Genomic DNA, 288,358 nt, shown 5'->3' with positions numbered 1-288,358 from the left:
TTACTCTTACTTCGGAAGACTTCTCTCCATTGAGAATAACATGCTGCGTCCTGTTATCTAGGAACTCCTCAATCCAATCACACAATTGGTCTGATAGTCCAGGTGCAGGCGAACGTTATCCTGTTAGAAAACACCCCCTTGGAATGCTGTTCATGAACGACAGCACAACATGTCGAGTCACCAGACTGACATTCAATTCTGCAGTCAGTGCGCATGGGATAAACATGAGAGTGGTACTGCTGTCATACAAAATCGCTCCCCTGACCATAACTTCAGATGTAGATTCAGTGTGTGTAGCAGAGAGGTAGGTTGGTCGCAGGCCCTCAGCTGACCTCTTCTAACCAACACACGGACGTCACTGGCGCCGAAGCAGAACAGGTTTCATCAGAAACCACAACAGACCTCCACCCTGCTCTCCAAGGCACTCTCGCTGGACACCCCTGAAGTCGCAAACGGCGGTGGCTTAGGGTCAGTGGAATGCACGCTACGGGGCACCTGGCTCGGAATCTTTCTCGAAGTAACCAATCTGTAACAGTTCCTTGTGTCACTGTCGTGCCAACTGCCGCTCAGATTGCTGCTGCAGATGCACTACGATGCGCCAGAACCATGCGCCGAACACGATAGTCTTCCCTCTCGGTAGTTCCATGTGACCGTCCGGAGCCCGGTCTTCTTGCAAGCGTACATTCGCTGCCAGCAACCATGTACAGTGGCTACATTCTTCTGTAGTTTCACAGAAGGAACATCCAGATTCTTGTAGCCATATTACACGACCTCGTTCAAACTCAGTGAGGTGTTCTCACTCTTGACTAACATCAACGCACCACGACCAGTCTCAATGGTAACTACCGCTCACGATCATTACTGGGTGCATCTGAAGCAAAACATGATTTGCATCCTCATAGTGGCACTACTAGTGCCACTCTTATGCGACTAGCGAGAAATTTTCTAGACATCATTTTTCAAATGTAGAAACACGGCTACCAGCTTCCATTTATGTCGCACAACTTTTTCTTGGTGTTGTTATTTTTTCCTTCAGTGTACAAACATTGAAAAAGGCAGCAAATCAAATGCAGTCTTATAAACATCGGTTAACGAAATTTTCATGGACGTTAATAAATTATTCCTAGCCAGTTCTTTGTTACTAAGCTCCGAAAGGACACATTATATGCAGTTGAAAACTTGGAATAGGTTTCCCACCAGTACATGCCTAAAATATGATTGACATACAGAAGAAGTGGACTGTGTTAAATTCTTGGGATTACAGCTTGACAGTAAATGAGCTGGGAGGAGCACAGCAAAGAACTGCCGAAGCTTCTAAAATCTTTATTTCCAATGCGAATGTTGTCAGACATACGGAATATAAAAGCCAAAATACAGGGATACCGTGCTTACTTTCACCCCATAAAGTCCTATGGGACTATTTTCTGGGCTAATTCATCCAGCCAAGCTAAAGTTTTCCGGGTCCAGAAACGTGAAATAAGAATTATTTGTGGTATGAACTCAAGAACTTCCTGCAGAGGCCTGTTTAGGGAACTACGTATATTAACCACTGGGCGACCAACATTTGATCATGGTTTTAATGGAGAGTATCAACATTTGACCATGACCTTAAGGGAGGTTTAAGGGAGATTTAGTCGCAATAATTCTCAACTGCACAACGACATCGCATTTTCTTGGAACGAGTGAATAGCATTCAAGTATCTACCTCTAATGCATCACACACATGTTTCGTTGCGTCATGCAATGTGTGATTTGAGCATTCGGTTTCACCAACTGCTAGTTTCTTCCTGAAGCAGTTTTAACACAGAATTATGCTTTACATTATCTGCACCGTATGCAGTGAGGTCCTCTACATCTACATCATGAAAATTCAGTGAAGACTTGATCGAAGAGTGTACATCAATAGCTGTATCATCAGCCTGTTCAGCGAAGTCCATAAGCCTATTTCCTACAGGCTTTTCAGGATAAAAATACCTTAGAGCTAGAGGGATAAATTTTCTGTTTTTGTGGTTGGACTCATAGGTTGCGACAGTGAAAAAGTTGCATGGTTTAATTGGATCTTGAAAGATCCAATTGTCTAGAAAGACAGCAGTGAAGTTCTAAACACTTTTTGGAGCCGAAACCTTCTTCACAATTTCTTCTGCCTTTTTTCGACCATATGCCATCGTCTTAACCAATTAGAATCATGAAAAACATCCTTTGATAATTTGTTTTCACAATCCATATTTCTGTAGCTGATATTATACACTCCTGGAAATTGAAATAAGAACACCGTGAATTCATTGTCCCAAGAAGGGGAAACTTTATTGACACATTCCTGGGGTCAGATACATCACATGATCACACTGACAGAACCACAGGCACATAGACACAGGCAACAGAGCATGCACAATGTCGGCACTAGTACAGTGTATATCCACCTTTCGCAGCAATGCAGGCTGCTATTCTCCCATGGAGACGATCGTAGAGATGCTGGATGTAGTCCTGTGGAACGGCTTGCCATGCCATTTCCACCTGGCGCCTCAGTTGGACCAGCGTTCGTGCTGGACGTGCAGACCGCGTGAGACGACGCTTCATCCAGTCCCAAACATGCTCAATGGGGGACAGATCCGGAGATCTTGCTGGCCAGGGTAGTTGACTTACACCTTCTAGAGCACGTTGGGTGGCACGGGATACATGCGGACGTGCATTGTCCTGTTGGAACAGCAAGTTCCCTTGCCAGTCTAAAAATGGTAGAACGATGGGTTCGATGACGGTTTGGATGTACCGTGCACTATTCAGTGTCCCCTCGACGATCACCAGTGGTGTACGGCCAGTGTAGGAGATCGCTCCCCACACCATGATGCCGGGTGTTGGCCCTGTGTGCCTCGGTCGTATGCAGTGCTGATTGTGGCGCTCACCTGCACGGCGCCAAACACGCATACGACCATCATTGGCACCAAGGCAGAAGCGACTCTCATCGCTGAAGACGACACGTCTCCATTCGTCCCTCCATTCACGCCTGTCGCGACACCACTGGAGGCGGGCTGCACGATGTTGGGGCGTGAGCGGAAGACGGCCTAACGGTGTGCGGGACCGTAGCCCAGCTTCATGGAGACGGTTGCGAATGGTCCTCGCCGATACCCCAGGAGCAACAGTGTCCCTAATTTGCTGGGAAGTGGCGGTGCGGTCCCCTACGGCACTGCGTAGTCTTGGCGTGCATCCGTGCGTCGCTGCGGTCCGGTCCCAGGTCGACGGGTACGTGCACGTTCCGCCGACTACTGGCGACAACATCGATGTACTGTGGAGACCTCACGCCCCACGTGTTGAGCAATTCGGCGGTACGTCCACCGGGCCTCCCGCATGCCCACTATACGCCCTCGCTCAAAGTCCGTCAACTGCACATACGGTTCACGTCCACGCTGTCGCGGCATGCTACCAGTGTTAAAGACTGCGATGGAGCTCCGTATGCCACGGCAAACTGGCTGACACTGACGGCGGCGGTGCACAAATGCTGCGCAGCTAGCGCCATTCGACGGCCAACACCGCGGTTCCTGGTGTGTTCGCTGTGCCGTGCGTGTGATCATTGCTTGTACAGCCCTCTCGCAGTGTCCGGAGCAAGTATGGTGGGTCTGACACACCGGTGTCAATGTGTTCTTTTTTCCATTTCTAGTAGTGTATTATGAGGCAGTATGAGAAACTATTGCTAGCTAACCTGCAACGTTTTTTACACCATTATTCCACTACCAAAATATTTGAGTAAATCTGCGGGCGCCTTTACTTCTGTTTTGTTCCGATTACGAATTTCTGTACAATAATATTGGCTGCAGTCTTCATTACCACATGAGCAACGCTGAAGTCATGCTTACATAGTGCACAGTAAGGTTGTGGGAGTCAGCTGAGAAGTAAATACTGTAGGGAGTGTGTCTGAATGCGAATGTCTCTATAATCCCCTTTCGCGAGTCCTTGTTACTTCCATGGCTTATTTATACCATAGCTGCTGATCGGTACAAGGCGAGCGCATCCGTTCGTTGCCAGTACTGACCGAGAAACATGTAAACATTTCCCCTAGCACACCCTTCGACACGCGTAAGGTGTCATTCTTTCTCTGCTCCTAGAATTGCCTTGAGTCAAACGATTTTCTTTCCGTAGAAGTATGAACAGGAAAAAAGACTGTATGTCGACAACAGCAGCGATTATTAAAGCAAAATATTTCGAGATTTGTCGGTCGGGATTACGAACTATCGATAGGATTTCGTGGGATTAATAGTGATAACACTGGTCACTGACGAAATACGCGGAGAAAGAGAAGGTTACTAAGGGAGCCAGAAGGATTAAAGAAAAATTGATGTAATACTGGAGATCCCGGGAAATACGGGACAGTTGGCCACCCTATTCCTAACATATTCGTTCCTTAATGGAATTTTTGATTAAAAATTTATCTCTTTTTCAAACCAACAGATCAGTTCGTGGAATCAGTACTAGAAATAACAGTAATCTCACAAAAATTTAAAGTCACTAGTTTGTCCAAAAAGGTGTCCGTTATTCAGGAACACACATTTTCAATAACTTGCCAGCAGTCATAAAAAGTTTAACTGTCAATAAAGGTCAGTTCAAGAGGAAACTAAAGGATTTATTGGTGGCCAACTCCTTCTATTCCACTACTGAACTTCTTAGTAGAACGAACTGAAGTGTGTGTGTTACTAATAATATGAAGTGCGAGAATCAATACTATCTGACTTCCGTACAAATCCAATGTAGTAGAGTCATTGTAGTAAATAAGTGTTGTAATATGAATTAAATTTTGTATTTATTACCTTTTAAATGGAAATATGTTTACAAACTTTCTTGACTCATTTATGATCCATGAAGATCATTTCATTCGGAATCTGTGAAAGGTACATTATCATTTTGTTTTTTTATTGTAATTATTTATGATATTGTAGTATCTATGTTGTTAAGAAGTACGATGCAATGTTCCCTCGGACATGCCGATACGGCAGCCACTTTCGGTTAAAATGTTCTCCCCGTACGAGAGTAACGTAATGCGTGTACAAGTATAGGTTGTGACGCAGGAACGACGACATATGAAAGTTTGGGTCAGGCTATGAGTCGCGCACGGATAGCAACAGAACTTACGGCGACCGTTCGCGTAAAGCGGGAAATGCCGTTTCGGGTCCCGCGTTGGCCAAAATTTTCATTTATTTCACCTATGACATCGTCATCATTCCACTATGCTGTTGACGGTTGCACGTATTCGCAACTGCGAATACATTCCATGTAATTATTTTTAGTTTATTCTTGTATTTTCTGATTTGTTCTACATCCTGGAGGATCTCCTCACTATGGATCAGTTGGAACGAAAAGTGTATCTAATCTAATCTGTGTTGCCTTCGGGCTGCGGCCAGTTTAATCTTGGACATACAAAGTCGGAAGCGGCGCAATATATCAAAGCGGCTAGCCAAGTCCCTTTTCTTAATTACCTGTAAATATGATGACGAAGTGTTTTTATTACCTCATCTGATCTTTGTAGTCGCAAGCGATGCCTGAGAAGCGACGCGGATGAAAGAACCGGGAGAGGCGTGCAGTATTTGGGCTATCAGCTGCGGGCACGGGGAGGGCGCGGCGCTGCTCGGCGCCTGCGGGCGGAGAAAGGCGCGCATGCGCAGACCAGGCCAGACGAGACGGGCCGGGCCGCCAAGGTTTCCGGGTCACGGCCTCCTTCCGCGCCACTTCTGGGTTACCGACCCACCTTGCTCTCTCCCACACACTTTCCATTTTACAGTGGCTCTTCCGCTTGCGTCTGCGCTGGCCAATGAACTCACAAGCACTCGTGGTCTCCACTCGTCAAACATCTTGATTCTGAAACTTCCTGGCAGATTAAAACTGTGTGCCGGACCGAGACTCGAACTCGGGACCTTTGCCTTTCGCGGGAAAGTGCTCTACCAACTGAGCTACCCAAGCACGCCTCACGCCCCGTCCTCACAGCTTTACTTCTGCCAGCACCTCGTCTCCCACCTTCCAAACTTAACGGAAGCTCTCCTGCGAACCTTGCAGAACTAGCACTCCTGAAAGAAAATATATTGCGGAGACATGGCTTAGCCACAGCCTGGGGGATGTTTCCAGAATGAGATTTTCACTCTGCAGCGGAGTGTGCGATGATATGAAACTTCCTGGCAGATTAAAACTTTGTGCCGTTGTAGAACACTTTCCCGCGAAAGGCAAAGGTCTCGAGTTCGAGTCTTCGTCCGGCACACAATTTTATCCTGTCAGGAAGTTTCATATCAGCGCACACTCCGCTGCAGAGTGAAAATCTCATTCTGGTTCAAAAATGGTTCAAATGGCTCTGAGCACTATGGGACTTAACTGCTGTGGTCATCAGTCCCCTAGAACCTAACTAACCTAAGGACTTCACACACATCCATGCCCGAGGCAGGATTCGAACCTGGGACCGTAGCGGTCGTGCAGTTCCGGACTGAAGCGCCTAGAACCGCTCGGCCACTCCAGCCGGCAAATCTCATTCTGGAAACATCCCCCAGCCTGTGGCTAAGCCATGTCTCCGCAATATCCTTTCTTTCAGGAGTGCTAGTTCTGCAAGGTTCAGTTGTTAGAGCACTTTCCCGCAAAAGGCAAAGGTCCAGAGTTCGAGTCTCGGTCCGGCACACAGTTTTAATCTGTCAGGAAGTTTCATATCAGCGCATACTCCGCTGCAGAGTGAAAATCTCATTCTGGAAACATCCCTCAGCCTGTGGCTAAGCCATGTCTCCGCAATATCCTTTCTTTCAGGAGTGCTAGTTCTGCAAGGTTCAGTTGTTAGAGCACTTTCCCGCGAAAGGCAAAGGTCCCGAGTTCGAGTCTCGGTCTGGCACACAGTTTTAATCCGCCAGGAAGTTTCATATCAGCGCACACTCCGCTGCAGAGTGAAAATCTCATTCTGGATCTTGATTCTACTCCATCTACAGGGTGGCGCGTACTGCCGTTGACAACCCTGAATATTGAATACTACACATGCGTACATCGTTGAATCAGAGTAGCACCGAAGTGATGATGATGTTTGGTTTGTGGGGCGCTCAACTGCGCTGGCCGGCCGGGGTGGCCGAGCGGTTCTAGGCGCTACAGCCTGGAACCATGCGACCGCCAAGTCGCAGGTTCGAATCCTGCCTCGGGCATGGATGTGTGTGATGTCCTTAGGTTAGTTAGGTTTAAGTAGTTCTAAGTTGTAGGGGACTGATGACCTCAGAAGTTAAGTCCCATAGTGCTCAGAGCCACTTGAACCAACTGCGCAGTCATCAGCACCCGTACAAAGTCGCAATTTTTACTCAGTCCAATCTAGCTACTGTCACGAATGATGATGATGATGATGCTGCTGGTGATGAAATGATGACAACAGGGACACAGTCACTGGGCAGAACAAAATCGCCAACCTGGTCGGAAACCGAACCCGGGACCCCCGTACCGAAGTGATGTTGTGCTAATGGCAGAACTACCGAAGCTGCGTCTATGTAACACTACCCTTCAGGAACTTTTTTCTAGATTTAGAAAAGAAGTTTTAATTTTGTAAGTAAGTTTAGTAAAAATGAAGCGTTGTTGAAAATAAAACTATCGAGTGAGTTTTGAAGCAAGAACTACATTGGTTAAACATTTATCACAGTGATTCATTAAGTAGCTTAAACTTTTGAACCTGTACCATGTACCAGAGTTTCTTTAGCGTTAGCATAGCAATAAAATACCTAAAACATACGTAAGGCCTACTTCCAGTTGTGACGACACCAGATGCTTGAGCTAAGAATAGGCAGAACAGGGTCGCTAACTGCACTGAATTCTTGCAACGATTAACTGAGATCCACTTTTTCTTCAACAACCTATTGATGTCCGTCAAGGCGAGTCCAAAAGTTGTGGTATGGTGTGCGGTTGACATCTGTGGAATAATTACTTCCCAAACCCTCTTTTCTTTTGTTTTTTGCCACCTAACTTACCTATAGTAACAGCAACTGCCGACCGTTGCCGCAATATGTTGCTGAAGTTCCTCATACTGGAATTGCACGCAAGAGAGTTGCTGAATAACAATTGAAGGAGCCCCCAGAGGGTTTGGTAGTTAGAATAGGCCCAAGGTATTCCTTTTTGTCGTAAAAGGCGACTAAAAGGATCTTCTATATGTTACGGTCCTCTTTTAGGGTTTGACCTCCACACTGTCCAAGTTTTTCCAAAGTGTGGGCCATTTGGGGAAGGACGCCTTATGTGGATTACGACCTTTTGCAGCTTTTATTGTCATGGCAATGCAACCCATATTCCAACTATTTGGGCGAGGGCTTCTTAAGGGGTGCATAATCTCCAACGATTGACTGCTGTCCTCTTTTACCACCCATGGCAATGCTGGATTTCGAAGCACCCAGTACCCAGCACGGTAGCCAGTCCGTTGTGGAGGGGTCGTCATGTCCCCTTTGGCTGTAGTCCCTGACTACACGAGGACTGCACTGCTGACACCTGAGTTGCAACCTCTCCACGTTTGCTGAAGAGTAAATGCCCGTCGTCTCGGGAAATCGGGAGTCCCGGCAACAGCCATCGCACCAGGCAGCCTTTGCTGTGGCTGTGTGGCGGCCCTGGGAAGAGCCCCTGATCGCAGTGGTTGGTATCAGGGCGGATGACCCATAATGAAATGGACCAAGTCATATTTTGCTGGATACGAAATGCTCCCAACAGTCTCTAAGAAAGGGGAAGTTGAACTTAATGCTTAGAAATGTGACCAAAATCGTTCCCTTCCCCTAGCTTTACCATGGGAGGAACATAGGGCTACAGAAAGAAAAGTCGTCTCGTTATTTAGTGTGCAGCAGAGCCAATGAGGACTCCTTTCTGGCTACAAAGCCTATATTTTTTGTTGAACACCTGGAGGATAAGACTGGAAAAGTGACAGCACTGTCCAAAATGCGCAGTAGGTTAGTCCTGACTGAAACAGCAACCTCAGCCCAATCACGAACATTACTCGCCTGTGGCAAGCTGTGTGATATTTCCATCTCGGTCACTCCCAATAAAAGCCTCGATATGGTCCAGGGAGTTATTTTTGATTGCAACCTCCTGTTGCAGTCAGCCGACGAGCTACGCGCCAATTTAGAATGACGGGGCGTTCAATTCTTCTGGTTCATCTATAGGAGGCCTAAGGATAATAGGGTTGGTACTGGTGCCTTCATCTTGGCCTTTCAGCGTGATTTGTTACCTGAAAAGGTTAAGGTGATGGTATACACGTGTGATGTAAGACCATACGTCCCTCCCCCTATGCAGTACTTTAAGTGCTGGAAATTCGGGCACATGTCCTTCCAGTGCAATTCCAGTGCCACACGTCAACTGTGGAGAGCACCACTCCACCTGCTGCGCAGTACTCCAAAATTAGAGGAAAATTATGGAGTACAAGATCCTGGACAGGTTGACTTACCAAGAGGTTGATTGAAACATGAAAGGTTGAACCCCATCGCTCCTCATCTAAGCCTTCTCCAGTGGGCCTTCAGGGCTGCCCATCTACATCACCCCTCCTGGTGGCTGGGAGCACATCTTCTTCTGATATTCCCAAAGCTTCCACACACTTTGGCAGCACTGCCCCCCTTCACAAACGCTGGGGCATTGCCCCCCCCCCCCCCCTCTGAGCCAGAGAAGCAACAGCCTCTTCTAGCTCCCCTCACATGGAAGTGGTCCCTTGGGATTCTGTCTTCCATGATCTCCCACCATGCTATTGTGGACACCAGCCTATGGCTGAAGGAGCCACTAGCTGCTGGTCGAAGGGCTTCATGTCCTTCCTCTGTCACTGATGCTACTTCAGAGAAGGCCTCCCAGCAAGCTCCTAAAGAGCATTGACAGGGCAAACAGACAAAAAAATGTCTGTTAAGAAATGGGAGACTCCAGTAGCCCCCACACCATCACCCCCAAACAGTTCCATGTCTGAGGGCGAGGTGGAGACTCTAGCATCCCCAGAGGACCTAAATCTCAGTGACGCCTCAGACGCTATGGTACCAGACACCAGCTCTCAAATGGTGGCAGCAGGTGACCCTGAGGTGTAAACTGTCTTTCTGGTTCCGTCATGCCTTCCCAGAAGACAGAGAGCGTCATCCACCAGTGGAATTGTGGCAGTTTTTTCTCCCACCTGGCTGAGTTATGACAACTGTTAAGCTTTACTCCTGCCTTTTGCATTGCCCTTCAGGAAATTTGGTTTCCAGCAATGCAGACCCCTGCCCTTTTTGGCTATCGGGGGTATTACAAAAACCATACTGACTGTAACAGGATGTTAGGTGAAGATTGCATCAATGTCTTTTCCTCTGTATATAGCGTAGCTGTGCTCCTTCAAACGCCTTTAAAAGCTGTGGCTCACAGGGTGAGGACAAAGCAGGAAGTTACCATCTGCAAGATCTGCCTTCCTCGAGATTGTGAAGTACCACTACATGTATTGGCTGCACTAATTTTCCAACTCCCTCCACCTTTTCTATGTCTGGATGACTTCAACACCCAAAACCCTTTGTGAGGTGGAACCTAGATTACTGACAGTGGTAAAGATGTTGAGCATCTACTAACTCAACTCGACCTTTACCTCTTAAATATTGGTGCCCCCACTCATTTCAGCGTGACATATGGAACATACTCGGCCACTGAACTCTCCATTTCCAGTTCTGGCGTTCTACCATCTATCCACTGAAGAGGTCACAACAACTTGTGTGGTACTGACTACTTTCCACTCTTCCTGACCCTTGCCCAGCGTCACTCACCTGAATGCTTGCCCAAATCGCTCTTAACAAGGATAACTGGGATGCTTTTACCTCCACTACCACCACTGGATCTCTCTTGTCTAGCGACACTGAAGCGATGATCCAGAACATTACTACTGCCATTGTTGTTCCAGCTGAATCGGCGATCCCTCTTTCCTCAGGTTGCTCCAAGCAGAAGACAGTGCCTTGGTGACTGCTGGAAACTGCAGATGACATTACAGACCGTAGGTGGACCCTCCATAAGTGGCACCTGTCCCTGGAACACCTCATTGCCTTCAAACAGCTCTGCACCCAGACCTGTCAACTCATCAAACGATGGAAACAGGAGTGTTGGGAACAATATGTCTCCACCACTGGAACACAAACCTCACCTTACCAGGTTTGGACTAAGCTCAGATGCTTTTACAGATATCAGACACCTGCAAGTATACCTGGGTTTTCCACAAATGGAGCTGTATACATAGACCCAGACACAATCGCAGAGCACCTTGCTGATCTTCATGCTCACAACTCTGCATCTGAGAATTAACACCCCACCTTTCATCTCCTAAAACAGCAGGTGGAACGACGACACTTATCATTTGCTTCAAGTCGCCCTGAGCCATATAATGCTCCCTTCAGTTTATTCACTGCCCTAGCCAATTGTCCTGACCCATCCCCTGGACCAGACAGCATCTATCTCCAAATGATTAACCATCTGTCAGCGGATTACCAGCGCCACATCCATGCTAACTTCAGCCTCACCTGGAGTAATGGCGAACTCCAGTCGCTCCACCACTGAAAACTTGGTATACCTGTAGTCTGCCATCCAAACGGCCTTTTCCCGCCGTCAACACCTTATTAACGTCTTTTTTGACCTAACTAAAGCATATGACACCGCTTGGCGCCACCATATCCTCGCTGCATTGCACGAGTGGGGTTTCTGGGGCCAGGTCCTTGTACAGAACTTTTTGTCGCTGCCCACCTTCAGTGTTTGAGTCAGTGCTTCATACAGTTCCCCCCACATCCAAGAGAATGGGGTCCTGCAGGGCTCTGTACTGAGTCTCCCACTGTTTTAGTGGCCATTAATGGTCTTGCAGCGGCGGTTGGGTACTCTGCATCATCCTTTTTATGTACTGACGACTTTTGTATTTGCTTTTGCTCTTCTACTGTTGGTGTGGCTGCACGTAGATTACATGGAGCCATACGAAAGGCGCAGTCTTGAGCCCTCACTCACAGCTTTCAGTTTTCAGCTGCCAAGACTTGTGTCATGAGCTTCTGTCATCACCGTACTGTCCACCCACATCTGGAACTGTACCTTGACAACAAACTACTTAATGTAGTGGAGACTTATCGCTTTTTAGGGCTGGTTTTCGACGCCCATTTATCGTGGCTTCCCCAACTTCGCCAGCTTAAGGTAAAGCGCGGTGGTATCTAAACATTCACGGATGCCCAAGCCACACTAACTGGAGCGCACATTGCCCTACACTTCTGCAGCTTACAAAGCCCCTGTGAAATCACGTCTTGACTATGTGAGCCTGTTATATGGTTCGACCATATACACCACTGTGGAGTTCGACTTGCGACAGGAACATACCGAATGAGCCCAGTGAACAGCCCCCTCCTGGAAGCTGGAGTTCCTCCATTGTGAATCAGGCTTGCGCGTTATACTGCCCACATTTGTAGTTCGCCTCAATATCCAAATTACTTTCTCCTTTTCCCTAACATGGCGACCCATCTCGCGCAATAGCGGCCCAGGTTGGGGATTACAATTACAGTCCATGTCTAGTTCCTTCTCACTGAACTTGAGACTTCCCTCTATCACTTTTCCTGTGGTCCACTCACGTACACCTTCATGGTGCATGCCTTGGCGACAGCTTCGTCTGGACCTACTGCAAGGCCCAAAGGGCTCAGTTCCACCTGTGGCCCTCCACCGGCAATTTTTCTGTATTCTCATCGAGTTCTAGGGTTCAGAACTAATCTACACTGATGGCTCAAGGCTCGATGGCCATGTTGGCTTTTCTTACGCTTAAGTTGGGCGCTCCTTGCCTGATGGATGCAGCGTTTTCAGTGCAGAGTTGGTAGCCAACTCTCGCGCTCTTGAGCATATCCGTTCCTGCGCAGTTGAGTCCTTCGTTATCTGTAGCAACTCCTTAAGCAGCCTACAAGTTCTCGACCACTGCTTCATTTAACATCCTTTGGTAATGATTACCCAGGAGTCTCTTCAGGCCCTTGGAAACAGTGGATGTTCAGTGGCCTTCATTTGGACCTCAAGACATGTTGAGATCCTGGGCAATGAATTTGCTGACAGACTGGTCAGCCAGGCTACAGGTAAACAGGTACACTGGAAACTGATCTCCGATTGATCTTACGCTGTAAAGATTTTGGGATCTGGGATACCGAATGGTGCACCCTCAGATACCAAATAAATTACATGTTATCAACAGTCAACGAATGTGTGGAGGTCATCCATGTGAACCACCTGCAGGGATTCTGTTATCCTTGCTGGCTCCACATCAGACATACTTCGTTGACTCACTGTCATCTCCTACATTGGAGGACCCACCTCAGTGTTGCTGTGGTTCCCACTTAACTGTGGCCCATATCTTGTTGGACTGCCCAGTTTTAGCCACCCTGGGATGGACAGCCACACTACCTATGGTGTTAGGTGACAACGCCTCAATGGCTGATCTAGTTCTATGTTTTCTACGAGAGGGAGGTCTTTATCGCTAAATCTAAGGATGGGCGTCTAGTCTTCTCTCTTAAGCCTTCACCCTCCCAATTTTTTAAATCTTCCTCGATCTTTCTTTGCTGTTTGTTCGCTTTGATGTTCGGCTTTTCCCAATTTGTATTTTTCTAGCCTTGTGGTTTTCGGCTGGAGCATTTGGCGTGTTGCAGAGTGGCTGGCTCATCATTTTTTATTCTTGTGATCAGCCAGCCCAGGCCATCTGCTATATTATTTTAATGCTTCCACCGCTTTTTTCCCTTTTAGTGCACGTTTTCTCCTTTTGGTTTGCTTCTTTCGTTTTGTCTTTCAGTGTGGTTCCCAGTTAGTTTTACGTCTTTTTACTTTCCCTGTCTCCTTTTGGAAATGATTTTAACCCGAGACCTGTTTACATGGGGAAAAAGGGACTGATGACCCTGTAGTCTGGTCCCTTTACTCTCCAAACCAATCAACCAAGAACTGAAGGATCCAGGGAAAAAACCAGGTCAGTCACTTTTTCAAATGAACTCCTAAAGCGAATTTTTAATTTCAAAACGTAGCAAATACTTTTCATACAAAGTAATGTTCTCAAACAAAGCGAAATACTGTAATACTGTGCTTCGTGAACAAAATTAGATGGTTTTTATAGTGAGTACCATAAGTAGGAAGAAACTAAATCAAAAATTTCACACACAGACTACCAACTTTCCGAGGAAGAAACCAGGTAAGTCTCCTGAAACAGAAAGAGAAAGAAACATGTGAGTCAGCTATGCTTGGTTATCATTTCAAATATTTTTATAACCGTCAATAAAATTCTTCTGCGTTTGAGGCAACTACAAAACTGCGACGTTTCGGCGACTGTTGCAAGGCGCCTTCCTCAGGGTGTATTGCTGAATGAGCACTAGTTTAGTTACTTATATGCTATGGAGGAGTGGATATGAGGGTGAGAAGGAAGGGTATTAGGAGTTCATTTTATTGGTCTTTGCATTGCGTGTTGTCAATTGCGGAAATAGGCATTTTCTATTGGAGTTTCCTTTATTGCTTGCCATTGGTGGAAATCGGCGAATAGGAAACTGAGCGGCGACTGCAGCGTAGCGTTGTTTACTAACTGCCTAGTATCGACTAGGGCGCGTCAGCACTCTGTGTACCTCCGCCGCTGTGGCCTACAGCGCGCCTGGTGCTTTGCTAGAGCTGTCCTTCTGCAAAGCTGTCACTGCTGGAGCCAAGACCCTGCAAGTCGGTACCCGCCTTCTCTATTCATCTTGTCGGGTCACTTGGCTATTTCTATAGCCTCTCTAACCTTCCTCCTCAAACTAAACGGCCGTTTCGCCAGTACGCGGGCCTCTTGAAATTCGATCTTCATCCTGCACTGTTCCTGATGTTCTGCCACTGCTGATTTGTTGCATTGTGTGAGACGGATATATCTCTCGTGTTCAACTAACCTCGTGCTTTTTGGACGCCCTGTCTCACCTGTATACACCATATGAGCAGACGGACGGTGTAGCTACGGGTTCCCCTCTTTCGCATGCCGCAGCAGACATTTTTATGCTAGCGTTCGAAGAAACAGCACCCCAGTCCTCACAATTACGCCCAGAATGCTGGCTGGCTACGATACGTTGATGACACATTTGTTCTCTAGCCACACGGAGAAGAAGAGCTTCAGAACTTCCACTAACATTTCAATCAGCAGCACACCAAAATTCATTTCACCAAGGAGATAGAAAAGAACGGGGTATTGCCTTTTCTGGACATGGAAGTTCACCGTAAGCCTGACGGGAAGCTTGGACACAGAGTTTATAGGAAGCCCACCAACACGGGACAGATACCTGCATGCATCCTCCCACCACCATCCTACGCAAAAGAAATCGGCCCTGCAGACTTTAACTAAGAGAGCCTACAGGATCAGCGATGAACACAATCTGAAAGCTGAACTACAGAACCTCAGGTCCATTTTTGGAGCTAATGGCTATGACATGAGGATGATACACAAAACCATGGCGCCGATGAAGAAGGACTCTCTCTCTCTCTCTCTCTCTCTCTCTCTCTCTCTCTCTCTCTCTCTCTCCTTATTATTTTTATAACATCCAATGCAGTAAAATAACGAACTATAAAAACTTCGCTGACGTCACCCGGTAGAGAAATCGATAAGATATTACCAGGTATCTCTTGTGTCATATATCAAAAACAAGTACTGTCTTGCATGTTGACATTGAGCATATTAAATATACATGTATTGGTCCACTGAAACAGGTGGTCAGTGATCGAAGTCGCTTGCACAGACCTATGTAAAGTTTTGTCGCCCTTACTGTAGGAGGACCATATCCCACAGACTGTCAGTTGTAAGAGATGGTTCCTGTGTTGTTCTTTCATAAGGAGTTTGATACAATGTTTTTATGCTCTGACACATCCAAGCAGTGCATGACTATAGCTTTGAGCACCACTATACAGTCTGATTTTCCAGCATCACTTTGAGTTCTGCGCCAAGTGCTAAACCTGCGTTAAAATGTTCCAATCCATTGGCTCTCACAGAAAGCTGAACATCGCTTGATGTAAGTCAAGCTGCTACCACACACAGGATGATTGAAAAAATAAAAGACAGAGGTAGTGTTTCTGAGAAAAATGAGGAAGACATCTCAATATATAAACTGTAAGAGTTTGCTGCCTTGTGGAGGGCTCCCATACAGCTCTCCAAAGGTGGTGACCTCAACATTTAAACTCATGTTCCACAGTGACGGGTTAACAGATGTCTAGGTGTTTCATTTTCAAAGAGACCAAGAGCACTGATTTCTCATACTGGCAGGGCATATTGTACCCAGTTATATGATCCCTGTTTTGGTGTCCTAGGTATTAGTCGTGCTGACCCCCAAATTTTCGGACACTTACAATGGCTTACAATGCATAACCACAAGTGGAACAAGGCGGTATTCTGCATGGCTTAAGCCCATAGGGCACGGATAGTATGTACCATCAGTTGTCAATCCCATTGGTGGAGGAATGGAATGATTTTCATACACCCAGGCGTCATATTTCCATCAAAGTTACGTATTTTCCATCTATTTCCGTAATTTTAGTAGGCTTTCCGCAATTTCAACTCATATTACTCAATTACTCGAGGTCCAAACCGCCGCTCTTGACGATTTGGTCAACAAAACGTCTCATCACGTCGATCTCGTGATGCTATCAGCCAATGACATCGCAGCACGGTTCTCAGTTTCTGTATCCTTGTAAACCAACCCTTCCATTACTTTGCGAGGGCCATATAAACGTGGACACATTGTGAGCCCTGTTACACTGCCTACACCACGTGACGCAAACACTGTTTCTTAGTGTAGGAAATAGCCATCAGCAGAGCGGAGGTGCAAAAACTACATTCCATAGCTGAAAGACTTTATAAATCAGGTAAAATTTTATTACAATTGGCTGTCTCTCGCTGTGTTGATGGGAGTAACAAAGGATTCTCGCATCTGTGGATCCTGAGAAAAACTCTAGATGGCCTCCCTATGCATCTTGAAACTGTTTCTCTGTCTTTTACCAACCCATTCTGCAACATTGTCTCTCATTTAATTTGTAATTGACCAAAAGTAGAACCACACTACACACAGTACATTCGACATCTCAGTAACGAACAGAATGAGCTGATTTCCAAGTAATCAATATAACTCTATATTTTCCTTTTAGAAAGAGCGTAACATGTATTCCAAACTTGCGCAACTGACCAATGCACGTGATGTAGACCAGTATTCTCACTTCAGTACTGTGACTACCATCCTGTGAAGACCGCTCTACACCAACCTTACTGGCGTCACTCATCCAATTACACATGATCTCACTAGATGCATGCATGCTGAGGAGGTTAGCACCCTTTATTGGTGTATAGCAGATATGATCCTGATACATTTGAGAGTGTTGTGGTGACATAACAGACGATTAAGAAGAGGGAGAAGAACCATAAGGTATAATGGAGCTCCAGACGAAAGGCGTTTGAAACATTTTATGTAAGCCATTTCTGCTATAAATGCTCTAGTACTATTGCAGTATTTGGATTCCATATCAGGAAGATGTTGAAAAGATAGAAATGATTGGAGAACATAAACACATACTCCTAAGCGGCTACACAGTTCCTCACTTAAACATGCTATAATGTTAAAGCAATGTGGCTTCCAATATATTAGTTGCGTGGAATGCAACGCTGTTAATACCACAATGCAGGAAATGTATTTCCAACACCTGATATACATTCACCCTGAAAGTTTTCTGTCCCACTCTCTATGGCGAGAAACTTTAAAATATTAAAACTATTACCTTCTACACCAAAAGAAAAAAAACGTAGTTTCTTTGTGGTACATGGTACTATATAGTTTCCTGGAGGTGTATAGTGCTCACTGTTCACATCCAGTTACGGTTCAGAAATTTTGCTATGCTGACATCAGTCGTATAAAATGATTGTCATCGATGAAAATGCACGAAACTATGACACCTTATGAGGAAATAGACCAATGCATGGTAGCGCTGTTTGACATGTCAAATTACATGCCATGTTGCACTAACCCCATGAACAGAACACAGTTACGAAGCTGAAGACTCAATTTATGTACAAGATGTGGCAATGGAATGGAGTACTTTGCATACATCTTTGTTCATCTAGAGGAAGGTCCAAAATAGGTTTTCCATCGGTTTGATGGACATGGATTCATCACACATGCGCTGGAAGTCCTCTGATAACAGCAACCCACTGTTATCGATCGGAGGTAGATGGCACTCGAAGTCATACACAGAACATGCAGTTGTATATGAATCGAACGCTGGTTATACCAAACAATTGATACATCCCAAGACAACCACAGAAAAAAGGTTAAATGCGTAATTAGTGACCTGCCACAACATCTCCCTCTCTCTAGAATGCATTATCTGTCTACCATCAAATCATACCTCACTACAACCCATCTCAACCGATTACTCCATCTACTTTCTATTATCCTTTAACACGTATCCATTTCAGTTTAGAGGTGGGTGGTTCTCTTTTCTAGGAAAACAGTAAAGGCAGCAGTCAACTTGCGCATATCACTATTACCCCAATAGACATACAGTATAATGTTGTTGAATAAACTATATAGTAACTGTTTTGTAAAGTATTTGTTAGCTGACACTGCATGGTCGTGGTTGTCGGTGAGTACACAGAAGCACATTGTAAATGCTCATTGTTAGGGTTTAAAAGATGTAAACAGTTTTGCACAGGCTCAAACATATAGTTCATTCTGTAATTGTATACAGCAGTCCCCAAGCTGGTAATACAATGCTCTTTAGCTAAGGACGCTTTATAAAAATTTATAAATCAGTTGCCAGTAAATTTGGGGTCACACTTGAGTTTTTGATCTGACATATATAAATTTATTACTCTACATTTGATAGTTATCCACACTAAACAATCTGTTCCAGCTGTCTTATCGCTGTCCACGAAAAATGACTGTGTCTCTGGTTCCCGGTGCTTCCATGTCAACTTTCTCTCATATTCCTCTTGCTGTCACAAACTCGTTCCCATGTAAAAGAATTTTCCTGCATCAAGTAGACATGTAAGTATTCCCCCATTCTCCCTCAGTTTCCTCACATTTTTGCGTATTTTTGCTCAATTTATACGTATTTCTGTTAATTTTCGTAATTTTACCGATTTTATGTCACTTCTGCTCATGTGATCATGACATCACTTCTTGCCATGTATTCTAAAATTGCTTGTAAATGCAGTACAGTTGTGAAACATAGCGCAATTGTTTAGTGGAAAAGTTATGGTAGAGGAGTTCTCAAACGTTGGTGTATACAGGACCTCAGATCTATTTAGCACTTCGATCTATTTGTAGAGTAAATTTGATTACTTGGTTTATGTATTGTTTCTGTGTGGTACTCAATGTTGAAAATATGTTTTTATTAAGAAGAAGGATCTTCACAAGATAAGTTGTAAGTGCTTTATTTGATACCTGTAAATTGTTAAACAATTAATTTCATGGGGTAGTGCAAATCCCTCTATTTTGATATCAAAATTGCGTCATCTGTCCCTTTGCGCCCATCATTAGCCAATAGAAACACAGTATTCTGAGGATAGATGGAAACCTCCATCTGTGTGTTTGAAGACGTTGGTTCACACACACAAACAGGAAGTAACCACTTGAGAAAGACAGTGGCAGGAAGCAAGAGTGGAATTTCCCAGTCAACAGAATGCCATCACTTGATGATTTGTTCGGGGCCATGAGACCAAAGGAAGCCGATATCTGGTCCGTGGTCAGTGATATTTAATACTGTGATATGTAATTAGGACACTGGGTGGTTTTGGTCCTCTGTGGTGGCGCCTGAACGACAGATACATGAACGGCAGATCCCAGTCAGCTGCTACTATACCACACTTCATTCCATTCCTCAGGGCTTGCAGTTATTACATAATGGGAAGGAGGGTGAGAGGTGCAGACATGAGGTCTACCCAAGTGGGGGAGTCTTGTCTGCTGCTAACTGATTAAGCAAAGAATTTGCATTAATATATTATTGACATTGATTTGAATTTCGTAGCATGAGATCCTTCCTCTCCAGCACAGACTGAGTCTTTTTCCCATCAATTATTTCTTTGAGTGGTGGGGAGGGAGGGGACGAGGGGTGGGGAGATGGGACATCCTCTGATGTTGACACTGTGCACTAGCTCAGTCGATCCCTGTATGTCAAGATGGGCACACACAGAAAAATTTTCTCCAGCAAGACAACACCTCCAGTCTGTAGCAGCATAATTATGTAATTAGGAAATGTATTTGCTGGATGTGAGCTTTTCCCATCAAATAAAGAGATTCAACCCCTTAAAATAGAATTTTGTAAATAAACAGTGTATCCTCTGCAACTGACATTTACTTCAGTTTTGTATCATGAAATCTTTCACAGACTGAGTCCTTTTCCCACCAATTTCCAGATGGTGGTGGGGTGGGGGCATGAGGATTTGGAGGGAGGTCTGGGGGATATCACAGAGGGGGAGGGGAAAAATTAATTTATCGATTTAATTAATTAGTCAATTAATTTTATATCAAAGGTGTGCTTGTATTGGTGAGGGGGTTTACCAAAGGGGTGTGGGGGGTGGGTAGTGAGTGGGAGGGGAGGGGGGGGTTTCTCAAAAGAACTGATTATCCCCAGGGGGTCAAAAACCAATTAACAGAACAATAGGTTAAAGGGAAGGGGAGGGATCTTAAATCAGTCAAGTTTGACTCTGAATGTATGATTGCCCCTGAATGTATGCAACCTGCACTATCGAAATGTGCCAGAATGAAGGTCACTCTTCTACTGCTAGTTATATCCACTTTCACTGATTGTATGTTTTGAAATGCTTCTTTTTTCTGAAGAATGAACACTGCAGACAATTTTGTTTCACAAATTATCTCAAAAATGTTAGCTGTGGGGATAACACAAATAGTTTCCGCCGACAGTGCAAATGTAGGTTCGTTACTGAAAATATGCAAAGTATGAAAAAGGTTTATGTACACCCTTGAATGTAATAAACATATTATTTGCTGCTTTTTTGTTGGTTTTTGTAATTAGATGTTTCATACTGACATCAATGAATATTTCTTTTAGATCTATAAGAATGGCTTCATGGAGTTGGCATAGTTCCATGGCAGATGAAGTTCTGGCTGTTCGTGTAATCAGCTGCTGGGAAGAGGTTACAGAAGAGTATGCAGAATGTGTCAGAGGAGACTCTGTTGCAGGTAATGTGTCTATAACTACTATTTCTAGAATTTGAAACACTATTATACTCCTGTTGGTAGTCTGGATAATGTGATGTGAAGCGGTTGAGTAGATGAAACATCTAGTACAGACACAGTAGGTAGAACAGACTGTTTGCCTGTGCTTGAAGAAGCATTTCACGAAAGTCATGAATTTTACTATGATACTGAAGTGGCTGCAAATGTGGATTTATATGCAAAATCAAAAGCTGGCTGTGAATCCCTTTCCTTTAGGAACTGTCTTCCTCCTGAGAGCATCTGCTGAAACTTTTTTTCACACTTTTTCAGCACAGATTTTGTGATCCTGATTCACTGGTATGAATCCTTGACACCCCATAACTCATAGTAGACTTAGAAATACATAACAGATGTAGCAGATTTAATTGTTACTATTGCCAAAGAGTACATACTGATATGTAATTCATTAAAACTGTGTGCTGGACTGAGATGCGAACTCCAGAGGTTTACCGACGTTTTTCACACATTTCGTTCGTTATCGCTCTCGTTTTCTTTTACTGCAGAGGACAGCCAGCCCCCTGGCTGAACATGTTGAGCTACTGTGCCGGCATCGACTGACCTGAGACACCCAAGCACAGCTCATCATTTGACCTCACAGCCATACTTCCACTAGCACCTCCTCTTCTGTGAAATTTGTAAGGTGAGAGATGAGTCGAGTTGTTGCAGAAAAACGAGCACTGGGCAGGGCAAACGGGAGCAGAGTCGTAGTGGTGGCGGGTCGTGCGCAGGCAGGGGAAATGTCAGGCCCTGAAGGGGAAGCGCCGCTCTAAATTCAAGCCTATGCTCACATTTTATGTAAGTATGAAGTGGAAGCTCTCCACACTCATACTTGCATGGTGACCATCCAAAAATATCTACTGTCATGTCACTTCTGCTTTGGTTAGTATCTAAAAAGAATTTCGTTAAAAATTCGACAAAAGCAGCGATTTATTTTCGCCTGACTTGTTAACCGTTTGTAACTTTCATAAGCGTCCAGTTAAGCGTCGTAAGTGACCGATTTTGAGAAAAATCTACGTGTATCTTGTTGCCATGCTAAAATTTGCTTCTCTTGCCAAAACACAGTGTTTACACAATGTCACCTTCACTAGTATGTGCAAAACACAGTTGCGTGAGAATTCTGAAACAGTAGTTTACTAAATTTACTAAGTGACGAACTGAGGACAAGTAAGGTCAACAGTTACAGAAAAGCACATCTTTGGTACAAACATAAATGTGTAATGTCTTCACTTATGTTGTTCCTAAAACCACAACACTGATGGCCCTTAAAAATTTCATTCCTTCATCAAAAGCGTCTCTAGTTAGTGGAATAGCCGTTTGGTAAGATACTCTCCACTTTGCATGCTATTATTTGCCAGAATCTTATTTCGATATCTCAGGTCGTCTTTGAGATATGGGGAATGTTATGGATATTTCATTCTAGCTTCATCGCTAGCGCCCATGATCACAAATGTGTGCGCTAGATAGTTTCAGATAGACTTAAACTCAAGACTAAAAGAAATTTAATATGTTAGCTTAATTTCATACACAGCAGCATATTATGTAATATGCATCAAATGTAAAATCATAGCAACCCCAATTTTTCATTGCAGACTTTCTCAAACTTTCTTTAATTTGGTGCAGAGTCCTTAACACGATGACTATGACAGTTAACGACGAGTTGGCCACGTCATGATGAAGTTGTCATAGAAAGCTATAAGTAACGCAAAAATGACTTTTTTTACCGAATGGTTTCTGTAAAATTATTTGAGAACGATTGCAGGGCATGCGGCTCAATTCCGTCAGCGTAGCACGTCCCTAACCGATCGAAAGTGGGCCAACAATGTTGGCCTCCCTTCCGAGCAAACGAATGAAAGCGCCCACTCAGACAATTTGGACAATTTCTCACTGCGCACCGGACACCGCATCTGTGCGAACTCTGCTGGCGAAAGTAAAGCTATGAGGACAGGCCGTGAGTCGTGTTTCGATAGCTGAGTCGGAAGAACACTTGCCTTCGAAAGATCCCGAGTTCGAGTCACGGTCCGGCACACAGTCTTTATCTGCCAGGAAGTTTCATATCACCGAACACTCCGCTGCAAGGTGAAAATTATTATGTATTTTATTGTTATGTAGGATCAATCATTTTCCCACTTAAAGAGTTGAGTGGGGGAAACGAAGAAAGAAGAAGAAGAAGAAGAATTCCTTCACATTACTTCTTGGTGCTGTACATCGCTATAGCATAGGGGAGACTGAGGCATGTTTACGCAGAGCACTCTTCTCGGTAACCATTCCTGCTGGAGTGCTACCGACAATGGGAGATTAGCACTCCCATCTACGGAGGTCTCTCACAAACTCTCAGGCACCAACTGAGTTTTTGTGCGAGGTAAGTTTCGTTACTCCAATATCGAAACTCCTAGGGAGCTTACGTTTTAGAACTGAGAGTAGGTAAATATATGTCCGTTTACAGGAGATTATTCTGCTTTACAAGATACATTAGTATAATTTGAAAGTCTGGCAAAAAACTACTGTAGTTTCGAATTGAAAGTCTGACAAAAAACTACTGTAGTTTCGAAACTAATTCAAACATGCCAATGGGACACGTTTACGCAGTTCTGCTGGGGCACATTTACGCACTATTTTGAATTGCCATCTTAACTGATATCCCAGTCAAGGGAACTTCAAACGCAATCCAAAAAAATGAAGACACAGGAGGATAAAAGGTATACATTCAGTGGGGCTCGCGAGTATACTTTCTGTGTGTCCACAAATTTTTAGATTTAGAAAAATTTGAGAGTGTAAAATTAATAGCATCTGCTGTATAACAGTTATGCTTACAACGCGTTTATACAACTACAGCCATTTTCAATAATAATAACAACAGTAATAATAATAATAATAAGATGCATAACTTATCTGACAAAAGAAAGAATTGTTTTTGTGGATTTTTTTTTGTTTTATACATAATAAAGTACATTTTTCGGCAATAACGAAATAATGTATAAGCTTTCGCAACTCTCCATTTCGCATTTTTGTGGAAGTGGGGGTTTTCGTGCTTTTCCATTTCCTTTGGTAGAGCGCTTGCCCGCGAAAGGCAAGGGTCCCGAGTTCGAGTCTCGGTCCGGCACACAGTTTTAATCTGCCAGGAAGTTTCGATACAGTATAGTTCGTGTTTACACTGCTCACGATAGCCGATTCCCGCACAGTAAAAACCAACACCAACACAAAGTGTCACTTGTGGAAATGATTGAATTCAAGTAGTAATGTCTACCAACATAGTCACTTGACTAAAATACAAATGAGGTGCTGAGATCCATAAGGGCCTTAAAGCACACCACTTTCGATCCCACATTTAAGTGAATATCAGAGGAACCAATGATACAGCTTTCGGTGAATTTTCATATATACAGTGTGGGCCTATAACACTCATACACCTGGCTCACCATAAGATCAACAGATTTATGAAGCATGAATAAATGCTACAGTCTCACAATCAACGGTGATGAGCCTTAGGCCCTTATGATTCTCACAATGGAAATTTCCCATCGCACTCTCCTCAGATTTAGTGGCAAGAAGGTTCTGTGGGCAGCCCGTCAAAAAGTGAATACCGATCAAGCATGAAAACTGGAAGAAAGCGTACTAAACTGTGAAAAAAAAGCAAAATGGGAACACTGAACGCTCGAAGCTCAAGAAGTACATCGAGCCCAGACATTAGCTATGGTATCGTGGTTCTGTTGGACTGCAAAAGAAAGGAGCCCTTATTCAATGTTCCATTGCTCCACTTTTTTTTGCGTGTCTCTTCGTTATATTCAAATTTATGTCTGTGTCGTTGTGTACTGTTCGTCTGCAACAGTGAGGTGTAAGGAAGAGACTTATAATGAAAGTTGATGCTGCAAAACTACTCAGTTAGCAGCCAACAGGAAGTGGCTTTCGACTGGGAACCGCAAACGTTTACTGACAAAGGGGACAAGTCAGCCGAATCCTGCAAAAAAGAGAGTATTTTGCCATATGGCTATTATGCAAAACTTAATTATCTACCATGTTACTCCACCAACTGCTGACTTTTTCGATGGAAGAATGTAATTTTTAAGAGCTATCGATATCTGGTGAAACGATAAGTACTATTTGTCCCGATGACGTGATTTTTATAAGCTACTGGCCTTACTTTTCTTCAGTTCCTCACTTAACATCATTTAAGACTGACTATGCCTTTCAGCGTTCAGTCTGGGGCATAGTCCCCCTTATAAAATTCCTCCATGATCCCCTTTTCAGTGCTAACATTGGTGCCTCTACTGATGTTAAGCCTATTACTTCAAAATCATTCTCAACCGAATCCAGGTACCTTCTCCTTGGACTACCCCGACGCCTCCTACCCTCTACTGCTGAACACATGAGTCTCTTGGGTAACCTTGCTTCTCCCATGCGTGTAACATGACCCCACCATCTAAGCCTGTTCGCTCTGACTGCTACATCTATAGAGTTCATTTCCAGTTTTTCTTTGATTTCCTCATTGTGGACACCCTCCTGCCATTGTTCCCATCTACTAGTACCTGCAATCATCCTAGCTACTTTCATATCCGTAACCTCAACCTTGTTGATAAGGTAACCTGAATCCACCCAGCTTTCGCTCCCATACAACAAAGTTGGTTGAAAGACTGAACGTTGCACAGGTAACTTAGTCTTGGTACTGACTTCCTTCTTGCAGAAGAGAGTAGATCGTAGCTGAGCGCTCACTGCATTAGTTTTGCTACACCTAGCTTCCAGTTCTTTCACTATGTTGCCATCCTGTGAGAATATGCATCCTAAGTACTTGAAACCGTCCACCTGTTCTAACTTTTTTCCTCCTATTTGGCACTCAATCCGTTTATATCTCTTTCCCACTGACATTACTTTCGTTTTGGAGATGCTAATCTTCATACCATAGTCCTTACATTTCTGATCTAGCTCTGAAATATTACTTTGCAAACTTTCAATCGAATCTGCCATCACAACTAAGTCATCCGCATATGCGAGACTGCTTATTTTGTGTTCACATATCTTAATCTCACCCAGCCAGTCTATTGTTTTCAACATGTGATTCATAAATAATATGAACAACATTGGAGACAGGTTGCAGCCTTGTCTTACCCCTGATACTACTCTGAACCATGAACTCAATTTACCGTCAACTTTAACTACTGCCTGACTATCTATGTAAAGACCTTTAATTGCTTGCAAAAGTTTGCCTCCTATTCCATAATCTCGTAGAACAGACAATAACTTCCTCCTAGGAACCCGATCATATACCTTTTCTAGATCTATAAAGCATAGATACAATTCCCTGTTCCACTCGTAACACTTCTCCATTATTTGCCGTAAGCTAAAGATCTGGTCCTGACAACCTCTAAGAGGCCTAAACCCACACTGATTTTCATCCAATTTGTCCTCAACTAATACTCGCACTTTCCTTTCAACAATACGTGAGAAGATTTTACCCACAACGCTGACTAAAGAGATACCTCTGTAGTTGTTACAATCTTTTCTGTTTCCATGTTTAAAGACTGGTGTGATTACTGTTTTCGTCCAGTCTGATGGAACCTGTCCCGACTCCCACGCCATTTCAGTTATCCTGTGTAGCCATTTAAGACCTGACATTCCACTGTATTTGATGAGTTCCGACTTAATTTCATCCACCCCAGCCGCTTTATTGCACTGCAATCTATTGACCATTATCTCCACTTCCTCAAATGTGATCCTGTTTCCATCATCATTCCTATCCCATTGTACATCAAAATCTGAAACGTTACTGATCGTATTTTCACCTACATTGAGCAACTCTTGAAAATATTCCCTCCATCTGCCCAAGGCATCAACAGGATTCACCAGCAGTTTTCCTGACCTGTCCAAAATGCTTGTCATTTCCTTCTTACCTCCCTTTCGAAGACTTCTAATTACACTCCACAATAGTTTTCCAGCAGCTTGACCCAAAGTCTCCAACCTGTTTCCAAAGTCTTCCCAAGATTTCTTCTTGGATGCTGCAATTATGTGTTTGGCTTTGTTTCTTTCTTCAACATAACTTTCTCTGTCTACCTGAGTTCTAGTATGTTGCCATTTTTGATACGCCTTCATTTTCCTTTTACAGGCTGCCTTGACTGTGTCATTCCACCAAGCTGTTTGCTTCATCCTACCTTTACACACTACTGTTCCAAGACATTCTTTAGCCACTTCTAGTACTGTGTCCCTGTACCTTCTCCATTCCTTTTCCCAATGACTGTAATTGACTACATTCAACTACCTGGTACCTTTCTGAGATCACTGTTATGTACTTGTGCCTGATGTCCTTATCCTGAAGTTTCTTCACTCTTATCCTCCTACATATGGACCTGGCCTCCTGCACTTTTGGCCTCACAATACCAATATCAGTGCAGATTAAATAGTGATCAGTGTCATCAAAGAATCCCCTGAATACACATGTGTCCCTCACAGCCTTCCTGAATTCCTGATCTGTTATTATATAGTCAATGACAGATCTGGTTCCCCTGCCTTCCCAAGTATACCGGTGAATGTTCTTATGTTTAAAAAAGGAGTTTGTGATTACTAAGCCCATACTGGCACAGAAATCCAAGAGTTGTTTCCCGTTCCTGTTAGCCTCATTATCCTTTCCAAATTTACCCATAACCTTTTCATACCCTTCTGTTCGATTTCCAATCCTGGCATTAAAATCACCCATGAGCAGAACACTGTCCTTGTCCTTTACTCTAACAACTACATCACTGAGTGCGTCATAAAAAAATATCCATCTTATCTTGATCTGTCTCTTCACAATGCGAATATACTGACAGAATCCTAATTTTCTTGCTAGCCACTGTCAAATCTATCCACATCAGTCGTTCGTTTACATACCTTATTACCACTACGCTGGGTTCCATTTCTTTCCTGACGTAAAGCCCTACACCCCATTGTGCTGTTCCTGCTTTGACTCCTGACAGGTAGACCTTGTATTCTCCCACTTCCTCTTCTTTCTCATCCCTTAGCCGAATGTCACTAACAGCTAAAACGTCCAACCCCATCTTACTTGCAGCCATTGCCAGCTCTACCTTCCTCCCGGAGTAGCCCCCATTGATATTAATAGCTCCCCATCTCGTTACCATTCGTTTCCCGAGTCGTATCTTAGGAGTCCCTGGTTTGTCAATTAGAGGTGGGACTCCGTCACCTCCAAAGGTCCGAGGCATTTTGCTCTGATTGTTGCCAGCATCATTCTAACATTCTGCGTGGTGTCTGTTTGTTCTAAGTCGTGTCTCCCTACCACTTTCGCGCAACGACGCTCTGAGCGTGTTTTTTAGGGAATTGACATGTAGAGTTCAGAAGAGTTCAGTGAGACTAGCGATCATATAATCAAATACTTAATTATTTTAACGTCAGCTCCACTGCACTCCCTGTAAAAGAATCTTAATACTGACTAAATTTAGTGGAAGGGGTTCAAGGCTTTCCTATTTGTAGTTAGCTGGTAAAATAACGTCGAAAAAGCAGTTAAGTTTACCATTGGAAATTTTATTCTACTCACAAAACATTGTTTATAAATTGCACTGTTGATAAAAGGAAATATTTTAATACAGGATGATAACAACCAACTGCGTTCAACAAAAATGTGAACGAGTATTACCTGAATTGGTTTCCAAGTTCTACAATGGATCGAAGGATGACCTATGCCATATCACATCTATAATCTAGATTTAAGTTAAGTTTCATAAAAGAGAAAACTATCAAAATGGTCTACAGTGACCCTCAATTATCTTTAATTACTTATTTAACTTGTCGTAAATTACAGTGGCTGATGTGGCTTCTCAATAATTATATAACAGAAAAATCATCGCGTTTCAGATTTTAACTTCTAGTAGCAAATGTGAATACCACGAAGTTTAATTGACAATCGACACTAGTATTACGTAAAAAGGGGATGTAACAGATGAGACTTCTGCAGTTCTGAGTGAAGCCTTATGGCGGCACCGCGTGCGTTCATTACCTTGTCGGTGTTTAGGCAGCGTCAGGCGAGCGGCGCAGCTCCACGCACCTCGCCGTCTCGGAAGCAACTCTCTACTAACTTCTCCTTACTACAATTTACCGAAGTTGGTTTTTAAAAAAGGTATCTGGCTGTGTTTTCAACTGACCAATCAGGGTCTCAATGTTAACCTTAAGCTCCGCCTACAAAAATTCTGTCTATCCAATGAGAAACGTTATACTTTTCGTGGTGGGGCAATGTTTTTAACGTTTGCAACGTAACAGAGACGCGTATAGTCTCACGCTAAAACTTTCAGCTGGTGTGGTCCTTTTAGTGTTATCGTAAGATCTATACTGTTCTTCTGGAGGGCTCTATCTTTTAACATGGGCTGGGGGGGTGGTCCTGACGGTCGGCTGAAGCGTGGCTGTCCGTCCCTTATCGTAGGGCCTCCTAGCCTACACGACTCTGCTCTCGGCTTCTGTTCTCGTTTCTTCCCTTGGAACTGCGTCTGTTTCACGGTGGGAGGGTAAGACATGCATTTAGGCGTTCTTGTGTTAGTCTGTGGTATTCCATTTGCTCACTCGTTGATCGTATTACTTTGGTTAATTTAATGACAGGATTTATTCGGAGCTATGTGACATACTGCCGGATTTGCTATCATGTCAGGGTTTTCATGGAAGGTGTTGGATTTGCCTGACATCGTACATCATATTTAAAGTACCAGGGAAGCAGGTTGCTAGCCTTACTTGCCCTAGGTCCCACTGAGTTTTATCCCTAACGGTTGAGGGACTAACTGGTGGATTTGGTAGTCTTTGCCATCTGAGCACAAAGGTGACCACGACTCAGAATATGTCCGAGATGCCCAGCCTTATTCCAAAGTAACTGGTATCCCGACTGTCAGGACCACTTACTTGGCCACTCATACGTTGCCCGTGGTTCATGAACTAGGACATGACAACAGGAACCCACACCATGAACCACCCTCACTTAACAAAGTTGAAAAAAAGACACTGTTGCTGAATTCTCTCGCAATTGTGTCTGCACAACGTGTTAGTGAGGTGACACACTGTAAAATCCGCTTGTTATGACAAGGGAAGTAAATTTTAATGTGGCAACAAGAAAAATGTATAGGTTTTTCTCGAAATTCGCCACTCATAACGCTTCTCTGTAAGTTAGAAGGAGACATCGTCCAAATAGGCTTTGGAGGCCTAACGGTACCGACGGACCGTCCTGGCGAAAATAAATCGCTACATTTTCAGCGGAATTCTTTTTAGATACTAGCCAAAGCAGAGGTGACAGATCTTTTTGTACGGTCACCTTGCAACTGTGGGCGTGGATGGGCTCCAGTTAAAATGTAGAAAAAAATGAGAGCTCAGGTTTCAGTTTAAAACGGCATTTCCCCTACAGCGCCTGTGGGTAAACCCCACCAATTTTCAGCTCTTCCTACGCGTGCGCAGCCGACTGCACATCTACCGGCCGCGATATTCTGCGTGGACTCTACCATCGTTTTCCTCAACTGTTTCCATAGTTGCGGATTTCATTGATTCTTTTGCAGTTATTTTTGCTGTTTCCTCTAAAGCAACTGTGTACCTTGAAATCATTAGTAGGGAGGCATGACAGTTTCATAAGAGTACACAAAGTTTTTCCTGCCCTAGAGCCTTTACTGATGCATCTCAGCCCATAGAAATATCTGACTTTCCTCTCAAAAAGGCTACTGTTTTTACATCTTCCAAGTGCCTAAAATTCTTGCTCACTCAAACAACTTGAACATGTGTCTTCCGAAATAAGAACTGAACTGTTTCTTTTTGAAGACATTTTCAGAAATTATTATCTCTCCACCACGCAAATTACAGGACGGATTAAATATTGTTTTTAGTACACTTAAACCTAATATTAAACTGATATCACTGGCATTGATTTCACTGTACATTTTATTGCTGTTCGCAAGCTTCTTCTTGGGATCACTTAGTGGTGGTGTACTATGTTCAGTGTTGCTTGCTCTAATTCAGGAGATGTGAACTTCGAACAGGACATATTCTCTACAATATATTTCCTTCACTTCTTCTCTTCGTAAATGTTCCCTTTGGTAGAGTCATATTAAAAAGAGAAACACAACTAGATGAGCAAGAAGTCCAAATACACACAACGAAAGGTGAAATGCGCTTTACAAAACATGGATGATACCACCCATTATATCACAGGCAGTAACTGGTATCACAGCAACCAATATTGCCAACCTGTGCAGCAGGCTCTCAACTATGTCAACATAGATAACCACGTTCTAGAGCAAATAGTTACCGAAAGATATCTTCTCGTAACTTAACAAGTGCTCATTGAACCTGTAAAAATTACTTGTGCAGTACATTATTTCAAAATAAGTTCAAAATACTTAGTCATCTAGAATCAACGAACTATACATCAAATTAAAGAGAGAACGCTAAACAACCATTTTCAATAAAAATAAATAAAATAGACATTTTATACCCACACCACCTTTTGAACTCCCCTTAAATCCTATTTCACATCCTCTGCAAAGACATGCAAGGGATTTGTAATGTTCTGGAATGGTGACAGAGATCGCTATGGGCTTCGCTGCAGAGATACTAACTCTTCGTATATTTTCCGGCGTTCTAACTGTCATTTCCAAGTCCCTTATGCTTCACGTTCGTTACGGTACCCATCGCACGTCGTTGTTTTATTCACCTGGATATTGTCCTTCTGTATGGAACCTGGAGATATCGATCCCTTCAAGGGCGCTCCAACACCTTGCATACGACAGAAGTCCTCCACTGCTCCAATATTCATTGGCACTGTACTACGTGGCATACTATGTGGATCCGATTAGATGTGATAGATGGCTTGAACACATCTACGTGTTAGCAGGGTGGCCAATTGAAAAGGCACTATTCCCCGTGTATTGTGAAAATTAATGGTTTTATAACACTCACTTGGTATTAGCCTAGAGTTACTTTTATGTTGAAAGGTCTCTGTTGGATTCCTTTCATGTTTAATTTCTTAAATCTGTTGCCATTTATGGAATAAATTCCTCTTCTAAATGTACTGTGGCGTTTCTGACTATCTGGGAGGAGACTGAGCAGTGGAACGTGTTACTTTTACACATAAACAAGAACGATCTGTCACACTACTACACTTTAAAGCACAGTTTATATGTAATTCTTATATGTAATTCATGTCACACAGTCTCATACGGAACCTACATCCGCTTTCCTTTATATACTGTATATGATAAGATACTGTCATCCCCCTTCCCTTTTGTGTGAGAGGATGAATGAGCATATGTATTTCTAGTTGCATGCTTGAGGGTAGCAGACAAGGCTGTCTGCTAGAGAACAGTAGGACCAACGTCGGAACAGGTAGCTACGCTTCCTAAAAGCAAAGAGGTTTCTATCCTTAGTATGGTCCTGTCCGTCCGTTGTCATGTTGGTATAGGAAGCTGCCCCTCTGGCCACTTCCGTTGGTCTTTGTGAGCCACCGTCAGGAAGCACGCTGGGCAGTAGGGCAGTTGCAGTGTGGCTGTGGCGAGCGTCTGAAGTGGTAAGATCTCCGGCTAAGCGCGTGTCTGTTAAGTCCGTAGGACAATGGATTTCTTAAGTTCAGCCTAACTGAAAATTTAATCACTTTTATTTCGGGTTTAGGTCTAAAATATCCGATGTTATCTTAAATTGCAGCGCAGTGTAATTATCGTGTGAAGTTCAGATTATTTTCCGGTAGTTGCTTTGTTACTACTTTGTGAGTAAAGTGGAACCACGTGTTGATCAGTAACTCTAACTAAGTTCATCAATCTTAAATCCGAATGTGCGTGAGATTATAACGTCTCGTCTTGAGAATATTTTTTTAATATAGCAACTTTTCTTTATGCTTTTCTTTATGTTCAACCCACGTGGGGTGTACTTTGCGAGACCAGTACCACGTGCTTATATAACTGTTTGACCCATCAGGTTAATAGTAAGACGTTAGTAACCAGTTCAAGGTTTTTCTTTTGTCAATTGCTTTTCCATCGAATTTATTTTAATTACCAAAATTATTGTGGAGTTATACGCTTTGTGTAAACCAAGTTGACCACGTGAAGCATGTGGTGTAATCATCAAAGTAGCCCTCAGCTATTCTTTTTGCGAAGACTTCACAAAGAGTTAATATGAATTTAGTATACCAGTGTGTGGTAATTACATGACGGACAGGATTGTGGTATGAACGTAATTTCTTTGGGTAAAAACTGAATCTGTTGGTTGTGGTTAATTTCTTCTTGCTTATGTTTCAATGTTCTTCGTGTGTTATTTTATGAATGGAGTGTTGTATGCAGTTTTCCAAATCTTGGCTCCATATTTTATGTGTTCCGTAAGATTACAATCTCACATTCTTTTCAATCGTAAATAAGGCACCAGCTCAGTTATAACTCACGTATAATATGCTGAAATTTCAATGAACAATCTTAAAATAAATTTCCAAATATAAACTGATTTCTTTCTTTTTATTTAAATTCTCCTTTCTATATATATATTTTACCGGTTTTGTATGACTATTAAAAGATTATCATTAATGTGAGTCTGCTTGGTAAACCTAGACTAAATATCTGATGAAACAGTTGCCCAGTAATCCACGGTTAACGTCCCCAGACAGATCACGGCTTTTAACCCACTTTCATTGTCAATTAGCACCGATTTCAGTATACCAAAATTAAAGTAAGAATATTACGATCTCAGCATACCAAATTAAAGTTACAAACATTACAATGTGTGATTATTGCTGCCTTCAGAGACAGGAATCATCTAGACACCCGACTTCCTGTAAGACTGTTTTGTGCTTCAGGTATGCACCCTAACCTACAGGGCCTTGCATAAGGAACATTACAAATGTTTTCTTTAGTCTTGTTTCTTTGGTCTTCTCACACTGTGAATAATACCACAACGTTCCAGCTAAGTACCGGGTAGTTATAATTTAATTTTCCCTATTTAACACTTTATAACACGGAGACTAATTTCTGTACGAGTAGCAAACTTGATAGCATTAATGTCCAGAGTATGTGGTGCATGAATTCCATGCGTCACAGCGCCACTGTCCAGTCCCAACTATGGCCACCAGGTGCTGCGGTCAGTCATCGGGTTTATAGTATCACGCACCTGACCAGCCCGCAGTGCACTTGTTGATGTGTCAACATGAGCGTGGACAAAAGGAGCAGGGCATTCTTGGTAAAGCTCTACTATCAAAACAACAATAAAGTTGCAGCGGCGCTTCGAGAATATCGCTATCTGAAAGGATTACGGAAGGGTCCTCTTTTTCCACCTGCTGTGTGGGGCACGATGAATAAGTTTGAATCAACTGGAGAACTGGGCGTTGCACCACAGCTGGTTGATGAAATCGCTGTTGCTATGGCAGACAGTGCTGCGCCAGGTAGTGAGCGTGCTGTGTCACGACAGTTGAACATCCCGTGGTCCACTGTACAGATGGTGCTTCAGACCATTCTCAAACGGTATCTGTACAAGATCCATATCGTACAGCAGCTTGCACCTCAGGATACACGACGACATGTTGACTTCGCTCTCCACTTTCTCTCAAGGATTGAGACCATCCTATGAACAGACCAAGCTCAGTTTTCTCTGATAGGTGAGGTGAACACACAGAATTGCCGAGTTTGAGGATCTTCACCTCCAGTCACTGTGCATGAAGTTCCTCTGTATGGTGAAAGTCTCATCGTATGGTGTGACTTCATGGCTACGTCCTCACTGGCCCATTCTTTTTTTTGAACAGATTGGCGCTCAAGGACCAAAGACGTGCAGTGTGATTGCCCAGCGTTACTGCAGTATGCTTCGCCAGTATGTCATCCCGCCCTACAGGAGACAGACGCATTAAACTCATTTTCATGCAAGATGGGACCCCACCGCACATCGTTCGTGAAGTTCACCTGCTTCTCCGAAACATCTTTAAAAACGATCGTATTATCAGCCGATCGTTTCCAAATGCTTGCCAGCGCGGTCATCTGATCTCACTCTCTGTGATTTGTGGTTGTGGGGCTACCTGAAGGACAAGGTTTACCAGGGGAATATTCATGCATGTGCTGATCAGAAGGACAGCTTATCAAGAGAGGTAGCCAACATACCAACGGATATGCTTCGTTCTGCTGTGCAGAATGCAATCCTGAGCTTTCAGACTCTTCTGGACATTGATGGGCGCCATATTAAGCCCCTTTTGTAGCAGTAGTGGTACAGTTATGTAATGGTACTATGTACCGTAGCAGCACATTAACAGTGTTTCAGTTGAACTGATTCTGCATTATTTCTCTTCCTCACGTCCTTGACGTTAACGCTACCAAGTTTGCTTCTCGTATGGCAATTAATTTCCGTGTTATAGCGTGTTAGGTAGGGAAAGTTTAATTATAACCACCTGGTATACGTGACGCCGGCAGCACCTGTAGTAACACATTTGAATACGCTAACGCCGAGCTCTCACATGTAATGTACCCCATACCATTATTGTCAAAACTGATAAATTTGATATCTCTTATTGAGCCATCAGTCTTTCGATGAGCCTGATGTCGCTCTCAAATATTTTTTATCTTGCACCAACTTTTCCTGTGTTACTGTTCTATCCTACATCCATTACAAGCTATTTTGCATACTGTAGCCTTTGTCGCTCCTACTGTTTTTCCGCTCTACTTCTCCTTCCCGTTTCAAGTTAATCATTCCTTGCAACCGTAGCAAATGTCTCACAAACCTATCACTTCTTCAGGTAAGGATCTAACACAGTTTTTCTTTCTTTCTTCATCTATTCTTTATAATATTTTTTCATTTCATTTTTTATCTGCCAAGGTGATTTTTAAGTCTCCAAAACAACATATTTCATTTTCTTCTTCTCTTGATTTCCAATGATCACATTTTCACTTCTGTATAGTGCTCTGCTCCTGATGTACATTATAACCAACTTGTTCTTCAATTCCATATCACTATCTGATACAGAAGAGTCCTTCCTATTTCAGAAATCTTTCTTCGCCTGTGTCGGTCTACCTCTTATGTCTTCTCTAATTTTGCTAATCTTTCTTCCTAGAAAGGAGACTTTTTCCATCATTGTAAACAACTTTGATGTTCAGTAAGTCGTTGTCCTTTCTATTGTTGTTGATGATGATCTACGTCTTTGCTTTATTCATCATCATCGTCATCACTTGCACGTGTTAGACTTTGTCTGTTACGCTTCCTTATAGACTTTAGTTCCAAGTCCTTACATCTGGTTTCAGCTCTACCTGTGTTTCTTCGTACTTTTATAGAAGTGTTCTTTCCATTTCCATGCGTATTTTCCCATTTTTTCATTTAGATCCATTAATTCCAATGCTCATCTTATTCCTGTAGTTTGATTTCAGTCTTGTCTTGTGTATCCTGCTATATGTCTCAGGAATCTCATTTACACACTCCAGAATCTTAACATATCTTTTCTTGATGATATCCGAGTTTCGCTTCCTTACATTACAACGTGAACTGACAAGTGAAGTTTCGGATTTGTCTCTTTCTCTACTTTCCTTTGTAAGGTTCACTATGTTAAACCACTTTCGTCTCTGTGTGATATATTGCATCTAAGTATTTAAAATTTGTTACCTGCTCTATAATTTTTCCATTTTCTCATATGAACTTGGATCTAATTTTGTTTTTCCCATAAAATACAATCACTTTTGGTTTGATAAGAGATTCTGCAATTTGTGTGAGGAACAATTCTTTGTAGTTAAACTGTTGCTCTTTGTAGGTTATTCACACTGTGAGAAATAATTGTCTGGACATCTCTAGATATCATTGTCAGTACTAGAAGGTTGTATACATGGAAGAACCCTGGAGATACTAAAAGGTATCAGATAGATTATATAATGGTAAGACAGAGATTTAAATTGTAAGACATTTCCAGGGGCAGATGTGGACTCTGACCACAATCAATTGGTTAAGACCTGTAAATTAAAACTGAAGAAACCGCAAAAAGGTGGGAATTTAAGGAGATGGGACCTGGATAAACTGAAAGAACCAGAGGTTGTACAGAGTTTCAGGGAGAGCATAAGGGAACAATTGTCACAAATGGGGGAAAGAAATATAGCAGAAGAAGAATGGGTAGCTTTGAGGGATGAAGTAGTGGAGGCAGCAGAGGATCAAGTAGGTAAAAAGACGAGGGCTAGTAGAAATCCTTGGGTAACAGAAGAAATATTGAATTTAATTGATGAAAGGAGAAAATATAAAAATGCAGTAAATGAAGCAGGCAAAAAGGAATACAAACGTCTCAAAAATGAGATCGACAGGAAGTGCAAAATGGCTAAGCAGGGATGGCTAGAGGACAAATGTAAGGATGTAAAGGCTTATCTCATGAGGGGTAAGATAGATACTGCCTACAGGAAAATTGAAGAGACCTTTGGAGATAAGAAAACCACTTGTATGAACATCAAGAGCTCAGATGGAAACCCAGTTCTAAGCAAAGAAGGGAAATCAGAAAGGTGGAAGGAGTATATAGAGGGTCTATACAAGGGCGATGCACTTGAGGACAATATTATGGAAATGGAAGAGGATGCAGATGAAGATGAAATGGGAGATACGATACTGCGTGAAGAGTTTGACAGAGCACTGAAAGACCTGAGTCGAAACAAGGCCCCCGGAGTATACAACATTCCATTGGAACTACTGACGGCCTTGGGAGAGCCAGTCCTGACAAAACTCTACCATCTGGCGAGCAAGATGTATGAAACAGGCGAAATACACTCAGACTTCAAGAAGAATATAATAATTCCAATCCCAAAGAAAGCAGGTGTTGACAGAAGTGAAAATTACCGAACAATCAGTTTAATAAGCCACATCTGCAAAATACTAACACGAATTATTTACAGACGAATGGAAAAACTAGTAGATGCCGACCTCGGGGAAGATCAGTTTGGATTCTGTAGAAATACTGGAACACGTGAGGCAATACTGACCTTACGACTTATCTTAGAAGAAAGATTAAGGAAAGGCAAACCTACGTTTCTAGCATTTGTAGACTTAGAGAAAGCTTTTGACAATGTTCACTGGAATACTCTCTTTCAAATTCTAAAGGTGGCAGGGGTAAAATACAGGGAGCGAAAGGCTATTTACAATTTGTACAGAAACCAGATGGCAGTTATAAGAGTCGAGGGACATGAAAGGGAAGCAGTGGTTGGGAAGGGAGTGAGACAGGGTTATTCAATCTGTATATTGATCAAGCAGTAAAGGAAACAAAAGAAAAATTCGGAGTAGGTATTAAAATCCATGGAGAAGAAATAAAAACTTTGAGGTTCGCCGATGAGATTGTAATTCTGTCAGAGACAGCAAAGGACTTGGAAGATCAGTTGAACGGAATGGATGGTGTCTTGAAGGGAGGATATAAGATGAACATCAACAAAAGCAAAACGAGGATAATGGAATGTAGTCGAATTCAAATGGTTCAAATGGCTCTGAGCACTATGGGACTCAACTGCTGTGGTCATAAGTCCCCTAGAACTTAGAACTACTTAAACCTAACTAACCTAAGGACAGCACACAACACCCAGCCATCACGAGGCAGAGAAAATCCCTGACCCCGCCGGGAATCGAACCCGGGAACCCGGGCGTGGGAAGCGAGAACGCTACCGCACGACCACGAGATGCGGGCCATAGTCGAATTAAGTCGGGTGATGTTGAGGGTATTAGATTAGGAAATGAGTTTTGCTATTTGGGGAGCAAAATAACTGATGATGGTCGAAGTAGAGAGGATATAAAATGTAGACTGGCAATGGCAAGGAAAGCGTTTCTGAAGAAGAGAAATTTGTTAACATCGAGTATAGATTTAAGTGTCAGGAAGTCATTTCTGAAAGTATTTGTATGGAGTGTAGCCATGTATGGAAGTGAAACATGGATGGTAAATAGTTTGGAGAAGAAGAGAATAGAAGCTTTCGAAATGTGGTGCTACAGAAGAATGCTGAAGATTAGATGGGTAGACCACATAACTAATGAGGAAGTATTGAATAGGATTGGGGAGAAGAGAAGTTTGTGGCACAACTTGACCAGAAGAAGGGATCGGTTGGTAGGACATGTTCTGAGGCATCAAGGGATCACCAATTTAGTATTGTAGGGCAGCGTGGAGGGTAAAAATCGTAGGGGGAGACCAAGAGATGAATACACTAAGCAGATTCAGAAGGATGCAGGTTGCAGTAGGTACTGGGAGATGAAGAAGCTTGCACAGGATAGAGTAGCATGGAGAGCTGCATCAAACCAGTCTCAGGACTGAAGACCACAACAACAACTACATAGTCTGGATTTTTAGGGCTAAAAGGGTAAACTGATAGTTCATTTATCCATTCCAAAACGATTCAGGCTATGTAGATATTTGAAAGCATAGATGATAAACTGCAGTCTTATCTCGAACCTGGGTTGGGGCCAACTCTGTTTTGATAACTTTTGCCTGCAGTAGACACAGGATATGGAAAAAAACGGGATAGCGAAACAGGGCGAGGATTGTATTATAATACATTTTCAATCACAATAACGCCACCCTTGCGTATTGAAATCGCACGTACTGTTCATGTTCTGAAACTGATGTCTTGTAGGCGGCCACCACTGTGACGTTGACACTCAGCGAATCTGCAGTGTAGGTCTTTCACAGCACGTTCAAGCATCTGTATAGGAATGCTTGTGATTTCTCCATGAATGGTTGTTTCAGGTCAGAAATTTCGTGCACACATCTAGCATACACCCTGTGTTTCAGGAACCATCGAAGGCAGTAATCACAGATCGGTAAGCCGGGAGATCTGCGAGGCCAAAAATGTTCCCCTTCCAGTTCAAATGACGTGGGTACCAAACACTCTGTTCACTGCTGCCATTGAAATTTGTGCACAGTGAGATGTAGAACCATCTTCGTGAAATCAATATTAAATTTGCAGAAACTGGTGCAGTTCAGGTGTGAGGGATGTGTCAACCATGGCCACATGCCGCTGAAATGTGATATGATGCTCGTCCATATTCATCCTCGAAAGATAAAGACCCCTACAACAGACAGCGCACCACACTGTGGCTTTCTGGCTGTGTAAGTGGCGTTGATGGAATTCGTGAGGATTTTTCTGGCACTGGTAACAGCAGTTTTGTTTGTTGACATAATCACTGAGATGAAAATGTGTCCGATCACTCATCCGTATCAAATTTAAGAACACTTCATTGTCCATAATTTTAGTCAACACTTCAACAGTCATTCGCTTTCCACAATCACTTTCATTTAACTGTTGCACAACCTGCCTGTTGTACAGTCGCAACTTAAATCATTCGGTAAAATTCTGTGCACACCACGACTAGAAATTCCCACTACTGCCGCAGTTTGTCTCACAGAACGCTGTAGATTATTGGTTACATTTGCGCCTCCCCTATTTGTTCCTCTGAGCGACAATTTCTGTGCCTTCCTGGCGATTTCTGCTTACGTGCACATCCTGTTAGTGCAATTTTTTTTTTCGGCCGTAGCCTGATTGCATGTGCCGAAGGGACAGGATCATTCCGTCTAAAGGTGAGATTCAAGACACGACAAAAGGCCGCGAACTGCCCTGACCGGCCGCAAGCGACGTCGCTGGTTGCTGTTGTTCCCAGTGCGAGTCACGCGGAACGCGTCGCCTGCTTCGAAGACAAAAAATGGTTCAAATGGCTCTGAGCACTATGGGACTTCACATCTGTGGTCATCAGTCCCCTAGAACTTAGAACTACTTAAACCTAACTAACCTAAGGACATCACACACATCCATGCCCGAGGCAGAATTCGAACCTGCGACCGTAGCAGTCGCGCGGTTCCGGACTGCGCGCCTAGAACCGCGAGACCACCGCGGCCGGCTCAAATATTTTTATTACCGTCGCGTAAACTGCTTTGACTGACCAAACAAATTGAATTCGTCAGTAAAAACTAGTTTTTCAGATTCTGAGGATGAAAAGTTAATAAACAGTGAGACAGAGTATTCTGTAATTTGTGACGCAGAACATGAAGAATACAGAAATGTTTCAGTGAAAGATAACATCTGGAAAGCTATAGCACACGAGTTAAATAAGACAAGAAAGTATATTAAAGCTGTTATTTATTGACGAATAGATTCATCTGCACATTGTTTATGATAATTATAATACGAATATGTTACAAAGGCAACAGTACGTATAGTAAATGTCTCTAATTTAACATCCATTGCTGTTTATAAATTATCCAAAACGAGAAAAGCTAAGCATATTATTTTGGCTGGTTGCTTCATTAACACTATAACTATAAAATGGAGTATCTTCCCCTTCAAAATACCAGCCACGTAGCAAATTGTGTAAACAGCACACCGACAGGCATACAGGCGCCACAGCAACAGGACTATAAAAGTCCCTAAACACCCATCTTAACAGCCCAGAGGAGTTTTCTGTCACTCAACGAGCACGGCATAAGCTATACTGTACTTATTCTCGAATAATCTACCATCACAGAATCTTCAACAACAAACACCTCGTCTCTAGTCTGGAAACGAGTAACAAACAATTCCTGTTGTCAGACTCTTTTCCGTAAGCGCCAACATCAACCCCAATGAATTTACAATTTTCATCCACAATGGTCAATAAATCAATTGAAAAGAAACGTTTGTAATTGAAAACAGCGATCCACTCTACTGTGGCGCTCTTATGTCCATTGTACCGTCAACGCAAATAGGTATGTTTCATTTATGCCAAAATTCTTGTTCAGTACTTCTGAAATCCGACAGCTCTGACGCAGTATTCGTTATTAGAAAGTAACACCGACTTTCCAAATCATTTAAGTGTAGCACAACGTAATACTCAATTAAATTTTTTACACTTACCACTGCGCCAAAACTTATACAGGGTGTGTCAAAAAGAACCATCCAATTTGGCACGTCGATATTTCTGAAACTAATAAACATACACAATGATTTTTTTATGAATGGGAAACCAAAAAGACGTTTCATACCTTTCCATTCGTGTTCAATATGCCCTCTTTGAGATGCACGGCACATGTCAATGTGGTATTCAGGCTGTTCCCAAACTTGTTTCTGTTCTTGTTTTATGTTGTTTATTTTTGTGTGACTGTGGTAAGGTTTTGCGATTAACTGTCAAATTTTGTATTTATGTCCATACGCAAATTGGTGTTTGTATTTTTTTTATGTCTGCACGCAAATTGGTGTAATTGGTATTCATACTATCGAGTTTTTGAGGTGTCACGGCAAGTGCGTCATTTTGGTTGCTGTCTAATGTACTCTGATTGTTAACAACTGTACTTTGTAAACTGACATTTGGATTTCGTATGATGGGTGACGCTAAGGTGTCGTCAAAATTCGTGTTATCTTCGCTTTCCATGTTTTCCTGTGCGAGCTGAATGTTGCTCGCGGAGACACGTGATGTAGTTTCATCTATTGTCATCAGCGTAACATCTGTGAAAGCTCACTAGGACTTGTTACTTCGGTTATGTTCATCTCTGAACTACTTAATACTTCTGAGTGTGGAAGACATGGCGCTGGTACTTCAGATGATCTGTCTAGCAATTGTAAGCCATCTTGGCTCATTGCGTTTTCGCCATTGTCAACAATAATGGAAACTGGATTTTGTGCCATTTTGATTGAATATTAAAATTTTGAAAAATAGAAAATTGAAATATATTATTTTTGGAAATTTAAACATAAGATTTATGTGTCGTCAAGTGTTAATTGGCTACTTTTATGACGCACGAGATGTTGTGACACAAAAACAACTTCAAATTTTTCTCTCGCTAATCATTACGTAAAATTTCTGAAAAATTCATTACAATACATTTAGGAAGCGAAATTGAGGAAAGGGATGTCTAACTACTACGCAGGAGACGCTACCAAGCATAGCTAAGCAAGCGGTTGTTTAGTGGTCATACCTTTGCTGAGGTGAAACAAACGGCGTATTTCCAAAATTTTCCGTAAATTCTGGTTTCACTTTTGATTCCCTTTTGAATTGGTCACTTTATCCACAAGAATTTTTGGTTCTGGTTAATTTGCTCCCAGTCGTGATGCTGCACATGAGAATTTAAAAACAATTAGTATATGCAAAAATCTTCATACAATGTCATAAATAATTTTGAACAATTTACTTTATACACAACTGGTTTCATGGCTTTCCAAACGTCATGTCACCAGGCCGACAAGTTGTACAAATATATATAAACAAATTAATTACAATAGTATCAAATTTGATTTTTATAAATTTTGAAGTGATTGAATTGTCTTTCAGTCTTAATTTACAAATCTTGTAAATTTTAAATCAGTATTAGCGTGAACTTACGTCAATTTTTCCGTCCTCTACGCCGTTGAGATTTACGTAATATATACTTCTCATTTTTGACCGTGAAAACAATACTGATTTTTATCGGACTTCCTCTTCAGATGCAGACAGCTACAGTGACATGACGTTAGCATAATGCGCGGAAGAAAATAAAAACTTTCATGGTTTTGCACTAATAAGAATCCTCACACTTCATATTTTTTTAGAACCTATTATTCCGATATCACAAATTCTACTACACACTTCTCACAAAAAATACGTCTTCTCCCTACGAGGACTAAAGACAGAGTCTATTAAATAATTGACAAAAAAAATTGAATGAAGTTTCCATCATTTGTGATTCGCTTTCCAGCATAGCAAAATACATCTTTTCCAACAGTTACAGCGGTCGTGTTAGTGTTTATTATCATTGGTTTTTAACTTTTGTTGTAGCGTGTTGGGGCTTTTCCTTATGTAACTATATATCACCCAATGTGGTGTCACCTGAAATAAGACTTGCAATCCGGTGGGTGAGCTACCCAGGATGGGGTCTCCCGGCCAACACTGCCACACAATCATTTTATTTTTTTTTTTTTTTTTACTTTTGTTACCGCCATTGCCTTTAACATCAGCGAAGACTGTTTTGGCTTTTCTGTATGGTGAGTCAGTCTTCCTGACAATCATTTCTTTTTCAACTTCACATTTTCCATGTAGTCACTTCGCCTTAGATTCCCTGCGCTTCCTGTTTTTCATTCCTAAGTGACCTTTATTTCTTTCTGAACTTCCGTGAACGTTACTGTACTTCCTTCATTCGTCGATCAAATAAAGTATTTCGTTTGTTACCTATGGTATCTTCGCAGTTATTTCCTTGGTACCTATACATTTTACTCTCCAACTTCTGCGATTGCTCTTTTTGGAGATGCTCATTCCTCTTCAACTGAGCTGCCTATTGCACTACTCATTATCGCAATATCTATAGCCTCTGAGAACTTCAAGCGTAACTCTTCATTCCTTAGTACTTCCGTTTCCCACATCTTTGTGTATTGATTCTTCCTCACTAATCTCTTCAACTTCAGCCTACTCTTCATCACTACTACATTGTGAACTGAGTCTATATCTGCTCCTGGGTACACTTTACTATTTAGTATCCAATCTCAGAATCTCTATCTCACCACGATGCAACCCAACTGGAATCTTTCCACATCACCAGGCCTTTCTCAAGCATCTCACCTCCTCTTGTGATTTTTTAACATTGTATTTGCTGTTACTAAATGAAATTTATTGAAGAACTCAATCACTCTTTCTCCTCTCTCATTCCTACTACCGAGCCTATATTCTCCTGTAAACCTTTCTTCTCCTACTTTCCCTACAACCGCATTTCAGCCCCCCAAGACTATTAGATTTTCATCTCCCTTTACATGCTGAATTACCCAGTCAATATCCTCGCATACTTCCTCTATCTCTTCTTCTTCTGACTACGATTTTGGCATCTCTACCTGAACTACTGTTGTTGCTATCACTGAACTGTTCACAGTAACTCATTCTCTGCCCTACCTACCAATTCATTACAAATTCCACCCCTGTGATACCATTTTGTGCTGCTGTTGATATTATCCTACACTTGTCTAACCAGAAATCCTCATCTCCTTTCCATTTCACTTCACTGGCACCCACTATATCTAGATTGGGCCTTTTCATTAACCTTTGCAGATTTTTTTAGCTTTCCTATCACGTTCAGACATCTGATATTCCACACTTCGGCTCGCAGAACGTTACCCTTTCGTCGGTTATTCTCATGCTCACCTCTCCCATTCCTGTGCCCTCCCGGAGTTCCTAATGGAGGACTAACCTGGAATATTTTTCCAATAGAGAGATCATTACGACACCTTTTCAAGTACAGGCACCATGCTGTGTGGATACTGTGTAGGTACATTATGAAAGACACCCAGGATCCTGCAAAGTTAAAATTTATTAAAAACAAAAAATGAAACACCGATTGACCATAAGCATCGGCAAAGATTTTAATTATGAATGCGCGGTAAGGCGCAAACAAATGAAAAAGTATTAATTCAATTTTTTGTACATCATTTTGTTTCTCACTCTCTTGGTAAGTACAAGTTCTGTTAAGAAGTTCGGAATATGGCGGACTAAGAGTGTTTTTTATCATACATGTTTCGAAATAAGAAAAAATTTGATACCAGTATTAAGTATTTTTTATTCAAGTGAAGTGAAACCAAGTAAGGCGGATTTTCTTATTTATGACACGCACTGATGTACTGGGAAGTCCATTACCTGCAGCTACAATTGAAATGTAAGAGAAGAAGTCCGACAGCCTAAAATTCCTACAAGCACAGAACATTTCTAATAATGCAGTTGTATTGTCCCCTTTAATTGTTTTTCATATGCATATTTTTTTTATTTATATTACAACACAACTATCGACCTGTGTGCCAGGACTTCAGGGCACCGATTGTAAGTAGGGTTTGTTAACTATTGTTATAGTAAGAAATTTCTATGACATTGTTATGAATCATAAAAACTAATTCTCTACATCGTCTGTTTGCATGAACGACAATGGGGAACAAGTAAAGCAAAATGGCAAAAACTGAGGAGAAAATTTTGGAAAGGAATAAAAACTGAACGCAGATTACTAAAAATGTTCCATAGTAAGCTGTTTTGTACGACGCAGAAAAGGTAGGACAGCTACGCAAGTTGCTTGCATTGTTACGCTTCTGATGTAGATAGAAACCTTTTCCTCATTATTCCCTTTCTTGACTTCTATGGTGGAAAATTTACAGGAGTTTTTCAGTGTGATACGCGTTGTCAGTAAAACTTAGAGAATTCTGACACAATTGTTTGCGCATAAAAATAGGCGTAAAACAGGCTTTGACATCACGCAAATTACAATTATCAAGTGTAATAATTATCATATGAAATTTTAACGTCTTTTGTGAAATTTTTATTTATTTATTTATTTTGCATATTCATACAACATTGCGAAAAATATGTGTCCATTGTTGATAGCAATAGCGAAAACGCAATCAGCCAATATGGCGTAGAATTGCGCGATCGAACAATTGAAGTTCGGGCGCCATGCATGCCTCCTGCAGAAGGTTTAAGTAGGTGAGAGATGAGTGTCACAGGTGTGACAAATGATAGCGACGCTCCACAGCAGAATAACCTTGACGATACAATGTTTACTACTGACGAGAGAATGTCACGCATCTTCCAGAGTGATATGCCGCTCATGAATGAAATATCGGAGAGTGATTCAAATATCATTCTTGACAACACGTTACCAACACCACGTAATCACAACACAAACAATAACTTGAAAAGCACAGCTGACAGCAACCACAGTTATCTAATACAAACACGAAATTTGATGATATGAGCATCAATCTCAGTGATATGAAACACAATATGAACACCAATTTCAGTGATGTGAAACAAGATACGAATGCCAAAATTGATAATTTAACACAAGATATGAACACGGTAAAACAGCAACAAAACACTGTTACACAAGATCTAAATACAATGAAACAAAAAAAGTATTCAAGGATTTGCAAGACACGGTCTCACAGAAATTCAATGACTTAGCAAAGAATCGACGCAAAATTGAATGATATGAAAAAACAAGTAAAGCATTAAGTACTTTCTGATGTTAACAGTAACACTGCGGAGTTAAAACAGAAGGTAGATTCTTTTAACGACCATTGTGATCTAGTAGAGTAACAGATAAAGAAAATCACAAATGCAAACACAAACACTGAACCCACACAAAACCAGTTGTGTTCGACAGTAAAAAAGGTAACGACTGTCGTTAACGAACTAAAACAAGATTATGAAGAACTTACTGTAGAAGAACTTACTTTAAGAGCAGCAACATTAGAAGTTGACTCAGCATGTGCTAAGACGGAAAAAGAGAAGATCAATGAAAATCTGAGTAATATCATTAGTCAAGCTGAAGCAGGTACGTTAGATAAGGGAAATACCATTGTAGAGAAGTTAGTAACCGATTGTAAGTTATACACAGATGTAGTATAAAAGGCTATTCAGAAAACAGAACATGAAATAGTGAACAAGGTAAACATCAATCTACAAGCCGCCGAAGATAGGATCCGCAATCTTTTAGAAGAAAATATTATTGGATTACGATATATGCATGTAAATAATACACAGGCTACAGTGAGCAAACCATAACCTGTCGGTATTTATCCACAAATTGTCACGAGTCCCACATCAGGTACCAGTAACAGTTGTGGAGTGCAAACTGTAAACATAACCGCAACTCCAAACCTGAACAATCATACTACCAACTGGAATTACATATAACTACAATAACAACATAAATACGACCGAAAATGCCACGAATCTATCAACTATTTTTGCAGACGAAGGTTTGTTGAGACATTGACAATTTACTACATTCACTACAGAAGGTAAAAGAATTAATCCAGTAGTATTTATCAGTGCTTTTCGGCATGTATTTCCACGAAACTGGACGGAAGCACAGAAAATCAGATTTGTCGTGGGATACACGCAGGGTGATATTCTTTTAGGGCAACTGAAGTGGCCGAACGTTGCAGCACTTATATCCAATTTGTACGAGCTTTCCTCGACAAATACTTGTCTGAGACAATGCAAGAAAGACTCAGACGCGAGTATGGAAAATACGGTAGTCTACGTGGAAACTTAGAAAAATACCTGAACGAGACACACTACTTGACGAACCCAATATCACAGATAGACGTGTTAAAAATTTTGAAAAGTCGTTTACCATCGCACATTAGAGAAAAATTAGTCACAACGCCAGAGCACGACACTGAATATTTTCTGCCAGTCCTTGATTCTATCAACTTAATCTATGAGGAAAGACCTGTACCCAACCGAGCAACAGAAAATCAGGCACAACAACAACATAGTTATGTAAATCAGTCAGTAAAACGTGATCTAAACACACAGCAAGGGCAATATACATAACAGCAAGGTTACAAACCCAGAGGTAACAAGTATGGTAACGAGAACGGAAAAAGCAAACGATTTAAAAGAAATTTTCAAAACAACAGAAGTAATTTCAATGCATGAGCGAATTACAATCCACCATCACAAGGCCCTATGCTGAACATAAACAGAAACAGTCAGCCGCAGCAGGGGCCGATGCGCAGCAACAACATCAGATTACACTGTACCGCAGCCAACCTTTGGGCAGCAAAATAACGGCACAACAGCTAACGACACAAATTATATCTGCATTGGACAAGGTTTAGGACAAGAATTGCTTAACAAAGTCACTGTAGACGACCTGCTAATAGCCACACCCACTTGGTTGGAACATATCAGGCTCACTGAACAGGTGCTTCAACGATTTGCAGATTACAGACTAACAGCCAATTTTAAAAAAAAAGTCTAGTTTTGGTAGGGAGCAAGTCAAATTTTTAGGACATATTGTGTCAAAAGAAGGTATATTACCCGATCCGAAAAAACGTGACGCCATATGCAATTGACCAGCTCCAAGGAATAAAAAACAACTAAAAGCTTGCAGAGTGAAATTTTCACTCCGCAGCGGAGTGTGCGCTGATATTAGAACTAGCATTTTTTTTTTTTCGTAAATTCGTACCACAGCATCTGATGAACAGTGATGCATTACTCAACTTGTTACGAAAAAATAGGCCTTGGTTTTGGGATGATAAGTGTCAAGAGGACTTTAATAACATTAACCAGGCATTAGTCAACGCAAACATTCTTAGCCATCTTGATATATCCAAGGATTTTTGTCTATGAACAGATGCCTCGTCTCAGAGGCTTGGGACATGCTTGTTCCAGATGCGAGAAGAAGAAGGTAAAGAAGTGCCAAAGGTCATCAGTTTTGCTAGTCGCACATTATCAGAAGCAGAAAGACCTTACTCTACGTCAGAGTTGGAAAGTTTAGCTGTAATATGGGCATTTAAAAGGTTTGAATATTTTTTGTGAGTTAAGAATACCAAAGTTTACTGTGACCATCAGTCACTGTCATTTATTTTAACATATAAACTATTGTACCATTGATTAGCTAGGTGGTGTCTATATTTAAAAGAATTCAATTTCGAGTTTATATTAAAGAACGTCAGAATGTTATTGCAGATGCCTTGTATTGGTTACCACAATGCTTAGAGGAATTTGATGAATTAACAGAGAAAAATGCAGAAATCAGAATGTTATTAATTCAAGGTACAACAGTCTGATTACCGTATGTTTTGTAAGCAAATGAAAATTATACAACACCAAGATCCAAGATGGAGTAAAGTCATGCAAAACCTTAAGCAACATGAAGGTAAATGGTATCAGGAGTACAAGGGTGTTTTGTTTTATAGGAAACATGAAAAATCTGATCAATGGTGTTTGTGTATTCCTGAAGATTATATCGACGAATTTATAAGACACACACATGAAGTATGGGGATATTATGGAGTAGGCAAATGTACTGAAAAAGTTGCAACACTTCCTTATTTTCCGAATTTGAGAAGGTGAGTCCTACAAGTATTAATAAAATGTGCAATACGTCAAAAATCAAAATAGTCCAGTGTGTCAAGATGTACTGAGCTACAACCAATACTCACAAAAAAACCTCTACATGTAGTATCCCTGGACATAGCTGGTCCATTTCCAAGAAGTAAAGGAGTAACTTACGTAGTAGCACTAAACGATATTTTCTCGAAACTTATCAAAATGTAAGCCATTAAAAATGCAACAGCCAAAAATATCAGACTATTACTTATTAACTATTTGAGAAGACTATTTCACACTAAGCTATACGTGAATTGGGGTAAATAGCACTAGCACATGAAGAAACAACTTGATACTAGTCAGTACACATCATTACCATGAAACAAAAGTTCCCTAGCAACTAGTACATGACTGTACGAGTAACATTTCCTCACAAATCCTTGAACCAGTAGATGAGCGTTTCCTTTCTTCCCTCCCAAACAAAGGAGGCTGCGCCACGCGTAGTTAGGCCAGCAATGCGTAATGATTAGTCCTATTTCCAATGTTTTTCTTCCTCTTCCACCCCCAGGAGGAAATGTGCTCCCATAAGTAATAAATGCCTATCTATAAAATGAAGCACAAATGTATCATATGCTTGTATTGTATCATGATAATGTGTATGTAATTAATCTGTATGTGTGATGTGAACGAAGATAAATTGAAGCTAGCAAAAGAACTGTAGTAACAGCACCCAGTTAACGAAAATTTTGTGGCGATTGAAAACTTAAGAAATTTATGTTCGTAGTATAAGCGATGGATGGAATGTCAGCCATAGGTGTAAGCTACCAGGTTATGTATATTGTTGTAACTCAATACTTACATGAATTTTCATTGGAAACCAAAATCCACATGAAGAAATGAACTTTAAAGACAAGCAATTTATACTATGTTTTGGACAGCTATGTGTGTCTTTCAACAGGTGGATCGTCAAGTGGGGTGACATGAACATGCGTGTGCAACGAAATTCTTTCTGAGTATCGTAGCTCATAACGTTGATTCATTAACAAGTGAACTATAGTTGCTCGAGCCGGTACTTACCTCGACGGATGCTGTTGGTCGGGGTTCTCTATGCTGAAAATGCGAGTACGATGGGTAATAATGACGCCCAGGCCGTAAAAGTGGAGATCTTCTGCCACAGCGTCGGATTTTGAAAATTAAGCACACACCCACTGCACCCAGAATGAACAAAAACGCCACGACAATTCTTCAATATGTGACACTCAAGTGAAAGTGTGACACACAGTGTGAAATCAACACTAAGAAAACTACTGCACGCACGTGCGACGGTAGCATCTAACATGTTGACCGTTAGCGTCTAGCTCTTAGCCACCAAATCGGCCAGTGCACAAGCACGGAAACCGGCAGCGATACTGAAGCAAACTGAACATTATTGTCAGCGTGCTAAATGCAAATATGTAATGGACTATTATATAATGTTTTAATTTTTTTAGAACTCTAACATACATATGATAAGCTGGCATATCCATTCCATTAAATAAAAGAGAAGCCGACAAATAAAGGGCATCCACCACTATCGGCAAATGTAAACATGTACAAGCAACAAACACTGTACGTCTCCATACCATGTCAACGTACAGTGTGAGGGAAAATGTGTAGGTACATGATGAAAGACCCCCAGGATATCGTAAAGTTAAAATTTATTAGAAACAAAGAATGAAACACCGATCGACCATAAGCGTTGGCAAAGCCGTTAATTATGAATGCAAGGTAAGGCGCAGACAGTTGAAAAAACGTTCATTCATTTTTTTGTACATTATTGTTTCTCACTCTCTTGCACGTAGAAGTTCTGTTAAGAAGTGCCATCCGGAATATGTTTTGTATCATACATGTTTAGAAATAAGAAAAAATTTGATACCAGTATTAAGTATTTTTTTATTCAAGTGAAGTGAAACCAAGTAAGGAGGATTTTCTTACTTGTGACAGGCACTGGTGTACTTGAAATCTGCTGCCTGCAACTACAATTGACGTGTAAGAGAAGAAGTTCGATAGCCTGAAATTCGTACAAGCACAGAACATTTCCAATAACGCAATTGTATTATCTCCTTTAATTGTTTTTCATACGTTTATTTTTTTTGTTTATATTACAACACAATACGCAGTTAGTGTCTTTAACACTGTGGTTTCCATTCCCTTCTGCATCCTCATGTCGCTGATCATTGCTGATTCTTCCACCTTTTAGGGGCAATTTTCCACCCCAAGGGCAAGAGAGTACCCTAATCGTTTGTCCGCTCCTCCAGCCTCTTTGACAAGGCAGTGGGCAGAAACAGGGTGATGTCTTATGCCGGAAATCTTCTGCCACCATTGCTGAAGATTTTTTTCAAAGCAGGAGCAAGGTTTGAACTCAAGATACAGCAGGGTGCGATTTGTGCTTTTACCAGTGGGGGGGGGGGGATGTCTTAGGGGGTTAGTAGAATTATATATGTTACTAGCTTGGACCGTGGCGTTACACACGGTTAAACAGCTATTTATAAATATATGTTAATGCCGAAACTCACTATTACGCGTATGCACTATCAGAAAAGCCATCCCTTGTTATATCTTTAAAAGTACATTATAGGTAAAGCTTATTTACGAAATCATCTACATACAGGAATACGAGGGGAATTCAAAAAGTAGAGGCACATTTGTGAAAAGCTGTACTTATTATGATGATAGAAAACTGAAACATATTAATAGTAAGACTTATTAAAAACTTTCAGTGTTCAGTTCCACAAATTTATATTATATGTAAAGTTTTACTCCAGTGCGTGGGAAATAAACATCCCAGGTTGGGATGCATAAACTAAAACCAGAGGAGGGGATGGTCTGATGCAGAGGTGGGGGGGGGGGGGGAATCCCCCCTATGCCCCCCTGCAAATCGCACACTGAGATACAGGACGTTTGATTACTACTCAAAAAAGCAACACCTAGATCACTGGCGATGCATTTTAGTTGCGATCTGGAAAGAAATACTGTAAGGGTAAGAACCACCAGCATGATAGTAATGTGAGCATGAAAACATGCAGAAGGGGGCAGGATGACATGGACAGACAGCGAGGAGGAAGGATAGGCGGAGGAGGAAATGGGCAGAGAGAGGGGAGATGAAGAAACAGACAGAGAATGGGAAGATGAGGAGATGGACAGAGAGAGAGAGAGGATGAGGAAATGGACAGAGAGAGGGGGAAGGAGGAGAAGCAATTAAGAGGGGGAAGGAGGAGGTGGACAGAGGGCGAAAGAGCAAGTGGATAGAGAGGGGAGGAGCAGATGGAAAGAGAGGTTGGTGGGTTGGTTGTTTGGGGAAGGAGACCAGACAGCGTGGTCATCGGTCTCATCAGATTATGGACGGATGGGGAAGGAAGTCGGCCGTGCCCTTTCAGAGGAACCATCCCGGCATTTGCCTGGAGTGATTTAGGGAAATCACGGAAAACCTAAATCAGGATGGCCGGACGCGGGATTGAACCGTCGTCCTCCCGAATGCGAGTCCAGTGTCTAACCACTGCGCCACCTCGCTCGGTAGGAAAGAGAGGGGAGTGGAGGAAGTGAACGGAGAGAAGGGAAGGGGAAAGATGGACAGAGTGAGGGGAAGGAGGAGATGGACTAATACAAGATTGGAATAAATAGCTACCAGGACAATACAGGATACTCAGCTAGTTTTTATAATATATACGGATTAAGCCATCATTATCTTCTTCTTCCAAGAACAGTGCAATAACCACGTTGGAGTTACCCGACATCCCGCATCACACAGTTCTCACAAGCAACTGCATTGCTTGTCTGTCGCTGCGTTTCACAACGCACCGACTTCAGGCGGCAGCGGTGTTCGTCTGCCGTCTGCAGTTGTGGTCAGTCGCTGTTGCTGTATCCAGAATCTCATCTTAAGGTTCAAATGACGACGGTAATCAGCAGCAACACAGTCACCGTTTTTGTAAAAGACCTTCACAGCTATAGCACATTCAAGCCCACTCTAACGCTCCATCTCAGCAAATGGCGTAGCTACCTGAAGCATTCTACAGACATTCAGTGTTGCCAATAACACCATTCCACCTTGATACATCAATTAAAACAGCCAGTTTTTCTGCACACACTGTATATGTGACTCTTCAAATATACTTTTTATGACTTCTATTATACGTTTAGAGAAACAGCAGTTCTTAGAAACATGTAAGGGCTGGTCTTAGTAATTTGCTTACATCATTTAAAATCGCTGTGAGGCACAATTACAGTTAAATAGACATTGTCTCACATCATGTTTTAGTAGTCAGGCACAACCATCTGAAGGAAATTTTATCATATGTGAGAACAAAAAGTGAAAACTAAATGTAAAGTAACAAAAATGTATCTTAACTGGAACAAGCAGTCTGTTGATGAACCTGACCGTTCGAAATCGGTAACACTGATATTTGTATAAATATCAGTGTTGTTGTTGTGGTCTTCAGTACAGAGACTGGTTTGATGCTACTCTACCCTGTACAAGCTTCTTCATCTCCCAGTACCTACTGCAACCTACATCCTTCTGAATCTGTTTAGTGTATTCATCTCTTGGTCTCCCTCTACGATTTTTACTCTCCATGCTGCCCTCCAATACTAAATTGGTGATCCCTTGATGCCTCAGAATATGTCCTACCAAGCGATCCCTTCTTCTAGAGCCACAAATTTCTCTTCTCTCCAATTCTATTCAATACCTCCTCATTAGTTATGTGATCTACCCATCTAATCTTCAGCATTCTTCGAAAGCTTCTATTCTCTTCTTGTCTAAACTATTTATCATCCAAGTCTCACTTCCATACATGTCTACACTACATACAAATACTTTCAGAAACGACTTCCTGACACTTAGATCTATACTCGATGTTAACAAATTTTTCTTCAGAAACGCTTTCCTTGCCATTGCCAGCCTACATTTTATATCCTCTATACTTCGACCATCATCAGTATTTTGCTCTCCAAATAGCAAAACTCATTTACTTCTTTAAGTGTCTCATTTCCTAATCTAATTCCTTCGGCATCAACCGACTTAATGCGACAACATTTCATTATCCTCGTTTTGCTTTTGTTGATGTTCATCTTATATCCTCCTTTCAAGACACTGTCCATTCCATTCAACTGCTCTTCCAAGTCCTTTGCTGTCTCTGACAGAATTACAATGTCATCGGCGAACCTCAAAGTTTTTATTTCTTCTCTATGGATTTTAATACCTACTCCAAATTTTTCTTTTGTTTCCTTTAATGCTTGCTGAATATACAGATTGAATAACATTGGGGAGAGGCTACAACCCTGCCATCTGGTTTCTGTACAAATTGTAAATAGCCTTTCGCTCCCTGTATTTTACCCCTGCCACCTTTAAAATTTGAAAGAGACTATTCCAGTCAATATGACTACGAAGGCTTTCCCGGCGTAATAATTGATATTATTCTTCTCGGGTGTGCAGCCGGATCATAACGTCTTCATGACACAATATTTCCGCGGTGCAACTGGCCGCCTTCTTCAGATGAGAGTGCTGGCGCACGATCTCGCCGGAACTGACTTCCCAGCAAAACAAAAAATAGAGATGGGGCCCCTCCACGCCCGCACCAACGTGGTGACCAAACCAAAAGTTCTACTGTCACCTCCGTAAACATGTTAGTTATCTAGTAGGTGGATCACAGGATGCTGGGCTGTGATGTTGTCCGTGCGTCTGGGTAAGGCTACGCATTAACACGGTCCATCAGGTGATAGGTAGTGGACGAAACGCGAGTGAGGGTAGCGATTTGAAGAGCAGAGGGAAAAAAGTGCCATGGCTCGTGCCGTGGGAAAAAAACCTCTGCGACAGTGGGATGGGTAGTAAGAGCAGTAGTGGCTTACTAGCTGCGATAGCTCATGCAAGGTTGGATTTGTTAGTATAGGTATCATGCATCATTACCGTGACAGGCGATGGCGAGGTGTCCCAGTTGCTGCGGCTGCTACTTTCCTGGAACAATCAAGATCGTTATACAGTAGTGGGAGATCGGCCATAGATCATCTCACTGTGTGGGGGATGTGTGGAGCTTGTTTGCATGCAGTGTACGGTACGGCTTCCCTGTGTGGTGCCAGTTATTCGGCAGTGTATTTCAGCTGGATATCCAGTAAATGCGTCTGATTAATAGGGGCTCGCCTGTGCCGTTATGTTTGCGTAAGCTTGGCCATAGATGTTATGTCCTTGCAAGTATGTCTTTTGGTCTTTTATGTTTCCATCTATGGTTGTGGTCGTAGTTCCCCAGATTCAGAATAAACGGGTTCTGCGAATGTCTGGAGTTTCTGTATAGTCTTGTGGTGAGTTTGTGGATTACCTCCGTGAGAGTCTCAAGTCGGTATTCCCGGTGTAGGTCCGCGATGCGTGTGTATCGTGGAGAATTGCTTATGATTTTGAGTACCTTGTTTTGTATGAGCTGCAGACGGCGCAGGCGTGTAGGCGCAGCGTATCCCCAGACGGGAGCTGCGTACGTCATCAGGGGTCGGATAACTGTCATGTACATGACATGGACCTCGACACCCTTCTGTTCAGTGTGCTACGCCTGTTGAGCATAGGGTAGAGCTGTTTGAGCCTCGCGCTAGCTCGGTTGGTCATGTGTTGTATGTGGTCCCCCCAGAGTAATTTCCGGTCCAGCCAGACACCGAGGTATTTGACTTTCTCGCGGAAACGTATTGGACGTGCATGTAGAGTTATTGGTCTGCAGTAGCGGTGTTTGGGCAGTTGCTTCGGTCTTCTCGTGAACAGAACGGCTTCGCACTTGTCGACGTTTACTCTAACACGCCATTTCTCCAACCAAGGCTCGGCCACTCTGAGTGCAGTCTGTAGGCGTGACGTAATGTTTGATGGTTTCCAATCTTGCGCAAGGATGGCTGTGTCATCCGCTAGATTGCCATCATTGTGTTGTGTGTGGTTGGGAGATCGTTTATGTAGAGGTTAAACAGTAGGGGCCCTAGGATGCTTCCCTGGGGTACTCCCGCGTGTATACCGTGTCGTGTTGACTGTTTTCTCTGCACGTCAGTGTTGAAACTCCTGTCTGTGAGGTATGAGTGTATTAGACGCAGCAGCCCGTCGGGGAATCCCGCGTCGCTGAGTTTGCGGATGAGGCCGTTGTGCCATAGACGGTCGAAAGCCTTTTCGATGTCCAGGAACACTGCCCCTGTAGCTTTGTTTATGTTGAAGCCATGTGTTATGTGTTCAGTGACCCGTAGGAGTTGTTGTGTTGTGGAGTGGTGATTTCTGAAGCCGAATTGCTCCGGTCTCAGGATGTCATTTGTTATGCAGTGCCTAGTGATGCGTTTGAGAATCACCTTCTCAACAATCTTACTGAGCGAGCTCAGAAGGCTGATGGGTCGGTAATTTTGTGGGAGGCTGTGGTCTTTCCCCGGCTTCCTGAACATCAGGACCTTGGCCGTCTTCCAAAAGGCGGGGAAGTGTTGGTGTTTTAGTATGGCATTCGTTATGTGTGTTAGGTACTCAGTTGCTTTATCCGTGAACTCCTGGAGGACACGGTTTTGAATGCCATCATGACCAGGGGCTTTCCTAGCAGCGGAATGCATTATAGCCCAGGAGACTTCGGCTGTGCTAGCATGTCGAATGTCGTCGCGCGATGGTTGGGCTAGAATGCGTGTAACCTCTTGGTCAGTAGCAAGTGTGAACGCTGGATCTGATGGTACCAGGTTCGGTGTGAATGACGCTGCGAGTGTTCGGGCCATTAGTTCTGCTTTCTCTTCCGCTGAGTATGCAGGTCCGTCGGGCCCTTGAAGCGTTGGGGTGTATATTTTCTCCCTGGTGAAGTGTCGGGCTAGTAGCCACACGCCAGGTCGTGTGGTGTCCAGCCCTTCGAGTTTGTGGTTCCACTGTTGTGTTCTGTGTGTTTGTATTTTATCGTGTATGATGCCCTGTAGTCTGTTAATGTGCCGTTTGAAGTACGGACGCCTGGTGCGCTACCATTGTCTCCTGAGGCGATTCCTCATTGAGATTAGGCCCAGGATTTCCTGGGGCAGGGCCGCACTGCGTTGTTGTGAGGTGCGATCAGGTATGGTGCCTGCCATTGCGTCCTGGACGGCGTTAGTGAGGGTTTCTACTGCCTCGTCAATTTGTGCTGTTTCATTAATTTCGTGTATAGGTGGGATGTGGCTATCGAGCGTTTGCTTGAACCTTGTCCAATCCGCACGCCCATAGTCCAACATCTTACGTTGTTCCATGTGCTGCAGTGTTTCCTCAATGTATAGTATTACAGGTTGGTGGTTTGAGGGCAGATCGTTTTCAACGGAAACGTTGAGTGTCGATGTAGCACTCTCACCTGACGATGGCGGCCAGTTTGACCGCGGAAATATTGTGTCATGGAGACGTTATGATCCGGCTGCACACCCGAAAATAATATTATCTATTCCAGTCAACATTGTCAAAAGCTTTCTCTAAGTCTACAAATGCTAGAAACGTATGTTTGCCTTTCCTTAATCTTTCTTCTAAGATAAGTCATAAGGTCCGTATTGTCTCACGTGTTCCAATATTTCTACGGAATCCAAACTGATCTTCCCCGAGTTTGGCTTCTACCAGTTTTTCCATTCATCTGTAAAGAATTCGTGTTAGTACTTTTTAGCTGTGACTTATTAAACTGATAGTTCAGTAATTTTCACATCTGTCAACACCTGCTTTCTTTGCGATTGAAATTATTATATTCTTCTTGAAGTCTGAGGGTATTTTGCCTGTCTCATACATCTTGCTCACCATATGGTAGAGTTTTGTCTGGGCTGGCTCTCCCAAGGCTATCAGTAGTTCTAATGGAATGTTGTCTACTCCCGGGGCCTTGTTTCAAGTTAGGTCTTTCAGTGCTCTGTCAAACTCTTCACGCAGTATCATATCTCCCGTTTCATCTTCATCTACCTCCTCTTCCATTTCCATAATATTGTTCTCAAGAATATCACCCTTGTATAGACCTACTCCTTCCACCTTTCTGCTTTCTTGCTTAGAATTGGGTTTCCATCTGAGCTCTTGATATCCATGCAAGTGATTCTCTTTTCTCCAAAGGTCTCTTTAATTTTCCTGTAGGCAGTATCTATCTTACCCCTAGTGATATACGCCTGTACATCCTTACATTTGTCCTCTAGCCATCCCTGCTTAGCCATTTTGCACTTCCTGTCGATCTCATTTTTGAGACGTTTGTATTCCTTTTTGCCTGATTCATTTACCGCATTTTTGTATTTTCTCCTCTCATCAATTAAATTCAATATCTCTTCTGTTACCCAAGGATTTCTATTAGCCCTCGTCTTTTTACCTACTTCATCCTGTGCTGCTTTCACTATTTCACCTCTCAAAGCTACTCATTCTTCTTCTACTGTATTTCTTTCCCCATTCCTGTCAATCGTTCCATAATGCTCTCCCTGAAACTCTGTACTACCTCTGCTTCTTTCAGTTTATCCAGGTCCCATCTCCTTAAATCCCACCTTTTTGCAGTTTCTTCAGTTTTAATCTACAGTTCATAACCAACAGATTGTGGTCAGAGTCCACATCTGCCTATGGAAATGTCTTACAATTCAAAACCTGGTTCCTAAATCTCTGTCTTACCATTATATAATCTATCTGCACCCTCCAGTATCTCCAGATTTCTTCCACGTATACAACCTTCTTTCATGATTCTTGAACCACGTGTTAGCTATGATTAAGTTATGCTCTGTGCAAAATTCTACCAGGTGGCTCCCTCTTTCATTCCTTACCCCCATTCCACATTCACCTACTACGTTTCCTTCTCTTCATTTTCCTACTATCGAATTCCAGTCACCAATGACCATTAAATTTTCGTCTCCCTTCACTATCTGAATAATTTCTTTTATCTCATCATACATTTCATCAATATCTTCATCATCTGCGGAGCTAGTTGGCATATAAACTTTTACTACTGTGGTAGGCGTGAGCTTCGTATCTATCTTGGCCACAATAATGCGTTCACTATGCTGTTTGTAGTAGCTTACCCGCATTCCTATCATTTTATTCATTATTAAACCTACTCCTGCATTACCCCTATTTGATTTTGTATTTATAACCCTGTATTCACTTGACCAGAAGTCTTGTTCCTCCTGCCACCGAACTTCACTAATTCACATTATATTTAACTTTAACCTATCCATTTCCCTTTTTAAATTTTCTAACCTACCTGCCCGATTAAGGGATCTGACATTCCACGTTCCGATCCGTAGAACACCACTTTTCTTTCTCCTGGTAACAACGTCCTCCTGAGTAGTTCCCGCCTGGAGATCCGAATGGTGGACTATTTTACCTCCGGAATATTGTACCCAAGGGGATGCCTTTATCATTTAACCATACAATAAAGCTACATGTCCTCGGGAAAAATTATGGCCGCAGTTTCCCCTTGCTTTCAGCCGTTCGCAGTACCAGCACAGCAAGACCGTTTTGGTTAGTCAATTATCCAGATTGTTGCCCCTGCAACTGCTGAAAAGGCTGCTGCCCCTCTTCAGGAACCACACGTACGTCTGGCCTCTCAACAGATACCCCTCCATTGTGGTTGCACCTACATTACGGCTATCTGTATCGCTGAGTCACGCAAACCTCCCCACCAACGGCAAGGTCCATGGTTCATGGGGGGAGGATTAAATAATTAAGCAATAAAATTTCAAGTGGCCCTGATGAAGTACGTGACCCAGGCACGCAAGCCTCTCCACCAACTGCAAGGTCCTTCGTTCATGGGGGAGTGGGGGGGGGGGGGGGGGGGATACATAGCGTTATAAAAAGTGACTGCCCGCTGTTATCTGCTCCGCAAGAATTAACATCAGAATGTCAGTTTTCGACAAAATAGCACAGAGCTGGCTCTTTTAACACTATCAAAAGCTTCAACAAAATCAATAAAGATTATATGTGTTTCCTGCTTTAGACTTTGGAGGTCTCTATCTACCTCAAATATTGAGAAAATGGGTTGTATATAGTGCATTCACTTCCACTAGCGTACACACAAGAATGAAATATTAGTAACATTCCTTGTATCTCAAATGGTTCGAGATATCGAAATGAGGTTTTGCCAAATTACAGCATACAAAGAGGAGAGTATTTTCCCCACAGTTAATTTGCGGGACTTCCTTATTTACTGTGATGAAGCAGAAGCTATAGTTTTTATTTTATTTTTCAAGGCAGTGCTGTAATTTTGAAGAGTCATCGACAACTAGAAGTGACGCAGTAAGGTTTTCTGTAAGCTACTGACTTTTCTGGTCGCCAGTTGCTTGTTTAATAGACTGTCCCAGAATTCCATCGCAATAGCTACTGCGTTGTGCAAATTATAATTTGTTTTGGCAAAAGAAGAAAAATTAAACCTGTCAACAAGAGAAATGTAGACGTTGCTCATAACTGAGGACACTTCTTCAAATAAGAAAATCTCAACAATTCAGACAAAAATAAATCACCAATATGACATAAGAGAAGAGAATTCATGATTATTCTCATACTAGCAAATTCTGTTTTCACAAGTTGTCGATGACTGCTTCGAAAAAACAAAATAAAAACTATAGCTTCTGCTTATATAGCTGTGGAAAAAGAAAGTTTCACATGTTAATTGTGTGGCAAAATACTCTCCTCGTCGCAAAAATCTTGGGTAATTTCCAAGAACGTTTGCCTATATAAACCGCGGGCCCCAAACGAATAGATGTAGCACGTGTGATTCTAAATCGACCACTGTGGTGGTGATGGGAGTTATGAGCAGTATTTACAGTGGTCACTAAAACAACAACTAAAATACTTGTAACTACAAAGGTACCTACCTCACTCGTCATCACCGTTGTTGTTATCAAAAAAGTCCATTTGACGTGTATACCACGGGAAGCAATCTGTTTTTGCCGTAACCTGGGTAGACTCTGCTTATGTCATGTACAAATGTGGGAAGTGTGTCACATGCGTCAACTACTACTGGCAACCGCAAGTTATGGAAATACAAACTTTGAAACAAGTAGAGTTGGTCCCTTTCTCCTGGACGCCCTTCTCTTTTAGTGGAAAATTTCACCGATTTCCACAGACGCTCGACGTTCTGCGTGTGCCCACTGCGATCATCGAAAGACACGAAATGTACGCAATCGTTCACGAACTTGTCGTTGAAACTTTCTCCTTTAATGTCTTGTAGGATTGAGAGCCGGGTAATTTCCAAGAATGATTGCCTTTCGAAGTTGGAGCGCTCCAAACGATACATATCGAAGTTGCGATAGTAAATCGATAATGGAAGTCTCGTAGCGCGTGTTACGAGTATGTTTCAAGGTGTCACTACAGAACGACAAAAGAAAAGCGTTAGAGAAGCACTCCCAAATGGAAAGGAGACGACTTACCTTAGTCGTCATCGGTGTTATTGTGTTGTGGCAGTCCGCGTGATGTATAAGCTGCAGGGACAAGTCCTTCTTTCCCATACCCAGGCTAAACTCTGCCAATATCGCATAGCAATATCAGCAGTGTGTCGTATGCGTCGACTTTCCCCTGCAAACGCAAGTTGTTAAATTACACTGGGCAACAACCAAAACGTCATGGGTTTCTCAGCTGATTTAGACTAATTTTGGTGTTCTGAGTCCGAATATCACATTGATTTTGCTCTATCAGGTCAACTTTTTGAGATACAGCCATAGGCCTACATGACCATTTTTCCCTGAAATGTAAGCCTTTTTATAGGCTTCAATATGCTAATATTAGGGGTTTTAAGGGGATTATTCAGGACATATGAAAACAAAAGAAGCCTTTAAGATTGTAACAGTTAATCATTCCAATAGATGCCTTTTTTTCTTACTATAGTATAAAATTTATTCTAATTTTTATTGTCTGACAGTCAACTGCATATTTCTATTACTATTTCAGATTGATATGGCTTCTGCGCGACGTTCATGCATGAATAATCCAGACGTTTTCTGCTACATCTGCGGAGAATACACGCTTTCAGTGGCCAGGAAGAACATCACTGGATTTGTGAAGAAGGCCTACCAGGCTTACTTTCAAGTCAAGCTGGGTGACCAAGATAAGCCCTGGGCACCGCACACGGTCTGCAAGAAGTGCGTGGAATACTTCCGGCGGTGGACGAAGGGCACGAAAACTTCACTGAAGTTTGGGATTCCAATGGTTTGGAGGGAGCCCTTTGACCATGCATCGGATTGTTACTTCTGCGCCATCAATACTACTAGCATCAACCGGAAGAATCGGCACAGCCTCCAGTACCCCGACCTTCCATCTGCCCGCCGTCCAGTTGCTCACTGCGAAGAAATTCCTGTACCAGCGTTCACAGAGCTTCCTAACATCGACGACGAGGCCACCACTGCAGACGAGGGAGGATATATAGCAGACGAGGAGTATGAAGCACAAGATGGTCGGCAGCTCTTTTCACAATGTGAGCTTAATGATCTTGTTCGGGATCTCAGCTTGTCGAAGACTTCATCCGAGCTGTTGGCCTCCAGACTCAAAGAGAAAAATCTACTTGGCGAGGACGCGCGTATCACTTTCTTTCGTAGAAGGCATGAGGACTACATGGGCTACTTCTTCCAGGAGGAAGACCTAGTGTACTGCCGAGATGTCGCCGGTCTTCTTGTTAAACTCGGGGCTCCTACATACGATCCGAGAGATTGGCGACTCTTTATTGACAGCTGCAAGCGCTCTTTGAAGTGTGTGCTCCTCCACAACGGGAACGAGTTCGCCTCAATCCCTCTTGCTCACTCCACAACTCTCGTAGAGAAATATGAAGCAGTGAAGTACGTGCTCGACAAAATCCAATATGAGCAGCACCAATGGATCATCTGCGTCGACTTCAAGATGGTGAACTTTCTACTTGGTCAGCAGTCCGGGTTCACGAAATACCCATGCTTTATATGTATGTGGGACAGTCGAGACAGAGCCCAGCACTATGTAAAGAAAGTGTGGCCGCCACGAGAGCAGTTAGTACCTGGTGCGAGAAACATCATAAACGAACCTCTTGTTGACCGGGAGAAGATATTGATCCCACCGCTACACATGAAGCTTGGGTTAATGAAACAGTTCACGCGTGCTCTGGACAAGGATGGGAGGTGCTTCCACTACCTGTGCCGAGCCTTTCCGCGACTGACTATTGAGAAGCTGAAGGCCGGCATTTTCGATGGGCCACAGATACGGCAGCTCATAAAGGACACAGAGTTCGAAAACTCCATGAACACGTTAGAGTGCGCCGCGTGGAAATCGTTTGTGCAGGTGGTGAACAACTTCCTGGGGAACACGAAGGCAGCAAACCACGCCAGACTCATCAGCAGCATGATAGAGGCCTTTCAAAAGCCCGGGTGTTTGATGAGTATAAAGATGCACTTCCTGTACTCACACATGGAGAAGTTTCCTGAAAACCTTGGGGCGATGAGCGACGAGCAGGGAGAAAGGTTCCATCAGGACATGCGCCAAATGGAGGATAGGTACCAGGGGAGGTGGGACGCAGTCATGATGGCGGACTACTGCTGGATGCTGAAGAGGGACAACCCAGCAGCTGCTCACAAACGGGAATCGAAGAAACGCCGATTCATGCCGTGAACTCTGAACTTTTGTGTCACGTAACGCTCATTGTTATACTAATATTATGATAAATATGCTTATTTAATTTGATGGAGTAAATAAAAACTTAATGAATTTGCATACGTTGACTTTTATTTCTTGAGGAAAACGGAAAAATTCTTCCGGGGTTTCTCAGCAGATGATACAAAGAAATTTGTTTTTTTACGAAAAATCGATTTTTAAAAATTTATGTAGCAAAAAATCCTGACCTGATAGAACAAAACCAAGGTCATTTTCGGACTCAGGGCATCAAAATTAGTCTAATTCAGCGGGAAAACCCTAGACTTTTTTTAAAAAATCTTTTTTTGTTGCCCAGTGTTATAGGTATTGGAACAATACAGTTCGTCCCTCTGTCCTGGACGTCCTTCTCTTTTAATGGTTGACTTGACAGACTTCCAGAGGCGTTCTATGTTCTGGGTATGGACACTGGCGTCATCTGAAGAGACAAACTCGACAAGAGTGGTTCACAAATTCGTGCTCGAAGCCTTCAGCTTTGAGACTCTGGTATGACTGAAACCCGTCGGTGATGACTTTTGTTCTTGGCAGTATGAAATGCTTTATAAGACCCACTAGAGTGACCTTGTCTCGCGACAATACCCAGACAACGAAACACTTGCGTGACTCCCTTTCTATCCCACCAAAAACCCAAATATGATGAACTTCAGTTTTAGAAGGTCGTCCTCTGTGATTATTTCGTCTAGCAATGTGAGACTCGTCTACTTCCACTATTTTATTCGGTCCACCAATTGGCACACTGTCATTTGTCACTATGACGTGCACACTTCTCGGCAAAACCCGAAGTAATCAAAGACGGTATTCGGCGATAGCTCAGTTTCTGATGCTGTGGCTTGCAGATTATAATCACGAATCCAGCACGACCCAAGAATTACACTCGTCTGAATCGATAATTTAGAGGACTCGAACCACGTATTTTTCCTGATGCTGGTTCGCTTTGCACAAAGTCCGCAATGAAATTGCAACGTATTGGAATTTGCGCAGCTGAATAAGTATTAAGGAGGAAAAAAGGACATCTTACTAATAACTATATTTGCACATTCAAGAACAAACAAAATTACAGCGACCACAACAGAATAATTAGCGCACACAAGAGTGTTAGACAATGCCAAAGAGGTCTATTTTACACAGTGCACTTTGCGCCATCACACACGAAATATATTGTTCACACAATTCCAACACCCCTCCTTGAACTTATATTTTGTGTGTTGCTTCCACAAGATAAACCAAATAGTCCCACAATCTTCTCAAACTTCTCCCTTTCCAACGGTTTGGTCAGAAGGTCAGCTAACATGTCTTCTGTACGCAGATAGTCCACGGCAATGTTCTGTCGCTCTACGTGGTCCCGAATGAAATGGTGCCGTATATCAATATGCTTTGTCCTAGCACTAGTAACATCATTTTTAGCTAGGTTTATGGCTCCCTTATTGTCACAGAAGATGGTTGTAGGTTCCTCAATTAAATTGGGTTCTATGTCACTTATTAATGTTCGTAGCCATAATGCTTCCTGTGTGGTGTAAGATAGTGCCATATACTCGGCCTCTACGGTGCTCAATGCAACAGTTTTTTGCTTTTGACAGGACCATGATGTGAGGCCCCCCATTAATATAAAACAGCAGCCAGTGGTGGAGTATCTGTCTCCCAATTCACTCCCCCAGTCCGCATCGCTATATCCCTCTAGTTTTGCGTTACCATCTCTATGGTATTTTAACTCATAGTTTGAGGTTCCTCTTAGGTATCGGAATATCCTCTTTACAGCTTTACAGTGCTTTTCCTTTGGGTCTCTGCAATATCTGCTCACTGCATTGGTGGCAAAAGCAATGTCGGGTCGTCACGTTTGAGACAAATATAACTCCCTACTGCTTCTAAATAAGGAACATTCTTGTCACATTCCACATCAGTCTCATTTACACTTAACTTCACGCCTACTTCCATTGGAGTACTTATGGGTTTGCAATCACTCATGCCAAATTTCTTTAATATTTTTTCCGTGTATGATGATTGACTTATGCTCAATTCTTGTCTTTCTTCATCCTTAGTAATCTGCATACCTAAATAACGTTTGACTTCTCCCAAATCATGCACCTTAAACTTAGTTTGCAGCTGTTTCTTGTAAATTCTCATTTGGCCTTCACTTTCAGTCAGGATAAAGAAATCGTCCACCCATATTGCCATTATTATTATTTCTTCTTTTTTCCCTGTGTAGTAAATGCTGGGATCTGCCTTCATATTTATTAGAGTTTCATGTAGACATCGATTCCAGCAACGTCCTCTTTGTTTAAGTCCATAAATACTTTTTCTCAAACGCCAAATCTTTTTACTTTCTGACCTGGTTTTTATGGCTATAGAACTATAGTAGTGTGGTGAACCCATGTCCTGTGTCAACTAAAATGTAAATAGTGTAACCAGTATGTTTGAACATGAAAAACTATACGGTATTATTTCGCAGAACCTTGTTATTTCCGTGCGTAATTTACACCATAGCAGCTGATTATCAGTGTACTGGATGCATAGAGTGGCATCACTATGTAGCAGACAGATTCCCCCTCTTACACCCCTTCTCAATGGGGTGACAAAGTTCTCCTTCCTGCTTGCTCTCCATCTCTCATTCCACCACTGTTGAAGCTTAACTTAGCACCGAGAACTTACATTGATTTCTGTTGATATCTAAGGAGCGGAAGTATGGTGTCTGAGACCACTAAAACCTGAAGCAAAAGAACCATGGCGTAAGCAGTGTCGTCATTGCTTGAAAGCTTTTAAAACTTATGGGTTTAGTGTGTTTCAGAGTTTCATTGGTAGCGATGTGATAACAGTATTCCTAATAGATAAGTTGGACTTATTTCCAAGGGTGTCCAGGGTCACTTGTTAGTTTGCATGAGGGTTAAGCGATGAATAGAGAATGTAGAAGTTTCAAAAAGTTTCATCACACTGACAACAAGAAGGGAATTACAGTAATTAGCAAGACTGAGATTGTATTGATTGTGCAATTCAACTAGAATGATATTTAAAGGTAAGTTTCATTATTTATATTTTGGAAGAGTGAAGCATTAGTACCAAGCAGAAAAATTAAAAATGTCCCTCTTTAAAAAAAACCCTGGCTGAAAAGTGGGAAACTACCCGCCTCAACAAAAATTTTGACATGCGAACATATTTACACTCTTTTAACACATAATATTCAAAACCCCTTTATCCAGTCTCTCTTTGTAGTTACACCTTCACACTCAGCATCTCCCCTTCATTGCCACAATCTGTAAATGTCTCCCACCAACTGCCTACTTTTTCTCCCACTGATTTACAACATAGCCAACTGGCGCTGTTTCCTGTCTCATATACACAGTCTCACTTGGTCTTTCTTTCCCACTGCCACTGTTTCCACAATACCTTGACAGCTCAAAATTCCTGGGTGGTCCAGTTTAATTTTCCCATACACCAATGTGTTTCAAATTGCACTCCAAACTGCATCCTTCCTTATACCTACATTAAAGTTCACCAGTGTGGGAGGGTCCAGACCCCACAAGCCTATGTATGGTCTGCTTCCATCTGTATTTTTCATTTAGACTGCCTCCTCTCTCTTTTGCTCCCAGAGGTTCTATCTCCATACAACACTCTTCCTCTCTTACTACCACTGACCATACTCTCATTGACTATCGATTTCTCCTCTCTCTTTGGCTTCCATGGCTATTGCTTCACCCATCTTTCTTTCTCTTTCATTGCCACATTCTCTCTTCCACCATCACTGTCTTCCCTCTCTTCTACCATCAATATCCCTTTGCTAACCTCTTTCAGCACAAAAAAGAGCTAAGATGTTCACATGCCAAAATGTTTTGTTACAAAAGCAGAATGAGGATTGATGTAGCGTGTTCCCCAATTTTCTGTCAGAGTGTTGCCTTTTTTGTGCCCCGACAGGAACATTTTTCTACTGGTTCCCATCTTTTCACTGCTACACTAAGGTGTGCTACTTATACAGAATGAATTCTATAGACCAGTAAAGTTTGACAGTTTATTTATATACATCAACACACTTATATACTTTGACTCATGTAAATAACAAGTAAGCATAACATAGCGTTAACACAAAATCCTTTGCTTTAGTTTTTTTCTGCACACTTTGCACATTGATTGCCAGACTTATGATTTGTGTCTTAAAAGAGCAAAAATGTTATTAGAAATATTTTACTGAATGTGCAGTCTGTACAGTTTTACATAATTTTTGGCAGTCCCTACAACTGGTAATTTTCGTATGCAAAAAATCTTAGTTTTCTCAGGAAACGACCATGAACAAATAATTGTTTCATATGACACCTAAGGTCCTTCATAGTCCACACCTAACGTTCAATTTGCCTGTGCTGGAGGAAGTGTGTAATATTTAAATTTTAACCCTATACTGTAGGGTAATTACAGTATGTCCATTCTTCTGATAGGTATACAAATGGTTGCTAGGCCGAGGGCTATCCAAAACATTTGACCTTTTGTGACTGTGATAAATTGAACTCGAGATATGACACCATGAAAAATTGCATTTTACTGTGCAGCTTTTTGGAGCATATTGGTGCTGTGTACTGTCATGTGTTATTTGAATCATGCTCACATTACATGGCAGTAAATTTAGCTGTTGTAACATCCATTCAATGTTAAGCTTATGTGGTCTCATTTAAATAAACCATACTTGTAAGTAGCCTGTTTCTAATGGTCTTTTAAATTAATTAGAAAATGAGGGTAATGCTCCAGAAGACAGACCTGTTAGTATAAAAACACTTTAAGAATGGAAATGCAACTTTATATCTACTGTGGATAATGTTCGCAAACAAACAGAGAATGTTTCTTTACTCACTTAATTATAATGGATGATCAAAAAGTTTTCATTCGAAAGTTGTACAGTCCAGAGTTGGTATACCGATCAGGCAAAATCATCATGAGCATTGAGGCAGTCATCCCACCGACACACCAGGTTGAACCTTCAAGGTCTTTTCTAAGGGACTGTAGCCATATAACATCACTTGGGGAGAGATCAGGAAGACAAGACGAGCGATTGATTGTCTATGCCTACGATAGACGAGGGTGGTCTTCCAGATCGACCAGCATCTTCTGTCGAATTGCAACCAGCATGGAACTAGCCAATGCACATTTTTCATTCTCCAATGGATGCCTACAGATGAAAATTCCTGGCAGATTAAAACTATATGTCAGATCGAGACTCAAACTAGGAACCGTTGCCTATCATAGCCAAGTGCTCTACCAACTTTAATCTGCCTAGATGTCTACAGGTGTTACCCTCTGGCAGCCAAGAAAAGAATAACACCATTTTGGCCCTTTTGGATGCTTTTGATAATAATGTCACCATAGACCACATTTCTACATTTACTGCCCACATGTCGGAAAGACACTGACATCGGAGTTGTACTGCATTGCATATGCACCAAGTCTCACTCTCAAATGGAAACTTTTTGATTGACCCTTAAACATGGATGTAATTACCGTACACAAAGGGCCTGCTGAGAGGGGGAAGAGGGCAGCTATAAAGCCATCCAATAGTTTGGTAACCTAAATATGTAATTTTGCATTCAATTCTATTCATTTTGGTAATAGTTTCAAAGGAATGCCAATCCTTTCCCTGGTATGTGACACCTACAAATTATGTCTTAAGCACGCTTTTTTTTTTTTTTTAAGCAGCAAAAATTGACAACATGATGATGGAAACTGGAAACTGTTGAATACAGCAAAATTGCATAAATCCAGTATGGTGGATATTATTTTTCTGCCATAACCCAAAAGCAGTATAGCTTGTGCTACGTTTTTTGTGACATCTCAGCAGAGAGTGCAGGAATCAAAGTAGTAAGCACTAAGTCCCATCTTGATGAGAGAAATGTTGCAGGTCAAAATTGCCCACAATGATGATAACATGTGCAGCTCGTACTACGATCTGGTGGCTTGCTGTGAGGACAATGATGGTAGGAAGTTACAAGGTATCATGAAAGTGTATTGCAGCAATATTCCTGTTCACTTGAAGTTATGAATGTTAAATGCAATTAAATAAAGCAGTAATTAAAGATCAATAAATAAATAATTTAATAAATGTCACAGCACTGTAGTGACTAGTGCAGTGCCACTTGGTGTTAGCTTGTGTAGATCAACAAGCAACATGGCATCACAAAAACTTCCAAATTCTACCAATGAATACCGAGCAGTAAAAGGGGGCATTGCTTCAAGAGAAGTTGGACAAGGTATACATTTGCTCCTCCCTCATCCTCCTTTCCCAGCTACCCACTATTACCCAACACTTCCTACTTGCTCCCTATGTCTCCTCCTCCTTCCCCCTTTCTCTGTCCATTTCCTCCTCCCCCTTCTCTCCATACATCTCCTACTCCCTGTCTCTCTCTGTCTCATCTTCACACCCTCTCTCTCTGTCCAACTCCTCCATCTCCTTCACACTATTCATTTCATCCTCCTCCTCACTCTTTCTGCCAACTTCCTCCCCTCCCCCCATCTCTCTATGTCAATCCAGTTCTTCCCCCTTTCTGTTCGTCACCAACTCAATCTCACTCTCTCACTCCACTTTATCCTCCTCATTCTCTCACTATCCATCCTTTGCCCCACTCCCCCGTTTCTCTGCTCAGATGTGCCATCCACACACACAGCCCCTGCAAGGCATGACGATACTACCTATACAATATGCCTGTTCAGGAGGCCAGCCTGCTCCTATGGGAACTGGGAGATTTTAAGCCTTACCGTGCAGATTCTCATAGAGCAAGTAATTTATGTATCAAATTTGGTTGAAATTCATCCAGTGGTTTAAGATCACATACTAGCCTTTTCACAGTGGCTTCACCCGCATATGTGATTGACACATATTTTACTCACCTCTCTGTGTCCAACACTTGGTCTGTCTCTCTTTCTCTCTCTCTCTCCACCTCATCCTCCCAAATCCATTTGTATATCTCATCCTCCTAACTCACTCTATCTCTTCATATCCTCTTGATCTCTCTATTTGTCTTCCTCCTCTGCCCCCTCTCTTAGACTGTATCTTCCTCTCCCCTCTTCCTTTTCCACCCGCCCACTACTCCACTACACCTTTCGCCACCTCCTACATCTTCCCCTGCTCTTTCCTCTCTCTGACCACCTCCTCCTCCCCCCTCTCTCTCTATCTATCCCCTCCTTCCCTACTACCTCTGTCTATTCCCCCTGACCCCTCACAAGTGAGTATTGTGTTGTATCTGTTCATGGGCTAGAGGTAAACATCAAGCAGAGTAAGTGCAAAGTCGAAGGTCTGATCTCACCCTTCACTTATTTTTTTACACTGCATTTCATCTGTTGGTTATAAACATCAGTCTGACAGATGCTCACAGCAATAGCAAAATTTTATAAAAATATTTCTGTGAAGGAGCATTTGGCTGTCTGTCACGATGAGAACAATTTCTTCTCAAGGCACAAGCCACCGACCAGAGGCCACCTAACGCAATCAGCATTCTTCAAAGCGATCATGATGCATCACACCTTGTGCCTATGTTCTAGAGTGGATGTTTCTGCACTCACATTGACAGGCATTAAATCATTTATTATTTTATTTTGGTTCTTTGTGCAAAATATCTTTGGTTACCCAAGTGAACACCATGCAATAACAACAGCATTGTGACCACTTCTCATGTAGCATATTAAAAGAGGAATATTGAAGTACATGATCCATCATGACATTTTTGTTTGGTGTGTTGGCTCACAGGTTGCTAAAGGTGTACTTATCAAATGCTGCTTCTATTTGAAGTTCAAGAATTATTTTTGCAGTGACATATTGAATGTTGCATATTTGCATGTTATGTGAACTGTTGCTCAAATGTTTGACAATGAACAATTCAATGGAAAGAAATTTGTGACATTTTGTTCATCGTGTATTTAATAGATGGGTGATGGTAATGGAAGCAGTTTGAATCATTAGTGCTGCACATTCGGTGACTGCTATTGAAGAAATCATGCCAGAAAATTGTTTTGTCATTTCAAGTAGTTACCCAATAACTGGTAAATGTGGTGAACTGTGAGTGTTTTACCTTCTTAAAATGTATTCACTGAGCAAGTTTCAAAAGAAAGGTTTAGTGGTACTGCATGTTTGCATTTTTGCTTGAATCCCACCAGTTTCAGCACTCTTATAGAATGTCATTACTAGTATGAAATATTGTGCCTTTATGTTAACTTCACAAAACAACGACTGAGCCCTATCAAGAAACAGTTCCTCAAGCAAAGGGCAGTGTGTGTCTAAAAAACAATGATTTGTGGCACCTGTTGGCACAAAGAGGATGCTGTGTACTACGAGCAGATCCCCAGAATTGTTTTTATCACAGCTGGTGTTTGTTTCAAACTGAGACACTTTTCAGCACGAGAAAGGCTGTTAGCAATTTGCTGATATTACAAAGGAATTATCCAGCAGCTTGTTTCGGAAGTCATCCTTTGCTGCCCTTTTTCTTCTGATCTCGCATCCTCAATTAACTTTTCCCACTCCTATCCTCACAACCATCGTTGAGAAGTCAGTCTGTTTTACATAATTTGAGAGCATATTCATGAATAATTTCTCTCTGTGTTTATCTGTTATGTCCAATGAATCCACATAATTCAAGAATAGCAGTGGTCTTAAAACTTAGCCCTGAGGCATGACATATATTATCAATAAGATAATTTAGTGGAAAGGAAAGAGTTGTTTCTTGTTTTATTCAGTGTGCTGAGCTCATAGTGATGTGATACTTTTGGCCTGTGGTTTCTCAGGTATGAAAAACCAGTCGTGCACTACACCACTTACACCTTGTCTTCTTAATTTTTCGAATACCTACTAATAATGTATACCGATCCATGGCTTTTAAAGTACAGTCCAAGAACTCAAAACTTTCTGTTTGTGTAGATTTAGACTTTCTACACCCATGGTGTTGGATAGTAAGAGATTAATATTTATTTATGAAACTTATGAGCTAATCATAAAAATTTTCTTGAATTTTTGACTAGGGAACTTATCTGCGACAAAGGCCAGTCATTTGACGTTTTATCAGGACTTCTTTTTAGCAATGGTGAAACTAATGCTATTCTCAGAAGATCTGGAAAGACACCAGTTTCTAAAGAGAGACTGAACATTTTTGTCAGTGGTACTTCTGTGTGGTAGCACATGCTTTTAATGAGAAGTCACGTACTTCATCAGGGCCACTTGAAATTTTATAGCTTAATTATTTAATCCTCCCCCCATGAACAATGGACCTTGCCGTTGGTGGGGAGATTTGCGTGCCTCAGCGATACAAATAGCTGTACTGTAGGTGCAACCACAATGGAGGGGTATCTGTTGAGAGGCCAGACAATGTGGTTCCTGAAGAGGGGCAGCAGCCTTTTCAGTAGTTGCAGGGGCAACAATCTGGATAATTGACTGATCTGGCCTTGTAACACTAACCAAAATGGCCTTGCTGTTCTGGTACTGCGAACGGCTGAAAGCAAGGGGAAAACTACAACCGTAATTTTTCCTGAGGGCATGCAGCTTTACTGTATGATTAAATAATGATGGTATCCTCTTGGGTAAAATATTCCGGAGGTAAAATAGTCCCCCATTCGGATCTCCGGGTGGGGACTACCCAAGAGGACGTCGTTATCAGGAGAAAGAAAAGTGGTGTTCTACGGGTCGGAGCGTGGAATGTCACATCCCTTAATAGGGCAGGTAGGTTAGAAAATTTAAAAAGGGAAATGCATAGGTTAAAGTTAGGTATAGTGGGAATTAGAAGTTCGGTGGCAGGAGGAACAAGACTTTTGGTCAGGTGAATACAGGGTTATAAATACAAAATCAAAGCTACCTGGTAGAATTGAGCACAGAGCATAACATCATAGCTAACACATGGTTCAAGAATCATGAAAGAAGGTTGTATACTTGGAAGAAACCTGGAAATACTGGAAGGTGTCAGATAGATTATATAATGGTAAGACAGAAATTTAGGAACCATGTTTTAAATTGTAAGACATTTCCAGGGGCAGATGTGGACTCTGACCACAATCTATTGGTTATGAACTGTAGATTAAAACTGAATAAACTGCAAGAAGGTGGGAATTTAAGATGGAATCTGGATAAACTGAAAGAACCAGAGGTTGTAGAGAGCTTCAGGGAGAGCATTAGGGAACGATTGACAGGAATGGGGGAAAGAAATACGGTAGAAGAAGAACGGGTAGCTCTGAGGGATGAAGTAGTGAAGACAGCAGAGGATCAAGTAGGTAAAAAGACAAGGGCTAGTAGAAATCCTTGGGTAACAGAGGAAATATTGAATTTAATTGATGAAAGGAGGGAATATAAAAACACAGTAATGGAGCAGGCAAAAAGGTATACAAACGTCTCAAAAATGAGATCGACAGGAAGTGCAAAGTGGCTAAGCAGGGATGGCTAGAGGACAAATGTAAGGATGTAAAGGCTTATCTCACTAGGAGTAAGATAGATACTGCCTACAGTAAAATTAAAGAGACCTTTGGAGAAAAGCGAATCACTGGTATGAATATCAAGAGCTCAGATGGAGACCCAGTTCTAAGCAAAGAAGGGAAATCAGAAAGGTGGAAGGAGTATATAGAGGGTCTATACAAGGGCAATGTACTTGAGGTCAATATTATGGAAATGGAAGAGGATGCAGATGAAGATGAAATGAGAGATACGATACTGCGTGAAGAGTTTGACAGAGCACTGAGAGACCTAACTTGAAACAAGGCCTCCGGAGTACGCAACATTCCATTAGAACTACTGATGGCCTTGGGAGAGCCAGTCATGACAAAACTCTACCATATGGTGAGCGAGATGTATGAGACAGGCGAAATACCCTCAGACTTCAAGAATATAATAATTTCAATCCCAAAGAAAGCAGGTGTTGACAGATGTGAAAAATACTGAACTATCAGTTTAATAAGTTACAGCTGCAAAATACTAATGCGAATTATTTTCCGACGAATGGGAAAACTGTTTGAAGCCGACCTCTGGGAAGATCAGTTTGGATTCCAGAGAAATGTTGGAACACGTGAGGCAATACTGACCTTACGACTTATCTTAGAAGAAAGATTAAGGAAAGGCAAACCTATGTCATTTCTAGCATTTTTAGACTTGGAGAAACGTTTTGACAATGTTTACTGGAATAGGCTCTTTCAAATTCTAAAGGTGGCAGGGGTAAAATACAGGGAGCGAAAGGCTATTTACAATTTGTACAGAAACCAGATGGCAGTTATGAGAGTCAAGGGGCATGAAAGGAAAGCAGTGGTTGGTAAGGGAGTGAGACAGAGTTGTAGCCCCTCCCCAATGTCATTCAATATGTATATTGAGCAAGCATTAAAGGAAACAAAAGAAAAATTCAGAGTAGGTATTAAAATCCATAGAGAAGAAATAAAAACTTTGAGGTTCACCAATGACATTGTAATTCTGTCAGAGTCAGCAAAGGACTTGGAAGAGCAGTTGAACGGAATGGACAGTGTCTTGAAACGAGGATATAAGATGAACATCAACAAAAGCAAAACGAGGATAATGGAATGTAGTCGCATTAAGTCAGGTGATGCTGAGGGCATTAGATTAGGAAATGAGACATTTAAAGAAGTAGTAAAGGAGTTTTGTTATTTGTGGAGCAAAATAACTGATGATGGTCAAAGTAGAGAGGATATAAAATGTAGACTGGCAATGGCAAGGAAAGCGTTTCTGAAGAAGAGAAATTTGTTAACATCGAGTATAGATTTAAGTGTCAGGAAGTCGTTCCTGAAAGTATTTGTATGGAGTGTAGCCATGTATGGAAGTGAGACGTGGACAATAAATAGTTTAGGCAAGAAGAGAATAGAAGCTTTTGAAATGTGGTGCTACAGAAGAATGCTGAAGATTAGATGGGTAGATCACATAATTAATGAGGAGGTATTGAATAGAATTGGAGAGAACTTTGTGGAACAACTTGACTAGAAGAAGGGATCGGTTGGTAGGGCATATTCTGAGGCATCAAGGGATCACCAATTTAGTACTGGAGGGCAGCGTGGAGGGTAAAAATCGTAGAGGGAGACCAAGAGACGAATACACTAAACAGATTCAGAAGGATGTAGGTTGCAGTAGGTACTGGGAGATGAAGAAGCTTGCACAGAATAGAGTTGCATGGAGAGCTGCATCAAACCAGTTTCTGGACTGAAGACCACAACAACAACAACAACAACAACAACAACAATTATTTAATTTAAAATTTCATTAGGTTTTGTTTCATAAAGGCATTCAAAATCATCGACTTATTGGAGACAGGATCTTTGGCTAGTGAAGTGAAGTGTTCATTGTATTTTTTCGTAATAGATTTATGGTCTGTGACTTTTGAGACCTCTAGTATTAATGATACATTCTTTGTTTTTGGTAATGAGGTGCAAGGTGTGTGTGTGTGTGTGTGTGTGTGTGTGTGTGTGTGTGTGTCTATATTATATAAACTCTCCACACAGATTTCATTTTGTTTGAAGAGTTTCTTATTAAATTGTCATTTCCAAAATTTTTGCCTGTCTAATTACTCAATTATAGATTCTTTTGTAGGCTTTAGAATGCTCTAAATAGTCTTGGGTGACTATGTTTTACAACAATCGTTACCACCACTGCCTCTGCCACCGCCATCTTCATAATCTCCTACCAAGGATTAGGTGTTACAGTCACCTGTTCCAGTCTCTATCTCGTATGAAACCTGCTTCTCAATGGAAATTTTTATGCCTTCAATTACCCACTGCTTACTGGTCTTAGGTTTTGATGTTTTTACTTCAACAGGAAATGCTAAATTACAATAGTAAAGGAAGATGTTCTGAAAACTCATGCACATACTATCATTATTCTGAATGGAAATCTTCCCCAATTTTCCACAGCCAGTAAGAAATTAAAAATTCTGATGTTGACTTTGGAGACAGCTCTTCTCGCAACTACTTAATCATGTGGGTATGGATAAAAATTACTACAAAGAAATTTATTATGTCACAGTCCTCCATGGGGCAGAACCTGACTTGGATCATTACATCCCAAGGATAAAAATCAACTTGACACCAAAAAGGAAACACAAACTATTCCAATCCAATAATCGAAGGTATTACAAGCCCAGTCATTTAATATATAGTACAGTATATTTGTAAAAATCTAAAATATGTCTAAGTGATGAATTGGAGACAATAAATATTACACTGACAACCACAGATGAAGAAACTGCCCCCAATAAAAGGAGAAAGAATGAGGATTGTGATAAAGCAATCCAAAAAGACACAAGACATGATTAAATACCAACAAAAGAAAACTGTAAGATCCCAATAACAACTAACCAATACTAGAATACAAATGGCCAAAAAAAATTGGAAGAATCAAGAGAGATCAGCAAAAGGAAACACTGAGAACTACAGACGAAGTATACAGTCAACATAAAATAAAGTACGATGATAAAGCACTGAGACAGTATCTGAGTACATTCCACTCACAGGTGTGATGAACAGCATAAACAGGAAAATGGACAATATTAAATATTAAGGCCAACTACTTCAAAAAATTACTCAACTGTGAATGATCAAAAGAATATATAGCATTTTATCTTCATCTAAAAAACTAAAATACTAAGGAAGGTTATAGCATCAGATTACAACAAAGCAATCAAAGCAGTTGGTTCACTCAAGAACTACAAAGGAGTAGTAGAGAATCAACTTGTTACAGAACTGTGGAAGAAGGCAAATGAACAAAACTTCCATATTTGCATAAAATCATCGTAGACACCTGGGAAACTGAGGAAAAGCCTAAGGAGTGGAACACAGCAATAAACCATTCATTATACAAATAACATGAGAGATCGGGCTGAAATAATTATTTTGTGGGCATCTAACAATGGAAAATTCAGAATGGAATGTAACAATGTAATGAAAAGGATAGTCTCTACTCAATGAAAAGTGGAGATGCTGAGTTGCTGAAAGGCACAACAAAAAGACTGTCGGAAAAATTCGCTTTTGGCCAACAAAGCCTTTGTCAAAAATAGACTACACACACACACACACACGTAACTCATTCACACATCACCACAATCTCTGGCAGCTGAAGCCAGAGCCAGACTGGCCCCAGCAGCCAGAGACTGTGGTGGTGGTGGTGGTGGTGGTGGCGGTGTGTGTGTGTGTGTGTGTGTGTGTGTGTGTGTGTGTGTGTGTGTGTGTTGCATCTGAGTGAGTGTGTGCATGTGTGTATGTTTATTTTTGACAAAGGCTGTGTTGGCCGAAAGCTTACTTTCCAACAGTCTTTTTCTTGTGCCTTCCAGCAACTTAGCATCTCCACTGTATGGCGAGTAGCAACTATCCTTTTTAATTATATTATTTTGTGGATATCTCCGTTTGAGATCATATTGAAAATTTTATCTAGGATTAAGCACCAAGAATTCAGGAACAACTGGGCCAAGAACTTGAAGAATATCAAAGAGGATTTCAAACAGAAAGCAGCGGTCCTGATCAAACTATCAGTACTAAGTGGATCATAAAAAATCAAGAGATTGCAAAACAAGAGTTCACTCATCACTTTTGTTATTGCTGATAATACTTAAGGACTTCAGTCAACACAAGAAACATACAACTCATTTGAATCACTGTTAAGATCAGCGGATCAAAAATAAAATTTAGAAGTAACTTGTCTAAATGGTTCGAAATCCAAACTGGCCTTCAACACGGGGAGGGACTCACCATCTCTGTTTAACAGCATATTGGAGAAAATCTTGCAAGAATGAAAAAACAAATGCCAAGCAAACAACTACCACACTTAAAAATTCTCTAACATTTGCTAATAATCTTGCAGTACGAGCAAGCAATATGGAAGAGACTAAACTTCAAATTAATACTTGAAAGACCAGCAGCAAAAATTGGATTGCAAATTTAATTCATAAAATCAAGAAACTATGCAACACCCAAAGTTTAAACATGAGCTGTTCTACTGAAAAATAACAAACAAATTAGGATTGTAAAAGCAGTTCAAATATTTTGTGGAAACCATAACCTGGAACTCAAATGAGAAAGTCTCAACACAATGCAGAACAAATAAATTGAAACAACCACAATGTAACATATAGCCAATGTAATTGAAGAACTCTCTCAATGAATGCAAAATTCAGCCATTACTACTATGTTATTAAACCTGTCGACACACTCAAGCTGAACATCAAATCAATAAGTGACAAAATACAACAGAAGGCAGACAGAAGAATTATCAAAACAATCATCAGCTAAAAAATACCAAATACACAGACAATGGAGACTGTTGTCTAAAGAAGTAGTGTATTCAGAAAGAGAGTCAGCAATATACACATTGTGAAAAGTAGGCTTGCTTTTTCTCCCATACATCAATATTACCACAAACTAGGCTAGAAAAACAAATATTCAACTAATTTTCGAAAAATAAAAGCAATAATGACAGGTTCAAAGGGGCCCAGGATGATTTAGAAAAGTTAAATATAGGAATGCATCAAACTGAAAACAAAAAACAGAAGATAATTTTGAGGAATAGATACATGAGATTTAACCTAAAAATGTGTAAACAAAAACAATACAGCATAACTGATGAAGCAATGAAAAAGTTCTGGGAGAAAAGATGACAGCGAAAATCCAACTTATTACTTGGAAGACTGAAACAAGTGAATCAGTCCATATACCTTCAATGAGTACATTTAAAGAAAGTAAAAAATAAAAAACCATGGGCCTTGCACTCCAATGGGTCCATACAAGCTTAATTTTGCACATAAACAGTTCACTAAACTCGGCAATTAAGAATTTCTACAGGTTTTGCCTATTATCGACATTGAGACTAGCAAGATATCGGACCTTGCAATTACAAAACTTTTGTGAATGTTTTAATTTTAAGTTTGAAGTCAGATATCAAATGACAAAAGAAATATTCTTCTTAGTGATATCATTGCAAATTAACAATTTTCGGATTTTTTTCCTTAATGCGAAGTATGAAACCTTGATCCTTGCCAAATTTCATGATTCTAGATCCTCAGGAGGCACCCTACAGGTTTTGATGGGTGCATTTGCAAGTATCAAAATATATTATGTAAATGACCTAACTTTTAATTTCATTGACTTAGAAGCGCACATTTACTACACTGACAAGAGACCTTAGACCTTAGTATGTGACGTTAATTTGAATTTGACACACCAAACTTTTCGAGAGGAAAAGGGTCTTAACTGACGAATGGACAGACGGACAGCCAGATAACACGGGGGAAATAAAAAGAAAACCTTTGTGTCATATAATTTCGAATTTTCGGATTGTTTTCTTTAGTTGTACCAGGAAACTATGCTTTTTGCATAATTTCATGTTTCCTGGTCAACAGGAAGTAACCTATAGATTTTGATGAGTGAGTTTGCAAGTATTAAAATACGTGACATAAATGGCTATATCTTTTGATTTCATTCACTTAGAATCTTAAACTTTTTACACCACCAAAGGGACCATACACCTTAGAATGTGACAGAAATTTCAGCCTGATACATCTATTCAGCTTGATACATCTATTCAGCTTGATACATCTATTCAGCTTGATACATCTATTCAGCTTGATACATCTATTCAGCTTGATACATCTATTCAGCTTGATACATCTACCCGTCCCTTAGAAAAAGGGTTCTTAACAGTTGGACAGACACAACAAAGTGATCCTACCAGGGTTTCGTTTTTACCGACTGAGATACAGAACCACAACAATATGAAAAGCTTAAGAATCACATACACTAAAGAATACTCCAGTACTTAAGGGTAATTAACCATGTATTTTAATTACAGTGGTCAAGCTGTTTCAGGGGTAGGCTTTTTTAAGCCCAATGAAACTCTGGCAATGGCCATAAATGGGAGGCTACACTTTGGCTTGGTCACACAAACAAAAGCTCCAAAAGAAGGCAAGGATATACAACAAACATTTTCCCCATCGAATATTACAAGAGGATGATCAATGAAAGAGCAGCTGTGGTTGGCTGCCTACAGTAAAATCACCAACTAAGTAAGATCAACATCATGTTGTTCATAATATTTTTACATTTTGATTATTTTCCACTTCAGTTCCTGTTATCTTCAGTACCCAACTGCCCCTGTACAAATTATTACAATTTCACAAGTAACACTAAAATGAAGCATTCCAATTTGTCTATTCAATAAATATTTTATTCTGTTCATATAAAATCATTTTTACACATTATCAGGAAATGTAAGCACTCAGGTACATAAAATGGTGACCAGTTTTGCACACTGGTTGCAATGTACACACACTTATTTCATGTGAAATGTAAAGAGTCACAATGCTAGTCTTTTGCTTCACTTTCACATGCAACTGTACTTGATTCAACATAGTCCAATGCCATCTGCCGAACTCGTTCAGCTCCTTCTGGTGTACCATGCTGTTCTTCAAACTGAAGAAACTTCTTGAAGAGGGCTTTCATTTTTCGAGCAGGGAGGTGTTGGGCAACAGCTCTTTCTAATACTTTCCTGTAAGAATGAAAAATTTGAGGCAGGTGTTATGAATATCAATATGATTAATGGAGTAAACATGCAGGGATTAAAATCTGCATATATATCACTTGAGGGGATCAGGATCATTCACATATTACTACAATGAAAAGAATTTAATGTGAACTAATACTATGGTCGCAACAAAATGTTATGTAATTTTATGTGTTTCTTTTTTCCTTTAAACATGGAAAAAAATCCTCTAACATTAAAATATTTTGCTTATTGGACAAATACCTACTTCTGCAGGCATGGCATCACTTGAATTTACTGGCCCTTTTTCTCTTTGTTGGACAAAAAGAGGTAAAGAACAGTTACTACTATTACTATGTTGCTGCATGCCTTTGTATGTTGCCATTCTCGAAACGATCCAGTCAGATCTGTTGGTACATGTAGCATGTGGCAATGTTGCTGAATAGTATGTTGGAATTTGTATATTTTGTGCCAAAACTGTTTAGTTTTTAATGCATATACTGTAGATTTGCTTTCACAAAATGGTAGATAAACTGAAACAACAAACTGATATTTTGCTTAAAATAAAAACAGAGCTTGATGAAAAATGGAAGATCACAACAGATATCTGCAAAGAGTTTACCTGGCACTGTTGATGAGAAATAAAAACAGAGACCAATTTAGGCAATGTTAGAACACAGCACATTCAAACAAGAGAGAAAAGTATGAACATTTTAAACAATGTAAGAAAATTACATATGGCAAACAAAAAAGTCTGCTATGTTCACTGACTAGATTCTGAATCTGTATAAGCGACTTTTATGAGAAACATGTAGAGTTCCTATACTGCCCCCCCCCCCCCCCCCCCTCAGCCCACGGAGACAGGTCACCTTCCTTGTTTCTCCAACTGAGTAATTCCTGTCTGGTATACCCACAATGCAGGGGTAGACATCCTACATCCCACAGGCTGGAATAATAGGATTCCTGAGTCAGGCAGGAACACAGTCCTGTGGGGTATATCAGAGAACCCGTGCCCAGAGCTATGGGTAAAGAACTCAATGACAGCAAAGACAGAAAAAATGATTTAGTACAGCGAAGCTGGTGGAGTGGAAAACTCATTCCCCTGGGGTAGTGCAGATGTAACCCACTGCCTCGAGGAATGGGAAGGGCTCCTCAAAGGCTAAGGGAGTAAACCCAGGAAGAAAATTCTTGTATATGTTAGGCCTAACAAGCAATTAGAGAAGAAACAGTTTTGTTGCTTTCACTACAAGTACAGTACTTGGACTGAACACACCAGATGACGACATCACTTCCAATGCCTTAGGAATTAATGATGGAGTCTGACGCTCATCCTGAGAAGGCACAAAGAGATACCAACCAGTGACTCAATAACTGGAGTGAACCTTATCAGGAAACCAAACTGCAAGTAGGAACCCTGAACATAATTACATTGATTGACGAAAGTAGTAACTTGATGGAAAGGAGGAAGATGTATGTGTTAGGAATAAGTGCGACAAAATGGAAGAGGATGAAATCAAAGGAACTGAGGAAAGTTTACAAGCTATAATGGCATGGCAACAGGAAGGAATCAACTAATAGCGTTAGTTTGTGCTGTGTGAAGGTACTGAAGTTGTAACAAATATTGCATTTGTAGACAAAAGAATCATCAATGGCAGAGTGAAATTAGTCAATAGGAGTCTCACAATAATCTAGGTATATGTCCCGTATAGAAGATGTAATGATGGTGGGAAAGAAGAATTCCTTGAAATTTGGAGGACCAAGCACAAGAGGACAATTTGATGATAACAAGGGAGCTCAATGACCAAGCTGGAGCAGATATAGCAGGCTATGAAGAGGTGTGGGCCCTTCAGATTTGGGGACAAGAATACTGAAGGCAAGAACGTCCTAGACTTCTGTGCCAGAAGCAACACGATAATAATAAACACCTTCTTCAAACGAAAAGACAGCCATAAAATAACTAGACGTAACTGGAAGATATAAAACAATATTGATTATGTATTAACAGACAGACATATTGGAGGAAGTGTGAGAGAAGCAAAAGTTATTTTTAGTGAATATTTAGATAGCGATCACAGCCTACTAGCAGCTGACCTGAATTATAAGACTGCACGAACAACAAATACACACAAAGCACAAACAATAAAAGACTGGAAAATAAAAGATGAGGCAAATAAGAAACATTTCTACATCTTATAAAGCAAAATTTGCCAAGGAATGAAACACAAAAGTGCAGAGAGTAGATAAATTAGTCCAAAACATCATTAATGGATTGTGGCAAAACAAGAGGAAAAGTAAACTCTAGTATTACAGATCACAATACAGCTAAGAGAGATAAGGATGTTGAGAAGCAAAAAGAAATGCAAGATATTATTCATTAAGAGAATTGTGAAGGAAGAGAAGCATAAGTTTGGAAGCATTCACACAAACAACTAGAAAAAGACCCTAATGGGAATTAAAAAATGCTGTATGGAATACTGAAGAATGGGAGATCAGAGAAGCTATTAAGGCATGAAATTGTGATCCACGAGGTAGAAAAAATAAGACAGGAAACAAAAGACTCTTTTGACAAGTTGCCAAATGGCAACGAAGAAGAAAAGGCTGTAAAGAAAATACCTCAGGAACCAGGAGGAGAAAAACCTATTACATCTTTAGAAACAGAAAATGCCATGAAATTTATGGGGATGTACAAGGTCAAACAAGTAAAATGACAAGGCCAATAGAAATCCTTAGATAACACAGGAGATACTGAATTTAACTGACGAAAGCAGAAAATATAAAAATGCAATAAATGAAGCATGTGAAAGACAATACAAACGTCTAAAAAATGAGATTGACAGGAAGTACATAATGGCTATGCAGGAATGGCTAGAGGACAAACGTAAGCTTTAGTAGCATATATCACTAGGGGAAAAATATCACTTACAAGAAAATTAAAGAGGTCTTTGGAAAAAGAGAACCGGCTGTATAAATATAAAGAGCTCAGATGAAAAACCAGTCATAAGCAAAGAAAGGAAAGTTGAAAGAGTACATAGAGGGTCAGTCCTAAGCAAAGAAAGGAAAGCTGAAAGAGTATATACAGGGTATACACAGGGGAAATTTACTTGATGGCATTATTATACAAATGGAAGACAATGTAGATGAAGATGAGGTGGGAGTTGTAATACTGCTACAAGAATTTGACAGAGTCCTGAAAGACCTCAGTCAAAGCCGGATCCTGGGAGTAGATGACATTCTGTTGGAACTACTGATAGCCTTGGGAGAATCAGCCCTGACAAAACTCTTTCTTCTGGAGTGCAAGATGTATGATACAGGCAAAATACCCTCAGATTTCAAGAAGAATATAATAATTCCAATTCCAAAGAAAGCAAGTGCTGACAGGTGTGAATATTACTGAACTATCAGCTTAATAAGTCACAGTTGCAAAATACTAACACGAATTCTTTACAGAAGAATGGAAAAACTGGTAGAAACCAACCTCAGTGAAGACCTGTTTGGATTCTGGAGAAAGATAGGAATACATGAGGCAATACTGATCCTATGACTTATCTTGGAAGATATGTGGCTGCCTTGTTGTTTTTCTGCCTGCAAGAACACATACAACTTAATGGCAACTTTTGGAGAAATGAAGCTTTCGACAATGTTGACTGGAAAACTCTCTTTGAAATTCTGAAGGTAGCAGGGGTAAAATAACCAGAGCCATGAAACAGAAACAGTGGTTCAGAAGGGTGAGAGAGAGTGTTGTAGCCCACCCCTGATGTTACTCAATCCGTATGCTGAGCAAGCAGTAAACGAAACCAAAGAAAAATTTGGAGTAGGAATTACAGTTCACAAAGAAGAAATAAAAACTTTGAGGTTTGCCAATGACATCATAATTCCGTCAGATACAGCGAAGGACTTGGAAGAGCAGTTGAGCAGAGTGGACAGTGTTTTGAAAGGGCAATCTAAGATGACCAATACAAGCAAAACAAAGATAATGGAATGTAATCAAATTAAAGCAGGTGATGCTGACGGAATTACATTAGGAAAAGAGACACTTTAAGCAGTAAATGAGTTTTGCGATTTGGGCAGAAAAATAACTAATGATGGCCAAAGTAGAGAAGATATAAAATGTAGACAGGCAATGGCATAAAAATGGTTTTGAAGAAGAGAAATTTGTTACAACTGAATACATATTTAAGTGTCAGGAAGTGTTTTCTGAAAGTACTTGTATGGAGTGTACCCAATTATGGAAGTGAAAATTGGATGATAAAAAGTTTAAAAAAGAGGAGTACAGAAGTTTTGAAATGTGGTACAACAGAAGAAGGCTGAAGATCAGAGTCATAGATGATGAAACTAAAGAGGAAGTACTGAACAGAAATGGGCAGAAAACAAATTTGTGGTACAATGTGACCACAAAAAGGGATCAATTGTTGGACCCATTATGAGAAATCACCGGATCGCCAATTTAGTACTGGAGGGGAGTGTGAGGGTAAAAATTGTAGATGGAGACTGAGAGATCAATACTGTATGAACATTCAGAAGGACATAAGTTGCAGTAAGTGTTGTACATTGTTGATTCCAGGTCACAATTAAAGAGTAACTCAACAGTTTTAGATAAGCACATTTGTGTATACTGGCTTGTAGTTTTCTTGCTTGCAGTCTCACAAACGCCAAATGGCGACTCCTGAGCATACAGCATTTTGTGTTCTGCAGTAATTTCACTTCAATGTGTGTTTTGTTTAAAGTTTAATTTTGATCCCCCGTGTGGCAAAAACCTCTGCCAATGATATAGTTATTGGGAACAACTGGATGTGTGTGTAAAGGGAAAAGCATGGGATTTCCAGAAGTGTCTGAAGAAGATGCTAATCATGTCAGAGTATCTTACCTTCACAGTCCTAAGAAGTCTGTTTGAAAAGCAAGTCTTGAACTTCAATTGCCAAAGTCAACAGTGTGGAAGGTTTAAAAAAAATTATTACACGTGAATTCTTACTGGTTACAGTTGGTACACGCATTAAAGACAGATGACTATGGTGTATGTTATGGCTTTGCAATTGAAGTTTTGCAACAGAAAGATGATTTTTCTGACCGAGTATTGTTTGGGAATGAGGCAACTTTTCATCTCAGTGGGAAGGTACATATGTAAATACCCATAATGTTTGCATCTGGGTGTAAGAACACCATCATTAACCTTTGCAATATAAAAGAGATTCCACAAAGTTAAACGTTTTCTGCCTGTGTCCTGATGCCAAAAGACACCCCCCCCCCCCCCTCGCTGAAGCAAAAACCCCATAACAGGAGGTATCTGTTGCAAGAATGGCTCTTTCCCTTATGGGAGGTGAACCTGAAAGTTTTATCTGGCCACAACCTACTGCCCTTCGTCATTGGCATCTTTTTGTATGAGAGTGGTTGAGCACTGAAGTTCCTGACTGTTTGATTGGTTTTAAAGATCAATACAATAGAGCTCTATCTGACGGCCTATGACAGTATTCTGACAAGCAAGATATGAGTGTCTCTGCATAAATTAGGGGTTTCAAGTTTTCAAATTTGAAGGATCCAACTGCTGTACCAAAACTGTAAATACAGTGTACCAATAGGAAATGGTAGATCAGGATGGTTTCTTGCATTTACATCATAGGTGCAATTATTAAGAAATTAAAGTTGAGAATTTGTAGCTTTAACTGCACTAGTCTTTGCACATGATGTTATATCTGGGGAGAGAAAAAGCAAAAAGTTCAGAGGAAATTAGCTTGCCAGAAAAACAAATATAATGAGTAAAAGTTAATGTTGTGACGAAGCAAGCTTGGATATATTTTAATTCGCCTCTTGTTTTGCCATCTGTCTTCTCAAAACTCATTTTTTCACTTTAACTACTTACCATTAACATACATGAATATAATCTGCATTTTCATTTTCATAAAAGAGAAAGGTTGGCCCTCAGTTTTAAAGACTGTAACACCAGACCTAATTTTGTGCTTAGTTTTAAGTATGTTACTGATTTTCTAATTTATTTTGACTCACACTAGTCAGTAACTTTCATTACAGGGCGAAATCAGTGATTGTTTCATCATTTAAATTCTACTGCTGACATATAAACAAATATAGATTCAGCCCTAACTATAAACATTTGGAAGACGAAATACTAGTCATCTTAAAGTATCTATTTGGCTCTATTCGAAAACATGTTAGCCAAGCCAGCCTTTAATTAATTCCAAAGTAATTAACAGTTTTGTCCAAAGTATTGTTTGTGGACTTATATTTATTAATTTCATGATTTAAACAAATAATTTGGCCTAAATATTGCAGTAGAAGAAACTGTAAAAATACGCAGTTTTTCGATGTATTCAGTTAATTTAATGAGTTAGGTTTTAATTGTAATTTCTGTAAATTTAACTTTGAACAATGTGTAGTTTTAGTACCTATTATTGTGATGATATATAAGAGCCCGATTGTTGGTCACAAAACAGTCAGCCCATGGCCGAGTTTCAGACGAGGAACCTGTGCTTAGAACAACAACAATGTATCAACTTAACAGTGAAATGAGTGTTACACCAATAGGCCGTGTGTTAAAGCAATGACAGGGACTGTTCAATTTATTTAAAGAACTGTGAACTAAGTGGTTATGTTTTTACTGTTCGTAGATGTTCAACAGAGAACTATTGTCGCAGATATGGAGGTTCACCTGCAAACTATTAATGAGGCTTACATTTTTCAGCCAGTGAAGCAATGCAGTATGTCAACACCGAGGACAACAACCGAAATAAGCAAAGTAGGCAAACTGCTACAAATGGAATGAGACCTGCTGGAAATCCCAGAAGAATATGGCTAGACCAAATAAATGAAGGCTTGCTTCAGAAAGGAATAACACTGCAAGATGTAGAAAGAGATGAAGCTTATAATTATGGGAACAGATGGAGGCATCTTGTCCACTGACGTCTTACATGGCTCATTGGAAGGATACAATGATGATGATGATGATATTATTATTATTATTATTATTATTATTATTATTATTATTATCTCGGAAAACAAGATGACACTCGTTACTTGTGGAGTGAGATGGTAAAAGAGGATCAAATGAAACTGCCACCTGTGTGAAAGGTTACATCATGGTACTACTAAAAATTACATAAGTGAGGGTGATGTGTCTATGTGTGTCATCCTGTTCAAGAACCATCCAAACTTACGGTCCATTGATCACATATTTTTTGAAACAGGTCACACAGATATATTGTGTGTGTGTGTGTATTCATTCTAAAATAACAATGAAAACAATCAATATTTGAGAAAATAATTTAACTGGATGGATTAAAAATCTGCTCATCAAATGGTGGCAGAACACACACAAAAGAAATTTATACTTAGGAAAGCTTTCGCAGCCAGTGGCTCCTCCTTCGGGCAGAAGGACTGAAGGTAAAGGAAGAGGGGTGAAGGAAAAGGACTGACCTTCTAGAAAAAGGCACAGATTTTTGGAAAATCACCCAAAACTGAGGATCCGGGGAGACTTACCAGACGGGATGAGAAGGAAAGACTGATTGTTGGTGACTGCATCGTACGAGATTTGAAAACCTTCTGCACCCATCTCCCTACCCTATGGCTCCCGCCACTGTGACTGTCCCTGCTGCAAGACGTGCCCTATGTAACCTCCTACCACCACCAATACCAGCCCTGTGACTCGAAAAACATATATTATCAAAGGGACAGCCACCTGTGAAACGACATGTGTCATATACCAGCTGTTATGTAAACACCATTCAGCCTTTAAGGCAATGGCCTTGCCACAGTGGATACACCGGTTCCCGTGAGATCACCGAAGTTAAGCGCCGTCGGCCGTGGCCGGCACTTGGATTGGAGACTATCCAGCCGCCATGCACTGTTGCCGTTTTTCGGGGTGCACTCAGCGTCATGATGCCAATTGAGGAGCTACTCGACCCAATAGTAGCAGCTCCGGTCAAAGAAAACCATCATAACGACCGGGAGAGCGGTGTGCTGACCACACACCCCTCCTATCTGCATCCTCAACTGAGGATGACATGGCAGTCAGATGGTCCCGATGGGCCACTTGTGGCCTGAAGACGGAGTGCTTTATTCAGCCTTTACATTGGCATGAGTACCACCAAATTATCAACTAGGGTAAATGGGCATAGGCAGAGAGAGTATACTGGCAACACACAATATCCTGTGGCAGAGCATGCTCTACAACATGACAGTCGGGGCCTCGGTGCCTGTTTCACCACATGCACCATCTGGATTCTTCCACCAGGCACAGTTTCTCAGAACTCTGAAGGTGAGAAATTGCTCTATATGTCCTTGGTTCTCACCACCCACCTTACCTTAATTTACATTAATTTCTTCTGTCTCAGCATTTCTTCACTCTGAATAGTCTTTTCTTTACTCTGATTTACTTTTAATCATCTCTCATTGTCTTACTGCTCTATTTTTCATCGCCCCCCTCCCACCTCTGTTCATACAATGAAATTAGCTTTTCACTCCAGAAATTAGCTTTTCACTCTTATTAACTCATGCATGACATTCAAGCAGTAATCGCTGTCCTGCATATTACCCGGTTTTCCACCTTTGAGGTATCAGGTTTTCAACTCTCATACAATGCAGTCAGTCTTTCCTTCTCAACCCATCTAGTAAGTCTCCCCTGATCCGCAGTTCTGGGTGACTTTCCCAGAATCTACCCCTTTTCGTAGACCACTCCTGGCCTGTTCCTTCGCTCCTCTTCCTTCCCCTTCAACCCTTCTGCCTGAAGAGGGAGCCACTTGCTCCAAAATCTTGCCCAATTACAAATTACTCTAAGATAGAGATGAAAAGGAACCTAAGAAAGGCTAATGTTTTTTATTTATTCTGAAAGCACATTCATTTATTTTCTAATTTTATGTACATAAATTGCTTTCGGGAGGCATTCATACATGTAGCATTTGGTGCATAAACTTAAAAAAGAAAAGGTTATCTTAAAAAAGTAGAACTCTCTCTCTCTCTCTCTCTCTCTCTCTCTCTCTCTCTCTCTCTCTCTCTCTCCCCCCCTCCTCTCCCTCTCCCTCCCCAAATGCACTATTAAATACTTCTTTATTTGTCAATATGATAACTTCATTCTACAGCCAACAATCTAATGTAAATGCATTGCCTCTGTGCTAAAAAGACACAGCTCAGTCTTCTACCATAAGGTTCACTATTGCAAAGCAAAGGAATCTTAAAGCTGGGCCAAATAACTCATAAGGTTACACAGCATTAAATTTCTTTTGACAACAGCTATCTTTTTCCTTTAACAAGCTTGTATTTTAATTTCTGATTTATCTGAAACCAAGTCAGAATTCCTTCATCAAAGCATCCCAGGTTCCTCAATTCAATCTCAAATTTTATTAAGGTGTATTTCATTAATCTTCTGCACTTTCTTTATGGTATCAAGAATTCTTTAACAATTATTATTTCAACAGCCAGCTTGAAACTGTAGCAACCAGATTTATATATTAAACAAAATGGAATACACATATATCATGAGCTACAGTTTCATGATCTCCATTGAGTCACGCGTTAATTTCAACTAGACTTCTAATGTATGTGACCATAAATCAGTTTGTATTTATCCATGGTAATATGGCTACATAGCCTTGATGCTACTAAAGCCCTGTATGATCTACAACATATGTTATGTTTAGTATAATTTTTCTTTACAAAATATATTAGAGTTGCGATTGTTGGACTCGCTGTTCCAAGGATATTACAAATAAGACATTTAACTACAGAACATCTTTGTAATAAAACTTGAAGACATGATATACCAGCACATCCTTGGAAAAGATGTTTGGCTCATTTTCGATGCAGCTCTTTTCATTTACGCATATTAAAGGGAAATGGAATCTTTTGGGAAAGAAAGGAATTCTCAAGCAATTGGCTTTGCCTGCAGTATGGGACCAACTCTGCATTTGCCCACACTGAAAATTAGAAGCCACAGAAAATAATTTGAAGGTTACCGGCAGATGGATTTGAACCACCTCACCTCCAAATACAAAGATTGCTAGCTCAGTGCCTCAATGCCAGTCAGTGGAGAAACTGAAAAAACTGATTCTTGTACACTGTTTCATAATAAAGTAAAATGCATCACAAGAAAAGACAGAATCCTGATTCCTGATAATGCAAGGTTTTCCTTGAATTATGCATGTTTGATCATGTGATAGTCCATAAATGCATACTATTTTAAGATTTAATTTTACTGAGTTCCTGGCTTCAATTACTATAACATTACAAAATCGTAAACAGTATTTGGCCAAAGGGGTGTGGTGTGTGTGTGTGTGTGTGTGTGGGGGGGGGGGGGGGGGGGGGGGGGGGGGGAGGTGGGGGGGGGGGGCACTGAGGGTGCAGTTGGCTCGGAGGAACTGAAGCAGCATGCTGAAAAAATCTTTTACAAATGAAGGAACAGGCAAACTATAGAATGTGCTGTCATCACATAATCAATTACTCATTCCACTCTTCACAAACTTCATCCTATCATGCAGTATCGATTCCATTTCCATAACAGTATCGCTGGGTGACCAGATTGGGGGGGGGGGGGGGGATTGATCTTGCCATTTGGGCTACTAATGACAGAATTCTGAGCAGTTGGTTTTAAAGAAATGAGGAGCATCATTTCAACATGTATTGAATGCAGCCAAGGTCAAATACAGTTTGATGTGTTTTCACCCCAACTGTGATATGCTCTTTAACACTATTGGATCCAATCAGGTCATTTCGTATTGTTAATCTTCACTGACCCATTATTGCATCAAGAATTTCGTATTGTTTTCCATAGCAATTTAGTGTTGAAAAACATGAATTGGATCAAATCATATAATGTATTTTGCAGCCGATGATTCAAAAAGTATTATGTTGAGGGCAAGTCTCCCAACTTTCATGCAGTTGGAAATGATTTCTATCATGACCAGAAAGGACATCCCAAAAAATTCCAGTCATGACATATAGCTTGATATTTGTGTGTAATGAAAACAAAACAAAATTCCAATGTATAATGTTTGCCTACTCCACTAATACCTCTTTAGCTTTTTGCTAGACAGAATCTGCAGGAGGTGTTTAGTCATCAGATGATGTATTTCACAAACAGCAATATCTGTGATAATATGATGTTAAAATGTTTACTTACTTATTAAAGCTATGTGGCTCTGGATTGTAACAAAATCTCTCCACAATCAATTTTGTTAGCTGTTTCATTGTTCACATTGATTACATTATTACCACACCACAATAAATAATGTCTGCAAACTATTTGGCTGTTTGAATTGATGTCTTTTGTTTGATGAAAAATAGTTTACTTTCTGTGAAATTCATCTTTACCACGGACTTTAGGTTTCTTCTGTATTACATAGCAACTCTTTGATTTCACTTCATTCCTCTTTACACCAACCGATATGTTAAAGATATTTATTAACCAGTCAAATTTAGGATCTTTCTACAGTCATTTCTCTGACTGGTAAATGTCCATGTTAAAATTTAAAATTAATCCTTTATTAGATATACTGTTAGGCAGTCAGTGACATTACATTACCATCCATCCTTGAAGAGACAATGTTCATTTGTAAGTTTCCAAAATGGATGCAATTTGTTGGTGGCTTAAGTAATAAACTAGAGATCCTCTCTCCATCAAAAGGTTTATGCTTTATACTTTAGTAAGAGTTATGGATAGATGTAGTCTTCCAAAATAATCAAAAGCCCTGGTCCATCAGCAAAAATGACCAAACAAGCAGTTCCCTGCGGTAGTACATTGTTATTCTAAATTGTTTATTTGTGCCCAACCACTTGCATTAAGAGCCACTTTTTGCAGCAATGAAGGGCACACAATAAAGCTTGCAGGAAAGCAACTAAACTTACCTGTACATTTCCTCACTTCGACATCCTTCTGCCTAATTGAGAAGCATTATACAACACAAAAATGGTATAGGTAGTGGATTGTGCACCTTACCAGTGTATCAACCCCATATCATAATACTTTACATGTTGAGTGAAGAGCATATCATGTGAGGTCTGTGGAGTTCAGTTTAGGCTCAGATTTTGGAAAGCAACAGCCTGATATCCATGATAACGTAATGGCAGGTAATAAATTCTTCCTGAATGTTCAGTTGAGACATTGCCAATGCCGTGATAAATGAAAAATATGTTTGTGGATAGGATTGATTACATATTTCAATGCAAAACCAATGTAAGAAGAGTTGTAAGTAAGGTAGTTGGCACAAGAAGGTCCCTCCCCCCAATTATGTCTATGGTATAAGATAGGAAACAGTTAATATCAGGCAAAAGCTACTGTTGTACAAGGATGCACATGATACAAACAATTGTGGCCAATTGTACGAAATGCTACATGATGAATAGTCTTGAGCGTATTTATATTCTGCAATGAATAACAGTTTAGGCTCTGTATGATTCCAAAAACATATTACAGGATAATGGTTCTGTGAATCTAGCCCCTATTCAGTCATCTCACACAGAGAGGTTTACACAGTGATATTTCATTGCTGCTTTGATTTTCATTCAGTTACTGCACTATTTTCATTATGTTCCAATCCAAGTGTGAGCTTGGAGAAACAGGAGACTTCAAAAGCTGCCCACATAACAGCAGCAACAAAAAATAAAACTAATAAAAACAATGACATACCTGGCAATTTCAAACTGTTCTGCTTTGACAAGCATATCAACATAACTACCACCACACATCCACTCTCTTAGGGTATGATGCTAAAATGTGTTCCATTAGTGTCTGAGCCCGTTCTGCTGATCCATGTTTGTTTTCCAGATGAGCAAACCTTGAAATTACTTCCACATCTGCACAGAAGTGGGAACAAAAGTTTATTCAATTTCATGTCCTCTACTGTTATTAGATGTTAATATTCATAAGAACAGTTAGCCAATACATACATTATTTTCACTTTTTTTCCTGGCATTCGTTTAATAAAATAGAACAAAAATTGTACACTTAACATGTTAATCTTTTGTAGGCTAATGTCCCACAGTATAAACTTCAAAGCTGAGAAGATATTCATAATTCTGAAGTGTCTGTTGTAGACCAAATGCACATTATAAAGGCTTAACTTCAGTACAAATTTTTGAGGGATTCAGGTATTAATTTTGCTCAATATTTTATCTACTTATAAATAAAAACACATTCAATATGACAGGTGCTTACACTGACAAGTCCAAAACTTTTACAGTTACCACCTGGAAACCATCATACTGAAACACAAGATTGCTACAAACCTTCCTTGCAGATTAAAACAGTGTGCTACACAGTTTGGGTGTGGCAATTCTGCTGGATAGCTGGTTGGTGGTAAAGCCAACATAAAATGCTGTGCAGTGATTGCAGCATTGCTGGTATGTGACATACCCCTTATGGGGTAGGATAAGACAGTGACAGGGGTGGTGAAGTATGTGGTGAATGAATAAATCGGGCAGGTCTTTCCTCTTGATCTTCCACATGGTTACACTCCAGTGGCAATGAATTTGGAGTAGAAGTGGCCAGGCCTTGTTGAACCAGGATGTTGTTTAGTTTGGGTGGTGATGGAATAGCACTTAAGGATAGGTGGGAAGGATCTTGGATAGAATGTTCCTCATTTCTAGGCACAATGATAGATAATCAAAGCCCCAATGAAGGATATGATTCTGTTTCTCCAGTTATGGCGATACAGGGTGATGAGGGGGCATTTATTTCCAGCCGATTCTTAATCCTCCCATCGTCCTTTGGAATCAGCTGAAAAGGAGCAACCCCCCCCCCCCCCCCCCCCAAAAAAAAAAGAAGGAAAAAAAAAAAAAAGAAAAAGAAGAAACCAAAGTCACTCCTGACTGGAGCAGCTGAACCATATCCTTTGCCAGGCCTTCGATTATCTATTATCATGCCCAGAAATTGAAAATATCCTACCCAATATCATTCCCATCTCTTCTGAAGTGGTATTCTGTCACCCACCCTACCTAAACAACATCCTGGCCCATCTCTGAGCAACTCAACTCCACTCCACTCCTAACCCCTTGCCACAGGGGTCATATCCATGTGGAAGACCCAGATGCAAGCCCTTCCCAATTTACACAACCAGCACACCGTATTCCAGTCCTGTCAGACTTATCCAGTCCCACCAGAGGTAGGGCCATCTGTAAAAGCAACTATGTCACAAATGTCAACTTTGCTGCAGTCGCTGCATGGCATTTTACGTGCACACAACCACAGAATGAATGGCTGCTGCCAAACTGTGGCACAGAACAAAGTTGACCACTCAGTGGCACAACATGCTGTTGAACACAACACAACATGCTCGAGTTCCCTACAGCACCAGCTTTTCTGAACTACATAGGTGGGTGTTATCCTTGCAATACACCCTTCATCCCGGAATACTTCTTGCTTTAAACTTGCTTACACCCTTCATCCCGGAATCCTCCTTGCCTTAAACTTGCTAACCCACTGTCCCCACACCCTATAGCCAACAGTTTCCTCTTCCTCAAGCCTATCTTCCCCTTGAAAAAAGAGACAGCATTGGTCGTATATTGGTCTATGTGATTGCCGTAAGCTTAGTGACAACAGTGCATCCTAATTTAAGTTATACAATATAGCACTGAAGATGGTCACTCAGTGACAGAAAATCGATTTTGCGATAGTAAAAAATATACGACCAATGCTGTCTCTTTTTTCAAGTATACCTGTTATCTGGTCGTAGTGCACAAGACAACATGGAGTCGCCAATCAATAAAACTATCTTCCCCTGCTACCCACACCTCCACATCATCTTCATGTGCCTGCTCCACACCAGTTCAAATACTCGTGTGTAGCATGCCTCACCCATGTACCTGCCACCTCTCCCTCCTCCGTTTATAGCCTGCACATGTGCTACCTCTCTCTGAGCCACTAACTACCCTTCCCAACACCTCTTCTGGCTTCCCACCTCTTTCTCCCTCTACTTACCCTAATTAACACAACCCCTGCCCCATTATACCTACAAAACTACAATCCCAGCATTGTTTGTCCAGCCAGCATAAAAAGGATTTATTCCAAAATCTAGCACAGTTTCCATCCTATTTTGTGTGTGCATGTCTACAACTCATAAACAGGGTGTATACAGGGACAAGGAAAAAAAATTCCCGGATTATTCCCGGATTTCTCCCGGATATCCCGTTTAAAAAATATGCTTTTTCCCGGGCGACCTACTGTCACTTAGCACAGAAAAAGCTCCCTCGGAACTGTAAAACTTATCAATCCTTTGAATGGTTAACGTTTTATATAATCGCGTAGAACTTCCCGGAAAAAAAAGAAAAGCCGGAGCAGAGAAGTTTTGGAAAGACCTTTGATTTGCAGCAACATATACGCTGCATATTTTCGTATTACGAAAGTATAAATTCGAATTGCACCAAACACAGCTTGTTAGTTTCCGGAGCGTTGCAACCGAGGTTGTGATGTCCTTTTGTAAGCGAGTCATATCTAAAGCCACGAGATCTCGCCAGCCGATGACAGCAGCTATTCAGAGCATAGGACACGTGTTATAGTCAGCCACTATCAAGATTACTGGTTACATAGCGCGAACACACAAGAGGAAAAGTTAACGGTTTACATTAATGTACACAGTACCGTATATCTACAAGAAAAGCTAAGCTTTCACGTGTAATATTGTTCTTTTTTTGGTGTGATATACTTTAAGATACATCACACAAATGTGCCAGTAAATTTAAAATTGTGACATAAATGCCTCGGCTCGTAATTCTTGAAGTGGCTGGTCCTCAAACTGTTCAGTTTCGAACGCTCTGTGATTTGGATATCCATCCCACTTTCACACACGTAACATAATTCATCTTGCGTAAAAAGAAATTTACTTTAAAAGTAACGCTTTTCTAACCACCGTTCGCAATACTGTTAGTTATAGGTTCGATTTACCAGTTGCCAGAGAGCGCCAAAAAACGAATTATTGTGCGTGTACAACTGCAGTGGTGTAGGAAGCCCGCATGTTCGTGTGTATAAAACACTAAGAGAGCTTACACTACACCATAAAAGAAACAGGGCATCAGAGGATACTCCAAAAGGCATCAAAATTTCGTGAATCATGCTAAAATGCATAATTCGGCTTGAAGTGCACATTTGTTTTTTCCAGATTCACAATGAAGTAGGTCCCATCTGATATTAAGCTTTTCAGTGTGGTTTTTGGGATGTAAATTTTCTTGGAGTACCAGTACTCTACGATCTCATGTTTGGTTCTTTATTATGGCATAATGCCATACATGGCAGAAGATGATAACGTGCACTTGAAATTCACCGAACAGTTGAAAGTACCCAAAATTGTTAAATGAAACACTTCGTTTCAAATAAAATGATTGCCTCAGCGGAATTTCTTTAGCAAACTTGCAAAAATAACTTCATTCTTCTGCAAGGCGATTAATGCTTGACTGCTACTAACTTGGAAAGAAAATAAAATCAGAAACTGAAATTAATAATATATTTTTGCCCTCTGTAATTATGTGAATGCATTTTAATTCACTTGATAGCTCCCGGCCACAGAAATCCGTTTTGTTTTCATTTAACGTGGGAGCTGTACACGAAGAGAAGCAGCGAAATCACTTAACGTAAACACGGGTCACGTGGAGACTAACCCCCTCCCCACTACAACTCAGACAACTCTGTGCAAGCGCGAATCTGGCAGCTAGGGCGCGGGAGAAAAATTTTTCTCGTTTGCATCTGGCTGCTTGCTGCTACTACCAATGCAGCTAACAGCCAAACTTCAAGAAGCGGGAAGCGAGAGAAGGTACTGCTTATACGCGAGTCAAATGCGCATGCGCAACAGACCGCTGGCAACTGGTCAAACGAACCTAATGTGAACAGTTGTGACGTCATGCTCATAGAAAGCAGTTTATTGTTACGAAGAATTACAGTCTGCGCCCTACGGCCTTTAACATATTTTTGCTATCTGTAGACGCTTGTGCGTGCACGGTGTTTTGTTGTCGTAAAATGCACATTTCCTTTGCCACTACAGTTTTATTTTTTTCCCTCTCGTTTATATTTTATTGCTGCAGTATCATTCTCCAGTAGCAGGATACAATAACATTCTTTGCTAGAGAATCAATTCTGCAGTCAAAACTACAAAAATGTAACTGAAAGCTAAAACAATGAAAAATTCCCGGAATTCCGAAAAATTCCCGGGTTTTTCCCGGTTTTCTCCCGGATGAAAAAATTCCCGGGTTTTTCCCGGAATTCCCGGTTGTCCCGGGTCGTATACACCCTGATAAAGTTTCCAATTTGATTGTGTACAAATGACTCGTCCTATACATTTGGTGTGCCTGTTTGACTAATTACATTGAACTCTCGCAGGAGCTCACTTCTCTTCTTTAGAAAAGATATGGGGGACAGACAGTTCTACTCATTTGAACACATGTTACAGCCTGTCATGCCTATGAGTTTATGAGGGGCAAGAGGTGGCGGCATCTGTTTCTGTTGCTTTGCTGTAGAATTCAAAGGGGTCTTTATGATTCTCTAGTTGGTGGTAAATTATAGGAAGTTAATGTCGTATTTCTGAATTTTTATAGTATAGTTCATGTGTTTATTGTGTTACGTGGTACATAATGCACTTTGCTGCTACCATTAACATCTCTGTTTAACAATGGGCCAAAAAAGCTTCTATATTTAGTTAATCAAACAATGGAAAATCCAGGCTGGGATGTAACAATATTATGAGAAGGAAAGTTACTACTCACTAAACAGTGGAGATACTGAGACGCAGATAGACACAACAAAAAGACTTTCACAACTAAAGCTTTCGGCCATTGCCATTCGTCAAGAATACACACACACACACACACACACACACACACACACACACACACACACAAACGCAACTCACACACATGACTGCAGTCTCAGTCAGCAGAAACCACATTGGGAGCAGCAGCACCAGTACATGATGGGAGTGGCAACTGGGTGGGCGTTACGAGGAGGCTGGGGCAGGGAGGAGGTGGGATAGTATGGAAGGGGGTGGTGGACAATGAAGTGCTGCAGGTTAGATGGAGGGCAGGGGAGAGGTAGGGAGGAAATAGCGGAAAAGGAGAGAAATAAAAAGACTGGACATGGTGGTGGAATGATGGCTGTGTAGTGCTGGAATGGGAAAGGGGTGGATGGTGAGGACAGTGACTAACGAAGCTTGAGGCCAGGAGGGTTACAAGTATGTAGGATGTATTGCAGGGAAAGTTCTCACCTGCGCAATTCAGAAAGGGAAGGATCCATATGGCACAGGCTGTGAAGCAGTCATTGAGATGAGGGATATCATGTTTCGAAGCGTGTTCAGCAACATGGTGGTCCACTTGTTTTTTGGCCACAGTTTGTCGGTGGCCATTCATGCAGACAGACAGACAGCTTGTTGGTTATCATGCCTACATAGAATGCAGCACACTGGGTGCAGCTTAGCTTGTAAATCACGACTAGTTTCACAGGTAGCCCTGTCTTTGATGGGATAGGTAATGTTAGTGACTGGACTGGAGTAGGTAGCTGTGGGAGGATGTATGGGACAGGTCTTACATCTAGGTCTATTATAGGGGTATGAGCCATGAGGTACGGGATTAGAAGCATGGATTGTGTAAGGATGTGTTAAAAGAAAAGAAAAAATTCCTTGACGTCTATATTTATGTGCTGCTCCATGACTCTGCTGTCAATATCTTTATTCTTGGCTTGTGTGTAACTTCTGTGTTTTTCTTAAAGTACATGTGTTTTTTTTTCCGTATCCAGGGTGTAATTACAAAGCTAATAAAATGTTTTCTTGCCTTTAAATAATATTTTTCATCAGGTTATGGGCCCAGTACACGTGTAAAGGCAAACAACAGTTTAATTAAAACAATATTTGAAATGAGCGTATGTCTGTAAAGAAACATGACTGCTAGCGGCGATTATAAGGTCAGCATTGATAAGCTTGAAGGACCTGACGACTGGGCCAAATGGAAATGGCATATTTCTATGGTGCTACGTTCATATGGACTAGAAGATATTATTAACGGTACACGTGAACATGTAGAGTTCCCGCAAGATGCGACAAGTGAACAAAAAGAAGCGTATGTGGAATGGCTCAAGGACGACGCAAAGGCAGCAAGTCTTATAGCAAGTGCGCTAAGTAAACCTGTTGCAGAACTCGTCTTAACGTGCAAGAATGCTAAAGAAATCTGGGACAAATTACGCGCCCGATTTGAACGTAGCAGTACTCAGCGTTTGAATATGTTGATTGAAACATTTTTCCGTGTTAAACTTGATGAATCGGAAGATATTAGTGCACATGTGGCCAAACTGCAAAAGTTATTTGTGGATCTGAACGATGAATTAGCAAAACATGAAGAAAATACGCTATCTGAAAGAATCTTAAATGGTCGAATTTTGTCTACACTGGGAAAAGACTACGACAATTTTAAGGATCTCTGGGATACGATACCGACAGAAAGCAAAGCTTGAATTTATTGATTGAAAAACTCTGTACTATTGAACTGCGTGAACAAGACGTTAATGGAAGTGCAGCTTTTGTCGTTTCTAAAACAAGAAAATGGCAAACAAGTAATCAGCAAGTAAAGATGACGAAGTCACAATTAAAACAGAAGTTTCCGTGTAATAGATGCAAACAATTAGGTCACTGGGCAGCAGAGTGTCCACAGAACACTCGTGACAGCAATAAAAGAAAAGAGAAGAAGCGAGAAAGTGAACACGCTGCATTTACTTCATACGCTATGGGTGTGTGTACCAGTAATCACAGCGACCCAAATAAATGGTATTGCGACAGTGGCGCTACAAATCATATCACTCCCAACAAACAGTATTTTGTTTCATATAGTGAATTTGATGTTCCTCAAGTAATTTCATTGGGAAAACAAGATGTCAAAATGTGTGCGTACGGTCAAGGAACAGTTTACATCCAAATCCGACGAAACAATAAATGGTACAATGCTAGAATGGACAATGTTTTGTACGTCCCTGATGCAAGTGCTAATCTGTTCTCTGTGAGAGCCATTGCCTGCTGAGGCTACAGTACTAATTTGTTTGAAAACAAGTCAGTGGCAATATTGTTATGACAGGTTATGTGAAAAATGGACTTTATGTGTTGAACATGCGTGTTGTTAGAAATGCAAAAATGAATCGTATGAGCTTGATGACTTCATCCGAAACATTGCAAGTGTACCATGAAAGGTTTGGTCATCAGAATAAACAACATGTGAAGAATATTTTAAAAGGAATGAACATTAATGTGGAAGATGCCAAGAGTGAATTTTGTGACGGCTGTGCGGTTGGAAAGATGCATAGGCTGCCATTCAAAACACGTACAATACGCGCTACCAGTACTGGTGAATTAATCCATGCGGATGTAAATGGACCAATGAGCACGAAATCTTGGAGGCAAGCATTATTATGTATGTTTCAAAGACGATTTTAGTAAATTTCATCGAATTTTCTTTTTAAGACACAAAAGTGAAGTGTGTACTGTGCTTAAGCAGTTTTTAAATGAAGCACGAACTAATGGACATGTTGTCAAACAATTTAGATGTGATGGTGGCAAAGAATTTAACAATAAGAATGTCAGTGAACTGCTTGCAGACAGGGGAATAGAGCTACTGATTCCTCCTCCTTACACTCTTGAACAAAATGGTGTGGCTGAACGGGAAAATAGGACCATTGCTGAAGCTGCCCGGTCAATGCTAAATCCGAGGAAATTACCTAAAGGGTTGTGGGCAGAGGCATGTAACACAGCAGTCTATCTAATAAATCGTACTGGAAAATCATCAGTTGAAAATAAAACCCCTTATGAACTATGGTTTAATCGACCAGTAGGACGACTTGATCATCTCAGAATTTTTGGCACAGGCTGCTATGTTCACATTAACAAACAATTCCGTTCCAAGTTTGATGATAAGGCAGTTTTTGGATGACTTGTTGGATACGTTAATGGCAAAGATGGGTTCAGAGTTTGGATTCCATCTAAAAGAAAAGTGGTGTTGAGTCACGATGTAAAATTTAAGCCAGAAATTGTTTGTGATTTACATAGTGTTCATGTTGAATTTGAAGTCCCTCGGGAAGAATTTAATGATCCGAATTCATCTAAAGATGACCAATGTAAATCTCCTAGGCTGTACACTTCTGGAGGAAGCCAAACTCAAGAAAAAATTGGCACTCTCGATTCTAGAGAAAGTCAAGAGTCGAGTGAATCTGAAGAAAATAAAGAATTAACAGAATTTCTAAAAGCAGAAGCTGCTGAATCTTCTAATGAAGAGAAACAGAAGAATAAAAGACAACGAAGAAAACCAACCTGGATGGAAAGTGGTGAATTTTGTATGGCAACAAAAGTTGATGCACTTGGATACAAAGATCCAAACTGTTTTACAGAAATATTGCAGTCAAACGAGAAGGAAGAATGGATGCAAGCTATTAGTGAAGAACTTCAATCACTTAAGGAAAGCAATACCTGGGTGCTGGTTGACCGTCCGAAGAATGCCAAAGTATTGCAAAACCGCTGGGTTCTACGGCGAAAGGTCGCAGTCAACGGAGGTACTCGCTTTAAAGCCAGATTGGTTGCAAAAGGCTGTATTCAGAAAGCAGGAATTGATTATGACGACGCCTTTAGCCCTGTGGCACGTTATGACACCATACGAACTCTGTTGGCTGTAGCTGCTTCAAAGAAAATGCTGCTAGAACAATTCGATGTAAAGACAGTTTTTTTGAATGGAATACTTGAAGATGAAGTATATATGGAACAACTAGAAGGTTTCGAAATTGGTACAGGCCGAGTATGTTTCTTAAAAAAAGGTCTTTATGGGTTGAAGCAAGCGCCACGTTGCTGGAACAAACGTTTTGTTGAGTTCATGAAGAAAGCTGGTTTTTCAAACAGTGATGCAGACCCATGCCTATTTTATCATAGACAAAATGGAAATAGCCTTTATGTGGCAATCTACGTTGATGATGGCCTGATTGTCGGCAGTAACAAGAAAGAAATTGCTGTTTTTATGGATGTTTTACAACATGAATTCAAAATAACAACTGGCAGTCTTGACAATTTTCTTGGCATAAAAATAAAGCAATATGAAGATGGTGCAATAATGATAAGTCAAGAGAAATACACAGAAGAAATTCTGCAAAGATTTGGAATGGCAGAATGCAATACAATCTCAACTCCTATTGGACATGAGGACAATAATCAAAACGAAGAAGTTTCGTCATCTGTACCCTACCGTGAAGCAATTGGTTGTCTCATGTACCTTTCAACAGTAACTCGTCCAGACATCACTTTTGCAGTCAATAAAGCTGCTCGAGCTATGGAGAAACCAACCACTGAAGACTGGAATAGAGTAAAGCGCATTTTCCGGTATTTGAAAGGGACCTTAAATTTTGGAATTGTATATAATAAAAAAGAAGAGTTAAAGATTTACGCTGATGCAGATTTCGCAGGTGATAACCGGACAAGGCGCTCAACAACTGGAATTCTTGCAAAGTACTCAGGTGTTGCAGTGTCATGGACAAGTCAGTTGCAGAAAGTAGTGGCCACGTCCACAACCGAGGCGGAAATAATTGCAGCTAGTGAAGGAGCAAAAGAGTTAGTTTGGTTACGTCGTCTGCTATCAGAATTAGTGGAAATGTCGGGGCAGCCTCCAGTTCTTTACATTGACAATGCTAGTGCATTGAAGTTGGCAAAAAATCCAGAATATCATCGACGTTCTAAACATATAGAGGTCCGACATTTCTATGTTCGTGAAAGATATCTGAACAGTGAGATTTTCTTGGAACACATTGATGGACACAACCAGTTGGCAGATATTTTGACGAAACCTCTTGAACGAGTTCGATTTAATTTTCTATGTTCAGAAATTGGCATGCAAGAGACAAAGCAATAATTTCATGATTTTTTCTTTTGGAAGAAGTGTTAAAAGAAAAGAAAAAATTCCTTGACGTCTATATTTATGTGCTGCTCCATGACTCTGCTGTCAATATCTTTATTCTTGGCTTGTGTGTAACTTCTGTGTTTTTCTTACAGTACTTGTGTTTTTTTTCCGTATCCAGGGTGTAATTACAAAGCTAATAAAATGTTTTCTTGCCTTTAAATAATATTTTTCATCAGGATGGACAAGTATATTGTGTAGGTTTGGTGGACGGCGGAATAGCACTGTGGGAGGGACGGGAAGAATAGTGCACAGGACATTTCTCATTTCAGAGCATGACGAGAGATAATCGAAACCACAGCAGAGAATGTAATTTAGTTGCTCCAGTCCCAGGTGGTACTGAGTTACGAGGCGAACACTCCTCTGTGGCCAGATGGTGGGACTTTGTGAGCTGGTGGAGACTGGAAAGATAAGGCATGGGAGATTTGTTTCTGTACATGGTTGGGAGGATAATTACAGTCAGCAAAGGCTTCAGTGAGACCCTCAGTATATTTAGAGAGATACTGCTCATCACTGCAGATGCAATGACCGAGGGTAGCTAGGCTGTATGGAAGGGACTTCGTGGTATAGAACGGGGGGCAGCTGTCAAAGAATCTCATTTTGTTCTAGAGTTATTGGTTTTTATATCTGGCAGACAGTTGCACGCGGTGTGCCCAGTTCCATAACTGAACACTGGGATCATGTGTCACAACAATTGTTTTATTTCATATAACGGATCAAGATATCAAAAGGAGGACTTTTACAAATGGTAGCAGGCAAAGAGGTACACATGTTGTATGAGAAATATTCAAAACTTTTTTATTCGCTGAGAGATGGAAGTAACTTGTCCACACCACTGAGAGAGTTGGCAGAATGGGGCAAGTAAACACATCAGTTAAGGAAAAACCATAAGCTGTGTTTAAAAAAGTTTTCAGCAGCTGGGGAGTGGTGGGCCATGATGAGTTAACTCATCCAGTCACAGGATCACTTGCTCCTTATGAATAACTGGTGGACCATGTCAAGGAAAAGGTGCTTCTCATAAACAATGGAAAGTGATGGGTAGTACTATAACTATAAAAATGCAGCAATACAATAAACAGCACACTATGCACTTGATGCTACAGGACACAAAAATATTATGTGGCACGATTAATATGAGAAGCAACACATGCACAGATGAAGTTCTGGAAAAACACTGATATATGTACAAGCAAAACAACTAGTGTATTGTATGAGGGAGTATACAGGGCAACATCAAAAGGCAGTTGATGTAAAAACAAAATTTTGATAGAAGAGATGCTGAAAAACTGGCAAGGTCAAAATGTCTGGATTCTTGGATAATACTAATGAAGTATAATTGTTCACAGTCTATAAACCAAAGAAATTAAATATCAAGTGAGTAAAAAACAGTATGTAACACTTTCATGTAGCTTCTCAAATAGGCAGCTCAAATTCTGTGCAAGGTAGAGATATGTGAAATTAGAGCAAATATGATATAACTTACGTAGCTTCTTATCAAGCTTTGAGAGAGCTTTCTGTAGGAGATCACGAGCTTTATCCAACTGCCCAAGTCGCATCAGCACTCCACCAGCATGCAGCCACATTTCCTTGTTGCTGCTGAATCGTTTCATTATTTGTCCAATCAATTGGTCAACCTCCTAATACAAATGTAACATAGGTTTGATTGACATTCGTTAATGAAATAAATATTTGGCAATTATCGGTTTACACACATACCTGTAGTTTACCACTATCAGCATAAATTTGCAACATTTGCATATTAACCTTGAAAGGATCATTGGCCTGCACAGCATCTTCTAAAACTTTATCAAGGCTTTCCTGCAATAAAAGAAGAACAGCAGACATTTATTTGAGAATATATTTCTCTTAGCGTGAAATTACTTTTCTTTTGCTACTACTCGTTATCTGTTCATAGATTATACAGGATGAAGCCAAATTCCACTGACAAAATTTTGAAGGTTGTTCAGGAATATTTTATGAGTACCTTAGTATAAGGGATTCATGATCTATGCTGGCTTGTTTCAGTGTAGTTGCACAACAGTCAAATGTCAATGGTATGTGCCATGTGTCTTGTTTCAAAGCCAACTTGTTCCACTGACTTACGATGCTTGCTGTTAACAACAATAATGTCCACTTTACTCTGAACTTTCAAGTTAGCATTCAGTAAAGTTTGGCATTACCTTGGGTTTGTTTTTCTGGCGGATTACTTGTATGTTAACAGTGATATGCAGGCAGTATTGATAGGAAGAAATTTGATTGAGTTGACCTATATGCATCTTGTGTGTGTGACGTATTGTACCATACTGTACACTGACAGAAAAGAGTGAATATACTATGATAAAAGTGTGTGTGTTAAGTTGAAGAGTAGTTTTATTACACTCTGCTTCATACTGCACTTCTTGGTGATTGCATTTTACAGGCTTTTTAGCTGTAGTGAAGGTATCTTCACTGAAACAAAGGTAACTGGGTAACAAACTCAATAAATTATAATTACATTACTACTCTGTACAGAGTCACCAGAGACTGTGGGTCCCCTAAACCAAAACTATCTAAAAACATCAAGGAACGACTTCTGAAATTCTGTCAGTGGAGTATGAAGTAAAAATCACTTTTATGGATGATTTGTCATGGAGAAAAATAAAAACATTCTTTGATTTTTAAGAAGTACAGAACTTTTATTACAATGTATCTCTAGCCACAGGTAAGGTACATATTCAGAATATATAATGGTCATTCCACATCATCAATTGAATCAATGGCCCCCACCCAACCACTGGCATCTACATGAAATTTTGCACAGATGTTCCACTCAGAATGCAATTAAGCTGCGCAAAATTTGACTTCTAAATACAAAGATTTCATGCTTTTAGGAAGGTTTCAGTAGGGGACTACAAAATGAGGTGTGGTTTCTGTGGCACTTTTCGTCAAATTTAAGATAGCTTAAAGTTGAAACTATCAGTAAACCAAAGGAGATATTTTGATTATACACAGACATTTGTGCTCAACACACTGTTAAAATTTCATAGCTGTGATATTGATAATTTTTGAGCAATACAAGATCAAAACTGGGGGGAAATCAATCTGATAAATTTCTGCTGTTTTGTGACTGCAATGTCTTAAATGAACAACTTATACTGAGTGCCTATTACTTTTCCAAAGGGAAGTTACTCATTATCAATTCTAGCGAACTACAGCCATTATTTGTAAGTATTTGAAAAGTTATTAACATGTAAGCATACCATCAGACTTCTTTTTATCAAATGTGTGCATCTTTTGATGTCAACTGCTAAATATCAGCAACTCGTATTTCCTTTAGTTTTATTTTTTTATATTAGAAAATACAGGTGTTTTGTACAAGAAAAGGTTTTGTTGACGTAACAGACCGTCTGGATAAGGTTAAAAAATAGCCTGTAGGTACTACAGTCAACCACTCACAAACCATCATTACACAGAAGTGCACTCTGTAGAACAAACTCAAAAATATTTGTGTAGTAGTTGCATTCTTTAATCTGACTATGAAGTACAGCTTTTGCAAAGAGTTGTAACAGTCCATTTGATCCATTTCCATTTTGTAGCAGCATGAAACTGTAACCAGGCCGCAACTATAGACTGCCAGTCAGACAATGTCCCTGCTTCCAAGACAGCAATTCCACACATGCTGCCACTTCAGTATCACCACTTCTGCGTGCCAACAACCAGGAAATGGAAGAGCTTTCAGGAAGTTTCTGCAGTGTGACTGAGTGCCTTGAAAATGCCAGACCCCCGTCAGGTACCAGAGGTTTCCAAAAACACAGATCTCCCACAAACTCAGCCCTGGGCAGCAATATTTAAACCTCCCAGGTTCAGCCCACCATCATTGGCACCACCGGGCCCTATTGTGATGTAAAGCCCATGTTATTCACTGCCATACTCATGACACAGCTACATTTGCCATTCTCCGGACAGTAAAGCAGTGACCAGCATCTGATTGCCTGAGCCTGGGTCACCAGTCATCTGCTGCCACCTCCATAGTGGCAGTGAGTTCCAACTGTTTGTGGTCACCACTCACTACCAGTCTGCATCCTGCAGCCTACAGTTGCATTTCATCACCCAGGTAGTCACACGGGCCTAACCTGCCTAGCCCTGGCTACCGGTTGTCTCACTGATGCCATACATTGCTGGCAGTTGCCCATATAGCCTACAATTCCAGCAGAGAGCCGCTCGCCCTCATATTCCCGAAGCAACAGCCCATAACAATTCCGCATAAATTTGTTGTCATGAAAGAAAGCTACAACACTGTTTTTTATGATATGAGAAAGTGCTTTTCTCTCATTGTTACCACCAGGTACTGTTAATATAACCACCTATTATTAGCATGTTCTAGTTGTTTTGAAAATTTTGCTAGAAAATGTAAATTCATAAGCCACCAGTGGTGTCGATCAACTTTATGGAGCAAGTTTCAACATTTGCAAATATGAGGGGAAAAAAAGGGAAGAGAGAGAGAGAGAGAGAGAGAGAGAGAGAGAGAGAGAGAGAGAGAGAGAGAAGAAAAAAGAAAAAAAAGGGAAAAGAAAATTCGCCATTTTTGCTTCAACTCTTTCAGTAGGCCACAATGAGGTTTGATAACCATCAGAATTTTGCTATACAAATATATCTAGCTTAAATGTATCAGAAGCAGCAGTTTATAAAATATTAAAACCAACAATAACAATTCAGTTTGTTCTTGACAAATCTTGTGCTTTACGTAGCCTTGTGAATCTAGTTTGGAGATTTTTTGACATTTTAGAGGAGAATGGCCATGACTTGCCATAGCCTGAATTGATTCTTTCTGCAGTTCTCATTTTTTTACCAGCATCGGCAACTGAAGCCTATTAGGTGCATAACAGAAATGCAAGTTTCTTGTGAAATTTATTCTACCATATATTTACTATCCCTTTTAATTATTTCAATCCTGCATTTCCTTTGTTTCATAATTTCCTAGTTATGATCAGTAGCAGCTCACAGGTATATATTCTGGGTGTTCACAAATTTTTAGATTTAAATATAATAGAAGGAAACGTTCCACGTGGGATAAAATATATCTAAAAACAAAGATGATGTGACTTACCAAACGAAAGCGCTGGCACGTCGATAGACACACAAACATACACACAAAATTCTAGCTTTCGCAACCAACGGTTGCCTCGTCAGGAAAGAGGGAAGGAGAGGGAAAGACGAAAGGATTTGGGTTTTAAGGGAGAGGGTAAGGAGTCATTCCAATCCCGGGAGCAGAAAGACTTACCTTAGGGGGAAAAAAGGACGGGTATACACTCACACACACACACACACACACACATATCCATCCACACATATACAGACACCACTGTATATGTGTGGATGGATATGTGTGTGTGTGTGTGTGTGTGTGTGTGTGTGTGTGTGAGTGTATACCTGTCCTTTTTTCCCCCTAAGGTAAGTCTTTCTGCTCCCGGGATTGGAATGACTCCTTACCCTCTCCCTTAAAACCCAAATCCTTTCGTCTTTCCCTCTCCTTCCCTCTTTCCTGATGAGGCAACCGTTGGTTGCGAAAGCTAGAATTTTGTGTGTATGTTTGTGTTCGTTTGTGTGTCTGTCGACCTGCCAGCACTTTCATTTGGTAAGTCACATCATCTTTGTTTTTAGATATAATTTTTAGATTTAGATACATTTGGGAATGTGAAATTAATAGCATCTGCTGTATAACAGTTACACTTATAAACAAATTTATACAGCTACAGCCACTGCCAATAACAATCTACATCTACATCCATACTCCGCAAGCCACTTGACGGTGTGTGGCGGAGGGAACTTTGAGTACCTCTATCGGTTCTCCCTTCTATTCCAGTCTCGTATTGTTCGTGGAAAGAAGGATTGTCGGTATGCCTCTGTGTGGGCTCTAATCTCTCTGATTATAATATGTATAACGTATCTGACAAAAGAAAGAATTGTTTTGTAGATTTTGTTGTTTTGTATATAATTAAGTACAGTTTGGGGCAATAACGAAATTATGTGTAAGCTTTCGCAACTCTCCCTTTCACATTTATGCGTAAGTGGGAGTTTTCGTGCTTTTCTATTTTTTGGACAAGTATACAAGATCACTGGAGGATGTATTAGTTCACGAATTTACTTCTAGGCTGAAAATCAGATATTCTTATGCTGCACCCACACAACAACTTGTGCTAACTGTACACTTCCTTGTTAAATGTTCGCCTGTAGTCATGCTTATTTGATTTCTTTACTTTCTTAATAAAAGGATCTGTTCTCGGAGGTTCCCAGAATGAGATTTTCACTCTGCAGCAGAGTGTGCGCTGATATGAAACTTCCTGGCACGTTAAAGTTGAAGCTGTGTGCCACACTGAGACTCGAACTCGGGATCTTTGCCTTTTGCGTTCAGGTGCTCTACCAACTGAGTTACCCAAGCAGGACTCATGACCCGTCCTCACAGCTTTACTTTTCTGTTGGCATTTAAAATAGATTCAACATAGTTCATATTTACACTCTATACAAAAGCCAATATTGACAAACATCCCAAACAGTCTTGCCAGTCGGATTTTCGTAGTACATTGAAATGCTGCTACATTCGAAGATGAACAATATGAAATTTGTATTTACTTCGTTGGATAATGTATGAAAATGCAGTGGTCGAAACTCGAGGCAGAGAAAAAAGCTCGTCTTCCAACTTTTTTTAAATTTATTTACTGACTCAGAGGTTTTGACGCCAGTATTTATCTTTGTGTCTGCAAAGCATACCTGTGTAGTGCTATATATTTTCGACGGCAGAAGTTAGTTGTGGCGGCACCTACCAACATTTTTCAGAAATTCCGCTTACTTTGCACTCGATTCTAAGCCGCAGACGGTTTTTTGGATTACAAAAACCGGAAAAAAAGTGCGGCTTAGATTCGAGTAAATACGGTAGATGATATTCTTTAGCAACATGACAGCAAAAACGCAAAAATTTGTTAAAAAAAGTTGGGTGGCATGTTATTAATATAAAACTTCTACTCAAGGACACTCACTGTGCCTTAATGTACAAAAGTAGGAGTAAAGGAGACGACTCACCGAAAAGCACAAGCATCGAATTGTCAACAGCCACACACAAAAAAAGATAGATACCATGCTAGCTTTCAGAGTAATCCTTTCTCCAGCTGGAACACACACACACACACACACACACACACACACACACACACACACACACCTGTCCCTATACCAAGTGCCACTTACATTACTACTAGTTTCCACTTTTACAAACTATTAAAGGTGACCAAAAACTGTTGAAGAACTCAAACAATATTTTGAAAGTTTACACTGAAAAGATCTTTAAACCTTGGATTAGCTGGTACCTTGAGATCAAATTTTGCACAGACTAGTTTTATTCTAATGGATACATCTGTGCAAAATTCTACTCAAATTGGAGACAACTCCTGTAATTGGTCTACTTGATACTATTGAACTATCAAGGTCCAATTATGAAAACATAAAATCAATATTAAAGCTCCTAACTTTTTATGGAATGGCCCATATATGTTGATTTCACCATGGCTACTATTTCAGACATATTATGTACTGCTATGACATTACATCTGCTTTCAGTTTAAAACAGTGCAAAATAGAAACTAAAATTATGAACACACACTTAGGCAATACTGTAATGAGTGAAGTCTTGTCAATTTTTTCATTAATTCTTATTGTGCAACTTGAAACAAATATTTTATTGATAGTTTCAAAAAGAAAAATTGAATGTACTACTATACAGTAAAAATTGATATTTGGTCAGACTTACAACTGATTTCACTGCAATTGTTTTATATGAAATGGAATGGTGAAAACTTTTAAAATGGATGTCAAATGTGAAACAAGCTTTATAAGCTTTTTACATAAAAATCTTGTCACCAGGCCTGTCTATCAATATAGCATTCCTCACCTTTGTGCCGTATAAGTTTTCTAAATTGAGCAACGCTACCCACACATTCAGTTTCTCTTGCTCTTCACGAAACGAAATAGTTTTCAGGGCACGGAAGGCAACTGCCCTAGCTTTCTCTATCTCTGTTGCCTAGAATAAAAGGAAAAAAAATGAAAGAATTAGTTATCCTGAACATGATGTTGAATGAGTGACTAACAACAGGTTTTTTATTTTTTTTATTTTTTTTATTATTTTTTTATTTTTTTTTTTTACAGAAGACAGTAAAAATATTACAAATGTTAGATAATGATTGAAATAGATAAGTGTTGAGTGCAGTCTTTTGATAGAAAGATTTCTGTAGGTTTTAATGGAGAAATAAGGCACACATTTCCTAAATAAAGTTAATATGTGTAATATGCTTACACAGCAGCATATTTGGCCTTTCTTAAACTTATTTTCTTGTTCTCCCATTTTTACATTCATTATGTTCCAAGTAATTACAACTGCTTTCAAAATTCGGCAGTGTAAACACGTTTGCTAAACTTTTTCATGCAAAAGTTATCTATTGTGCCACAATTTAATGTGTGTGCACAAGGGATCATCAAAGAGTGAATTATCACCTCAGTTAATCTTTCTCAATAAAGACAAAAGTTAATTTCTCAGGTAGTTTCTGAAATGCCGTCTACATGTATCAGCTTAACTGAATATACAGGCTTATTTTAAATGATGGACCCATTTTCAAATCTATGGATTTATTCAAGTACGGATTCAAAATAAACAAGCTTTACATTAATGAAAAGAGGAAGTTCCAAAGCTTTTTTCATAATGTTTGATATCAATTTAATAAATTTTACAATTTGTAATAATTTCTAATTAATTAGTTTTTAATAATTATTTAATAATTAGAAATGTGATAAACATTATGAATGTTCTATGTGGCCACTGTTGCCTGCACAGCAAACATCGATGTGGTAGCCAAACTTGTCCCACACACATGTAAAAGTGTATCTGCTGTTACTGGGTGCATGGCAGCAGTGATCCAGTTCCGCAGATCATTCACAGTGGTCAGTGCAGGCAAGACATAAACAGCTTACTTTACATAACCGGCTGCTTCTGAAACCATAACAGCTCGCTCGCCAAAAACTTTGAAACTTCCTCTTTTCATTAGTGTACTTCCTCTTTTCATTTGTATAAAGCTTGTTCATTTTGGATATGTACATGAATACTATGAATTTTTGAAAATGGGTCCATCATTTAGAACAACCCTGTATTACAAACAAAGCCAAAAGAAGTCATTTAACATAATGAGATCAATAGCTGGCACCTGGAGAGGAGCTCTGTCCAGTACTCTTTAACTTTCTACACAACTCTGATACAATCAATTGTAGCTTATAGCTGCTTTATTAAGATAGTGGCTCCAAAAAGACATTTAAAACTGGACAGATGTTGATTCCAATGTCTAATAACATACCTCAGAACAATGCGATCCATTTGCATCGATGTCAAGCATATCCCCACAGCTTATAAAGCTACACATACAGATAGTTTGTAAATATACTAGTGGAATTCCTTTTGAGCAGCCATAGAGTTACCAATTAAATACGATAAAAGGACTGTATATAATTACAATACAAAATTGCTGACCACTTCACTACAGGTAGGAGCAACCTGCCCTTCCGCTTTCACCTTCACCTTCCTCTACTTATCCCTCTCTCCTCCATGAAGAAGGGAGTAATAGTTCTGAAAGCTAACACAGTGTCACATAATTTTAGTTTTGTCAAAACTACTGAATATTTCATCTGCTCAAGTTAAGTACTGACCAGCAATTTTGCCTCAAAATTTAGTACTTCTGTCAGCTGACTTTTCCTTTTGATGCAGCCAAAAGTACTTCATGGCAGCTTAAAACTGAAAGATATGAACATTGTAACTATTCAGCAAGAGATTGGATTAAAAGCTTATCAGCAATCTATATTAAAATTTACACAGATAACTGAAGAAAAACCACCCTCTGGATGTCATTGATTGCACAATTCATTATCTCCAATTAATCCAGTTGCCCATTTACAACCATATCCACAGTAGAGTATCATCACAAGAGAAATTATGATTTTCAGGATACATACACAATATCTCAAACCCAGACCATCTGGATCCTCCCCCCCACCACCAGCTTTTCTGAACTGCACAGATAGGAGTTATCCTTATAATACATTCTCCTTTCCCGAAATTATCCTGGCCTCAACCTATAGTGACCTACTGCCCCCACACCCTCCACTCAATAGTTTCTGCCCCCTCTATCCCATCAACTCCTTCCTATTCACTTCCCCTTACTGTCACTGTGTGTTGCCCTCTGCCAATGCACGTGCCGGTCTTCTATCCTTCCCTTCCCCCTGACAATGTCCCAACTCCCTGCCCCCTCAGTCTCCCAATACTGTGTCTGGTAGTCTTGTCAAGCTACCATCTATACCCTGCACACACTGCTAGACAGTGCTCTTCTGTCCCAACACCTGTACCCCACTGTACCACTCCCCATTCCCCGCCGCACTCCAGACTTCTGCTTTCATTCAATATGACAGATTTTTTGGTCGGAGCCACCAGAGAGAGCGGTCGTGTGTGCATGAGTTGTGCTCGCTTGTCTGAATGTGTGTGTGTGTGTGTGTGCGTACACTTTTTTCTTTTTTTATAGAAGGCTTTGGCCGAAAGCTAAATGTGTAACAGTAATTTTGTTGTGCCTGTCTGCAACTCAGTGTGTGAGTAGCACTATCAGTTTCCTAATATAGTTGATATTACAACTTTCAGTTTCCAGGGTTCAATATACGAAACTGTTAATCATAACCAATTCAAAGAGTGTCCACAGTCACTAGAAAATCCAAACAGGAATAGTAAAAATAATAGTTGTTTAGTAGATATCATGCATGGCACAGTGAAAAGTAAATGTAGATAAATAACTGTGACTAAATGATTCAGCTTACACAGGAATAGTTTTTAAGAGTTTTTAAGAAATAGGTGAACAATTTGGCGAACAGTGCTTTAACTACACAAAATCTCTGAAATATAACAATTCCTAAGTCTGATCTTGAATCTTGAGCAAAAAAACACAGGTTGATAACATTGGAGAGAAACTTGGAAATACTCTAGAACTATCAAAGAAAAGTGGTGTACCACTGTCCTGCCAGTAGTACCTCTAAAACCTGGGATCAACAACTGCAAGATCTGCAGATGTCTCACCACAAGCATAACAAGAACTAGATTCAACTGCAACATTTTCCCAGCTCATCTCTTCACAGTTGATGTTGTAAACAATCCCAAATGTGATTGCAATGGTGAACCAAATGTCTTCACATGTTTCAAATATGAACACAATAATAAAGAACTAATCTGTCAACTGAGTAAACTAAGAATCCAATCTCCTTGGTTATGTCCAGCTTATTACACAGAAACTATGCACATATACATTGTACAAATTTATAATATATTGGGTGATCAAAAAGTTTCTGTTTGAAGGACATACAGTCCAGAATTGGTATGCCAACCAGGCAAAATCATTATAAGCACTGAGATAGTCACTCCACCAACACATCACATTGAACAAACCTATTTGGTAAAACCATTTGTCCTGTTGCATGAAGAGGTCTGTAATTGCCTGCTGCACATCCTTGTCTGACATGAATTGTTGATCCTTCAAAGCGTTTTTCAAGGGACTGAAAGCATGATAATCACATTGGGAGAGATTAGGACTGCAGTGTTGGTGCTCAAATGTCTCCCAGTTGAGTTGGCGTAACTTCTGTCTTACACCATTTACAATATGGGGACATGCATTATCACGAAGCAGCAGCACCCCTTGGCACACCTTTCCACAACAATTGTTTTTAAGGGACATGCTGCCCCACACACATCCTTCATTCTCTGATGGATGTCTACCAGTGTTTTCTCTTCAGATGCCAAGAAAATAACAACAGCACATTGGTCCTGTCTGAACACATTTGGTAATAACACTGCCATAGTTCACATTGCCACATTTACCACATGCATGTCAGAAAGATATGAATGAAATACTAATCCCTTGCCTACACACCAGTGCTTATATACCTGCTTCGGAGTTATGCTACAACACTGTAACAACACCCTCAAACAGAAACTTTGTGATCGTCCCTTACAGCATGTAAACATATAACGAGAGGCTGGACCATTGATTTTAGTAAGTTGTAGCATATTAGTCAGAGAACATTTGAAAGTACCTCCTCGGAAACAGTTTAGGTCACTACAACAGCATTTTCAAAAAATTGAAGACATACATTACGTCTCCAATTCAGCAATTAACCATCAACTAGGATAAGTATAAGCCATTGTTTTAAGCAATTTCAACAAACTGGAAGTCTCTGCAAAGAACACAGTATGGGCCAACCACATGTTGAATGAGAACATAAGATGCATTGAAGAAAGTTTTGAGCATAGTCCAAGTAAGTCAAACAAATAGAGCTTGTAAAGAACTAAAAATCCCTCAACCAACAGTATGGCAAGTATTGAGACACTTTTTGCCATACAGGCCCTACTGCTGACAACTTATGCAGGTTATTACTGAATAAGACAGAAAAGTCTATTGATTTTTGTGGCAATACTGTAAGAAATGTTTCTCTCACACTTAATTTCTAGGAACAAAGGAACACCATCCAAGTGGAGAGGCGAATAGATATGATGTTCACATTTGGAATCTGCAAATCCCGATGAAATGTTGCAATATGAGAGACTCGGCAGTGCTAAATATGTTTCGTGCCTATCACAAAACAAAGTTTATGGGCAACTGGTTTTTGTGGAGGGAATTGTCATCAGAAGAATATATCTGAATATACTGGAACAATGGTTTTTTCCTCAATCTATTGAAGTCTCACAAGACTTCATTTTTCAACAGAAATGAACTCTGACCCAAGGACACCTTGATGTCCAAAACATTTTTTAATCAATCCCCTTCTCAACTACAGAAACAAGTACAGCTGTAGCAATGATGTTCCATATGTGGGATGAGTCTGACTATTAATCAGTGTTTCCCATGCAGCAGGAGGGTGACACCATAAACATTTATGGCTTTGTTAGCAAACTTTACAAGTTGCTGTTTCCATAGATATTCACATCCAACACATATTCCACTACATAAAAATTAATTTAATCTGATACATCTTTTTGAATAACCCTAGACATAGCTTTTGAGACTGCTTTCATTCTCCTGCCAAGGTGCAGAAATTTTCAGAAAGGGATTCAAACTAAAGAGTTCACAGTCATCTGAATTCAGGCCTTGTATCACTTGGCCACCATGCCAGTTAGCAAGGATTTTCCTTCTCAAATTATCTGCAATTGATTGGAATCATTTATTATTCAACTTCATTGAAACTACTAGGTTGTGGGACAGATACATATTAACAAAATTTTCTTATTATTGAATGTTGCATTAATTCCACCTTGTCCAAAGCAGATGCTGGATCATCTGATTCGATGATTTTTTTCTCTCTTTCCTCTCTCACAGGAATTACTTTCAAGTGCCCTCTGACTAGTATGTTGAAGTTCAGTGAAATTGGTGGACCTCAGATTCTGGCCACTCTCTGTGCATGTAACTGCCTTTGTACTCTCAATACACAACTCAATACTGTATTGTATAAATGTAATCAAAAATCACATATGCATATCATTGAGGGGTGCACTGTCAAGAAAAAGTAAGGAAGATAACAGTTCAACACAACATCTTATTAATGATGAGGTCACCAGAGACAGAGTTGATACTCTGATTTCAATGACACTAACAATTTGCAGCATTGCCCACAGAACTGATCGTGGCCCTTTTGTTCCAATTTGAGTGGAAGGACTGACCTTGAGACTTCGAACATTCTGTGACAAGCTAAGTTTCAACTCCCTCGACTAGTGCCATTGGGTTGAGAACTGAAGGCTCCCTCTAATCACCACAGATCATCACAGGTAAACTGACTGTGTGTGGGATGCACTAAAGGGCTTTTTAGATTAGGCAATTCTCCATTCAATCCAGATAACAACAGTTGTATGAAACCCAGAAGTGTCAGTGTTAAGGTCAAAAGAAATGCCTCCCATAGGTGAGACCATAATACTAGGTACAGAGAGCTGGTTGAAATCTGAAATTGATAGCAGTGACATTTTTGGGGGAAATTTAAGTGTATATTGAAAGGATACGCAAATGGGAAATGGAGGTGGTGTTGCAATAGACAAGAAATTAAAATCTACCACGAAACAGAGATTACTGCACAATAGGTGTAAAACAAAGCGCAGGGCTATAGATAAAGAGAAGCAGAATGAAATGTGTTCCACTGTCACAAGAGATGTGTGAATCCTTCAATGATTGCCACAGCAGAATATTTTCAAATAATCTTTCACAAAATTAAAATAATTCTGGTCATATGTAAAAACTTATGGTGACATCATCAAAGTTAGTGTCCAGTTCCTAGCAAAGGGGAAAGGAACCGAAATAGAGGGCAGAAAAGCAAAAGCTGAAATGCTCCATTTTAAAATGTTGCTTTACAAAGGAAAACCAAGGAGAATTACCCCACTTTCATCTTCATGCCATAGAAAAGAAGACTGAAATAAGTATTAGTGCCAGTGGTGTTGAGAAACAGCTAAAATCGTTAAAACTGAAAAAAGCTCCTGGGCCTGATGGAATTCCTGTCAGATTCTATACTGAATTTGCAGCTGAGTTAGTCCCTAATTTAACTATAGTCTATCATAGATCCCTAAAACAAAAAATTATGCCCAATAATTGGAGGAAAGCACAGGTCACCCGTCTACAAGAAGGGTAGTAGGAGTGACCCACAAAACTACCATCCAGTAACCTTGTCATCAATTTGTTGTAAAATCTTAGAATATATTCTGAGATATTTCGAACGGAATGACTTCCTCAATGCCAACCAGCATGGATTCCAAAAACATGGATCATGTAAAACCGAAGTTGCACTATTCTCACATGACATACTGAAAGCTTTGTATCAAGGGAATCGGGTAGGTGCAGTATTTCTTAAATTCTGAAAAACGTTTGACTGATACCACACTTACACTTATTATCAAAAGTATGACCACATGAGGTATCAAGAGAAATCTGTGACTGGATTGAGGATTTTTTAGTATGGAGAACACAGCATGTTTTCTTGGATAGAGAGTCACTGTCAAATGTAGAAGTAACTTTGGGTGTACCACTGGGAAGTGTGTTGGGAGCCTTGAGGTTCATGTTTTATATTAATGACCTTGCGGAGAATATTAATAGTAATGTCAGGCTTTTTGCAGATGATGCAGTTATCTGCAATGAAGACCATCTGAAAGAAGCTGCATAAATGTTCAGTAAGATCTTGACAAGACTTCAAAATGGTGCAAAGATTGGCAACTTGCTCTCAGTGTTGAGAAATGTAAAACTATGCACTTAAAAAAAAATTGTATCCTAAGACTATAATATTCACTGAGTCACTGTTGGAATCAGACAACTCATACAAATACCTGCATGGAACACTTCGTAGGGATATGAAATAGAATGACAACATAGGTTCAGTCATGGGTCAAGCAGGTGGTAGATATTGGTTTATTGGTAGAACACCGGGGAAGTGCAATCAGTCTACACAGAAGATTGTTTACAAATCACTCATGCGACCCATCCTGGAATACTGCTCAAGTGTGTGCAACCCATACCAAATAGGACTAGCAGGGGATATTGAATGTATACAGAGAAGGGCAGCAAGAATGGTCACAGATTTGTTGAATCCATGGGAGAGTGTCACAGATATACGGAAGGAACTGAAGTGGCAGACTCTTGAAGAAGGCATAAACTATCCTGAGAAATTCTATTACCAAAGTTTCAAGAACCAACTTCACATGGTGACTCTAGGAACACACTACAACCACCTACAAGCTGCTCACATAAGAATCATGAGGGTAAGATTAGAATAATTACAGTATGCACAGAGGCATTTAAACAATCATTCTTCCCACACTCCACACATGAATGGAATGAGAAGAAACCCTAATAACAGGTACAATGGGATCTACCCTCTGCCATGCACTTCACGGTAGTTTCCAGAGTGTAGATGTAGATGTAGATTTGGGAAGGATGGGGAGGAACCTTGGTTTTGTCCTTTTCAAAGAGGCCATGCCAGTGTTTGCATTAAGCAATTTCGGGGAAAAAAAATTACATGAAACTGGATGACTGGATAGGGATTTTAACTACCATCCTTCTGCAAACACACTGAGAGAATTCTGTGTTATTTCTAAATGTGTTCTATTTCTATGCACAATCTACATTAATTTTGTTTGATGATGAGTTGTGTACCAAGGGTGGTGTATGGAGTACTAGATACAAAAAGAGGGAGTATGACTCCACAGATTTCACCAGTTAATCTCACCTCACATCATAATACAAACTTTTTTGTGAGTATCTCAATCAAGGGTTGCCACCGATGACTGCAGTGAAGAAATAAATAGAAAATTTCAATTTTAATTTCAAAGCAATTGCTCTACCAAGACAACTAGCACATTCAGTGAGCACATTATAACGTTTTTAAATGAGAAAGTATTGCCAGTTAGAATTATATGTGACTTACCAAAATCACTTGATTCTGGTAATCTTATCATTTTATTCACTTCCATGGAATATGTAGTTTAGCACATGCAAGGTTCAATTGCTATTCAAAAAACAGGATACCCAAAGTAACAAAATTCACTTCAAATAGTTAAGGGGAATACCACAGGACATTAACAGGGAGAAGTTATAATGGAGATTTCACAGTGCTCTGCTATGGATCCACTACTGTCCTTGTTCTAGTATTTTATTTGAAATAGGCAACAAAATTAGTCCTTTTTGTATATAACAACACTGATGTCAAGGTAAGTAACAAAGCATCAACATTTTGTTTAAGTTGTTCAGTTTTGCAAAAATGGGTTAGCTTAGCAAATCTCATCCAGTTTTGCACAATCAATACCACCACACTTCTGTTAATGTACTGGAGCAACAAGGAATAATGAAAAAGTTCAAAGTTTTTGGAGTGCATATTGATGAATACCTAATGTGGAAAACATACAGTACACCTGCTAAAACATTTTAGTTCATTTGCTGTAAGAATAATTAGCAACTACAGAGACATTGAAATCAGTAATTTAAGACTTTTGCATTTTTTAATTCTTTGGTATTACATGGTACAATATTGTGTGGTAGCTCATTATATAAGCAAAAATGACTGTTATGAATAAATTATTAGAAGGAAGAAGTGATCTTCAATGTACTCTATCGATGGCACAAAAAAGGATGAAATGCACAACTGTAAGACTCAGTCAGTAAATGAAAAGCTCATATCAACTCAAAGGTTGTTTGAACACCACACTGTTTAACTCAGTATGGTCCTAATGTAGGTGCTACGTCCTTGATTTCCTCTGACCTTTAAACCAACTTGTGCACCAAGTTGTATGGGATTTAGAATTTAATTTGTTTCCAAACCATGCAACACCTTGGCATTCTCCACTTTAAAAAATCACTCCCACAACCCATAAAAGCGATAAAAAATTCTATGACCTATTAGGGATAAAATCCCCGGCCTTTGATTTAGCAATTGCCCATTAAGCCATTGAGCCACAGAAATAAAATGCTTGGCAGAGAGCAAAGGCATTTTCAAACACTGAGTAATGCTGTTTATCGTTAAACAGTTCCATAATTCTGAAAAATATAAATACGCAGTCAATTACAAATCTGTAGAGCAACTTCAACATTTGCTGCACTTCTACATTCCAGATCAATATGTTTATCATGAATGTGTTGTCTGGGACAAGTAACTAACTACTGACTGACTGGTTTATCAACTCGGCTAAAATGAAGGAAAAAGGAATGGACTTACAGAGGATATTACAGGAAGACTATAACCGAAAACCAGACCACCAGCAGTAATATGTGTGTATAATGACTGGATGTATACAAACCATGTATTACCTGTAAATGGAATGCCATGTATTTGATCCAGCACATGGAGCTGTTGGGTGAAGCTAGAACAAGACGGTCAAAGTCATCTGCAGACTGTGGTACAAGTTGCGAATCAGCAAGACGTCTTTCTGCTTCTCGTAGTTTCTCCTCTTCCTGACGAGCTAGCTCACGTCGTTCAGCTGCTGACAATTTTTTCCGCTTTTTACTACTAACCTGAACAGCAAAATATTACAGTGGACCAATGGTAATGAGATATTTAGAATATTCGATAACTCTATGATATGATACGATATGATTAATTAGAAGGTAAAACCATCTACTCATTTTTCTTGTCCAGCATGTGCAACATGATGCTGCAGGTTCTGTAAATGTAGTAATTACTTGGAATCAAATAATGGCAACAGTTGCACTTTTATTTTCGATCACCATGTATGGTTTCAGACACAAAGGCCATTTCAAGTGGTTATGAGTCTATCACGGGAGCAAACAACAGACTCATAATCACTGGAAATTAGTCTTGGCAGTGAAAAACCAGTCATAATGATCAAGAACGGAAATGCAATTGGCGCTGTTAGTTGATTCCAGCTTTCTATTCAGCTCAAAAGATGTGTAGATATAATATGTAAAATTATGCAAAATTAAGAGGCATCACTAATTTCAGTTTTACAGCTAAAATAATGTGCTTCTTATCTTCCACATATCTTTTCTGCTTGTATTATAATTAATATTATTTAACAATAAAACCTAATTTGTAAATTTCTGCCATCTTATTTTTTCTGATGTTGATTTCAGGTTAAAAGCATGTCTGAACTTAGAACAGACGCTGCTGCAATCCCTGGAATAATGAATGAAGTGGCTACAGTGCAAGTAACTCATTCCACATTTTCTGCTAATGTATATAATGTACTAACTTGGCTGAATTAAATCTACATGCATTTGGCTCACCATATATCCTATACATATTGTTAAGAAAATAAGGAATTTGTAAATAAGCAATTGTGGTTCATCAAGAAAGCATTACATAAAGCACAATTCTACAGACTTGAAGTAGCGTTACTCACTTCTTGGTCATCACCCTCATCACTGGAACTCTCATTCTGTGCCTGAACAACTCTTACAGCTGGTAACATGGATGGATCAGCATTCCAAATAAATGTAGTGCCTGAGCCCAAGGGTTTGACTTCAGTTCCAGTACAATCTGTGTGAAAAGAGGAATCTTTTAATTTCTTCTTTGGGGACAGTGGAAACTCTGGACAACCACTGACTGAGTCTTGAAGATGAGATTCATCGGGATGGACACATTCACTATCAGTTTCCTCCTTAAAACTGCTGTGAGGCACCTGTAATTTTCTTTTGGGAGGAGAAGTCTCATTGTTTTTCTTAGTAGTGGCTTCCTTTGGCTTACTCGGTGTTGCTATGCTTTTACTTCCATGACTGTCAAGGAGACTGCACTGCTGTTCTGTCTCTGAAATTTTCCTCTTTCTGCTTTTTTGCCTGTTGTCACTGTTAATATCGGTGACACCTGCATCAACTCCACTGCTCTCCAATTCCTTTTTGATTCCAACGTCTTCTATAAGAAGTTGTTTCTTCTCAACATCAGACCCTTCCATAATGTCCACTGATACAATTTCAGATTTATTTTCAGTACCAGAATTTTTAGCCACCAGCATGTCATGGTATAACATATTTGTTTTTTTCAGAAGTTGTGGCTTTGTTACATAAGTTTTTGGCAGGGCAATGATGAGATCATTTTCAACACTAGAAAAAAAAGTATGAAAATACATTTTTTTAAAAACTCAACAAATAACTATGTACAACTAAGAACAATCCAAAATTAGAGATAGCTGAAAAATAGCTAATACAAAAAACTTTCAGTCACCATTAAAAGTTCATGTTCGACACATCTTACAGCAAAAAAGTACCCACCTAAAGTTTTTGACAAAATGAAAACCATTTTATTAAAAAGTCCCTCAAAATAACGCTACCTCAATTTAATGTCTTTCATCTTTAATAGTAGTGCTGAAATTCAAGAATTTTACTGTAAATCATCGCTTTATTTCACAATGAAAGCTGTTCTACTGTAACTGTGTACTGATAAACAAAGAATATTGAAATTTTCACAAACAAGCATTTTTTCACTACAGTCTTGTCAATGAAGACCATAAAAGGGCGAAAAGGAGGGGAAAATTCAAGTGTGTTCCCACTCTCTCTACACCACTAAGTCATAAGAAACAATTACATGCTGTTTCACAACTGTACCAACCCAGCTCCAGCACATCTTGTAAGTCACTGGTGACACAGTGCACAAACACACCTTGCGAGTGATTATTTTCTAAAAAATACATTGTGTGCAGACATTTCTGGGATGCATTTATTTTCCACAAAATGTGTTAACACCAAACAGAATACAGATATTAGTTAATAAAACTACACATACAAAGAGAATCCACATAAAACTCCACACACCACCTAGCGCTGCTTGTAGGGTAATCGATTGTTAATCATTCTATAAGAATGTTGTTGTTTCCTTGGGGAAAGGTCAGTTCCGCAGCATAAGAAATGCTCGCTCTTCACTTTACATGTAAAATAATTGACTGTACCCTCCACAGCATTCTCTGTTCAATTCTCACATGTCAATACACAAAATAACTTCACTGTTTTTAAAATGAGCACACTGCCATTTGAATGTATTGTCGTTTATTTAATTACAACCCAGGTTTTGGCCTTTTACGCCATTTTCAATTCAAGTGACTGAGTCACTCAGTCACTTGAAAATGGCATAAAAGGCTGAAACCTGGGTCGTAATCAAATAAACGACAAATCAGTGAAATGGCAGAGTGTTCATTTAAAAATTATAGTATGACTGTTACTCAGCAACATCAAAAACTGTTTACCAACTTCACTGTGCCCATGTTTAAATAGTGGAGAGACTTTCAGTTTATTAAGTGAGAACTTATTTGCTGCGATTAAGAGAGTTCCTATAAACAAGGGCTGAGACATGTTTAATCTGTGAGAATGGTATTGTCAGTGACCTATGCAATGCTAGTGAGAAAGGAATACGTGGCTTGATAAACGGCAGTTATTTGAGAAAAGATGGGATAGCTGATAGTGTCAGAAACAGAAGATGCTGTGTTGTTCATGCATCTTACAGAAAAGCGTGCACTAGAGCTAAGTCAATTAAAAGATTTCTAAGAGAGGCTGTTTCAGAGGAATGGCCTTCAACATCAGCTGGCATCAAACATTTGCAAATCATCTGAATGGAAATTTGATTTTAAAACTAGCTGTCTGATTTGTGCAGAAGCTATTGCTGATGAATTTTTGATAAACAGAAGAAAAAAATCCAAATATGTTTGCAAAAGTTTCAAAGTGTTTGATCCTTCAATTACAATCATGTAATTACAGTTTGTGCAGAAGAGAGGAAGGATGAATGGGGAGACATCATCTGAAGATGTATCTCTCTGTTGGGGATATACACATTGAACATGCAAGATATCACGAGGACTGCTTTAAAGAGTTCTTTGTAGGCTCAGCACCTGAGGATGAAAGCAAAGGAGGAATGGTTAAGCAGTTCAGTAAAGTTCCTACACAAAGGAAGACAATTCTGACAACTTCACTAACTCCTCGACACCGGCAGAGAAGGTTGTACAGCCTGGCGAGAAAATTTTTCTGGAAATTCACCAAGTGCCTGAACATCAGTGAGATCTGAATTAACTCCTGTATGCTCCATTCTTAAAAGCATCAACAAAACCAAATCCAGATCTCACCTCACTACTGTCAACCACTGGACCCCCACAGAAGCACTCTTTTAGAGTTTATTTACAGGTGTATTAATTTTCTGTTTTATACAAATGCTTTTTAAAAACCATTTCTTGTTACTTGCAGGTGTATAGATACAACAATGGCTCAATAACCCCCGCCACAAACCGAGTGGGGATGGAGCTGAGGGGAGGATGGATTGCTCTACCCATGACAATAGAAGACCCAGTAGCACCCAAAGCTATACTCAACAATAACTTTTGCAGATGTTCTACTGGATGTGGGGGCAATGCTGATACTGAAAAATTGGTATTAAATGTTCCATAGCATGTACCACAGGATGTGTATGAATGGTGCACCATTACTCAATCTGCAAGATGATGACAATGATGATGCAACTTTTGATTTTGGAAATCTACCCATTTGAGATAAGATGTTATTTTATAATTACTAACAATATTATGAAACGGAAAGTTGCCACTCATCAAGTAGCAGAGAAGCTAAGTCACAGATAGGCACAACAAAAAGACTTTCACAAATAAAGCTTTCGGCCAGTAATGCCTTTGAAACTTCCTGGCAGATTAAAACTGTGTGCCGGACCAAGGAAAATTCATATCAGCGCACACTCCACTGCAGAGTGAAAATCTCATTCTAGTAATGCCTTCGTCAGAAAAAAACACACCGCCAGTTGCCTGAGATGGCAGTCATGCGTGCGTGTGTGTGTCGTCATTTTTGATGAAGGCCTTACTGGCTGAAAGCTATATTTGTGACAGTCTTTTAGTTGTGCCTATATGCGGATCAGCACCTGCGTTATATTGTGTGTGGCAACTTTCCTTTTCATAATATTGTCACATTCTATCCTGGATTTTCCACTGTTTGATTTATAACTTTATTATTATTATTTATTTTATTATTTATTTTATGGCCTTCATTGGACCACTGTAGTCAAAAATACAAAGTTCTAAACAAGTTGTTACAAATGGATACAATTTGGTTCGAAAATAACTTAATATATTTAGGTAATATAATTATTAGAGGCTATTCTTATATGAAAGGTGTTTTGCTCTTCTGTCTGCCCAATATTTCTTCATTCTTTCAGATATTTTCTTTCTTTCTTCATCTGAGACAACTCTTCCTGTACTCCTTTTATTGATTTTCATTTGTAGTCTGGTTTGCGGGTCTTGCAGTATTCTGGTTTTCTCGTCTTGTTTTTTAGGTCATCTACTGTAATTTGAAGTTCTTTTATATCGTCCTTAATTTCTGTGATCCATTTAATGTCGCTCTTGCTATTCCACAATTTTTGTATTATTTTTTTACTAATTCTGTTTTCTGGAGTTCTCATCAGATGTCCAAAGAATGAGATGCGTTTCTTCCTGATTGTGCTCATGACTGGTTCTATTTTCTTATATACTGTTTCATTTGATGCTATTCTCCAATGTCTATTTATTTTATACTGTTTATTTATACATGTCCTAATTATTCTTCTTTCTATTTTTAGTATTCTGTCAATTTCTGCTGTATTAGTTGTTTTGAAGATAGTTTCAGCTGCATACGTTATTTCTGGTTGTGTAACTGTTTTATAGTGTTTTAATTTTGCATCTATAGATAGGCTTTTTTTGTTGTATGTAGTTTTGGTAATGTAATTTGCATAGTTCAGTTTTTTTATTCTATTTTGCCATGATGGCTTCTCATTTAGATTGTATGTTATTATTTCGCCTAAATACTTAAATTTATCAACAATTTTGATTTCCTGTTCTCCTATTGTAATTTTGTTTGCAAGTGGTGGATCAGTTAGCATAATCTCCGTTTTTTTCAAATGATGTTCTAAGGCCTACTTTCTCTGCTATTTCTTGTAGTGATTTCACTTGTTGCCTGGCTTCTTGAACGGTGTTGGCTAGGAGAGCAAGATCATCAGCGAATCCCAAGCAGTTTAAGCTAATATCATCTTTTGCACTTCCAATTCTTATCCTCTTTGGATTGTCCTTGTACCATTCTCTCATTATGTATTCCAGTGCACAGTTGAAAAGTAATGGTGATAGGCAGTCACCTTGTCTTAAGCCTGTTTTTATGAGGAATGGTTCCGAAATTTCTCCTCTAAACTTCACTTTTGATTTGGTGTTGGTTAGAGTGAGTTGTATTATTTTAATTAATTTTGGATGGAGTCCTAGATTTCTTAAAATTTTTAATACTGAAGGTCTGTGGAGACAGTCATATGCCTTCTTAAAATCTACAAATGTTATTGCCAGAGGTTTGTTCCGTTTCTTGTAGTATGCTATAATCAATTTTAAACTAATTATCTACTCTGCACAGCTTCTCCATGGTCTGAAACCTCCCTGATATTCCCCTAACTCCTGTTCTAATTGCTCCTTGATTCTTTCATATAGGATCTTGGATAGAATTTTATATGTGCAATCTAGGAGAGAGATTCCTCTGTAGTTATCTGGGTTGCTCTTATCTCCCTTTTTGTGTAGTGGGTGGATGATAGCTGTGGTCCAATGTTCGGGAAATTGTTCTGTTACCCAAATTTATAACTAATAATGTAGATTTTATGTTATTTCTTAGTGGGCCCTAAACCAGTTTTATACCATTAAAACAATAATTTTTTAATAATTTGTGATTTTTCTGCCCTCTGCAATCCACAGATTATTAGTTGTAGAGAAAAAATGAGAAGGCTCTTTTTTGAAGTAAATTTGATGTCATTTAATTTTTTACTGGGAAGCATTTTTAACGGAATCCGAGTTTTTGCGTTATTCAATAAAAACAAAAAAGTGACCTTTGACCCTTTGACTGCTGGACGAGCACCATCTGCTTGCTGCGCTGAGGCACCGCGGCCTGCAGCATAATCCGGCTACCTGCGCTAAGTGCCTGTCCCTCGGAGCCACTGCCGTGACTGGAGCGGCCTGATCTGTGCTGAATAGTTGTGGACTGATTATGACTTGTGCAGAGCCAATGTGAATTTTTTGCAACTTTGAGCTGTAATATCTCAAGCAATAGTTCTTGTAAAGAAATGAAATATGGCCATCATGTACAACTTTATGCACTCTCTTAAGAACAACAATGAAAAGAATTTTACGAGCCATATTGAGCCAGAAAATTGTAGGTAAAATCGGCCAAAAAAATACGTGCCTGAAAAAATTTCAAAGTTTGGCTTCTTGCATCTCCTGGATTAATGTTATGACAAATGTGAAACTTGGCATGTACTAACCTAACATCACAAGGTTCTCAAATATAAAGTTTCATTTGAGTAGCACTTTCCAGTACTGAATAAAGTAAGCACAAAATTGAAGATTTTGTAAGAAGTAAAAATGCGGTATATTCGATCTGATTTTGCTAAAAAACTATGTTCTGTAAAACATTCCAAGCAGTTTAATTGGAATGAAAGTTGGGTGCAAAAATCAGGCCTGTAAACAATGTAACCTTTGGATTCGCATATCTAGTAGAGTGAACACACAATGAAAATGAAATTTAGAGTGCAATAGACTGATAGCACAAAGATGCGGAATAAAAATTTTTATTCCTCTCTTATTTTCCAATAATCTACAAATTAGTTGAAAAGATGTCGATTTTTATGAAAAGATGAAAGCAGAGTATATTCGATACTTCTTTTACAAATATCGTTTTCTATTAATGCTTCAAAACCAGTCTTATTCGAACAATTTTAAGCCCACCACCCTCCCCAGAAAAGTGAGTTTTTATTTCTAATGTTGGTGAACAACAGCAGCAAAGAAGCAAGAAAAATTGCACTGAGAACAGAGTTTTTTAACTTTGGCATGTTATTCCTTGTTGATCAAAGGCGTTTGAAATCAGATATGGGAAACAGATTTTATACAAGTAGGTGGAATGTAATTTATATTTGTACTACTAAGTATGTTATGTGTTAATAATTTAAATGTATCGTACACAGATTAATATATGGGTTTTGCTATACTGGTGCAATGTACTCGGCGTTATTACATTTACCACAGTACAGATATTGCGTGATCTCAATCACCAAGTACATTCATTTGCCAGCAAACTGCTACATACGAAGAAGTCATGCACTGTTTGAATAATTTTACACCTGTTGCATCTATTTCCCAAAGTTCTTTTCAATACGAGCTTTGGACCGGCACTGGCAAAGTTAAATATAGATTTTTTTTTTTACTTTTTTTTTTTTTGCCTTTTTTACTAATTCATACAGAAGTGTCAATAAATTTTCTCAGATTTAATTCCCAATGATTAGTAATGCTCATGTCTCCCCATGAATCACAGAGGATTCTTCTCATTACAGCACCTTCCCCTACCAGCATTTTTCCGTTCTGTAGCATATTTTTTTACAATCTCCCTCACGAGAGAGAGGTGAAACTCTGCTAGTGCCATTTTTCGCCCTGTTACCGACCAGTGCAGAGCATTAGCATTTAGAATGCATAAATTCAGAATTTGAAAAAAATATTTCTTGTACCATTTCACAGTCTTCGCACTGATCCCACTGAGTTCAGTTAAATGTCACAATGGTCAACTGCACCCATACTCAAATTGTAATCTAAAATACATTGTGGTTTCTTTATTTTTTTGCCAGTATTTCTGTCAGTCTTCTCTGTTTCAACCATTTGTGTTGTGCGACTTGTGGTCAACATGCACACCTCTCTCTTGTCGCACCATTTGATAGCAAGGATCTTGTCAGTGAACTTAAACTCAGTTTCTCCTCATTTTAATTTCTTCTGCAGTTTTGGCATGTTGCATCTATTCTTACGAACAGTGCCACATGCGGCTGTTCCATCGTTTTGAAGACAGAGGAACAGGTCCGGGCTGGGGCACCAATTATCAACATATAGAATATGATTCTGTTCCAAATACGGTCCCATAAGAGTTGCCACTGCATCGTCACTTTTCCCTAAATTGTGGAACCAAATTTCTGTTGTTGTACCTGTATATACAATAAAATCCAAAATATACCCACTGTGACGGTCATGTAGTACAAATGTCTTTATTCCGAATCTACTTTGCTTGGTTGCAATAAATTGCTTAAAAGATGGTTGTCCTTTGAACAGCATGAGACTTTCATCTATACAAAGCTTGTCGTGTGGACAAAATGAATTACGAAATGTCTTACGAACTTTGCCAACAATCGTCTTAATTTTAAATACACTGTTGCCTCCAGTACTTGCAGAGTTATCATTGAAGTGTAGCATTCTCAGAAGTACACAAAAACGGTCTCGGGACATAATTTTGCTGAAAACTGGTATGTTCAAAAGTGTATCATCTGGACCAATAACCAGTTAATTTTAACTTCTTCACTTGCACTATTAGAAAGCAAATAGCAACAAAACAATATATTTCCTCAAATTCAGTGTCTTTCCACTTTGACAGTAGAGAATTCACAGATTCTGTAGGATTTTGTGTGGTGTAAATGTAAAAGCGATTTATTTTATCTGCAACAAATTGCAACAGTTCTTCAGACATAAATATCACAAAAAATGAAAGAATGTTTGGGTCAGTATCCAGCTGCCATTTGTGTCCTGAACTTGAGTCATGAAAGTAACAGCTTAGCAGTTGGAAATCGGTTTTTTTCAAGTCAAACGTGTCACTTAAGCACACTCTTTTTTGAACCGTTTCACTGTCACTTTCTGATTCCTCAGATTCAGAGGAACTGCTTACTGTAATTCTTGCTCTCCCCTCTGATGTAAAGGACTGAGGACTACAGCTTTGAGATTCTGTTGAAGACTCATCACCGCTAGCAAACTCAGATAATTCACACTCACTGTTGCTCCTAGTGAACATATCCAGGATCTCTTTATCTCTGCAACCACGACGACGTGACATTTCTCCCATAGAAAACACGAAAACTGACGTAAACACGGGAAGCAAAGTCAATTCTGCAAAGAAGAAACATAGCAACAAACATATACACACTCTCAAACTATACAGTCAGACCACTGAAGAGCTACTGGAAGAGCAGGGTGGAAAGACAGCTCTGCACGTTTACGTGTCCATTGCACTCAGGTAGCTGTGACTCTGCGAGCCAAAACTCGTCCCTAGCAGTGAAAAGGCCGGTGGCACAGTACACACCAACACGTCCTTAGCGTTGTAGGGAAGACCCAACTGCTGTGCTTAAACATGTCGGACGTGCCAGGGGAATGGCGAGACATGACGAGTTACCACATCCACAGCAGTCAAAGGGTTAAATGCCACACCACCCCAATGCTCACCTCTCACAGATTGGGATTTTCAGTACGTACAATCTTCCCTACCACGGCACAAATATTTGCAACTACACAAATTTTCCCCCCTAAAGTTCCTTCATTGACTTGACTACCACAGGATACATTTATGATTACCTATAACGAATATGAATCATCCCATTCTAATTACAACACAATAAAATATAATATTTTTTGAACATCTCTGACTACTTTTATTACATAATCAGAAACAGAGTTACTTATTGTTTCACTTCAGATGGTTTCTTAACTACCATTTAATTACAGTGCTAGCCCAAAAAGAATTACTAATTACTTAAGACATAACAGAACTTTTTCAGCGCCCAGTGAACCAAAACAATATTCATAACTGTGTTAGGATCCACAAGACGTTGCCTTGCTATGTAGGTGAATTCCTGGAATTAGCTTACACATTTGGAAAAGTAGTCTGATAGCTACTATAAGTAGTTTCTAAAATACATCCATGTTGTGGGTACCAGCAGCTAATAGGACATGGAACCAAATATTCTAGCATTAACACAGGTTCAAAAACACTTTACTGCCACTAATCAGAGGGTTCACAGTTCCCTTTAAGCATATAAATGTGTGAGTCATCGGTAGTATGCACGTGACAGGACACACTATCAATATGTTCCAAAATGCTGTACACAAAGCAGGATTTTTCCGAGGCTCATAACTCGAGTTCTATTGGTGACAGAAAGGCAGTTTCACGTGTTTTTGGTAGCCCTTGGGCTAGGGACCATTGGATGTGATCTATGGGGTGCCTTAAGGGGTTATGGAGGCACCATTTAGTTCATGGGCAGTTCCTCAGAAAATCCAAAAAAGGTGTTTATCACCATTTTTTTGCCACCAGTAGCTGATATCTAAATAACTAACTGCAGCAAATTGCTCAAATTTTTGAAGGTACATTTCTATTTCTAGGCATTTATCTAGAAGTTCCATCTTCCAATTTCCAAAAAATCTTTACCCATTATTGAGGAACACCCCAAAACCATGGTTTTGAGGGACCAAAACCAAGCTGCAGATTCCAAGATGGCTGTGCACAGCAATCCTGATCTTGAACAATATTGAAAATTAGTTGTGTTATATGAATTTAACATAAGTGTAAACTATCAAAATTTTACTTAGCTGTCAAGTTCTTTTCATACAAGTGGCATTACTTACTGCAGCAGGGAAAAGAAGAGAACCAGTGGAAAAATGCTCCTATCGAAGCACAAAAAAGGCGACTTTGCTTCTCTATAAAAGACTGATTGAAAAGTGGAGCACCAGCTCCTATGTTCCTCATCAGCACCTTCAAATTTTTTCCCAAAAATTTTGGCATAGCAACATGTTCACATTCTTTTTTGCTTCGAGATAAGACGACAGTAGCAGTGGGAAGGAGATGGAAAAGTAATAAAAACTGGAATACAGTAGACAGCGGTTGTGATATAGAAAGAGAGGAGACAATGGTAGTGTGAGAGAAAAAGACAGACAATGTGGCAGAGGAATATCGTTACCAGTGACAGAACAGTGCTAAGAAAGAGTTAAGGAACAGTGTTAGTGGGAGAGGAATAAAGAGAAGGAGAAATTGAAGCCAGTGACAATGAGAGGCAGAGTCTATGGCAATGATAACGAGGAAGTGAGAGATAGTAACAGTGAGAAAAAACAGCAGTAGCAGAAAGGAATGAATAAGATAGTAGTAGTAAGATAGAGCATGAGGAAGACAGTGGCAGCAGAAAGCAGTAGTAGGACTGAATGAAGGAGACTGTGGCTACGAGAGAGGAGACAGGGACAGTTATAAAGATTTAAAGAAATAATGATGTTGAGTTGGGTTGAGTGAATGAGTGAGCGAGAATGGGCAAGTGGGAGCAGATGAGTGCAAGCGACTTACGACGATGGACTAGTGGGCGTGAGTGAGTTACAGTTAAGGGAACTTGTGTGTTTTAAGGGAACTTACACAAATGTGTTTGCATGCCAAAATTTTTGGGAAAATTTTTATAGGTGTTGAGGAAGATAGAATGAGGCAGCCAGTACCCCACTATTCAGAGTCTTTTAAAAAGGAGCAAATTCGCTTTTTGTGCTTCAGTAGGAGAATTTTTTACTGGTTTGCAGTATGTTCCAGTTTCACATCAGTTATTTGTAAACTCCTCCCAGCAAAGAAATAAAAGCCAAAAAGTAGCACATAGCACCCAGCAATAACATAATACATAGTATCATAATATATAACCACTTCAGTAAAAGTTCTTAAAAATACTTACAGTTGCAGGACAACTTTTGACACTTTTCCCAGGCTAAAGAGAAGTGTAAAAGGAAGTATATCATTGATATGTCGTCTGGTGGGGACTGATGCAAGATTGTACGAGCCAACTCCACGCAAGCTCACAATGACACATTCTGGTTTCACTAATAATGTCTCAGCACGTACACTGAGTCCAGCCTCTAACTCTGAAAGATCTAAAGGACCAATTATCTGATTATAATTCCAAAGAACACTTATTATATACTTAACATAATGTATATATTCTATTGCAGGAATATCAGAAAAACATGAACTGTACAAAATATTCAGAGTATGTAATTAACTTTTAAAAAAATGCAATTTTGTGTTCACATTGTATTACTAATAGCAGATTTTAAGAACATTTTTGAGCTCTACTATTTGCATACAAAGTTGTACAGGGAAATATAAAATTACAGCATTTGTAAAAATCAACAGAAATAATACATGAGAAGGAATGGATTTAGAAGGTAAAGAACCATACAAACAGTAATCAACAGACAGCTTACCTTGGTTGGTGCCAATCCTATCTAGCACATCAGGGCGAAGAGTTACATCAACACAATTGTGCCCAACATCAACCATGATAACTTTACCTGTTACTTTTGTACCAACTTCTATTTTGATATCTGCAAAAAAAGAAATATATATGAAGTAACAATATTTAAAGTTCCACACAATATAATGCATTAAAAACAGTTTTCTCGAAACCATACTGCATGGGTGCAGAATGTACTTCATTTAAATACAAGTGCCAACATTTTAAGATTTAGGGATGGATGTACACAACACACTTCCACTGTTTCAGGTCTGGACAATAATTATCACTCCAGCTGAACTGCAAATCAATATATACAATAAAAGTAAGTGTATAGATAAAAAACTACTCACCAAGTGGAGGCAGAACACACAACTAAAAGGTATTATGTATGCACGCTTTCGGAGTCAGTGGCTCCTTCTTCTGGCAGAAGGGCTGAAGGGGAAGGAAGAAGGCTGAAGGAAAAGGACTGGTGAGGTTTAGGAAAAAGGGGAGAGTCCGGAAAAGTCATGCTCAACCCTGGGTCAGGGGTGACTTACCAGACTGGATGAGAAAGAAAGACTGATTGTTGGGGACTGCATCGAATGGGATTTGAAAAACTGAGAGCTTACACGTGGAAAATAGGGTAATACACAAGACATAGATTACTGCTAAAACATTGTGTACAAGTTAATACGAGCAAAAAGCTAAGTGCGCTATATGTGATAGAGGTGGGAAGCAAAAAATAGGTTATAAAATGAAAGATGTAGGAAACTATAAAATGGAGTGAAGAAAGGAATACAGTAGACCCCTATTTTATGTTATTGTCGGGTCTAGACTTAAAAACCATAAAACTGAGGAAAATGCAGAATTGAGGAAAAAGTTAAAACCACCAAAATACAAACAAAAACATATGTAAATGGCATATATGATTAAAAACGATAATCCTCACCCATTTTATAAAATCTGTATAAGTGAAGGAAATTAAACGTACAATACTATGTTTATACAATAATTTGTGGCAATGAATTTCATCAGTTCTTAAAAAAAAAAACTCATCAAAACATTGAAATTGGTATCTGGTTACAAGGTAACCAAGTTATTTTCCAACATGCTACGACCACAAATAACCGCACTATTTTCCAACATGCTATGACCACAAACTATATGTCAAAACATGTGTTCTTGAGACACGTTTTGTTTGTGTTTACCCAGAAAAAGTGAAAATTTATGAACATGGCCAATTAAACCAAAAACTGTGAAGTATGGTGATATGCACTGGAAACTGATATGTGGTGGTGCGTGTTTTCCTTCCGCAGCCAATGGCAGTTTAATTGGGTCGAGTATATTTCAAGCCGCATACACACTGAGCTGGAAATAGGTTTTTGAAACCTGTTTCTGTCTACCTGATATGGATGCCGTTTGGAAATATCTTTCGAAACATGGAAACATCTATCCATACCGGTGTCAGTATAGATCAAAGAAAACAATGTTTCAGGCCAGCTACCCCATATCACCACTGCACAAGTGTATGTTTATGTGTCACATTGTGTCATCTGTTGTATAGAGTTGTTAGGTGTTTTGTTTTCTCTTGCTCTATTAAGTTTTTCACAAAAAAATCAAAAAATAAATAAATTTGCAGTGGCCAAGGCATCAGACTGCTGAGTTGTTATTGTTGTACCAGCCCGATGGCTGTTTGTTGAATATATGAAGCAAGCAGCACAAGAACAACAATAAAACAATACACACTGCAGGAAACTGCTCATGCTTGGTAGACTACTGAGAAAGACTGCGTAGAAAACAAAATAAGTTTGTTTGTCATAGCTTGCTTCAAAATGTAAAATAAATAGTCAAGGCTCTGGAATAAATATCCCGTTGACAAAAAACGAAGACTAACAGCATATCTGGTTGTAATTGCTTTCCTGAAATTTCTATGTCTTTCCAAGAAATGGTGATGCCATAAATTCAAAATCATTAGATGATACTCTAATAAAATTATGGGAACTACAGCTGACTTCCATATTCAGTTCCCGTATGTAGCAAATTTTTCCCACCAGTTGTTCTACATTATGTTTTCGCTCACCAAGGATGACGACTGTATGCAAAGCAACAAATCTATTTCTTACAACAACTAATCCGATTTTACCAACCATAACCAACCACTATACAAACTCTCAATCAAAATAATATCATAGTTTTAAAACCAATTACAAAATTCTTTGATAAACACAACCTTATTCTGTAAAATTACAAAACACTGAGAGATGCTTATGGCCTTCACGTCACAAGTAATGATAAAGAAATAATAAAAGAATGGCAACACTTTCACTGTGTTTGTGTGAATCTTCGAGTATTAATGATGCAGCAGCACGTATTACATTTCCTTGTCTCTGGACACGATGTGGCAGACAATACGAAAACAATGCAATATATGGCATTGCAGACGATGTGAATACACTGAGAAATGTTTACTATCAGGGTGGACAGAAACAGAGACAAGAAACAAAGTTAAACAGATGTGATACACTGCAGGAAATAATGTTTCTAACAGAAAGATGTTTCCAGTGGCAGTGTGGATGCAGCTTCCCACTTTTTGCAGTTGTGACGTCCCTAGTGGGCTTTTGACTATCAACTTTTGCAAGCACTTGTGAAGGACCCCTGTGTGAACTGTGTGCATTTCGATTATTCATTTCCTTAGTAGTTGTGACATATTTGTGCAGTATGTCCTTTCAAAACAACGGCAGATTGAAAATACATCACAAATACGTCACACTTATCATTTAATGTCAATTAATAAAGCATCAATAATGTCAGGCTTCAAAAGAGTTTATGATAACTACGCACAATATTAAATTCAGATGCAAAACTTGTAGCACAAATAGATAGCATCATGTTAGCTGATTAAGAGGTTATAGGTTCGCAACTTGCCGAGTGCCACCCCCCACCCCCACCCCCCACCCCCCCCCAACTTAGTGTTGTTATTGTGCTCATTATGATTGTAATAAAACATGTTCTGCAATGTTCAATGTTGTTAAACATTTCTGTCTGGTTAGAGAATACAGGATGAAATAAATATTTGCCTGTTTATTTCCAAATGTGTGGCAATTCCCGAGTGTGTGGTTCGACAGAAATCTAAGAGGACAGCTTACATTCCTGCAAGTTAAATGAGCAGCAATAAAATTCACACTGTTCCTTCTCACAAACACTTCGCTGTTTATTTCTGAATATGTGCTGATTTCTGAGTGTGTGGTTAGGCAGGAACCTAATAGGATATCTAAATCTGAAAGTGAAATGATGAGCAATAACATTCATACTCTTCCCTGTCATGAACATTTCGTAAGCTGCACAACCACAAACATATTCCTCTACAGAGTTCTTGTTGCAACTGAGATTCCCCCGTCATTAACACATACATAAACATCAACTTGATGCTATAGCAACCGACAAGTCAATAGCCTTGTTCCTGGTCACCTTCACGGCGCCACCGAGTTATGATTACATCAGTTCTTGCAAAAAGTACTGTGAAATATACTTAATGCATCATCATTCCGCAGTGAAGTTAAACACTGCATGCTGTGTTGGCAACACTGATAGTGGATTACGTCAGCATTTCCTCTCTCACTTTTCCCCTCTCTGCAAAGGCCTAAAATATTCCCTTAACTCTGTCATTACCCACAGTATGAACCGTCTGTCTTTGGTGCCACTTAAAACTCATTTAATCACACCAAATATCAATAGAAAGAAAATGGGATGAAGTCAAGCAGACATCTAGTAAGCCCATAGACCTGAGTAAATCTTAATAGAAAGAAACATAAAAACAGGGAATTTTTAACACTGACCTTAAGGTTTTGCAGAGGGGCTACAAATTTATGGTGCAGAATTGCGAAAAACATAAAATCGGAGAATGTAAAATTGAAGTTTCATTGAAGTTGCTGTGAAAAAATGCTGATACTGAACCAGGAAGGCAGAGACTGGACCAGGGTGGTCCTTTCCCATACCAACCTTTTCATGGGTCACTAGGAGTATGCTTTCCTGAGATCCATAAGTCTACAGCCAATGATCTGGTTCAGATACATTGATGACATTTTTGCCGTATGGAGACTCATGGTGGGGCTGACCTATTAACTCCTGGAATCTCTAAATATACTCTCCTAATTAAATTTCACATGATCCTATTCCGAATCTCATGCCACTTTCCTTGATGTTGATCTCATCCTCACCAAATGCCAGCTACACACTCCTGTTCACATTAAATTTACTAACAACAGTACTTACCTTCTGACAGTTGCCATCCTTTCCATGGGAAACATTCTCTCTCATATAGCCTGGGAATTTGAGGCAAACTTATTTGTTCAAATGCAGACTCTCTACAGCAACACACTACCATTCCCACATCAGCCTTCACTGGACATAATAACACAATAAGCCTAGTTCAAAACAGGTTTCCTGGGCCATCACATCTAATCCTGGTTCTGCTGATCACTCCAAAAAAATAACTTACGAATACACAATTTGTCACTCAATCTTATCCTGGTCTTGAACCAGCTACTTTGACAAGGCCATGGCTTCCTAAAATCATCCCCTGAAATAAAGTCCATTCTGTCTGAGATTTTGCTCACCAAACCTAGAACAGTTTTTCGTTGTCCTCCCAACCTCCACAGTATCTTATGAAACCTTACTCCTTCTGCATCCATCCCCTACCCTGTCGCTCATACCCCTGTGACCATCCCCACTGCAAAACTTGCCCTTTGACCCTCCTACCACCACCTATACCAGCCCTGTAACTGGCAAAACATAGACTGTCAAATGGAGAGCCACCTGTGAAATGATACATTATATATAAGATATTATGTAAACGCTGTTTGGCCTTTTACATCGGCAAGACTAACACCAAGTTATTAATTATGATTAACGGGCATAGGCGAGGGTGTATACTGGCAACGCACAATATCCTGTTGCAGAGCATGCCCTACAACATGACAGTCATGACCTTGGTGTCTGTTTCACCACATGTCAAATCTGGATTCTTCCCCTAGGCACCAGTTTCTCAAAACTCCGCAGGTGGTAACTGACACTAAAACATGTCGTTGGTTCTCGCCACCCACCAGACATTAACTTACATTAACTTCTTCAGTCCCACCATTTCTTCATAGTAGCTATTCCGTTCTTCAATCCATTTTATAGTTTTCTACATTTTTCATTTCCTTATCTGTCAATTTTTTGCCCTCCCACCTTTATCACATACACTGAACTTAGTTTTTCATTCTTTTCAACTGATGCACGATGTTTTAGCAGTAATCTCTACCTTCCGTATTAACCTACCTTCGACCCTTAAGCTCTCAAGTTTTCAAATCTCGTCCGATGCAGTCCCCAACAGTCAGTCTTTCCTTCTCATCCCATCTGGTAAGGCTCCTCTGACCCTGGGTTCAAAGTAACTTTTCCACACTCTAAACCTTTTTCTAAACCTCACCAGTCCTTTTCCTCCACCCCTCTTCGTTCCCTTTCAACCCTTCTGCAAAGAGAAAGAGCCACTGATTCCAAAAGCTTGCATACATAATACCATTGATATGTGTGTTCCCTGCCGCCACTTGATGAGATTTTTTATCTACCTAATTACATTATATTTTCAAAAATTAATTATTTTTGTCAATAAATGTACGTGCTGTTTGTCCATGTACGCTGCTATAATTCCACAATTCACCCCTGGAGCCCTATCAGGGTTATACAATATGGTTTTGGTTTGGAACTGCATGGTTTGTGTTCGAAGATATGGCTGTTAAAAGAGAGCATCACAGTAGACTCCTTATGTGAAATCAGTGAAACAGCTTAGAATCAAATGTCAGAGAACTCCTTCTAGAATATTCATGATTGTTGTAGAATAATCCAAAATGTTATAGAATCATCCAGAAGGTTCAAGAATGTTCTATAATGTTCCAGATTATTAGGATAGATACAAAATCTACTCACCAAGCGCTGGCAGAACACACACATAATAAACAGTTGTAATTGGCAGGTTTTCGGAGTGAGTGGTTCCTTCTTCAGGCAGAAGGGTTGAAGGGGAAGGAAGAGGGGTGAAGGAAAAGGACTAGAGAAGTCTAAGAATAGTGGTTGATTTTGGGAACGTCATCCAGAACTGCGAGTCATGGGTAGACGCGGGTAGGGGTATACTTACTGTATGGATGAGAAGGAAAGACTGATTGTTGGGGACTGCATCGGATGATATTCACCAGACGCACCATCTGGATTCTTCTCCCAGACACCAGTTTCTCACAATTCCACAGGTGGGAACTAGCACTACAACACGTCCTTGGTTCTTACCATCCATCTGGCCTTAATTTATGTTAACTCAGGCATGATGTTTAAGCAGTAATACCTGTCTGTATTTTACCCTGTCTTCCACCTTTAAGCCCTCACATTTTCAAATCTCGTCCAATGCAGTCCCCAACAATCCGTCTTTCCTTCTCATCCCGTATGTTAAGTTCCATGATGTTTAATAATGGTCTCAAATGTTCTGTTATCCTCTTGTGGTGAGGATATATTCCAACTTAGAAGGGTGTGTGAGGATACTTTTGGAAATCAACTAGAGCAAATCAAGAAAAAGAGAAAGTGTGATAGAAAGTGAAATAATTCTAAGCAAAAGTGAATTGTTTATGTTAATATTAGTGTAACGCCAACATATGAAAGAAGAGGAGATCTTGCCAGTGGTGAATTGAAAAGAAGGAAGCACAAAGAAAAATGAGGAAAAGAAACAGAAGAGGAGCAAGATGCACATTTACCTTAACAACAGAAGAGAATGAATAAAGAGAGAGGAAACTTAACAGTTGAAAGCAAAATGGAAGTAGAGACACATAGCAGGCAGACAGAGAAACTACTGAAGAAACCATGTAACAAAATTAATTAAGCAGTGTTGCAGTCAGTGAAGTCTCTGAAAGACAATAGAGTGACATTTGTGAAAAACAATTAAAAAGTAGATATTACTGTTTGGCAGGTGAAACATTCCTTTATGATACTGTTAAGACTACAACACACACAAACTTGTCACTGGCACAACAGATCATGTGTGTCAGTTCTGCACTGCCAAGAAATTCAATATAGAATGCGCTGCATGAATAGAAAAATTTGATTAGCATCATTGGAAGTGCCTCCACCAGAATCATTACATTACATGACTAGATAAACTCCAGAATCAAAACATTTTCCACAAAATATTTCAGTTTACAATGCTCACTTTCAAATGACATCATTTGGTGATACTTCAGTGAGCAGTGAATAAAATCAATTCAAGCCTGTGTTTTCCATTAAAAGGCAAGTTTATTATTGAGTGGGATCATTGCTACTTTTATCAAACATTGTCGATTGAATGAACCTCAGACTCTCAAGTCAATAAATTTGCCGTTGTAATGATGACAGTCTGCGGAAACACATCTTTCTCACAATGCACTTCAATATCCATTAATTTTTGTAAGAGGAGAAATGATTTCTATTTCAATTCGAAAAAAGTAATCCAAAATACAAGTGTAGGAATGAACAGAAAAGTAGCATTGATGGAATTTTACGTGTATCGCATAATGATCTGAGACGACAAGGGATACAATCACATACTCTATTTCCATCATTTATTTTGTGTTATAACATGTTCCATTTCTAACCCCTTAGGCTGTCGAAAGATGTTCATGAAAACCCGAAATGATGTTTAGGCAGCTGCTAAGTGTGGAACATCCCACTGTGCCTGCTCTGGTTTGCCATAAGTACAGATTTGGCATAAAATGTGTCACCTCAGAACATCGACAAAGTGCAACAGTGAGTGAGTGTCTCTCCTTGATTAGGAGGCCTGCCTATGCTTTGGCGTCACAGTCTTGTGGTGCCTTGGAAGTTGCAGAGCAAAGGGTGCAGACAACAATGTCAACACAAGAACAGTTGAAGGTTATAGACGGGAACTGCCATTCTGTAATGTCAAATGAATACAGCATACGTGTTATGATCTACTGTGAGCTACAAATTATGAGCCATTATTTATCACCCACAACTATAAACAAAATTGTACAGTGGAAAAATGCTATTATAATTCAGAAGAGTTATTGTAAAAGTGACTGTCATTTTAGTACCTTGAATATCACCTCACTCTCATCACCTGTCCACTGCAGAAGGTGAAAAAGTGACAGCACTGTATAGCCGGTTCACTACAGCAAGTAACTTCAAGAATGGTGACCACAAGATACTTGTAAGGAAAAGGTGGCACCCATATCAGCAGGGAAACGGATCGTGCTTGTAGTAGAAAATACCGAAAACCATGTGTAACACTTCAATTTCAATAGTTTTTAGCTGATACATAAACAAAAGCAGAGAGAGAACAAATGATATTCATGCAACAGAACCAAAAGAAACTGTGTGCATATGAGTATATTAATTTCAGAGATAGAATCACAAGTGGCAGCAACATTGCCAACATTGGAATACTAACGATTTTGTCACAAACTTATATAGGAAGCCCATATGAAATGCAAAAGCAAACATTTTAAAAAAGCTTGGAAACAAGCCTGGGACAATTGATGGAAATAAAGGGGAGACAAATCGTATTAACAAAATTTAACAGAAACAGAAATTTACCACATTGTCAAACCTTCCACAATGTCCAGTACCAAAGTTTAATTTGCACGACATACATTCTACAGACTCTCCATTACCAGTGACAGTAGGAAAATGGCTGTTCATATTTTTGTTAAAATTACACTTTCATTGTGGCATAATGAAACAGTGATTGTACAGATTCAAAACTGGCATGTATCCACTATAACATCTTCAGACAGCTTACCACAACAGAAAAGGAAATTCTTACTGGTGATGATGATGATGTTTGGTTTGTGGGGCACTCAACGGCGTGGTTATCAGCGCCCGTACAATTACCCAATCTTTGCTCAGTCCAATTTCGCCACTTTCCTGGATGATGATGAAATGATGAGGACAACACAAACACCCAGTCATCTCAAGGCAGGTGAAAATCCCTGACCCCGCTGGGAATCGAACCCGGGACCCCGTGCTTGGGAAGCGAGAACGCTACCGCGAGACCACGAGCGGCGGACGAAATTCTTACTGTCTAAGCCACCAATGCTTTCTAAAAATGTATTGATTCCCAGACATAAGCTTTTCACTCTCACAGAACTCTTCTTATATTTGAACTCAAAATATGTTCAAGAATTCTGCAGCATATCAATGTTAAGGATATTGGTCTATAATTTTGCAGGTCCGTTCTTCTACCCTTCTTATATACCTGTGTTTTATACCTGTGCTTTTTTGTTGCTTCAAGTGTGTCAAAGAGCACACTACTAAAGCTGTATTCAAACGTTATGGGATTGTTTTTTTCTACCCAGATATATTTCTATATTTAGAGCAAGTTGCCTTTCCACACACTAGCTATAAATATTGTGTAAGTCATATTATATCCTACAACACTCACTCAACCACAACACCTTCCTGTACACCAAAATGTTATCAGCAAACAGCAATATACTTCTGCTCAGCCCATCCGTCAGATCACTGATGTACATAGAGAATAACAGTGGTCCTATCACACTTCCCTGGTGCACTTCAGACAATACCCTTGTCTCTGATCAACACTCATTCAGTTGCACACTTTCCGGAGTTGCTACTGTTGTTAAATGTAACATACTGAAATCTCACAAATTCATCATGCTGTGGCAACTAGCTACCCCAAAAGCTTTCCAAAGTCACACTTAACATCTAACACTTGCCAAATAGGTACCCCTTGACAGATTAAAAATACCTCTGAATGCTAGTTGGAATATGATATGTCAAACTAAACTCAAATCCACAATTTCAATAATAACTAAGCAGCAGTTTTATGTTTTTCAAACATAAAAAGTTATTCATATTAATGACAGTTAATTCACTAAATTAAAACTATTTCACCTCCCCTTCAGCTACACAAAATTAAAATGCTTTCTGCATCACATTACCTGGATTATAATGATGAGATTCAACAACAGCTCGAACACCAGACGTAAGTTGCAAAACAGCACCCAAGCTTGAAACTGATGAGACACAACCTTCAACAACCATACCAGGTTTTAGATGTGCTAGTGGCTCATTCTTCTCACTCAGATGGTGTAATATTCGCTGCTTGTCATGCAAATAGCTAGCCAATAACAGCACACCATCCTTAAAAGTAGACAAAACATAATTAACTGCTGCACAATTATGTCCACAATGATGGTAAGGCAATCAGCTGCATCATGAGACAATATTACAAGAAAGAACAAGCATGCAAAGTTAAAAATTAATATTTTGACATCTGTTGCAGACACTATCCTCAGCAATGCAATTTTTCTGAAGAATGAAATGCCTGCCCTACTTATAATAATATTCTCAATTTATCTTTTTCTTCTTGCTTTTGTACTGGTGTAGTGCTGCTTTTTCTTGCCCACATCTGTCTCTGTTTGTGATATATAACAAACTTCAACACTTATAAGGACATAAAGAGGTTCTTTACAACCGTCAAAGTTTGTTGGTAAATGTTATTCTTACAGGTGTTTATTTTTAGTCGAGGAGTGTAGGTAAGATATTTTCTTGTGACAGAGACAAGTGTCACTGTACAAGGGCCACTAAAGATGTCACAATCTTTTACTAACACAGCAAATGTAATTGCAGTGTTTGTGAAATCACTGGTATTGATGAATACTATTAGTGAACTTATGAATTTCAAATTTTGGCACTTTTTACCAAATTTTCAAAAAGTTATACAAAATGTGTCAGTAGTCATATTTCAGCTGAATGAAGAAATCTAGGCAGTTATAAAGCATAGCACACAGAGAGCACAATATTACTTTAAATGAGATAGTTGTTTGAAAACAGATTTTTTCACATGAATTAATGATTGTGTACAGGATGTCTGATAAGTCTCTCCCTATTTTTTAAAAGTTTTAATTTATTTATTTACGAACCAATTTTCTTGAATCAGCACTCCTCGGTGTTGGCTTCAACACCATTTTTCTTTTGTTCCAGTTGGAAAATACCGCCTCTGTTGAGTTTGGAAGAACGGGCCAAAATGGCAGCTCGTTATGAGGTCTGGGGATCTGTGGCACGAGTACGAAGTTGGTGAAGCGCTGAATGAGGGAGCCATGCAATGCTAGATGCAAAAACAGTTAAAAATTACCATTCCAAATTACTAACAACATGGAGTGTTGCTGATGCAATAAGATCAGAAAGAGTAACTTCAGGGGCACCAGAATTCGTGAAATGTTCACAAGGAGTCCTAAGAAATCGCTGCATCAAGAATCTCCTGAAAGTGGTCTTTCACGTTATGTAGTTGCAATGGTTCTTAAGAAGGATATCACTTTTACACTGTGGAAGCCATATTATGTGCAGCAATTTTTTCCTGATGACTGTGACAGAAGAATGGAATTTGGAGAAAAATTCTTGTGTTGGAATGATGATTGGCCTGAATTTTTTGAGAACATCCTGTGAACCAATGAGGCAGTCTTCCACATTGAAGTATTAGTAAACAGACATAACTGCCATTATTGGGCAGATAAAAACCGATCTGAATGTGTTGAAAAAGGACAGGGGTGTCCGAAGGTAACAGTGTGGTGTGATAAGTTACACAAAGCTGCTGATCTGTTCTTTCTAAGGAACACAATGAATGGCAAAAGATACCTGGAAATGTTGCAAGATCATGTCTGGCCAGTAATTTCACAATGGACCAACTCACAGCTTCACTTCACGCAGGATGGAGCACCTGCACATTTTGCAAATGATGTCTGCGAATGGCTGCATGATCATTTCCCATGTCATTGGACTGGCAGACGTGGTACACATGAATGACCTACCCACAGCCCTGATTTAATGCCTTCCAATGTTTTTTCGCTGGTTGTGGGCTGAGGAGGATTTATACAAGATAAACTACAGAACTAAGATGAATTGTAAGTAGTAATATCTAATGTGTTAGCCAATGGTCCACTAAACATGTTACGAGCAGCAGTATCGTACATACCAGTTCATTTCAAAATTTTTTTAGAGAATGCTAGACTTTATGTGGGGTGAAAAATTATGTTAAACAAAACCCCAAGAAGTGTTGTTTCTAACAAAAGTAGTCCTAAGAAAATTGGTTCATGAATAAAGAAATTATAACTGTTTAAAAATAAGGAGTGAGTTATCAAACATCCTGTTTAAATATTTGATGGCTACATAATTTCAATAATTTCTTTTCTATTTCAATATGAATCCTGCTTCAAGACAACTTTATTCACAAATTGAGTAAAACATTCAATGCAACTGTCTTCCACTCCAGTTAATGCCGCCCCCCCCCCCCCCCCCTACACACACACACACACACACACACACACACACACACACACACACACGGTAATCAACAAGGTATTTCACTATCAGGGATACTGGATCAAACTTAGCATGCCCCATGCCTTAACTTCCTACTATCCTCTGCACTGTACCCGTGGTCTAGGGGTAGAGTCTTTGATTCATAATCAAAACGTCTTCGGTCCCGGGTTCGATCCCCGCCACTGCCTAAATTTTGATAAATAATTAGCAATGGCGGCCGAAGACTTCCGGCATAAGAAGTCAGCCTCATTCTGCCAACGGCCTTGTCAAAGAGGGCGGAGGAGCGGATAGAGGTTCAGGGCACTCTCTTGTCCTAGGGGTGGGAAATTGCCCCTAAAGGCAGAAGAATCAGCAATGATCAACGACATGAGGATGCAGAAGGCAATGGAAACCACTGCATTAAAGACACATAATGTGTATCCACAGGACATGTGGCCTGTAATTGAAGAAGTGTCATGATGATCTCTCCATAGGCAAAAGATTCCGGAATAGCCCCCATTCGGATCTCCGGGAGGGGACTGCCAAGGGGGAGGTTACCATGAGAAAAAGATTGAATAATCTACGAAAGGATAACGTTCTACGAGTTGGGGCGTGGAATGTCAGAAGTTTGAACGTGGTAGGGAAACTAGAAAATCTGAAACGGGAAATGCAAAAGCTCAATCTAGATATAGTAGGGGTCAGTGAGGTGAAGTGGAAGGAAGACGAGGATTTCTGGTCAGATGAGTATCAGGTAATATCAACAGCAGCAGAAAATGGTATAACAGGTGTAGGATTCGTTATGAACAGGAAGGTAGGGCAGAGGGTGTGTTACTGTGAACAGTTCAGTGACCAGGTTGTTCTAATCAGAATCGACAGCAGACCAACACCAACAACGATAGTTCAGGTATACATGCCGATGTCGCAAGCTGAAGATGAACAGATAGAGAAAATGTGTGAGGATATTGAAACGGTAATGCAGTATGTAAAGGGGGATGAAAATCTAATAGTCATGGGCGACTGGAATGCAGTTGTAGGGGAAGGAGTAGAAGAAAAGGTTACAGGAGAATATGGGCTTGAGACAAGGAATGAAAGAGGAGAAAGACTAATTGAGTTCTGTAACAAGTTTCAGCTAGTAATAGCGAATACCCTGTTCAAGAATCACAAGAGGAGGAGGTATACTTGGAAAAGGCCAGGAGATACGAGAAGATTTCAATTAGATTACATCATGGTCAGACAGAGATTCCGAAATCAGATACTGGATTGTAAGGCGTACCCAGGAGCAGATACAGACTCAGATCACAATATAGTAGTGATGAAGAGTAGGCTGAAGTTCAAGACATTAATCAGGAAGAATCAATACGCAAAGAAGTGGGATACGGAAGTACTAAGGAATGACAAGATACGTTTGAAGTTCTCTAACGCTATAGATACAGCAATAAGGAATAGCGCAGTAGGCAGTACAGTTGAAGAGGAATGGACATCTCTAAAAAGGGCTATCACAGAAGTTGGGAAGGAAAACATAGGTACAAAGTTGGTAGCTGCGAAGAAACCATGGGTAACAGAATAAATACTTCAGTTGATTGATGAAAGGGGGAAGTACAAACATGTTCCGGGAAAATCAGGAATACAGAAATACAAGTTGCTGAGGAATGAAATAAATAGGAAGTGCAGGGAAGCTAAGACGAAATGGCTGCAGGAAAAATGTGAAGACATAGAAAAAGATATGATTGTCGGAAGGACAGACTCAGCATACAGGAAAGTCAAAACAACCTTTGGTGACATTAAAAGCAACGGTGGTAACATTAAGAGTGCAACGGGAATTCCACTGTTAAATGCAGAGGAGAGAGCAGATAGGTGGAAAGAATACATTGAAAGCCTCTACGAGGGTGAAGATTTGTCTGATGTGATAGAAGAAGAAACAGGAGTCGATTTAGAAGAGATAGGGGATCCAGTATTAGAATCGGAATTTAAAAGAGCTTTGGAGGACTTACGGTCAAATAAGGCAGAAGGGATAGATAACATTCCATCAGAATTTCTAAAATCATTGGGGGAAGTGGCAACAAAACGACTATTCACGTTGGTGTGTAGAATATATGAGTCTGGTGATATACCACCTGACTTTCGGAAAAGCATCATCCACAAAATTCCGAAAACAGCAAGAGCTGACAAGTGCGAGAATTACTGCACAATCAGCTTAACAGCTCATGCATCGAAGCTGCTTACAAAAATAATATACAGAAGAATGGAAAAGAAAATTGAGAATGCACTAGGTGACGATCAGTTTGGCTTTAAGAAAAGTGAAGGGACGAGAGAGGCAATTCTGACGTTACGGCTAATAATGGAAGCAAGGCTACAGAAAAATCAAGACACTTTCATAGGATTTGTCGACCTGGAAAAAGTGTTCGACAATATAAAATGGTGCAAGCTGTTCGAGATTCTGAAAAAAGTAAGGGTAAGCTATAGAGAGAGACGGGTCATATACAATATGTACAACAACCAAGAGGGAATAATAAGAGTGGACGATCAAGAACGAAGTGCTCGTATTAAGAAGGGTGTAAGACAAGGCTGTAGCCTTTCGCCCCTACTCTTCAATCTGTACATCGAGGAAGCAATGTTGGAAATAAAAGAAAGGGTCAGGAGTGGAATTAAAATACAAGGTGAAAGGATATTAATGATACGATTTGCTGATGACATTGCTATCCTGAGTGAAAGTGAAGAAGAATTAAATGATCTGCTGAACGGAATGAACAGTCTAATGAGTACACAGTATGGTTTGAGAGTAAATAGGAGAAAGACGAAGGTAATGAGAAGTAGTAGAAATGAGAACAGCGAGAAACTTAACATCAGGACTGATGGTCACGAAGTCAATGAAGTTAAGGAATTCTGCTACCTAGGCAGTAAAATAACCAATGACGGACGGAGCAAGGAGGACATCAAAAGCAGACTCGCTACGGCAAAAAAGGCATTTCTGGCCAAGAGAAGTCTACTAATATCAAATACCGGCCTTAATTTGAGGAAGAAATTTCTGAGGATGTCCGTCTGTACAGCATTGAATGGTAGTGAAACATGGACTGTGGGAAAACCGGAACAGAAGAGAATCGAAGCATTTGAGATGTGGTGCTATAGACGAATGTTGAAAATTAGGTGGACTGATAAGGTAAGGAATGAGGAGGTTCTACGCAGAATCGGAGAGGAAAGGAATATGTGGAAAGCACTGATAAGGAGAAGGGACAGGATGATAGGACATCTGCTAAGACATGAGGGAGCTGTAGAGGGCAAAAACTGTAGAGGAAGACAAGAGATTGGAATACGTCAAGCAAATAATTGAAGACGTAGGTTGCAAGTGCTACCCTGAGATGAAGAGGTTAGCACAGAAAAGGAATTTGTGGCGGGCCGCATCAAACCAGTCAGTAGACTGATGACCTAAAAAAAAATCCTCTGCACAGTCCCTTCTGCCTCTGTCCTACCTGCTTTTCCCAGTCCACTCCTTAATGTCTTTTGTACAACATCCAATTCCCATTGCCTGCAGCCAGAACAAATTAACCAGTACCAAACCCATGTCGTATGAGCATACTACCTCACCCTTCCAGCCATCAGCCACCCCTCCCCAAACTTCCTCCAAACACACTGCCCCTCCTTTCTCCACTTGCCCACTCCAGTGATACAATCCTCTATCCCAGTCAAGTTGCAGTGTCAGCAAATTCTAGTTAATGGGGACAATGTAACCTCGATTTGTTTGTTTATTGTGTGTGTTTGGGGGAGGAGGGGGCACTTCGGCTCTTTAACGCTGAAGCAGCATTCGTACTAAAGCTAGAAATGTTCTCTGTCTTGTTTAAGTGTCTGTTGATAACACAACAGTTCAGCTATACAGTGGGTTGTTACCTTTACTCCCTACATTATTTATGATTAACCATTTTCATATTTAAATTAGACATGTCTTCTTTTATTCAGTTTTGCATTTAGTGGCGTTGTAATGTGCTGTAGTCATTTCCACCCTGCTATATGGTTGCGAAACCTGGATGTTATATTGCTGTGATCTGAGGAAACTAGAACACTTCAACCAACAGAAGCTAAGATATATCATGAACCTGAAATGGAATGACTTCATATCCAACACGACTGTTCTTGAGAAAGCAAAAATGCGTAGCATGGAAGCTCTTATCATTGGGTATCACCTCAGATGGGTCGGACAGGTCCAGCAGATGAAAAATGACAGACTTCCACGCCAAATGCTGTACAGCGAAGTGAGAACAGGTAAAAGGCACGATGTGCCCCTCTCAAACGTTATAAGGATCAGTACAAGAAAAATCTGAAGAACTTGAACATGGATCCGAGTAACTGGTCCACAATAGCAGAAGATGGAAGTCGCTGGCACTCAGTTACCTCAAATGCTCTTCAAAACTTTGAGCTGAAACGTCGAAGAATGGAGAATGATAAACGCCGGAGACGTAAACTCCTCCAGGCTCAGCCATGCCCTCCACCTTCCATCAGCTGTCATGTCTGTGGCCGCCTGTTCCATGCTAGGATTGGATTGCTAAGCCATCAACAACACTTCCATGCCTGAACCGTGACAAAGGAAATCTCAGGAGAGAAATGAAAACTCGGATACGAGTATCAGCCGCCGCCGACAACAATGTGCTTATTTCATCTTTGATCATTTTGCATGCTATTGATGTTAATAGTTTGTACAAATTGAATAATACATAATGCTACATATAACAATAAAGAAAACAGTTAAATCCTTTAGATTTGCATACAAACATACAAGGAGTATAAGCTAAAATTTTAGGTCTTGCTTTGCATAATCAAAAAATTCTTCTACGGTTTTCTTTTATGTAGACTAGACAGCTAAACAAAATAATGATGGAACTGTCATGACACCCAGTTTCTTGAACGGCAGCTTACATGATACATGTTTTTGAGAATACTCACTATGCATCTCATAGCCTCTTTCTGCCCTGTAAAAGCTCTTTCTACTCCAGTGGAGCTGTCCCAAAGCAGAATGCAGCATGTTATGTGGCTATGAAAAAATGCATAATAGGAGTTGAGCATCATGCTTTCATTCACACATGCTCTAAGTTTATGTAACAGATAAATGACTCTTGATAATTTAGTGCTTATAGAATCTGTGTGGAGCTTCCAAGTTAATTTGTAACCCAAGTGTGCAACAAGAAGTTTAACCAACAATCATTTTTGGTATCACGTAAACTAAAAAATTATATTTTTGGTTTTATTTTGATTTGCAGTTAATCCATTGTCTTTAAATCAGTTACTAGAAATTCTTAGGTTAGCTCTGCTTTGTTCCTGTAGGTCCTTATGCCCATTTCCAATTGCAATGGTACCATCAGTATACAGAACAGATTTACATGGTATGATACTATGTAGGTCATTAATATAGATTATAAACAATAAGTGTCCCAGTACATAGCCTTGAGGCACGCCTCTTGAAAGACCTAGGAATCCAGAGCTCATACCATTAAAGTGTATAATTTCTGTTTCCTATTGTCAAACCGAGCGAGGTGGCGCAGTGGTTAGACACTGGACTCGCATTCGGGAGGACGACGGTTCAATCCCGCGTCCGGCCATCCTGATTTAGGTTTTCCGTGATTTCCCTAAATCACTCCAGGCCAATGCCGGGATGGTTCCTCTGAAAGGGCACGGCCGACTTCCTTCCCCATCCTTCCCTAATCCGATGAGACCGATGACCACGCTGTCTGGTCTCCTTCCCCAAACCAACCAACCAACCTATTGTCAAGATATAATTCTATAAGGGTGAGTTCCGTATCTCGAATGTCACAGTACGTAAGTTTATCTATTAGGATCTGATGACTCACAGAATCAAATATCTTGCTTAGGTCAATCAGTAGGGCATCAACAGGTGATTTTGCTTCAAAGGCACTGAGTAATGTTCGACAGCTTGCAGTGTGGTTGAATTTTGCCCTGAAGTGATACTGAGTGTTGGTTAGTGTTCCACTGCATGTGAAATGGTTCTAAATTTCCTGGTACATGTAATATTCTACTATTTTCGAAAGTGTTGGTATATGAGAAATAATACAGTAGTTATCAACACATGATTTGTCTCCTCCTTTATGGAGAATGATAACTACTGTTATCTTTAAGCAGACTGAAAAAGAAAAACTCATAAAAATCCAATTTATTAGTACACAGAGTTGTCAAAGAGTGGTCAAAATATAATGTCTGCTATCTTTTTACTGAGAAAATTAGACAGACCATAGAAATCTTCTGTTTTTGAATTGCTGAATTGTTGCTATAGTTACTAAGACATCAGTGACTGCAATTTGTGCCCACTTGAATGATGATGATGCAAGTTTGTTGTGGGATATGAATAACTTTGTTTTTTATGTTTATTAATGCCTGGCTTATAGTAGCCATTTTGTTGAGTTGTGTGTCCTTTGTTATCAGAAGTTGTTCATTTAATTGTGTGTGACATTATCACAAGTGGCACTATTAGTATTACCCAGTTCCTGATCTGTACTGCACCTCTTGTTTAGTTCTTGTTTTTGTTCTGTTCTTTGATATGTTAGAGGGATTGATGACTTTGTTCTTAATTTTTTGAGGTCAGGTGTGAACCAGGAATGTAAACTTATATGATTATTTTTTCTTGGTTTCCCCTTGTGTCTTTTTTAATATTTTATGGCAGCATTTATTACACATATTAGAATTATTATGCACATTAGAAATAAGATTGACAAAGCTGTTGTCAAAAGTTTCATCATCAACATTTGTAAACTAAGGGAGGACGTTTGACCATTCTATCATACACAGTGTCTGAAGGCATTGAGAATCTTAACAATTTTAATGTTCTTTGGTTGTTCAAATTGCTCTGTGGGATTTGTTGTCAGCAGTTTCAACCATATCCCTTCATGATTTGATAGATATATGGTATTAAGAAGTCCTATTTCATAAATATTTCTTTCTATATTTGTTATAACATTGTCCAGACACGATAGCTGTTTTGTTGGCTTGTCATTTGCACAAAATGTTATTGTGTGACCTGAGAACATTAAGCAGTAAAAAGTGGTTTTTTGTTGTAACCCTAATGTCAGTGTCAATAACCCCAAAGATTAAAATTTTATGTTGACTGTATTTTTGCATGTGGGAGATTGTTATATCTAGTATCTCTGTGAAGACATCAACACTGCTGTCAGGAATGTGGCATAAAGACACTACAATTAATGTGAGACCTGGCAATAATATAGCAGCAGCCTCAAATACACTTTCAATGCAGAAATTACTGACTTCAAGATTAGTGTATTTTACCAAAAGATCATTGCTGATGTATGTTGAAGTACCTTAATAGTTGTTCAACTTCTACAAAAACTTGATACTAAACAACAGCTTGAAGGCTCATACAAATATTGTCGAATCTCTCCTAGGATAACACTAAGAACATCTACCTTATTTTTTAAAGATCTGATGCTGACATGCAAAAATATCAGAGTGTTATTACAAGACAGCAAGAGGTCTGTCCCACCTGAATGTAATCCACTTTGTTAACCTGATGCTGACACGCAAAAATATCAGAATGTTATTACAAGACAGCAAGAGGTCTGTCCCGCCTGAATGTAATCCACTTTGTTAACACAGTCAGTCTCCACACTTAAACTAAAAAAGAAGATGAGATTGTTGATCCCATCCCAACATTATTTCCTTTGCATAAGAAATGTGAGGCTTGTTTACAATTATCAAAGCACTTTCTTGGTTACTCGATGTTTACCCAGTCCATTTAAATGTAAATCGTGGTGTGAGTGAAATCTATATCCAGTTCCATTTACATTTATCATAGTAATGTTTCTGAACTGTGTACATATATTTCCAGTTGTTCATTTGCTGTAGTTATTTCCTGGTTATGACAGAATCATCATGACAGGTCACAGCGGTGTGGAATTTTGAAAACTAGAACATTAGTATATGTCAGCAGACTCAAACATTTCTTCAGTACCTTGGGGCTATGGATGTTTCATTCTTCTAAACATCATTCAAGCCTCCGATGAAAATAACAAAATCACTAGAAGACAGCTCAACTATTTCTGAATGTTTTGTAAGTTTATTAATTTCCATAAATGACATACCAAGCTTAATGAAAGCTGCTGCACGTGTATTAGATGGTTCGATCAAACGGAAAGAAATGCCACAACCATGGGTGTCACCAAGAATGATTACCTTCCTTTGTATGACTGGTTTTAGGATAGACTGAGATTGGGGATCTAAAGTAGTGCCCTGATCTCTTTGCACATATTCATTATCAAGCTGTGTGGCAACATTATAGTGTGTGGCATCACTCAATACTTCAGCATAGCTTAAGGTCGTCAAGTTCGCAATTGGTTTCCTATCTGTCTGTTTTTCAGAATGAATTGAGCTATCACAAGGAAATTTTAGTGTGTTCAGTTCTCTTTTAATATCACAGCTGTTGTTCACTACATCTGCATTGCTTTCACACTTTTATTGGTTTTCCGCTTTCTTGCAGTTTCCTTTACTTATCTTAAAGAAGTTACTGTCCTCACCATTTTCTAACATTTTGAGAGCACTCTGTTCACTTGTCGAGTTTTCACAGTTCATTACAGTTAGTGCTTCGTAACGGTTGTCATCCATGAAATTTACATTGTTTTCACATTTCTTTAGGCTTTCCCCCTTTCTGAGGACTGCTTTTGTACACAACTTTTGTCCACTTGTCCACAGACATTGCATTTTCTTGAATGCATTTCATCGTATTTTGCTTCAACATCAGCTCACAAATTTTGAACTAAGTTTGCTTGTATCCACTTTTAGTGCACTGATCGTAATTTGCAAACAAGGAACACATTCATTTAGGTCTGATATTTCACCTCTATGTTTTACATACACTTTCCTTTTACCAGCAAAATTTACTCTTTCTTGAGGAGCTACACTATATCATTTCATACTAGCCACCATCTGTCACTTTCTTCAATCATGTCCTGTTATGTTATTACAGAGGTGATTAAATTAAAGCTGTTATGATGCTCAGAGTAAATATAGTACTAACTGAAATTAACATCTTTAACTTTTGTGCTGACTGACAAGCCTTCACTGCCTTAAAAGACTTAAATTGGAAATTATTTGTTTTTACATTCAAGAAATTCTTTGGTACGCAATGAGTTTTTGTTTCTTTATTATCATTTTATCTCCTATGATGTCTAGACAGAAATTATTAATGATAGAACATAACCCCAAGCCACAAATACTGAGCAGGACAAGGAAAACAACAAATTAAATGTCAATATTACTCATACTGTCACAGAAGAAGTTGAGTAGCACAGTCACCATGGTGTAGTGGTTATGATACTAAACTGTTGCGTGGAGGGTCGTGAGTTCTATATTCGGTTCGAGTACATTCTAGAAGTATCCACAAACGTCAAGAATCATTGTACTGGAATGTTCTGTAAATGTATATATACACCGTATGTGTTCTGGGCGGAGGCATTTCGCTCTGCACTCTTATATGTCTAAGTGCTGAATAAACCTTCGTTAACTGAAGCTAGTGTTCATCATTCATCTAATTACACCTTCTTCTATGTGACAATATTGCAGCCATTACCACATAAATTTACCTACAGAATTCTTAAAATATGCAACAGAAAACTAACTTACTTGAATATTGCCATTCCAACAGTGAGACACCTTTGCAGATAGCACAAGTTTGTTTTTATTTGCAACAATTCTGAGAATTTTAACAGTTAATATGTGGTTCTGTTGAATACCCAATTCAGTGACACTCTTTCCAACATCACTGAGGTCCTGCAAAGAAGTTAAATGAAAGTTAACAACGAATACAAACAGTTGTAACGATGGAACAAAAATACCCTCAATGTCTGTAATCACATTCAATTTTACATTTTTATGAATAATGTCAGAAGTGTGCACAAAATCTATTTAGATGCATATTAATTTGACATACTTTTTGTGACAGTTTCACTTAATATAAAATAAAAGTGTCTGCCCACTATCTTTATTCACTGCTGAAAAAATTATTTGATAACTACATAACAGTGTTCTCCAAAAGAAACAATTTTCCAAAATTAATATTAAATAATATTTTAAAAATATATAAAAAAACATGACGTAATTCTGTCAGCGACAGCAAAGGGCCTGGAAGAGCAGCTGAACAGAATGGACAGGGTTTTGAAAGGATATAAGATGAACATCAACAAAAGCAAAACGGGACATGGACAACTACCCTTCCCAAGGCAGAAATTATAATTGTATCCCTGCCAGCCACACAGGAATATGTATAAATTCTGTATTCATTTGTAAAAAGCCAGAATATGTAATGGATATTGGCTAGTAACAACAGTACTAAATCACATTAAAATAAATTAGAGTTAAATAACAAATTGCTCTTATTATCAGTACCAAGTGACACCGTGACCACAATAATAAAGATAATGTCACAGAACATGTTGCGCTCACATTACGAGTCTTGAAATAAAGCCATCAACAATACTCAATACAAGAACCTTTCTCTTGCCAACACCCCCACTCGATTTCTTGAGTTTGTTTTTGAGATCACTGACAGAGCTCTTCTAGCCAATATAAATTTGTCCATAGTTAAAGGTTTTGCATACAAATCTGTGAACTGTTTATCAGAACAAACTTCAACCTCATTATTTGCAATGCGTTCACATGTATAATGGTAGAAAATGTGTATGTGTATGGTACGTTTGAAATGTTCCATGTTTTTAATCAAGTGAATAGGAATTTGATTGTCCACATAGATCACAGTTGGTTTTTCTAATTGAAAACAAAATTCATTAAGAAAACCTTGCAACCATACAACTTCTGTATCAGCATCTGCCACTGCAATGTATTTGCTCTCCACTGTTGATCCAGTTACACATTTCTGCCAACATGAACACTATGTCACAGGCACAGCTGTTAACAAGCTCACTGAAGAGTGCTAAACTCAAAAGCAAAACCAGTGTCAAAGTATCATAGATCATCAACCAGTAGAGTTAGCTCTGTACCTTATGACCGGATCCTTGGTCCTCTACAGATTCCTCATAATCTTTTTGACAGAGTGCCAATGATCAAGACCTGGATTAGGTAGAAACCTGCTCAACATGCTCACAACAAACATGATGTCTGACCACAAGACAGTTGCTGAAAACATTAAGCTACTGACTGCCTGCCGATAGGGCTTGTTTTCCATCTCCTTTACCTCATGTTGGTTTTGCTGGAGATTGTCCACTATGCAACATGGTTCCAGCTTCAAAAGGAGTGGAGTTTGGTTTTGAATCTGTGTTCAACTTCCAAAATAGACGACTGATATATCTTTGCTGACCTGTGTAAATTTCTTTTGCAGAATGGTTGTGTTCAATTTCGAATCCAGAGAAGTATTTTCCATTTGTCATTAAAAATATATCACTTTTTCAAACTAACAGCTCAATTCATGGAATAAATACTAGAAATAAGAATAATCTTCACAAGGATTTATAGTCACTTAGTCTTGTACAAAAAGGTGTGCATTATTCAGGAACACACATTTTCAATAACTTGCCAGCAGCCATAAAAAGCTTAACAACCAATGAAATTCAGTTTAAGAGAAGCCTGAAGGATTTATTGGTGGCCAACTCCTTCTACTCCATTGATGAATTTCTCAATAAAACCAACTGATTTGTATATAAGTACAATATAACTTCTGCACAATTTCAGTGCAGTAATGTGTTCATTGAAAATTTGTGTGTGTGTGTGTGTGTGTGTGTGTGTGTGTGTGTGTGTAAGTACAATCTAACTTCTGCACCATTTCAGTGCAGTAATGTGTTCATTGTAAATAAGTATTATAGTAGTTGTATTACATGTTTATTACCTTATAAATAAATAAAAAACTTTTTTATTTTAAATTCAGTGCATTAGTATTTGTAAAATGACTCTTTCATATAGTGTTCATTAAAAAATGACGATCATTCCACTTGAGACCTGTGGAATGGTACATTAGCTTATTTGTTTTAGTTGTATATATTTGTCATGTATTGTTGTTCTTCTGACATGTTCCACATCCTAGAGGACCTCCTCACTACGGATCAGTTGGAATGAAAGTTAATCTAATCTAATCTAGAAAATTTCCCAAAGTAGTTTCGAATGTTCATCCTATTGTTGTCAAAATGTTTTCCAATATTTTTGGAGACTTACAGATAAGCTTGTCGTCATCGGCATAAAGAATCAGGCATTTATTAAAACATGGAAAACACATTTGTCTGGATCTAGATGCTCAAGGCCAAATATTTTGTGAAATTTTACAAATTTTTGATTACGATAGCATGGTGACTGAGTCAGTATAGACTCTTCCTCAATTTGCAAATGATATTTGGGTCTCCTAAAACAAACCTTTTTGATTGTTACATGTAAACTATTTCTTTGAAATCCCCATAGAGGAACACAGTCTTTAGATATCTCGTAAAACTCTCAGGCATATCGGACCACAGTAGATAACTGTCTTCATAGTCAGTGCCTTCTCATAGCAAATAGCTCTTTACACATAATCCAGCATTAAAGTGGTAAATTTTTCAATCCGAATTTTGCTTCACATGATAGGCCCACTTACATCAAACGGCACTGGATTGTTTGGTAATGATAGCAAGTCATAAGTTGCATTCTTCTTCAAAGATGTCATTTCCTCTTCCATTGCTTGTTCCCACTTTGATGAATCTTGCAATGGCACTGCCTCTTAAAAAAGTTGATGTTCACAGACAACGGCAGAAAACTCTGCATCTTGGTACTGAAAACGAGCAGGTGTTCACAGATCAGATTGATCCAGATTCAACCTTCCCTTTTCCTTAACTTGTTCACTAGTATCATTCTCTTCAGATTCCTCTTGAACAATTTCTACAGCACGGTGTCTTGACATAAAGTTCAGCATATTTCTGTTCCTGTTTAAGCCATGGATTTCTTCTTCACTGAAAGAGATCTACCGTATCTTCATTCGCCGTCGGCGTTGTCATTGTTACCGTGAGACACCGTTATACCAAGAGGAAAGACGCGTCGATCTTAGAGCATGAGATATGGTAACCTTAAGCCATTGACAACACACAACGGTCACGGTAGCACCTGATTCCAGAATAGCTGCAGTAGTTAAGATCTACGAACTATCCCCTGTTGACCAGGTCCCCAAAACTTAACTCGTAACGAGATCCCTTCAAAGCAAATTGTCATAACGATCGTCTATAAAGGCTTCGTACAACGAGAAGAAATGTTACGGTTGATGGAATAATAACAGATACGACCAAACTGTCTTGTCTCTTCTGCTTTATTTAATATAACTTCGTTCACAGTTTCATTTCGCATTCACCACTAATTCACCGAAACCCTTTGATGAACAGTTTTGGTTGCTTAACACCAACAGTCAATGATAATGATACAGCTTTTCTCCTTTTTATAAATTGAAGCCCGCTCTCCGTGATATAATAAGAAAAAAACCGGTCTCAATACCGCGTCCCTCGTGAGATGCGAATAGACTTATCCCGGAATTGACCGCCCTGTAGGTGTACTCAATTTAATGACCACACTTCGCTGTCCGCTATTTCGCGTAACTGAATGTCCATTCGTTAGTCTGTTTATACACTGTAGCTATTTAAAATTCGCCCCTATATTTTTCACAACGCACAATTAGCACTTCATTACTTATTTGTTTTTTTTTTCTAAGAGTAAACGAAAAAAAAGACGCCATATAATCGGCTTAGTCGACATAAAGCAAAACACCTTAATATGCCCAATTTCACCTCTTCTTATAGGATCGGCTACCTTACTCATTAATTTACTACATATTGTTTCCAATAACACTAAACAGGTATCGCCGTTATATTTTAATTGTATTCAAAAGCATGTTACTACTATTATGACCAACCAAATCGTCACAAATCGCGCGGCGTGCGTTTTTAATGATAACTTTACGCTATTCAATTAAATCGCGCAGCGTGCGTTTTTAATGATAACTTTACGCTATTCAATTTCCGTTACAACTATCTTGACTCGTAATGTTACAGAGACACTGCAGGAAATTGTAATTTTCTTCAACTCAAGATTGTAGATGTGATAATTGGTACTATACCCATCACAGCCCACCATGATCAGTTTCCTCAATTTACTATCTCATTTTGATCATAACTGATTAGGAATATGTACAGATGCTGCTGATCGAAACTCCCTCAGGTGTTTTAAAAGATGTTTTCCAAACCAGTTTTCATACAGTGTAACATCATTGTTTGCTTCACATGGCCATTGATTTAAGATATATGCAGCCCAATTCAATGGCTCTGCCCACAACTTGTTACACAAGTCTGTACTTAATAAAATGGTGTGTGCACAATCAACTATGGACCTGTTTTCTTGGTCAATCTGCCCATCTTGCTGTGGTGTATAGGGACTTGTTTTCTCATGTATTATTCCATTTTAATAATCTTCAGATTGCTTATTTACAGATTCCACTCCATTTTCAATTCTCATAACTTTGATTTTGTTTCCAGTTTGTCTTTCAATCAGTCCCTGACATTCCAAAGGCACAGGGAAAGTATCCTGTTCCCCTTTAGGAAAACACACAAATCTACTTGATGTGCAATCATCCTTGAAAACTATGTACAAATGTGCACCTCCAAGAGATGATTTTCTCAATCATCCACCCAAATCTGCATGAATATATTCGTCAGAACTTTTGATCATGATTATAAACTTGAATTAAATAATTTTCTCCTCATCTTGCCAGACTGGCATAATTCAATATCCAGATCTTCATCTTCCTTCATTTTTCCACCAGGAATTAAGTTCATGTCAGCCATGTTCTTCAGACTTCTGAACTGATGTGTCCAAGTTTCTCATGCCAGATCATTGTGGAATTCAATGCAGCAGCATCTGCCTGTAGTACATTTGGACATTTAAACAACGTTTGATAACACTGATTAAACACTTGATAACACTGATTATCCATCTTAATTCCTGCTGTAACTAAACCTGAGTTGCAAACTTGCACTCTGTTCTCATTAAAAATACTTTCATTCTTCTTTTTATTACTGCTACAACTGAAATAATTTTTTCTTTAGCTTTGGGATATATTGCGTGTTTTCCAAAATGTGAGGTTACCATTTTCCCCTCAACTAATGACTCTAGTTCAATGGATCCAATGCCTTCCTATTAACAATCGAGTAGTCTCCAATCTGAACATAGGAGTTATCAGACTAAATTGGTTTAAAAGTGTTGAACCAGTCTTTGCATAGAAATTCTTGCGACTCACACTACATTGGAAGGAGGCAAATCGAATCACTTACAAATTACTTAAGGAAGCACAAGACATTGTTTAACAGTTCTTGAAACATAAATTTATTGCTCAAAATTAAAACTGCACGAGTAATCTTGCATCAGACAATGTCCAAGAAAACCAGTGATGTTCAGATCCACAACATCATTAAAAATTTCATTTCCCGAGAAAATATTAAAGAGTTTGTTTTCATTTTTTATTTTTACTTATTTATAACGGTTCTTGGAATCACGTGAGCCAATGCTACTTGGTCTTGAGACACGTTAAACACACAGCTTATAGAACTGTGATTCAGAAGTTTTACAATTAATACCCCCTCCCTCAATTAATGAGAGTATTTGAAATAATAACACACTACAGGAAAAAGTTCCCAACTACTGTGAGGAACTACTGAACAGAATAGAAGGAATGTGCTACAAAACAAACTTTCAAGTTAAATTTGACGATTTGGGGTTTTTGGAAGCCTATTGAAAATGAATCCTGCTGAATAGTTCACACTTTATGGCACAATGCTTAAGGAAGTTTCATCCTGTGCAAATCATTTTTACTTCTAAGTCATTTTTACATCTAGAGTTCACTGAATTAATGTCGAAGTTTCTCCTGAGCGAGTCAAAGAGTCAACAATAAAACCCCCGATAGAGCCTGCACACAGAGATGGCATAGTTACAATTCCAAGGCAACTAAAAAATGGCCTGAACACAGTTTGTGTAGAGACAACGCCTATCTATATCTGCATCTACAGATACTTCTATATTCTGCAAAATATGTGAGATGCATGGCAGATGGTACGTCCCATTGTACCACTTCCATTCACGTAAGTACACAGAAAGAGTGATTGATTGAATGCCTAATCTTATGCTCATGACCCCCTATGTGTGCAATAAGTAGGGGATTGTAATATATTCCTAGAGTCATCATTTAAAGCTGGTTCTTAAAACTTTGTTAATAGGCTTTCTTGGGATAGTTTACCTCTGTCTTCCAAGAGTCTGACAGTTCGGTTCTTTCAGTATCTCTGTGACACTCTCCCATGGATTTAACAAATATGTGACAATTCACACTACCCTTCTTACTGCACCCTCTACAAAAAGCCTGATTTTACTGTTAGTATTGTCTGCAAAGTCATTAAAATACAACATGAACAGCAAGGGCCCCTACACATTTCCCAGGGGCACACCCGAAGTTACTTCTTCATCTGATGATGAATCTCCATCCAAGAAAACATACTATGTCCTCCCTACCATAAAGTCCTCAATCCAGTCACAAATTTCACTTGATATCCTATATGATTGTGCTTTCGAAAATAAGTGTAGGTGTGAAACAAAGTCAAATGCTTTTCAGAAATCAAGAACTACTGCATCTACCTGACTGCCTTGATCCAAAGCTTTCAGTACGTCATATGAAATTAGTGGAAGTTGAGTTTTACATGATAGATGTTTTTGGAATCCATACTGGTTGGCATTGAGGAGGTCATTCTGTTTGAAATACCTCATTATGTTTGAGCCCAGAATATTTCTAAGATTCTACAACAAATTGATGACAAGGATATTGGATGGTAGTTTGGTGGATCACTTCTACTACCCTTCTTGTAGACGGGTGTGACCTGTGCTTTCCTCCAATTATTGGACACGGTTTTTTGTTTGAGGGATCTATGATAGATCATAATTAAAATAGGGACTAACTCGGCTGCAAATTCAGTACAGAATCTGACAGGGATTCCATCAGGTTCTGGAGCTTTGTTAATTTTTAATGATTTCAGCTGTTTCTCATCACCACTGACACTAATACTTATTTCATTCGTCTTTTCAGTGGTACAAGAATTAAATTGGGGCAATTTTCCTAGGTTTTCCTTTGTAAAGGAACACTGGAAAATGGAGTTAAGCATTTCAGCTTTTGCTTTGCTACTCTCAATTTCCGTTCCTGTCTCATTCACTAAGAACTGGACACTAACTTTGATGCCTTTATATATGACCAGAATTTCTTTGGGTTCCACAAAAGATCATCTGATAATATTCCGCTATTTATTTATTGAAGTCTTCACGCAATGCCTCTTCACAGCCAAACATGTTTCATTCAGTATTTCTCTATCTTTAGCTCTACACTTTGTTTTACACCTATTATGCAGTAATCTCTGTTTCTTTACAGTGACTGTATACCATTACAGACTGTTTTACTGGACATATATTTATACAATGTGTGGTCAACTATTCCCTTAAAACTGAGCCACAGTTCCTCTACATGCTCCTGATCTGTGCTGAAAGTTTTAAGTTCCTCATTGAGATATGACACTATTAATTTTTTATCTAGTTTATTGAACATATATATCTTTCTGCTTGTTTTGGTTGTCCTTTGTACATTGGTAATCATTGTTACCACAGCCACATCATGGTCACTGATACCAATTTCTATTTGGACATCCTCAAAGAGATTAGGTCTATTTGTTGCCATTAGAAGCAATATATTTCCATCATGATTGCACTTCCTAAATATCTGTTCTAGGCAGTTTTCAGAGACGGCACTTAGTAATATTTCACAGGATCCCTTATCATGCCCAGCACTAACAAAACAGTAAAATTTCCAGTTAATTGTTGGGTGTGGAACTTGGATACAAGTGAACTGAGGTTTTTTCTAAAGTTTTCAATTACATCAGGTAATGAGTATGGTGGGCGATATAAGGGCCCAATTATCATTTTATGTCCACCCCTGATACTGAGTCTTGCCCAGACGATCTCACATGCACCTTCAGTTTCTATCTTGGTTGATTTAAGTTTCTTGTCTACTGTGACAACTACACCACCTCCATTTCCCATTTACCTATCCTTTCGATATGCACTTAAATTTTCCACAAATATCTCACTGCTATCAATTTCAGGTTTCAACCAGCTATCTGTACCTAGTATCATGTGAACTTCATTACTTTTCATGAGAGCTTCAAACTTTGTTGTGAATGTTTCGGCAGTTTACCATTATGATTTTAATACTCTCATCTGGATCAGACACTGATATTTCTGGGTTTCCTACAACTATTGTTATCTGGATTGGATCAACATTCGCCTAATCTAAAAAACCCTTGTGTGCACTCCTCACAGTCAGCTACCTGAGTAGCAGCCTGTGATATGTAGTGTACATCTGACCCATTTAGGGACACCTTACAGTTCTCACCCCTATGGTGCAAGCCCAGGAACTCGCAGCCTAGCTTGTCCCAGGCCCTTCGAAGTCTCAGGTTCAGTCCTTCCACTCAACTCAGAACCAAGGGGTCACGATTAGTTCCAGGAACAATGCTGCAAACTGTGAGCTCTGTTGAAAATCTGTGTGCAAGGCGAGTCGTCTCAACATTCCGTGCCAGTCGCTGGAATGACCCAAGTTTGACCTCAGAGCCCAGTGACAGGCATCATTTGTTCCAACGTGTGCTACAACCTGCAGTTGGTTGCACACTGTTCCCTCAATAACTGCAGGAACAGCCTCTTCAACATTAGCATGTTTAGCTTACCTTTTCACATTAAGGTGTATGATGCACATTAGCTTTTGATACTAAGGCTCATGTAGCAGCCCCTATTTCTGGTAGAATGATTCTTGCGGTTATTTTGTTGAATGAGGCCCCAGGCATACACAGTGAGTGCAACTGGTGTCCTTTCTTGTCCCTTGCTGCCATTTTCCTAAGGAGTGCCATGATTCGCTGTATATTTGAACTGCCAATGATTAATAGGCTCCTACCCTTTTGCATGTGCCGCCTCTTGAGAACGGACAAAACAACCCTTAAACAGGTGAAATGAGTCCCACTGGTTCAGCTTGCATTTCACTGAGAACAGCACATCAAACTTATTGGTCAGAGGGATCGATACAACACCCTGAGTTCTCCGTAGTTCCTGACCACCCTGTACAAGATGCCTCACTCTACCATTGACATGCCACTCACAGTCATGCCGACTGACAGATCCTGTACTTTATGCAGAGGAGACAGGATCCACAGGAGGGGATAGTACTCGAGGTACCTCTGTTACTGGTATCAAAGGTACACGACTCTTGGGAGCTCTTCCAATGTACCGATTCACAGCAGCTCCCAATCATTTGACAGTAGTCTGAGTTGTTTGCAGCTCCTTACGAATGTCAACCAATTCAACCCACATTTAAGAACAGCATTCACAGTGGGGCTGCATATTGGCTAGTGCAATGTATTATGAGGTGGTGAACTAATAGCTTGGCAATTACCTTTTACTCTGTTGAGCTAAAAAGTTGCTAATTCTCTATAAGAATCGAAGCATATACATTAAATGAGATTTCTATTAAAGTAGCACAAAAACCTAGTTTCCTAAAAAGTTCAGAGGTTCATTATAGTTGTTAGAAAACTCAAAAACAGAGCTAATTTACGGTAAATGAAGATAATATATAGGGCTACTCTTCCTAATGGAAAACTAGATGTAACACAATATGTTAGTTACAATGCCTGCTACAGTAACTAAATCACAAGTGCTGATTTACTATAAACTGCTTATAGATTATGCAAAGGACAGTGGTAGCTTCAGAAAAGTCTCAAAAATGCACATTTATTTGTGTTGACATACAATGAAATTCAGGTGTGGTGAATTCTTTGGCAGAATTGTGAACCACAAATGCTGATTTGCTGCAAAATAAATTACGTATCTAAACACTTGTACTGGTAACTTATGATAATATAGTTTTTTAAGTGTCCAAAAATTCTCGAATATAACCCATATCTCACATAACTATACAATTAAATTAGAGAATGATTGTTTTGAATGGGGATAAGCCCACAGTTTCTCAATAACAGTATGACTTTATCGTGGTCCTCTCGAATGTTGGAAATTTCAGAATATATCACAATACAAACAGGTATTGATGCAATCAATAAAAGATTATGCAGAAGCGAAGAGAACAGAAAATATGCGACTCTAGAACTTCCAAGTCAGCACACACAAATTTTTTACACACAGTCTCACACAAAGCAAAATTCTGAAGTTGGCTTTTATATATAAATAAACCTGCACACTGCATGGATTTTTCACTTAGCTATTTTGTGAACACTTCTACACTGGCGTACCAAAGAAGAACATGCAGTGAGAGTTTATCTCGGTCAAAATTGCTAAAATGTGCAGCACAAACAAAGCACATTTTCTGCCTGTTGCAGCTAACAATGCGTATCTGCTTGACTGCCCATTTCTGGATTAAGAAGATTCTTTGTGAGTGCTAAGAGTTTCTCCAAAATGTAATACCATAGTACAAATGAGCAGAAGCAAACTACAGACACACTGACAATTATTCTTATAGTGAAGATAGCAGCATTTAGTTTCTGCACAGGATCTTGAGTGTGGTACTTCCCAGAAAGGTCTCCACCTACTTTCAGCTTTAAGAATCTAAAATGATTGAGTTCACTGACTGACCACTTTTCAATATTAAAATTTCACTCTGAGTTCTGTGTCAGAAACAGTATTCATTCGGTTTTGTCGCAGTAAAACATTTATCTCTTCTCTGAAACTCTCGTACTCGTGTTACTGGGACCCTAATAGTTACATAATTTACTTTACATGCTAAGTCTTTCCTAACAACACCTGTGTCATTGGCAAGGAAAACGTTTTTGGAACCATCTGTCATGTTTAGTGGCAGACCATTAATAAATGTAAAAAAAATGCAACAGGCTTAGAAAAGAACCCTGTGGCAATGCCCACGAACCATGATCACAATCAGATTCAAATTTCTTCCCTTTTTATTGACACTAGAGAACTATTTTCTGCTTCCTATCTTTCAGATATAAAGCAAACCACTGTAGAGTTTTCTTTTTTTCATTTTCTTTTTAAACCCATAAAGCACTGCAAGGTACACATAATCAAATGCTTTTGTTAAATCGATGTGAATACTATCTGTCCTCAATCTGGCCTTGACAGTGCCTTACACATAAAAGAAGAAATTGCATTTTCTGTGGATACTCCTTTCATGAAGCCAAAATGTGAGTTGATAACAAGATGATGTGTACTAGATGCAGCACTAAGCTGTTACACATTGCATTTTCAAATACTTTTGAAGACACCAACAGGTAGCAAACGTGTTGGACTGTGATTCTCTACATTATCTTTTTTCCGCCTTCATTAAGTTGTTTGAATAATGATGCAAACAATGGAAACTCCTGGTAGGAATATCAACAATATAGGAAAGACAGATTGCTACTTATTGTAAAGAAGATATTTCAGGTTGCAGACACACACACAAAGCTTTCGGCCATAGCTTTTACCAGTAAAAGCAAGAGACACATCACTCTCACACACACAAGCAAGTACAACTCATGGACACATGACCGCCAACTATAGCATCTTGGGCCAGAATGCAACTATCACATGGGATGCAAGCAGCAATCTGGAGGGAGCAGGGAAGGGGAAGGGGACAGTAGTGTACGCATGGGGCAAGAGACAAACACTGTCTCGTGGAATGTGCAGGAACTAGACTACCAACAGATACAGTGTCTGGGGTTTGTGAGGCAGGAAGGTGCGGCAAAAAAAAAAACAAAGAGGAATCAGAAAGGATAGGCAGATGCATTGGCAGAGGGCTGAAATATAACAGGGTGGAAGGTGAGATAGGACCGGGGGGGAGGGGGGGGGGGGGGGGTGATCGGTCCAGTTTAATTACAGGAGCAGAGAAGAATGTGTTGTAAGGATAACTCCCATCTATGCAATTCAGAAAAGCTGGTGGTGGAGAGAAGGATCAAGATGGCTTGGTTACCGAAACAGCCATTGAAATCAAGTGTGTAGTGTTCAGCTGTATGTTGTGCCAGAGGTTGGTCTACTCTGCTCTTGACCATACAGTTGGCAGACGCCAGTCATCCTGTTGGACAGCTGGTTGGTAGTCACACCAATATGAAAAGCTGTGCAATGATTGCAGAAGAGCTGGTAAATGACATGGCTGCTCTCATAGGTGGCCCATCAACTGATGGGATAGGATAAACCTATGACAGCACTGGAATAAGAAATGCTGGGTGGGAAGATTGAGTAGGTTTTGCACATGAGTGTTCCACAGGGATATGATCCTTGTGGCAAGGGATTGGGATTGGGAGTGGCATAGGGATGGACTAGGATGTTTTGGAGGTTGGATAGGTGATGGAACACCACTTCAGGAGGGGTGAAAAGTATCTTAGGTGGGATGCCCCTCACTTCAGGGCATGATGATAGGTAATCAAAACCCTGGCAAAGGATGTGGTTCAGTTATTCCATTCCAGAGTGGTACTGGGTGATGAAAGGGACACTCCTTTGTGAGCTGGTTCCTGGGGGTTGAGAGAGGATTGGGTATGCGAGAGGAAATGGCACACGAGATTTGTTTGCGGAGTAGGTCTGGGGGACATAGGTGATACAGTCTGTCTGTGAAGGCCTTGCTGAAACCCTGAGCATACTGAGCAAGGGAGTATTTGTCACTGCATTCCCAGGTGACCAGGCTGCATGGGAGAGATTTTTTGGTGCGAAAGGGATGACAGCTGTCAAAATGCAGGTACTGTTGCCAACTGGTGAGTATAAGGTGGACAGAGGTGCAGACAGAGCCATCAGAGAGAAGGAGGTCAATATCTGGAAAGGTGGCACATGGATTGAGGAGGACCCCATGAAACAAATGGGAGAGAAGGTGTTGAGGCTGTGAAGGAACGAAGATATGGTGTCTTGGCCCTGAGTCCAGATCATGGTGTCATCAATTAAACTGAACCAGATTAGGAGGCTAGGAAGGTCTCCCTCCCCTAGAAGACTCTAAAAAAGGGTGGCTTAGGAGGGTGCCATGCAGGTGCCCACGGCTGTGCTGTGGATTTGTTTACATATCTTCCCTTCACAAGAGAAGTACTTGTGGATTAGGATAAAGTTAGTAAAGTGTATGAGGAATGATGTAGAGAGTTTGGAGCCTTTCTCTTGGGAAATGTGGGGCTCAATAGCAGTAAGACCATGGGTACGAGGAATGTTGGTGTATAGGGAGATGGTGTCAACAGTGACAATTAGGGATCCAGGAGATAAAGGGGTGGGGATGGTGGAGAGTCAGTGAAGTAAACTGTTGGTATCTTTGACGTGGGAGGCTAGATTATGGGCAACTGATTGGAGGTGTTGGTCAATGAGGGCTGAAATTCTTTCAGTGGGAGCACAATAACGAGCCACAATGTGGAGTCCAGGGTTGTTGGGTTTGTGGATTTTGAACAGCATGTAGAAGGTGGGTGCGCAGGCTGTCGTAAAGGTGAAGGTGAAATGGATTCAGGGAAGACGGTCTGGGAAGGGCCTAAGGCTATAAGCAGGGATTGGAGTTTGTGTTGGACTTCTGGGATGGCATCGCTCTCGTAGAGTTTATAGGCAAAGAAGTCAGATAACTGGTGGAGGCCTTCTGCCAGGTAGTCACAGCAATTCATATCAACAGTGGAGTCTACAGGTAAGGTGATTAGATCAGGATTCGTTTTGAGGTTGTGTATGGCTGTTCTTACTTCTACTGAAAGGTTGATATTCTGAGGAGGGGACCCAGGGAGGGATGATAGGTTCAGTTGGAGGTAAAGAATTCCTGGAAGGTAACCACCAGGTGGTTAGGGTGGGAGGGGTGGGGGGGTGGGGTGGGAGGGGGGGCAGGATCATGGCTGGATGGGGATATGAACTGGAAGACACAGGGTTCAATGTTGAAATTAGGGTGATTTTGGTTGGAGGGACTGATGGCAAAGAAGTGCTTCCATTGCACGGATCATGAGATGACAAGTATGTCTTTGACAAGTCTAACATGCTTAAATTGGGTCTAGGGCAAAAGATGACACCTTTGGATAGTACTGAAACTTCTGTGGAGCTGAGGGTTTTGGTCAAAATGTTAGTAACAGTGTTACAGGAATGTTTTGGCTCTGGATTTGTTGGAGGTTTGGTAGGGAGTTTTGCGGGATGTGTCAAGCTGAAAAGTTCAGCTAGGCAGAGTTTAGCTGCTATGAGGGGTGGACAAGGAGGAACACTGTGGGCTGTGGGTGGGGTGCGATAGGGTTAGATAGTGGCACCCTGAGCTGGCAGTAGGATGTCAGCAGGTTGGATAACTTATCAAGGTGGTGTCTGGAAAGCTCCTCCAGGTGCTGGAGAGCAAGGGATTCCATTTCAGATATGTGATGTATGGAGGAGGAGGAGGATATTAGTGTGTTTAACGTCCCATCGACAACGAGGTCATTAGAGACAGAGCGCAAGCTCGGGTGAGGGAAGGATGGGGAAGGAAATCGGCCGTGCCCTTTCAAAGGAACCATCCCGGCATTTGCCTGAAGCGATTTAGGGAAATCACGGAAAACCTAAATCAGGATGGCCGGAGACGGGATTGAACCGTCCTCCTCCCGAATGCGAGTCCAGTGTGCTAACCACTGCGCCACCTCGCTCAGTGTGTGATGTATGGAATAGGTACTGCCGAGTAGTAGTATCTTGCAGAGGGAGCAGAGGTGGTTATGGTATGCCTGTGCCTTGGAGTTGTATTTTTGCAGTACCAGGGCTAGGGATTGGCAGAATATGAAGAGGTGTAGGTCACTATGAAAGGAGGGATGGGATCCAGAGAAAGGAATCTTTACAGTTTGAGCATTGGGGGGGGGGGGGGGGGGTCCATGGTTTAGGCAGCATCTGAGAAACAGGACTTCGGACTGGATTTTAGCCATGGAAAGGGAAACTTTTCTGAACTGGTGCAGAAAGATAGAGCAAGGGTCCACTGTGGCAAGAACAGTGTAAAGGAAATGAGTATTTCAATAATGAGAATTTCAGTGTGTCAGGAAACTGGTCGCACTTGAAAGACACATTCCACAGGCAGGTGATTGGGTACAGAACTAATATGTGATGCACTGATCTTCATAATCCTACTTGATATTTCATCAAACCAATGGAACTCTTTACTCCTTAGTGATTTAATAACTGATTCCATTTCATCTTTGCTAGTTTATTGTAGCTACATATGATATAATTGTCTCAGAACACAATCTTTTAGGAGCTTTGCATATTTACCTATCCCAATAAAATTTTGATGTAACCTGTCAACTACTGACAGGAAAGGATCATTAAATATTTTGCATAACTCTTGTGGTTTACTAACAGCTTCATTCTCACATAAGAGAGGTGCAATATGTTGAGCATCCACATTCTGCCTCGATACCTCTTTGATCACTGACCATATATTTAACTTTATTCTGACAGCTTTCTATTCTCTTGGCGAATGCATTGTTTTAGTAGTCTGATGATTCAGCTTCAGCACTTTGCAGTACTGCCTGTAATGAAATTCTGTAACTGAGCTGTGACTATCCATACTAAAATACAGCTTCTGTTTCTCCTACATGATATTCCAATGCCACTGGTTATCCAAACTGGTTGCTTATTAGTACTGCATATCTGCTTACAGTTATTCAATGGAAAAGAGTTATCAAATAAGTGATAAAGGTTTGGAGAAATCTATTATATTTGTGAATAAAGTTGTCTGTATTGATTTATTGGCAGATTTACCCTTTCAGATATGAATCTTCCTTGACTCCTTCCAGTATGGTATAACAAGCCATTACTAATTTTTCTCACATGGTACCATCAACCAGAGTACAATCTATGAAGATATTGTCTGTAATTGTGTTGCTGTTTCACTGAACTTTAGTCGGAAAGTACACTGTCTATACTAGGACTCAAATAAATCCATTAAAGTTCTTTCTCTGGAAACATGTCAGAAATTTTATACTGATATTACTCACACAAAACTAAGTAAATGTCTTTCTTAAAAACCAGCACAGCACAGAGCCACGTCCAGAGAGGAAAATACTGTATCTGGACTCGAGGGGCAGGGTGATTATAACTACTTTTCCGTCAAAAATTCAAACTATACTGCATGACCTTCAAATATTTGATCTTTACGATGTTCCGATATGTCCACTCTGTTACACAGAAAAATACACTTGTGTAAATGGCCAGTCCCACCTGTAAGGAATCTTTGCATAGAAATCAGGTAAGTTGTGCTCTATCATCAGTACTTCTACACTACATAAACAATGCTGTGAGATACAAATTAAGTGAGATTCAAGTTCCATTACAAATTTACTTACTCTATCTTTAATTTCCCACATATTTTGATGAAATAAGCTTACAAGCCTTCACATCTACAACTACAATTTACTGAACTAATGTCCAACATTTCTTCGACACACAAAAATGACAGTATAACCTGCATACACATGAGTACGTAGCCTAATGTTAAACAGAGGGAACAACTTGCATTACCTGTTGGTAATACATGTCAAAACACATTGGACTGCTTGCAACAGAAAGAGAAAGTTGTAGGAAAAATAAATAGATAAATAAAAATTGTTACCAGGTATCACACAACACTGGAGTCAATACGAAAAATCTGTGTTTTAGAGGAGGTCCGACACCATAATGCAAAGGGTTAACACGTATTGTAATGTAATATTAACAAGGCCAGATACAGACCAGATGAAGGGCATGCGAAACAAAGCTCTGTGCTTTTACGGTCATAGAGCAAATAAACAGTGGGTTACAAACATCACAGACAATCTATTGTTACCAATTGTAGTAACTTCTACTGTGAAAATTTATGAAATACTGGTTATAATAAATCACTAAGAACACCCCATAAAATATAAAATACAATAACAGTAGCAGCAAGCTAACATTAGACCTTTGTGAGTCAAAGAACCAACTACTACACAGACTAATAAACCGAAGCACTAGTGGAATGACTATATTTAACTACAAGTAGTGGCACAAATGCACTTCTCCACATCTAAGTATATATGGACGAAATACAGCAAATTTTCCCTCCAAATTTTTGAAAAGTTTCTGGATTTGTAGTTATTTTATTGAGACAACTGTACACTGCATTCAGTATCATTTATTAAATTCTCAACAACCTGATGCATTTACATTTGTATTTACTAATATCTAATTAACTTTTCCATAAATATTTTTCTCAAAAGTCTATTAATTTAAGACAAAGTAATAATTCAATCTCATTGTACCATTCTTTTATTTCATTCCTGGCTTGCAGTTGGTCCAGTGTGCTGTATCCAATTCTAAGCCAGCCTGTTCACTTGCTTGATTAAAATCTACAATTTTTCTATGTAGTAGGTGATAACTATATGGACTATCTAGTTCATTAGAGCAATTAGCCTTATGGGTCATTACTTTTAAACTTTTTTTTCACTCTCATTTCTTGTGAAGTAACATTCCAGTTTTTGGTAAACTGTGTCCCTCCACGTACAGCCTGTAAACAATTTTTCAAGTTCCTTTTGTATTATGACATCTCCAGCTTCAACTACCTCTACTGAAACACCTTCATTCTTAGGCACCTTTCCAGTCTTTGTATCTCGAATGACTTTACAAACCTAATCTGGCACGACTGCTGGCGTGTCATTATTTTCATTATTAACTTCATCTCCTATTCATACAAATATTTAAAGGTAACTTTAAATGTATGTACAATTACCTCTCTGTTCTTAATTACAGTTCCATTCAACGTCTTAGCTGATGAAATGTGGTGACTAACAAATGTAAGTGCCTGTTTTGTTTTCTTCATAATTTCATAGTTTTCAACATTTTTAACAAAATTGTATTGTATTTTTTTCGCACCGTCCTGAAGACATTCCCAAATAATTTTGTTTAATTGAGCATGTTCTTGGTTTTTGTTTGCCTGAAACTAACTTTCCTTTTGTTAATAGCCTTGTTCCATTTTTTCACAGTGTCACGATGTTTTTCTCTTTCCCTGAGTACCTTTGTAAAATAATATTCCCTTCCCGTATAATTTTAACTTTCTAAGATGCTGAACCTTTTGTTTAATTTAATGCGGTGTGCCTCATTATTCTTAAATACATTCTTACAAGCAACATTTCTTATTTCCTACCAAATGAATCTGTTTCTTTCAAGCTTTGTACCAATTTCTATTCTGCATCTTATGAGCCTAATATTATTTGAATTTCTAAACTGCAGACTGTCCTATAACTAAGTCAGTTCAAATGGCAGGTGAAGGTAATGTCACAAAACCTTCAACAGGATCACACCCAGCAAGCATTGTGATTTTTAAACAAGGCTTTGGGTTGAAAACATCTTTAGTTTGATCAAATACAGAAAATTTCACTTTTACTTTCATTTCACCCTTGCTTAATTTATTCATTACTTCACATCTTCCGGAATAATGTGCTAAAAACAGAAATCGTGATATTCTTGCCCATTTCTGTTGCCAGTTTGATTTGATATGAGTTCTTTTTTCCTTAATCGAGCTCAGATAACTTATTTAAGACATTAACAAATGCACTTTCTTTATATTCTCTGGAGTAAAGAAATGTTAGTCATGAACTTAAAGAGTTCTTTTCAAGATAAAGGTAATGTAACTGAATATTCTTAGTATTAACTGTCCCTATACTGTAAATCAAGAAGGATTTTGCAATTGTTATCTTTTGTATAATATTTGCCCACTACCTTGCAGAATGTTGTGTGTTTAGATGCAACATTTGCAGTGATGAGTCTACTGAGATTAAGTACATACCACTCAGCTTCATAATGCATTAATAGCAAGCATGTTGCAACAGGTTATTACCAAAACATTCTACAGAATTACCAACAACTGATTGACTTGCACTCTTCGTGACTGTCAATTCATCTCCACAGGCCCAATTAAATGTATTTTCATGAGTTTTTTTATATGTTTCACATTTATCTTTTCATTTAATGTGGTATTAGGTCAACTTGCAGTTGGTATCATATTCAACCCTAACTAATCACCAGAGGTTGGGGGTGATGTCGAATCACCAATAAACACACTAGTATATCAGTCATGCATGTCAGCTAAAGAAGCGTTCTTAACTATCCAGTTTGTAAGTGTTATATCAACGATTGAGCACAATGTTTATATGAAGTACATTTACAATTATGTTAAAAATTTGTACTAATCAGAACTGGATTATTTTCGGAATGGAGGATTTTCGTAGAACAATCCATAAGAAGAGCAGTGGGATGGGTACACACGCATGCATTGATTTGATTTTTGATTTGATTTTAACAGGAGAGCTACAACAGCTTAGGTCTCACCCGCCACTGCCCACACCGAAATTAGGTTTATTGTGTGGTATCACTCCCTGTATATCTAGTACAGCCAACCAGCGCCCTTAAATAGTGCAAGGAGTCCCTCTACCAGTTTTTGGTTAGACACAATTTCTTCCGGTCTAGTTGTCCCGAAGATTCTGTATCTTTTACTCTCCAATGCCATGCATTCAAAGATTAGGTGTGATGCAGTTTCTTCACCCTCATCACGGATCCTACATTTAGGGTCCCCTTCCATTATACCCATTGTGTGTAGGTGTTTTTTGAAGTTCCCATGGCCGGTCATCAGTCCAGTCATGAGTTTAATCTCTTTCCTGTTCAATCCCAGGATTACAGAGCTTCTTTTAAAACATGGCTTGGGCATCATTACCTTACCATGTTTTTGTTTATGGACCTTGGTCCAATATCCTACATGCTGTTTCCTAAGCCAGTTCCATAGTTCTAATTTGATCATAGCCTTGGTGATTGTCAAGACAGGTTCTGGTCCAATAAATGGAGTTGTTGCCCCCATTCTAGCCAATCTATCGGCTTGTTCATTGCCACAGATCCCCGAGTGGCCAGGGACCCACACAAGGTACACCCTATTGCTTCCCCCTAGCTCCACCACAGCCCTGTGGCAATCTGCAACAATCTTAGATTTTGTTGCAGGAGCTGCCAATGATTTCAGGGCTGCCTGGCTGTCTGAATAGATGTAGATGCTATGATCATTGTAGCACCTACTCATATTCTCCTCCACACATGCCCTGATAGCAATAATTTTGGCTTGGAATACAGAGGCCAGTTTCCCTAGAGTGATGCTGCTCTCCAGTCTTGGCTGAACCCCGTACAACGCTGCCCCAACGCCTTGATCTGTTTTTGACCAATCGGTGAACCAAACAGTGTCCCCTGTACGGTGTCGAACTGTTTTCTCCCACTGCTCCCTACTTCCAATTATTATATTGTAAGGCTTGTCGAAGCTGTTAGGAGTTATTATATAGTCTGCGGGCATTTCCCCAGCCATACCTATATTTACCTCACACACTATGTTAGTGTGTGATTCTGGATATCCAAATGAGACCCAGTTTTGGCCAGTTTTAAGTCTGTATGCCCCAGCTGCTGCCTCCATCTTAAACCCAAAAGTGAAGTGGAGGCATGTCCAGCATGGCTTCCATTCCAGCGGTTGGCGTGCTGCTAATTCCGCCCGTTATGGCTAAACAGGCCAATCTCTGCACCTTAGCAAGCTCTTTAGCAGCAACCCACTGTTCTACCTTCTTCCACCACACTACAGCCCCATAGGAAATCCTAGGTCTAACCACTGTCGTGTATATCCAGTGCATACCCCTGGGTCTTAGGCCCCAGTTTTTGCCACAAGCCCTCCTAGTACTCACTAAAGTGCTTTTTGTCTTGGAGCAGATACTCTTAATATGAGGGGTCCAAGTTAGCTTCTCATCCAAGGTCATCCCTAGATATTTTACTGACAAACACCTGCATGCTCGCATGCAAGTGCACACGCACGCACGCACGCGCGCGCGCACACGCACACACACAGAGAGAGAGAGAGAGAGAGAGAGAGAGAGAGAGAGAGAGAGAGAGAGAGAGAGCAATCTCAACAGTATTGAACTAAGTTTTTCACCATTACAGAAAAAGTAGAAAACTTATCTGTTTTTTTTTTTCTTAGGCTACAGAGGTTCAAACCAAACACCATGGGTCATTCAGAAACATATTCTGATACTCTGCATCTGTCATGAGGTCCACCTTCCAATGCCTTCAACGGTATATTTTTCTTAAATCATGCGTTGAAATAAGATTGACGCTATCAAAAGTTATCCTTCCCTTCTGCATAAAAGAGTGCTATTCACATTCATTCTGAACTCCATAATTGTTTCTGTGACATGCTTAACTGAGTTACTTTAACCATATCAATAACCTGGGAAAGTCGCTCCATTGTAAAGCCCGTACTACACACACTGCAATTACTGAAAACTCAATTTCCAAGATTTGCAACCAAAAACTAAATTTTGCCCACAGGAAGATGACAAGAAAACCACCAACTGAACAGTAAGCTTTTGATATACTTTTATATTAGCAAAACTGTCACTACAAAATTTTTATCCAATATTCTGTCACTGAGTATGGAGTGGAAAATAACAATGGTGATTTAGTTACCTGTTCATAATTCATCTACATCCTTCAATCCAACATGAATGCCTCTGTATTTGATAACTGCTAACTAGGATTCTCAACATCATCATCATTCACACTGCTCTCTTCTCCCACTCTGTCACTTCCATAGTCTTCAATCTTCCTTTGTCTATTCATATTCTGCATCAACATTATTTGTGTATGTACGTCCAGTTCGCTATTTCATCTTTTTTAGATTTGAGTAGCCCAGATGCAAAAGCCAGTGAATGCATTTTTCGTCGATTTTTGAGTTGGACATATTGCCGTATAAATTTTTTCAGAACTTACACAATGGAATAGATTTCAGGGTACAAAACCCACTATACAATGTTGAAAATGGCCACAGAAAATTGTGTTTGCTTACAAAAGCCACTAACTACACAATGTCTTCAGATACAAAGCTCGCTAAATGTCCAACATTTGCAAAACCTGCAAACTTCAACAGGAATGGCAGTCGCCATGCCACATCCAGATGCAAAGCTAGCAAACTGACATCAGACTTCCCAACACAGACATTCAAAGCTACCTTTCAGTTTGTTATGATTAGAAGGGATATTTTTCTTATTCAGAGTTAGGTTGGCTGTGTTGTAGTGAACGCTTAGGCTACGTTGAAGCTACCACTGCCGAAGCATTGCTAAAATATACACCAGTAGGCACAGTTCAGCTGATCAGGAGGGTGTCTGTTGATGTATTTGCATGCGTGTTTGAAGAAAATGAGTGATTTTGTGGATGGTTTAAACGTAGAAGATGGTACAGTAGCGTAGTCCAACCAATACAATGGACAATTCCTGCAAAACTGAAACTGGTAGCAATCTGGCAAAAAAGTAAGCGTGTAGCCCATAACAACTCTAACGAAAATTTGTGTTAAGTGCAGTAGATCTCACAGGAAGCAGCACGAAGTGCTCTCAAGCATGCATAGATGTGCTATGCACTACAATTACACTGTTGCCAGATTGCTCCCAGTTTCAGTTTCACAGGAATTATCCAATGGAGAGGATTTTAAGTGAGCACTGGGAGAGTGGTTGTTGGCAGTAAAACACAAAATTTTCCACCAATCATGTGGTTTAATCACACCTTTTTATAAATGCTACTTGATTTTTTTTAATTTTGCTCATCATGCTTACTACTCCTTTATTTTTGCATGTACAGACTTCTGCCTACTTTCCAAGACCCATGATGTGAATCCCCCTCCCACCCTCATTGGCTTTTACTGCTTCTACATACTTAAGCATAGGATTTTGTTTAAGATACAAACCTAAGGCCTTCCCAGAGATGCCTGATTGTAAATATCCCTTCATAAAATTAAGATATAACAAACTTATCATGCAAAATGTACGAAAAATTCACCGAACGTTTTAAAGAAACGAACCCTAGGGGGCAGAGCAACTAAATAGCTCAGCATGTCTCTACCACATTCCCTAAAAGATGATCTGGTGAGAACAAATAAAGGAAATGAACCATCACCACTCATTGTTCTTTATCAAAAAAGAGGGGGTAAGGAGATCGCAAATGTTTCTATGTGCAAAGCAGTCTTTTTGTCAATTTTACAAATTAAGAAAGATAGGATTACCAGGCTGTACCACAAATTTTAACATGATGCAAATTCCCACTGAGACAAGAGGAGGCGACAGAAGAACAATGTTGTTTGAAGTGAGAAAAGAAAAAGAGTGAAAAATGATATTAAGAAGTTCATCGCCTTAAGATGTCTCTACTCACAAGAAGCCAACACCCAAAAAAGTCTATTTACATAATGAACTGAGCATAACGAAGATATGGACCGTGTACTGAGAAGAGAACCCTGAAAAGCTGTCAAATACTATTACTATAAGACCATTTTTTGACAAGATTTCAATACTGGCTTTGATACCCCATATGTTGATACCTGCTCAACATGTTCAACACTGGAAAATAATATTGAAGTGGAAAAATGAAGCGCCGCAAAGGAGAGCCTGCAAACCCAGCTCAAAGTCCACAATATGAGAACTGACATATTCTACACAAAGCTGAAAGAAAATAACAAGGAAGAAATAACTCTTAGCTATGACTGTCAAAAGAATCTAGTACTACCAAAGGTACTAGATCAAGTGGCCTATTATTCCCATCAGGCATACCTTTACAACTTTACAGTCTGCCAGAGTTCCGCCAGAACACTGAAACAGTTTTTTTGTACATATGGCTGAAACACAAATAATCCAAAGTATCAAACCAAACAGTGTCAATGGTTCAACACAGACTACCTCACCTAAATTTCACAGAAGCGAAAAAACTTCGGTTGTTTTCCGACGGAGTTGAGTGTCAGAATAAACCAGGACAATGATCGGCATGTTATGTTACTGGCTTCTTCTCAGAGCTCTTGACAATGTAGAAGAAATAGAACTGTGGTTTCCAATGGTGAGCCACTCATTTATCCCACCAGGCAAGATTTTTGGTAACACCGAAAGACAACTTCGCAAGTTGAGCATCACTGAAAACTCATCTGTATACATTCAGCACACTGAGAAATTTGCAACAGTAGTGTATTTAAGACAAAATGAATATCCTGTTCAAGAGTGGAAAGAATACACGAAAGGCTCAGTGAAAGTTACTGGTACTTCAAGGTTCAAAAAGCCACAAAAATTGTGTGCACAAAAAGCAAAAACAAGAAGATTTATCTAGTTTGTGGAGAGCCCTCCTACAGTTTTGAAGCTGGAGAGGGGAAGACCATTTTGAAGAAGGCAAAAAGTTTCAACAATGCAAATGGACCAACACCAATCGCAGCAGGTGTAGAACTTCCAGAAGCGAAACTTGGAGACGTCAAAAAGCTTTTGGAGCTTCAAATTGTTGAAGACAGCAACCAATTACAAACTCAATTTCTACACCAACATGTTTGAAGGGCAGAAAGGCACTCCCCGAGTCACACCAGTCACTGCCAACCCTCAGAACAAGGAAGAAGCTGGAAGCGATTCTGAGTTAATGGACAATGTTGAGGTCGATGGTACTTAAAAGTAATTTTCACCCAATTTCACTTTCTAGACTTTTTGTCACTGTTTTAGCTATGATGCAACTTGCCGCCAATTATTTCATTTCTAAAATTTTGTCAATGTTTTACTAAGAAGCAATTTGGAGTTTAGTTTATTTTCTACAATATCTTGTAATGTCAAAAGCACAGAGGTATGTTTAAAAAAAAAAAAAAAAACCCTAATGTTGAACATTCATTTTTGTTCTCTTTTTGACATCAAACAAGTCAGTTTTTCCTGGTAAAATAATATCACTTTCACATTTTTACATACCAGTTTTGTAGGATTGTATTCTCTTTATATTCACAGTAATTAAATTCCTTCCTCCTGTCATTCCTGACATATTACTGAATAGTGGGTTTTGCAAACAGAACGTTTATTTCACAATTGAATTTATATGTTTGCAAAACCCACTAACTGCATGAATTGTGTGCAAAAACTGCTAAGTCAATGTTTCACTTAATATTTTAACATATAATACACGACTGCAAAAAAAGAAAGGAAATCCTTAACTTTAATAGTTCGGATGTGGAAAGTTTTCCCTATTATCTCAGTTTTGCTTATCATGCAGTTAGTGGCTTTTGCATCTGGGCTACTCATTTATCCCTTTCTTTAGCGTGCTTATTTTTTTCCTTCCCCATTTTTTCCTTCCTGTTTTTCCCTCTGCTCCATTTTACCTTCATTCCTTGACCCCCCCTCACTCATTCATATCTTGCCCACACATCATTTTCTATTTGATTTTCTTTCTTATTTGCTTATGCACCTTGTTATTTGTTTCACTCCCATATTTAATTTACCAATTAGTTCATAATCAGTCTATTCGTAGAACTGCTGGCTTTTTTGAAAAAATACAAATACTTGTTACGGACTTGATATTGGAATTCCACATGGTAATGGCAATCATAAAATGCCTTGTACCAAACATATTTCGACCAACAGAATACAAGTAAGAGAATATTGTTCAAGTGTGTGGGCTCGGTACCAAATATGACCCACAGGGGATACTGCATTTATACAAAGGGCAACACAAACAGTTACGAATTTATCTGACCCATGTGAAAGCACCACAGAAACACTGACAAAACTTATACAAGCCATCTCATTAAATCTACTTATAAAGTGTCAATGAGCAGCTAGAAATATACTAGAAATATACCATTCCCGTAGGGATCATGAGGACAAGAACAGATTAATTACAGCACATACAGAGGTGCTAAGCAATCATTCTTCCAACTTTTCATACATGAATGGGATAGGACAAAGCAGTAGTCGATGGCACAATGGGAAGCATCCTCTACCATGCACTTCGCAGTGGTTCGGAGAGCATAGATGGAGATGTAGGTCCTTACCTTAACAGGGATAAAGAAATTGTTGTGTATGCCTGGAAAGAGAAGCTGTACACTAACACCTTTTTCTTCAACTTTAGTGACAACACTTGGCACAATAAGATCTTTCTCAAGTGCTTCCCAACCAACAGTGTTATCAGTTCTTGATGCCCACCACTGTAAATGAAAACATACCAAAAGTCATATAAAACTCTAGGCCAACTCCATTAATTATACAATATAAATATATTTTGTACAGATATCTACTAACATCGGCAGAAATCAGACAAATCTGCAACTATAGTACAGCTACCATAATATAACATAAGACAAAGCTAGTTAGAGTTCCATTTCTATGGAAACATAAAGTTAATCTCCATAAGTGGTGTGTGTGTGTGTGTGTGTGTGTGTGTGTGTGTGTGTGTGTGTGTGGAGAGGGATAGGGAGGTGGGCCATGGGGAATTAGCAAAAACAATAAAAGGGAATGGAACTCAAAACATGCACAAGAGTAATAATATCCATAATGGGTCAAATTATCATCTTACTGATTCTCTAACCCCCCCCCCCCCCCCCCATTCCTTGTAAAAATAAGCTGTGTGTAATTTGGGCTCAATAGGAAAGGAAGAAGGGAGCTTCAAAATCAGAAAAATAAGAGCTACTCTAATGCGTGTACACTTATTTCTTTGTTGTGCACTGAAGAATGCGCATCCAAAAGCCGAGCTCCAATATTTGATCATTTATTTACATGTCCAGTGACGACAAATATTTTTTACAAGTTTTCTCAAAACGCACACAGTCAGGAATATTTCTGAATCTCTTACATTAGATTGGCTAACAAATTTTGGAACTGTAACACTGATGATGATAAAACTCGTAGCTCTGAAAAAGAATTGATTCAAATGCTCGTCCAGTTCTCACTCCTCTTTATGTGCCTTTTGACAACTGAGCATATCTGAGTTGTTACTTTTACTCCTAAATTATTTATAAAAGTCATTGATGTATTTCGGTCCACAGAGTAAGACTGTTGCATTAAATTTTGGAACTTTTGACAAGAAGTATTAATTTCTGAAAGAAAATACCATAACAGTAATTGATGACATAACGATCCTTCAATTATTCAGATTATTTAATCCATAAAATACTGATACTCACAAAATTATGTAAGATAACAACATTACTATTGACAGACGACACATTATCTGGAGTACATCTATGTAACAATTCCATTTTAATGCACAAAATTCCTAAAATTGACATTATTCTTGATTTTAGTCTGGGCAATTAATCACACACAAACATGCACATGTGCTGTGGCAGTGACTCGCCTGGGAGCATGCTGTGGCTGGAGAGCATCTAGCCCAAGTACATTTGCCCTGTTCTCTATACTCCTACTTGGGCTGGACGAGGAATCTGAATCACTATCAGAACTAAACACCTCCCCACTATAATCAGCATGGCTCGAAATGGCCCAGCCTGTGCCAAATTCAGCGAGAAAGGGAAGAGAGAGATGCTGGAAGCCTTCTGGTCATTGAAGCGTTCATTCAAGTTGAATGTCAGCGCACGCATTGGATTGCTGACTGATCAATGGGTCCTGGCACACAATCTGGTCCTGTCTGCAGGGCAGTGGGTGCCATCCACATAGGATACGGGGACAAAAATTTGGTCTGCACTGCCACTTGAGTCTGAAAATGAACCACCATTGTCGTTGCGTTGTGGGGGTGTCACTGGAGTTGATGGTAGCCAAAAGTGGCCTAGGGGGAAAATGGTTCCTCCACCCTCAGCTCCCTGTGCTGGTCTTGTCAACCACCTGTTGATGCCAAACACAAGGTTATAGCAGTAACAGACAGGAATGTCCCAGGCACAGTGGTGGGGATCTCACCCAATTAGCGATTTTTGAAGGGAATGGGTGTTGGGGGGAGGCAGGAGCCACGACATGTATCAGTCGATGCCTGACCACATGCTTCTGGCCGGCTGCAACATCAAACATTTGCCAATGACAAGACCTTGGATTCGCTTGAGCTTCTGCCTGGAAGTACAAGCCCAGATGTGGAAATCTGTGTGGTAATATGGCTGTGTGCACAGATGGTGGCTCCACTGAGCCAGCTGCAGCAGCTCAGAGAGTTTTCAGGATCTGTGCCTGCACATTTCAGCCAGGGTATTTCACTGACGGAGAGGGACCAGTAGGTGGCAAGGCAGCTGGTGATTGTGTCATCAGAGTTGTCTGTTACCATTATTTTGTGTACATGTGTCTTGAAGGTCCTGACCAACTGCTTGGCATCTGAATTGGAGGCAGGATGGAAAGGGACAGTAGTCACATGCTCAATGCCATTACGATGACAAAAATCCTGAAACATAGATGCCATGAACCAATGGGCATTGTCAGAAACTAGGGTGAAAGGTGTCTCTTGTATTGCAGATATGATGGGAAGGATATAGGCGGTAACAGCTGTGACAGTGGTGGTGTTGGTGGTGGTAGTCATCTCTATCACATAGGAAAAGTTAGAGAGGGCGTGACAACCAGCAAACACATTGCCCCTCAGAACAGACTGATGAAATCAACATGAACTCTTTGCCGGGGTTGGTCAGGGCGTGACCATGGGTTGCAACACTGTGGTGGGACTGACTTGTGTCGACATAGGTTGCACAGATCTAGCAGTTCCTGATGGGACGTACTGTGGCTGTGGCAGCCATTGCCTTCATTCTGTACATTCCTCAACATGCTGTGGGAGGAGTGGAGTGTGGGAGGAATGACTATACCTATGCCACAATGAAAACAGGTGCACCATGTCAGGTCAGCGCCTTTATGCAAATGCTCTGGCCAACAATGCAGTATGGCACAACACTCTGCAGAATAGTGGATTACACCATGTTTCTGCTGCCACTTTGCCTACCATAATCTGGAATTCATCGAGGGATTGTCACTGATTTTTGCTTCGGGCAAAATACAGCACTTCATGCCTGTCAAACTCTGCATCTGAGAGTAGGAAAGTACATCATGTTTGAGTGTTATAACAATACATGCTGTATGGCATATTAATCACAAAATAGCTGCTTCATCTGATCATCGTCAGGCAACTGAAAGTAGGTGTAAGCAAGGACTATTTCTTTGAAAAATATTGTCCCTCAATGAATTTTGGTCAACAATTCTCTCAGCTACAAGTTGGATACAGATTGAGATTTGCTTGAGCATAAGCTGTAGACTTAAAATCACCACAAATGCTAATGATCCATTTGGTTTCTTAACTATGACTGCGGGTACAGCTCACTGGTTGGAAGACACCTGGGATATAATTCTAATCTTTGCAACCATGAAGTGAAGTGTAAAAGTATCTAAGCCAAAAATGTTGGTTGTCATCCATTAGTTGACTACTACTAGCAAGGTTAGTTGCCAAACTACATTTTTGTGCTTAGCTTGGACTACAATCTGACCCCACAATGGGATCGGCTGGTCACTGTATGTCAGCCCTCTACATTGAGAGGACTTCAGATGTGGAGACCATTGTGCCACTACGTGTCCTCATTTATCAGAGATATAGCTGTGCCTTTGACCAACAGAAAATCCACTGTCAGCACACTAACAGTCGAAGCTGTTGACATATGATCGCTGAGGAGGCACTTGCTGGGTGCCACGGCTTGCGGCATGCAAAACAGGTGATGTCACACAAATGGCAATGATGCCATTGCTCTCAGGACCACAATCTGGATACAGCTTGATGGTATGGACTTTACTGGGCCACACTGACAATGATGGGAATGAAACTGTTACATCAGCCCCTGTTCACTTTAGGACACGCTACCGGTGAAGAAAAGCACTTCTGTTTTCGCACCTCTACCAATGAAAAGGGCAGTGAGTCACCAACTACAGCACTAACCACTGAAACCCATGTCACCGGACTATCAGATGGAAAGATGTTCAGTAAATTGTATGACGATAACACTCGGAAGTCCTAAGTCAAACGTGGAGCACAACAGTGGTTAATACTACTGACACTGTCAACACCAGAGGAAACATAGCTTGCACTGATGCAGTTATTGTGTGAGCCTTGGCAACTTTTAAATCATTGCTCAGAATGGTATGACAGAACAACATTATGGATTATGGATACCACATATGATGTGCCATGCTGACTAAAGGAAAAATCACATCTGTGCCAAGCCTTATTAGTTAGCAGCCTATGAAGCATAGGCTTGCTTACGTTGCTTAAGACATCAACTGAACTTGAGCCTAGTTGTAAAGACATGGGTTTGGTAACCATAACAGTTAGTCAGAAAACCACAAAAATCAGAAAAATTCAAATTACTAGGCTTAGAGAGTGGGCATAGCTTTTGTACCATTTTGTACAGTTTATACTAATAGAAGGTAATAAGAGGGTACACTGACATTCAGAGCCGGTCATTTGGTTTGCCTTGCAGTGAATAACAAAATTATGTAAACAGATCTCCCAACTCTTGTTTGCCTCGTTGAAGGAAGCAGATGGCATTCAGAGAGGCGAGGAAACTGCAGCTGTCGAATGTTGTTGGTTTTAAAGCTGTTGTAACAGCAGGCTGCTATGACTGGTGGAATTCCCACTGTTTTTCTTGGTTGTTAAATTCACGGGAGGCGACCAAACAGCGAGGTCATCAGTCCCATAGATTTAGGCCTTTCAAAGGAACCATTCCGGCATTTGCCTCAAGTGATTTAGGGAAACCACAGAAAACCTAAATCAGGAAACCCGTACGTAGATTTGAACCGCTGTCCTCCCAAATGCAAGTTAAATGTGCTAACAACTGCGCCACTTCGCTCGGTCTGTTTTTCTAGCTGTTGCTGTTGCATGTGCAACTGTTGCTGCCACAACTTTACAAACCAAGGATCCCTGTTCTCCTGGAATAGCTGTACAGTGAGCAAGTTCTCATAGCCATTTTCCTGTCCTACTCTGGACAGCTGGAACACTGCTTATGATCACTTGCATGGGCGGTAATGCAGAGATCGGTGTAACAAAACAGGCAGTTATTGTGGTTGATGACAGCAGAGTTCTCGAAGTGAACAGCTAATGAAAACATGTATAGAGTGTAGCAAAGGTGTATTAAGAGCATACTACAGTCCAGGGAGCAATTCAAATCACAAATGTAAGACACATAACTCTACTGTTTAATGATGCATAACTAAAGGTTTCAGAGCTTAGCAAGGGACTGACCGCCATGTGTCAGGCCCTGGTATTTACAAGCAATCTTGTGTCAGCAGATAGCTCCATGTGACATGTTCACCATAGCGGCACCTCAGCAGGAGCAAGGTGTGTCTGGAACATGCAGTCTGACTATCTCTGACCTGTTCTCCATCAACTATGGTTTGCATAGTAAGTACTATGGACAGTAGCCATTACTGTCCCATCCCTCTTAGGTCACGATGACAATGTCTTTCAGCAAAAAAATACAATACTACACATTGCCTGTGATGTCCTGGCCTAACTCTACCCAGAGGGTGTTAGACTACTGCCCTCTTCAGCACTTTCTCCATTGTCAACTAATTCTCAAGGGTTGCCGCATCACTGTCACTCCATAGAGGGTGAACATTAATAATAAAACCAACAAACTTCAGGGTCGGATTCCTCACTGGAAATGGAGGAAAAAAGGTCCTATAAATGTGTGTCAAGAAATTGACAGTGTGAGTGCAATAACGAAAGGTCACCCTCGAACACAATACAGAGCTGTGTCACATCCATTTCACAACAGAAGTTCAAAGTTGCTACCATGGGATGCAACACACATGTTCACACATTGCACAATAGATTGCCACACTCTTTTGCATATTCTGGCCTCTCTCCAAATAGTGTCACAGGCATTGTGAACACACTGTTGAACGGTCTGCACATCAGGAACTGGTTCAGCATACACAACACTTTTCAGATGACTTTAGAGGAAAAAAATCTAGGGGGTTTAAATCCAGTGATCTAGCAGACTATGCTACAGGGCCTCACATCCCATCCAATGTCCAGAGAAGATGATGATGTGTCGGTAAATTGTAATGCAGAAGTGGGCTGGTGCTCCATCATGCAGAAACCACATAACCTGTCTTACTGCCAAAGACATATTCTCAAGCAGCCCAGACGGAGTATTCCGCAGGAATAATAAATGATCCAAGTATGTGGTTGCACACAATCCCTGCCAACGCACTGATGGTGTACTGATGCTGATGAAATGCCTCAACCATTCCTCAAGAGTTGTCAGGTGCCCACAAATGACAATTATGTAGATCGATTATAACAGTTCTGGTAAAGGTTGGTTCGTCAGTAAAGAGGACTGACGACAGAAATCCCACAATTGTGATGGTCTCTGTGCAAAAGACATCGACAAAATCTTTCCTTCCCTAGAGTTTGCACTAGGGTTTGTCTCAATATCCTGTAGCAGAACTCAGTCCACCAACTCCCAGCACATTCATCTGCCTTAAAGGACCAATGATCACACAAAGGCCCGAAAATGGCTTGACTTGTTGTGAGAAGTGGTTTAGTGTCTGCGAGGATTCTTGTTTTGGTAGAGCCATGCTGCCTCTTGATCGTTTCCATATTTGGTGGATGTATGGCTTTCCATTGGCTTCTGTCTGAAGATATATGCACCATCATCCAAGCTCACTTTGACTCATTAGAGCCAGGTTAGAGCTGTTGCTGCCAGAGGTGGCTGCTCTGTATACTGAACCGTACATGCTGTATGTCCCCAAATATACAAAAAGTAATCATGTACTATTCCTACTATATTGTGCAGACACAATAGTGTTAAGGACAGGCGTAGGGCAAAATTCATTCTTATACTTAAACATATATATCTCCAAAAATATTACAGCTAAAATAGTAAAACATGAGAGTACTATGTACAACATAATGCTTGACATTCTGTGCCATTTTTGTTTGAAAATGCCTATTGACATATACTTTATACGGATCTAAGTTTTTAATTATCATTGATCCTTTAATGTACCTTTTCTCGTAAACTAATCAAGCAATAAAACTGGAATTTCACAGTTTACATCTGCGTAAGAGGCTAATAAAAAACCTGAAACAGATTTTTGTTAAAGGTCACAGCTGCTTTGAAATTAATTTTTCAGTTTTGTGTTAACCGAGACTGATGATCACATTGAGAGCAATATTTGCTCATTACTTGAAAGTCTAAGATTTTCCCTGCACCCACACTAACAGATGATACACCATGAAGGTATGTATGGCCCCTCTTCACCCAGTTTCCATCACAAGAGAGACACAGATCAGTCTTCACTACACAGTGTCCTTCTTCCCCCTCACTGTTAATACCTACAGCTTCCTCAACAGCTGCTTTCATGCCCTCCTCGAACTCAACTTCAAGAGCACTGAGGAGTATTCTGTTGCAACCACAGACTCTAATCACTGGTACAGGCATGTTCATCGAACCACAAAACAAATGTGTGCCGTCTCTGCCCGCACATAAGCATCTCAAGGCTTAACACAATATTGTATTCACCTCATATATCTTCCCATGGAGAGCAGAAGCCTTGAACTGAACATCATATTTACAAACTTTACACAACATATGTACATTACTTGCAACGCCAATTCTGTCAGTGCCCTTTGAGTTAAATTACCACATGCACATGAAACATTAATCATATTGGCAAGTAATTCTAAGTCAGTGTATCTAAATCCACAGCAAACTCGTCTTTGGCACTACACACAGCATCATCAATTCCTTCATTAATTTTCTTCTTCGATGAACTCAGTGACTTTGTCGAAAATTGTTCTTCACACTGAGGAGCAGCAACTATAACACAGTTATTTAAATTTCCTGTACCTTTTACATGTAAAATTTGACATTTCCTCACTTCTTTGAATATGCATCCACTGTTACAACCTATTTCGAGAAATCAAAAAAAGATTGATATATACAAGACTAAAAACTGAAATAAGTTTGTAGCACACACTATCAAAGAACAAATTCTAAGCAAAGAAATAAGCAAATATTCTCTTTCTCACAACCTTTTAGACTCATCGGCAGCTCGTTTCAATTGTGTGAACAAAAAATTAATGCACAAAAAATTTATAGTGTAGAGAAGGTGCAGATGATAGTACAGACAGAGAGGGCATGGCAAGCGCAGACGCCCAAACAAAGATTTTTAAAACATATTTCAACCCAAAATTCAATTATGAAACTTTGCTATGTTATTCTCATAGAATAAATTATACAATTAAAAAAAAAACGAATTTTTTGGAATTCTGCCCTACATCTGCCCTTAATGGTGAGCAGTGTACAGTGTATTGACACTGTCCTCTAATGAGAAGTGTGCAAGTGCAGCTGAAGAAATTTACAACTGGCCAGACGAACCTTATGCATAAAATTGAATCTCAGAATGTTCATCAATTTTCAACATGTTTACAGAGGGATCCAAGTTTAATGTACGTCAATAATGAGATCATTGGAGATGGTGCACAAACTTGGATTAGGGAAGGACAAGGAAGGAAATTGTCTGTGTTCTTTCAAAGGAACCATCCCGCCATTTGCCTTAAGCAATTTAGGGGGAAATCATAGAAAACCTAAATCTGGATTGCTTTATGGGAATTTCAACTGTAATCTTCCCAAATACTATTCCACTGTGCTAATCACTGAACCACCTCACTCCATACTTATATAGTGTCAGTGAGTATGAAATTGCACTTCTGAACCAGTGAGTTACAGCTGACAATGTAGTATCTTCTCAGCAGAATTGCGATTTTTCTACCTATTAAATCATCCATAATGGCTAGTCATACTTTTGTAACCACCAATCAGTTGGGTTTTAGATTTATCTCAAGAATGAATAAATCTTGAAAGAATATGGAAGCTTGTGCATAAGCACAACTGGATCCAGTGCAATAAAAAGGAAGAAACTACAAAGAAATCTCAACTGTGTTTTCAACCTCAAATTCTGTCCAAGTATACTGGAAAATGAAAGCTAAAAGTTTTACTGATCTCCTTTCTATTATAGGTTTATCTATGCATTAATACTACAGAATGAACACAACAATAATAGAAAATATGACACACTGTGAGCTCTACATGCAGTGATAATTAACATTTAAGGCTTTGCTATATTCTCATACTCACATTGAAGAAATCATTAAGTGACTGCCTCAGGGTGAATTTCGGATGCAAACCCTCCTCACAACAAAACACATTATGCAAAGTTTCTCCTGTCTGGAATGTTTGTAGTAAAAGATGTAACAGTCCAGTGTGGTCACTTAAAAGATGCAATGGCACGAGCCCCTCAACCGCTGGAAAAAAAGTTAGAAGTTTAGTGGTTTCCTAAGTATCACTTAAATAACAAACTTCACTGATTAGATATGTTTTATTGGGTCCAGATTAAAGCTTTCTTTCTTTAATTACATACAATGAACTTGATATATTCAATTATGTGTCTAAAAGTATAATGCACAAACACAGAGTTAACTCGGAAGAGATATAGGGAAAATTAGGTTGTGAAGCATATATGCAAATACTGTACTACCAAAGAACTTCTATTGTATGCATATTTGGTACTTACATTTTGTATCATCATTCCTATTGCGGCATGCTTCCTTTCTGCATACTAAAGCCACATTTAAAAAATACACACAATGTTTTTGATGACATATTATTTTAGATAGAGAGTGAACAGATGACATGCAATTCATCCCATGATCACATCTGATGTTATAAACAGCACTCATCGCCCTGGTGGCAACAGCGCAAGATAATGAGCAAAGATGTTGCATATGAGAAACACCAAACTGTATATTTTACATAGGTGAAGGAACTGTGTGTATGGGGAAAAAGACGGCATCGTCCATAAAAACATATTTACTACATATTCGTATTTTTCCTGAGCATCACCTTACTTGGCCTGAGTCACAAGGGTCATAAAGATCTGCCACATACAGACTGATTATGGTTTTTCCCAGCACAGAATCATTCACCTGATGTCACTAAATTTATAAATGAATTCTGGGTTAGAAGAAAGTTGAATCCTCGGTTGTAGAGGAGATAATATTTTACGTGGCAGGAGGGGTAAATGTCATAGTGAACATACTGTGACTTTCAGCTAGATGAATGTTGACACTATAAAAAAAAGTGCTACCCTGAAATAGAAAAGAATTGACCTGCCTCACAAAATGAAGAACTTAATTCCCATCATGAGTTTGGACGGCAAATACATAATCTATACCACGTCAAAGGTTGCCATGCCAGAGATTCCACAAAAGCCCCTTCTCAGTGGCTTTTGGAAAGGAAAACATTACCAGCCACTGAAACAGGAGCCATTGGAACACAACTGACAGACATGACAAAAAATAAATAGAGAGAGAAAGGAGTGGGGGAGGAGAAATAAAGGAAGAAATAGCCATGGCTGACTCAACACTTTAAGACATACAAAAACATTCACTGCGAAAATAAAGAAACATGAAAAAGAAATGACAAGATGTATAAATGTTAAGAAACAGTCACTTCAAAGCTTAGATCACACACACTAGAAATGTATTTAAGTAATAATGGTCAAAAAAACCCAGACCCATGTTTTAGTTTACTACTTACAATAGGTAGAAAACAACTGGGAAAATTTTGGGAGACATCACAAAGGGGAAAAATATTGTAAAAGGAATGTGATGCTGAAGAAATAAAGGAAAGTAATAATAAAGTTGAAAGTGAACAAATTGCAGAAGAAAACAGGACTGCTGATACTTTAAAAAATATCGGAAAACTGATAAAAAAAACATCATTTTCAACCCTCGATATATTGAAAAAAGTATCGATGTAAAAAATATTGCCGTATACTGACTTATACAAATATTGGCTGCACAGTGTAAATATAATGCCAGTTACTGAGCTGCACTTTTAAGTCTTGATTTATTATTACATATCCTGTACATCAACAAGATAGCAGCCTGCCTATCGCCCCTAAAGCAAGAACTGAAAGGAAAACTATGCATGTTCAAGCACGGCAATAACTACTTTGCTAACAATGATAACTGCAATTAAGTGGCACAACAAAAGGTGTCCGCCATTCTGTTTCATCACATTTGTTCAGAACACTTTATGACAACTTCCCTGTTTTTTCATTTCTGTCAACGCCAGTGACCTAGCAGTTGTAGTGTCAAAATTGAGTGGTGAAGTTAAACACTGCAATTTCTGTTGGCAGCACCAAGTGCCAATTACATCAGCATTTCCCCTTACACGTCTCCACCCACTGCGAAGATAATCTCGTCATTTGCATTTTGTTCTTCATTTACAGCAACTGTTTTTAAAGAATGTTGATGTAAAGAAATAGCACACTAGTTGCATTAAAAATTGTTTTCTTTGTATTGCAATGGATGCGCTACTTCTTCATATTGGGAATCTTGTTATTCCACTCACACGGCCACCTCTCAGGGCATTTGGACTTCTTTTTTGTGTCACTATACTCTCTTCACACAGTCAAAGAGAAAGACTGGACGTGAGGAAAGCTCAAAAAGTGGATAAAATTATGTTCTACTACAATTTCAAAAGAGCAATTTCAAGTACCTAACACAAATTTCAAAAAATATAATATAAAATAAAACTTTCGGTATTTGATGTATTTGATATTGCCATTTTGATATCGATATATTGTGGAAAAAAATATCACTGATATATAATGTTATTTTCTGGAAAAAATATTGATATACTGATATTTTATCAACAGCGCTAGTAAGAAACGTCAGATATTGAATGGAAAAACTGAATGGTAATGATGGACATTAATGATGATCATGTGGGTAGATAGAGCCATATATTTGCTCGAAAGGCAGTTCCTGCTCCTGGGCTCTGTATTAACAGTGTTCAAAGAATTGATACTCATACTGTTTATATAATGTATTTGGTTTCATCATGAACTCATGCCATTTATCCAACTGCATCACTATCTGCTAGCCAACAACTTCATTAGCGGCAGAGCACAAGCTTGTGGTGGTCAAGAATGATGAAGGAAATTTGACATATCCATTTCAAAGAACAGTTATCTTAACTGAAACAATGGAAAACCTAAATCAGGATTTTGTGTGTGTGTGTGTGTGTGTGTGTGTGTGTGTGTGTGTGTGTGTGTGTCGATCCTTTTGGCAGAAGGTCTTTGGGGGAATGGCCGTTTACTATTATGACAAAGTAAAACACCTACAGCCATCCTTACAATTTTATTTTATTTTGTTGCAACCAGTTTCAACGCCTCAATCTTCAGGCTGTTGTTGATGCAGTATGCGTTGATATGATCCCTATATACATCACATCAGTTGCCAGCGTAACTGGATATGCAGATAATGCGTCAGCACTCCAACCAATGTTGCTAGGCTGTAGGTGTTTATTTTGTCACTAAATCAGGATTGTTGGATCAAGGTTCAAACATCATTCCTGTGTGCAAGACCAGTGCACTTACCACCCATGGTGCTTCAAAATGCACAGAGCAATTGCTAAATTTCTTTCAATTTTGGTACAGCAGTATTTTATGTTAACTTTATACTTCCTCAATGGTAACTACATGAGCCCCTCATTCTAATTGAAAATATTTTACGAATTTAAAGGGCATACACAATAGAACATGTCAAAGTGTATCATTAACAGTAACTCACCTGCACTGAATCCTTCAACAGCTACATGCAGGCCATCAGGTTGGACACTTTTCACCACTAAGTTGTAAGCAGTTCCAAATTTAATATTTGTATGAGTACTGGCTTTTCCATGAGGCAATAGTGTAAGGATTACACTATTTTTATCCAAGTTAACTTCATCAACATAACAACAAACCTAAACATGGAATTATAGTGATAACTGTAGATCCAAATACACATGAAAGTCAATATGAAAATAAACAGGAACATAGCCAGATCATAAACTGATATATGTCTGTTTCAAATGCTAAGCCTTAAATTGGTAAAACACTAAATTTTGTGGAATACCGCAGTGATATAGAAATATAAAGATCACAATATATACAAATGATATGCTGGTTAACATAAGAACCTCTGTAAAACTGTTTGCAGATGATGCTGTTGTGTACAGGAAATCCAACTCACTAGAAAACTGTAATGAAATGCAGTAAGATCTGCAACACTTGGTCTACGGACTGGAACCTGATCGTCAACATAAACAAATTTAATGTGCTGCACATAAATAGGCACAAATATCAATTATTGTTGATTATACAATTGGAAATCAAACGCTGTAAACAATTGTAACTGTTGAACATCTAAGAGCATGTGTCAAGAGTAATTTAAAGGATAACACAACCATGATAATGAGTTATCTCGTCATACTCTGTCACTACCCAGGTGCTGACGAGGTGTTTAAACGCAGCCTCTGGGTTCTCCTTTAAGCACTATTGATGTGTACATATGACCCAGTTCCCTTCCCTGACCTCTCACTGCTGCAGATGAGTTACTTCAATGTCTCAGTGAATACAAAAGTTTCAAGTTTTTACCATACAACATACATGCCTCTTTGCATGCAATAATTTGCAAGACCTTGTTTCAATATCTTGAACTGTTTATGAAATATAACGATTGTTTGACAACATGTTCCTGATGTTCAGGGACAGAACTGGGTGTGCCGTGCACAACCATCTGCCGGATATAAAACCAATAACTCAAGAACAAAATGAGATATTCCTCAGCTCTCAATTTTAAGTAAAATTCTGATATCTTATCTACATTTCATACATGGCAACATACGAGCTTAAATCAGCCATATGCAAAGTTTATGCAATGCAATTTTACCACTGCAAACTCTCTAAAATTTCGTGCAATGTTTTACTTAATCTGTGCAGCACAGTAACTATGATGAATAACAAACAGAAATTCAGTCCTTTATCGAATGAAGATATCACACTGTAATATGTACAAAAATCAAATATTTTAGTGAATAGTTTTCCTAAAATTGGATCATAAGTATTTTACAGTGGCTAGAAAGCCATCTCTCAGCACAGGTAGCAGCAATTGGTGAGCAGTATAGCGAAAACAAAGTCATGCTCAGCACGAAATGCAGAGAGCACATCTACAGCAGCAAAAGGGCACAAGAAAACCAAATATGCTAGACTGAGATTAATTGTAAGAATCCTCAGAAAATGTAATTCACACATGAAGGTGGTAGTTTACAAACACCTCATTCATCTAGTGAGCTCATTGGTCTGCAATATTTGTCAATAGGATTAATATATGAGGCAGAGGAAGTTTAAACAAAAGTGCATTTCATCATGGTTCCATTTAGAGTGTGCAGGAGCATAATAGGAATGTTCACACAACTCCGGTGCAAGAAGCTAATAAAAGAGGTAATGTAGCTCCAGAAACAACTATAATGGATAAAATTAAGTTGAATAAATAACTGTATTAACTGTTTAAACATTACAATAAAGACAGGAAATTATATGCACAAATTTGGAAATTTTTGAAAACCAGCCACTACAGACACATTAATCAGCAAAGAATCATTACACACAGAAATATATAAAAACCTATCACTCAAAGATATAGAGATCAATACATTTTCAACTTGATGAATACGAGATCAACAAAGACATGGCAGTCCTAGAAAATTTAGCCAAAGTAAATAATTTTACACCATACTTCCTTTACTCAACAAATGTACACACAGAAACTGAAAGTTAAGCAAAAGTCAGATGCAAATGAAATAACTGTAGAACGAAAGAAAGAAAGGCAAGCAAAAGATTAAAATTTGTAGTTCTGCCCTATCACAGAAACATTTCAGACAAAATAGTCACAACTTTTAAAAATATGAATATCAAAATTGAGGTCTGTAACAACATTAAGACAAGGAAATTTGCTACTCCCCATACATCGGAGATGCTGAATGTGGTTTCAGTTACCTGAGACTGCAGACACACGCGCGCCTGTGTGTGTGTGTGTGTGTGTGTGTGTGTGTGTGTGTGTGTGTGTGTGTGGGCGCGCGTGCACGCTTGTATGTTGTCTGCTTTTGACGAAGGCCTTACTGCCCAAAAGCTTTATTTGAAATAGTTTTTTTGTTGTGTCTATCCACAACACAGCATCTCCACTTATAGTGAGCAGCAACTTTCCTTTTCCTAGTATTGTTACATTCCATCCTCAATTTTCCACTGTTTAAAATTGAGGTCTGTATTGAAAATAATATTAATCATATTATAAGACACACTAGCAATATAACAAATCCATTTAATAAGCCAGGTATATACCAAATTGGATGTGTCAGTTATGGTGAACTGCATATCACGAAAACTGGCAGAAACTTTTGGAAACAATTTAAATGGTAACTTCCCACATCTTCTTCATGCACCATTCCTCGTGTTGTATAAGCCGCTTGCAGAGCCGGGACTGATGGTCTAGCAGTAAAGCGCTTGACTCAAAACCCAGAGGTCACGGGATCGAAGACAAGTTGGATCTTGGATTTTTCAGTATGTGTTTTAACCCAGCCTTCACCTCTCAACGTTGTGAGGAGTCAGCAGATGATATGTGGTTCGGATTCCACATTGAACTGTATGTACACTTTCCCTGGTTGGATAACTGAGGATGGTTAGGGACACGCAAGTCACCAAAATGGCATCCAATTGAAACACTTGCACCAGGTCAGTGAACCACACGAAATTATATAGCCCAACAACAGAAGTCCTTTTTTTTCCCACACCTGGGTACACTCTTGCTATGTCAGTCAGAAATATTGGGAGAGCATCATGAGGGTCAATTTTTCCACCTAGCCTCAAGCTGGTGAAATATAGGTATTGGAAGAGGTAGAGTTCATCCCGATCTCCTGAACACAGATCTCTTTTTATCAATGATTTGATAGATTTTCATAGAAGCGTTTGATGTTCTGTATATGGGAAGCTGGACTGTCCAAACACACAAATTCAACAGAATGATTCGCAAATTCATGATGAAATCCTTCTGTTTTTAAGGTGCTGTATGACAAAGTCATCTGTTATCACCTTCATATCGAGCAATATAAAGTGCTTTATCAGAGAAACTAAAATTTTCTTCCCCCTTGAATAAACTTTAACTATAATGCACTTGCAAGATTCTCTTTCAATGCCACCAAATGCTCAAACATGTTCAACTTCATTTCTCAGTGACCATCCTGTCTGGTATTTCCTAGCAATGATATGCGATTTGTCTATTTCGACAATCTTGTTTTGTCCAGTGACTGGAACATTCTCATTCACGACCATGATGTAACAGACTTCTTGGCAAAAACAAAGTGTTCATGCACAATTGTGTTTCAGATTCTGTTCCTTGTACATTATAGTGTCTTATCCAACAAGAAACTAAAATGATGTTCTTCTCAATAGATAACTTGGCACTGTCAGTCATGTGTTCTTTCTTACAGATGTTCTCGTGACATTGGGCGGAGGACAACTGCGAAGGAAAATCAGCATCCACACCTTCCTTGCAAAGTTTCACACAATTGAGTTCATGACATTCTACACAACTTCTGCCATCCTTGTTTGGAAGCAATCTGAAGTTCCAACAAAATTTCAAACAAATTTCCACACAATATAACCAAGGAATTAGATTTCACCCTGTGAAACTATCAGCACACAAAACTACAATGCTTTCACTCACTGCTGTACACACTCTGTAGCAATAAACTATGTTCCCCAATGCACTAAACATTTACCATAATTCCCACCATCAAAATTGTGTGATGGACATTGAGTTGCACATTCAATATAGATTACTGGGGGCCTGCACGTTCAATAGGCAATCACTCTTGAAAATTATCTTTCAATGAGCACATAAAATCAAACATAACAATACAAGTACCTTTGCATTACATCTCTTAAACAACAAACATATGTCCAAACACATTAATGGAAAGCTCCATTTCTACTAAGAAAGGGAAAAAATGAATATCTTCAAAGAAACTGAAATTTTCAGCCATTTAAAAAGTCAACCAGGTACCTTATTAATGAACAAACAGATCTCCAGAATCGAAAGCTTCTCGAAAAGTTTCACATGTCTGCTCGGTGGTAATGCATCAATGGTTGAGGTAACCAGTCATTGTCCATTGATTCAATTTTTTCCCCCTTGCCAATGTTGTAACATTTTATTCAGCTCTCTGTCTTGTACTTCCATCCTTTGGGCTATCTATCAGAACAGGTTCTTTCACTTCCAGCAAGAACTTCATAATAAAGAATAGATAGCTACTCACCATAGAGCAGAGATTCTGAGTCACAGACAGGCACAACAAAAAGACTGTCAAACAAGTACACTTTCAGCCAAAAAGGCCTTCTTCTGAATTAGACAAAGCACACACACACACACATTACAATCATCTCTGGCTGCCCAGGCCAAAGTGCAAGCAGCTGTGCATGAAGGAAAAAGCAGTCTGGGTAGTGGAAGTAAAGAGGATGTTGGGATGGGAAGGGGGAGGGATACCAGAATAGGTGTGGGGGACAGTAAATTGCTGTTAGTGGGAGCATACAGGAATGAGATGGAGAGAAAGTAGGGCAGCTAGGTGCAGTCTGATGGGTAGACTGCAGGTCAGGGAGGGGGCCAGGGGAAGGGGGCAGCACAAAAGAAGACAAGTAAAAAGACTGTGGGTGCGTAGTGGAATGGAGAGCTGTGTAGTGCTGGAGTGGAAACAGGGGAGAGCTGTGTAATGCTGGAGTGGAAACAGGGGAGAGCTGTGTAGTGCTGGAGTGGAAACAGGGGAGATAAGTGGATGAAGGACACGACTAACAAAGGTTGAGGCAAGAGGCTTACAGGTATGTAGGATATACTGCAGGGAGAGTTTTCACTTGCATAATTCAGAAAATCTGGTGTTGGTAGGAAAGCTCTAGAGAGCACAGGCTGTGAAGCAGTCACTGAAGTGAAGAATATTATGTTGGGCACTGTGCTCAGCAACTGGGTGGTCCAGGTGTTACTTGACCACAGTATGTCAGTGGCCATTCATGCAGACAGACAGACAGCCTCTTGATTGTCAAGCCCACATAGAACGCAGCACAGTGGTTGCAGCTTAGCTTGTAGATCACATGACCAGTTTCACAGGTAGGTCTGCCTTTAATGGAATAGGTGATGGTTATGACCAGAATGGTGGTGGCAGGAGGAGGTATAGGACAGGTCTTGCATTTACGTATACCACAGGAGTATGAGCCATGATGTAAGGGGTGGGGAGCAGGAGTTGTGTAGGGATAGACAAGGATATTATGTAGATAGATGGTGGGACTCTGGAAGGTGGGGGGGGGGGGGGGGGGCAGGGGGAGGGGGTTGACTGGAGGGATAAGGCATATATCTATTTCTAGACAAGGTTGGGAGGTGAATTATGGTCTGTGAAGATCTCACTGTGACCCTCGGTATACCTCAAGAAGAACTGGTCATCACTACAGATGCAACAGTGAGTCACGGGTGGCTAGGCTGTGTGGATGGGACTGCTTGGTATGGAATGGGTAGCAGCTGTCGAAGTCTATGTACTGCTGGTGGTCAATAGGTTTGATATGTAAGGAGGTACTGATGTAGCCATCTTTGAGGTGGAGGTCAACATTGAGGAAAGTAGCTTGTTGGGTTGAGGAAGACCAGGTGAAGTGAATGGAGAAGAAAGTGTTGAGGTTCTGGAGGAATGCGGATAGGGTGTCCTCATCCTCCATCCAGATCAGGAAGCTGTCATCAATGAATCTGAACCAAGTGAGAGGTTTGGGACTCTGTGTGGTTAGACAGTTTCGTGTTAGATAGCCCACGAATAGGTTGGCACAGGATGGTGCCATGAAGGTACCCATTGCCGTATCGAAGCTCTGTCTGTAGGTGATGCCTTCAAAGGAGAAGTAATTGTGGGTGAGGATATAGTTGGTCATGGTGAAGTAGGCTGTAAGTTTGGAATCCATTGGGCATTGGGAAAGATAGTGTTCATAAGCAGCAAGGCCATAGGCATTAGGGATGTTAGTGTAAAGGGTGGTGGCATCAATAGTGATGAGCAGGGCATCACATGGTAAAGAAACAGGAACTATGGTGAGTTGGTTGGGGAAATAGTCAGTAACTTTTACATAGAAAGGTAGGTTGCAAGTAATAGGCTTAGAGTGTTGGTCTATGAGAGCAGAGTTTCTCTCAGTGGGGGCATGCTAACCAGCCACAATGGGGTGCCCTTGGTGGTTGGGTTTATGGATTTCAGGAAGCACATAGAAGGTAGGAGTGCACAAGTGGTAGGGGTGAGGAGAGAGATGGGCTTGAAGGAGAGGTTCTGGGATGGGCCTAAGGATTTGATGAGGGACTGGAGATCCTGCTGATTTCTGGAATGGGGTCACTTTGACAGGGTTTATAGGTGGATGGATTACAGGGGTTGATTTGATGACTGTGGCCAAGAAACAGCTGGAGCACACAGTTGCTGAGCACATTGTCATAATGTTCTTCATTTTAATGACTGCTTCACAGTTGTTCACCTGAATCCTTGCTACAAACACCAGTTTTTTTTTTTTTTTGTTTTTTTCTGAATTGTGCAGGTGGGAACTCTTCCAATATATCCTACGTTTCCTTAACCCTCCTGGCCTCAACCTTTATTAGTCATTGTCCTTCACCCACTTATCCCCTAACCTGTTCCCATTTTAGCACTACACAGACCTCTACTCCACCAAGGCACCCACAGACGTTTTTTACTTCTCTCCTTTTCTACTGCCCCACTTCCCCCCCCCCCCCCCCCTCCATCTGACCTCCCAACTGCACCTAGCTGCCCTACCCTCTCCCCACCTCATCCCTGTATGCTCCCACAAGCAGCACTTTACCACTGGGCAAAATTCCGTGTGCAACAACCCTATACAATGTGAATTACATTGTTTCCTATTGTTTGCTTTACAGATATGTGCATATTCAGATGCAACTACTAAGGACACTGACAATGAGGTCCAGCAAGCTCCCCGAATGTTCCGTGACAAGGCGAATCTACTCTTGGAGTTAAATAACAATTCATTTAAGCTGGGGGTTTCATTTGGAGAAAAGTACCATAGAGCAGTTGGAACTAAGACTCAGAGACTATCTGATGAAATCAGTCACTGAGTGCAATGTCAATGTTAACCTTAAGATTTTACAACACAGGAACCTTTCAAATAATGGTTGGTGATCTGGTTTAAGTAGACTTAGCAACAGCTTGCAGAGCTGTTAATAAGGTATCGGCCTACACTGCCTGATTAAAAATGAATTTATCAAAACACCAAACAGTGAAAATGGTGTTAGGAACACCCAGCATGATATTTATCAAATACAAAAACTGCCAAGAGATTTAGAAATCGGCATGGGTGGTTTTCTTTGATTGAACAGGGAAAGAAGAATGGGGCTACAATAGCTCTGGGCCCCGTGTGCGCCACACATGAACTCACAAAAGAACCGTGAGCTAAGGAAGGTATTTAAAGGCAAAAGTCCATGATTTATCAGGCAAAATAACAAACAAATTGGTAACATTACAAATGGTACCTCGAACTGAGGATAGTTCCAATTACAAAATTGTTGAAATTACACAAATTGCTAAGGCAGAAATCATATTCATGACAAAGTGAATAAATGTGATGAAAGTTGACAATGTATGGGCAAACACATGGAAAGATATCTGAATTTCATGCTTAGAAGAGAAACTGTACGAAAAAGGACTTGAGCCGAGAACCCGAAGGGACACCAGCCTGCGGAAAGCCGCAGATATCGCCATCACATTTGAGATGTCAGCCACTGGTGGACACCATATTTCATGGACGTCAACCAAAAAGAGGCCTGCCAGATCTAAACATACCAGCTTAGTGGAACAAGATAAAGTAGCTGCTAAAGCAACTGGAACAAAAAAATTGTGGGCAAAACTTTTTACTTTTCTCAAATGTTCAATAACTCTTGCCAAAAAGCAAGTGACAAAGAAGTATGAAGTTATGTGTTTTATGGTGGAGAGGAAGGAGTGGTAAATGATTATGTTAAAGAAGTGGTATTTAAAAGTGGTATCTTCAAGATTTCCCTGAAATTTTTCACCACTTTAATATTTGATGTGGTCAGCTGATAAAAACAGTTCCTATTGTGACACTTACATTCACTTATACTATCTTGAATCTCAATTTTAATAATCATACTAGACAGTGCTCAGTTTTTTATAGAAATAATCAGGTCAATAGCACTGATAGTCCATCCTATCTTGTTGATATTTACTACACTACGAATTTAAGATACTCTTGCTTCTAATTTATGGTTTCATTCACTTTATGCTCTAAGTACTGTGTGTTCTTTAGTAATGTTGGTTTGTGACAGTAGATCAGGACTCCCAGCCTGAAAGCTTCTGCAGTTGACTACCTCTTTTCTGATCAGCAGGTACGCGTACCCTACTTCACAAGAAGTATAAGTGATTCAGCCACGGCTTCCTACGTGCTGTACACTGCTGAACTTTTCAAGAGACCCTGCAGTTCTACACCCTACTGAACAGGTCAAGAAAACTGCACCAAGATTACTACAGGATTACCTCACTCTATTCGTAGGTGGAACAGGAGAGGAAATGACTAGTTGTAATATGAGGTACCATCTGCCATGCACCATATGATGGTTTGTGGAGTATATATGTAGAAGTAGACGAGTCTTCCATTTAGGGCTTCCACTCACCTTCAGCCCTGTTATGAACCACAAATTGCAGTTGGCTGCACCCAGTGATTTCATGAGATGGCAGCATGGTCTCCTCCATATCTCAGAGAGCTCCCATCTCCCCCCTCTCCCCCAACATGTCCCCCCTAAGCAAGTTCACAGATTACAATAAAACTGTTCCCAGTATGAAAAGATGAAGCAACTCATGCTTGTTCCGATAGCCTACAAGCAACAATCTGCAATACACATTTCTTGTTAAGGCATACAGGAACAGCCATGTAGCCAATAACCACATTTGCGTAGCATCCAAATATCCAATATCCAGTGTCAGATGAGGATAAATCAATTATATTAACTGGTGTGACGAATCCCAGGTGATGCTAGAAGTACAAGAGGTGCCACAGCCTCCATCCCAGGTACCCTACTGCTGCCACAACCAAGTGCAGGGATTGAAGCCTACTGCCTACGGCTATCATCACTGCTAGCTGTTTACAAGCAGTAGCCAATTTCTTTGTAAGTTCAGTCCCCATGCATTTTCCACTATTAGGTACAACAAATAAAGCACATCAAAGACAATTTAAAATATTGGCACAAATTGACTAAAATAAAGGTTTGATTGGTATAATACATCTACAGGTATCAATGAATCATCACTTTGTTATGAAGAGAAATTTGAACAGTATAAATAGTACACTGAGACAATTAGCAGGTTTAAATAGATGTATGCTGTAGGAGTAACATAGAGATGAAGAGACTTCCTCAGGGTAGACTAGCATGAAGAGCTGCATCATACCAGTCTTCGGACTGAAGATCACAATGTTATCTAATCTGATCAGAGAACCCAAACATCTGAAAGAGAATATGGCATTTACAACTGATAGGGCTAACTACAGCTGCACCAGGCCCCATTTCAGTGTACTAATGAGATCTGAATATGTTACCTTAGCTGCTGCGAACACACAAACCACATCAGGAAATGAAACCCAGGTCTCCTGCTTACTAGGCAGGTGCGTTAGCCATTAAGCCACCTTGGCACAGCGGTTCACACAACTGCACGGGTTACCCTGGCATGCCTCCCTCCTTGATCCAAATTCTCACTGCCGCCCCAGTCAACTTTGAATTCCTCCCCTTACACAAGAACAGAATTGCTGAGGCTCTCCATGTTCTGGAATAGCACCTCAGCGTCGAATATAAATGGAGGATCCTGCCTGTAACCAAGCTGCAGGTAATCTGTGCTGTTGTGTGAACCAATGTGCCAAGGTGGCTTAGTGGCTAACGCACCTGCCAGTAAACGGGAGACCCGGGTTCGATTCTCAGCCTTGGTACAAATTTTCACTCACCGCTCCAGTCTATATACATAAGAAATTTTTTTAAAAAATCATATCTGTATGAGACCAGTAAAGTCTCTGAAACAGTGTAATTTCATTTGTGTATGTACCTGCACCTGGGTTTCAGGCTGGATCCCCCATTTATGTTTGTTGCCGAGGTGCTATTCCAGAACATCGGGGCCTTGGCAATTCTATTTGTGTGTAAGAGACAATTTAAAGTAGACTGGGGCAGCAGCGAGAATCTCGATCGAGGAGGGAGGGACACATGCCAGGGTAATCCCTGCAGTTGGTGAACCGCTCTGCCAAGCTGGCTTAGTGGCTAATACATCCACCTACTAAGCAGGAGACCCAAGTTCACTTCCCAGCCTTGGTACAAATTTTCACTTGCTGCTCATGTTCATGCACACACAAAATTTTAAAAATCTATATCAGACCAGTGGAATCTCTGAAGCTGGGTCATTTCATTTGTTAACAGGAGTTATCCTGTAAAGTAATAGTAACTTAACTCAGTGCAATAAATAGACATAAGACAGCAAAAAACTGCTTGTGTTCACAAAAGAAGCCACAATATTTTCACTTCCAAAAAGAAGGACACAATTCGAAGCTTTACACATATGGGTGTTCAGATTAAAAAATGGATCAAGAATAGGCAAGGGGGTTGTGGGCACATTTGAAGGATGATTAAGTCTTAACAACAGATAAAAGATAAGGTATTGGAGACAAAGGAATGAGAAAAAGGGGAAAATGCTGTGAAAACTATATGGAATGAGGCAGAAATACCTGTAAGAAGTGTTTAGTGGAGACCAAAGGTTGCAGAACTAAAGGGCGTGTTGGTGGAAGCTTTCACACCTGTAGAATTCAGCACCAAGCTTCATGGATAGTGGAAAGGGAGGGGGAGAAGAGTTAACATGGCCTCTGAAGTTTGCTACGCTGTCCTGATCAGCATGCTTCGATAATGGCTGGTCAAACCCACTCTTTGCCACAGTTTTGTAGTTACCATTTACATAAATCGACAGCAGGTTGGTAGTCACAACCATTTAAAAATCTGCACAGCAGTTGCTGGCACAAGTGGTCATGCACATCCCGTTGGAAACAGGGTCCTTCCTGTGAGAGCAGCTATGCCGTATTTCAAGGCAGATCTACATTATTAGAGAGAATAGCTGCTACTACCACCTTAAAATAACACTAAGTAAGTCTGAACATTTGGTTATGAGAACAACAGTGAATAAACTAAATTTTTCTTCAGCCTTTATAAATGTACGTCACTAACTGTAATATAACTCACCACTTGTCCAAGATAAAAAACTGTAGCTGGATTTACACGCTCCAAACTGATTTTTTTGGCAGGTAGCCAACCACGAGCATCTCCATAAAACGCTATCAATGCACCTTTCTCTGATAGATGCACAATTACACCTTCACATTCTAGACCGGGTATTACATCTTCAGGCTTTGTTACAGGAGGCACCTTTGATGACACTAATGAAGGTTTGAGTGTCAGCCGCAACTTGCCATCCTTCAATGACAAAACCTAGGCCAGATGACAATTATTCATTCACTTAAAATCTCTGAGAATAATCATTAATTAATGATTAACCTAATGAGTGAAAATGAAAGAGAACAGAATAAGATACTTCTCAATGACGTGCTGCTCTCTTATAAAGAACACAATCTGTATTGCAGTACTAACTATAATTTTCAAGTAACTGTTAGTGCAAACCCAGATCTAGTACGTAGATGGTTCAAAACATTTTTTTATAAAGCTGTTGGATTTCAAATTACAGCACCTTCCATATTCAGCACAAAGAACATTTACATTACTTCTAGGCTGGAGCTGAGGATTAAGTTTTCCAAATCCATCATTAGTTAACAGGAATTAATGAAGATAAGACTACAGTTCAACCCCACAGCATCCCTTATATTTTAGCAAGGAGTGGACTAAATATGCTTGACAACAATCACAATCTTTTTTACTGCTTCTGTATGACTACTTTACGATCATTTATTAGTGATCCAAAGAAACACTGCCACTTCACTCCAAGTAAAGAATCTGAAATATATATGTAACATCTTTAAATGACACACTTATCAATTTTCTTTCAGCAGAATATTTACCCTTCCATTGAATTTTAATCCCGTTGTAAACTTCTTTTCTGGATGTTGCAGTGGCACGTCAGACATATGCAGTGGTGGCACAGTAGCATCAAATAACTTCTTGCCATGTATAACCTGCACTGCAAGACCACTTTTGACAATTTTTTTCACTATGCATCGTACCTTCTGCCCCAGAGATAGTGGATTTTTGCCAAGAGGCTGATCTTCTAATTCATTTCTGTAAATAAAAGTCGGTTTATAGTGCACACTTTAATCCTAATTGTTGGAGGCAAATCAAATAAGAATAGAAACAAATTGCATTTCTAACAATAGAGTCTGGGAATAACTACACATTACTGTGGTCAAAATAAAAACAAACAAACAAAATCGGAAAATTGTGACGAAGATGAAATGACTAACATGATCTGAACCAACATGAATTATACACAAAACTGTGGATGACGATACGTGAATGACAACACACATTTCGCAAAATGAAGCACAAAATGTAAATGACAAGTGGAAAACATCAAAAAATGGCATATGGTGTAAGTTTTCAGATTCCTGCAGAAAGCAAGGGAAAAATAAAATGTACCAGCTGTCACAGATGAATCCAAGGAATATGAACAGCTAGTTAAACGTTGACTTCATCATTTGATAACTGTGAAATTTGTAACAACAAACCCTATATGACAGGACAGATTTGCAATCAAGTAACATGTACGTAAATTCAAATTCATGTAAGTAACTTACATTCATATTCATATGTACAACTAAACTTCTCTAAACTACCACATAAAAGATATCTTAAAACATTCCTTCCTTTTACCTGATTTCATGTCATCATATGTCATCAACTTTTAAGACGTAAGAAAATTGCAAGCTCTTCTGCAGAATAAATTATTACCTGCTAAAATGTGCAACAAACAACTAGAAAGGTGATTCCAAGCCCAAGAGCAGCCCCCCCCCCCCCCCCCACACACACACACTTACTCTTTACATAATAAAGAAAGTCAATATTCCATACAGTTGATTACCACTGAAATGTCAGATTTAATGTGAACTGTCATGTGTAAAACTTACTTCTCAAATGTGCAGAAAAATAACCTTTCCATGAAATCGTATCCTATGACTTTGCACTTCTGTTTTGCACCTATAGGGTATAGCCTTCCCAGTCTTTTAATAAGTGATACTTCTGGTTCTTTTGAAAGTTCTTTACGAATACGGAACGTTGAAACTAAGCCTCTTAAACCCTGGTTCTTTTTTCCAAGTCGAATGCTTACACCATTCGCATCAATACCAATCACCTGTAAAACAAAACATTATTAAAATTTATTTCCCAATTACAATAAAGACAACAGACAAAGCTTTGAGTGAGGGAGATGTAAATAATCTAAAAGTGCACTTCATATTGTATACTTAAAATTGTGGAACACTTCAAGCTTAAAAATATTCTGTATCTCATTTCTTGTACTTAGATAAATAAAAAATATGGGTCCAAGACTTATGTTTTCTTTTTTCATATGCTCTATAGAGTTTTTTCTAGCACTGAATATGATTTTCACCTCTCATAATGTTTTGAGCACATGGAAAATGTCAAGCTGCACTATGGTTCTGGCTGCATAATACATAGTACATAGCATTTAAACACACCTTATGGATCAGTTATGCCAGAGGAAGGCAATGGCATACAATTTTGAATAGGGCCTTGCCCAGTAATGAGCTGTGGTGTTCAAGCCAGTTTTCGGGCTGGTGAAATCGTCTCACATTGTAAAGCCAAGTAACAGCTTCATCTTGTACTGTGACAAGCAGGAAACATTGAAACGTTGTATCTGGATGAAGAGGTTACTCAGCTGATACCAAGACACTTTTTTTTTCCTTCAATCAAATTCACTAATAAACGTTGCACTCGGCTAACACTTGGTGTTGACAACTAATCATCAATGAAATCTTTTCGTACTTCCATTTGTGTTGCTGCATTGAGATTCTGGGACATGGGTGTCACTCTCATCTTTCTGCCAGAGATTTCATTAGCAGCAATATACACCACAGAGGTCTACATTAACTGTATCCAATGCTGTGACAAAGTAACCAAGTTTCGTCCAGTGCAGGCATTCAATCAATTCACAGTGGTAATGGCATTGGATTTTATTTACACGTTCCTGTAAAACCATCACTTCCTTCAGAAATGGCCTTAACTTGAATTTCATATGAAAAATGCATCCATTATCTGAACAGTCCTGACACCAAACCATACTTACTGAATGTTTCTTGTAAACAAAATTACCACACGTTATAACTTAACATGCTATTTTACACTCTTTATTGACCGTGTACAGGCATTTGGTAAAACCAACTCTCATATCCAATAATGGAAATTCCTGGATGGAGCAATATCTAAAACAAGGGAAATGCAACCACTCACCTGTAGGAAATCGATGTGTGGAACACAGTAAGACATAACAGAAAATAGCATTCACAGTAGTTTTTGTGCACTAGCAATAGTACACACATTCAGACACAACAACCCAGGAGCGTGCATTTGGTCGTCCAAGGGTGTGTGTGTGTGTGTGTGTGTGTGTGTGTGTGTGTGTGTGTGTGTGTGTGTGTGTGTGTGCGTGCGCGCGCTCTATTGCTAAAAAAAGAATTAGTGTTCAAAAGTTAGTGTGAATGCTGTTTTCTGTTATATATTACTATGCTCCATGCATTGATCCACTACAGGTTAGTGGTTGCCTTTTCTTTACCTTATGTATAACTCTCATGCACACTACTATCACAAGAAGAGAGTCAAGTGATGAAAGTTTCACCATATTAAATGGGAATATACATTATTATGCAAGGACACAAATAGATGCCCCTTATACAAGGTGTGTAAATAGGCACATGGCACACTGAAAACTTGACAGCTATGATTCATGAAAGTGACTGTCATTGCCTGCAAGATACATGGAACACCTGTACACACAATGAAGGACTGAGAGAGATGCAATGCTCATTACAACTTCATAGACTGCATGGGAGCATTACATAAAAGAAGAAACTGCACAGGGCAGTTCAACTATGATGTCCCACACTGTCCCTAACTGATGTCCACAACCAAAGAGCTGTCATTTAACTGTAAGGCAGGCAAAATGTAGGGTCAATAGTGTCCTTTGATAAATATCCAGCACTTACAGCTGCTGTTATATTGGGGTGTATGTAAGAAGACAGCAGAACAATGTATTCTTCGCAGAGAGAGACGGTCGTCAGTGTGGTCTCTGTCTATGTACCGTACCTCAGGCTACAGTGGTTACCTACCATAGTAACTGACAATGCAGTGGTGTGTGCTATACCTGACCACAGTTTCTGCTTCTGACTCTGCTTATCAGAATTTATATGCTTGGAAAACTATTGCTGTTGCTTTTTAACATAATACTTGTTGTGTTTGCTTCATGCCACCCATATTCAAAATTACAGTGACCAAGTAACCACACCAAACTTATATTAACATGAAAATCAATGCTAAATGTTTTACACACACCTTGACGTGCATGCTAAAAGCCAAAATAGCAGAATGATGTTACTGGCAGGGGTACCTCTGTACATCTCCCCATCACCTGCCTTCTTCCGTGTACACCACTACAGAAAAGGCTAAAATGAACCATTATGTACTGAACTACAGGGTGACAATTATTGCACTATATGAAAAAGAAAAACATGAATTAGTTACAAACTTTATTCAAAATATAAACACCACTACAGGTATTTGGATTTAAGTTATGACATGTTCGATGTGCCTGCCATCATTGTCGATGATGTGGTGCAGACAACGGCAAAATTCTGCATGACCCACTTAAGTGTCAGAACATCGATGCCGTCGATGACCTCCTAAATGGCTGCTTTCAGCTCAGCAATGGTTTTGCGGTTATTTCTGTACACCTTGTCTTCAATATAGCCCCATAAAAAGGTGTAGCATGTGTTTGGATCCAGAGAATATGTAGGCCAATTGAGGCCCATGCCAGTGGCCTCTGGGTACCCCAGAGCCAGAATGCGGTCCCCAAAAAGCTCCTCCAGGACATGAAACACACTCCTGCTTCGAGCTCCATCTTGCACGAACCACATCCTGTCAAAATCAGGGTAACTGTGGATAACGGGAATGAAATCATCTTACAAAACATTCACGTACCGTTCACTAGTCACCACGCCATCAAGGAATATCACACCAATTATCCCATGCCTGAACATAGCACACTAGATAGTCACCCACTGAGAATGAGAGACTTATCAGTCGCAAAATGCAGATTCTGAGTCCCCCCAAAAGTGCCAATTTTGCTTATTTAACTTCATTGCTAAACCAAACCATATTCACATCAAAGTTCTGTTTGTCAATTCTGAGGACAATAATGTTGGCGAAACACAACCACTGTTCCATGTCCCTGGAGCTTCAAGGTTGATGGGTTTGAAATTTATATGGGAAAAGATGAAAGTCTTCAACAACAATTTGTTGCAGTGTCTCCCAGCTGATACTCACCTGTTACGCAGCTCGTCTGATCGATTTGCTGGGGCTGGTTTGAAACACAACACACATCCTCTCGATGTTTTCAAGCATTTTCACCCTTTTTGGACGACCTACATTGCCAAAAGTGTCATCACTAACACTACCCATTCTCTCAAACTTGCGAACCAAATTCTTGAGTTTTAACGCACTTGGACTGGTTGCCTTCAGCTTGAACTGGTCACAAACTTCCTTTGCGCTGCAGTTGGGCATTACTGCTTGCATAGTACGCCTTCAAAAGCACTACATGCTCAGGCACTCTGTACCGTGACATTTTCACGTGTAAATGGCTGACAACAGGAAGGCACGTGTGCATTGTGCATGCACATACTAATTCCCATCATTTCACATGGCCAACTATGCAGTTTGAACATCCTAACACAAACCATTCAGATGTTATGATGATTTTATTTCATGTAGTTCAATAATTGTCACCCTGTAGACTAAAGTTACGATTCTCATCTAACAACTGATGATAACCGTACAGGAGAGGAAGAAAGATGAGCAAACACAATGCCAACTTCACTCAGCAGCAGTCCATGTAATCTATTTACTATGGAAGCATTACTGGGAGCCATTACATACAATCATCTTCAACAAGGGTTATGAATCAAGTATTACTGGCTTCACAGCAATGCAATTAATTACCATGATATTACGTATTTGTTGGTCAATGGGGTGATCTAAAATCATTTTTCTGACAATGTTTTTGTTGCATTTCAACACTTGTATAGATTATCTAACTGTCAAATTTATCGCCATATGAACAAGGAAGCCAAAGTGGCGCAAAACCCACTGGCTCAAGAGTAATTTGCAAACAAGACAGGCAAATAAGCTGCAGAACAGACAAAACATTTGCGTAAATCATGTCAATGCAGCCACACTGATGGATGTCTGAGAAGATTTCATCAATGATTAGTTATCAAACCCCAATCTGAATACAAGGTTTTATTAATTAGTTTGAAAAAATTGTTTCTGGTTATCAGTCGAGTAACCGCTTCATTTAGATGTAACATTTCAATGTTTCTTGCTTCTCAAAACACAGGATGAAACTGTTTCTTTACTTTACAATGTAAGAAAATCAAATACTACACTGTTTGTAACCATATAAGAGACTATTCACTTGGATGCTAAAAGTGGTGTCATACGGATGCACAGGTAAATGGTATTTTCTCCTAAATCAACAACACTAGGTTCACTGTTTTGTGTTTGAATACACAAAGCAAATCCACTTTGAATTCAATGATTTCAATTGTGCATATAATCTGCATGAATTGTTGTTGTTGTTGCTGTTGTCTTCAGTCCAAACACTAGTTTGATGCAGTTCTCCACGCTATTCTATCCCATGCAACCCCCTTCATCACCAAGTAACTACTGCAACTTACATCCTTCTGGATCTGCTTACTGTATTCACCTATGATTTCCCCCCCCCCCCCCCCCCCCCACACACACACACACATACACTTCCCTCCAATACTAAATTGGTGATCCCTCGATGTCCCAGAACACGTCCTATCAACTGATCCCTACTTTTGGTCAATCTGCGCCACACATTTCTGTCTCCCCAATTCTATTCAGTTCCTTCCCATTAGTTATGTGACCTACCCACCTAATCTTCAGCATTCTTCCATAGCACCACATTTCAAAAGTTTCTACTCTCTTCTTGCCTAAACTGTTTATCGTCCATGTTTCACTCATATTCATGGCTACACTCCATACAAATACTTCCAGAAAAGGCTTCCTTACACCACTGTCCCCACACCCACCACAGAACAGCTTCCTCTTCCTCCACCTATCACCTCCTCTCAATTCATATCTCCCAAGTCAGCTTCATTGTGTGCTGCTTCCTACCAGCTCCAGCACTGAACCACACAATTCAGCCCTTGTATCTGTCATCTCTTCCTCCCTCATTTCTATTTTGCACACTTGTTGCCTCCCTCCAAGCTGCTAGCTGCCCATCCCCAACCCCTCTCCTGCTTCCCACCTCTTTCTTTCTTTACCGAACTGACACAACCTTCAGCTCCAGTCCGCATGCCAAACTGCAACCCTGACATCGTGTGTCCAGGCAGTACAACATAAGGGCACATGTAGGTGTAGGTGTGTGTGTGTGTGTGTGTGTGTGTGTGTGTGTGTGTGTGTGTGTGTGTGTGTGTACTGCGTCTGGGTAAAGGATTTATTCCAAAAGGTAGCAGTTTTGTCTTTTCTTTGTGTGTGCCTGCCAACAACTCAATGTTTCTGCTATTTGTTAACTGGGCTCCTTTACTACCAATTATTTACGTAAATAGTGGTGAGTTTGTTCAATTTTTAGATAAAATGATATATTTAGTAATATCACACTGCACTAATGATTTAACACATTTGACACAATATATTTACCTTTGCTTTGACAATAATGTCCCCAATATTAATTGTAGTGAATGGTGACATTGGTAGATCTGCTGATAATATTGTAGGGTCTAAAGAAAAGTATGCAATCTTAACAGCAGGCAGGATATACAGGAGCCTCGCTTTTAACTCACTGCCAACAGAATAATTTTGCAGCTTCTTGCCAGGTGTTGACAGGTGCCTCTCAGAGATATAGCCAACTTTGTCATCATTATACAACACACGAAGTCCATTTCTCAGCACCTGTCCAAAATAGATAAATTCCTATACTTACTCATGACAGACAAAATACAAAGGTAAAAGACATGCATCATTTATTTAGATGCAGACACCTCAAGATTCATGATGCTTTAGTAACAAAATATGAATTATCAAAGTGACAGAACTATGAGGCTAGCACTGGAAGTAAGTTAACAGTCTTCTATATTAAGATATCTGTGATACGCTCATATCAATTTATTAGTTGGGTAGAAGAAGTTTGTTTTCTACACTGATGTAACACTAACTTCTAAATTAGTTACTGCAGTCAAATTTTCAAATATGACAAATTTATAAGATTTATTCCATCAAACATATCAAAAGGAAAAATGTACTAGAGAAACCTCTAAAATTGTGAGACACAATTATTGGCCAGTACTTACCTAAAAATAAAAATTGACAATATATATAGACACACACACACACACACACACACACACACAGAGAAGTGCCAAAGAAACTGGTATAGGTATGCATATTCAAATACAGATATATGTAAATACGCAGAACACGGCGCTGCGGTCAGCAACGTCTATATAAGACAAGTGTCTGGCACAGTTGTTCGATCGGTTACTGCTGCTACAATGCCAGGTTATCAAGATTTAAGTGAGTTTGAACATGATGTTATAGTCGACGCACGATCGATGGGACATAGGATCTCCAAGGTAGCGATTAGGTGGGGATTTTCCCATACAACCATTTCATGAGTGTACTGTGAATATCAGGATTCCAGTAAAACTTCACATCTCCTACATCACTGCAGCCAGAAAAACATCCTGAAAGAACGGGACCACCAATGACTGAAGAGAATCGCTCAACGTGACAGAAGTGCAGCCCTTCCATAAATCGCTGCAGATTTCAATGCTGGCCCATCAACAAGTGTCAACGTGCGAACCATTCAACGAAACATCATCAATATGGGCTTTCAGAGCAGAAGGCCCACTCGTGTACCCTTGACAACCACTGATTCAGAAGAGATCTCCACCCACTTGTATTCTAATGTATTTATGGACAGCCCTGCAGGATTCATGGTGTCAATTCCCTCCAGCACTGCTTCAAACATTGGTCGAAGGTAGACTTGAACATGCAAATCATATAACATGAACAAAAGTGTACTTGCTAGCAATAATATTTTCTTATCTATATTAATTTATTTTTTTTTTCTCCTGAGAGGCATTTCCCTCACAAATGAGCAAAACCAATTCTTCCCAAACCTGCCATCTCACAATTTTATTTTCATGTGTTTCCGACACTATACTCCAAATTGCTGGCCTTCTTTCTACTTTGTCAAGTTGTAGTTCAATGTCCATATTCTCGTCTTCCATTTCACTCTTTTCAGTGTCCAACAAAGAAAAATAACAGAAATCACTGAAAATACATCTGAGTATGATGGAAACGCGCAGCCAACTGAATGGACACAGGAACTATCTATCTTTCTAACCGGGCTTCAACAGGAGTTCTCCTGCGTCCAGAGATTTTTTTCTGTGAACACTGCATTAACTCGTGCTCCTATGGTTGGTTGTAACTTGAACGTTAGATGTCTAAACAAGTGTTTTGAAAACACATGTCAGACTTCCATCATCTGGACTTATCCTTAACATCCCGTCAACTCCAAGATCATTAGGGCTGTAGCACAGTCTCGAATTAAGGAAGAAGTCAGCCCTATCCTCTTCAAAGGAACCATCCCTAAATTTGCTTTACTCAATTTAGATGATGATGATGATGATGATTGGTTTTTCGGGCACTCAACTGCACGGTTATCACTGCCCGTACAAATTCCCAACCTTTGCTCAGTCCAAACTCACCACTTTCATGAATGATGACAAAATGATGAGGACAACACAAACACCTAGTCATCTCGAGGCAGGTGAAAATCCCTGACCCTGCCGGGAATCGAAACCAGGACCCCGTGCTCGGGAAGCGAGCTCAATTTAGAGACATAACAGAACACCTGTACAGCTGCACTCACAAGTAAAAATTAAAATATTAATGAAATTTCCATTGTGCAGAGGAATACTTTTCAAGCCAAACTTTGTAAAAGGTCAGATAAAAAAAAGTCTCCAAGACCAGATAGACCACTGCCTTGAACAACAATGTTTCATGAAGTGAGGTATGTGATCTCATTGCACAACCTGACTCAAAGCTCTATTTTGTCAATACTTCAGTCTATTTTCCCCAATTCCTCAGAAGTACTTCTGCATAACTTGTACTGGATTAGCACTCTTGGAATAAAGGTTACGACAGGCAAATTATCAGCTGTGACGCCTATGAAGTGTGTTGGATATCTCAGTTGGTAATGTGTTGCTTACAAAAGCTAAAGATTCAAGTCAAGTCACAGTACAGGATGACCCAAAAAACCAAAAAAAGTTGCACACAATGATAAGCAGATGGTGCTTCATGTGATACAAAAACAATAATTAGTACAACAATTGATTTTTAGCAAAGATGATGTTCTTTATAGCAACTGCTCAGCATGTCAACCATCACTCATCAACAATACCTGTAGTCGAGGGACAATGTTGCGAACAGTATTGTACAGCACATCAGTAGATATGGTGAGAAATTGCCACCGGATGTTGTCTTTTAGCATCCCTAATGAGGTCAGATGGTTGTGGTATATTTGTGACTTCAGGTAACCCACAATCTTTTCATCACAACAGTTGAGGTCTGGGGACCTGGGAGGCCAAGCATGATGAAAGTGGTAGCTCAGCATGCAATCCTCACCAAACGATTCACACATGTAACAATATGGGTTGGAATGCCGTCCTGAATAAAGGTCGTATCGTCCAGCAAGTATCTGTCATCTAGGCTAGGTGTGATCTGATTCTGTAACATATCTGTGTATCTCAAACCCACCACGCTGAGAGTCTGAAAAGCAGCACCCTGCATTTCCTTGAAGGAAAAGGGTCTGATCATGACTGACGTAGTAAATCCACACCACACCGTGACTTTCTCGTCATGTAATAGGGTTTCGATGACAGTTCTAAGATTTTCAGTAGCGCACATTCTGCAGTTGTGGATACTGACAGAGCCTCAGAGTGTGGGCTTCGTCAGTCCACAACACGTTAGACAACCTGTTTTCATCTTCCTCCATTTTTGAGGTAACCATACTGCAAATGCTTTCTGCAACTCAAAATCTGTGGCTAACAGCTCATGGTGGCACTGCATTTAGTATGGGTAGCACTGGAGGGTAAGCCTTCATGTTCTCCAAACAGCACCTAGAACCACATATTGGCCGATTTTTGCACTCGTTTTTGGTTTCAATAAAACCTTACGTCATTTCAAGCACATGTGTCAAGTTTTACCTCTCTATAGGGTGTACACGTGGACAACAAAAAACTCCCTGATTATCTGGTCTAAAATACACTTTTTCCCAGATGAAAATACACTTTTTCATGGGTAAAAATTCACTTTTTCTGTGTTAAACAACATATTTTGGAAAGACTTTGATGCTGCAACATGTACACTACATATTTGCTTATTGCAAAAGCATAAATACGAATTCCATCAAATCCAGCATATTAGTTTCCGAAGAACTGAAACCAAGACTGTGGTGCACTTTTTTCAGCCAATCATAGCTCACACCACATGAACTTGCCAGCCAATGACAGCATATACTCAGAGCATAGGACACGTGCTGTAGTCAGACAATAGCAACATCATTGTTAAGTAGCGTGAACACACAAATAGGAAAAGTTAATGGTTTAAATTAATTAACACAGTATATGGCTACAAGAAAAGCTATGTTTTCACATACAATATTGGTCTTCTTCGTGTGTGTTGCCCTTTAATATACATCAGACACAAATGTGCCAGTAAAATTTTAACTAATGATATACAAGGCTGGTATTTTGGGTGAAAAATTTTTCTAAGTGGTTGGTCTTCAAGTTTTCAATGAGAGTCAAATGCTCTGTGATTTAAGAAATTCATCACACATTCTCACACATAACATAGTTTACCTTGTGTAAAAGGAAATTTTCTTTGAAAGTAACGCTTCTCAAACTACCATTTGCAGTATTTTCCTGCAGTCTATTAAAAATTTACATGCACTTCAACACTTGCCTGAGAGCGCCAGAAAACCGGTGTTACTGTGCATGAGCAGCTATGATGATATAGGAAGCCCATGCTTGGTGTTTGCTGTGCTTATATGCCTTTTGTCCCATTTCTATTTGAAAATTTGTGCTTAGTGGGACATCACATGACCATGTGCAGCACTGTGACACGTTGTTCGGAAGGGATTTACAGATTTATTGCACTTATGCCAGTTGTTTTATCATATCCTATCCAGACAAGGAATGCAAAATAAAAGAAGCAGTCCTTGGCATAATATTCATTTCAAAACGAGACCCTGCAGCTCAAAGTACCCTAACACTTTGCTAACAGGTGATGCTTTTTTTTTTTTTTTTTTTATTACTCTGGGATACTGTTATGCATCACTTCAACACAAGTTTACATCCACACAGCACTGCAAGAAGCTAGTAAGAAAGAATACAAATTTCTTGCAAAAATAAAAAAAATGTTGTTTGCATACACCAAAACTAAGGACAGTAAGTTTTCCATTACTTTTTTAAGCAGTATAATTTACCAAAGAACAAATTTCTGTGAACAACACAAATTAAAAATAATGTGAAACCTAGACGAGGTATCAGACAAGGGTTGAAACATGTCTCGCGATCGAGAACATAGTTTTTCACAGAAGTAAAATTTGTGAAATTCTTCTAAGAGACAGGACATCAGAAATACTCCAACAAAATCAGAATTTCATAAAACATATTCAAACGCATAATTAGGCTTAAATTGCACATTCTTATATCAGATTCACACTGAAGTAAGACCCTACCTGGCATTCAGCTCCTCAGTGAGGTTTTTGGGATGCCAATTTTCTTGGAATACCAGTAGTGTATTGTCTTGTTTGGTTCTTTATTATGGCATTATGCTATATGTGCCAGTAGATGAAAATGTACACTTGAAATTCAGTGAACAGTTAAAACCAGGCAATAGTGTGGAATGAAACACTCCCCTTCAAATAAAAGATTGATAAAAGCCAAATTTCTTGAGCAAACCAACAAAAGTAACTTCACTGTTCTGAAACTAATAAAATTTTAGTCTTCCATAATTATGTGAATGTATTTTAATTCACTAGATAGCTCCCAACCACAACAATCCATGTTGTTTTCACCTGATGTGAAAGCTGTAAACAAAGAGGGAACAGCAATATCACGAAACGTAAACACTGGTCACATGAAGGCCCCTCTCCCCCCACCTCGCACATTACTTGTGCACACTAGAAAAACTTTTTTTCAGCTAGCATATGGCTGCTTACTGCTAATGCTTATACAGCTGATAAGACACACTTCAGGTAGCCAGACGCTGAAGATGGTGGTGCTCATGCAGAACTTCAGCTATGAGTATGCCCATGAACCTGCTGGCATCTGCTCAAACAAACCTAACGTAAACAGCTGGGACGTTACACTCATCGAAGTCATTTTTTTGTTACAATGTATTGCACAGTCATCATCCTAAAGGCTTTCACACATTTTGCTGTCAGCATGCACGTGTGTGCGCTGTGTTTTGTTGTTGTAAATGGCACCCCCGCCCCCCAATAAAGTTTTATTTTGGTGTCATTCTCTCATTTATGTTTTGTTGCTGCAGTATTATTCTGCATTAGCGACCTAAAGTAAAATTCTTTGTCAGAGTATCAGTTCTTACCTACTGAAATTACAAAAAATTAATGGAAACTAAAATAATGAAAAATTTCCAGCATTCTAAAAAATTCTCGGGTTTTTATCGGTTGTTCCCCAGATGAAAAATTCCTGGGTTTTTTCTCGATTTCCCAGTAGTCCTGGAGTGTATACACCCTGTCTCTACCTACATTAGTCCGGGAATTAGTGCATTTTTACATGTTAATGGACTTTTGGGTCACCCTGTATATAACACAGTTTTAAAAAAATTACAGATAGAATATGATAAGGCAAAAAGAACACACAAACACATGTTGGGTAATATTAAAATTAAATAACACACATTTTCTGGAGAAAAATTGGGTAAATTACTTCTGAAACTTTGAATATCAGGTAGATTGTTGAAAACGAAATAAGAAAACAAATGGTCAGTTTAGCTTTTCATTTAAAATCTATGGAACAATATTTATGGAGTATGTGGAATGACTGCATTTACAGATTAATACTTCAAACAGTTCTGGGATACCATATACAGACCCATGCTGAAACACTCATATTATTAGACACTCCTAAATACTCAGTAAAATACACAGGATGGCCAGAATCAGTTTGAAAAGCTTGTAAGCATGTTGAAGGGTAGGTTGTACTGATGAATAACTATTAAGAAAAAAATTTGATACACTGGAATGTTTCCCAGTTAATTAACACTTAAGTTAGGCAATCAGACCATTGCGCACATATTCAAGTGCCCCACCAGAGATGCTGTCACCAAAAATGTTCTTCATTTGGTTTCCTAAAACCAAACAAGAGATTAATACAAAAACTGGACAGTAGATGGTAGTAAGGATCAAACCCAAGCCAAAGACTGAGCAGTCTCGTGCACTATCATCTACCCTACGAGAGCAAGTGACACTAATTGTATCAGGCAGGCCATTTGAATTTAGTGTGCAATGGCCTGATTGGCTAACTTCAATGCTAATTAACTTGGAAATGGCACAAAATGTAATTTTTTTTAATAATTATTTCTCAGCACAACCTATCCTGCAATACCTTCACAAGCTTTACAGATCATTTCTGACCAACCTTTACATTGCAAGGACAGGTGAGATACCAATAGTGGCAGCATGTTTATTGCAGTAAAGTATTCAATAATGTGTGGTAAGATTATTACAGATTCCGAATGTGAAATTATGTGGGTGAAGTTAAGTGTCAAAGGTAGGTCAAACATTGGAATCTGATATTTCTATATACCACCTGTGTCATGAGCTGCAGTGGCAAAGCACTTCAGGGACAACTTGCAGAATCTTATGAATAATTTTTCTAATCATGCTGCTGTAATAAGGGGAGACTTCAATTTTCCTGCTACAGAACAGCCGAGTCATGCAATCAAGATTTGTACCAAAGACAGAAACTCATTTGACTTTATTCCTGAACTTTTGGAATACACATCATAAGGCTGTGATAGCACCCATGACCAGGGTTATTAGAAGAAATGTTAAGAAAGATGGGAAAATATTTTTGCTTTTGGGTAGCTAATATCAAATATTCAGTTCTGAGGATGAAGATGTGGAGCACAAAAGGATAAAATTCAAAAACACTGTTCAATGCACCTTAGGCAAGTACGTTCTGAGCAAGCTTCTAAGGGATGGGAAAAACCTGCTGTGGTTTTATAGCTGTGTTAGAAAGTTGCTGTGGACACAGAAAGCATCAAAGATTTACATGTAGTCAAAACTTAATTGTCAAACAAAAGCTGAATGAAGAGTAAATGAACAAAAGGAAAGAAATAAGAGAAGCACTCAAATGAATCTGCAAGTAAAATTTTGACAACCAGTTTTAACAAACATTAAAAAGTGTTGTCTTATGTAAACTCAAGTCAGAGGGTCAAAATCATCTATTCAATCGTTCAGTGACCTTACTGCCACTGAAATGGAAGATGACAGAGAGAAGGCCAAAATACTGAATACAGTGTTTTGAAACTGTTTCCCCACGGAAGATCGTAATATGATCCCTCCTCCTGATCGATGCACGAACAGCAAAATCGCAGATATTCACATAGGTGATCGCACAACAGGAAAGCAACTACAAATGCTTACTTGTAGAAAGGCACCAGGACAAGACAAGATACCTGTAAGATTCTATAGAGATTACACAAAAGGACTTGCTTCCCATGTAGCAGCAGTTTATCATAGGTTGCTGGAGCAACAAGGGGTACCTAACAGCAGGAAAAAAAAGTGCAGGTCATTTCCATTTTCAAGAAGATCACATATTTATAGGCCTATACTGTCAATGTCAATTTGTTGCAGAGTTATGGAATGTGTTTTATGTGCTCAAAAATTAAAACTTTCTAGAAAAGCAAAATCTCCTACATAAAAATTAACATGGATTCCACAAACAGAGATCTTCTGAAACTCAGCTTGCTCTGTTCTTCCATGAGATCTACAGTGATGTGCCCAGATTAATATCATGTTCCATGTTCCCTGACTTCTGCAATGCTCAGCTCTCTCTCTCTCTCTCTCTCTCTCTCTCTCTCTCTCTTTCTTTCGTGTGTGTGTGTGTGTGTGTGTGTGTGTGTGTGTGTGTGTGTGTGTGTGTAAAAGAGCTTATCAAGTATTGACCAGATTTTGGAATGGAGTCAGGACTTCATTTATTCTTCTTCTTTTTTTTTAAACTAAACTCTGCCCACACAGGCCCTACAGGACCAACTGGTCGCCATTTCATCCTCAGCCCACAGGTGCCACACGATGCGAATACGGGGAGGGGGGGGGGGGGGGTGGGCATATGGTCAGCACAATGCTCTCCCGGCCATATATCAGTATACGAGACTGGAGCCACTGCTTCTAAATCAAGTAGCAGGTAGCTCCTCAATTTGCCTCACAAGCACTGAGTGCACCCCGTCTACCAACAGCGCTCAGCCAATCTGATGGTCACCCAAGTGCGAGCCCAACCCAACAGTGCTTAACTTCGGTGATCTGACAGGAACCAGTGTTACCACTAAGGCATGGCCATTGGCAACATGTCAGTTTTAGCGGAAAAAAATCAACAGATGTAAAAATAATTTATGGACTGCAGAAAGGAAGTGTAGTAGAATCACTACTGCTTACAATATATATTTATATAAATGATCTAGTGGATATACCTAAAAACAAAGATGATGTGATTTACCAAATGAAAGTGCTGGCAGGTCGACAGACACACAAACGAACACAAACATACACACAAAATTCAAGCTTTCGCAACAAACTGTTGCCTCATCAGGAAAGAGGGAAGGAGAGGGAAAGACGAAAGGATGTAGGTTTTAAGGGAGAGGGTAAGGAGTCATTCCAGTCCCGGGAGCGGAAAGACTTACCTTAGGGGGAAAAAGGGACGGGTATACACTCGCACACACACACATATCCATCCACACATATACAGACACAAGCAGACATATTTAAAGACAAAGAGTTTGGGCAGAGATGTCAGTCGAGGCAGAAGTGCAGAGGCAAAGATGTTGTTGAATGACAGGTGAGGTATGAGTGGCGGCAACTTTAAATTAGCGGAGATTGAGGCCTGGTGGATAACGGGAAGAGAGGATATATTGAAGAGCAAGTTCCCATCTCCAGAGTTCGGATAGGTTGGTGTTGGTGGGAAGTATCCAGATAACCCGGACGGTGTAACACTGCGCCAAGATGTGCTGGCCGTGCACCAAGGCATGTTTAGCCACAGGGTGATCCTCATTACCAACAAACACTGTCTGCCTGTGTCCATTCATGCGAATGGACAGTTTGTTGCTGGTCATTCCCACATAGAATGCATCACAGTGTAGGCAGGTCAGTTGGTAGATCACGTGGGTGCTTTCACACATGGCTCTGCCTTTGATTGTGTACACCTTCCGGGTTATAGGACTGGAGTAGGTGGTGGTGGGAGGGTGCATGGGACAGGTTTTACACCGGGGGAGGTTACAAGGGTAGGAGCCAGAGGGTAGGGAAGGTGGTTTGGGGATTTCATAGGGATGAACTAAGAGGTTACGAAGGTTAGGTGGACGGCGGAAAGACACTCTTGGTGGAGTGGGGAGGATTTCATGAAGGATGGATCTCATTTCAGGGCAGGATTTGAGGAAGTCGTATCCCTGCTGGAGAGCCACATTCAGAACCTGATCCAGTCCCGGAAAGTATCCTGTCACAAGTGGGGTACTTTTGTGGTTCTTCTGTGGGAGGTTCTGGGTTTGAGAGGATGAGGAAGTGGCTCTGGTTATTTGCTTCTGTACCAGGTCGGGAGGGTAGTTGCGGGATGCGAAAGTTGTTGTCAGGTTGTTGGTGTAATGGTTCAGGGATTCCGAACTGGAGCAGATTCGTTTGCCACGAAGACCTAGGCTGTAGGGAAGGGACCGTTTGATTTGGAATGGGTGGCAGCTGTCGTAATGGAGGTACTGTTGCTTGTTGGTGGGTTTGATGTGGACGGACGTGTGAAGCTGGCCATTGGACAGGTGAAGGTCAACATCAAGGAAAGTGGCATGGGATTTGGAGTAGGACCAGGTGAATCTGATGGAACCAAAGGAGTTGAGGTTGGAGAGGAAATTCTGGAGTTCTTCTTCACTGTGAGTCCAGATCATGAAACAACCTGACAACAGCTTTCGCATCCCGCAACTACCCTCCCGACCTGGTACAGAAGCAAATAACCAGAGCCACTTCCTCATCCTCTCAAACCCGGAACCTCCCACAGAAGAACCCCAAAAGTGCCCCACTTGTGACAGGATACTTTCCAGGACTGGATCAGACTCTGAATGTGGCTCTCCAGCAGGGATATGACTTCCTCAAATCCTGCCCTGAAATGAGATCCATCCTTCATGAAATCCTCCCCACTCCACCAAGAGTGTGTCTCCGCCGTCCATCTAACCTTTGTAACCTCTTAGTTCATCCCTATGAAATCCCCAAACCACCTTCCCTACCCTCTGGCTCCTACCCTTGTAACCGCCCCCGGTGTAAAACCTGTCCCATGCACCCTCCCACCACCACCTACTCCAGTCCTGTAACCCGGAAGGTGTACACAATCAAAGGCAGAGCCACGTGTGAAAGCACCCACGTGATCTACCAACTGACCTGCCTACACTGTGATGCATTCTATGTGGGAATGACCAGCAACAAACTGTCCATTCGCATGAATGGACACAGGCAGACAGTGTTTGTTGGTAATGAGGATCACCCTGTGGCTAAACATGCCTTGGTGCACGGCCAGCACATCTTGGCGCAGTGTTACACCGTCCGGGTTATCTGGATACTTCCCACCAACACCAACCTATCCGAACTCCGGAGATGGGAACTTGCTCTTCAATATATCCTCTCTTCCCGTTATCCACCAGGCCTCAATCTCCACTAATTTAAAGTTGCCGCCACTCATACCTCACCTGTCATTCAACAACATCTTTGCCTCTGCACTTCTGCCTCGACTGACATCTCTGCCCAAACTCTTTGTCTTTAAATATGTCTGCTTGTGTCTGTATATGTGTGGATGGATATGTGTGTGTGTGTGCGAGTGTATACCCGTCCCTTTTTCCCCCTAAGGTAAGTCTTTCCGCTCCCGGGACTGGAATGACTCCTTACCCTCTCCCTTAAAACCCACATCCTTTCGTCTTTCCCTCTCCTTCCCTCTTTCCTGATGAGGCAACAGTTTGTTGCGAAAGCTTGAATTTTGTGTGTATGTTTGTGTTCGTTTGTGTGTCTGTCGACCTGCCAGCACTTTCATGTGGTAAGTCACATCATCTTTGTTTTTAGGTATATTTTTCCTACGTGGAATGTTTCCTTCTATTATTCTATTATGATCTAGTGGATAACATCAGAAGATCCATGGGGCTGTCTGCAGGACCAGAAGACTGTAGTGACTGTATTTCTGACATGAAATATATGACAAATGTGGAATATGGAAGCACATAGTCATCCAGTTATGGTTACATTTACAGATACAATGGTATGAAGGCTCAATTTTACTGGACTGTGGGCTGGTTTATTTGAACACATCCCTAGCTATAAAATCTATATGTTTATTCATCAGGTATTTTTGCACAGCAGTCATATTTAACAATAGAATTTAAGAATTTCAGTGTCAATTTATAGCAGTTTTTAAATCTTAATACTACAAAGAGCATTTTATATCACTTTCCCTGATCTCTTAAAAAGGCTCTTTGGTCCAGAAATGCACTCATTCAACCAAATAAAATTCAGTATATTTCTAATACATTAGCTATCTACAGGTTTTCTGTGCTACATATAAAGGAAGTAATTTTTTAGATGTGATGAGAAAAATGGTGAGGTGAAACATATAAAATGATGATAAAAGCCAACCTGCTTTACAACTACTACCAAATAAGTGTAACCATTAGATTCAGAACTCAAACTGCTTTATGTTAATGAAGAGAAAGATAGAAATTTCATCAGAATTTTTCATTACCTCTGCAATGGTAATATTAACAAGAGCACCTGGAAGTAAACAATGAAGAGGAGTGTCCTCTTGCACTGCACTTGCTACAGCATTGGGTACAGCTGTAAGTGAAACAGTTGTTATGTTCCCTGCACTGACAGCTTTGGACACCACGCATCGCACCAGCTGTCCCACACCTGTAAGATGACCATAGCATAACATATTTAAAACGTAATTCCAATTGAAAAAGGTTTTTTATACAGAGCATCATTCAAACAAGTTACAGGGCTGCCAAATCCAATTAGTGACTGACTTCATATAGTCAGTTAGTGTCATGTTCATGGAATCATTTACACAATATCTTATGATGTGGAACTGACTTACACAAGAATATACTGAATTTCTACATGAGTGTAACCCTAAATGAGAAACATATGGAAGTATTATCTCTTCAATTACTATTTTGACTACAAAATTTATCAAGCAAAAATTACTTCGATTTCTGTTTTACTGGTTAACCAGCACCTTTAATACTTTGACAACCAAGTCCAAGTGTAAATCAGACTATGACATTGCGTCCAAAGGACTGCACCAAAGTATATCTCAGGCTAAGATGTTTCTCTACATGAAAGCCAGTTATCGCTCAGAACAAGGATTGGATTCATATGGGAACAATCTATGGACATCCCAGTACCTGTTCCCTGATAGGTGCTACTCTCTGTTGTCAGTTTCTAAAATTACTTTGAAAGAAGCAGCAACAAACATAGGAGCTGTTACTGAGACTGACTGAGCTATTGTATGCTTACATTGTTGCAAAATTCATGCAAGTAATCGTCTGGTTTTGCTGCTGCAAATATGTCACGTTTGTTGAGTGAGTAAGAAATTTCAGAAGCTCTAGAGGAAGAATTGAAGTGTTCTGAATCAGGTGGAGAAACATAAGTGTGCGGACAGTTTGAAGAAATGGTAAAACACTTCCAGAAAGGTAATACACTAGCTCCTAGTCCAACTATCAGCAACAGCCATGTAGGACAACACTTTTCTGATAAAATTCTTGTAACTGAGAAACAGAAGCATCCAAGATTTGTTCAGAGGAGACGAAACAATCTACTGACAAAGCAAGCAGGGAAGAAACAAGCAGGGGACTACTCTGATAGCAATGCACTTCTTTCCACACCAGAATGTTTCAGGCTTTTTGGTACAAAAGCCACTTAAATATGGACTGCTCAAGAATTCATCTTTTATTTGAAAGGATAATTATGCTTACTGTAATCATTATTGCAAAATTTGTAATCTATCACTGAATTAAAATAAAGATAAATCTTCAAGTTTGGTTTTAAGTGTGTATCACTCTAAGATATACCAACCATTTTTTCTGAGCCTCAAATTTTTCTAAGTAATTTCACATCATTGTATTAAAGTGCAGGGAAAGTGAACAAATATTTTCACGGCGGTTTGATTTTCTCATTGCTGGGACTGAGTAACATTACCCCATGAATAGTCAGCAAAGCATTCAAAGCAGTCGCTCCAATTACCAGTTTGAGGAAACTTGTGTATTTTGCAGTTGCTTAACTGAAGTGGTTGGGAAAATTTGTCATATGTGCTTTCCAGTTTCAATTGCAACAAATACCAACACGCACATTGTGTTTGATGAATTAACAACCCGTCTTATAAAGAACAGTCTAGATAGTGTGTTAAGTTAAAGTCAGTTTACAGAATTAAGCATAACCTTAGTGAAAGTTCAATTTATTGTTTGTTCCTTTTATGTGTAGTTTCTTTCCAATTTACTAACACAAAATTGGACAACATTTATAGATACATGAGTAGAAAAGAAGGAAGACAGATTAAACATTAATTTTTGATCAATATCGTCATCATTCGAGACTGAGGACTACTTCATATCAACTGAGATGGAGCTGGAAACCAGCATGTACCTTTACAAAGGATCTATCACAGTGTTCATTTTGAACTCTTTAGAGTAAAGAGGGAAAGCCTTAGTCTGCATCCACTGAAGGGCTTCAAACAACTCTCCTTCCAAACAAAAGTGCATATAATGTTAAGGTGAAGAAAGTATTGAGCTCTGTGGCACACGGGTATCAAATTACTATTAGTCAGAAGATGATTCCTTATGAAAACTGGAGAGACTTCCTAAGATAACTTTTTTCCCCTCAATGACTAGCTGTCAGCTCAGTGTTGTCATCATCCCTCTCTACCTTTAGACAGAAAAGAGAATAAAATTTAACTACAGTGTAAAATTAAAGTTGTTTCACTGGCATATCTTTAAAGCTACACGCACAAGTTATCTCTGGGATGCTTGGAACAACCTTCGATTCCTCTTAACCACATGCATTTCCATGTACTGTATGTGTGTGTATAGTTAAATGAACTCTTTCTTAGAAGATAAAAGCATGGGAAAATATTACTACACATCCCAGAAGGTTCTCAAGAGTTCTATTCAACTACACTTGTAATTAAATGTCACTATTACTAATTAATGCAAAATATGTAAATCTAAGACTAATATTGGTGATTTTCAATTTTTTCATACTCTCTTCTATCCCTGTGAATTTGAGGTTGACGTGTCTTTGAACTTTCACCAATCAACCTAACAACCCAATTTCTACGTATTCTTACACGTCACCCTCTTGCTAATACTTACTGTATTCTTACGAAATCTAGCTGTTTGTTACCAGCATATGACTTTGCTGTCATACTACCTCTACCCACTATGTTTATCAGGCAGAAATTCACATATGTACTAACTGCGAATGAAAACGAAGTTATTCCAACATTTGCAACCGCCTCTGGGAGCAGTAGAGATAGGTTACCCCACATTATTTCTTAACTCCAACTTTGGTTACAATTGTTCTACGCATTCCACAGACATCCGTACACTGTATTTACACTCAAAACCTTTCCATCTCCATGCCCTCCCTAGGAATGCTACAGATGTCATAGGCACCATAGCACAACCCCACCCCCCTTCCCCAAGAAAGTAACTTTTATGTGTATCAGATTTGGATAAAATTACTCCAGCTGTTATTTAGTCTCCCCTCAGCCTTTCACTTTAGGGTGCAATGGGAGTCTGTAACTCCACAGTACTTTTTTCTATTGGTAAGTCGTGTGTACCACTACCCAGTTGAAATGAAATGATCGTATGTTACTGCATCACCACTGACGTAAAACATAACTGCTCCAACAGAAAGTTATTGCTTCCAACATGGAATGTCTTGGACCACAGAAAAACAGGGTCAACAAGGTCTTTGTCAAAACACACACACACACACACACACAAACACACACAAACGACAGTCTCTGGCAGCTGGAGCCAGACTGCGAGAACCAGCGCATAGTGGGAGAGGCAACTGTGTGGAGGTAAAGAGGAGGGTGGGGTGGGGTGGGGAGGGGGAGGAATAGGAGGATAGGGGTGAGGGGTTAGGTTGTTTGGAGGAAGAGACCAAATAGCGAGGTCATTGGTCTCATCGGATTAGGGAACGACGGGGAAGTAAGTGGGCCGTGCCCTTTCAAAGGAATCATCCCGATATTTGCCTAGAGCGATTTAGGGAAATCACGGAAAACCTAAATCAGGATGGCCAGATGCAGGATTGAACCGTCGTCATCCCGAATGCGAGCCTAGTGTGCTGACCACTGCGCTACCTCGCTCGGTGACAAGGGTGAGGGACAGTAAAGTGCTGCTGGGAGTGTACAGGGACGAGGTGGAGAGTGGGGCAGCTAGGTGCAGTCGGGAGGTGAAATGGAAGGCAGAGGGGAGGGCAGGTAGGGATGGGCGGGTTGAAAAGGAGAGAAGAAAAAGACTGGTTGCGTTGCACTGGAATAGGAACATGGAAGGTGCTTGATGGCCTTCATCAGTCATCATTCTCCATCTAGCTCCTTTCCTGTTCCCATTCCAGCACTACACAGCCCTCTATTCCACCAATGCACCCAGTCTTTCTTCTCTCCTTTTCCATTTCCCTCCGCTCCCCCCCCCCCCCCCCCCACTGCATCTAATGCCCCGACTGCACCTTGCTTCCCCACTCTCCACCTCATCCCTGCATATTCCCAGCAGCACTTTATTGTCCCCCTCCCCAACCCAGCCTCCTCTTTACCCCCACCTGGTTGCCTCTCCCATAATGGGCTGCTTATCACAGTCTGGCACCAGCTGGCAGCGACTGTGGTCGCATGTGTGTGAGTTGCACTTGTGCGTGCGCGCCCACACACACACACACACACACACACACACACACACACGAGTGTGTGGGGATTTAACATCTGAGGTCACCAGTCCCCTAGACTTAGAACTACTTAAACCTAACTAACCTAAGGACATCACACACATCCATGCCCGAGGCAGGATTCGAACCTGCGACCATAGCAGCAGCGCAGTTCCAGACTGAAACGCCTAAAACCGCTCGGCCACAACGGCTGGCGCAACTCAGCAACTCCACTACATGGTAATTAGCAACTACCCTTTTCATTATATTGTTACATTCCTTGCTGGATTTCCCATTGTTTTAAATGACAATAAAGATAATTTTAAGCAACTTTTGTGTTACAGTGAAGTTTCCAGTTTCTCCTATCTTGCTACATCAAGAAACAATTTGTTTAAAAATATCGTTTTTATGCCCCTCTTTTCTTGTCAGGCTTGCTGTCATTGGCTAAGTAGAAATTTTCTCTATAAGTGTTTGATTATAGAGATGTAAATAACACATGAGGGCTGTCATGTTCTCGAGAATGCCAGATGGAATAAAAGTCTGGAATGCACTTTTAATTCTATTTCTACAGGGACAATGAGAAAGATCACAATGAGGGGAATGTAGTAGGAAAGTACAAACAATCTTTTCCATTATCTTTATGATGGAACAAATGCAAAGGGAATTACTTACCAAGCGGTCTTCCAGAGTTCCATACTCTCTCATACTCTTTTGCAAAATCCTTTTTCAAAAAAGCACGGACACCAAACATGCCTGTGTCCATAACATAGCCATGATCTTCCACACTCTTTACTGCTGTTGTTAAGACAGTTCCTTGCACAACAAGAGATGCTGGTGGGCAGTCTGCATGCAATTCATGAGGAGCCAATGTTGCAGTTACTCTGTGGCCACCAGTATCTGTATGACGGACCTGAGTTACTTTGCAAACAACATGCTGGCCTTCCAAAAATATCTGACGTAACTTGTAGAAATCCTGTAACATTATGTATAAAAATGAAACAATAGCCTTTTAATAAATGAAAGTAAATCCACAAGCATGTCCACAATTAACAGGTCTTTTTTGAGTTTCAATTGATAGCGATAACATCAATGATGATAACAGCCATATCCTGGCCCAGATTTATTCATTTTCATGCTGTGTTGCACACGGGATAGTCATAAGGCTTCAGCTATCACCTCAAATGACTAAAGTTATGTAATTCCTTCATTTGTTTGCAGGTTTATGTCTGCAACCTTGGCACACATTGAAATACCCGCACCCCAAGTGGAGAATCATGCGCTAACTCATTGTCTGCATTAGAAGGGGAACAGTGCTGCAAACAATCCATGCCAAGCTGGTGGAAGTGTATGGCAACATTGCACTAACATATGACAGAGCAGTCAAGTGGCACAGATGTCTCCAGTGTGGTCAAACAGGGATGAATCACATAGAAGGAGGTCACATGTCATCTCCCTGTAAAGACCCAGGAATTGCAAAAGTAGTGGATACCCTGGTGTCTAAGAGCAGCATTCACAACTGACAGGATGGTGCAAAAAGTGAACATCACTCATGGGTCAGTTTACAACATATTGCACAACATTTTGAATATAGTAAAGGTCACCAAGTGCTGAGTTCCACTACCATGCACACCCATTCACTCTGCTAAGTTCCACTACTGTGAACACCCATTCAATATGACACAGTCACACAGGCTGCTCTTCTTGACTATCAAATTCCACCCAATAGAACACATTGAGGTGAAGAAACCATTGTGTGATAGGGGTTACCAGAATCACAACAAAGCAACAGCCAAAAGAATTCTTTCAAAAACGAGGTATATATCAAATGATCCATCACTGGGAAAAAAAATGTCACTCTGAAGGGTGAAAATATAGAGAAAGGCAAACACCTTCACCAAATTTCATGGTTGCAGTTTAATATTATCTCCAATACCATGCAAGCTTTTTTAAAAAAAAAAAAAAAAAAAAACTGAGTGTTTCACATAAAACCAATATGCCTCACACACCAGTTAATCTTCTCTAGTCAAAATTGCCTTGAAAGTTGGCTCTACTGCATTTTATTGGAAAGTTGAGTACAGCTGCGTGTTCGTGCATCACTTGTTGTGAGAAGCTTGTATTGTTGAGTTGTTACTTAAGTGGGGCAGTTTCCATTAAAACAGGGAACCGATATTGTGGAGTTTACATAATGACGAGCTCCAGCAACAAATGTAAAGATATGTTTCAAGTGAAATATCCTGGTAGGAAGCTCCCCATGACCAGCACTGTACAAGAAATGGAGGGCTGTAAGATCCATTTCAAATGTACAGAGGAATAGGTGACTGACAGTGAGGACACCTGAAACTATAGACAAAATTCACATGGAAATTATGAGATGTCCCCACAAGTCAGTAAAGAGGTTATCACAGCAGGATGGTGTCTCTCATACATTGTGTCATTGTGTACTAAAAGATATGAAATTAAAAGCCTTTCATATGAGTGTGGAGAAAGAGTTGAAATCTGAAGATCAGGAAAAAGAAGTGCATTATTGTAAATAGCTTTTCACATCAATTGCTAATGGTTACTTGGACCCCTTGCTTTACTTCATATCAGGTGTGACCTGGTTTCACCTATTAGGTTATGTAAACTCCCAGAATGGCATATGTTGGTCGCAGGACAATCCAAGTATTCTGCATGAAGAACCTTTCCACTCATAGAAGATATGTGTTCAGTGTGTGTTGTCTGGCTTGTGCATTTTAGCCCTATATTTTTCAATTCCACCTTAAACGGTGCCAGATATCTAGAGATCTTTGATTCTTTCTAAGTACAATTAACAGATGCAGAGACGTAGTAAGCAGTATCCCAATTAGATGGAGCAACTGCTCACACATCCAACCAAAGTATGGCCCACATCACCAACATGTTTCCTGAAGACAGACATGTCAGTAAAGGCCTCATTGGCCCCCAACGTCCCCTGACTTAACATCATGTAATTTTTTATTTATGGGGCAAACTAAAAAGCAAAGTGTATGCTGACAATCCTTGCACAATAGATGATCTTAAAATGCAACATTACTAGAAAAATTAACAACATCACACCTGCAGAATTACATCTTGTTGCTGGTAATGTCATCTCACAAAGTCAGTGATCCCTGGATGCCCATGGCCACCACTTCCAGCACCTCACATAAACAGGTAACTACATTTTTTTTTAATGTTACTATTATCTATCCTTTTTTTAGTTAGTAAACTGTTACTTGAATACTGGTTTCATGTGTGATACCCTGTATCGACTTACCAGCACCTTTTCTGGAAATTTTGCCAAAAATCTGGAAGTATAGGAACTCACTACCCAATTGTAACATTAGTACATTAAGCTACAAATGCTGATAACCAAAGAGTCTCAAAGGATACATGAAAGACTTGTAATGCAAAAATTTCCTAAAATTTATAGCAATGTAACTGGTTCAGAATCCAAATTGAAAGTACCTACATTCTACAGATATTGTGCACGTAGCACAGCAACTACTTTATGATTTCTGACACAGATTAAAGGAAATTGTACTGTTCACCTCTGATTACTTACTGTATACATGTAAAGGATTTAGGAACGAACATGTAAGATATGGCAGTACACAATGCAAGACATCACATTTACCCTATTTGCAAATTTTATTTGTAAATCAACAACATTAAAAAGTTTAACAACCTATTTACTAGACTCACACCATCTGGAGATTTTCCTTCAGTCAGAGACTGAAGAACTGATGTGTACGCAGCAGAGATATTTGTCACTGGTACTTTCGCCACAAGACAACCAGGAAGATTAACAGACAGGTCATATTCCCGTACTTCTTTCACACATCCCAAAACCAGCATGCCTTCAATTAGTTCCTGTAATATAGAGCAAGCTACGTGATTTCTTAGTTACACTGCTATGCCAAAAAAACACACAAAAATTGTAGGAAAGGAGGAGAGTCAAAGACACAACAGGAAAAAACAATAACAGGAAGAAAGGTAGGAATTTAATGTCTTGTTCACGATGTAAAAATAGGAAGTGGGATAGCAACTCATTCAGACAAGAACGGGGGAAGAAATCAAAACACAAATTTTTTAATGAACGATTGCAAAATTAAAGTGATTTAGGAAAACATCGTAAATTTTCATCTAGATGATCACACATAGTACTGAATGCCACTCCTCTTGCATAGTAGTTTAATATTTAAGCCAATACGTAACTTTGCTTAACAGGGAGCAGCAGAGAAAAAGGAAAGGAAGGGACGACAAAAAAAAAAAAAATGCAGACATTCCACCATACTTTCGGAACAAACACATACAGTTGAAAGACAGCAGTTTCTGCAACATCATACTTTGAGCAAGGTTCAACCAATTGAATATCTTCATTAAACCCGCAACTGCAGCTGGTGTCCACCTTTCAAACAATGTATTAGCCATATCCATGAAAAACTTGTAATCATGTTTCCAACTATAAAATATTTTTTTTTCCCTGCCTTTCAAGTTATTTTATCATTTTGGTTACTGATGGGGTCCCAGTAAAAATTACAATTAAATTATATGGTAAGAAATGTTCAAGACTATCTAGCAGTGTTTATCATATGTCATGCCAATGGGGATAATAGTAAATTCAGACAGATATACGGGGTGAGCACAAAGGCTTGCTCTGATTATAAAAATTTATAACAGAATAACCATTTGACATAATAAGTTACATCTGATGCTGTTACATAGGCTAGTGTTACTAGTTGTTGTGACCAACATGTGGTGCTAGTGCTCCACAAGACCGACATGGTATGTTAGGTCATGCTAGTTGCTGGCAAAATGGCGTCGAAGCAGGAGAAAGCACAATGTGTGCTTTGGTTGCACGAAACGAAATCACCCATCAGTGGACAGCGTGAATTTTGGGCTTCTTATGGAAGCAGCCCTCCTGAAATTAAATCAATAAAGTGATGGTATGCAAAGTTTAACAAAACAGGCTGTATTGAAGATCGTCCTCAAAGTGGCAGGCCTCATGTGAGTGATGCAACTGTTGATTGTGTTCGGCAATCGTTTCAACGGAGTCCGTCTAAATCAACTCATCAAGCATCACATGAACTTCAAATACCACAACCAAGTGTGGTGAAGATTCTTGAAAGACTTAGGTTGCATGCTTACAAAATGCAAATTGTGCAGGCCTTGCAACCGAATGATTTGCTTACACATGCTGAATTTGCAGCTGAGATTCTCAACAGGATCAATGGCGCTAACGATTACTTAAATCGCATATGCTTTGCCAATGAATCCACCTTTCATGTCAGTGGAATGGTAAATAGGCATAATGTCCATATATATGGTTCAGAGTCTCCACATGCTACGGTACAGTTACAGCGAGACAGCGAAAAAGTGAATGTTTGGTGTGGCCTCATGCATAACAAGGTTTTTGGATGTTTTTCTTCGCGGAAAAATCCATTACTACTAACATTCACTTAAGACGTTTTGCAACAGTTCATTGCCCCACAGTTAAAAGATTATCAACCATGGATAATTTTCTAGCATGATGGAGCACCCCCCCCCCCCCCCCCAATGGGCTTTGATAGTGCGTGATTTCCTGGATGAAACATTTCCAGACCAGTGGATTGGAAGGAACGGTCCAACACCCTGGCCACCACGCTCACAAGACATTACGCCCCTCGACTTTTTTTTTCTGGGGCTATATCAAGGCCAGACTCTTCATCACACCAGTTGCTGACGACGACGAACTGAAGGCTAGGATACAAGCTGCTGTGGGTACTGTGACAGAACACATATTACAAAACACCTGGAGGGAATTGGAATACCGCCTCGACATTCTCCGAGCTGCCAAAGGAGCACACATTGAAGTTTACACAGAACTAGTACCACTAACCTAAGTAACAGCATCAAATGTAAATTATTATGTCATATGGTTATTCTGTAATAAATTGTTATAATCAGGGCAAGACATTGTGCTCACCCTGTACAATTCTGCTACGATATGAGACAAATGAATGCAAAAATCATATTCAACTTAAGTCAGCAGGGAAATCAGCAGTCATTGAACACTATGCAACATAATCACCAAAGGATTTTCAAGACCACTTATCTATAAAATGGTAAGTCCAGGTTAGAATATCAATCATATTATGAAAAAGATGGATAGCTATTCACCATAAAAATGACTTGCTGAGTTGCAGATAGGCACAATGAAAAGACTGTCATTTGGCCAAAGCCTTCTTCAGATAATAAGAGAGATAATACACACATTCACACAAGGAAGCACTCCTCAGAGAAGCTTCTATCAACTTCACAGATGGGAGTTATCCTTCCACACAATCTACACTCTTGAAATCATCCCAGCCTCATCCTAATGTAATCTACTGTCTCCACACCATCCACCCGAAAGTTTCCACTTTCCAACCTCCCCCCCACCAAAGCACTTTCATTGTGCTCTGCTCTCTGTTGGCCTTTTCCCCTTCCCTGTTGCTCTCCTCCAGCCCCCACAGCCTCCCGACGCTGCACCAGCAGCCTTGTCTGGCCACCATCTGGTCCCTGCATGCTCTATCCTCCCCCTGCCCCCCCCCCCCACCTGTACCCTATCATCCCTCCCCATTCCTTATCCCACTACAGACTGTTATTTCCACTCAACTTGTCACCAATGCATTCTGGAAGCAGTGGCTGGAGAGAGCAGTAATTTATGCATTAGGTATGCTTGCTCGTTTGTGTGTGTGTGTGTGTGTGTGTGTGTGTGTGTGTGTGTGTGTGTGCCCACCTTTTCTGAAAAAGGCTTTGGCCAAATGCTTGTGTGCAACAGTCTCTTCATAGTGCTTGTCTGCAACTCAGTGTCTCATCATCACTGTGAGCAGCAAGCATAGCTCTTCATAATATTATTAAGAATACTTATTTGCTAGTTAGTTTCAGGTTCCATGGATCATTTCCACAATAAATCGTAATCATGTGGAAAGAGTCATTTCACATTCACATTGAAAATGTACCAAACTTCAGAAAAGATCATTAAATAATCAGCTGAAGTAGATATGTCAGAATATCTGACACACAGAGAAGGTGAGAATAAGTTAAGAGCCAGGGTTTGGCACCTCGCACTCAGATTATTAAGAATTTTTCAGGAATCATCCATCTCAGCCATTGAAAACCAAGGAAATGGTATTATGGAATGTCACTGGCATTGTGGGGAATGAAGTGATAATATATGTGGTAGACAACTACTAACGACCTAACCTAAGACACACACAACTGAATTCATGATTATGAAATGACATCTTCTCTTACACTGGTTAAAATACTAAACACCAAATACACTGATCAACAATATTATGAAATGGAGAGATTGCTACTCACTGCAAAGCTGACACACTGAGTTTGAGAAAAGTGTGTTACCATCTAGCCTCTGGCCAAAGTCTCCTTCAGAAAAGAAAACATCCACACATTCACACAAGGAGCCACACCTCATATATAAATGACTGCTATCTCCAGCCTCAGCTGTATCTCTTCTCTCTGGCACATGAAACAAGAGAGGCAATGGGTGTGCCATTTGGCTCACAACAATATCACCTTTGAAGCTTCCTGGCAGATTAAAACTGTGTGCCAGACCAAGATTCCACTCAGGGCCTTTGCCTCTCGCAGCCAAGTGCTCTATCAACTGAGCTATCCAAGCACGAACCATCCTCACAGCTTTACTTCCGATAGTACCTCAATCTCCAACCTTCACCTAAGTTCTCCAGTGAAACCTGCAAAACTAGCACTCCTGGAAGAAAGGATATTGCAGAGACATGGCTAACCCACAGCCTGGAGGACGTTTCCAGAATGAAATTTTCACTCTCCAGCTGAGTGTGCACGATATGAAACTTCCTGGCAGATTAAAACTGTGTGCCAGACCAAGACTTAAACTCTGGACCTTCGTCTTTCACGGGCAAGTGCTCTACTGACTGAGCTACCCAAGCACTACTCACGACCTGTCTTCACAGCTTTATTTCCGCCAGTGCCTCATCTCCCAGCTTCTAAACTTCACAGAAGTTCTCCTTTCTTCTGGTTGTGCTAGCCTCGCAAGTATCACAGGAGAGCTTCCATGAAATTTGGAAGGTAGGAGGCGAGATACTGGCAGAAGTAAAGCTGTGAGGACAAGTCACGAGTTGTGCTTGGGTAAATCGGTCAGTAGAGCTCTTGTCTGCGAAAGGCAAAGGTCCCAAGTTCGAGTCTCAGTCCAGAACATACTTTTAATCTGCCAGGAAGTTTCATATCAGCGCTCATTCCACAGCAGAGTGAAAATTTCAGTCTGGAATATCACCTCTGATTTGCACACTGAATAATTTGGACACCAGGCATTACTTTTCAACATGTTAAGGCTCGTAACTGTGCTTATCTTCAAAGTCTTCATGAATCTGCTGTCCTGATCCATCTCCACACAGAAGGAGTGCGACTGATGCCCTGGCCAGCATATCCACTGAAAATGTCTGGTCTTGAGTTGCGAAGCGACTGGCTGCCCACCACCTGCAAGCCACTATGATGAACTCTGGCAAATAGATGCAGCAATGTGGAATGACATACCAATATCTGCCACCCAAGTTCAATAGGACTTGATGCCCAGCCATTATAGAGTCTTTTTTAGTTGAAGCTCTGAGTTGCAGCTCTGTGTATTAAATTTCACAAATGTATCCCTCCAAATCACCTACAAATTTAGTCATATATTCTTAGTAGCACACTCTGTACTCGTAATAAGGTTATTTCTTTCTTGGAGTAGCAATTTTAATGTGCAGCAGTGTATTTCCTTTGGGACACCATTCACTATCCCCATGCGACAGGTTTGCCGCCACCTGTGGACTCACTGGCACCGTAAGCGGACCTACTGTCTCTACAGATATTTGCGGCATCACTTTTTGATTTTCTGCGGGAAGGAAAGAAGGGAGGGGATATCTCACACACAAGTCATAATCTTCACTTTAACATGAAACTTACCTTATAGGTCAACTTTTTCACAGTTTTACCTACTGCAGTGTAAGTTTTAGGGAGCTTTGTTATTTTTGATACAGCTCCTTTCTTTAATTTCCTTTGTTGCTTCCTGCTGGGTTTCTTACTGGACGTTTTCTTCTTACCAAAGAGCTGAAAACAAAAAGATTTACCGCATAGAGAACAAATAAACAAATGTGGGGCAGACAAGTAATACTCAATGCACTGATTTGAAAAATTTAATAAATGGAATGATAAATAATTTAGGATGCTATCTTACTGACATTAAGGTCAACAGAGAGAAGGCACTATCTTAATCCCATTATCGGTATGCAAGCGACGGTATGCACTACCTAATATGTTCCAAAATGCAGTGCAGAAGAAAAGAATATTTCTGGGGCTCATACCTCAGGCTCTATTGGTGACAGAACAGTAGAGACAAGTCTTTGGATAGCCACTGTGCTACAGACTATTTGTATAGCCAATAGGATTGCCTTTAATGTAATTAATCTACATTACTGGATCAAAGTTAAAATATTCACAATTCCTCCAGCTTAGGCAAATGGAGCAAACTGGTTGCTTCTCTCTCTTTGCATTAGATGTGCATCTTAGGAGGCACCATTTAGTTCAAGGGTGGTTTCCTAAAGAAAACCCGAAAAACTCCCCCCCCCCCCCTACGAAAACAGAGCCGCAGATGCCAAGATGGGGCTATGTACAGCAAATGCCTGAATTTTTAATGATATACTCCTAAGATACCAATCTCAAACAATCTTCAGAATTTTCTTGATGTCTTTATCTATTTCCAAGATACAGGAATTCAAAATTACCCAACTTGTATACATAAAATCTTGCATGTAAAATCCAGTGTGAGGTGAAAACATCGTTTATAATGTGATGTAGCATGGAAAAACATGCTGTAAAATGTCCCCATTATCATCAGAAGGATTCTGATAAGCATGTTGTAGTACTGGAGCACATGCTAAATTTTCATGCACCTAAATAAGTAAAAAATGAAAATCTTACTGATCCAGGAAGTTCTTTATAGATGACAGGGAAAAGAAGGGAACCAGCAGAAAAATACTGCTATTGGACCACAAGAACGCTGAGTAAGCCCCAGTTTATTAAAAGACTTCGGCTGAAAGGTGGGGTGCCAGCTGCCTTACACTACTTTCCTCAACACCTTTAAAAAATTGACCAAAAATCTTGGCATACAAACATATAATAAAGTCTCCACATGTCATTGTATTGAGTGTGGCGGAGGGTACCCTGTACCACTACTAGTCTTTTCCTTTCCAGCTCCACTTGCAAATAGAGTGAGGGAAAAATAACTGTCTATATGCCTCCATATGAACCCTAACTTCTTGTATCTTATCTTTGTGGTCCTTACATGCAATGTATGTTGGCGGCAGTAGAATTGTGTGGCAGTCTGCTTCAAATGCCATTTCTCTAAATTTTCTCAATAGTGTTTCTCGAAAAGAATGTCTTCTTCCCTCCAGGGAATCCCATTTGAGCTCTCGAAGAATCTCTGTAACACATGTTGTTCGAACCTACCACTAACATATCTAGCAGCCTGCCTCTGAATTGCTTCAATGTCTTACTTCAATCTGACCCAGTACAAATCCCAAACACTCTAGCAATATTCAACAATAGGTCACACCAGTATCCTATATGCAGTCTCTTTTAGAGGTGAACCACACTTTCCTAAACTGAAGTCGACCATTCATCCCTACCACAGCTCTCACATGCTCGTTCCATTTCATATTGCTTTGGAACATTATGCCCAAGCACATGACTGTGTCAAGCAGGGCACCACTAACCCTGTATCCAGAAATTACAGGCTTTTTCTTCCTCCTTATCTGCATTAACTTACATTTTTCCACATTTAGACACCAACTAGAAATTTCGTCCAAGTCATCTTCTACAATCACTCAAACTTTGACATCTTACCTAAAATCACATAATTGGCAAACAACCATTGATTGCTGCCCAACTCCTCCGCCAAATCATTTATATATTTCATCTCTCAGGAACAGTCCCGTTGAGGACAATATACTGGGTTCCTTTACTTAAGAAGTCTTCGAGCGACTCGCATATCTATGAACTTATTCCATACGCTCTTACCTGCGTTAACAGCATGCAATGGGGCACCATGTCAAATGCTTCCCAGAAATCTAGAAATATGGAATATGCCTGTTGCCCTTCACCCATAGTGCATAGTATATCATGTGGGAAAAGGGCAAGCTGAGTTACATATGAGTGATACTTTCTAAAAACATGCTGACTCATGGACATAAGATTCTCAGTCTAAGAAAATTTAATATATTCGAACTGTGAATATGTTCAAGGATTCTACAGCAAACTGAAGTTGGAGATATTGGTTTGTAATTTCGCGGGTCCGTTTTTTTGCCCTTCTTATGTACTGGAGTCACCTGCGCTTTTTCCGGTCACTTGAGACTCCGTGCTGGGTGAGAGTTCATGATAAATGCTGGCTAGGTAAGGGGCCAATGCCACAGAGTGCTCTTTGTAAAACCAAATTGGGATTCCATCCAGACTGGTGATTTATTTGCTTTCAAATCTTTCAGTTGGTTTTCTACACCAGGGATGCTTATTACTAAGTCATCCTTACAGGATTTTGTCCAATGGTCAAATGATAGTATGTTTATACGATTCTCCTGTGTGAACAATTTCTTGAATGTGCAATTCAAAACTTTGGCTTTTGCTATCTTCAACTGCTACACCAGACTGGTCAACAAGGGACTGAATGGAAGCCTTAGACCCGATTTGTGATTTTACATATGACCAGAATTTTCTCAGGTTCTCTGCCAGATCTTTTGTTAAGGTGTGATGATGGTAGTAGTTGGATGCTTTGAGCATAGATCTCTTCACACATGCAAGAATCTTTACTAACCTTCGCTTGTTGTCATTTGTGTGTTCCCTTCTGAACTGAGAGTACAACAGCCTCTGCTTCGTCAGCATCTACCATATTTTGTTGTTAAACCACAGTAGGTCTCTTCCATCCTTTAAATACATACCAAACTCATAACTCGCCAGAAAAAGATTTACAATCTGTTTAAACCTTGTCCATAATTCATCTACATCCATATGTGATGTCAGTTCACTGTCTAAGTGAGATGCTAACAACTGCTTATCTGATCTGTCCAGCAGAAACACACTCCTAGCCTTCTTGACTGATTTATTAACTTTTGTAATCATATTTGCTATAACATCAGGATCGCTAATTCCCATTTCTATACTGACATTGTCAATAAATTCCAGCCTATTTGTAGCTACAACATATAAGATATTTCCATTGTGTGTGGGCTACTGAGCTAGCTGCTCAAGACAGTTTTCAGAAACCATGTTCAACAGTATTTTGCATGACTGTCAGTCTGTAACCCCCCACCGCAATGAATCCACACACATCCCAGTCTATACTCAGTATGATAAAGTTGCATCAAAATAGTACTGCATAATCTGCATATTTACACACTACTGACCCTAGACTTCCTTTGAATTACTTTAGAACTGTCACAGCCAAATCAGGTGGTCAGTAAAATCATTCAACAATTAACTTGGTTTCACCTACACCTGTTATACCCGACCAGGTAACTTCACTGTCACACTCAACTTTGGTCTCGATAGACTGCAATGACAGCACTCCCCCTCCTATGGCTTCTAATCTCTCTTTCCGATATATGTTCCATGACTTGCTAAATGTATCAGAAGTTTCCACCTCGAATTTCAGCTGGCTCTCGGTCCCAAGAATAATTTAAGCATGAGAACTTTCCAGGAAGGACGTAAATTCATGAACTTTATTATGAATACCTCGACAGTTTACTGGTAAAATTTTTAGACCCAGAGTGCCTCTACTATGAGCATCATCAGGCTTCCCTTGCTGCATATTTTCAACATCAATCTTCTTTGATATGAGCTTTTATTTAATGAATGGAAACTACTTGAAACCATGCTTGTAACATAATAAGGAATTAACACTGATAAGCAAGTGTCTAAAAAGGGACTCAATATAAATATAAGTTCAGGTAGGAATATCAACAATGTAGGAAAAGATAAACTGCTACTTACTGTAAAGAAGACACGTCAAGTTGTGGACAGGCACAATTAAAACACACTCATATAAAGCTTTTGGCCACAACCTTCATCAGTAAAAGAGAGATGCACACCATTCACACACACAACTAAGCACACCTCATGCACATACAAACCCCGACTCCAGCATCTCGGGCCAAAAAGCTGTAGTTGGTGGTCGTGTGTGTGTATGAGATTTGCTTGCTTGTGTGTGTGTAAATGGTGTGTGTGCACCTCTCTTCTACTAATGAAGGCTGTGGCTGAACGCTTTATAGTGTTTTTTAACTGTGCCTGTCTGCAACTTGACGTGCCTTATTTCCAGTCAGTAGACAATATGTCTTTTCCTACACAGCTAGTTATAAGTTCAGCTTTTTTTCACCTTGGGAAAAGTGTCTTATCAAGTTGTTACAAATCTAAGAATTCTGACAGTATTAGCCAACAATGCCACACGGTTAACTCTGAACTTTTGAGCAGGCTTAATGTTGTTGTTAACACTAGTATAATTTTTATCTACTAAATTGAAAGACTACAACATTTCTCAGTTTGAAATTATCACTCAATGTTAAGGTTCCTCACAGGAATTGCACAGTTGCCACGAACTCCGTCACCCTTGCCTTTCATAGGAACAAATGATGTGAGTGAGGTGGTGCAGTGGTACAGCGCTGCTCCCACATTTGGGAAGACAACAGTTATAATCCACATCTGGCCTTTCTGATTTAGGTTTCCCATAATTTCCCTAAATCACTACAGGCAAATACCGGAATGGTTCCTTTGAAAGGGCATGGTCAATTTCCTTCCCCACCCTTGAAATGATCCAAACATGTGCTCCATTTCTAATGACCTGATGTCAACAGGATGTTAAGCTCTGACCTTCCTTAATGAATAAACTGTTGAGAAACACTTTAAAAACTCGCTAAAATCTCCTACTCAAGAGGACCTCTATCTCCACTAGTTTTGAAAAACATTTCTTCTAGATATCACACAAGTTACCTGTGTTTTCAAAAATCAATTTTTTGTATGTATAATTAGGGCATTAACTGAAATCAGTTTAAACCGACAGCAATGATACACCAGCAACAAACATCCTGGAGGTAGCAGGGAAATTTGAATAAATGTGGAAACTAAAGAATTCATTAGCATTCATAAAAATGTGGTAATATGTTTGGCAGTTTGTTCTACTATGTTACAATTCAACAATATATTGGAAGAAGCTGTTTTATTGCAATTGGGAACTTTAGACTGAACACAATAAGATGTTCGTTTTATTCCTTGTACAGCCATTTGAAATATTTGAAGATTTTTACATGTTGTGCACTGTGTGGCACCTGGGTTTATTGACACAGCAAAATGTAAAATATGAAATGGCAACTCAATAATATAAATCTAATGTAATGTCATGTTAATTCCTGTTGGTCAATCTTCAATAAACTGTTAATACTTGATCATCACTAAACAATGTAGCATGTAAATGGATGGACGTGTGCCCATTTCCCATCATAGCGCATGAGACTGGTGTGAGTGAGAAGAGTGTGCTTGACTGGTTTTCGTTTTGTCGTGAAGTGTGTTCAGAGTTTATTAAGTACAGGGGTAAGTTGGGTGGGCCTGGGGTTGTGGCGGAGGTGGAAGAGTTGCCATTTGGGAAAAGAAGTATGAGATGGGTAAGTCTGTGGTTGGTGTCTGGGTGTGTGGGGCCATTGTATTGGGGGGGGGGGGGGGGGGGGTTGAGTGTTCGGAATGTCTTTAGGTTTTTGGAGGAGCAGACTAAGAGAGAATTAGTGGGGTTAATTGAGGAGTTTATAGAACCATGTTCTATTGTAGTTTCTGATGCTTTTTCTTCTTATAGGGGGTTGGGTGAGGAGGGGTACAATCATTTAGTAGTGAAAAAAATTATGAGACAGAGGCTTGTATGAATACTATAGAGGGGTATAACCATCAGTCTCATTTAGATGAGAATTGTTGACGGAAGAGCTTCCCTGAGGGCTATTGTTTTTTTCAGATTTTTTAAGGACTATTAGTAAGATGTACAGGCCGAACGTGGTTAGTTAGGGTGGTTTGTGTGGGTGGGGTGGGTGCGACATGGGGACAGGGGGGGGGGGGGGGGGATAGTCATTGGTAGTGTTAGTGGGGGGGGGGGGGAGTTGATTTGTTATTTAATTGTGGAGGATCTATTTTGTTGCAACTTTTGTTGAGTTGTAATGTGTGATTGAGATTGGTTTATTTATTTATTTTGCTTATGGGTATTTTATTTTGGGATGAGGGGGGAGGTTGGGTGGGTGGTAGGTGGTGTGTGGGTGGGTTGGGTCTTTCTTTTGGTTTTGAATTTTTTTGTTGTGTGTGTGTGTGTGTGTGTGTGTGTGTGTGTGTGTGTGTGTGTGTGTGTGTGTGTGCGCGCGCGTGCGCACGTAGTGGCTGACCCAAGTTGTAGCACCAGAACTTTGTCGTGGCAAGTTTTTTTTAGTGTAATTGTTGTGTGTTATTGTGGCTGGTGGGGTGGTTCTGAGTTGGGTAGTGGTAATACGGTATCGTGTGTTGGTTTGTAGGTATGTAGTTGAATGGAAGTTTTCGATTCCAATGTGTGGTCGTATCTGTGGGTGTTTTGGTATTGGGAGCCACTGCTGACCTATGTGGGTGAAGGGAACTGTTCAATTTCAAGGTGTGGCTGAAGTTGTGGGTGATCCGGTTTCTGGAGCCGCTGCTGACGCATGCAGATGAAGAGAACTGTTAGGTTCAAAGGTGTGATCGTTGTTGTGGGCAGTTTGGTATCGGGAGCAGCTGTTGACCTATACAGGTGAAGGGAAGTGTTTGATTCTAAAGTGTGGTTCGATCACTGTGTGGTCGTGGCTGTGGGTGTTCTGGTATCGGGAGTTGCTGTTGAGCTATATAGGTCAAGGGAAGTGTTTGATTCCAACGTGTAGGTGTGGCTTTGGGTGATCTGTTATCGGGAGCTGCTGTGGAGTTATATATAGGCCATGGGAAGCGTTCGATTCCCATTTTGTTTTCGTAAGTGTGGTTTGGTGATATCAAAAGCTGTGGTGGTGGTGTAGTTTTTGGGAGTTTATAAGGTGGTATCGGGAACTGCGGTTGAGCCATGTAGGTCAAGTGAAATGTCCAATTCCTGTATATTTTCTTGGTGTCATTTTTTTCTTCATTTTGTGTGTTCTGGGGGTTCGTGTTTTTTTTTCCTACTATAATTAGCTTGCCCCCACCCACAGTTGTCCCATTAGTTTGATTGTATTTATGGAGGGAGATAACAATGTCTTATTTATATGTATTTTTGTGTTTGTTGCCGTGTGTATGTAGTGACGTAATAAGTGCCATATTGATGACATCATGGGTCAAACCAGACTGGTGGAATCAGATACTTCTATAATGTACACTCAGTTCTTAGCTGTGAGATCCTTACTGTACCAACTGAATATCCAATTACCTGTTATGCATATCAGGGAAAGCTTTACTAAGCATGTTACTAATAGTCCTATAAACCCGTGACCATTCACAACAACTCCCATATCGCGACTATGACGTCATGAAGTAAACATAACAACAAACACAAAAATAGATCGAGAAACCATCAAATACATATTCCTCCAAACATATAATGAAACTAACGGGACAAGCGAGGGAAATTGGGGGTTTTTGGGTGGGGACAAACTAAAAATAAACACACGCCAGTAAACAAAACGACAAAACGACCACAACCTTCCCAAAATCAACAAAATTACATTATCCACTAGAATCGAACACTTCCCTGGGTGCCTAGGCACAGATTTCCCTGACGGCTCTTTGTAAAATTTCACTGGTTGGGTCATTCAATGCCAAATCAACACACTTTAAATAAAAATTTTACCTCACCCTCTTAGATTTTGCTGAAGTTGGTATACTTACAGTGGGTGCTGAAACTAAAAAAAAATACCAAATTTCAATTTTTTACCTCAAACTATTCCTGAAATATGGTCATGTAAACTTTTCAAAAACTGGCCAAAAATGTGTGAACGGACTTTTTTTAAATTGCCCTAGGAACTGCCCTAATTGAGCTAGAGAACTGGGAAAGGTGTCATTTTGCAGCGTTTTTCATGCTCATTCCAGCGATAGACAAAAAACATAGCTTCTAATTAATAACCTTTTTCAAAATGGTAATTAATATTTTGACTTAATTTTTTTTTACAAAAAGTACATAATTGAAAATTTTCAAAATATTTCCATAACTACTTCATACTATTGTAAATCACATGGCAAAACATAATAAATGTGGGATGATGATGGGTTCATTGTTAAAAAAAATTATTCCGGACTCTTGTTTTTCACTAACGGCCCTAGTTTGACCAAACTGACCTTTAAGGTAGTACATCAGTAGAGGACCGTATACATAGGGCTTGATGTCTGTACAATAATTTAGAGACTGGAGCCGTTGTTGAGATGATGTAGTCTGCGTTGTTACCTTGTAAGGCTTTGTGTGCCTACAGCATTATTGTGCACTGTGGTTTTAGTGCAAATCAATTGTTACCTCTGTGTTGACCAGTCTGTATCTATTATATTTAATAGTTCATTTTCAAGTAAATCTATACATTGGAGGGCAGTTTATAAGTGGTTTTTGTATAATTATGGAACCAAGTAAAAAGTGCAGTGCTGTAAGAGTGCAGTGAAGAAGTCAAATCTTTTTATTAGAGACAGAAAAAAACTGAGAAATGTCACAACATGGATGCCCAAATTATTTCATCAAATACCATGTGGTGCCAAGATTTGTGATCAATGTAGGAAAGATGTAACCAAATTGAAAAATACACCAGAGCCCATCAGTGATGAAAGTGTTGAAGAAGAATCTTCTGGACGAGAGACAATCATCCGAGACCAAGACCCTGACTTCACTCCAACTTCAGTAGCTGTTAAAACATTTAACACACTTCAAGAACTAGGTGAGTCCCCAATTGACAAGAGAAAACTAACATCTAGGCATTACGCCAAATCAAAAGTGAAGAAAATCTCATGAATGACACGTAAACTCTTTGTTGCTCCTGAAACTTCTTCGTCAGATACTGATACTGATGAATCCGTTCTTGAAAATCTTAAAAGAAACTTTAAAAATTCTATAAGTAGAGCAAAAAAACTAATTATTCTTACAAGTTTACCTGCAAAGTGGAGTGTCAGGAAAATAATGAGGGAATTTAATGCTCCTAATTACATTGTTCGGCAGTCTAAAAAAATTTTGATTGGTTGGTTGGTTGGTTTGGGGGGGATTAAAGGGACCAGACTGTGACGGTCATCGGTCCCTTTTTCCAAAAAAAAGTAAAACCACCCAAAGAGAATAAAAAACGAACAACAGGAAAGACGTCAGACGGCACAGGACAAGAAATACTCCTACAGAGATCAGACGAAACAAATTAAAATCACACAGAGTGTGACAGTGGTTGGCCGACCATAGAGATAAAAAGGAAAAGCCAACCACCGAGAACACATTAAAAACTCAGCGTAAAATCGTAGGCCAATGGCCAGAATCAACACAAAAGAACAGAACAAACACTCAGAGTAAATAATAAAAACCCCCTGCTCGAATAAAACGGAAAACTAAGTCAGCCATACCAGGGTCATCACATAAGAGGGCAGGGAGCGTATCAGGCAGCGCAAATGTCTGCCTGACCACAGCTAAAAGGGGGCAGGCCAACAAAATGTGGGCCACTGTCAAAGCCGCCCCGCAGCGACATACAGGAGGGTCCTCCCGGCGCAGTAAATAACTGTGTGTCAGGTGGGAGTGGCCAATGCGGAGCCGACAAAGGACGACAGAGTCCCTGCGGTTGGCTCGCAGGGATGACCGCCACACAGTCGTCGTCTCCTTGATGGCACGGAGTTTATTGGGCATGATCCGATTGCGCCATTCAGCGTCCCAAAGCGCAAAAACTTTTCGGCAGAGGACTGCCCGCAAATCAGTCTCTGGGAGGCCAACGTCCAGAGACTGTTTACTCGTGGCCTCTTTCGCCAGGCGGCCAACATGTTCATTGCCCGGGATACCGACATGACCGGGGGTCCACACAAAGACCACAGAGCGGCCGCAACGTGCAAGAGTATGCAGGGACTCATGGATAGCCATCACCAGACGAGAACGAGGAAAACACTGGTCGAGAGCTCGTAAACCGCTCAGGGAATCGCTACAGATAACGAAGGACTCACCTGAGCAGGAGCGGATATACTCTAGGGCACGAAAGATGGCGACTAGCTCAGCAGTGTAAACGCTGCAGCCAGCCGCCAAGGACCGTTGTTCAGAATGGTCCCCTAGAGTTAGCGCATACCCGACACGACCAGCAACCATCGAACCGTCGGTGTAAACAATTCCAGAGCCCTGATACGTGGCCAGGATGGAATAAAAGTGGCGGCGGAATGCCTCTGGAGGGACCGAGTCCTTCGAGCCCTGTGCCAAGTCGAGCCGAAGGCAAGGGCGAGGAACACACCACGGGGGTGTACGCAGAGGCGCCCGGAAAGGAGGTGGAACTGGGAAAAACCCAAGCCCGCAGAGAAGCTCCTTGATGCGTACGGCGATCGGACAACCCGACCGGGGCCGACGGTCTGGCAGATGGACGACTGACTGCGGGAACAGGACACGATAATTTGGATGCCCGGGCAAGCTAAAAACATGGGCAGCATAAGCGGCCAGCAAACGTTGGCGTCGGAACCGCAGTGGAGGTACACCTGCCTCCACTAGGACGCTGTCCACAGGGCTGGTGCGGAAAGCACCAGTGGCAAGGCGTATCCCGCTGTGGAGAATTGGGTCCAGCACCCGCAACGCAGATGGGGATGCTGAGCCATATGCTAGGCACCCATAATCCAGGCGAGACTGGATTAACGCCTGGTAGAGCCGCAACAGGGTAGATCGGTCGGCGCCCCAGCGGGTGTGGCTCAAACAACGCAGGGCGTTGAGATGCCGCCAACACGCTTGTTTAAGCTGCCGGATATGAGGCAGCCAAGTCAACCGGGCATCAAAAAGGACACCCAAAAACCTGTGGGTCTCCACCACAGCAAGAAGTTCGTCGGCAAGATAAAGCCGCGGCTCAGGATGGACCGTTCGGCGCCGGCAGAAATGCATAACGCGGGTCTTGGCAGCCGAAAACTGAAAACCACGCGCTACAGCCCAAGACTGCGCCTTGCGGATTGCGCCCTGTAGCTGACGTTCAGCTGCTGCAATGCTAATAGAACTATAGTAAAGACAGAAGTCGTCAGCATACAGGGAAGCGGAGACAGAATTTCCTACTGCCGCAGCGAGACCGTTTATTGCAATTAAAAACAGGCAGACACTGAGGACAGAGCCCTGGGGTACCCCGTTCTCCTGGACGAGGGAGGAACTATACGAGGCCGCGACTTGCACGCGGAAGGTACAATACGACAGAAAATTTCTGATAAAGATCGGCAGAGGGCCCCGAAGACCCCATCCATGAAGCGTAGAAAGGATGTGATGACGCCATGTCGTATCATACGCCTTCCGCATGTCGAAAAAGACAGCGACCAGGTGCTGACGGCGGGCAAAGGCTGTACGGATGGCCGACTCAGGGCTCACCAGATTGTCGGTGGCGGAGCGGCCTTTACGGAACCCACCCTGAGACGGAGCCAGAAGGCCTCGAGACTCCAGCACCCAATTTAAGCGCCGGCTCACCATCCGTTCAAGCAACTTGCAAAGAACGTTGGTGAGACTAATGGGACGGTAGCTGTCCACCTCCAGAGGGTTCGGTTGGTTGGTTGGTTGGTTTGGGGGATGAAAGGGACCAGACTGCTACGGTCATCGGTCCCTTTTTCCAAAGACAAAGAACATCCACAGAGAATAAAAACGAGGAACAGAATAGATCACAGACGATACAGAACAAGAGAAACGGAGACAAGGACAAGACAAAACGAACTAAAACCACACAGAGTGTGACAGTGGTTGGCCGACCATAGAAATAAAAAAGGAAAAGCCAACCACTTAGAAACACATTAAAAGATCAGTTTAAAATCATAGGCCAAAGGCCAGAATCAAAACAAAATATAAAACAGAAACACTCAGATGAAAGAATAAAAACTCCCTGCCCTAATAAAACGTAAAACTAAGGCAGCCATAACAGGGTCATCGGATAAAACGGCAGGGAGCGTATCAGGCAGCGCAAATGTCTGCCTGACCACAGCTAAAAGGGGGCAGGCCAACAGAATGTGGGCCACCGTCAAAGCCACCCCGCAGCGACATACAGGAGGGTCCTCCCGGCGCAGTAAATAACTGTGTGTTAGCCGGGAGTGGCCAATACGGAGCCGACAAAGGACGACTGAGTCCCTGCGGTTGGCTCGCATGGAGGACCGCCACACAGTCGTCGTCTCCTTAATGGCACGGAGTTTATTGGGTGTAATCCGATCGCGCCATTCAGCGTCCCAAAGCGCAAAAACTTTTCGGCGGAGGACCGCCCGCAAATCAGCCTCTGGGAGGCCAACATCCAGAGATGGTTTACTCGTGGCCTCTTTCGCCAGGCGGTCAACATGTTCATTGCCCGGGATACCGACATGACCGGGGGTCCACACAAAGACCACAGAGCGGCCGCAACGCGCAAGAGTATGCAGGGACTCATGGATTGCCATCACCAGACGAGAACGAGGAAAACACTGGTCGAGAGCTCGTAAACCGCTCAGGGAATCGCTACAGATAACGAAGGACTCACCTGAGCAGGAGCGGATATACTCTAGGGCTCTAAAGATGGCGACTAGCTCAGCAGTGTAAACGCTGCAGCCAGCCGCCAAGGACCGTTGTTCGGAATGGTCCCCTAGAGTTAGCGCATACCCGACACGACCAGCAACCATCGAACCGTCGGTGTAAACAATTCCAGAGCCCTGATACGTGGCCAGGATGGAATAAAAGCGGCAGCGGAAGGCCTCTGGAGGGACCGAGTCCTTCAAGCCCTGTGTCAAGTCGAGCCGAAGGCAAGGGCGAGGAACACACCACGGGGGTGTACGCAGAGGCGCCCGGAAAGGAGGTGGAACAGGGAAAAACCCAAGCCCACAGAGAAGCTCCTTGACGCGTACGGCGATCGGACAACCCGACCGGGGCCGACGGTCTGGCAGATGGACGACTGACTGCGGGAACAGGACACGATAATTTGGATGCCCGGGCAAGCTTAGAACATGGGCCGCATAAGCGGCCAGCAAACGTTGGCGCCGGAACCGCAGTGGAGGTACACCTGCCTCCACTAGTACACTGTCCACAGGGCTGGTGCGGAAAGCACCAGTGGCAAGGCGTATCCCGCTGTGGAGAATTGGGTCCAGCACCCGCAACGCAGATGGGGATGCTGAGCCATAAGCTAGGCACCCATAATCCAGGCGAGACTGGATTAACGCCTGGTAGAGCCGCAACAGGGTAGAGCGGTCGGCGCCCCAGTGGGTGTGGCTCAAGCATCTCAGAGCGTTTAGATGCCGCCAACACGTCTGTTTAAGCTGCCGGATATGAGGCAGCCAAGTCAACCGGGCATCGAAAACCACCCCCAAAAACCTGTGGGTTTCCACCACAGCAAGGAGTTCGTCGCCAAGATAAAGCCGCGGCTCAGGATGGACTGTTCGGCGCCGGCAGAAATGCATAACGCGGGTCTTGGCTGCCGAAAACTGAAACCCATGCTCTACAGCCCAAGACTGCGCCTTACGGATAGCGCCCTGTAGCTGACGTTCAACAGCTGCAATGCCAGTAGAGCTGTAATAAAGGCAGAAGTCGTCAGCATACAGGGAAGCAGAGACAGAATTTCCCACGGCCGCAGCGAGCCCGTTAATGGCTATTAAAAACAGGCAGACACTTAAAACAGAACCCTGTGGCACACCGTTCTCCTGGACGTGGGTGGAACTATAGGAGGCTGCGACTTGCACGCGGAAGGTACGATACGACAGGAAATTGCGGATAAAGATCGGCAGAGGGCCCCGAAGACCCCATCCATGAAGCGTAGAAAGGATGTGATGACGCCATGTCGTATCGTACGCCTTCCGCATGTCGAAAAAGACAGCGACCAGGTGCTGACGGCGGGCAAAGGCAGTACGGATGGCCGACTCCAGGCTCACCAGATTGTCGGCGGCGGAGCGGCCTTTCCGGAACCCACCCTGAGACGGAGCCAGAAGGCCCCGAGACTCCAGTACCCAATTTAAGCGCCGGCTCACCATCCGTTCAAGCAACTTGCAAAGAACGTTGGTGAGACTAATGGGACGGTAACTGTCCACCTCCAGAGGGTTCTTTCCAGGTTTCAAAATGGGGATGACAATACTTTCCCGCCATTGCGACGGAAACTCGCCCTCGACCCAGAGACGGTTGTAAAGGTCGAGGAGGCGTCGCTTGCAGTCCACTGAAAGGTGTTTCAGCATCTGACAGTGGATGCGATCTGGCCCGGGAGCGGTATCAGGGCAAGCGGCAAGGGCACTCTGAAATTCCCACTCACTGAATGGAGCGTTGTAGGGTTCAGAAGCGTCGGTGCGAAAAGAAAGGCTCCGACGTTCCATCCGCTCTTTAATGGAGCGGAAGGCCTGGGGGTAATTCGCAGAAGCGGAACTCATAGCAAAATGCTCTGCTAAGCGGTTTGCAATGACGTCGGAGTCAGTACAAACTGCTCCATTCAGTGAGAGCGCAGGGACGCTGGCAGGGGTCCGATAGCCGTAGACGCGTCGAATCTTGGCCCAGACCTGCGAAGGAGTGACATGGAGGCCAATGGTGGACACATACCGCTCCCAGCACTCCTTCTTGCCTTGGCGGATAAGGAGGCGGGCCCGCGCACGCAGCCGTTTGAAGGCGATAAGGTGGTCTAAGGAGGGATGTCGCTTGTGACGCTGGAGCGCCCGCCGGCGATCTTTAATCGCTTCAGCGATCTCAGGCGACCACCAAGGCACAGCCCTCCACCGAGGGGACCCAGAAGAACGGGGAATGGCAGACTCGGCGGCAGTGACGATGCCGGCGGTGACCGATGTAACCACCGCATCAATGGCATCAGTTGAGAGAGGCTCAATAGCGGCAGTGGAGGAGAACAAGTCCCAGCCAGCCTTATTCATAGCCCATCTGCTAGGGTGCCCAGAAGAGTGACGCTGTGGTAGTGACAGAAAAATCGGAAAGTGGTCACTACCACACAGGTCGTCATGCACACTCCAGTGGACAGATGGTAAGAGGCTAGGGCTACAGATTGAAAGGTCAATGGCGGAGTAGGTGCCATGCGCCACACTGAAGTGTGTGGAGGCACCATCATTCAAAATCGAGAGATCGAGCTGCGACAATAAATGCTCAACGGTGGCGCCTCGACCTGTTGCCACTGACCCACCCCACAGAGGGTTATGGGCGTTAAAGTCGCCCAATAATAAGAAAGGTGGCGGCAATTGGGCTATCAGCGCAGCCAGGACATGCTGCGCGACATCACCCTCCGGTGGAAGGTAAAGACTGCAGACGGTAAGAGCCTGCGGCGTCCACACCCTAACAGCGACAGCCTCTAAAGCTGTTTATAGAGGAACAGACTCGCTGTGAAGAGAGTTAAGGACATAGATGCAGACGCCACCAGACACCCTTTCATAAGCTGCTCGGTTCTTATAATAACCCCGATAGCCACGGAGGGCGGGGGTGCGCATTGCTGGAAACCAAGTTTCCTGCAGAGCAATGCAGAGGAAAGGGTGAAGGCTGATAAGTTGGCGGAGCTCAGCTAGATGGTGGAAGAAACCGCTGCAGTTCCACTGGAGGATGGTTTTGTCCATGGCTGAGAAAGGCGTGCCGGGACTGGGACGGCAGATTACGCTGCTGGGTCACCTGCTGCCTCCGATTGAGCACCCGTGCTAGTGCTATTCACGGCGTCTGAGGGACCGGCGATATCGAGGTCCTCAGCGGACGCCAGAATCTCCACCTCGTCCTCAGACGCAAAGCTAGAAGGTAGCGATGGGGTGGCTACCACCGCGCGTTCCTTGGGCTTAGAGCTGCTCTTCTTTGATTTCTCACGCTGCTCCTTGGGTTTAACTGGCTGGGAGGGCTTCACCGATTCAGTCTCCGGGACTGAGGAGGATCGGGAAGCCCTTCGACCTGCAGATTGTGGGCACTTACGCCACTGGCTATCGTCAGCCTTCCCACTGGTGGAAACCTGGGAAGGGAGGGACCCAAGGGACCCCTTGCGAGCGTGAGAAGCCGAAGAAGTTGGACACTTCTCCGGCTTAGAAGCGAGGACCGACGTCCCCGATGGGGGGGATGGTGTTGCTCCTGAGGTAGGTGGCACAGGAGCAACCCGGTGGGTAGAGCCCCCCACTGGCAAGGGGGCAGGAGGAGTTGTACCACTCGTCGATCCGGCCGGAAGGCGCGAAACTGATGGGGCTAGCACAGGTGTTGTAGCAGCGGCGTAGGAAGTTGTCATTCGCACTGGATGTAATCGGTCGTATTTCCGTTTGGCCTCAGTATAAGTCAGTCGGTCCAGGGTCTTATATTCCATGATTTTGCGCTCTTTCTGGAATATTCTGCAGTCTGGCGAGCAAGGTGAATGGTGCTCCCCGCAGTTGACGCAGATGGGAGGCGGGGCACATGGAGTATCGGGATGAGATGGGCGTCCGCAATCTCGACATGTGAGGCTGGAAGTGCAGCTGGAAGACATATGGCCGAACTTCCAGCACTTGAAGCACCGCATCGGGGGAGGGATATAGGGCTTGACGTCACATCGGTAGACCATCACCTTGACCTTTTCCGGTAACGTATCACCCTCGAAGGCCAAGATGAAGGCACCGGTAGCAACCTGATTGTCCCTCGGACCCCGATGAACGCGCCGGACGAAATGAACACCTCTACGTTCTAAGTTGGCGCGCAGCTCGTCATCAGACTGCAAAAGGAGGTCCCTATGGAAAATAACACCCTGGACCATATTTAAACTCTTATGTGGAGTAATAGTAACGTTAACATCCCCCAACTTGTCACAAGCAAGTAACCTGCGTGACTGGGCGGAGGATGCCGTTTGTATCAGTACTGAGCCAGAGCGCATTTTAGACAAGCCCTCCACCTCCCCAAACTTGTCCTCTAAATGCTCGACGAAGAACTGAGGCTTTGTGGAGAGAAAAGACTCCCCATCAGCTCTCGTGCAAACTAAGAATCGGGGCGAATAACTGTTACCTCCATCCTGGGACTTACGCTCTTCCCACGGCGTGGCCAGGGAGGGGAACGTTTTCGGATCGTACTTCTGAGCATTAAATTGAGCCCGAGAACGCTTAGAGACTGCTGGCGGCTGGCCGCCAGCGAGAGATGATGTACCACGCTTCATTGCGGGTCATCCGCCCTGATGCTACCTACTCCGACCAAGGGCCCTCCCCACGGGCGCCACCCAGCCACAGCAAAGGCCACCTGGTAGGATGGCCGTTGCCGGGAGTCCTGATACCCCAGGAGGATAGGCATCTACTCCTTGGCATACGTGGGGAGTTAACGGCGCAGGCATCAGTAGAGCGATCCCTGTGTTGTCAGGGGGCTACAACCAAGAGGGTACATGGCGGCCCCACCACAACGGACTGGCTACCGTGCTGGATCTTAGGTGCAAAACTGTCCAAGGTCGTCGTCGCAGTTAAAAGAAACACTGCAGAGGGCAGCGTGGTAATCGCACCCAGGGACGTATCCCCGCCCTAAAGATCGAAAACGAGCGGGACACCATTGCAACGACGTGAAAGCCGGCTAAAGGTCTAATTGCACGACGGATACAGTGCACCATGTAAGGCGCCCTTCCCCAATTGGCTCGCTCTTCGGAATAATTTAGAAAGATGGAGGTCAAACCCGAGAGGGGACCATCACATAAGGCCAAAACATGTGAGACTCCTTTTAGTCGCCTCTTACGACAGGCAGGAATACCGCGGGCCTATTCTAACCCCCGAACCTGCAGGGGGGGAAAAAATTTTGAAAGAGAAAGGATTCATGGAAGGTCCAAACCCAAAACCAGGGAAGTGTTTACCAACAGAAACTGTCAAAACTGTACATTCATTTTATGAAAATGATGAAGTTAGCAGGGCAATGCCAGGTACTGAAGATTGTGTGACAATTACAGAAACAAATGGAAATAAAACAAAAATATCAAAAAGACTTATTTTGCGTAACCTTAACGAAGCTTACAAGCATTTTAAAGACAAGTTTCCTAACTTAAAAATAGGTTTCTCTAAATTTGCTGAGTTGAGACCAAAACATTGTGTATTAGCTGGCCGGAGTGGCACACACACACTGTCTGGGGGTGCACAACTCACCAAAACATAAAAAACAAAATTAGTGATAGAAAATGCCAAACTAAATACAGTAACAAACAGCAGCTTAAACAATTATAAGCAGTGCATTGCAAAAATGCTTTGCAACCCATCATCAGTTGATTGCAACAAGGGAAACTGCGAATACTGCCCAGGAGAAACTGTCATACGTAAAATTTTAAAAGACTTTTCATGAAAACTTAATGGAACAAGTTCAGTTCCGACAGTGGATGTCAGTTGACCGATGTAATCTGGAAATTGTTCAGAAAACTTCTGAAGAATTCATAGATTTATTTTGTAGTAAGATGTCGACTTTGATTCGGCATGACTTCACTGCCAAGCAACAACGAACATTCCTTAACTCCACAAGAGAAAACCTTATGGAATCTGAATTTATTGTCATATGTGATTTTTTAGAAAATTATAGTATAGTTCTACAGGATGAAGCTCAGAGTTTCCACGGGACAAGACAACAGATTACCATTCATCCTTTTGTTATATATTACAAACAGGAAGCCAAAATTGAGCATATGAGCTTTGTCATTGTTTCTGATTGCCTGGAGCACAATACAACTGCGATTTACACCTTTCAAAAGAACCTAATTTCATATCTAACAAATAAATTTCAAAAGATTCCAAAAAAGATATACTATTATTCTGACAGTTCTGCTGCTCAGTATAAAAATAAGAAAAACTTCATGAACCTTTGCCTTCATGAGGAAGACTTCAACATAAAAGCTGAGTGGCACTTTTCAGCCACAGCACATGGGAAAAAGCCTTGTGATGGAGTAGGGGGTTCAGTAAAGAGACTGGCAGCTCGTGCAAGTTTGCAAAGGCCATACCAAAATCAGATCCAAACCACACGAGATCTATTTGAGTGGGCAGTAGATAATATCACAAATGTTGAATTGGCATATTCCACTCAAGAAGATTACGCTGCTTCAGAAATATTTTTAAAAAGCCGACTTGAAGAGGCATTGACAATCAAAGGAACACAGCAATTTCACGCTTTCATTCCCAACATTACATCAAAATTAATAGTCAAATACTTCTCAGGTGATATGCAGAGTTGGGAGAGGGAAGTAACTACATCACCAGACAAACTGAAGTTACAAGTTATATCTGGCTATGTCACCACTGTATATGGGAGAAACTGGTGGCTTGGGTACATTTTAGAAGGGAAAAAAACGAAGAACTTGATGAAATGAAAATAACTTTTCTTCATCCATGTGGACCAGCTAAGTCATTCTCCTATTCTGCACATGCAGATGTCCTGTGGGTGTGAGTTGTGGATGTTCTCACAAAAGTGAATCCATTTACTCCAACAGGGAGAACATATATTCTTAATGAAAGCGATATAAACCAAACCCAGTCAGCTTTATTAAAATGTAATATGTGAAGTTCCAAGACCATTTATTGGGAAACTGCTTTCAACTCAAAACTTAATTTTTGTCTCAGATTAGTGTTAAGGCATAATTTATAGAAAGTTGTTTCAAAATTATTGTTAGTACCTATTGTGTTAAATTTAGCTACGTACAGATACCTGTTACTCAAAAACAAGCATTATGTATTTAATTTGTTAAATAGTTCCATTTCAAACATCATGGACCACAACTATTATGTAAATACTTGTACTTTTTCATACTTTATTGCAGTTTGTAGTTAAATACTCAAACTTTTTTGTTTTATCAGTTAATGTACTGTTAGTTAAGTTGTATGAAATTGAAATAAGCAATCAATTATAAAATATGCTGATTAGTTTTGTTTTAATGAGGTAATGTTTTGATAGTTCTAATACTTTTTTTACTTACCTTATAGCATATTTTAATGAAATTCCTGTTTGTTAAGGGTCAGTTTGGTCAAACTAGGGTCGTTAGTGAAAAACAAGAGTCCGGAATAATTTTTTTTAACAATGAACCCATCATCATCCCAGATTTATATTTTGCCATGTGATTTACAATAGTATGAAGCAGTGATGGAAATATTTTGAAAATTTTCAATTATGTACTTTTTGTAAAAAAATTACAATTAAATCAAAATATTAATTAGTTTTTAGAAAAATGTTATTAATTAGAAGCTATGTTTTGTTGTATGTCCCTGGAAAGAGCATGCCAAATGACACCTTCACCAGTTCTCTATCTCAATTAGGGCAGCTCCTAGGACAATTTAAAAAAAAAGTCCGCTCTCACATTTTTGGCTGGTTTTTGAAAAGTTTACATAGCCATATTTCTGGAATGGTTTAAGATAAAAAAATTGAAATTTGGTATTTTTCTTAGTCTCAGCGTCCACTATAAGTATAGGCCTACCAACTTTCAGCAAAATCTAAGAAGGTAGGGTAAAATAGGCGTGTTGATTTGACATGGAATGACTCGTTTTCCTAAATCGCTTCAAGTATATGCCGGTATGGTTCCTGCATTATTCTCATAAAACGTACATACGTATTCTGCGTGTTTTTATAGTCCTGAGGTATTTATTTTCATGGTATTACAACAAATCCCTCATCACTATAATATCACCGGCCGGAGTGGCCGAGCGGTTCTAGGCGCTACAGTCGCAGGTTCGAATCCTGCTGTGGGCATGGATGTGTGTGATGTCGTTAGGTTAGCTAGGTTTAAGTAGTTCTAAGTTCTAGCGGACTGATGACCTCAGAAGTTAAGTCCCATAGTGCTCAGAGCCATTTGAACCAGTTATATCATCTGCGGATGAATAAATGCATTTCACACTGTCATAAAGCGTCAACATCAATGCCTATGCACTAAAATCAGACTTGCTACAGTGTACGCGAAACTGCAGCAGACATAGTTCTGTGCCAGCAAAAATGCCGACTGTAGCGTTCTCAATATCATTGGCGAAAACACAGTTCCACTGGCCTACGCATATTATAGCGGCTATTCAAGAATTTTGGAATTATGCGAGTCGCAATTGAGACTATTATCCCATCTTACCCTCAGCACATACAAGAGCATAATGAAAGCTATCATTACAAACATCAATTTCATGTTAAGTCAAAAAATTATCACAACAAGAACTTACGCTGAATGTTTGTTTCTTGAGTGACGCAACTCCTGGTTTTGTCCCACCGCGAGGAAAACTTCTTTCAGCAGTAGCAACCATGGTCGAGGAGATTATCACGAAAAATTCAAGGCACAAACTAAAAACTAAATTCTAAACACTGATCACTTCATGTAAAAACTACAATAAGAAAAGATCATCATCCAATACTTCATTGAACTGAGCCTCTACGTAGGTGAACTAAAATGAACATGTACACACGAAAGAAAATAATTACAAAAATTGAACATCTATCACGTACGCAAACACGTGTATGTACAGGTAAGTACACAACAACAAGATCGACCTATGCTAGACCGCCCACAAATACCTTAAACCTTAAATCGATAATCGAAGTTCGATTCATACAATCTTTGACTATAAAGCCGGTGTCACACACGCAACAAAAGTGTTCCCTGACCTGCTGAGGGATTAAGTTTCACTAATCCCTCAACAGACTGTGTCTTTCTCTTTTTCAGGTTACACCAGCTAGGACCAATCAACAAGAGTGGTAATATATCTTCCTCTCTTTTACAGGAACCGCAGGAATGGCAAATTTTGTCTAAACTGTACCACCTCGAGCCTAGGATAGGCTCGTCTTTTCAGCGTCAGCAACAAAAGTGCTAATGAAAAAAAAATAGTGCCATAATGCAGTTGCATTGCAGTTACATGTGTGAACACTAGGGTATTAGTGGCGCAAGTTAAGAGAATCAACTTCTTTCGCGCCACAAAAAGTTCAGCTTGGTTGCACTTTGTCCTGCCACTTTCCTACCGTCACTGCTCCCTGGTGCCAGTATTTCGAAACACGAGCACTCTGTCGCACTTATCGTGATGAAATTGCTGCTGTACGGCGTTCGATTAATTGTTTTTTTTATTTTTACTTCTGTAAAAGTGAAAACAATGGTCGGCAGGTACACTTTCGCAGCTTCTAAAACTATTGCAACATATGTCTGATTTTCTGCAGTAATATATATATAATCATAAAGATGAGTCGTATAATCTTCATAATTTGTGAGACCAAGCATTGTATCTACGAATATAATAAGATTCTAAAATCTTGGAAGGATGGCATGTCTGCCGATGGTATTTACATGCCAGCTCGTAGCTAATAATTTGCCATTGCAGACAGTATTTTCGTCTCTTGCGTGTGATTTGTTTTATAATTGGGTTTGTCTCCCCTGATTTATGCCCGTACGAAATCTATTTTCGGATACAGCATTTGGGCTTCTTCTTCCTTGTATGTAACTCCTGTCACAGCTCTAAGAACATAACATGCCGCGCACTACAACATTCACACCTACCCATGTGGACTAAGACATGGTGTTCCACAGGGGTCCATTTTAGCTCCCTTTCTTTTTTTGGTCTACATTAATGATTTCCCATCAAACGTTTGGGATTCTGAACCAGTACTGTTTGCAGATAACACCAGTCTATTGATTGAAGGGAATAATGCAGAAAATCTTACTGCATCTGCAAAAGATATTACAAAAGGAGTGTCTGAATGGTTTACCAGAAACAGGCTAATAGTTAATCCCCAAGAAACGGTACTCATGAATTTCCACACTGATCAAAATAAAAATCTGGCACAACCTGTAATATGTATAGATAACCAAAACATTAGTGCTGTCAATGAAACTAAACTTCTTGGGATTCATATCCAGGAAAATCTTAAATGGAACACTCATATCACAGCCCTAAATTCAAAACTAGCAAAAATGAGTTATGTGGTAAGAATTCTCTGCTACAGTACTAGTGCAGAAACAGTTAGGGCTGTATACTTTGCTCGTGTACATTCAATACTGAAGAACGGTATCATTTTCTGGGGAAATGTACATTAGGCCATAACAGTTTTCAGGAAACAAAAGGCAATTATAAGAATAATGAAACAAGTGAGCAGCAGAAAATCATGCAAACCTTTCTTTAAAGATCTAAAGACCCTACCCCTTCCCTGCATTTATATACTGGAAGTAGTCACACATGTCAAAAAAAGCATACTGAGAAAAGAAAACCTTTTCCCTCAAAACAAAAGTATCCATGATTACAGTACCAGGTCAGACAGTGACAAACATGTTAATCATTGTAACACCACATTATGCCAAAAAGGTGTATATCATGCAGGAACAAAACTTTACAATAGATTACCAAGACATATAAAATCTCTTACTGAACTACAAAGCTTTAAAAAGTCTGTGACATCCTACCTTCTGAAAAACTGCTACTATTCAAACTCACAGTATCTTATGCAAGAAAAACTGTAATTTGTATCTTTAATTGTAGAAATAAGCTATAAATATACAGTAATTATTAACTGTATAGATCCAATTTGTCATAAAAATTTATAAAATGTATGTTTGACATTTGAAAATCCAATAGCTAGAAAGGTTTTCTGTCCAATATCCTGTGTACAATATATGTACTTAAAAAGAGATTTATATGGACAAATAAATAAATAAAAAGTTCAATTGACGCCATATTGAAAGCTGTGCAACTACATACAATTTGTGGAGTTGTGTGTGAATGGTAGCTCATGATGCCACAACAGCAAGGCACAAGCTGTGGCGCCACATTAGGTGCTTGTTTGAATCTGGCTGAAGACCAGTTCACACTGGCTGTCACGTCACATCCCACCCTGTCAAAACACTCTGCAATGCATTTCAAATGGCGGCAACCACACTGGCTATCCCGTCACGTCACGTCACGGCACCGTCAAGCTTTGTCAGGAAGAAAGTTTTGACAGTTGACGTCATCCGTCCACGGTTACTCATGTGATGTCGTGCTCATTTCCTCCCTATACATCGCCATGTGCAGATCTCTTTATTTCATTTCGTAGTGGTTTGCATTGTTGATATCAGTTGTTTAATGTTCGTTATTTGTTATAAATTGTTTAGTTTCTTTATTTCTTTCGTTAAAATTTATAAGAAATGACTAACAATAAATCGGAACTGTGAGGCAACGGTCTTAATTGTACGACTGGAGCTCACTAAATTATTTGCCCTTGTGGTGACAGCGACTATACATCGCCTCTGACTGACGAAATAAACATTGTTGCTCTGTGCAGTGAGCAGTAATACCTATGGTGGTTTAATACTTGTCGAACCTATGATCGGTGTAGACCACCTAATAAACTAAGGATTTGTCTACCACACTCCGTGTAATGTGCAAATCTGCCCCACCAGTTGAGTACTCAACAACATTCTGTCTGTCGCACCGCCTCACCACTTCAACGACGACGACGAGGATATTTCGCAAACAGTGCCATAATGTGACACGAACATTCCAAGTGACAATTTACAATGTAACATTCGACCTGGAGAAGAGGAATTTCAGTGCAGTGATTTAGACGGAAACAGTACCAAGTGCAGTAACGAACAATGGCACCCTGTTTATTCTGTAACTGTTACCTTGTGGGCCTATAGTTTTTCCTCTGTTCGAGCTCCTGCTCCTACGTAAGGACTCCTGAACCTTTTCAGTGACTTTCTGAGTGATATTCTCTGGCCACAATGCTACACGGACCTCCCTAATGGCGCGTTTCCAATGTATCAATAATGGACTCTGCAAATAATCCTACGGTTACCTCGCCGACCGCTTCAATATACGGACAGTAAAGCACAATAGCCAGATCCCCCAATGGTGTCTGAGTCTCAAATTACAACTGTTTCTGCACTGTTCAATCTGCTCAGAAAAGATCCCAGTGCATTGAAAAGTGACGTCCACTTGTGCCAGCTGCACGTCCTGCAACGTGTACAGTGTTTAACCTTGCCACCGCCACACACCTCGCATCTCACGCCTCTCAGGTGCATTCTGTGTACAGTGCTAAAATGCTCCACAGCCCTGAGCTTTCGCAGCATTCACCATTTCAGATTCCATTTACATTGCGCCAACTAATGTCTGACGTCACATCTGCACCAGCTGCACCACGTACTTTTGACTTCTCGTACACCGCTCACGGAGACGGGACGCATCTGTTGGATCGATCATATCGGCCATCGGCCATGTCAGTTTCCGAGCCGCACAACACCACGCTCCCGCGATTACCACATCAATACGGTACGTCGTCCAAGGTCTGTGCTCCGTACCACGTGACGTCCGCGCAATCCACGTCGCAAGCTTTCACGTTGCCGCCAGACAGGCAAGAGAAGCGGACAGCATACTAAATACTTTGTCGCTTCCCCGCCAGCCGCGTCGGTCAACTCCATGCTCTGTCCGGTCCTGCAGGTACAACCTACGGACAGTCTTCACATCACTCAGCCTCGTTTTAAACTGCTCCCATTCTGTACCAATCTTCCAGCAATATGGTTAACTCTATGCAAGTGCTCCCATAGGATCATCGATGACGACACAAGATTTATTACCTTACACAGCCACCTCAGTCATGATGTGGACATAATTAGCAACCTGTTCCTGGCAGCACCCACTGATGAGTACGAGACATCTAAGGCTTTGATGCTCCAGCGCCTCTCACGCTTCCTGGAACAGCAACTACACTTAGTTATGCATGAAGAAACGTTCAGAGGCAACCGCCACCCTCAATCTGGCGACGCCTAAGAAGCAGATTGATCATATGCTGATATCTAACCACACACTCTGGACACTGTGGCTATTGAAACTTCCTATACATGTCCATACCACAATGGTCTCACACGAGAATGGACCTTTCGACTCCAGACTTTGCGTCACAGACCGACTTAACGCCCAGGTGCAGAATCGTACTGTCATCAACTGCTTCTCTGACGTTGGCAAGGTCATAATCTCGCTCAGCTAAGAGGCGATCAAGGCTAACTCACTGCCATTGAGCTGGCCTGAGCTGCAGACTCACCAATGGCAGCCATCGCTGCCTCCACTCCTCACATCACAACACATCCGAGGTCAGCTGACTCTGGTCGACCCTGCCCAGGCCCCCTCCCAGAGCCATGCCACGCGACCTTCACAGTGCCAATGAACAAAAATCGCCAAACAATACAACGAATATGCTCACCTCCCTGATTCACCTGCAACCCAGCACAGTTTACAGACGCCACTTCAGAGAACAACTCTGCCTGCCTTCACCTCTTCGACACATGAGCGATACTGTTGGTTCGATACCAGTCTCGGAGGTTATCAACTGCACAGTTCTGACACCTCACATTGCCCTCCCCATGGCTCACGCTTATTTGTTTACGACCATCTAACGCAAAACTACTTCCTTGTTGTCATGGGCGCTGACGTCAGCACCCTCCCTCCAGTTCTAGCGCCGATTACTCTCTCGGTATCATCGCTCCAATTATGTGCCGCAATCTGTGCTGTCATTGCGGTCGCTGGCACTGCCTCAATCACTTAGGACTTGGGGACAGAGAATAACATGCACTGGACCTGCCTCGTCGCCAAGACAGTCGAGCCCATCCTAGGAGCAGACTTTCTCCATCACTATCAGCTGCTTCCTGACCTCGCATGTGGTTGTTATTATGTCATGATGGTCAGCGGTTATTAATTGGAGTTATCAGCTAAGTTCTCCCCAAACATTCCTGCCCACCTCCCACCTCTTCATCACATGGAGATACATCACTGGACCTCCTCCTAAAGTGCTCAGCGCTCTACAGTGAACTTCAACCTCTGATGTCCAACTGTTGTTCACTACACACCACAAATAATATCACGAGTGCAATCATGGATATTCGGCAGCACTTTGCTGACACTGCAGTATCACTTCACACTGCCAAGCACACCATTGATGTCTTACAATGTTAGAAACAGTCATGCCGTATGTCTGCCTCTTCGGAGGAGTCAACATAGTTCCAGAGCCTATCTACAAGGAATCTTAACAGGTCAGTGAAGTGCCGTATCCAACTTCAGTGCCCGATTCTGACAGTGTATCCACTGCTTCACCCAGTGGCTGCCCTGTGTAACCCAATACTGACAAGTGTAGAGAGTTTAAGCTTTCTCTGTTTAATGAACTGTGTTATTTTTGCAGTTGTCACTGTTTCCACACCACCACATATCACCTGCAGTCGAACGGTCTCGTTGAAAGATGGCGATGAACGCTAAAAGCGACACCATACTGAATCATGGACAGAAGCCCTTCTCTGGGTAGTGCTCGGCATCCACACTGTCCATAAGGAAGACCTTGATGCACCTTTAGTCAATATCCTGTACATCGAGATGTTATCCTTACATTCCCCACAATTTGTGACTTGCCAGATCTTGTCGCCCACGTCAGATGCCACATACAGAATCTACATACACCCCCCACCCCATCACACCATGCAATGAAGAGGGTCTTCATCTGTAAGGTCCTGTCCACTTGCTCACATATGATGTTATGCCTTGAAGCGGTGAGACTGGCCCTGCACCAACAATATACAGGCCCTCATAAAGTAATAACCTGGGGCATGAACACATTCAGCATCATGATCAGGGGCAAACGACCGACAGAGTCTTATTAACAGACTGAAGCGAGCTTAGACCATCACAGAGCGGTCTCCAAAGCTGCCATTTAACCCTGCACCTGACCAACCATCTCCTACCCCTTTGACACTGCAGCTCAACCTCACCAACTTTCACTCTGGAGATATATACCTATGGCGGTCGCCAACAAAAACCTGTTTGTCTTTGGGAAAGGATATCTGAGGCCAGCACGATTCCACACCATGACCATCACACCTCACGTATACCAGCCGACGTGGACACTTCGGAATTGACATCCCAACTCACTACTGAGAGCTCCCTCATCATAATCGCCCCAGTTTATGGAACGGCTGTCCCACCTACACCCAACAATAGAACTACACCGTCACCCACTCCATCCTTGATGCCCATTGCCGAGGCTGCTTCTGAAGACAGCGCTCCGGCACCAGCTACACCCCACTACGGACGCGCCCTCCCGCCTCCTGCCCACCTCAGAAACTACGAGATCTCCATCATCACTCAGCACCACAGATCAATGCTGATATCTCACCTCCTTGCAGTGCTTTCCCTTCTCTTGTGCTCCACACTACAGGGAGGTGGGGGTTCGCCTCTGTGGCGACATTGTGACTGTATGTCGCGTCTAACGAAATAATCATCGCTGGCCTGTGCAGTAGAGTGAACAATAACACCTGTGACGATTTAGTGCGGATATTATATAATTAAAACCAATTACGCTGCTCTAATGTTTTTTTGATCGCTATCAACTCATTTCGAACTCCATGTTCATTTTCAATCCATCTGCAAGGAATTCAGTATTCTATCTGCAACGAATGCAGTCTTGAAACAAAAGTTAATGTACATTTTCGTTATTTTCAAATTATATTACCATTCTGAATTACTTACATCCTTAGCACATCGTTATTGCTAGTGCTGTCGAAATGTTATGTGATCAAAAGTATCGGGACACCCCAAAAAATATAAGTTTTCCTATTAGGTGCATTGTGCTGCCACCTACTGCCAGGTACTCCATATCAGCGACCTCAGTAGTCACTAGACGTCGTGAAAGAGCAGAATGGGGCGCTCTGCGAAAGACACGGTCTTCGAATGTGGTCAGATAATTGGGTGTCACTTTTGTCATACGTCTGTACGTGAGATTTCCACACTCCCTAACATCCCTAGATCCACTGTTTCCGATCTGATAGTGAAGTGGAAACGTGAAGGGACACGTACAGTACAAAAGCGAACAGGCGCACCTCGTCTGTTGACTGACAGAGACTGCTGACAGGTGAGAGGGTCATAATGTGTAATAGGCAGATAACTATCCAGACCATCACACAGGAATTCCAAACTGCATCAGGATTCAATGAAAGTACTATGATAGGCGCAAAGTGAGAAAACTGCTCATACGCCATACATCACGCCGGTAAACGCCAAACGACTCCTCGCTTGGTGTAAGTAGCGTAAATATTGGACGATTGAACAGTGGAAAAACGTTGTGTGGAGTGACAAATCACGGTACACAATGTGGCAATCCGATGGCAGGGTGTGGGTATGGCAAATGCCCGGTGAACGTCATCTGCCAGCGTGTGTAGTGACAACAATAAAATTCGGAGGCGGTGGTGTTATTATGTGGTCGTGTTTTTCATGGAAAGGGCTTGTACTCCTTGTTGTTTTGCGTAGCACTATGACAGCACAGGCATAAATTGGTGGTTTAAGCACATTCTTGCCTCCCACAGTTGAAAAGCAATTCAGGGATGGCGATTGCACCTTTCAACACTATCGAGCACCTGTTCATAATGCGTGGACTGTGGCGGAGTGGTTATATGACAATAACGTCCCTGTAATGGACTGGCCTGCACGGAGTCCTGACCTGAATCCTACAGAACACCTTTGGGACGTTTTGGAACGCCGACTTCGTGCCAGGCCTCACCGACCGACATCGATACCTCTCCTCAGTGCAGCACCGCGTGAAAATGGGCTGCCATTCCACAAGAAACCTTCCAGCAGCTGATTGAACGTATGCCTGCGAGAGTGGAAGCTTTCATAAAGGATATGGGTAGGCCAACACCATACTGAATTCCAGAATTACCGATGGAGTGCGCCACTAACTTGTAAGTCATTTTCAGCCAGGTGTCCGGATACTTTCGATCACGTAGTGTAGGTGGAGATGTATTAGCTTTCAGATTATGCAGGTACTGCACACTGTTTTTGAGATGGTCGATTATTTTTGTATTTGTTAGCTTCTTTTGACAGTTTTAACGATGTACTATGGTTACATCTCTGTCTTGTTATTCTATGGATTTGTGAGATGTTATAAACTTGGCGGGATCTTTGGTTAGAAACCGAGTAAGTAGATAGATAATCTGCCAATTTTTTTGCGAAAAAAGCAGTAAAAAGTTATTAGGACTCATACAAGTCGAGTGTGTTAAATAAATACAGCAGGACCAAACAATAAACTGGACAGTGGCCCAATTGGGGAAGAAGGAGGGTCCCCCCCCCCCCCCCCTGACGTGGAGTTATACGATCGAGAATTATAGGGAGCAGAAATGTCTAGCTCTGCAGGAAAACGCGCTGGAGCGGAAGAAAGGATTAAAAAGAAGAAATGAACAGGCACCATTCAACAACACCAACAACAAATAACAAAGGACGTAAATAATCCGACAGCACTCAACACCGGTATGTCTGACAATTTTAATTTAAACGAAGGATCAATCTGCCTTCCCTGCAGGGCTACTTTGAGGATGGCACAGGTTGGTAACTCATTTAGCACTCAACTTACACAAGAAAGGAGTAGTAAACCAAGATAAAGTCTTTCGCAAACAAATGTATAGGATCAAAACAAATGTAACAGATATCATAGTGAAGCAGTAGGTCCATTTTATGTATTTGTTGATGGACTTAATGGTAATGTAGGTAAATACCACCCCATGGTCTTGGGGAGGATACTGTTTACCTCAGATTCTGAGTACAAGCAGAAAATCACAAATCTCAAGGTTTTGGGGAAAAACTGTGAGGTTGTGGGGAAAAACCGAGTTCGGATTGCTTTATCAACAAGAGAGGCTGCGATCAAGTTTGAAATTTGTACCCATCCAATATACAAGAAGCTGACCTAATAGAAACGTGTTGGAAAGTGATTAGTCATTCATATATACATAAATTTGCAGTGCAGCACCAGATATTGAAGTTTGAAGACCACCCAAAAATTGATAATCAATGCCACAAGTATGAAACTTCGTATCTAAGTAAGTAAATACATATATTTTAAAAATATTTTATTTTTAGAGCTATATTTGTTATTCACATTCCTTGAAATAAGATACTCACACTTTATTTGTTTGTAAAAAAAGTTGTCAATCCTAGCCATGGTTCATGTATAGCGGAAACCACTGAAAGCAGGTGAGTAGGTTGTCTCGCATTGAATGAAGCCACTCAACTCCAGTGAATGAGTGAAAGCTTCCACATAGCTGACATGACTGCAGAGACTAGTTTAGTTAGTTTTTTTTTCATTCGATTGAAAAAACCAACTGAAGGAAAAAGCAATCGATTGGCAAATCAATTGTTGAAAACAATTGGTTGTTCCATAAATATTTCTGGAAATTGCTTCAGCTAGTTTAGCTTAGGCTGTTAAATCACTGTTTTCTATTTGTAACAGAGCTGAAGATGGCAGTGGTCAAACCTGGTAATTGTGAACTGTATAATTTATGCAATAAAGTCAGACCTCTACAAATAAAGAGACAATACGGTTACATAACAATTAATTATCCTTTCCTAGGAAAGAGCAGATCAATGACCAACGTGGCATGAACAAAATTCCGAACGTGGTCCTAGGCATAAATAATCAGTTACCATGAGACACTTTAAGTAGTAAAGGAGTATTGCTATTTGGGGAACAAAATAACTGATGATGGTCGAAGTAGAGAGGATATAAAATGTAGACTGGAAATGGCAAGGAAAGTGTTTCTGAAGAAGAGAAATTTGTTAACATCGAGTATTGATTTACGTGTCAGGAAGTCGTTTCTGAAAGTATTTGTATGGAGTGTAGCCATGTATGGAAGTGAAACATGGATGATAAATAGTTTAGACAAGAAGAGAATAGAAGCTTTTGAAATCTGGTGCTACAGAAGAATGCTGAAGATTAGATGGGTAGATCACATAACTAATGAGGAAGTATTGAATAGGATTGGGGAGAAGAGAAGTTTGTGGCACAACTTGACTAGAATAAGGGATCGGTTGGTAGGACATGTTCTGAGGCATCAAGAGATCACCAATTTAGCATTGGAGGGCAGTGTGGAGGGTAAAAATCGTAGAGGGAGACCAAGAGATGAATACACTAAACAGATTCAGAAGGATGTAGGCTGCAGTAGGTACTGGGAGATGAATAAGCTTGCACAGGATAGAGTAGTATGGAGAGCTGCATCAAACCAGTCTCAGGACTGAAGACCACAACAACAACAACCATTACCCAAGGCTGTATCATTCGTTCACATGATACGCAACATTTCTGGAAGTCACTCTTTTTGAGTTGTCTAAAGAAGCTGCGTCTGGATTCGATGGTGAAAGGAGAGTGCGGATTTCATGGGTAGAGGTAGGATAATCAGCAGTTGTACCTCAGAGTGTGATACAGGTATAAGTAGTATTGAATGTCTTTCCATCAGTCATGTGAAATAGCTCCACTGGAACAGTGACTCTCGGCATCGATGTGGCAGCACATGACGTCGGTGAGCAGTGAGGCCAATAAACTGGTGAGGCAGCCGGGAAGGTTTCATGTGTAGTCTCTTTGAATATATTATGACTGAGGGCTCGTTATTTAATGATGACCTCATAGTCTCTGTCTGGAAATCGGTGTTGCTGTCAGCTGTCAGGTGGCAGTGAGAAACATTTGTTTTGTAGGAGCAAATAGGAACTGGATGGATGGAATAGTCCAGGAGACGTCAGGTACTATCCATATAGTTATATAGGTGTGTAGATAGGGTTGCTCCAAACCATGATCATGGCTGATGGCAAGACGTGTTCTCTCAAGGAGAAAAATGAGATATTACAGAAATTCTGTCCCTTAGTGTAGATCAGCTTAACAGTTACAGACCAGCTCAATGATAAAATGCGTCAACTAGAAATGTAAGAAGGTAACATCGTGGATTTCCTCACACAAGTCTAGCTGCTGCTCCGACAGTGGTCCTTTAGTGGAACTACAGGCCTAATTAGAGCCAAGCCTCATCGTTGCTTCCTGCTCATTCCTGTGACGACAGGGATTGAACGTGACATGCGACCCTAGCATACACCAGTCAGTCTCTTGGCGACTCTGTCTCAGATACGAGTAAACATCGGCTGGAAAGATAGTTCAGAATATGTTCTTGGGATGTCCCTCAGTATAGTAGCCCAGCCTGGTAGCTCAGGGGTGTGACCATTTCCCCAGTCCTGCTTGTTGTGGAAGCTGCCATCCTTCACCTCGAATGTGGGTCACCACTGTCTCTCATCAGGCAGCCACATGACAGCGCACCGCTATTTCTGAGACATCTGCCTATCTCTGCTCTCCAGGAAATCGATCGCATGTCGACTTCTCATGTCGCCAACCACCCGGGCCCCATCTGGACAAATATTTCGCATGCCACATAAACAACTGGCCTACACAAGACGTATGCACAGCACACACGACATACACTAAACGTTATATATTGAATAATAGTGAATAAACTCCTGAAGGAAGGACTGAAATACATACTCCTATGATCTTCTCTGGTAGTCATAGTTACATATTAAAGGAAAAAATTGACAAATAAAAAAAACGCTTTAGACATCATACAAATAATAAGTACAAGTAAACCTGAGCTTTGGGAGTAAATGTATGTGGTGTCAGAATCCAGTAGTAGATTAGTCTTAACTAATCTGTCTACTAGCCGAATATGAGTCAAAGTGACTCCATCCTCAAGTGCCAGTAGCCTACTAGTCACCCGTGAAGAATTAGTACCTTCATAGTGAACTAAAGGTAATTAAATTCTTATGCTGTTCCTCTGAGGCTTAAACACGACAATGTAGCCTATCATGCACACAATTAAACTAAGCTTAATTGTGGAATAGAAATAAGTTACAGCTGGTAACCTTACTCCCCAACATTTCCTTTGCAAACTTTTCGTCGCCATCCTTGGGCAAGCTTCGATGACTGAATTGGTCAATCAGTGATCAATTTAGAGCACACAACTACACAAAAAAACTCAATCAATGTCGTACGGCTTCTGGATGGATGGAATTGTAGAAAGATACACGTGATTCGTCACTGCCATAACTGGTCGCAACGGTTCTACCCAGTATTCTCTTACCTTCTGTCCTGCAATACATATTTACCAAATAAGACGGATGTATCACGTCCCTTAATTTCAGTGCCTTTACCATTGATGTGTCTATTTGAAACGTAAATTCTCACTCTGTCTCTTTCATTTCAAGGCATTTTTTCTTACTTTTTTTTAATATTTTGCATCTGAAACTCACAAAACGATTTTACCCGAATGCTTCAAATTCCAAACACATTAAGATAAGCACAGCTATCGGTTATCACAATGGTATTAATTTGTGCCATAGAGCAAATACTGCACCCTCTGTAGGGAACAACTGTACTCCTCCTCTTGGTCAATCTTTTTCTTCCCTTCATACGAGGGAACCAGAACTCATAGCGCCCTGCATTGAGTGTGCAATAAAAAACATCTATAGCGAGATAGTGCACACGCACCATCGCTTTGCACACATACTGAGACGTGGGGTGTCCACAAATCTCTTGCACATCACCAAAAGTAGGATCTGACTACCATCCCAGATTGGACCAAACTCTTTAGAACCTAAAGAACTCGAATAATATACACATCCAGCATGTGGACACAATTGAAGACACCGGAAAAAAAAACAAAGGCACAATGCTTCAGCTATGTGGTCAAATGCAGTGACACAAAAAAGGAACACTAACAACGTCGACTATCAGAGCAATGAGGACGAAATCTTAGATCCTAAATAATTTGAAACACAGAATGTTGATCAAGCAAGCAAATTCTACCACTTCGCCCAATGCCAGCAGGATGTGATGGGCAAGCACAGCTTCCTGAATCATCTCTCTGGATAGGTGACAACAATGACCTCTGATTCTGTTATCTGCCACACGACTATGTACACTGACAGGGTAAGAATCACGAGGCCAAGAAGGAGTTGTGCGACATAAAAAAAAGTTGGTAGAAATGGCTCTACGTATGAAAGATGATGTCTGTTCATATTTCGCACCAGTTACATATGAGTGGCGCTAGTAGTGATACTATGAGGATGCCGATCAGGTTTGCTTTAAATACACACTGTAACGGTCGTGAGCGTTAGTCATCTTTTGAAACTGGTCGTGGTGAGTTGATGTTAGTCAAGAATGCCTTTAAGGCGACAAAGACGCCATTGTCAACACCTCACTGAGTTTGAACGAGGTCGTGTGACAGGGCTATGAGAAGCTGGATGTTTCCTCTGCTGTACTGCAGAAAAACTTAGCAGGAATGTAGCCACTGTACATGTTTGCTGGTAGTGGTGGTCACAGGATGTATGATAGCAAGAAGACTGGGCTCCAGATGGCCACATGGTACTACCGAGAGGGAAGACCATCATGCTAGACGTATGGCTCTGGTGCATCGTACTGCATCTGCATCAGTAATTTGAGCAGCAGTTGTTACCACAGTCATACAATGAACTGTTAGACATTGGTTACTTCAAGGACATCTCTGAGCAAGATTCCCTGTAGTATACATTCCACTTACCCCAAATCACAGCCGTTTGCGACTTTAGTGGTGTCAAGCGAGAGCTCCTTGGAGGACAGGTTGGAAGTCTGTTGTGTTTTTGATGAAAGCTTGTTCTGCCTCAGTGGTCAAGCGCTGATTAGAAGGAGGTCAGGTGAGGGCCTGCAGCCCACCTGTCTGCGTGCTCCTGGACCTACACCTGGAGTTATGGTGTGGGGTACGATTTCATATAACAGCAGGAGCACTCTCATAGTTATCCCCAACAACCTGACTGCAAATCTATATGTCAATCTGACGGTTCTACCTGTTGTGCTGCCACTGACGAGCAGAATTCCAGGCGGTGTTTTCCAATAGGATAAAGGTCGCCCTCATATCGCTGTTGTAACCTAACACGCTCTACAGAGTGTCGACATGTTGCATTAGCCTGCTCGTTTACCAGATCTGTTTGCAATTGAGCAAATATGCAAAATCATAGAGTGACAACTCCGAGGCCAACTACCATCACATTAACTGTCCTTGTATTGACTAACAAAGTGCAACAGGCATGGAACTCCACTCGTAAACTGAAATCCAGCACCTGTGCAACACAATGTATGCATGTTTGCATGCTTACATTCAATATTACCACAGTTATACCGGTTATTAAAGTAGCAGCATTTCACATTTGCAGTGGCTTATCTCTCACATTAACCTGTGATCTTGCAATGTTAATCACTTGAATATGTTACCTAGACGAATGTATTATGGAAATTTCATAATTCCACATAAATTATTTTTTGGTGTTGCGATTTTTTTCCATCGGTGTATTTCCTCGGTATACCCTGAACAATATAGTTACTCACACCTCAAACTACCATGCTAAACCTGGTGCTCTGTGCATATCCATAATTTATCTATGACACGGTACATACACAGCCATCCATAAAACTCCGAAGAGAAACATCGTGTACATTCCCACACAAAACATGTTATACAATAATCCACAATATAAGATACCTAGAACTATTCAACCTAACCTAATAAAAATTTCATCTTTCAGCTTATCACTCATTCCACAAACATTTTATGTGACTAACATGGTTGATGCCGACCTACTTTCTTGACTTTAATGCCTCTAGTTCTACAGCATTTGACTGTGCAGTTCTTTTGATGCATACCAGTCCATTGTCGACAGCAAAAACCTGTGACGCAGTTTCTTCTGTTTGTCGCAGAGCTGAAACGATATAACACTTTCTGTCCCACAAAGAATTCTCATTCTCGAGCTTTCCTGTCAGAGTATTCCTTAATTCTCCTCCCTGCAATCTGGATATTGTGCTGTGTATCCTCTACTATCTTTTTGTGCTGTTCTTGGCGTCTCGGGGAGAAGTCGATGACTTCTCATTTTGGGTCATTAATCTGACGATTCATGAGTACTGAGACAGCGATTATCATTGTATCCCCGTAGGGTACTTCGTTCATTACGACCTGAAAATCTTGTAGGAAGATGTCCCACGTCGTGTGCTGTGTTGCATAATATATCTGACATAGATTGCCCGATTCGTTCATCATACATTCTGCTGGATTTTACATGGGTGTTGTGACGATGTATATATGAGGTCGATCCAATGACGCTCAAATGTCGCCTGCCACATTTTGGATCGATATTGTGGCCCACTGTCTGAAATAATTTTGCCACGCGGGGTAGCCGCGGGTTCTGAGGCGCCTTGCCACGGTTCGCGCGGCTCTCCCACTGCCCCCCGCCCCCGCGTCGGAGGTTCGAGTCCTCCCTCGAGCATGGGTGTGTGTGTTGTCCTTAGCATAAGTTAGTTTAAGTTAGGTTAAGTAGTTTGTAAGCCTAGGGATCGATGACCTCAGCAGTTTGGTCCCATAGGAACTTACCACCATCTGAAATAATTTTGTCAACATGTCCTACAAATGGCAAGAAATCTTTTCTTAAGACCTTTGCCACTGTTAAGCCTGTTGCTTTTCTCAGAAGAGTCAAGGTGACATAGATTTATGTCAACTTGACATTTTTCACGGAAATAAAATGTTTATGGTCGAAATCAAAGACCTCAGTTGCATGTACTCTCACTCCTCTCTCTCTGACCCTAATGCATTCGACATCCTGTGGAACTTCATCCCATTGACCCAGCTCCATAGAGCTCCCATCGTAAATTTATGTGTCGAATCTCCTAATAGGGCCGGCCATTGTGGCCGAGCGGTTCTAGGCACTTCTGTCCGGAACCGCGCTGCTGCTACGGTCGCAGGTTCGAATCCTGCCTCGGGCATGGATGGGTGTGATGAACTTAAGTTAGTTAGGTTTAAGTGGTTCTAAGTCTAGGGGACTGATGACCTCAGATGTTAAGTCCCATAGTGCTCAGGGCCATTTGAACCATCTCCTAATAGGTGTGCAATTATGTTCATTGTTCTACTACCGTGATGTGGGTCTCTAATTGCGCATGTACATGGAATACAAACATAAGCAGATCTCTGCTGTAGGGATTCAACGACATTTACGGGTTCAGTAATATCAGATCGAGTGCCTGTTCGATTCGCTGCTGACACTGCTCGTCCTCCTTCTGCCTATCAGCTCATTGAACCTCCCACTATTTTAGATTCCTACTTATGTCCTTAACTTCCTTCAGAATTACTGGACCCTATCATTGTCTTGTTGCAGCTGCGACAACTTTGTTGCTTTTCTTCCAGTGACAATTTTCATGAAATGCTCTGAATCTGTTATTGAGTCTCCCATATTATTATGTAGAAAATGTAGTCCATCAACAAAGGAGGTGGCTTCCAAAACACTCGTTCGACCTATACTTGAGTATTGCTCATCAGTGTGGGATCCGTACCAGATCGGGTTGACGGAGGAGATAGAGAAGATCCAAAGAAGAGCGGCGCGTTTCGTCACAGGGTTATTTGGTAACCGTGATAGCGTTACGGAGATGTTTAACAAACTCAAGTGGCAGACTCTGCAAGAGAGGCGCTCTGCATTGCGGTGTAGCTTGCTCGCCAGGCTTCGAGAGGGTGCGTTTCTGGATGAGGTATCGAATATATTGCTTCCCTCTACTTATACCTCCCGAGGAGATCACGAATGTAAAATTAGAGAGATTAGAGCGCGCACGGAGGCTTTCAGACAGTCGTTCTTCCCGCGAACCATACGCGACTGGAACAGGAAAGGGAGGTAATGACAGTGGCACGTAAAGTGCCCTCCGCCACACACCGTTGGGTGGCTTGCGGAGTATAAATGTAGATGTAGATGTAGATTATCTCGTGTCCTTGAGCTTGCACTGCATTACGAACTTTGCTTGTTTGATAGTTACACACTTGACTGATGTAATATACTTCTCAGCCACCAATGTGACCTTCCAGGTACCAACTGTCAGCTTTCTAGCAACACAAATGTCTTTTTTGCTTCCGTGTGATCTCCTTTGCTTCACCTGCTAGCTTCGTGATCGTCGCTACCTCTCCTAACACATCCTTGATACTTTGTGATAACCTGCCTTAGAATTCTGTGGCGGCTCTTTTTTTTTTTTTCCACTTGCGCTTTCCCCATCCTTTCCGCTCACTCAAGCTCCTTCTTCTTAACTTTTTCATTTACTTTAATCACCTTTCTAGATTATTAGCTTCTTCGTACCTGTTCTCTTCGAATTGCCTCAGAAACTCAAGGATGTGGTTCATCTACTGCTACTTTCTGCATTTGCGCTCAGAGATAGGATCATCCTGTTATTGTCAGCCACTGATGGGTTTCTAATGTTAACTTCTATATCAACATGAGACGAGTCTTCAATATTTTCGCCTCTCTCACAGTGTCCCCTAAATGTGATACTGAACCGGGCCTGTTAGTTACATCTGAATTTGAGTGTTCTTTCTCCAGATTCGTCCTGTTCTATAGTCTGATTGTTTTCCATATTAACAGAGCTGTTCATTCCACACCTTACCGTAACGACTCTCGCCCTGTTTCTAGTTAACATACAGACGTTAAATAAGCATCTCAGAACAAGGTGGGACCTGCAGTGAACATAATTACTCCAAAACTATAGATGAAGGGCAACGGGCAGATTCCATATTCCTAGATATCCGAAGAGTATTTGATATACTGCCGCACTACAAACTGTTAAAAAAGATGTAAGCGAATCGAACAGATTCCCATATATGTGAATGACTCAAAGAATTCTTTAGTAATAAAACATAATGTGTTGTCCCTGATGGCGAGTGTTCATCAGAGACGAGGTTATCGTCTGGAGTTCCTACTTAAAAAATCGCAGTTGATATCCGTTTGACCTAAGGCAGCGCCATTTAGCGGGCCAACCATAGCGCCATCTGGTTTCCCCCTTCAAGCTAGACGAGTTTAGTTCTTTGTAGTTATTTCGCTTGATACTTATCTCGTGAGATATTTGGCCCAGTCACTATCAATGGACCACCCTGTATACATAAATGACTTGGCAAACATAGTGGGAATCAGTCTGCTGTTGTTTGCTGATGATGCTGTGCTGTACAGGAAGCTTCGAGGTTGAGTGACTGTAGGAGAGTATAAAAGTACAAAATGGCTTAGACAAAATTTCTAGTTGGTGTGGTGAATGGCAGCTAGCTCTAAATGTAGAAAAATTTTAAGTTAATGCATATGAGTAGGGGACCCAAACCCTTAACGTTCGGATACAGTATTACTGGTGTCCTGCATGACACAGTCACGTCGCTTAAATATCTGGACATGAGGTTGCAAAGCGAAATATTAGATTTTGGTTTATTGGGATAATTTTGGGAAAATGTGGTTCAAATGGCTCTTAGCACTATAGGACTCAACATCTTAGGTTATAAGTGCCCTAGAACTTAGAACTACTTAAACCTAACTAACCTAAGGACATCACACACACCCATGCCCGAGGCAGGATTCGAACCTGCGACCGTAGCAGTTCCGCGGTTCCGGACTGCAGCGCCAGAACCGCTAGACCACCGCGGCCGGCTGAAAGTGTGGTTCATCTGTAAATGAGACCGCATATAGGACGCTAACGCGATCTATTCTTCAGTACTGCTCTACTCTTCGGGATGTGCACCAGGTTGGATTAAAGAAAGACATCAAAGTAATTCGGAGGCAGGCTGCTAGATTTATTAACACAGATTCGAACAAAACGCAAGTATTACGGAGAAACTTCAGGAGTGTACATGGTAGACCTTGGAGGGAAGGCGACGTCTTTTTTTAAGATCGTTATTGACATTAGAAGCAGACTGGGAAACGATTCTACGGCTACCAGCATACATTTCTCGTAAGAACCAGAAAGGTAAGACAGGGCAAATTAGGGCTCATACAGAGTCATATAGACAGTCAATTTTCTCTCACTCTGTTTGCGAGTGGAACGGGAAAGGAAATGACTATATGTGGTACACATGACCATCTGCCACACCCTGGACAAAATCTTGCAGAGTATGTATGTAGATGTAGATGAAGATGCCTTCACTACCCAAACACACCTACCCATCAAAGAAATAACCCTCCAAAAATTCAAAATGCTATTTTCAGTTCCTGTAGTCAAACAATATATGTGGTGCACAAACCACAGGACACAAACATACAATAAAATTAGCACCTGAAAAGAATATACCTGTGTTAGTATATATGGCGACAGCAACGTAAGATTACTGTGAATCTAATTTGTTCAGTCTCTTTCTGACATGAAACACTATAAGGTAAACACTATTTATCTGACTGCATAACTGAATTATCATACTGGAAATAACCTGGCAAACATCCCCAATTTATACAAAAAACCGTGATGGTTTGGAAATACAAAGAGGTAAAATATAATTTACGTTACTGGTACACCTAACGCAGAATCTCCTGCCCATATCAGAACCATCCTTAAGGCTCACCACTGATAATATTCGAGTAACAGACTAAACAACCCTAACAATCACACTGTGGCCCCCAGCAGTGATCTCAAGTTGGGTATTGTATTATAAGAATCATGCCCTCCTAATGTATCCTTAAGTCACAAGAAAATTAATAAATTCGTAACTGATCAGGAAGAATAAGTCACTGAAACGAAATATTGTTTTCCTCACACTTAGTTTATTATCATACAAAACATGGGAATACACGGAAATAAAAGACTGGTCAAAAATGAAAAACAAACATGAAATAAAATTCACGCTCACAGATGATAACGACGATTAGGAAAGTTATTGAAGGGGAATGGTGTGATCAAGTCAACATGATGACTCCCATAGAATAACGGCAACAAACGCCGTATGACTGACATGAGTTGAATTCACAGAGATTATGAACGTTCGAAGAGAGATACATGGGCTGAAATACAAGAGCTGCAAGTCAGACGGACTGGCTGCAGTGAAGACTATGATCCTCAAAGAAAGATGCCGGCCGAAGTGGCCGTGCGGTTAAAGGCGCTGCAGTCTGGAACCGCAAGACCGCTACGGTCGCAGGTTCGAATCCTGCCTCGGGCATGGATGTTTGTGATGTCCTTAGGTTAGTTAGGTTTAACTAGTTCTAAGTTCTAGGGGACTAATGACCTCAGCAGTTGAGTCCCATAGTGCTCAGAGCCATTTCAAAGAAAGATCCCTAATATTCGTGGGCTGGCTCACCAATATACTGTTCAACGAGTGATGTGGAGACAACTCGTAGGTGAATAACAGCTAAGACTGCAACCAGTGCACCCTTGCACCAAAATGAGTGGAGTATCACCATTGGAACCCATTGGAACACCAAGACCATACTCTCTAGTGTACCTCCATTGATTGCCACGGAAAATCTTCTAATCATCAAGCGGTGCCCATTTCGCGCCAGTGGGGTGATTATGACACCGTGCCAGAACTCACTCCTAGACATGGCGTAAAACATTCTCCCAGTGAGGAAGCTTGCCGCCAAAGAACTACGTACACTCCCACAACGAGTTCTGATTTCTATGGCCGGCCTCCAATCATGCTGCAACATCATCCCATACGTGGAGACCGTCCCTCGTCAGAAACCTTGAGGTTTGGCTCCAATGCTACTCTCGTGCCATAGAATCGTACAAGCATGCCTTCCTGTGGCAGACAATTCTCTTCTACCCAGAGCGATACTTAAAGTAGACAGCAGGGTGTTGCATGCAAAATCCTGAAGTAAATGGCCAGCACCTTCCGAGCTGGACAATACATCCCATAGCGTAATGAAAAGCGCCAGACAATGTCCTGCGGCATGTTGGTTGTTCACCTGGGCTTCCAGGAATCAGAAGGTCAAACATGAAAGGCGCCCAAAACTATCGGTATCCACAATTTGGTGCGGTCATTACTTTTGTGACAGTCTAGGTGAACCAGTGTGCACCTCCCACAAAACTGCTAAACCACCACCACATCCCCATCCTCACCCCCTCGGCTTTCACCTGGGCTCAAAACGATAGAACTACCTGCCAGGCATACTTGCTGACACGAAAAATGATTCACAACTCTAATTATAAGTTGCTCCCAGCTATTAGTCCTAGCAGAAAACAAACTCTGCATTCTATGCTGCACATTCATTTAATTTGCCTGATTGGTCACTACATAACAGGTGGCTGTAATGCCTCTTATTTAATTAAAAAAGATGAAAGAAAGTGAGCCCAAAGACTTATCTACCTTTCAATCCAAAACGATTACCTGTTCTTGCCATTACAATTTCTGTCATTATGTGACTGTCTACCGAGGTTCTTTTCACCGTTTCCATTCGAGTTCTTCACTTCCCTGTCGTCCATACAATGTATCTGGTTGTCCCAAAGATGACTTTATTGCGTCTACATCGGTCCTTGAGGATCCCATCAACACTTCCTGAACAGCTACCAGCAATTTACATTTGACCAGGCTCATCCACATACTAGTCTTTTTCATAATAGTCTTCGAAAAACTTTTTAGATTTGTGTCGCGTCCTCTTTCAAAAACTTTTGCCTTGGCACAAAGTATTTTGCATGTCATTCTGATTTCACCTGTACCATATTATTTTAAAAACTCCTTTTCAAAGTCATCATACGTCTAGGATTTCAGTCCAATTCTCATTCCTCAAGTTCCAGCTTCACCCTCCAGTCGTGATTGAATGAAGCGTATCTTCTGCTTTTCATCCCATAGTTAATGTAGCATCCCTTTAAAGTGATCTAAATAGTCCTCAGATGACATCTTCCGTTTGGACTAAATTTCATGAAATTCCAAATTGCAAGGAAGACTTCCTCATTTTTTCCCATCCACTATATTGCCTCCTTTTATGTCCCCAGCACGTAATAGTGATTAGACTCCATTTTTCACCTCTTGTCCAACCCCCTGCTTAACATTGCCGATAAGTGATCGTGTCCCGGTCACATCAACACACACATCCTCCAAACAGTGTGTGTAAGCATCTTGGTTCAGTGCCAAGGTCTGCACTCTGTGTTTACACTCCTGAATTTCCCTGTCCAGTCTGTGCAAGTGCTCATCGTAGACTGAATTTTTCTGCTGAGTTTGCTTTGCTCTTCACCGATTTGACATTCTCAAAACGTTTCCAGTACTCTTCGACCTGTTGATATAACCAAGCAGTGATCATATCTGTTTTTTGGTTATACCTTCATTGGTTTCATCAGTCTTTGCAGGAAGATCCTTATTACTCTGTTCTAATTGCTAACTAGTTTGGTCCATTTGCTTACTATTCTGTTCCATTTACTTACTTTCTCTTCTATTTTTTATTAGTTTGTTCTATTTTATTAGCGCTCTCCTCAAATACCTTCTTCAGCGTTTTCATCAATGTTGTGAACATGTTAGACTGGGCCCTACGTTCTTCTCATCTGTGTGTCCCTGGATAGGTGACGATTCATCACCTCGACTTCCCATGTCTACTAACAAACTACAGTCCCCTATACCGGAATATTTCGACATATCACCACCGCTTGCTTCGTTTTTTATGTTTGTAGGACCATTTTCACATGATGAGTGTGCATCTGCCTTTCTGACTATTGCAGCACCATTGATCTCATTGACTGATATGAGCAGAAAATGTAGTTGGGACACTGAATCACAATAACTTTCTTCCGCAGTGCACAAACAGAACAATAAATCAAACTGCTATGCTTTATTCATTTCAACGCCACATTTAGTGTAAAATTCACGCCAGGTTTCGATCTCTTCGAGGAAGACTATTGAGAAAATTTAGGGAACTGGCGTTTGAATCTGACTGCAGACCGTGTCTACTGCTACCAACATACATTTTGCGTAGGACCATGAAGATAAGATACGAGAAATTAGGGCTCATAAGGAGTTATAATGACAGTCGCTTTTCCCTTGCTCTACTTCAAAGTGGAACAGGAAAGGAATTGCTACCAATGGTACAAGATACCCTCTGCCACATACCTTTCAGTGGCTTGCAGAGTAGGCCTACGCATGTAGATGTATATTGATGTAGGCATACATACAATGAAATAACACAGGAATGAACTTATATTTGTACAGTTGATTCAATTCTGATTTAGTATTGCATTAATAAATTAATGTGGGCTACTATGGCAAAACTGAGCAACTACATTTACCTTATTGATTAATAAGCGGAAAGGTATAATACCAATATTAAAAGTTGCCATCACTATATTCATTTATTCCTGTTTGATTCTACTGAAATTATCTGATCTAAAGCCTGCATTACCAGTCAGTTACACTCCAGTGCTCTAATTGCTTGAGAGATCGTTGCACAGCAATCAACTCTGCTCGGCTGCTGACATGTCTCCTTTGATGTCGCTCCACTTCCAGATGTAGCGTGTTGATGTGCAGCAGGGCCACCCATTGGCCATCTGATGAACCATTGCAATAGTCGCCTTGTAGTTGCTCGTAGGTGTCGCCTGTTTCGCAGGTACTGTAGCATGAATACTAGAATCACACCTCAACACAGGCTCTTTGCACTGCACAAACGCGAGTATTATCACTGTAATCCAAGATCCGTGTCTGAAGCCACAGTCTGTCTAATATCACACAACAATGACAATTCTGATCACTGTTTGTGCCCAATCACTCACAGTTTTGAAATTACAATATCGCCACTTCTTCACCGAAGATTACGAGTCCTGTCACAGTCACCATATAAGATGCTTAGGGGCAAAGCATTGTAATAACGACCGGTCTTCCCAACTTTGTTAACTGCACAGCTAACATAAATACAGGTGTGACAGCTGGATATTTAATGATCGCATGCCTAAGCCCTATGTAAGTGGATTTCTTATGGCTGTCTTCTTGCTTCTTCCAGTGCTAGTTAAAGATTTTGTCCTGTAATGTTAATTACTTGTGAGAGATTGGATGTCTACACACAATGAGATCCAAGTTAATATATTCTGATAATCAAACACTTTAAATTTTTTAATGCACTGTTCACATATATCAGCAGTTGGTGTACTCATTCATGGGCACTTGTTACATGTTAATCACTCATTTCGAATGCATGGAGCGCAACACATGAAAATCCATTGTTCAGACGGGCTGTAATAAATTTACAAGAGTGATACAGCGATTGCAATTAGCGTTAATCAATTCTAGTGACGTTATTAGCTATTTTCGTGAGTGATTGATCGCAACATGTCTGGCTAATGATTTGGTGGTACAGTGTCCAAAGGAAAAGTACCTGCACTTGTGATATTTGGCCAAACTGATGACATGTCTCTCTCTTCATTTTTAATGTTCACCTGGATGACTATTTAGTACACGTTACTAGTACTGCAACCAACGCAGTTGATTGTTGTTCTCTGATACGAGACATGACTGCTCAATTATCATTCTGAAATAAATCACCAATACTGAACTTCCACACTGATAAGAAATACTGTACATAATTTCTGTGACATAAATTTCAAATACTTGGACAAACTTACAGTATATTGTGTTCTGCAATTGCAGCAGTGACGCTGTGTGAGACACCCACCAAGGAAGCTAACCCACGACTCCCCTGCAATCATGCTCTGCACTTGCCTGAGAGGCGACTATCAATATTCGCATGAAGGATAGGTATTGATACTACAATATGCTTACACATATGAGTCCTGATTTTTCTTATCTTATTTCTGTGGTCCTTAAGTAACATATACATAGGTGGCAGAGGAATTGTTCTGCAGTTTGTTGCAAATTCTGGTTCTCTAAACTTTCTCAAAATTCCTATTTCAGTTCATGGGGGATTTCTATAACGCTTACTTACTGATCAAGCCTTCAAACACGTCAGCGCACCTCGGGATTACTTAATCCTTAATCTGACGTAGTGAGGATACCAAACACTCTAACAATACTCAAGAATGTGTACAGCGTGCTTTATGGATGAGCTTCACTTCCCTAGAATTCTCTAAATAAACCGAAGTCGACCATTCGTATTCCCTACAATTAACATTGCATGCTCATACAATATCATGTTGCTTTACATTCATCCTGGAACATCCTGTATATGCGAGTCATCGACACTTTTCTCCAGTCGCTTGAGACTTGGCTCTTGGCAACACATTTACAATAAATGAAAACTAAGTAAGGAGCCAAGGCCAAACAGTACTCTCTGTAAAACCGATTTTAGATTCCACACAGCCATGGCAACTTATTTTGTTTGAACATTTTCAGGAGCTTTTCAACTTTAGATATAAATGTTTCTGTGTCCATCGAATGTCTGTGTGATAATCTTGCATGAAAATGTTTTTAAACGTGAAATTTACTACATCATCTTTTTTTGGCTATCTTTTATTACCTCACTAGATAGTTTGATGGGTGACTGAATAGAAGGCTTTGACCCAGTTATCATTTTTTGTCCGTCCATAATTTTCTATGATTCTCAGCAAGGACTTTCAGTACGTAAAACAGAGTAAGTTGCTACCTGGTTCATGGGTTGATCCTCATATAGACCCGCCAAATGAAACCTAATTTCTTGTATCTTATCTTCATAGCGCTTATGCGAAACGTATGATAGCGGCAGTAGAATCTTTGTGCCATCAGCTTCAAATACCATTTCCCTAAATTTTCTCAGTGGTGTTCCTCAAAGACAACGTCACCTTCCCGTCAGGGATTCCCTTTTGC

General features: G+C 40.6%; 1 protein-coding gene across 1 annotated transcript; it reads right to left on the bottom strand.

Moving 5' to 3' along the window:
- Window positions 1-81,590: 81,590 nt before the first annotated feature.
- Window positions 81,591-262,542, bottom strand: LOC126174865 (protein RRP5 homolog). The gene is given in 24 exon segments (XM_049921266.1): window positions 81,591-81,925; window positions 94,545-94,591; window positions 94,593-94,711; window positions 106,287-106,440; window positions 106,520-106,621; window positions 112,725-112,853; window positions 122,677-122,880; window positions 123,729-124,425; window positions 134,861-135,056; window positions 135,390-135,509; window positions 145,372-145,573; window positions 157,361-157,507; window positions 183,570-183,722; window positions 192,627-192,793; window positions 196,130-196,304; window positions 207,683-207,928; window positions 208,513-208,729; window positions 209,575-209,798; window positions 215,402-215,653; window positions 227,770-227,936; window positions 232,620-232,920; window positions 235,650-235,817; window positions 240,909-241,052; window positions 262,215-262,542. Coding segments are annotated over 24 exon segments (4,596 nt in total). The 5' UTR covers window positions 262,296-262,542; the 3' UTR covers window positions 81,591-81,741.
- Window positions 262,543-288,358: the final 25,816 nt, after the last annotated feature.

Source organism: Schistocerca cancellata, chromosome 3 (assembly GCF_023864275.1).
Source record: "Schistocerca cancellata isolate TAMUIC-IGC-003103 chromosome 3, iqSchCanc2.1, whole genome shotgun sequence".
Classification (NCBI taxonomy): domain Eukaryota; kingdom Metazoa; phylum Arthropoda; class Insecta; order Orthoptera; family Acrididae; genus Schistocerca; species Schistocerca cancellata.
The sequence above is the reverse complement of the archived record's forward strand: the minus strand, read 5'-3'. Positions and strand labels throughout refer to the sequence as shown.